Genomic DNA, 243,793 nt, shown 5'->3' on the forward strand with positions numbered 1-243,793 from the left:
CTTCCAACTGTATTACTCTATTATTCTGTTAAATGTTATCACAACTCCAATTCATTTGGAGGCCATGACATTTATGATGTTCCTATTGAAAGCAGTTGGATTGGAAGAACTCCAAGGTCCCTCCCAGCTGTATCATATCGTATCGTATCGTATCGTATCGAATGCTATGCGATGCGATGCGATGCGATGCTGTGGTGGGATTCATTTTTTTTTTACTACCAGTTCTGTGGGCATGGCTGGGTGGGCGTGGCAGAGGAAGGATATTGTAAAATCTCCATCAGAAGTGGTATTTGCCGGTTCTCCAAACTACTCAAAATTTCCACTACCAGTTCTCCAGAACTGGTCAGAACCTGCTGAATTCACCACCTCTGATGTTATGCTATTATTTCTTTTCTATCCTATCCTACCCTACCCTACCTTACCCTATCCAACCCTAGGACAAGAAGCAATGGATGGAAACTAATCAAGAAGAGAACCAACCTAGAACTAAGGTGAAATTTCCTAGCAGTTAGAAGAATTAATCAGTGGAACAACTTGCCTCCAGAAGTTATGAATTCCCTACCAATGGAAATTTTTAAGAAGAAATTGGACAGCCATTTGTCTGAAATAATATAGGGTTTCCTGCTTGAGTCGAGGGTTGGACTAGAAAACCTCCAAGATCCAACTTGCTTATTCTCTTATTCTGTTAAATGTACTGAATGCCCTGCTTGTAAGCCTTTTGGAGCAAGGATCTTTCTTTGTATTTGACATTACTGGGTGGGGATTGATTTAGTGTGCACTAACGAGCTAGGTTTTCTTTTTCTCTTTCTTACCCGGCCTCCTTCTCTGTCTTCCTGAAATAACTTTGTGCTCAGGAAATTTCACCTCTGTTCAATGATGTGGCTAAACTAGGGCAATGTTGAGTTTTATTAGCAGCATCAGGCTCCTAATACTGTGGAGCAAAAAGCAACAGCTGTTCTAAGCACCATTTCCTTAGAGGATTCCAGGTGTTACGTTCACCTCCTCAGATCCTGCCAAAATAATCCAGTGGTCAAATCTCTTTTTTGTAAGGAGCAGGAAGGTTCAAAACAGGTAGTCCTTGACTTAAAATCATTTGTTTAGTGACGTTTGAAATTACAACAGTACCGAGAAGAGTGACTTACAACAGGTACTCTCACTGAAAACCATCACAAGCATCCCCATGGTCAAAATTCAGGGGCTTTGCAATTGAATTACAGTATAACAAAGTTGGAAGGGATCATGTATGTCATCGGTGGTGCAGTGGTTAGAGTGCTGTACTGCAGGCTACTTCTGCTGACTATTGATTGTTCAAGTCCAACCAGGCTCAAGGTTGACTCAGCCTTCCATCCTTCTGAGGTGGGTAAAATGAGGACCCAGATTGTTGGGGACAATAGGCTGACTCTGTAAAATCATTTAGAGAGGGCTCTAAAGTACTATAAAGTGTTATTGCTATTGCTATCTAATCCAACCACCCCCGTCCACCCAAGCGGGGGAACCATTTCTGACAGATGGCTGTCCAATCTCTTATTGAAAGCTTCCAGTGATGAAGCTCCCACAACTTCTGAAGGCAACTTCTGTTCCATTGATTGATTGCTCGCATTGTCAAAAAATTTCTCTTATTTCCAGGTTGAATCTCTCCTTGTTCAGTTTCCATCCATTATTCCTTGTCTGCCCTTCAGGTGCTTTGGAAAAATAACTCGACCCCTTCCTTTCTGTGGCAGCCCCTCAAATATTGAAAGGCTTATCATGTCTCCCCTGGTTCTTCTCTTCACTAGACTAGCCAGGCCCAATTCCTGCAACCATTCATTGTATGTTTTAGCCTCCAGCCCCCTAATCATCTTTGTTGTTCTTCTCTGCACTCTTTCTAGAATCTCAACAACTTTTTCATAGTGTGATGACCAAAACTGGGTGCAGTACTCTAGGTATGGTCTTACTAAGGCTGTATAGAGTGCTATTATTACTTTACATGATCTTGATTGGCATCTATTTACAAATTGGCATCTATTTATGAAGGTTGCAGGGCCCTGAAGTCATGTGATCATCATTCATGACCTTCCCAGCCAGCATCTGACAAGCAAAGTCCATTGAGAAAGCCAGATTTGCTTAACAACTATGTGATTGATTTAACTTCAGTGATTCATTTAATAACCATGGCAAAAAAAAGTAAAATTGGGCACAATTTACTTAATAACTTCTTTGCTTATCAATAGAAATTCTAATCCTGATTGTTGTCTTAAATCAAGGACTACCTATATAGCAGTTATAGAGCAATTATGGATCCATGGATGAGTTTTCTATCGGCACCAGTGAAGCGTGTTCCATACCAAGTTGAAATTGGAGTTTTCTGGAGCTGTCCGGAAAACATTTAAACTAAGATATCATTAAGAAAGCCTGTGGCATTAACACTTTTTTTTTTGGTCAAGAATGTAATGTTTCTGACTTTTTTTTTCTCCATGGACTTTTGTCAGCCAAAGACTACTTGAGTGGTAAATAGGCAAAGGTGCTGATTTATTTATTGTTTACTCATTTATTTAGGTTATTATTTATTTAGGTTTATATTTTTATAAATAGCTTAACATGGTGAAGATAACTAATACTCCACCCTCCTCCTATTTTCCCTACAACAACAACCCTGTGAGGTGGGTTGGAATCCCACCAGGCTCCAGGTTGACTCAGCCTTCCATCCTTCTGAGGTGGGTAAAATGAGGACCCAAATTGTTGGAGGCAATAGGCTGACCCTGTAAACCACTTAGAGAGGGTTGTAAAGCACTATAAAGCGGTATATAAGTCTAAGTGCTATTGCTATAATCATCTTCTATTACTTTAGAGGCTGCCACAAAGAAGAGAGGGTCAGCTTATTCTCCATAGCACCTGCAGACAGGACAAGAAGTAATGACTGGATGCTGATCAGAAGGAGATCGCACCTGGAAATAAGGAGGAATTGATCATGAAAACAGGTTGCCTTCCAAAGCTGTGGGTGCTCCATCACTGGAGGTTTTCAAAAACAGACTGAACAACCCTTTGACCTGGATGGTAGAAGTTCTCCTGCCTTGATTAGGGGGTTGAACTAGAAGACCTCCAAGGTCCCTTCCAGCCCTGTGCTTTTATATTATACGTTCTATTATTAATATGTATAGTAACTTAATAAACTTTCCTGGAATATGAATGAGCAAGATGGGAGAGAGGGAAAGAAGCCCTAGACGGCATTCCCTACCTAGTTAGCTCAGTCTTGACAAAAGGTATCACAGACACCCTCGGGTTCTGGAAATGGTAGATACCGCTCTGATGAATTGCTGTTGAAAGAATTCAGTACTGAAGAAATGCTGGACGAGCTTTTGGCTTGTTCCGGTGGGTAACCAGTGCAGCTTTTGAACTGCTCCATGCAACAAGCTTGGGGTTAATGGGGAGAGGACTAGGGGTGGGGTGGTGGTGGGGCAGAATCCCTCCTGAAACAAGCAAAGCTTTGTAGAGATTGCAGCTTGTTTCCTTCCTTCCCATTTCCAGACCTGTGGACTCACTGTATCACTTTCAAGGGAGCACACATGCAAGCTTCCGTTTAGGACCCCCAAAATTTGGCCCCATGAATGATTCCTCTTAGATGCACACAAAGGGAATCAGTGGGAGAGTAAAGAGATTTAATCGTTTTTTGCGATTACAGGATTTAATATGTATGTATGCATATGCATATACATATACATATACATATATACATATATACACATATACATGTGTGTGTGTGTGTGTATGTTTTCGTAGATTTTCACGGGGACAGGTATGTAGGTCTAGGTGTGTTCGGGTCTTTTCCTATGTAAGATTAAGAGTATCTTGGTGACGTTTCGGCGAGGTCCCACTCACCATTCTCAGGCTGGTGCTTTCGGCTTCATGCCAGTGCAAACAGTGTGTGATCGGAGCTGCCATCTCTCTATAAATACTGGTGATGGGGGCTGGTGTGCTGGGCTGGTTGGCTGCGCTGCTGCCTCTTGATTGGTTGATGGAGTTGATGTTGGTATAATAGGCTGTGTGAGTTTTGTTGTGGAGATATCCTGGATCTTGTGTTGTAATCTCCTGGGTCGTTTGTTTTGTAGTGATCTTTTTTTCCATTAGCTTCTCGTGTTTTAACGGCTTGGGTAATGGGTTGTGTGATGGGCTTGCGAGTTCTTTTGTTGTGGTGTCCTGGGTCCTGAATTGTAATCTCCTGGGTCGTTTGTGTTTTTGATCTCTTTTCCATTAGCCTCCTGTGTTGTAACGGCTTGGGTAATGAGTTGGGTGATGACCTTGTGGATCTTGTCTTTGTTGGCTATTTTTTGGTCAGTGCTAAAGGCTGTCCTGATATTGTGTTTGTGGGGAATTTTGCTGATTTTCACACTCCTCCCCTACATCAAAGGCACCACAGACAAATCTGGAAACTAGCCCTCACCAACAAATGAGTCCCAGCCACGAAAACCAACACCAGACCCAAAACAAACCGGACACCACTGCCAATCCCCCTCATCAGACCCAGGCCCAAGCCCATCCTATAAATGTGTGTCTATCAGCCTCCTGTGTTGTAATGACCTGGGTAATGGGCTGTGTAATGACCTTCTGAGTTCTATTGTTGTGACAACCTGGGTCTTTTGCTGTAATCTCCTGGGTTGTTGGTTGTGTTGCAACATCCTGAGGTTTTGTGGGGTAACCTTCTGAGTTCTGTGATGTGATATCCGATCACGCTTTGCTCGCAGAAACATGAAGCCAAAAGCACCAGCCTGAAGATGGCGAGTGGGACCTCATCGAAAGGTTGCCAAGATACTCTCAATCTTACATGGGAAAAGACCCGAAAATGCCAAAACCTACATACGTGTACCCGTGAAAATCTACATACACACACACACACACACACACACACACACACACACACGTTTCCTTTTGTGGGGGCGGGGTTAAAGCCATAAGAAATGCTTTGGGGTGGAGGCAGGGATAGCTCCGTAATATATAAAAATACTGTATTGTGGTGCTGTCTTCATGGCAAGGGATTGCTGGTATTAATTTGGGGAAAATACATGGTTGCATCCCTCACCTTTCTAATAGCTGCCCCAGCCTCTTATATAATGTTATCCAAATGTTTGTCCTCTTCTTATTCACTCCACCTTTTTGCTATTAATTCAGGAAAGCAAAGTTTGAGTGTCTGCAGTATAAGGTGCTCTCATTGTTCTTGTTTCAACATTAATTATCCTGGCTTTTGCTGCTAACCATCCTCTGAAGGGTCCTTCCCACTCCCACCCCCCTCCAAAAAGAGGAAATGAGAGTGTCAGTGAGGCAGAAGATGAGAAGAACCATTTCTTCTAATAGTGAACTCAGATGCTCCTGTGCCAACAGGATTGGCGTCGTCTTGGCATCACTGAAAAACAAGAAGGAGTGTTCAACACTTTTGCATGGATGTACCCCCAAAATAAAAGGAAGGCAGCTCCCTCCAGGGGTGGTATTCAGCAGGTTCTGACCAGTTCTGGAGAACTGATAGTAGAATTTTTGAGCAGTTCGGAGAACCAGCAAATACCACCTTTGACTGGAGATTTTACAGTATCCTTCCCCTGCCATGCCCACCAAGCCACGCCCACAGAACCGGTAGTAAAAAAAAATTGAATCCCACCACTAGCTCCCTCCTACCCAAAAATACACATTGGTTCTCATTCTTTCCCTTTCTCAATGATATGTTTTGAGATCTCTGAGTTCCTGGGGTGGAATGTAGTCTGGATTCCCAGGAGGGAATGGCTGCTTCCCACAGGGTAGGGAGGCATCAAAGCTTGGACAGTTTGATCAGCAGGAAGAGGGTTCAAGTGGCTCCTCCCAGTTTACGGCTATGCACATTGTTGCTTTATGAGGGGTCCTTCGTCCTCTCTGAGCTTGGTTATTTTTCTTGCAGACACTTCATTACCCAAGCTAGATAACATCATCAGTGCTCCTAAAGCATAGTCTGCTTTATTCTGGCAAGAATCTGCCTATAGGTAAAGAACTACTCAGAAGTGACTCCACATGTCGTTCTTGGGGCCTTCATAAAAAACCACAATAGTAAATATGAGTGTGGGAAAATGTGAGCTCATTTATTTGAGGAGACAAAAGCTTAAAACATGGTCTGGGAACTACTCAAGATGGGCCCAATTTAACCTGCCCAGCCATCCGATTAGTCTTCTGAGGCTTCTTTTTCCAAGCCTTGGCTTTCTTCAATGAAACGATAAGGAGCTGCCTTGAGCAAAGCTCTCAACATTTTCCCCTCACCTGGTTTTCCCATCCAAACCAGAAAGGATCAAGGGAAATTGGAAGGCAATAGTCAGGGGTCTGATTGCAACAGTTCCCATACATTTGCAAAATAAATTATTGCATGCAACCGGGGGAATTCAGGTGGGTGTGTGTCAAAGGAATTTTAGGCAGTCAAACCAGCAATAACTAAGAAGAAGAATGAAAGGTTTGCTGGAAATACAAAAGAAACTGGCGGCGGGGGGGATACGCTCCTTTGTATACAAGAAGAGAAAGAGCTCAGTCAGTCCAGTGAGGACTGAGCAGATCCAGAGATAAAACCAGGTAAAAAGCTCATTCAGTGTTTTCTACCAATCTATTCCTTGGTTAAAAAAAATATATTGACTAGTAGGAAACAGCAGCTGTGTGTAGCATGAAATGCGACTAGCATGCCCCATCTCTGATTTTGAGATTTTTTTATCTTTTTCTTTCCTGAGAATGCTCCCAAGAAACCTGGGAATTATTAAGTTTTGAATGTATCCATTTAAGATGACCATAATAAAAATTGATAGAGATTTTCTACAGGTAGTCAGAATAATAGAATAATGGAAAAGATCTTGGAGGTCTTGCAGTCCAACCCACTACTCAAGCAGGAGACCCTATACCAGGGGTCTTCAAACTTGACAGCTTTAAGACTTGTGGACTTCAACTCCCAGAATTCCTCCTCCAGTCATGTTAGCTCAGGAATTCTGGAAGTTGAAGTCCACAAATTTTAAACTTGCCAAGTTTGAAGACCCTTGCCCTATACCATTCCAGACAAGTGGCTGTCCAGTCTCTTCTTAAAAGCCTCCAGTGATGAAATATGCACAATTTCTGAAGGCAAGGCTGGTTAATTGTTCTCACTATCAGGAAGTTTCTCCTTCTAGTAGTTCTAGGTTGCTTCTCTTAACTGTGGCTGTAAATCCTTAACTAATTAAACCCCAAATTTTTGTTCTGAAAATGAGACAGTGGTTTACAGTGGTGGGGTTCCACATTTTTCCCTACCAGTTCTATAAGACCATTTTTCACATGTGCGCACAGCACTCAAAAACCGCCCTCTGTTAGTGCTAGTGAGGTAAGCTGTTTTTTAACTTAGCTGAGGCGCAGTAATCCGCTCTGCCACATTAATCAGCTGAGCTAAAAAAACAAGGGAATATGGGACAGGAAAGGGCGGGGGCGGGTGGGTGGGGCCAGCCAGAGGTGGTATTTGCCAGTTCTCCAAACTACTCAAAATTTCTGCTACTATTATGACAGTCATGGGTCACTTTTCTCAGTGCCATTATACCATAAAGCAGTCATTAAATGAACCATTGTAAGTCAAGGACTATCTGTAGTCTATTTTCAAATCCATATTTGTATATCCCTCCAGTTCTAATGAATTATCAATAGATTTTCTCTCTGCAAATATGAAATTTATAAAGCACCATTCCAAAGAAAATATTTCAGATTCCTTATAAATATCGGAATCTGTCTCCATAAATGTGGTCCATTTACTCATCAATTAATGTTATGTTTTTCATAGCACTGTGCTCCTATTAATTTCCAAACATCTGCTACACGGTTGTAATGATTCACTGCTATTTTGTTATTCCCAAAGTTCTGGTGTAAAAAAAAATAAGAATAAAAAGAAGAAGAAGAGGGGACTGAAAGAAAGGACATTATGAATAATAGAAAAAGTGATTGACTGGGACAACCTGAGCAATTATATTTTCTGTCCAACCGTTTACAGAGTCACACCACTGCCATTGATGTTACGGTGAAGGATTTCTGGTTCTCCCAGGAAGGACCATCTCTTTCTTTCTCTCTCTTTCGCCCAATGGGGTTGACAGCGCAACATGGAGAAGGCCATCCCAAACCAGAAGGAGATCAAAGGGAAGAGTCTCCTACTGTCAAGGAGAAGATCTCAGAAGAATCTTTGCAAAGGGACAGGTCAATGGAGTTCTCCACCTGGCAAGTGTTAACATTTTATTTTCTCTTTGTTGGTTTCCTGAAATTGTTTTGTTTTCCAGGGAGCCAAAGGATTCTGGATAGAAAGAAAGTAAAACTCTCCCATTTCATTCATTTGGTCAGACTTCTGTTCTTCTGTGATCTTGGCAGAAGAACAGAAAGGCATGCTGTTAGGGTGTTGAGATTTAAGAGCTGACCAGCTGCTGTAAGGCTGATGCGATGTAAGGCTGATGCAATAAGGATGAATCAGCATGGTATTGCCATTTTAAGACAAAGGATGGGTCCACAGAAGCTTTACCACTTTAAGAGGTGTCTATGTAAGGCAGCCATTAGAGGGCATATTTCTCTCTGCCTTCTGTCCGGTCTCCATTGTAGAGTTCTCCATGCAGAGTTAAGAAGACTGATTACTTATCAGGTATTTGCCTACCATGTATATTCATGTATATAACTATCTTGTAGATAAACCACTGTTAAATTTCTAAGCTTCTGTGTGCGATGTTTTGCTCCTGGGTTGTCTCACAATAGTAGTTACACTGCAAATGCTCTGACACATGCAAATGTATGGGAGTTCTCCAAAATCTTTCAAACCATGTCTCCTGTGTATCCACATGCATGGCATGTATGTTGATGTGGAATATCTTGGGTGGCTTTAAAGCAAGATTGGGGTCAACCTTGAAGCTGACCTGACCAAAGTCATCTTGGAGCTTCAGTGTTGCCACATTGGAGCTGAGGGATAGGGAGGGAGAAATAGAGATAGCTGGGGTTTTGTAGCCAAAATAAAATACTTTTTCTTGGGAACCAAGAATATTCTCACACCTGGTCAGGGGAAGGAGGAGTAAGGTCACCAGGCAACCAGGCAGTGCCCTGATTGGACCATGTGGCTGATTGTTTGAGGTTGAGGGAAACCTTTTACTTTTAATTAGGTGAAAACCATGGGAACTTCCAGAGTCAGTTTTCACCAGATCTGTGCCAATATGATATATCCAACAAAGCTATTCTTTGAGGAATCTACCTGCCTTGGAGTTTTGCTTTCTATGGGTCTATTATTTGGAACCCTAACAATTGGATAAATTAATAGAGAAAGGTCTACACAGCTATTGTAGTTGTGAGAATGATATTTCTTGATTTGGGACTATGTGGCTTCAAATCTTAGTTTCAGGAGATCAAGTTTCTCTTGCTCCTAGATCAGGGGTCCCCAAACTTGGCAACTTTAAGACTTGTGGACTTCAACACCCAGAATTCTTCAGCCAGCATGGAAGTTGAAGTCCACAAGTCTTAAAGTTGCCAAGTTTTGGGACCTCTGTCCTAGATGCAGGTAGTAATTTCTCTTGCTCCTAGATGCATCTAGTTGTCCATTACAGCAAATGAAACATTGGACTAAGAATATACTTGATCCAGCAGAGTATTCTCATGTTCTTAGTCCTTTTAAAAATTTCTCTTTATTTGCAAATATTTTAGGGTCTCCTTTAACATAATAATGACTTTGCAATAGTGGTGAATATTTGTAGCTCAGGTGTAGGATGAGGGTGAAAGTTCGTTCTCTGGCTTGTGGGTTGGTTTCCAAACATTTCATTACCAGGTTAGGTAACATCCACAGAGGATTTTATGGGATATCAGTATCATCTGCTGAAGATGCTACCTAGTCTGGTAAATGAAACGTTGGGAAACCAACTCACAAGCTCAAAGAACAAACCTTCATCCTCATAACAATGACTACAATTTGGAAAATGCACAAATGTTTGCTGGGCCACAATTGTCACACAGAATCTTTATCTTCATAAACAGCAGCCCTTCCCTTTTGTACAGATATGTATACAGGTAGTCCTTGTCTTATAACAGTTCACTTAGTAATCATTCGAAGTTACAACGGCACTGAAAAAAAGTGACTTATGACTATTTTTTACACTCAAGATCGTTGCAGCATCCCCATGGTCCCATGATCAAAATTCAGATGTTGGGCAATTGACTCATATTTATGATGGTTGTGATTGTCCCGTGGGCATGTTTTGCAAACTTCAGTCAATGGGGAAGCCAGGTTCACTTAACAGTGGTTCATTTATTAACCATTGCCGGGACGCCCCTAAAATGGGGCAAAACTTACTTGACAAATATCTCACTTAATAACAGAAATGTTGGGCTCAGTTGTTGTTGTAAGTAAGTCAAGGACTACCTGTACTTGCAATTAGGTCAGATATTAGTATGTGTGACTTTTTAATATGTTCATTTGAATCACAGAGTTGAAAGATGTTGTTCAGGCAATCAAGTCCTTGAACATACATAGCAAAGGTGAGATCATGCCTCTCTGGGTTATTAATTGCACAGTCAACATGTTCTTATAACCAGGAAGTCTTTTGTTCAGTAAGAACTGGCCTTCCTATAACTTAACATCATTACTCCATTTCCTGTACCCTTAGAGAGCAGATCTTGACCTTCTATCTGACATCCTTAAGAAGTACTATCCCTCCATCTCATCATCTTTTCTCAAGGATAAACATACCGAGTTCTCATCAGACTTATATTTCTGTTCCCTAATTGTCCTTGCTGCCCTTCTCAGAAGGTACTTTGTTCAATTTCATTGAATAGGAGACAAGTCCTAAGATACCAACTTGGATGGATTCATCTTTTTTTTTTTCTCCTGGCATGAGAATAGAGATAGCTGTCTGTGTTGGGTGATTCATGCATTGCTAATCTCAGGATTGGAATACTGCAGGGGGGAAAAATTCATCAGGGATTTCTCAGAATGCTAACTGGAAAACAAGCTTTGTTGTGGGGATGAAACCCATGGGATCTCCATGTAAGCCCTCTTGAGCTCCTGCATGAAAGAAAGTAGATGAATCAAATTAAGAAATTGAATTTGGATAGTAGACCCAAGAGAATGAGCAGGAATTACGAATAAAGTTTCTTTGTGACTTTGAGTGGGGGCCTGCCTATCTCTGTAGTTTCTGCCCATTCTGAGAGATCAAACAGAGTGGGTTTACTCCAGGTCCCTTTAATTAAACAATGTCATCTATTGGGTCCAAGGAAGTAGGTCTTCTCTGTTATGAAATTTGCCCTGGGGAACCGCATCGACTCAAAGAGATTCCACCCTGATCATGTTCAAAAGGTTGTTGAAAACCTGGCTGTTCCTTCTATCTTTGGGATAGGGTGGGGCCACCCCTCGAAATTGTATTTAACTAAGTATGTTTTCTTTCGGCCAAACATGATTTTTGTTCCTAGGGTTTCACTTTTTTTTCTGGCTTTTAATGTTGTAAACAGCCTAATCTTGTGGAATTAGATGACTTCAAAATTGGACATATGGGTGGATCTAAGTTAACATAGCATGATAGGAATGGCTTCAATGGGCACATTGAAGTTGGATATATCATGGTCAATTCAGCCATTATCTTAACTGACTGTCTGAACCAAGCCATCATGTTAAGGCAAAAAAAAAAAAAAAAGCCTATTATATGAGCTCTCCAACTGTGTTTAAGTAACCTCAATTGGCTTTGTTTGTCTATTTACTAACTTTATTATACCTGTTTTATAAAACTATTGTTGGGTATATGGATACTCCAACTGGTTTGGGTGAATAAATATATGAACCTAGGATTAAGTGCTATGTAGCTTTAAGCACATAAACTGCAATGTCATTGTGGGTGCGGTTGCAGGCAGCCATAAAGGTAGGAGGGGAAACGTAATAGCCCGGCTTCTGCATGCAACTGTCTGAGTCACGGCTTCTGGATGCACCTGGTTACTGTTCCTGGTCTGCTACCTACTGTTATTGGAACGTCTATCTGCTTACCTTGGAGGCTACTGTGCCAGATACCATTTCACCTGAACACAAGGACTGTTTGTTTGGTGAGCTGTGGATTCAGCGTTAGTATTTGAGAGAAAGGTATCTTAAGAAGAAGATATACAAGCAGATAAGAACATTGTATTTACTGTTTAAAAGACTTGATAACTGGATAGATATACTGGATACTAACATATGGACTGAATGACTATTCTTAATCTCTGTATGAATTAAATACCTATTTAAACCACAAACAGTGTATTTGTCTCAAGTGTGTGTATACTCTAGGGCCCAGCCTCACTCTCATTTGGCTGCCTGGCTTGACTGCTGCTGTGCACTCAGCTCGGGGGTTTATCCCCAAACACTAACATTGGTTATGGGCCCAGCAGTGTGCACAGTCTAGCTAACCAGGATATACCAGTGAGAGTTTTGGTCAAGAGTTACACATTGCTGTAAAGACAAACTGTTTGTTAAATAGTTATTTTTCTGCAGAGCAATGGCACAAGTAAATTTGCCAAGTCTGTCCATGATAGCCAGACTAGATGGAACAAACTATGTTTCATGGTCACTGAAGTGTAGTTTACTGCTACGAAGAGAAGGTTTGTGGGGCATAATTACAAACCCACCAGATATATCAAACTTAAATCCTAATGATGAAGAGGATTATAAACTGATACAGGACTATGAACGAAAGAATGAACAGGCTTTGTGCATCATAGGTCTCACCCTGTCTGACCAGCAACTCATTCATATCCGTGGAGTGGAAAATGCTGCAGACTGCTGGGATAGTCTTAAAAGGATTTATGTTCGAGACAGTGTAGGAGCTCATATCAATCTTACACGGAAGCTGTTTAGAACACATCTTGAGATAAATGGAGACATGTTAACTCATTTAAACTGTATGAAAAGCATTTTTCAACAATTACAAGAAAAAGAGCTTATATTTAATGAGTTGCAACAAGTATACATCATATTGTCTTCTCTGGATCGAAGCTATGATGATTTTGTGACTGCATTAGAGGTATTGCCTAAAGACAGTTTATCAGTAACTGAGATAACCGGCAGGCTATTAGAGGAAGCCAGGAGAAGGAATGAACGTAAACAGCTGAGGGAAGATAAACATAAGGAAGAGAAATTATCTTCAAGGCCTGAGAGAAACCAGCTGTGTAAAGCAAAGCACCTGGAAGAAGAGAAGTTATCTTCAACGGCATACAGAATTAAAAGGTGTTTTAATTGTGGAGGCAGAGGACATTTGGCAAGATTCTGCAGAAAAGGAAAATGCCAGAATGTAAAGAAGCCAAAGAAATCCTTTGAACTGGCCATGTTTAGCAACTGTGAAGTGAAGAGTGATTTATGGGTGGTGGACAGTGGAGCATCCCACTGTATCACCAGAGATAAGACAAAGTTTATAAAAATGTCTACAAGCTCTCAGCATATATCACTCGCTAACGGGTAGCATCTCAAGGCCAAGGGTCAAGGTATTGCTTATTGTCCATGTTTAAAGCAGAATATAAACATGTTGTATGTACCACAGTTAAAAATGAATTTACTTTCTGTGAGAGAATTAGATAAATTAGGATATGTGGTTACATTTGGGAATAATAAGTGCACACTGAAAAGAGATAACAAAAAGGTAACTGCAGCTTTAAATGGAGCATTATATGTCTTACATGACAGTAAGAAAGGGGAGGCACAAACTGTATTTAATAATGACAAGCCTCATGATGAATGTATCCATTTATTGCATAGACGTTTGGGGCATGTAAACTTTAAAATGCTAAAACGTACAGTTGAGTTATCTGAAGGGATAAGGTTAAAACCCTGTGATAAGTATTTGCGTTGTAATGTCTGTTGTGAAGATAAGAGTAAAATAATGCCTGCAAATAGGCTAAACGGTTTTAAAACTAAAGAACCTTTAGAAGTAGTATTTGCAGACATTATAGGTCCAAAGAAACCCAGTATGGGGGGTGCTCGATATATACTGAGCATTATGGACCATTACTCTAGATATGGGTTTTGCTACCTAATGAAAAGCAAAACTGAAACATATCAACATTTCTTCAACTGGTTAAGGTTTGCTGAAAGAAAAACCAAACGGCAACTGATAACCTTGGTGACAGATAATGGTATGGAGTTTGTTAACAGCAAATTCCAGAATAGGTTAAAGGCAGCTGGAATAGCTCATAAGACATCTGCACCATACAGACCACAGCACAATGCATTTATTGAGAGGCGAGGACAAACATTGCAGGCGATGACCCGTACTATGTTAACTGATTCTGGGTTACCTGATTCTTTGTGGGGGGAGGCCACAATGTGTGCTAATCATTTATTAAATAACGTTGTTAACTCAACTACTGGTGAAATACCATTCACCATGTGGCATGGCAGGAAGCCTGATTTGAGTTACCTGCACACATTTGGTGCACCAGCATGGGTGCATATCCCTACACAACTCAGGCGTAAAGGGCAACACAGAGCTAAACAATTTTTCTTCGTTGGTTACCAAGCTAACCATAGGGCATATAGATTTTGGGAGAAAGGCACATCTAAGGTGTTATGTAGTGCCAATGCCCAATTTCTAGAGCACGTAGGATGGGATAAGTTAGAGCAGGATAACAATAAAGAAGTGATTATTGAATCCTACAGAAATCCCATTAAGTATCCCTGTAACTTTAAAAATAAAGTAAAGATTGAAGTACAGGAAGATATTGTGCCCATAGAAGAAGAAAAGGAAGAAATAGCTGAGCAAGATGAGGAAAAGGACCAGGTAGTAACTCAAGAAAGTCCTCATACAAGCCCTGTAATTCCCAGAAGAACTACACGTGTATCTAGACCGCCTGATAGATACCAGGCTAACACAGTGTGCCAGGTAAATAGAATCCCAAATACTGTGGATGAGATAAGAAGATATCCTTCTAAAGAGAAAGAAAAGTGGTATGCAGCAATTAATAAAGAATTGAAGTCTCTGAAGGATATGCAAGTATATGAAAACGTGAGATTACCTAGTAATGAAAAACCCATTGGCTGCAAATGGATTTTTAAAATAAAAACAGATAAGGATGGAAACACAATCCATAAGGCAAGGTTAGTAGCCCAAGGCTTTAGACAAAGTACAAAAGACTATGATGAAGTATTTGCACCTAGTCTGAAAGCAGCAACTTTAAGGGCAGCCTTAGTGTGGGCAGCAAGCAAGCAATATATAGTTAACCATTTAGATGTGGAAACTGCTTACTTGCACGCTCCACTAAGACATACTGTGTATATGAAAAGGCCTAGTGGATTGAAAGGTGATAATAATAATGATTGTTGGTTATTAAAGAAGAGCCTTAAACAATCGGGCTATGAATGGAACCAGTATATTGTAAAGGAACTGAACAATATAGGGTTTAAAGCTGGTTTAGCCGACCCATGTCTATTTAAGAGAGAAAAGAATGGGAAGATATCATTATTATTGTTGTTTACTGATGATATTGCTCTGATAACTAAGACTAATGATGAAGCAAATGAAATAATTGCATCATTAGCCAAGAAAGTCAAAATCAAGCAATTAGGGGAGATAAAGAGATATCTAGGATTGAATATACTGAGAACACAAAAAGGGTTTAAGATATCTCAAGAAGATAAGATATCTAAATTGCTAATGGATTATAAAATGGAACTTTGTAAGCCTGCAAAGACTCCAATGAGTCAGGATATTTGCAAAATGGATACACAAAGTCCCAAATGTGATAAGGAACTGTATCAATCTTTGATTGGTAGCTTATCATATATTAGCAATTGGTCAAGGCCAGATATTGCTTTTAGTATTAATCAGCTGGCTCGACACAATAATGACCCGCTTCAGTGCCACTGGATAGCATTGAAAAGAATCCTAAGATATCTTAAAGGAACATTACACCATGCACTGTATTTAGAACCAAAAGGTGATCTCATATTGAGTGCTTATGCAGATGCTAGTTTTGCAGCAGAAAGAGATACTAGAAAGTCGACTTCAGGAACAGCCATAATGCTGGGTAAGACATTAATTGGCTGGAAGTCAATAAGGCAACAGCATATAAGTTTGTCTACTATGGAGGCCGAATTCTCCTGTTTATCTTTATTGTGTACTGAGTTGATTATGTACAAACAAATGTTGAAGGATATGGGTATAACTGTACATTACCCTATAGTTGTACATGAAGATAATCAGGCAGCAATTCAAATGGCCACTAATATTGCAGTTAAAACGAGAAGTAAACATACAGATTTGAGGTATCTTAATGTAAGACAATCTGTACAGAGTAAATTGATACAGCTGGAGTACTGCATGTCGGAGGACAATGTAGCTGATCATTTTACTAAAGCCCAAGGTGCTATTAAGCATCTAGAGAGTTGTAAAAAATATGGGTTTAGAATGTAAAGGTTATATATTTATATCACCCAAAAGGGGAGAATGTTGGGTATATGGATACTCCAACTGGTTTGGGTGAATAAATATATGAACCTAGGATTAAGTGCTATGTAGCTTTAAGCACATAAACTGCAATGTCATTGTGGGTGCGGTTGCAGGCAGCCATAAAGGTAGGAGGGGAAACGTAATAGCCCGGCTTCTGCATGCAACTGTCTGAGTCACGGCTTCTGGATGCACCTGGTTACTGTTCCTGGTCTGCTACCTACTGTTATTGGAACGTCTATCTGCTTACCTTGGAGGCTACTGTGCCAGATACCATTTCACCTGAACACAAGGACTGTTTGTTTGGTGAGCTGTGGATTCAGCGTTAGTATTTGAGAGAAAGGTATCTTAAGAAGAAGATATACAAGCAGATAAGAACATTGTATTTACTGTTTAAAAGACTTGATAACTGGATAGATATACTGGATACTAACATATGGACTGAATGACTATTCTTAATCTCTGTATGAATTAAATACCTATTTAAACCACAAACAGTGTATTTGTCTCAAGTGTGTGTATACTCTAGGGCCCAGCCTCACTCTCATTTGGCTGCCTGGCTTGACTGCTGCTGTGCACTCAGCTCGGGGGTTTATCCCCAAACACTAACAACTATGACCTCAGTTAGACAATGAGTAGGAGTCACAAAGTGACTTAATATTACAAGTCTTGATCAGTGGTGTGATTCAACCAGTGTAACAACTGGTTCAGTAACCGTGCACCCAGCATTTAGAAAAGACCATTTTTAGCTATAATACTTACCTTCTGCTGTAGCCCCGGTGAGTAAAACAGCTGATGTGCAGCAAACCACTCAGAGGTGTGCATCAGCTGTCCTCAAAAACAAGGAAATAAAGCACGGGAAAACGGCAAGGGCAGGTGGGTGGGGCCAAATGATCACCAGAACTACCAGTTTGCCCAAACCAGTCCGACCCGAAAGAATCCCACCCTTGGTTTTGATAAGTTTAGAAAAAAACGTAATAGTGAAATCAAAACCAGAGATACTAAGAAAATTAAAAACAGGAATGCAAATAACTTAAACTAACAATTAAAAACCTATGGGGAAAGGTATGACTTTGGGCTGCTTTTAAAAATCAACAATGATTTAGGCCTTTTAACTTTATCAAGCATTCCAGAACTGGACACCAATAAGGAAGGCATATTTTCAAATTGCCCTGCTTAGGTGAATATGCAGCAACTGTAGATAATCCTCGGTGGCAACTAAAAAGACCAAAGAAGTATTGACACTCAGTTAAGGTCAGTGAGCAGAGACACGAGGATCTGGTAGAAAAAGGTGTTTTCTCAAGAACCCTGTACATAATTTCCACTTTATATTTCCCCAGGAAACAAAATTGTAAGCAAATGTAATGCTTTTAGCTTCAGTGGACATGGTCTCCTTGAGCTCTTCCAAAGACCCTCTTGACTGCTGATTACCACTCCAGCTGGTTTCCATATAAGGCTTAAAGGCAGCCCCATATGTCAAATGTAAATACTGGAATATTGCTGCTCCCACATTGTTGTAAAGCCTTTTAGGAAAAGGATGGGTTGTTACATCAACCAAAGATAATTGTCTCAGTTAGGGAAGAATCTGTCAATCTGGAAGATCTTGTAGTATCCAAAAGTTCAACATCTCTTTCTGAGATAATATTATCCCGTTCAAAAGAGAAAGATCTAACTCCTCTCTGAAATTGTAACCCTTCATAATATGCATCTCCCTCTTGTCTGGATTAAGATTCAACTTATTATTAGCCTAATATCAGTTCTTAGGTGGGCATTCAAAAGAGCAATATCGTTGTCCTGAAAACCAAAGGTGCTTTTTAAAAGGCAACTGGACTTTCTTTGTTTTTCGCTTCTCATCCAAGAAGCTTCTTCAGCACCTTTGGGACAATGATGACCTGGATGACTGAGAATCTCCATAGACATTGTCCTGATAATGTTGCAGAGTAGATGCCTTCAGCACACTGATAGTATCCAGTTCCAGGTCTCCTGGTGACCTCCATTATGTTTCCCATAAATATTGGAAAACAATGAAGACAGAATTGAAGGACAACATTTTTGAGCAGCACTTGTCTATACCTGATGCTATTGACATTATGAGAGATTCAAATGGAACTACTGCAAAACAATGATTACTATTTTCAGTTCTCACTGGTAAGCCAGAAGAATCCCATTGTTTGTGGCGATGATGATGGATATGATAATGGTGATGATGGTATCCATTCAGTCATGTTCACCTCTTGGTGATTCTGGGCCTGGTCTCTCTACATCTTCTGATCTTGCACTACTTCTCTGAGTTTTTCTCTGCTCTGACTGGTGTCAGCTTTGATGGTCTCCAGACACTGTGTGTCAAGATGGATCCGAGGCTGACACTGTGTTCTTTGATGGCCTGGTTTCCTTTTACTGCTAACTCTTCCAAACACAATTGCTTTCTCCAGTGAATTCCCACGTATAGCCTAAGTAAGTAAGGTGCAGTTTGATGATTTTGCCTTCTAGTGACATTTATGGCATTGTGCACTCCAGTACTTGCTTGTTAGTCACCTTTGCTGTCCAAGGAATACACAGGAGCCTTCTCCAGCACCACAGCTCAAATGATTCAATTTTCTTCCTGTCATGCTTTTCTAAGGTTCAGTTTTGAGGTTCAACTTTTACAACCATAGGACTAAGGGGGAATGTAATAGAGCAGATTAACTTACAGTACATTTGGTTGCCAACATGATGTCCTTGCTTTTTCATATTTGGCTCATGTTCATCATTGCTCTAGAATCCAAAGTAATCCAATATTTTATTTCTGGGCTACATTCAGCACTTGGAGAGATCTGTGAATTTTTCCACACATTCTATCTCTTCATTGTCAATTGTTATTTTGATGTTTCTGTTCCTTGCAGTGATCATGAGGTTGGTCTTTATGATGTTCAGAAAGAGCTCAAAATTCTCTTTGATTTTCTTGATCAATGGTTAGTAGTACTGAAAGCTTAAATATCAGTTGCACCAAGACAAATTCCTTGTGTGTCCAATCACACTTGGCCAATAAAGAATTCTATTCTATTCTATTCAAGAGGAAGTCTGTTGTACACTAACTAAACTTTCCTCAACAGAACTGATCAACCTAATCACTCCATAATCTGCTCAACAGCCTAGTTTGAAATGGACTCTTTTTTACAGTATTTCCTGACACTAAGAAGCCATCAGTGTCTTGATCACCTTCTCCAATCAAGGATAGCTAGAGAATTATGGGTTGAATACCAATTATTCAATACCAATTAGTCCAATTATTTGGAGTAATCTAACTATCGCTACCTTTAAACAAGGACTATATCCAGTGGTTGGATTCTATTTTTTTTACTACCAGTCTGTGGGCTTGGCTTGGTGGGCGTGGCAGGGGAAGGATACTGTAAAATCTCCAGTCAGAGGTGGGATTTGCTAGTTCTCTGAACTACTCAAATTCTGCTACCAGTTCTCCAGAACCTTCTGAGTACCACCTCTGACTACATCCTATCCTTCCTGAAAGAAGCACTTTAATGTTGACTAAATAAGCTCCTAGTTAGAAGTTATAGAACTTATTGGGCAAGGATCCAAGTGGTGGAATGTACTGTGCCAAACAGCTTGTCCACAAATTGAAATTGGTTCAGTTTTAATTATATAGGAGGATTCACCAGATCTCTTGGTAATTAACTCCATCAATGGCAGCCTCCTGTCTGGCTGAAATGTGAATGATTGTGCTTATAAAAGTTTACTGAAAACATTTTTAAAGAATCCTGAGAGTTCTATGATCAAATTTTGGGAGAAAATTATGGGACACAAATCAGCCCCTTGCAACGTGGAATGATTGCTCTGTAAGCTTACCAATGCATTACATTAAAAATGTTTGCTGTAAATATCATCCTCATGTAAACCTTCAAATGGGCTTTATTGCATCTTATTGAATCTGAGTCAGATATCCTTCCATTTGCATTCCTGGCATCCCAACTCCTACAGTTTGTTGATATACTACCCTTTTGAAGCATAGAAGACAAGTATTATAGGAGATAACCTGGCTGAGCCCAAGGGCAGAGTCAAACACATCATCAGTTTGGAATCACTATGCCTCTGAAAAGACCTAAGGCCAGTCCCCTTTGAAATTCATTGACTCTTATTTGGTGCCAATTTGCTTGAACATTAGTATATTAAAATCTTGTCTATAGGTTGCATAGAATAAGCTTGTAGTGCTTTTCAAACTCTATCCTGGCTCCTTGTTTTCCTGTCCCTGGCATGTGTTAAAGGAAGTAGTTTATTAACAATGTCCTCTTTACAGGTACCAATTAGGATATTGACAAAGTCAATGGTGGGACTTTCCAAAACTTCTTAGGACCTACCCTGGCAATCACATTGGGAAGATCTTAAATATTTTCCAGTTCAAAACAAAAATCTCAAATCAAGTATCTGATCTTCATCATATGTACACCATGAAACCAACTGGCATAGTTTACACTTGTAATATCTACTATGAACTCATCATTTGCTCTAGACGCATTGGTGTTAAAGCAGGGGTCCCCAACCATGGCTTATTGGAAACCAGGCTGCACAGCCGGAGGTGACAGGTGGGTGCGTGAATGAAGCTTCAACTGTATTTGCAACCACTCCCTAGTGCTAGAATCATCACCTGAACTCCATCTCAGAAGATTTAGATTCTAATGGGAGTGAGAATCCTACGGTAAACTGTTCTTGAAGGAGATGTAAGTTGCATACTCTTCGCTTCCCCAAGTCCATGAAAAAAATTATCTTCCACAAAACTGGCCCCTGAAGCCAAAAATTTTGGGGACTGCTACACTAAAGTACATGTTGAAGTAATTCAGCATCATGAATTTCTGTTAATGGAGTACTATCAATCTATTAGGCAATAAAAGAGCAGTATAGCAACAGAATCTCTCCTCTACTCCCATTCCCAAGATATAAAGGATCCACACACAGCACGAATCAATTGTTTCACGTGCAGTACAAAAGATATTTTTCACAGGTAATCTGGAAGATATTTTTCTGTGGAAACCTGGAATGAACTGTCAAGCTTCAGCCTATTAGCAGGACTCAACCACTTAGGCAAGTTCATAAGAAACCCAAGAACTTCTGTTACATCATATTTATTAAAGAAATATAGGAAGAATTCCCAAAGAATGCCAGAGATTGCATTTCAAAAACAAGCTTTTAATATTGAAATAATATTCAAGCCACTTATGTATCTTTTGGATTGCTGTTTAGGTAATGAGCTACTTGGCCCCCATTTTTGAGAGAGTTGGCCACTTTCCATCTGTCTTTTTTTTTCCAACTGTCAGATTTGAGTTAGTGAGACAAAATCTTTTACCCTACAAGTTTCCAGCTGGGAGGAACTGGGCCCATTGTGGTTCACTGATTCCCCCTCCCCCAACTATATCTTCATTACACAGACTCAGTTATGAATGGTCAAGCCAACTTGGCAATAGAGTAGAACAACATTTGGTTCTTTGAAGGGTCTGTAAGATGACAGGGGCAGTGGAAGGGAGAATAATTCAAGATATTGCTAGCCTTCCAACTTTAAGGTATCTATTCTCTATGAATATATGTTGTGTGAAGGGAAGCACTGCATCGTTGGTTCAATGATTGACCATTTCAGCTGAAGAGGTGGATTCTCTGTTCTTTTTGATTCATACCAGCTTCCTTCTCCCTTTCAGAAGATGTACAACTTTTTCGGCAACCCTATCAGACTGTGGGAAACTCCCAGCCCAAGCAAGGAGGAGGAGTCATGCAGGGAACTAGCCCTGAATCTTTGCAGTGCCTCAAGAGGCATACGTCTGATCCCCTCCTAAGTTCTATAGGATGTTATGTGTTTGTTCTTAAAGGAAGGCAAGCAGACTGGGCAGATTCTTGTAATATAGATAGAATGCAATAAAGTAGCTGTTTTGAGCCTTTCATGAATGGACGTAATTGCTTGCACCTGACATTGACATACCAATTCTTTGCCTTTTATGGCCTTAGAAATGACAATAGAGAATCAAAATTTAAACCTAGAGCTGGGGTGCGGATGATTTGAAAGCCTGATCCAGATCCCACCTACACTGAAGGACTGGATGATGTTTGGGATTCATGGAGGAGTTGGTGTCAAGGTTCCAAGTAATAGACCTACTGTATATCAAGCAAAATTCCAAGGCAGATTAATTCCTCAAATAGCTTTATTGGATATATCATATTGGCACAGATCTGATGAAAACTGACTCTGAAGGTTTTCCCCAGTTTCCATCTAATTAAAAACAAAAGTTTTGCCCTCAACCCCAAACAATTAATCACATGGTCCAATCATGGTGATGTCTGGTTGCCTGGTGATGTCACTCCTCCTTCCTGTGGCCAGGTGTGACAATGTCCTTGGTTCCCAAGAGAAGGTAATATATTTTGGCTACACAATCCCAGCTATCTCGAATTTCTCCCTCCCTATCCCTCAGCTCCAGTGTGGCAACACTGAAGCTCCAAGATGGCTTCAGCCAGGCCAGCTTCAGAGTTGACAGATGGTCTGGCAGGATGGATTTAATGATGGGGCTGAGATTTCCTAACTTTTCTACAGACTAACTGAATAAGGAGCCCTGTGGGTTCATATACAGAGGTACTACTACAGAACAGGTATTAGCACAGTATAAGAACCCATCTTTAATTCCTGCCATCTTCAAGTCAATCTGAAATCCTGAGTAGCTGATGATAATAAAGATAATACTGTAATATGGGTTATAAAGAGGCATAAACTATGGCCTCACTCTCTAATGGTAGAATCAGTTCTGCACTCAGTGCAATTTGCTTTCTGGTGCTGCTGCTAATACAAAAATGTGTAAAAGGAGGATCTTTTAGCCAGATCTTGAACAGCCTATTGAATATACAACATTAGTTCTTAACCGATGAGACCACTAGTAGAAAAAGTCCAGACCGGTCATGTCATAAGACAATAAAACTTAATAAAACTTTCTCCATAAAATAGTATAATACCCAAAAGACTGTAAATGTCTTTTCAGAAGAAACATTTTTTAAAAAAAGATGGGACACAGTCTTAGCTAAGGATCTTTCCTTTTCCTTTGAAAGAGCCGCTTGTCTCCAATAATTTAAGAAAAGCAGTAGGCGATCAGATGCCTTCCAGATGTTAAGAGTCTTTTACTCTTACCAGTTCCATCTGGCATCCTTTTGGAGAGGGATTTTGGAAATAGGAGACCCAGAGGTCAAGAAGAAACCAATAGCCTGCTCTCTGCTGAGTCTATTGGAAAGAAAATGGCTGGATGACCTCCCTAATTAGGGATTCATTGTGTAATGCAGAAGTAAAAAGAGCAATCTATGCACTGTGATAAAGAAATGAAATTTCATTTATCAAAAAAATTAAAAAATTAAAAACCTAGCAATATAAGATAAGGTCTTTGGCCTAGTTCTGGTTTCCTTTTAGCAAACCTGAATTACCATTCAAAATTATCCTTATGGATAAGTTTGATTGAAAAATAGGGTCCAGTAATGGGATCCTACCTGTTCCACTACTGGTTCACTGATGGTGCATACACACAGGCACCTAACACACATTTGCAGCTTTCCACACACCAGCTGAGGCCTGCAATGCCAATCAGCTGAGAGGAAAAAGAAGAGAAAAGCCAGGGGCAGGTGGGAGGGCTTTTCTCTTCTTTCTCCTTTCAGCTGATCTGATTTTTCCCCCCTCTTCTCAGCTGATCATTGGAGGCTTTTTTTACTACCAGTTGGGCTGAACCAGTCTGAACCGGTAGTATATCATCACTGGCAGGGTCCCTATAAAGCAGCAGTTGCTAACCGGTGGGCCACAGCCCACTGGTGGGCCATGAGAAAATTTGGGGGGGCTGCAGAGAAATCTCACCCCCAGAGCACCCCCCACAAGCAATTAATCCAGCTGCGCAGAACCTCAAGGCCGTGCCGCTCACATGGCCTATGGGAACCTGCCCCACCCACTCACTCCTTACCCAGCAAACTTACCTGCTAAATTGCTATTTTTCCTTTTTCTGACCATCAGCTATTCTGCTGTGCCAGGAGATTTAGATTAGCTAGGAAGCAGGAAACGGTTGGATTTCTTGTTTTCTAGATTGTCTTTAGATCTTTGGCTCTGCTTTTAAGCACAGTTAAACCTCCCTTAGGACTGAAGGTTCTATTATTCAGTGCAGACTCATGGCAAGCAAATTTGAGAGACTGAGCTCGCCGATGGCAGATAGATCTCTGAATGATTCTGTGAGCAACTCAATCTGCCTGTCTGCTTTGCCTGATTTGGGGTATAAGTTGCTTTTTTTTAATAAAAAATGCAATATTTAAATAAATGGTGAGTTGTGAGTTAATTTTGTGAGTTTGCTTGCTAGCAAATTTTATGTGACAGACTGAGCTAGCCAATGGCAAATAGATAGATTTCTGAATAAATCTGTGATTCTGTGAGCAACTCAATCTGCCTGCCTGCTTTGCCTGATTTTGGGTAAAAGTTGCTCTTTTTTAATAAAAAATTCAATATTTGTATAAATATTTATAATATTTACATACAAGCCATGCCTGGCAAGTCACATGACTACCAAGCCACATCCACAAATTAGGCTGCACCCACAGAACCAGTTAGTGGTCCCTGGGATTTAAAATTATGAGTTTGGTGGTCCCTGAGGTCCAAAAGGTTGGTGAACCCTGCTATAAAGAACACAACAAAGCATCCATATTATTATTGCTGATGTTGTTGTAGCTAAATATCTGAAGATCAGAGATGGACTAAATGTTTAGGCGGACTAAATATTTCAGTTTCCTGTCTCATACTACCTGAACTTTGATTGAAATTAAAGGTGTTGACCTTGGAATAAAGAGTTTGTGTGAGGAAATCTATTATTATTTTTAATATCTTGAGTGCATTTTCTTATTTAGTTAAGTTGGTGATATTTGCCAATTTCACCGACTGTATTTTAAGCTGCCTTTTTGTCAGTTTCAGTCTAGGTGTCAAAAGGCTTAAGCCTTTGTTTTATGATTCGGGATTCATTAAGAAGTCAGCAAAGAAAAAGAATAAAGATAACCATAGAACATCAGAGTTGGAAGGGACCTCAGTGGTCTTCTAATCCAACCCCCCTGCACTAACAGGAAACCCTACCCCACTTTGGACAAATTGTTATCCAATCTCTTCTTTAAAACTTCCAGGATTGGAGCATTCACAACTTCTGGAAGCAAGTTGTTCCACTGGTTAATTGTTCTAGGTTGCTTCTCTCCTTGGTTAGTTTCCATCCATTGCTTCTTGTCTTGCCTTCTGGTGCTTTGGGAAATAAATTGACCCTCTCTTCTTTGTCACAGCTCCTCAAATCCAACACTGCTATCATGTTACCCCTACTCCTTTCCACTAGACTAGACATACCCAAGTCCTGCAACCTTTCTTCATATTTTTAGCTTACGGACTCCTAATCATCTTTGATGCTTTTCTCTGCACTCTTTCCAGAGTCTCAATCTCTTTGTTGAGCACGTGAGGCTTTGGCTTTCTTGGAGGCAGCCAGTTAGATAGATAGACAGCCACATAGACAGCTGATTAGATAGCTAGCTGATAGCTAGACACTAAGATCGCTAGATGGCTAGATAGATAGATAGATAGATAGATAGATAGATAGATAGATAGATAGATAGATAGATAGATAGATAGATAGATAGACAGAGAGAGAGAGAGAGAGAGAGAGAGAGAGAGAGAGAGAGAGAGAGAGAGAGAGAGATAATACAGAGATAGATATAGATATAGATAGACTTTCCAAAAGAAAGCCTGCATACTGTATTTATTTTCTGGTAAGTCACATAGCTTGACTCAAAAGAACCTTGATTTTATTGACAAAACACTTTCTGAAAAACAACCTTGATGACACTGTACATTAAATACTGTCAAGTTGCTTTATGTGATGTTTTACCTCCATGATATTGCACATCTACATTTATTTGTTTTTGCATTTTTTATATCTTTAAGTCTGGTTTTGACTCCTGGCAAATGCAGTCTTCTAGGCAAGAGTTTTGGAAGTAGTTTGCCATTGCCTTCTTTCTAGGGTTGGGAGAGAAGGATCTGGCTTAAGATCATCCAACTGGCTTTGTGCCTAAGTCAGGACTAAAACTCATGGTTGTGCAGTTTCACAACACCAGACTGGCTGAAAATTAGGGGAAATGCAGCTTTGTCTTCAAAGCTCATATCGGCAGTCAATTTCAAAACTGTACCTTGCATTTAACTAACAACTGATATCTAACAATCTTTGCTTGAAGTTCTTTTGAGAAAAGGATTGACAGTATATTATATTGTCTATAATTATAACAGCTTGGATACCTTCATGTAATCTTGCGGTGTGGTCTGGATTATTCTCTCTCCTTAAATTTATATGAAATCTACAGTCCTGCATAAGTTTTTTTCTCTTGCAAGATGCTGTAAGATTTTATACAATTTTGTAAACAACAAACTAAAAGACTCAAGGTCCATCCCACCCCAGAAAGGACCTAATGGTAAAGACTGCAACGACGACACTATTAAAGCCAACCTCTTTAACACATTCTTTGGCTCAGTATTTGTAAACAGCAGTGGATTATGCCCAGTATTTCCTAGTCAAATCACAGACAACTACAATGATCTAATACATATCGATTTTACAGAAGACAATGTTGAAAAAGCACTACGCAATCTAAAACCATCTCTATCTATTGGACCGGATGGAATATGTGCCTACTTCTTAAAAAAGCTACCCACTGCCATAGCAGAACCTCTAAGCATAATCTTTGAAAAATCTTTCAGGACCAGCTTCTTGCCAAAACTATGGTCACAAGCCACGGTCATCCCCATCTTCAAAAAATCTTCAAAAAGGGAGACCCCAGCCTAGTTGAAAATTACAGACCAATCTCTTTATGCTTCGTCACCTGTAAAGTCATGGAATCAATTATTAACCAATCCATTATCCTCCACTTAGAGACAAACAACCTACTCTCCAATAAACAATTTGGTTTCAGAAAAAAACTATCCTGCAATCTGCAATTCTTACACTGCAAAAACATATGGACTACACAACTCAATCAGGGCAAAGCAATAGACACAATCTACATAGATTTCTGTAAAGCCTTTGATTCAGTGGTATACAACAAACTACTCCTGAAACTACTCCTGAAATCTTACGGTATGTCTGGACAACTGCATAACTGGATAGAAGCATTCCTGTCAAACAGACAACAAATGGTCAAAATTGGGAGCGTCCTATCAAATTCTGTACCTGTCAACAGTGGTGTCCCCCAAGTCAGTGTTCTAGGACCAACTCTCTTCATACTCTACATAAATCACCTCTGTGATCATATTAAGAACAACTGTGTTCTCTTTGATGATGATGTAAAGCTATTCAATACCACAGACAATACTGCTACCCTTCAAAAAGACCTTGACTATGTATCAGAATGGTCAAACAAATGGCAACTTCAAATCTCAACAAATAAATGCTCTGTCCTACATATTGGCAAAAAAAATCAGAAAATAAAATACAGGCTGAATAGTCAAGACCTTGTTGATGATCCAAACTCTGTCAAGGATCTTGGAGTACTCATCTCTAATGTTCTAAGTGCTAGAGCCCACTGTAACTACATAGCCAAAAAGGCATTAAGAGTTGTTAAGCTAATCCTACGTAGCTTTTTCTCTGGTAATATTACACTAATAACTAGAGCATACAAAACATTTGCTAGACCAATACTCAAATACAGCTCATCAGTCTGGAACCCACATTACGTATCTGACATTAACACAGTTGAGAAAGTCCAGAAATATTTCACAAGAAGAGGTCTCCACTCCTCTACTCGTTGCAGAATACCTTATGCCACCAGACTTGAAATTCTATACCTAGAAACCCTAGAACTACACCACCTTAGGTCCGATCTAAGTACAGTATATAGTATATGAAATCATACATTGCAATGTCCTACCTGTCAATGAATACTTCAGCTTCAACCATAACAACACAAGAGCGCACAATACATACAAACTCAAGGTTAATCGCACCAAACTTGATTGTAGGAAATACGACTTCAGCAACAAAGTGGTCAATGTCTAGAATACTCTACCTGACTCTGTGGTTTCTTCCCCAAATGCCAAAATCTTTAACCTTAGACTGTCTACTATTGACCTCACCCTTTTCCTAAGAGGTCTGTAGGGGGCATGCATAAGCGCACCAACGTGCCTACTGTCCCTGTCCTATTGTTTCTTTTATTTTTCTTTTATTTATTCATTTATTCATAACTGTGTTTTTACTTATACCTATTATCTTGTAAGCAATTGACATAAATAAAATAAAATAATAAAATAATAAAATAAAATAAAATAATAAAATGAAATGAAATGAAATGAAATAAAACAAAACAAAATAAAATATCTCAGAACTAGCATGGGATTGTCAGAATCCATGCAGGCTCATGAAAACAGATGACTTTAAATATTATTCTGGCTGCAAAATATTAATATATTATAAGGACAGTGTAAGAGTTTGACAAGAGGGCAGCAATGTTTTGAGTGTAGCATGACTTCAAAGCCCTTTTCACAAGCTGTTTTACAAAAGTGAAAATAAGCTTTCTTGTTGCTTTACTTCCAGCTGCTTTTGAGGGCCAGGGCTTGCCGTATGTAGAAACCTCTTGCAATACTTTCAATAAGTGACTAGTGGGCTCCTTGATGCTTCGTTGTTTTCTTGCAGATGTTTAATTACCCAACTAGGTAGAAAACAACCATACTTGGAGAGCACCAAGGACCTCACTGTTCAACCCTAAGCTACAAATATTCTCTTCTATTAATAAGTGACAAGAACTCCATAAAGAGTCAAAGGGGAGCCCTGCAGAGACCTTACTTAGAGTTGTCTTAAATTTAATTTAATGAAGGTTTAATTGGGCAGGCAGGGTTGCAACTTTCTTTTTTGGGTGGAATGATGTCTTCTTTAATAACTCTAATAATGACAAATCTCTCTGGCAAGGAAGCAGCTGTTCAGAGGCAAGAGGAGTTGAGAAGATAACTGGGAAAAGACAGAGGAGGCCAGTGGATTTCCAGAAGTGCAATCAATATTTATAACTTACCTTCCTTTCCTTCCTTCCTTCCTTCCTTCCTTCCTTCCTTCCTTCCTTCCTTCCTTCCTTCCTTCCTTCCTTCCTTCCTTCTCTCTCTTTCTCTCTCTCTCCCTCCTCATCTTTCTTCCCTTCTCTTCTTTTCCTTCCTTGCTTCCTCTCTCTCTCTTTCCCTACCTCCCTTTCTTTCTTTTCTTTTCTTTGTTTCCTTCCTTCTTTCTCTTTCTCTCTCGCCCTCCCTCTTTCTTTCCTTCTCTTCTTTTCCTTCCTTCCTTCCTTCCTTCCTTCCTTCCTTCCTTCCTTCCTTCCTTCCCTTCTGTCTTTCTCTCTCTCTTTCTTCCTCCCTTTCTTCTCTTCTCTTTTCTTTCCTTCCTTCCTTCCTTCCTTCCTTCCTTCCTTCCTTCCTTCCTTCCTTCCTTCCTTCCTTCCTTCCTTCCTTCTTTACTTACTTACTTACTTTATCTGACTCACTTTCAGTGATTCTGGGGGGCTTACAAACAATAAAAAAACTGCCTCAATATAAAAAGGGTAAAAAAGAATAAAACCAATAACCCTCCACCCAGCCACCCACATCATGATGACAACAAATAATCAAATGAGCCACTTGAGGGGCTCCATCCCACACTGGGCCTTCAGGGCCTTGCAAAAGAGTGTCAAAGTTGGGGACCAGTTTAATCTCTGCAGGCATGTTATTTCAAAGGAAGGGAGCCAGCACAGAGAAGGCCCTTCTTTTGGGTACTTCTTTAAGACATAGGATCTGCAACAGTTTCTGCCTCCCCACTCTGGCAGGTCAGGTGTAGATGTAACCAAGAAGAGATGATCCTTCAGATCACCTGGTCCCAAGTCATATAGGGCTTTCAAGATAACAACCAGCATCTTGAATTGCACCCAGAAGCAAATTGGCAGCAAATGCAGCTACTGTGGGACAGGTGCAGAGGTGGTGAATTCAGCAGGTTCTGACCAGTTCTGGAGAACTGGTAGCGGAAATTTTGAGTAGTTTGGAGATCCGGCAAATCCCACCTCTGAGTGGAGATTTTACAGTATCCTTCCCCTGCCACGCCCACCAAGCCACACCCACAGAAACGGTAGTCAAAAATTTTTTGAATCCCATCACTGGATAGGTGACACATGTACACCTGGATCTGCACCTCTCTAGGTATTTTCACCTCTTGGGAGAGTTCACTGCTAGGTATTTCCTGTTAGGTGGCTGGGCTTCTTTTCTCCCTTGATTCCTGATCCTTCTTGAAGAAACATCAAGTGCTTCTCTTACTTTTAGTCTTACTCTTTAGTCTCGGTCAAACAGGCAGGCAGACAGACATCCTAGCATTCCCATAGCTTTAGATTCTCCTACAATCCCTCACCAATTTCTTCTGAGGTTATCCTTACAGGTCCAACTAGAAAATAAATGAATTTTCCACATTTTCTCATATGTTTCTCAAATTCTGCCCCGCCATCATCTTGCGTCAGGCCCAAACAACCAGATTCACAAGGGAAAAGTTCAAGTTGACTACTGCTTGTAGGAGGTGACCAAGCTGAGTTTGAAGGAGGGGTCAAGCGCATCATCAGTTTGGAGTCCCTTTGCATCCACAAGAGTTCTAAACCCAGCTCTCCTTGAATTCCATTGACTCTTATCTACTGCCAATTTGCCTTGACTGTTAGTAGTTCAGATTCTTGTAGTGAGCTAGCATGAATTAAACTTGTTTGAACAACTCTGGTTCCTTATTCCTTGAACCTGGCACTATCTATACTACAAGAATATCCCGCAACTGCTCACCTTCCCTTGGGAACAAACAGATACGGTTTCAAGGAACCTGTGGGAGTGGAGATCAGCTCTAGGTCTCTTGCAGCTGCCCAATGTCTCAAGACTAATTCCCCATGTGATCCCTTCACCTTGCCTGACCTTCTTCCCAATAGCTTGATTCAGAGGTGGTATTCAGCAGGTTCTGACCAGTTCTGGAGAACCGGTAGCAGAAATTTTGAGTAGTTCAGAGAACCAGCAAATACCACCTCTGACTGGCCCCGCCCCCATCTATTCTCTGTCTCCCAAGTCCCAGTTGATCAGCTGGGTCTTCTTTTGTTGCCCTGCATAGGAGAACAGAGCTGGAAAGCAGGTTAGTAGGGTAGGGAGGGAATGGGTCTCAGCATTCCAGCAACCCTCCATTCCGCCCAATAACTGCAAGACAGACATCTTTTCAAAGGTTTCATTTTATTTGGATAGTAACTGACACAACTAGGGAATCCTGAATCTGAAAGTTCCAGGCTTCCTTACAATAAGTAAAAACTACAAAATCCATCCCCTGCACCCATCATCACATCACATAGCCAATCACCATCTGTCCCAAGTTAAGACTTCCTGTCACTTACGTGCAAAACAACCTGACCTTGAATGTTACTATGTCTAACTAGTATATCTAATGAGAAATACTCCAAGAAATTCCTCCCCTTTCACTTTCCCAGGCTCAAATGTGGCAGCGTGGAAGCATCTGGTCTAAATATGGCTTCCAAAGGTGACAATGGGATTTTGCAGTAATCTTCCCCCAGGAGTGAGGAAGGAATGGTGATTTTACAGTATCCTTCCCTTGCCATGCTCATCAGGCCATGCCCACAAAACCAGTAGTAAAAACTTTTGAATCCCACCATTGCCTTGGTTCGAATAAAACTCCTCCTCCCTTCCAAAAAAGGGATGTCAATCAGATAAATCTTTGCCTTCTGAATCCTTATTTTCCAGCGTGTCAAGTTGCTTTGAGGGTGAGCAATATTTTTTGATTGTGGAAGAGCCAGGTTTTCAGCATATGTTCACATATATTTGTAGAAGTGCACCAATCAAACTGTTAAAGAGAGTGGGGGAGGGAGACAATAATGCTCCTTCCATGGCTCAAACAAAGATTCTGCTTCAAATAGACTGCCAGAAGTACATTATGTTCTGTGTGTGTTTTCAAGGAGAAACTGGCTTGATACAGATCCAACTGGTGTGCTGGAATGCAGTTATTATAAGGTTGTTTTGCTGGCCCTAATTTGGCAGAGAAAAGCTTAAATTTGATACGGGGGAGGGAAGAAAGAAACATCAAGATGTGTTTATTAAGACTTCTAATTCCATGCATTCATTACCTATTCATTACGATGTTGTTGATGATGATGATGGCTCAGAGCATCACTCACCACATTTCGTTTCCTTCCTCTATGCTCTGAGATATTGTAGATACAAACATATCAATGTAGTGAAGCAATTTATAATCATACCAAAGTGCTGATAGGCTGCAGACTTGAGGATGAAGATAAGGATGTCAAGAAAAAAAAAAACAGAACAAGAAACATCTGGCTGAAATTACAAAGAATATATTTCAATGGGACATCAGGAAAAAGCATTATAAGGTTAAGAGCTGTTCAACAGAGAAACAGACTTTCTCAGGAGGTGGACTCTCCTTCACTAAACTGTAAAGGTTCCTCTCGCACATATGTGCTAGTAGTTTCTGGCTCTAGGGGTTGATGTTCATCTCCGTTACAAAGCCAAAGAGACAGCACTGTCCGAAAACATCTCTGTGGTCATGTGACCAGCATGACTAAACACCAAAGGCACATGGAACGCTGTTACCTTCCCACCAAAGTGGTCCCTGTTTTTCTACTTGCATTTTTACATTCTTTTTTAAACAAAGTTTATTGATTTTTAAAAACAAACATAAACAAACAAAACATAAAACATAAAAACATAAAACATCTTTTTTGAAAGCAGCTTGATCCCGGGTTACATCTCTTCATACAGACACAAATTCAAATTCATGCTCATTTTATATACCATTCCATATCTTATTGCCATTCTACATTTTCTATATAGCTTCTCCCCTCTTTTAACTTTCTTAGTTTTTTTTTATTTATTTCATCTCAGTTCAGATCATTATACTTATATTCTTCGTCTGTCCTGTTTCCAGCTGTCTATTATCTTTTCTCATTAAACAAAATTTCTCCTGTAATCACTAATTGGAGTATGACGCCTTTATCTCTTTCCCCTAAATTTATAAAACTTAGTATAATACATAACTTCCATTTGGATTCTGCTTAGTACATTCTAAAGTTACACACTATATTTTAAAAAGAGAAAAAATTAACACAACAATCCATACCAATTTAAATCTGTCGTTAATATTAATATTCATTTAAATCTTAAACATTTTACACATTACTTTTCAAATAAGTATCATACTTCTATGGGAACACTTATAAACTTTCCATAATGATTTTCCCCCCACTTCACTTGTATTTTAAAACATTGTGTCATTAAAGTGTTCCCATTCCTTTCTAATTCAATTCTCTCATTTATTTCATTTCCTTTCTTTTGTTCACAAAAGTTTCACTGAATTACACTGAGTATTTTATCCCACTTTTTAATCATATGTTGTTTCCAATTTTCTAACATTATTTCTAATACAAATATAACAATACAATCTTATGTACCTTTGCAGAATCACTTTTTCAGTTAAGTTTTTACCCATTATCTCTAAATAAGTCCTGTTTCTTTACATCTTGCTCCTCACCTTTGAAGCTTCTCTTCCCTTCCTCCCTCCCTTGCTTCTTCTCTCTGCCCTTTTTACCCCCTTGTCTCTCCACCTCTATTTCCCTCTTCTGTACTCCCCTTTTCTGTTGCTTTCTAACATTATATCCACTTTTCACCTTATTTTTCCCTTTTTGGTTGTTTTTTTTAGGTCTTAAAGTCTCCATTTTCTTTCCCTCCTTTCCCCTTTCTTCCCCAAGTAAAGTTACTTGTTCGTTAAAGATGGCTTCTTCTTTGTCCCAATCTTCTTGTTGCGCAGTCTTTTCTTGTAGTTTCTCGTAGGTACAGATCGCCATTTCTAAGAGTTGAAAAAGAGAGCCAAGAGAACCCTTCCCTTCTTGTTCCTCTTCTTTGTATTTTTTAAATTCCATTTTCAGTTCATCCACAAGTGATGCCATTGTAAAAAAAAAAAAAATTTCAAACAACCACCCAAGTGTTTTAAGTCATTCAAATATAATTTCCAAAAGTCCCAAAGTCACCAAGCAATCCAAATACACACAAGCTGTTTCTTTTGACACTTTCTTCTTTTTTCACTTCTCTTCCTGGGGTTACTGTTTAGTTACAAAGTTCCAGTTAAAATGTATCTTTTAGAAGTCTTGTTAGGATTTAATCAAATTCTTTTAAATTCTAGGCAGTCTCCTCCTTCCGAATCCTGCTCTTATTCTTTTCCTCTCCCTTCCCACTTACAGCAAGAAAAAAAAAAAAAATTAGTGTTCAGAAATCCTTATTATCTCTTTAACATTTAATTATCCAGTTTAATTACCTATTGATGCCAAAGCTGGTTTTTCCGATTTCTCATTCATTTCTGTTCGCTGTCAACCTTAGGAAGGAGAGTGAAAAAAAAAAAACTTTCCCTTTTCACTTTCATTCGCTGCTTCCGACTCATCTTTGGGAGTGATGTATCTTTTGCAAAGTTTAAATTCCAGGGTACCCTAGTTGTTGCTTTTTTCCCGGTCAGGCAAAAACTTTCACTTCGTATCTTCCTCCTGCACTTTCTTTTCTGGCTGAGTGCTTCTTTGAGTCAGCCATTTCTGACCGCTGCTCTTACTGCCTTTGGAAAAGGGAGTTTAGCTAGCTGAGGAGGAGAGGTGCGGCTCCCCTCTACCCTGCCAGGTCTTCCCTGTCTTCACCACCTCTACGGGGTGGCTTAGCGCCGAAGCTGGCTGGCTCGGGGCACTCCAGCGGTGAGTGCAGGCAGGAACCGCGCACGATCGCAGATTCCTGCCTGCTGCCGAAGTGCTGCAAACCAGAACTCCCTCATTTTTACATACTTTTGAACTGCTAGGTTGGCAGAAGCTGGGACAAGTAATGGGAGCTCACTCCATTACACAGCGCTAGGGATTCGAACTGCTGAATTGCCGACCTTTCTGATTGACAAGTTCAGCATCTTAGCCACTGAGCCACTGCGTCTCCTTGTTCTCCTTCTTTGGAAGTGTTTAAAAAGAGGAGATCAGACTCAGTAAAAGTCAGCACTGTTTTTTTATGGAGTGACCTACAATGCAAAGTTCATTAAGGCTTATATCAGAGTTTCAGGCACTATAATCCAAATAATCCTAGTGTACACTGTAATAGTAATCAGCACAACATAATAAAAAGCTCTGTCCAAGATCTTCAAGAACCTAGGTATAAGCCAGTAGAGATAGTCCTCAACTTTTGACCGGTTGCTTAGTGACTGGTCAAAGTTACAACAAAAAATTAGTTACGCGGAAAAAATCACGACCCAGATTTGAAGTTACAATGGCCTCAAAGAATCCTGGTGGCACAGTGGTTAAAGTGTAGTATTGCAGGCCTGAAGTTCTATCCTGATAGGACTCAAGGTGGACTCAACCTTCCTTTCTTCCAAAGTTGGTAAAATGAGGTTCCCGATTGTTGGGGGTGATTTGCTGACTCTGTAAACTGCCCAGAGAGTGCTGTAAAACACTGTAAAGTGATACATATGTCTAAGTGTCCCAACATGCATTTTCAAGAAGGGACCTTGGAGGTCTTCTAGTCCAGGGGTCACCAAACTTTTGGACCTCAGGGACCACCAAACTCATAATTTTAAATGCTGCGGACTACTAATATGAATGTTGACTGACGGTGGTTTGCTAACATTGGTGGGAGAGAGAGAGAGAAAGAGAGAGAGAGATCCGATCTAACCTCGAAGGGCTGGCTGTGATTCTCTCTCTCTCTCTCTCTCTCTCTCTCTCTCTCTCTCTCTCTCTCTCTCTCTCTCTCTCACACACACACACACACACACACAGGTCCCTCACACATCCCCACCCCTTCCAAGGCAAACACATTCCTTACCAGGTCTGTTCTTGGGGAGAGAGAAAGAGAGATGGTAGAATAGAGAGACCCTGGGAAAATCCCCCCAAAAGTCTGCAAGAAAATCCCCCACCCCGTTTTCCTACCGATCAATCATTCTTTACTGTCTCCAGCTTCATTCTCAGGGGGAGAGAGAGAGAGAGAGAAAGAGAGACCTTTGATTTCATGCAAGGAAAACAGCAGAAGCAGCAGAAGTCTTTCTCTCTCTCTTCAAAACTCTGCCAGAAATGAGTCTTTGTGAGACTTGTCATGCCAGTGCAGCCTCTTGGAGCAAAATGCCTTGCAGGGTCCCAGAGACTCATTTCTGGCAGAGTTTGGGGGAGAGAAAAACTTTTGCTGCTTTCCTTGTGTGCAGCCAAAAGCAGAAGAGGAAAGAAACGGAAAGAAGCAGCCCAGTGGCCAGACGAGGCTTGTGGGGCAAGCTCCTCCCCTTCACCCTTTTCCCCCTCCCCTCACTACCTCGTGTTCATAATGCAAGCGACACAAGCCTTGTGTTCCCATGGGCCATGTGGGCAGCGCAGCCTTGTGTTCCCGCACAGCCTGAATTAATTGCTTTGGGGAGTGCTTTGGGGGTGACATTTCTCTGCAGACCACCAAAATTTTCTTGCAGACCACCAGTGGTCCCCGGCCCACTGGTTGGTGACCACTATTCTAGTCCAACCCCCTGTTTAGGCAAGATACTCTATACCACTTCAGACAAATCCATTATCTTCTCAAAAACTTCCAGCATTGGAGCATTTACAACTTCCAAAGGCAAATTGTTCCACTCAGTTGTTCCACCGAGGCAACTGGATTTTCTAATTTTTCTTTGAAGACATTTTGCTTCTCATCTAAGAAGCTTCTTCAGCCAGAGCTGAAAGCAAAACCGGAAAGTTCAGTTGCCTCTTGAAAAAGCACCTTTGGGACAATCATGACCTGGATGACTGAGAATCTCCACAGACATAAGTCTAAATGCTATTGCTATTAATGTGGCTTTCCCCAAGGTCATGTGACTGCAGTTTGGGTACTTGGTCTCTGGGTTGCATTTACGGCCACTTGCAGCATCCTGTAATCACGTGACCCTAATTTAGGATGTTTTTGCCACAAACTGACATTTACTTCTGATTTCTGGCAAAAAAAAAGCCCATAACAAACAACAAGTTCACTTTATGACTGCCATGTACACTTAACGTCAAAAAAAGATCCAAATCAGATATAATCAGGTAATGCTCTGCTTAATGACCATCACAACTTCATGACTGCAATTGCGATCTCAATTATGGTTATAAGTCAAGGACTACCTGTATCTAGTGTTTCATCATGGACTGGACAAATGATTGGGTACAGGTAAGCTGGATAGAATTTCCTCTATGTGCTGATTTTTTCATGCTCCATCTTACTCAATCAAAAACCATCTATGGTGTAACTTAAGTCAGAAAAGATAATTGCCACTTGCAACAATAAGATTCTGAAAAGCTTTCACACTGGATGGAATTCTTACCTCCTCCTGCTTCCCAGGTTCAGCTGACATTACCATTCAATTCTGCAGTCTTTAAAGGCTGCAGATGTCCTCCTTCTCAGCAAACTGTTTTGGAATGTTTTTTCCACAAATATACCATACCACATTTTAAAGCCACAACTGGGTTCCATCTGTGCTGTTTGGTCTCTACAAATCCTTATCTTTCTTCCCCACAATAGACCAGAGAAAAGAGATTGATGTGAAAAGAGAGCCAGTTTGGTGTAGTGGCTAAGGTGCTAGTCTAGAAACCAGAAGCCTGAGAGTTCTAGTTCTGACAGGAAAGCCATCTGGACAACTTTGGGTTAATCACTCTCTTTCAGCCCAAACTACCTCACAGGGTTGCTGTTGTAGGGAAAACGGAAGGTGGAAGCATTAGGTAAATAGGACTCCCATCTGTGAAAGAGGCCCAGGGAAGAGGGCCTTTTCTGCCATGTGGAGTTTCATACCTGGAATCTGATTTAGCCCCAACCCTCCCAGCTTTTAATAAATGAAGACATTTATTTATTTATTGTTTGTTTGTTTGTCAAGAAAAAACAAAAATACAAATAATATAAAACTTACAATAGGCATGTTGGTGCACTTATGCATGCCCCCTTTATGGACTTCTTAAATATGAAATGAGGTCCATTTGTGACTAAAACTGTGAAAATTTGTAGCTGAGACAACTGAATCTGTAGAGCATTCCAGACTTTGACAGTTCTATTACAAAAATCATATTTTTTTACAGACGAGTTTGGAATTGTTCACATTGACTTTAAAATGGGTGTTTGCGTGCGTATTATGGCGATTAAAACAGAAAAAGTCATTCATGGGTAAAACATTACTACGTACAATTTTGTATGCAATATCTAAGTCCGACTGTAAGCAACATAATTCCAGGTTATCCGGAAAAAAAATTTCGAGCCTAGTAGAGTAGCGAATTCGATTATGTACAGAAAAGTGCAAACTTTTGTCGTTAAAGTAGTTCTGAACCCACTCAATCGTGCTAATATCTGTCACTGTGCCTGGGAGTCTGGAAATGGCTCTTTCAATGACTGTGTTGAGCTGACGTGAGATGAATTCTGCCACTGATCACAATTCTCCATTTTAAATGGACTGAGGATGAGTTTAATGCGTTTGTTACAGTGGTTTTTAACTTGTTTTTATTGTATCATCCATTGACTGTTGTGAACTTCTGGGAGTGTTTTAGATGAGATGGCCATATAGATCAAATCAATAATAACCCTCATAAGTAATGCCTGCAAACAGGGGACCACAAAATAGACAAAGTAATAGAAAATGAAGAAGCTAAAAAGCTCTGGGACTTAAAGAATTCAAATAGACAAGCATCTGCCACACAACACCTAATGCTAATGGAAAATATCCTCAAAATAGTTAGGTTTTTGAATATGGTCCAATTTAATATGGTCTCTATATTTTACAGAGGGAAATATACTGCAACAGTCCAAACCCACCACATAATGGTCCCTCCATTGCATTGATATCACTCCTCAGAACTCTGAATGAAGGCCAGTTGTTTTCAATACAAAAGCAGATCAAAGTTACTCCCTGCTACTTGGTGGGTTTTGAAGCAATCTGTGTGAAGCCTATGAAAATTGTGGAGGCTACAAATTCCCGTGTTGTACCCGCATAAGCAGTCACAGCATGAATGTTGATGTCCCTCAAACTCCAGCCTACAGAATCCATTCTAAGCACCGTCTCTCACCATTGTTCAAAATCTATTCCCCCTTTCTCTCATTTCAGGCACTGCTGCAGATTATAACCAAGATTAGAGGCATTTAGAAAACTCATACTTTCACTCTGACTAGTCTCAGTAGGATGAAGGAATAATGGTTTAGTAGCTAAAACAGCTCCTCTTTCTCCTCATTCATTCATTCTAGACTGGGATTTTTACCTACAATGCTAGTAAAGCCAACTGCAATAGTTTAATTAATTGAATCAAATTCCTAAGAGTTATGAGCTTTTAGGAGTAGAGACAATTGCAGGAGCAAAATGGGATTTCATTGGATCCCATTGGATGAGGGGAAATTGCAACTTTATGTTTTTACAAACCCCTAATTGAAATTTTGCTTTTTGTTCCAGAATGAATGTAGGTAGCTAAGTAATTTATGGGCCATGGACTTCAAACGTTTGTGTAACTTCAACAAATTTAACCATCTAAAATTAGTTCAATTATTGTTAACATTTTGATAGGTACATTTAATCACCAGCAGTTTTCTTTTTATTTCAATCTATATCTGTGCATTTTGTATCTTTAAATACTTTTTTTTCCTGGAAAAGAGTCTGTAGATTTCACCAGAGAAGTCTACTGAGTTTTACCATACTATCAAAGAGATTTGTGATACAATTTAAAAAAAAAAACTGTGCTAGATCAAGTACACAAAACTTTACACAAAAAACTAAAAGAATACATTTGGTAGTTTTGTCCTCTGTTCTTTGTTGAAGACAAAACACTGACAGACTTTGGGTGCTCCATTCTTGTTTTCAACATTATGAGGTTGGTACAAGTGAAGACAACCGTAGAACCGGATTTCAAAAAAGGTAGGAAGATATCAGGAAATTAATGCAGCCCAGAGGAAATTAGCTTTACACACAGCAAATGTACTTAATGTAAACATAAATAAACAGAAAAAAGTGCTGAATTTCCAATACATATTTTATTCAAATTGAAAGATACAATAAATCTATTCAACAGCCAAAAATTTAATTATAGCCACGCAGCAGAAACAAGGCTTTTAGAAGAATAAACATACTTTAAAACCTTTTTTTATTGAATGCTTGCCTGCATCTTAAAGATTATAACCTTGGATGTGATTCAGGTTTTCTGCTTAGAAAAATCTTGAGCTTTCTTTGTTTGTTTTGAAACAATACGCTATTGGAACCTTCCCAGAAAAGAACCCCCTCTCTGATACTATTTTGCATTAGCCTGCGTAATTTCTTGCATTTGTAATTAATAGCAATTTGTCTACTTTTTTTTTTTTTTTACAATTTCACAAAACAGGATATTAAAATGTTGCTTAAAAAGTAACAGAGATAAAATGGTCGTGTGTAAGAGAGGTCTTCTGCCCATTTTCATATGCAGGAGCAAACGTGGGCTATGTCAGAAGAAACATCAAAGTATGCTGAAAGTTAGAATCAAGAAGAAATGGGAAATGAATGAATGGATGAATGAATGAATGAATGAATGAGCATGGACTGAATACAAAAGTGAGTAACCAACGCATTGGACATAAGAAGACTGGCTGAAGATAAGATTGCAAGAGAGATAGATAGATAGATAGATAGATAGATAGATAGATAGACAGATAGATAGAAAGATAGATAGAAAGATAGGCAGGCAGGCAGTGTGGTGGCCTAGGTAGTGGCAGATGTTTCTCCCTTAGAGCGCAGGGGAAAAAAATCTGCAAACTCCATGTGGCCTCAAGAAGGGCATCTGACCAATAAATGCTGAGCTCCATCTAGTCATCCCAACTCTACTCTGAATCAGGGGATTACAGGGTCATAAAAACAGAGGGGAGAGAAAGAGGAGGTAGAGAGATAGATAGGATTTATATTCCACCATAACATAAATAATAATAATTATTGGACAGAAAACAAATGTACTGTGAACTAGTGAACCCAAAATAAGGAAACACTCTTGGGAGCTTTACATCCCCAAAAGTAAAACCATTTTGGTACTGAAGAATCAAAACTAGCTCTGGTTTTCCTGCGTAAATGCTTGCTTAGTTAAATAATAGCTTCCCTTTCTCCCCACCCTTGGATGATCACATTGTCCAATTATGAGACATCCTTTTGTTATGGGAACAGTCCATCTCTTTCTCAAGCACCTGTCAAGGTGACCTTGATGGTTGCCAGGTTCTCACGGTCCACATTATCAGCATTCATTTTGACTCTCCCCTCCCCCCAATTCATTGACATGTTTGAAAAGCATTAAGGTTTGAAAGAAGCAAAGCTGTTCCATCTTGACATGTTCAACAGAAGATGCTGAGGCCCAGAAAGTGTGCAGAGATGAGCAACAAAGATGATAAAGGGTATGGAGGCTAAATTGTACAATGTACAGCTAAAAGAACTAGGTATGTTTAGCCTAAGAAAGAAAAGACGTAGGAGAGACTATGATAGCTCTCTTCCATACTAGAAGGGATGTCATAGGGAAGAGGAAGTTGATTTATTCTCCATAACACCTGAGGCAGAACTAAAAGCAAGAGGTGGAAGCTTGTCAAAGGGAGATCCAACCTAGAAATAACAGGTTGAGTGACAGTGTTCTCACTGACAGTGAGAACAATTAATCAATGGAATCACTTGTCTCCTGAAATTGTAGGTGTTCTATTTCTGGAGGTTTTCAAGAAAAGATTGGGCAATAATTTGTCTGGGGTAGAATAAGAACTCCTGCCTTGGGCATGAGATTAGACTAAAAAGATTTCCAAGGTCCTTTTCCATCCTACAATTCTTTGATTCTAAGAGTAAATGGGATGAGAAGGGCGATACCAAGACAGCCCTTGCTGGATGGAGCTAATGAGATCTTCAAAAAGAGAGAGGTTAGAAGTCTAAAAAACAGATATGGCAACACATATTGTCACGGTCAACACAATAATGGCTTGCAAGAGTAGAAGGGTATGAAGAAGTATCTCAAATAGGTAAACTATTTGTGTAATCTAATTTGAGGTACATTTCTGAAGGAGATGACCAAACTGGGCCCGAGGGTGGAGTCAAACACATCATCAGTTTGGAATCTCTGTGCCCTAATAAGACATCTGAGTCCAGCTTGCTTTAAAGTCTATTGACTCTTATCTGGCACCAATTTCCCTTGACCATTGGACTTCAGATTCTTGTGGAGAGGTAGTATGAAATAAACTTAAAACACTTTTGAATTCTGTTTTGGTTCCTTACTTCTTGCACCTGACAATTTCATATTCATTTATTTGGCTTCATATTTTTTATTCCCTTCCTTTGTAACATCCTAAAAAAAAGAGCATGATAGATATATTTTATGCGGAATGTCACTTATTTGGCATTAGAATAGGAATTATTATGTAGCTCTTGACCTTTCTTGGACATGGCTCACCCCAATTAGGATACAGTGGAGCCTTGGGTAGTGACCATAATCCGTTCCAGGATTATGGTCAAAACCCATTTTGGTTGTGACTGGAAGCATGACCGTTTGTGCATGCATGGACAAAAAAAATGGTGAAAGGGAAATTGGGGCAGAAAGGGAATCTTTCCATGCTGATTTTGTTCGCCATCTGATTTTTGAATCGTCACCCAATTCAAAAATCAAGTGGATTTTTTGTTTGCCACCCGATTTGGTTGCAAACAGGAGCATTTGTGACCTGAGGTTCCACTGTATATAAAAAAGAGATTCATATAAAGATGGTCTACAATTCATCTAGATGTTAAAGTTTCATTCAGATGAAGCTTTCTTCCAAAGGCTACCAAGTGGCGCTGAGATTCTTAGATGGGATCCAGCTTGTTCTGCTTGAATTAAATGAAAAAAAAAATCTTTTTAAATTAAATGCAGTCAAAATCTTATGAGATCATAGCTTGCTTGCTTGAGTTGTCAGAAGCTATCAGATAAGAATGCCAAATTCATCTTGAAAGTGAGAAAACTGGCATGTCACAAGAGAATGGGGAATTTAAATATAAACCGAGAAGAGAGGCTACCTCAGTTAATGAGATCAAGGGCAGAATTCCAAATGGATTGTAGGTATAACTCCTACAGATAGTCCTTGGCTTATGACCACAATTGAGCCCAAAATTTCCATTGCTAAGCAAGTAGTTATGTGCATTTTGCCCCTTTTTACTAACTTTCTTGCCGCGATTGTTAAGTTTATCACCGCAGGGTTTTTTTTTTCATTTTTTATTGTATAAAATACAAAAAAATGGAAAAGAAAATAGGAAATTAAGGGAAGGAAAAGGAATGGGAAAAGGGAGTGTGAAATACAAGGAGGAAGAGAAAAAGAAAGAAAAGGGGGCATTGACTTCCAACTCTTATTAGCACAGTACAAGATGACCACACTCCAACCTCAACTTTTTGCTTTTACACATTAATATACTGTATAACTAGTCATTTCTATAACACCAAATCTTTCTAATCAACAAAATTAAAATCAAAGTTTCATTTTTTTTCTTCACAAGCACATATTCCAGAAGCGATATCCAAATAAGAACATATTTTCTGCTTGAAATAAAGTATTTAATTTAACCATTCCTGCTTTACCTTCCTTGCTAAGGAAATAATTTGAACCTAGTAATCTTTATGAACTGCCGCCATTTTTATTTACAAAATGTATTGTATTCTTTCAAATTCTTTGGCCTTACTGAAGGAGGGGAGGAAAACCTTATTTTCCACTGCAGTTCTGAAGTTAGTAATAGGATTGTTAAGTAAATCTGACTTCCCTACTGACTTCGCTTCTCAGAAAGCTCCCAAAAGATTACCGCCAATGTTCCTAAATGTGAGAAAGAGTCATAAGTGACTTTTGTCAGCGGCGTGGTAACTTCGAATGGTCAATAAACAAATGGTTGTAAGTTAAGGACTGCCTGTAATGAGATGATAGGTAAAGGGTGTCCATATATATATATATATTTTTCCCCTTGCATCTTGTACAAAACATTAGCAATTTTCTAGATGAAAGAAATGAGACCATAGCCAGGAGGCTGCAGGGTGGATTTTATCCTCATCAACTAAATGGGAAATAGAAGTACTGATTTGGAAGGAGCCTTTTAAGCCATCTCATCCATCCTCAGCTCTGCACAGAAGTTTGGAATGAGAAACCAGAAACTCTGCATGTGATCCCAAACCGAAAATTTCATCTCCCTGCATCAAATGCTACTTCAGCTATTTCAAAACAACCCCACAAAAAAGCTCCTGGGCTGGCGGTTGGGAAGTGGGGGCAGAGCTGCAGGCAGGATGTGTGGGACCAGGGCCAAATTTAAGACAGATTATCCATTCATCTGACGACTTCTTCTTCTTCTTCTTCTTCTTCTTCTTCTTCTTCTTCTTCTTCTTCTTCTTCTTCTTCTATTTATTTTTATTTTATTTATTTATTTTTATTTGTCAATTGCTTACAAGATAATAGGTATAAGTATATACATAGTTATGAATACATGAAATGGGTACATATAAGAAAAATAAAACAAACAATAGGACAGGTACAGTAGGCATGTTGGTGCGCTTATGCACGCCCCCTACAGACCTCTTAGGAAAGGGGTGAGGTCAATAGTAGACAGTCTAAAGTTAAAGTTTTTGGGGTTTGGGGAAGAAACCACAGTCAGGTAGAGTATTCCAGACATTGACCTCTCTGTGGCTGAAGTCATATTTCCTGCAATCAAGTTTGGTGCGGTTAACCTTGAGTTTGTATGCACTGTGTGCTCTTGTGTTGTTATGGTTGAAGCTGAAGTATTCATTAACAGGTAAGTCATTGCAATGTATGATTTTATATACCATACTTAGATCAGACTAAAGGCGGTGTAATTCAAGGTTTTCTAGGTCTAGAATTTCAAGTCTGGTGGCATAAGGTATTCTGCAATGAGTAAAGGAGTGGAGAATTCTTTTTGTGAAATATTTCTGGACTTTCTCAACTGTGTTAATATCAGATACGTAATGTGGGTTCCAGACTGATGAGCTGTATTCGAGTATTGATCTAGCAAATGTTTTGTATGCTCAGTTAGTAGTGTGATATTACCAGAGGAAAAAGCTACGTAAGATTAGGTTAACAACTCTTAATGCCTTTTTGGCTATGTAGTTACAGTGGGCTCTAGCACTTAGATCATTTTTTTGCCAATACGTAAGACAGAGCATTTATTTGTTGAGATTTGAAGTTGCCATTTGTTTGACCATTCTGATACATAGTCAAGGTCTTTTTGAAGGGTAGCAGTATTGTCTGTGGTATTGAACAGCTTTACATCATCAGCAAAGAGAACGCAGTTGCTCTCAGTATGATCACAGAGGTCATTTATGTAGAATATGAAGAGAGTTGGTCCTAGAACACTGCCTTGGGGGACATCACTGTTGACAGGTACAGAATTTGATAGGACACTCCCCATTTTGACCATTTGTTGTCTGTTTGACAGGAATGCTTCTATCCAGTTATGCAGTTGTCCAGAGATACCATAAGATTTTAGTTTTAGGAGTAGTTTTTCATGTAGCACTGAATCAAAGGCTTTACAGAAGTCTATGTAGATTGTGTCTATTGTTTTGCCCTGATCGAGTTGTGTAGTCCATATGTTTTTGCAGTGTAAGAGTTGCAGATTACAGGATAGTTTTTTTCTGAAACCAAATTGTTTATTAGAGAGTAGGTTGTTTGTCTCTAAGTGGAGGATAATGGATTGGTTAATTATTGATTCCATGACTTTACAGGTGATGCAGCATAAGGAGATTGCTCTGTAATTTTCAACTAGGCTGGGGTCTCCCTTTTTGAAGATTTTTTGAAGATGGGGATGACCATGGCTTGTGACCATAGTTAGGCAAGGAACTGGTCCTGAAAGATTTTTCAAAGATTATGCTTAGAGGTTCTGCTATGGCAGTGGATAGCTTTTTTAAGAAGTAGGCACATATTCTATCCGGTCCAATAGATAGAGATGGTTTTAGATTGCATAGTGCTTTTTCAACATTGTCTTCTGTAAAATCAATATGTATTAGATCATTGTAGTTTTCTGTGGTTCGGCTAGTTTAATAGTTTAAAAGCACAGATAATCCTTGATTTATGACTACAATTGGGACCACAACTTCCCTTGCTAAGCAAATCACACCTGATTTTACAATCTTTTTTTTTTTTTTTTACTATGGGTATTAAATGAATCCCTGCAGTTGTAATTGAATCATGCAGTTAAGTGAATCCATCTTCTCCCATTAACTTTGGTAGTCAGAAGGTGGCCGAGAAAGTTACAATTGGCAATCACATGACCCTGGGATGCTGCAACCCTTGCTGGTTGCCAAGTGCCTGGATTTGGATCATGTGACCATGGGGATACTGCAATGGATGGAAGTGTGTGAACTAATTATAAGTGTCTATGGAAATTCTCAGTCATCCAGGTCATAGTCATCCCAAAAGTGCTTTTTCAAAAGGCAACTGGACTTTCTTTGTTTTCATTTGAAGATGTTTTGCTTCTCTTCCAAGAAGCTTCTTCAGCTCTGACTGGATAGTGGGGAATGGAAGGATTTAAAGCAAAGGTCTTCATACTTGACAGCTTTAAGACTTGTGGACTTCAATTAATGAGCTAACATGATTGGAGGAAGAATTCTGGGAGTTGAAGTCCACAAGTCTTCAAGTCTTCAACTTTGAAGACCCCTGATATAGAGTATAAATCCTTCCATTCCCCATCTTCCAGCCAGAGTTGAAGAAGCTTCTTGGATGAGAAGCAATGTATCTTCAAAGAAAAACCAGAAAGTCCAGTTGCCTCTTGAAAAAGCACCTTTGAGATGAACAATTGTAAGCCGCATTTTTAGTGCAGCTGTAACTTTGAATGGTAGGTGAATAAGTTATTGTAAATTGAGAAGCATTTGTATTTTCAGGCAAGTGATGGAGACACACACCTCTGTGTCTGTGGAAGAAATTGAGAGCTCATGTTGAACAGACTTTGATAGATGCCTCCTCCTTTAAATCCCCAAAGTCATTCAAGTTGATGGCCATCCCCATGTCTTAATGAATTCCACCGACAATTCGTGTGCTTTTTTCATGAAGGCAGAGGGATTTGGTATAAAATCAGAATAATAAATAAAGTCTCATGTGTGTAGATAATAGATTCTAAAGAGTTTTAGATGGTTCTCATCAGGGATGCCCATTATTCTTAAATATACCATATTTCCCAAAGGATATTTCCCTTGCTACAAAAAAGAGAATATTCCTCTGGATATGTTACACAAAAAGTTGACTGGGATAGCAACAGCCAGGAGCGCCTGAAGCCAAGTGTCTCCGCAGGGCTCTGGTTGCAGGGAGGAGCCCTGGCTGGCTGCACGTGGCTGCGCCAAATGCTGCGGTGTTGCTCTAACGCCGCGGCAGCAAGGGAGAAGGGAAAGCAATGGTGGCGGAAGGTCTCCCGATATGAAGTGCCCCACCAACGCAGGCAGCACCATATCCGGGCATGCAACAAAAGTACTTCCTAACGGCAAGCCCGACCCCTCCATCCCCCCCCATTTCGCATGTTTAATATGGGCCTTAATTTGGGGGGAGGGGCTTAATTTGATTTTATGCCAATAAAACATGGTGAGGCTTCCTATTGGTGGAGGCCATATTGTTGGAGAAACACGGTATTATTCATTCATGATTTACAAGATAATCCATATTTTACTTAATTTGTTTTATCACAGTTCATATTATCCTCAAATCTATCCTACAATCCTTTTGTAGATCTAATAAAAAGAAAAAATACATCTTTATATATTCATTATTTTCTAAAAATCTACATATTTCATTACCATGTTTTATTGTCTAACCATTGATAGAATAGATCCCAAATTTTATAAAATTGTTTATCCTCTTGTTCTCTGATTTCAATGTCAGTCTACTCATTTCAGCACATTCCAATATTTTCTTAATGATTTCCTCCTGTGATGCTATTTCTCATTTTTCCAGTTTTAGCAAATACAATTCTAGCCGCTGTTAACACATTTACAATCAGATATTTCAATTCTTTACTGTATATTTCAGGTAAAATTCCCAATAAAAATATCTCTGGTTTCAAGCCTATATGCTTTTTTGTCATTTTTTTCCAACCATGTGTGGATTTTAGTTCAATATTTTTTGGCATCCACACAAGTCCACCATATATGGTAATATGAGCCAGGTACCTGGATGACATTTTCAACATTTTTCAGATTTGTTCTTGAACATTCTTGCTATTCTTGTTGGGGGGAAATGCCACCTGTAAAACATCTTATACAAATTTTCTTTATATGCTGTTGACATTGTTATTTTATAATTTTGAGACCACAATTTTTGCTGTTAAGCGAAACGGCCATTAAATAAAGTATTGTAAGTCGAGGACTATCTGTATTCTTCTTGTCCTGATCTCAGGTGCTTTGGAGAATAAGTCAACTTCCCCTTTCCTGTGACAGCTCTTCTAGAATTGGAAGAGAACTATTATGTCACCCCTTAAGCCTTGTTGAATTTTAGTCTTCACTGTTTTAAAACATAGAGCCCACCAACTTATTTTTCAATCTACTTCCAAAGTACCAAGAAGGCAAGATAAGAAACAATAGATGGCAACTAATCAAAGAGAGAAGCAATCTAGAATGAAGGAGAAATTTCCCACCAGGGAGAACAATCAACCAGTGGAACAGCTTGCTTTCAGAAGTTGTGAGTGTCCAACACTGGAGATTTTCAAGAAGAGACTGGATAGGTACTTGTCTGGAATGGTATGGGGGTTCCTATCTGAGCAGGGGGTTGGACTAGAAGACCTCCAAAATCCCTTCCAATTCTGTTATTCAGTAATTCACCTTGCCTTTGTTTGGCTAAACATACCTTACATCCCTAACTGTTCATCATATGGCTTAGTGTCCAGCAGTGGAGGTATTTTACCGGTTCACCCTGGTTCACATGAACTGGTAGTAAAAAATGCTACTGTTCAGCCAAACCAGTAGTAAAAAAAACAGGTACTGATTCAGCCAAACCAGTATTTCTTCCTTTTTCCTCCCAACAATCAGCTGTTTTGACTATGCCCAGGAGGCTTTCCTGAGGCCCAGGAGGTTAAAAAAAAGGGGGGGAGCACCGGGGGTGGGGTTGCTGAAAAAAGAAGCCACACCCACCTACTCTCATAGCCATTCCCACCTAGCCACTCCCACCTAGCCACTCCCACCTAGTCACTCCCACCTAGCCACACTCACTGAACTGGTAGTAAAAATATTTGTATCCCACCCCTGGTCTCCAGTCTTCTTATAATATCTGACTTCTTTATAGGGCCTCAGCCTATTGTTTCTCTTTTTAAATTTGTATTCATTTATAGCGGTAGGCCACCCAGAATCTTTTCATAGGTGGGCAAGCTCAAAATGTAATAATAAAAATGCATGCACACATTTATACATACATAATTATATGCATGGTACAAATAAAAATAAATAGCAATTCAAAAACCCCGTTCAATAAAATTAGTTCACAATTTAACAGCCTAGCAAGTAATCAAGTATTAACAACCAAATGGACAACAACAACAATATACATTTTAAACAATACTTGCTAAGACGCTGAGCTTGCCGATCAGAAAAGTCAGCAGTTTGGTGGTTCGAATCCCTAGCGCCACGTAATGGAGTCAGCTCCCGTTACTTGTCCCAGCTTCTGCCAACCTAGCAGTTTGAAAGCAAGTAAAAATGCAAGTAGAAAAATAGGGACCACTTTGGTGGAAGGTAACAGCGTTCTGTGCACCTTGGGTCACATGACCATGGAGATGTCTTTGGACAGCACTGGCTTTTCAGCTTTGTTACAGAGATGAGCACCGCCCCCTAGAGCTGGAAACGACTAGCATGTATTTGTGCGAGGAACCATTACCTTTACCGCCCCCTAGAGCTGGAAACGACTAGCATGTATGTGTGAGAGGAACCATTACATTTACCTTTATAATAAGATTGTCTACCTAGAAGTCCATAAAGTATTAAAATAAAGCAGATATTAATTTAAGGCTGCCAGGGTGAATAAGAGAAAAAAAATGGGATAACCAGACACTACATTTATCTGCCAGTCGAATAAATATCTCCAAATCCTCTCTAAAGGCCATCACACTTTCAAAGAGACAATGGGAAGGAAGGAGTTGATCTCAGAGTTGTGGGAGTTTGAAAATCACAACCTAGAGCAAAAAACAGATCTTGCTTAGAAGAACATCTAGGATTGAAGTACAGAAATACTAGAAGATAATCCCAAAGGGGCTTTTTTTTTCCCCCTGAAGAACTGGACAATTTCTTGGCTGAGAATCAAAACATTTTCAAAGAAAAAATGAAGGAAGTCCAGTTGACTTTTGGAAAAACATCTTTGGGACAACCATGACCTGGAAAATTAAGAACCTCCATAGATATATCAGCCCTTAGATACTGGATTCAACACAATTTGAGCCAGATTTGATTTATACTGGCTTTGACTGAAACAGAGAACCAAGAATGAGCCCTGTGAGGAAATTAGATTTGAAAGTAGCACGGAATGTCCAGAACAACCTGAATGAATAAAGTCTAGAGGATGGAATGAGGTACTTTGGACACCAGTTAGGAGACAACTGCAATAAGGTGAGCAGGAAGCTAAAGAGGTTGCACCAATAAAGCTGCCCTCATCTGGGTCAGAAACTCTGGACCCTAGGAAGATTCAGCAAATGAAAGTCGGTGATCTTTGCTTTTAGCTCAGTGACAAGGCATGAAATCCTCTGTTCCTCGATCCCAACTCTGGGATATAAATGGAGGAAATTGGGGTCATCTAGGAACCCCATAGAAAAATGGGGGGAAAGCACATTAGAGAAAAAGTGATCAGCCAAAATGTGATCACCCTTTTGTGTGCCATTCCCCCAAATTAAAAGTGATTGTTTCTAAGCACAATTGTCTTGGTCTCTCTTTAGCAAGATTTATTGAAAAGTATAGAAGGAATTTACAAAATTCCAGCAACTGAATATTTTCCATTGTTGGAAGAAAAATCTGACCCTGTTCCAAACTGGGAGAAAGGCGCGGGAAATAAAATTAAGGCTGGCTGGCTGCAAGGAAAGGTTTACTTGGATTCCAGAAACTTCATTGACAGAAGCAAATGTTTCTAGATTGGCTGACTGACCCCTTGGCTTAGGAATGGGTGGATTTTTATAGGGTTTTGCAATGCACCAGGTGGTTGTGCAATGTAGCGAGCCTTGTGTCTTTTGCTATCTTAATGGTGGTGGGTTAATCCTATTGTGTCATAAAGGCCATGTCCTGTCCTTAGAATTTGGGAGGGGTGTGTGTAAATTTTAATCCCATCAGCTCCAACCTTCTGTGCATTTTATTTATGAATAGATTGAACCAGTCTTCCTTAATGGGCACAAAACATGCATCTTTAAAGACTTCAGGAATCTGCTGGAGGCTGTTTTACTATGCAGGAAGACTGGGGCTGCTTTCTGTCTTTAAGAGCATGTTTCTCCATTTTTCCTTTGGGAAAATATACTATTCTGTCTCTTTTAATATGAAGAATAAAGAATATTTTAATCTGGGGAGAGGGGGCTTCCTACACTATTGAGAACCAATACTTGGAATATTTCCCATTTAGAACTAATTATATACCTATACATTAGGGTGGGGACTTTTTTTTTATTATCTAACAGCCTTCCTGTGAACTTGTTTTTCATCTTTAAAAAGGCAGGTTTTTCTTCTAAAAATAACAAGCTTGCCGCTGGCTGCTTATGTAGCGATTTTCTGAGTCTTCATCAGTCAAGGAACCAATCCATGAACATCCATGTTCAAACTGAAACAATGGGAGACACCCAAGATGAAATACTAATATGATAGTCTGATTGATGTCAGCCTTGTGGGATGAGCTAGATTGGAATCAAAAGTTAAGCTCATTCTATTTCATTGTAGAGCATCGACAGAGTCTTGCCAGTCTAAAAGTACACGCATATATATACTACCTCCTTTATATGGGTAAACTAAGGAGGGTCTCTTCTGACCCCTCCTATTATCTAATTGTGGGCTAATCTCTCTCTTATCTGAGTTTCTTCTTGGCAGGCTCTCTTTGCCCAATGTACTGAGATCTTTGCCACGTGCCGTCACAGGAACTCGCTCAAGAATTCTAAATAAGAAAACGAGGAAACAGAGACATATATCAGTGACTTAATCACAAAAAAGGATGCAAGCAGGGGTCCCTTGAACAAAGGGTGAAGAACAGCATGCTTACAAGAGTCTGGGAAAACGGTGTTTTAAAAACAGTTCACCAAGTGAGTAATATAGAACATTAAAAGAGAAAGAAGAGTTGGAAAGGAAGTTAGGGATCAGCAGGGGAAGTAATTTAAATAATAATAGTAGTATAAGGAATGTAAGGACAGCCCTCCATAATTTGTCAAGCTCTTCTTGCGGGAAAAAAATAAAATAAAATGCAGAGGGAGTCAACAATTAAACAAGATAGTGGAGCACTCACTGCTGCTGGAAAGGAAGGGAAAAAGAAAGTACTTGTCGGTTGATTTGTAGAAAAAATGCTGAGAGAAGTCCAGTGATTTCCTCATTCAGAACTAGATGGTAAGGTGGAAAAATAGCTGTTGCTTGCCCTGAGACTAAACAGTAGCTGAAAGAAAACTCCCTTTGGGAGGGCATACAGAATCTTCAACATACAACAATTGGGACCAGAATTTCTGTTGCTAAGTAAGGCAATTAAGTGAGTCTTGTCTGGTTTTATGACCTTTTCTACCATGACGGTTAAGTGAATCATGCAGTCATTAAAAGATCCAGCTTCCTCCATTAACTTTTTGCTTGTTGGAAGATGGTTGGGAAAGTACACGGGCCTGAGATGCTGCAATCATAGTCAATACAGTGATATACTGCCAAGTGCCTGGATTTTGATCACGTGACCCTGGGGATGCTACGATGGTTGTAATTGCAAAGATCTGTCATAAAGTCACTTTTTGTTCAGTGCTATTGTCACTTTAAATAAATCAAGGACCACTGGTGTAAACTGCACATTTGACGGGATGGATAATTTTTACTCGTTCATTTGAGCAAGTGTTGGAAGCAAGTATATCAAGATCACTATAGGCATCATGTTTCAAAAGTGCAACAGTAAACCAGTGTTTCTCAACTTTGGCAACTTTAAGATGTGTGGACTTCAACTCCACATATGAGGTGGGGAATTCTGGTAGGTGAAGTCCACACATCTTAAAGTTGCCAAAGTTGAGAAACACTGCATTAAACTTCAGGATTGCTAGGAATTGCCTTAGGAAATCAAGTGCACTCCATCACTAAAGGTTTTTAAGAAAAGACTAGACCAGGGGTGTCAAACTCGGTTTCATTGAGGGCTCCATCAGGGTTGTGTTTGACCTCAGGGGGCTGGGGTGGGAGTGGCCAGGGTGGGTGTGGCCAGCTCAATGTCATTCATGTTGCCTGTGGTGGCTTGAGCTCTCTGCCAGCAAAAGGGACTCCTGAGCTCTGTTTCCGGCTGCGAAGGCGTCTTGTAACCCACTGCCAGTGAAAACAGAGCTGGGGAGGGCCTCATGCGGCTCTCTCAAGCTCCATTTTTGCTGGCAGAGACACTGCAGGTCGGTCCTTCGGTGTTTCCAGGGCCGCCCTGCAGGCCAGATCTCAGCACCCTGTGGGCCGGATCCAGCCTTGAGTTTGATACCCCTGGACTAGACAGTTACTTATCTGAAATTATATCGATTCTCCTGCTTCCTTCCCTTGCAGCTCCATTCTATTCTATCATGTCTGAACTGAAAGGGGCTCAGAAAGTTTCTTTGATTTCCACAAAGATATCTACTCAACATTAGTCCTTCACTCTTAAAGCTGTAGCATGGCATTTACTATCTCTCTCTCCTCCTTAATCTTGCATCTTTGGGATAGGAAAAAGCACTCCATGCTGCTGTTCAGCTACCTGTTGATTTGGAGCCATGTAATATCAAATGCAACCAATGGCCAGCTTGACTTCCATTGTAAGTGCCAAGAAACATGTCGGAGAAGATGGGGTGAAGTGAACATCTGGGAGTGGAAGGAAACAAGTGAGAGGGAGATAGAATTTGATGCAAATAGAATTAGTGGTTCCCTCCTTCCCCACAGCCTCCTAGGCAAAGCTTAACCTTTATGCCTGGTGACCTCAGGAACATGTCTATATAGTTTTCTTGGCAAAAATATGGACATTATTTATCATTTCCTTCTTCCATTTTTTAAAGCTTTCTAGAATAGCTTCCACCTCTGGTTCTTCATTTGTTGTTGTTGTTAGTTGCAGTCATGTCCGACTCATCGCGCCCCCATGGACAATGTTCCTCCAGGCTTTCCTGTCCTCTACCATCTTCTGGAGTCCATTTAAGCTCACACCTACTGCTTCAGTGACTCCATCTAGCCACCTCATTCTTTGTCGTCCCCTTCTTCTTCTTTTGCCCTCAGTTGTTCCCAACATTAGGCTCTTCTCCAGTGAGTCCTTCCTTCTCATGAGGTGGCCAAAGTATTTGAGTTTCATCTTCAGGATCTGGCCTTCTAAAGAGCAGTCAGGGTTGATCTCCTCTCTAGAACTGACCGGTTTGATCACCTTGCAGTCCAAGGGTCTCAGAGGAGTCTTCTCCAGCACCAGAGTTCAAAGACATCAATATTTTGGCACTCAGCCTTCTTTATGGTCCAACATTCACAGCCATACATTGCAACTGGGACAACCATAGCCTTGACTATATACACTTTGTTGGCAGCGTGATGTCAACCGACCAAATCTGCTCCTGGTTATCCTTTCTATTTTAACCTCAGTAAGGAGAGCAGATTGAGCGGTGTGTGACGTAGTTTTTTTTATTTTATTTCTTAAATTTTATTTGGTTTGTCAATTGCTTACAAGATAATAGGTATAAGTAAAAACATAGCTATGAGTACATGGATACATATAAGAAAAATAAAAGAAACAATAGGACAGGGATGGTAGGCACGTTGGTGCACTTATGCATACCCCCTACAGACCTCTTAGGAAAGGGGTGAGGTCAATAGTAGAAAGTCTAAGGGTAAAGTTTTTGGCATTTGTGGAAGAAACCAGAGTCAGGTAGAGTATTCCAGACATTGACAACTCTGTTGCTGAAGTCGTATTTCCTGCAATCACGTTTGGTGCAATTAACCTTGAGTTTGTATCTATTGTGTGCTTTTGTATTGTTATGGTTGAAGCTGAAGTATTCATTGACAGTTAGGACATTGCAATGTATGATTTTATATACTATACTTAGATCGGACCGAAGGCGACATAGTTCTAGGTTTTCTAGTTCTAGAATTTCAAGTCTGGTGGCATAAGGTATTTTACAAGTAGAGGAGTGGAGAACTCTTCTTGTGAAATATTTCTGGACTTTCTCAACTGTGTTAATATCAGATATATAATGTGGATTCCAGACTGATGAGCTGTATTCAAGTATTGGTCTAGCAAATGTTTTGTATGCTCTAGTTAGTAGTGTGATATTACCAGAGAAAAAGCTACGTAAGATTAGGTTAACAACTCTTAACGCCTTTTTGGCTATGTAGTTACAGTGGGCTCTAGTACTTAGATCATTAGAGATGAGTACTCCAAGGTCCTTGACAGAGTTTGGATCATCAACAAGATCTTGACTATTCAGCCTGTATTTTATTTTTATTTTTTATTTTTTGCCAATATGTAAGACAAAGCATTTATTCGTTGAGATATGAAGTTGCCATTTGTTTGACCATTCTGATACATAGTCAAGGTCTTTTTGAAGGGTAGCAGTATTGTCTGTGGTGTTGAATAGCTTTACATCATCAGCGAAAAGGACACAGTTGCTCTTAATATGATTACAGAGGTCATTTATGTAGAGTATGAAGAGAGTTGGTCCTAGAACACTGCCTTGGGGGACACCACTATTGACAGGTCTTGCCTCCCACTCAAAAAGGTTGAGAGTTCAATCCTAAGTAGCAGCAGATGTTTCTCTCCTAGGGCACAAAGAAAAAAAAATTCTGCTGCGACCTTCACATAAGTGTCAGGAAGGGCATCCGGCCAGTAAATGCTCAACTCTTTCTAGTACCCCTTATTTGCTAGTTACCCTACAGGGTCCTAAAAAAGGGAGTCAGGACAATAGGTTGACATTAAAACCTGCAGCAGAAGTGGTCAATCCCTGCTCACCAGCTGTTTTCCCTGCATTTAGGCTTTAATTGAAATGTCATTTGGGGAAAAAAAATGCATTGTGCTCCCATTTGACTTTAGCTTTCCTTCTCTCCTGCTCAACCCATTTGCTTTCTATCCATCTCGTTGGCAACCCTACATCTGATGAAGTGGGCTCAAGCCCAAGGAAGTTTGTGCCACAACAAACCCATTTGTCTTGAGGTTGTCACCCAAAGTGCTGCATTTATTATTTCAATATCATTATCCATATACTCGGATACAGATTTTGGGAAAGTCGACCAAGATAAATGGGATCGAAAGACCTCGTGCTGTTATTACGATTATTACACCGCAGAGCTCGTCTCGGAATTATACTTATGTTAACAGAGGTGGATCTTGGACATTAATATAATGTTAATGTGATTGTTGTTATTGGGCTAAGGAGCTAGAAGCCACACTAGGGGAAAACATAGGATTCAAAGAATTCTGAATGTCTGTATGATGGTGAGTTATGATGGCATTGATTTTTAGGGCTTGGAAACCAAACAATAAGGTATAAGATTGGTAGAAATACAAATGTTGATAGAAATGCAATTGTCGGCATCATCATTATCATCATCATCATCATCATGATTGTACTGCATGCTAACTCTGCCCACTGCCAGGAGTTTGATCACGACAGGCTCAAGGTTGACTCAACCTTCCATCGTTGCAAGGTGGGTAAAATGAGGATTCAGATTTTTTTTTTTTTTGGGGGGGCAATAGGCTGACTCTGTATACCGCTTAGAGAGGGCTGTATGAAGTGGCATATAAGTCTAAGTGCTATTGCCATCATCACCATCATCACCACCACCACCACCACCACCACCATCATCATCAATCAATCAATCGTCAATCTTGTGGGCTTCCTCTCTTCCATCCCTTCTGTACATCCCTACATTCACCCCGGAGTAGAAGAACGGGGCGACGGCAAGATGTGAAATCCTTCTAAGAGGCAAGTAGGTGGGGGGATGACAGCCGGCGCGGAAAGGGTTACCGGGACCCCAACGTTCGGGTAGCAAGAGGATCTGCCGCTTCTTCTTCTTCCTCCTCCTCCTCCTCTTCCTCCTCGCGTGCAGAGTTTTGACGTGGGCGAGACGGATCGGGAGGAGTTGGAGGGTTTGCCGACTCGAGGCAGGATTGGTTTCCCACCGCCCCCCCCCCACCCCGCACCCATCTTCTCGGCTGCCAAGGCGCTCGGCCGGCCGGCTGCGTGGCTGAGCCGCTGCCGGACCGAACGAACCCCTCCTCTTCCTCCCCCTCCAAATTGCTTCGATCTTCCCCCCTCTCTGCATCTTCACTCTCTCTCTCTTTCTCTCCCTCCCTCCCTCCCTCTCTCTTTCCCTCTCCCACCCTCCCTCCCTCCCCCCTCTCCCTCTCCCTCCTCTCTCTCCCTCCCTCTCCCTCCCCTCCCTCTCTCTTCCCTCCCTCTCTCCCTCTCCCCTCCCTCCTCTCCCTCTCTCTCCCTCCCTCCCTCCCTCTTTCTCTCTCTGTGCCACCCACCCAGCCACCCCCGTGACGAGCGGAGGCGGGCGGGGCCCTCGGCCATGGCCACCTGCTGCGCGGATTCGCCTCTGAGCTCCACGCACGTCCGGGACCAGCCGGGCGCTCGGGGGGCAGCCGGCCGCACGTGAACCGAACGGACCCCACCTTCCACCCACCCAGCCACCTCCCCCCCCCGCCCCCCGCGCCAGCCCGCCGGGCGCTCGCACGCTTTCCCGAAGGGGGCTTTATGCGGAGGCTTCCGAGACCCCCTTTGGAGGCCGGCGTGGGCTCTTCTGTCTCTGCTTTCTGGGGGAAGAGGTCGGCGGGGGGAGGAGGGAGGATCCGGCCGGCAACACCCCCCCACCCCGCTTAACGGACTCGGCACCACCCGGAGGCGAGGAGGAAGGTGCCAAGCTCGTCCCGGGGAGGCGGGAGCCAGACCTGTAGGAGCAGCAGAGCCGCCTGCCTGGAAGGTGAGCCCCGCCGGTCCGACGCCCTTGCCCCGTTGGCGAGAGAACCTTCTCCCCTAAGGGGAACGGGTGGGGAGGGGAGGGGAGGAGAGGGCGAAGGCGCGGGGGTCTCTCCGACGTGCCCAAAAGGAGGCGAGGAGCCGGGAGGTGCCCTCGCTCGTGGGGAGAGGAGGAGGAGGACGGGAGGAAGAGGAGAAGGAGGAAGAAGGAGGAGGAGGAGGCAGGCGGGCCGTCCGGGTTGGTTCGCTTCTCTCGGGGGCGCGGGAACCGGGCACCTGGTGCGTGGGAAAAAAAGCTTCACCTCGGCCGACCGAAGAGACCTGTTGGTGCCCGAAGCCGACGGTTAGAGGGAAAGGGTGGTGGTGGTGGGGGGGCTGCTGGAGTTGACCGAGCGCCAGCCAGTCGGGGAGGTCTGTGTGTGCTCAAGTTTTCACCTCTTCATGCCTGTGTGTATGCCTGTGTGTGTTTGTGGTGGTGGTGGTGGTGGGGTGTTGTTGTGTGGTTCGAGTCTAAAGCGGCGCCGTTTCCAAGCGGGCTGTGGCATCCAGGTTCGGGAACGGGGCCGAAAGCAGTTGCCGGTGGAAAATCTCGGGATCGGAGCTGGCCACCTCCTCTTCACTTCTAAATGTAAAAAAGAGGCACCTCTTTCTTCAAGATCTCAGGGCCACCAAACGACCCCCCCACCTGCCCCCAGCCCGGTGTTCCTCTCGTATTTTGGACTGCAGTGCCCATCATTCACAACTGGGGCAAGGGGGATTATTAGCATGAGAGAAATCTCCAGCTGGGGAAGGGAAATGTATTCAGAACCTCCTCGGCTCGTTTCCATGTTGTGCTTCTCTCCATCCTTATCAAGGTGTGTGTGTGTGTGTGTGTGTGTGTGTGTGTGTGTGTGTGAGCGCGCGCCCCATTGTCAACACTTGAGCAATCGTGCCCTAGACAGGTGGCAAAAAATGATAGGGGATAGAGAAATGCATGGCAGGTCCTGAACCCGCTGCAAAGGTTCCTGTTTCCTCCCACAGATAACACGTAACAGATACATAACATTTCCCCTCTTTTCCAACTGATGGAGAGCTGAAAGGTTGCTGGAGAAAGCCAGTTTCTGTGCTTCAATGAAGCCGGGCTTGACAGTGTACCCAAAGAGTGGGTTGTTTCCCCCCACCCTCCCCACGAAAATAACTACAAAGTTGCTAAACATCAGGTAGGATGGTCTCTTTGCCAAGGGCAAGAGAAAAGAGAAGTGTGACTAAGATAGAGGCGAGTAGAAAAATGGGGTACCCTTAAATCCGGTCTGCACACTGGCCCTGTGTTGCTTGCTCTCTTATTTTTCTTGCATTTCCTTTCCTTTTTTTTATTTAATCGCTATTTGCTGGGGGATTTTTGTGCAGATGTGGATTGTATGCATTTACTCTATAGTATTCATACACAAAGGGGGGGGGCGCTCCAGGCATAAAGGATCTACTTTGTGTTTTGTTTGCTGCAAAGCAACCTTGAGATCTCTCCAGCCAGAGACCAGGAAAAACCATGACACGTTGCTAGACTGATCTGTCCTGGATCTTTGATCATTAATAGACTTAAGAAACAGACCCAGCATGGAAGTGGATCCCATTCTAAACATTTTCGTACCTACATGGTTGTCCCACTGCCTCCCAATTTTTTGACCTTTCAGAGAAGGATCTATCTTTTGGGTGGATTAACCTTTGGTGGCTTTTAGGATTAAACACCTGCTAATCCACCCCAACTTCTATCCACCCTGGTTTGCTGGGCTAACATTTGAAGTACACCATTATGTCAAGAGACGGTTGCTCCAACTCTTGTTTTAAAGAGGAAGGGCTGCCTCTGACTTCACATAGGAAGGTCAGAAGAAGCTTGGCTACCCTTCAGTTACACTCCCAGTTCCGTCTTGGTTTCAGCCTTAGGATTGGATGACCAGGCAAAGCCCCAAGTGCATCTTGGAAGCCCTCCAGAGACGAGGCTGTTGTCCTTCCAGAGATGAATGGACAGTTGAGGGGAGGAGGAAGAGAAGTGTCAGAGAAAAACAAGCAAGCGGTGGTGGTGTAATATGGAGTCCTGGAAGGCTTCTTATCCAGGATCAGACAGATCGTTGCATTGAAGTGACCATATACTGATTGAAGTGATTGTGCTCTGCTGGTTGCAAACATCTGGAAGCCTCAGGTGTTTCTCGGTCTACTTGCTCTGCACCAACATGAGTGAGGTTTAATCTCCCGTGGAGACATAGCTTCTGTTGTTCATTCCTCCCCACCCCTAGATGTGTGGATGGGTCGACATCTCTTCCTTAAACTTGAATTATCCTTGGGTAATGTTGTGGTCTGTGTAAATGGTGAATATCAGGTCCCGGAGGCAAGCTGCCTTTTTATTGCACCAAGCCATCTGTGGTTCCTTTGCAAGGTCTCAAGAAGTGACCTTTCCTAGGTTAGGAGCCGACATCCTTGTTAGGATAGGCGTGCACAATTTGGGGACAAGGGCACCATAAATGCACAACTGTGCTTCTCGTATCTATGCCCTGGCCTTCTGATCTTTGAACTTCTACAGAGATGGGTCGGTAGGTGTTTATTTTGTGGATAGGATGTGTCATACCACGATTGGATGCCAACATGCACGGTTCCTAACACCCACTCGTTTCGGGACTTGGAGAAGCAGCAAATGTGTGCAGTGAACGGATGGGGAGGGAAAAGGAATTGCAATCTGCCACCATTCTTACCCAGAGCTAGATATAAAATATTCAAAAAGCCTCACTTGTGCGAGGTGATTTTGTAGAGAAATGGGAAATCCCGAGCTGTTATCTTTATGCTTTTATTTTGATGAGATACATTTATTTTTCTCCTTGAGCCAGTACTTGAAGTCTGTGGTGCACCTTATCTGAGCTGTCCTTTCTGCAGTCCATCATCCCAGGTTTGGGGGTATCATCTCTACCACACCGTTTATTCCCAAATAAACATGGGCTCAGTCCATCTGCTTTAGACCCTGTTATTTCCACTGAGTTGCATGCCTTATCATTATACGTGGGACCATTTCTGTTTAATATCTAGAAAAAGATTCAGAAAAATCCACGTACACTTGACAATCTAGGATAAGGCTAAAACAGCAGCAGCAGCGGAGGAATTCATTGGATTAGGTCTCCAGAGACCCGGGTTCAAATCCACTTTTAGTCATGGAGAGCTCATTGATCAGAGAACCAACTAGAAATAAAGAGAAATTTCTTCACAGTTTAGAACAATTAATCAGTGGAAGGATTTGCTCTCTGGACGTTGTGGATGCTCTATCACTGGAGGTTTTCAAGACGAGATTGGACAATCATTGCTCAGGAATGGTATAAAGACATGATGGTAAATCTATGGCACACATGCTGGAAGTGGCATGCAGAGCCTTCTCCACTGGCATGCGAGCCGTTGCAGGTCTACTGGGCAGGTGCATGCACCGTCCGCCTGCCAGCTGATCATTGGGTAGCTGCCGCGCATTTGTGGGGGGCAGGGCGTGCGCAGGAGACGCGTGCACATGCGCACAGAGATGTGTGGTGCATGCGGGGATGACATGCACATGCACAGAGATTCACGGCACGCAGAGAGATCACATGTGCATGTGTAGAGGTGCGGTGCACACGGGGGGTGCATGCACAGGGGACGTGGCCCCCCCGTGTGCATTGCCTTATGAATGCTGGCACGTGTGCACATGGACTTAGCCATCACTGGTCTAGAGCAGGGTTCGGCAACCTTAAACACAAAAAGCCATTTGGATCCTTCTCCCACAGAAAAGAAAACACCGGGAGCCACAAAACCCTTCCTGTGCCTGACTTATTTCCTGACTGGCCACAAAACTAGCATATGTAGTTGAATTAAACGTTCTGTTTTCTTCTGAAACTTTCCTTTTCTTGGATTTATCCATGGTTGGCCTACCAGGGGTCAAAAAGCTCAATAAGTCACGTGCCGGCAGGTATCACACATTGGTGGATGTGACACATATTTTGAGCGACAGGGAGCCGCAGCAGAGGGATGAAAGAGCCACATGAGGCTCCAGAGCTGACCCCTGGTATAGAGTCACCTGCTTGAGCAGAGAAGACTTCCAAGGTCCCTTCCAACTCTTATCAATTAGTTTCTCGGTCAACTTCACAGGACTGTTGTGGGGAGAAAATGGAGAAGGGATTTCTATGCCAGCTGCCATGAACTCCTGCACCTTACGTGGTTTTGTGCAAGCTTAGATTCACACACGTGAATCTAATGTCACCTGTTTTGCAAGAGCTGAATTGGTTCCCTGTTTGTCAGGGGGGACTGGAGGCTAAAACATATGAAGAATGATTACAGGAACTGGGCTTGGCTAGTCTAGTGAAGAGAAGGACCAGGGGAGACCCGATAGCAGTCTTCCAATATTTGAGGGGCTGCCACAGGGAGGAAGGGGTCAAGCTATTTTCCAAGGCACCCGAAGGCCAGGCAAGGAGTAATGGATGGAAACTGAACAAGGAGAGATTCAACCTGGAAATAAGGAGAAACTTTCTGACAGTGAGAACAATCAACCTATGAAACAGAAGTTGCCTTCGGAAGTTGTGGGAGCTTCATCGCTGGAAGCTTTCAAAAAGAGACTAGACTGCCATCTGCCAGAAATGGTATAAGGTCTCCTGCTAGGGCGGAGGGTTGGATTAGATGACCTACAAGGTCCCTTCCAACTCTGTTAATCTGTAGAAGCTTCCCTGAACCTGTTTTAAAACCCTATATGGTTTGGTTATCTGAAAAACTCTTTTCCCAGTTGCTACCTGACCTACTAGAGCAAGGAGGCAGGTAGGATTATGGATCTTCCCCTCCCGCTCTGTTAAGAAAGTTCATGTTATGAAGGTCTTTTCCATCGCTAAGCAAAGCGGCTGTTAAAGGAGTTGCATCCAGTTTTAAAATCTTTTCTGGCACATTGTTAAGGGAATTATTGCCATTGTTAAGTGAATCACGTGGTTGTTAAGTAAATCCAATTCCTGTGACTGACTTTGCTTGTCAGAAAGTGGCTAGGAAGATCATACATGGAAACTGCATGTCCCTGGTATACTGCAACTGTCACAAATACATGCCAGTTGTGATGTGCCTGAATTTTGACCCTGTGACGCTGTCATAGTTAGAATCATAGAGCTGGAAGGGACCTTGGAGGTCTTCTAGTCCAGCCCCCGGCTCAAGCAGGAGAACCTATACCATTTCAGACAAGTGACAGTCCAGTGATGAAACACCCACAGCGCCCGAAGGCAGGCTGTTCCCCTGGTAATTGGTTAATGTAACTTAGAGCTGTTGCTAAACAAATGGTTGGAAGTTGAGGACCACAGAACAGTGTTCCAATAATTGTGTTCCAGCCAACAAACTGTACAGTAGGGTTGTCAACTTACAGTCACAATGGAGCCCAACATTTTCTGTTGTTAAGTCAGAAATTTGTTGCCTTGTCCCATTTTACGACTGTTCTCACCACATTTGTTAAGGGAATCACTACTGACGTTAAATTATTAACATGGTTGTTAAGGGAATCTGGTTTCTCCATTGACTTTGCTTGTCCGAAGGTTGCAGAAGGAGATCGCATGACCGTGGGACACTCTGCAAGAGTCATAAATGTGAATCAGTTGTCCAACATCCAAATAGAAACCACTATGACTATGGGGATGCCACAACGGTCATAAGTATGAAAAACAGTCATAAGTAACTTGGTTTCCGTGCCGTTCTAATCCCGAACGGCCACTAAGTGAACTGTTGTAAGTTGAGGATTACCTATATTATGGTAAAACATTAGGATGTAGTTTATGGAACATCCTTCATCGATGACTGAGCTTTCACGACATACAAAACCATCAATTCTTCAGGCTCCTTTTCCATAATTTATCCTATAGAATGAGCTAAGGCAATCAGCCACTCAGTAGCAGAGGTCACAACTTTTAACTTCGATGTGTTGAAAAAGCCACAAAAGCAAAATTCGTCCAACGTAGGCAGCCACGAACAGTAAGCCACTGAGGCTGAGTTTAGATATCACTCTGAGCCAAATTTAAATCAGCTCCATTATGGCTTAGCACAATTTGTTAGCTAGTCACTCTTCATTCAGGTTGGCCTTACTTACAGGGTCGTTTATTATATTAGTAGAGTCAACTTTCAGTGGTGAAAAAATAACATTTAAGCAAGAAAAACTAAATGTACGGGTACAGTATAGGTACCTCATTCAATGGTAACTGTGAGAGGTCTTGGAGTCCTAGTGGACAATCACTTAAATATGAGCCAGCAGTGTGCAGCAGCTGCCAAAAAAGCCAACACAGTTCTCGGCTGCATAAACAGAAGGATAGAATCAAGATCATGTGAAGTGTTAATGCCACTTTATAATGCCTTGGAAGGCCACACTTTGAATACTGCATCTACTTTTGGTTGCCCCAATGTAAAAGAGATGTTGAGACTGTAAAAAGAGTGCAGAGAAGAGCAACAAAGATGATTAGGGGAGTGGAGGCTAAAAACATATAAAGAACAGTTGTTGGAACTGAGCATGTCTAGTTTGGTGAAAAGAAGGACTAGGGGTGACATGATAGCAATGTTCCGATATCTCAGGGGCTGCCACAAAGAAGAGGGAGTCAGGCTATTCTCCAAAGTGCCTGAAGGCAGGACAAGAAGCAACGGATGAAAACTAATCAAGGAGAGAACCAACTTAGAACTAAGGAGAAATTTCCTGAACAATTAGAACCATTAACCAGTGGAACAACTTGCCTCCATAAGTTCTGAATTCTCCAACACTGGAAGCTTTTAAGAAGAGATTGGACAATCATTTGTCTGAAATGGTATAGGGTTTCCTGCCTAAGCAGGGTTTGGACTAGAAGACCTCCAAGGTCCCTTCCAACTCTGTTATTCTATTCTATTTCCGCAAACGTCTGATACTGTGGAAAATCATTCTTTCTCTCTTGCAAACTCCTTGCTTTCTCGTGTGAATCAGGGAGATGATGATTTAAGCTTGTTTTCTTGCAAGGTGATCACCAAAATTGCAAGAAGAAAAGGGTCGTCCTTCCAATTTTCTGAAAAAAAACTATGCAAAAGTGAAATATTAATAAAGAGATTAATCCCCATTATGGTATACCAACATGGATCCGTCCATGGAGCATCAGGCTGATAATAGTGACTTGGCGTGAAGCCTATATACCGGCTGAAGTCATAGAGGAGTTTAACTATGGTTTAATTGAGTATGTTAAATTGGCTGGGTTAACACATTGCACGAAGCAGTAAAAATGGCTATCTTGAGGACTGGGTTTGCATGATATGCTTCATAAACATTCAACTTACAGTAGAATGGTTGCGGTATCGTAGTTGTAGGTTGTCAATCTCTGGAGGTTTTTAAAGGAGAGGCAGGACCACAGGAGCACTGGGTATGGGGAGCAATAGAATAAAAAAAATCTAGATCATGACTGTGTTCAATAAAAACAATTGCCTTGGATAGTGACTGTGTTCTGTAATACCAATAAAGAAGAATATTTGTAGCTCAGGGCTGAAATGAGGAATCCTTGGTGCTCTCTGAGCTTGGTGGTTTTCTTGCAGACTGTCGATGGAGATTCCCAGTCATCCAGGCCATGGTTTTCCCAAAGGTGCTTTTTTCAATAGGCAACGGACATTCTGTTTTTTCTTTGAAGATGTTTTGCTTCTCATCCACGAAGCTTCTTCAACTCTGGCTGGATGGTGGGGAATGGAAGGATTTATACTCCTTGCAGACAGCTGGTCATTTGCATTCTTTTTTTTTCTTGCAGATGTTTCTGCAAGGTGCCATCACCAGTGCCGTGTTCTGTGACTATGAAACTCTGCCCTCTCTTTTACATGAATTGTGGCATTTATGGGTGGGTGGGTGGGTTATCCACACCACCACTCATAACTTCATAGGCTTCACGTACTGTCCTGGCTGGACAGGGACCCCTTAGAAAAGTTGGATTGGTTTTGCTACACCTACATTGCAAGAGGCTGGACTATGTATGCTGATAATTCCTTCTAACTCCATAATTCTGTGATTCTAACTTCTGTGATTGAAATAAAGCACATTATTATGGCTTAGTACCAGCTGAGCAATGTTTGTGAAGGTTGTGGGTAGAAGACGGTGATGACCAGTAAATGATGGCTGGCTGGCTGGCTAAGATCAACTCATGCACCAGGTGGATATTTTCCACCCACCACTAAGATTTGGCATTGTTCTTCTTAATGCTGAATTTAAGCTCCTTTCTTTCCCCTTCGGGTTGTGATACCGATGTTCTCTGAAACAACTCCCAGCGGTTTAGGGCATCGACATCACAATATCTGTAAGACAGATTCATAAAACAGATGCATATTAATAAAACCATCATCTCTGCGGTCCCAGTGACAGCTTTTACTGCAGAAAAGCAAAGTCTTCATGACCGTTCCTATTGCTTGCTCTACTGCCTTAGATTACCCACTTCAAAATGGGGAACGAAATCACTCGTTTTAGATAAGTCAGGTAGACCTCGACTTACAACCACATCGGAGCCTATAATTTCTGTTGCTAAGTAAGAGAATCGTTAAGTGAGCTGTGTCCCATTTTGCAGCCTTTTTTTCGGGGGGGGGGCACAGTTTGTTAAGTGAATCATTACAGTTTTTAAGTGAATCATGCAATTGTCAAGCGACTCCAGCTTCTCCCATTGATTTTTGCTTGTTGGAAACCAGCTGGGAAGGTTATCAAATGGTGATCATTTAATTCCAGGATAATGCAACCATCATAAATCACATGCCAGTTGCCAAGTGTCCAAATTTTGATCATGTGACCATGGGCATGTCAGCATGAAAAGCAGTTATAGGTCACTCTTTCGGTGCCATTGCAACTTCGAACAGTTGCTAAGTGAACGATTGTAAATCAAGGACTACCTGTATTGGTGGGAGGGATTTTTAGGCTCCTAACAAAAGAACATTGGAAAATCCATGTGGGGTTTTTGATACAAGGTTGTCCACTCTTAGCATCATTTCATTCACATATTCTAATACCTATCCTACCATAGCAGAGGCAGGATATAGTCTCAATTCTAGGGGAACCTATCTTCCAATTCTACTGGCGGGCTTCCCAGAAGCATCTGGTTGGTCATTATATGAAAAGATATGTGGGAATGGCCTTAGGAGATGGAGGCAAAAGATATTGCCATGGGGATGGTCAGATAAGAGTGGTCATAGCCTACTGCCACATAATGGATGCAAAACAGTTCATGGAGGTTGTTGTTGTTCAGTTGTTAAGTCATATCCTACATTTCATGATTCCATTCACCACAGCATGACAGGCCACTTGGTCCTCCTCTGTCTTCCATTGTCTCCTGGAGTTTGCCCAATTCATGTTCATTGTGTCAATGACTCTGTTTAACCATCTCACCCTCTACCATCTCCTTCTTCTTTTGCCTTTCATTGTTCCCAACTTCAGGGTCTTTTCGAATGAGTCTTCTTTTCACATTTTGGTGGCCAAAATATTTGAGCTTTAGCATCAGGGTCTGTCCTTCCAAAGGGCGTCCGGTTGATTTCCTTTAGGATCTCCTTGAGTATTGATCTTCTTGAGAGTCTTCTCATCAGTCTTCTCATAAGGGGCCTTCCCCTAAATTCTGTGGCTGTAAAGGAAATAGCGGGAGATTTATACATTTAGATTTGCAAGGTTCTGTTAATATAGTGTTACTACATATTAGCTTATATAGTTGTGATTTTTATCTAAAAAGGCAAACAACAGTCTTGCAGATGTTAATACCACTTTATAATGCTTTGGTTAAGGCCACACTTTGGATACTGCATCCAATTTTGGTCACCACAATGTAAAAAAGATGTGGAGACTCTAGAAAGAGTGCAGAGAAGAGCAACAAAGATGATTAGGGGACTGGAGGCTAAAAGATATAAAGAACAGTTGCTGGAATCAAATATGTCTAGTTTGGTGAAAAGAAGGACTAGGGGTGACATGATAGCAGTGTTCCGATATCTCAGGGGCTGCCATAAAGAAAAGGAAGTCAAGCTATTGAATGGAAACTAATCAAGGAGAGAAGCAACCTAGAACTAAGGAGGAATTTCCTGACAGTTAGAATAATTAATCAGCGGAACAACTTGCCTCCAGAAGTTGTGAATGCTCCAGCACCGGAAGTTTTTAAGAAGAGATTGGACAACCATTTGTCTGAAATGCTATAGGCAGTGGGTTGGATTAGAAGACCTCCAAAGTCTCTTCCAACTCTGTTATTCTATTCTGTTCTGTTCCATTCCATTCCATTCCATTCTATTCTAAATACTCTCTTTCATCTTTTCTACGTGCTTGCAAATCATTCTGCTTAGTCGTTACTGGACATTTACTGCTTAGTATTTGGCAAATTAGCAGCAAACCCTGTTAGTTGCGTCCTAAATTTGATAAGCTTTCAGACAACAAGGCATTGTGTTTGTCACTGATGGGTTGTCATCTGCTTGTCTTCCGAGCATCTCATTTTCCCCTAAAGCAGGTGCTGGCCTAATATACGTTCAGTTCATGCAAGGGATCGTTCAAAACATGCCTCCAGTGAGGGAGGCATGTCAGCCAAGATCTGATTTGCGATTGGTGATCAGGTTCATTGGGTTTTGTGATCTGTCGGTTGAGTCGGCTTGATTTAACAAATTCACTTCACTAAAGTTATGCATGTGTGTGCATTCTTGTGACGGAATCCCTTCAGGGAGCTCCAGTTCCCTTAAAGACAATGAATCAATTTGACAATTCCCAAGACAGCCTTGTGAGAATGCAACCACCACTGTTTTGCAGGTATGTGAATAACTTTATCCACAATTAGTTACAAAATCTGGCTCTAGAGAATTCTTTGTATTACTCCTCTGTAGTGGCTCAGTTTTAGACATCACCCTAAGCTAAGGTGTTTTTCAGTCGTGTTTTAATGAGCAAGTGGACTGATTCACGTATTCTTTCCAAGCCACAATGACTGAAGATCTCTTGCTGAACCAAGTTCACAGAAATCACGCAATGGCTTAGCTTATCTTGAATTCCTTCCTTCCTTCCTTCCTTCCTTCCTTCCTTCCTTCCTTCCTTCCTTCCTTCCTTCCTTCCTTCCTTTCTTCCTTCCTTCCTTTAAAAACTATTTTTATTAAGTTATAAAATATTATAAAATACAAAGTATAAAAGCAAATAAGAGGACAATGAAGGGAAAGGGAAAAGAGAACAGAAAACTGAGGAAGGTTCGGGAAAGAAAAAGAAATAGAAACATTGACTTCAGACTCTGTTACAGTAGAAAAGGGCATTATCAAAAAATCACAACTTTTGCTTTTATCATAGTAGTAAGTATGAACTGGTTGTTTCTGCAAAATTCCGTCAATCTAATCCAGGGGTGTCAAACTCAAGGCCCGCGTGTCTGATCCAGTCTATGGGGTGCTGAGATTTGGCCGACAGGGCTGCCCTGGAAATAATTGAGGATTGGCCCACGGTGCATCTGCCAGTGAAAACGGAGCTTAGGGGGGCATGCGTGGCCCTCCCAAGTTCTGTTGTCGCTGGCAGAAGGTTGCAGGAGGCCTTTGTAGCTGAAAACAAAGCTCCAAGCCTGTTTTCGCTGGTTTGACATCCTTGGTCTAATCTACAAAACCCAAAGTCAAAATTTCATTCTTTTCCACATCAAGCAGGGAGTTGAAAAGTGGTTTCCATGTAAAAACAAAAGTACAAATAAATGTTCTCTTTTTTTTGAGCAGAGTAGTCAATTTTGCCATTTCAGTCAACTCCATCAGCTTCTGCAACCATTCTTCTATAGTAGGAATCAATATTTTTTCCACGTCACAATGACTGAAGATCTCTTGCTGAACCAAGATCACAGGAATAACATAATGGTTAGCTTATTTTGAATTCCTTCCTTCCTTCCTTCCTTCCTTCCTTCCTTCCTTCCTTCCTTCCTTCCTTCCTTCCTTCCTTCCTTCCTTCCTTCCTTCCTTCTTTTAGATTAACAGAGTTGGAAAGGACCTCGTAGGTCATCTAGTCCAACCCCTGCCCAAGCAGGAGACTCTACACCATTTCTGACAGATGGCAGTCCAATCTCTTCTTGAAAGCTTATCCCTATCCTAAACTCTATCTCTAAGCCTAAATCTAAGCCAAATCCTCATACCTACCTACAGTACCTATCTTTGGTTTTCTCATTCCCCTTCCTCAAAAAGAATTCTGAGAAATTAGAAAAGGTACAGAGAATCTCATAGGGTTGGAAAGGATCTTGAAGGTCTTCTGAACCAGCCCCAGGTTCCAACAAATGAGAAGACAACATGGTGGTGGAGGACTTCATGGATGGTGGAGCACAGCCCTGTAAAAGAGACTTGGGAATGCTAGCTTGAGAAGAGAAGACTAAGGAAAGATATGATAGTAAATACTAAAGGGGTGTCGCATAAAAAGAATGTAACGTGTTGTTATTTATCATCTATTGTTAATGGCATGACTTTTAAATATCGGTTCATGGTGGCACATTTACTGTATTTGGAATCAAGCATTAGTAATGATTTGTTTGAAGCACTATCTGAATAGAATGATTCCAAGTGCAGATCAGAGGTGGTATTCAGCAAGTTCTGACCAGTTCTGGAGAACCAGTAACAGAAATTTTGAGTAGTTCAGAGAACCAGCAAATACCGCCTCTAACTGGCCCCGCCCCCATCTATTCTCTGTCTCCTGAGTTCCAGCTGATCGGCTGGGTCTTCTTTCGTTGCCCTGCACAGGAGTACAGAGCTGGAAAGCAGGTTAGTGGGGTGGGGAGGGAATAGAGATTTTGCAGTATCCTTCCCCTGCCATGCCCACCAAGCCACGCCCACAGAACCGGTAGTAAACAAAATTGAATCCCACCACTGGTGCAGATGATTTCATAGGGCAGGAAAGAAGGATCTCTGTGCAGGAGAAAAAAAGATACCTTGTCTGTTTGCAAGACAGGTTCTGCTTTGAATGAGTTCCGGAGACAACAGGACCTTTTCTTTACCATTCCAGGGGATGAGATGGGATCACAGGTTGAGATTACAGGGAGGTAGTTTCAGGTGAGGAAGAATCTCTCACACTAACTGCGGACTTGATGGATCACAAGATTCCCTGGGGTCAATATAGAGAAGGGGGTGATGCTTTTGGAAAAGACCAAATTGCGAAATAGTAATAATGTTCTAGGTGGCATTTTAATATACTCTGAAAGCCCTGGTCCTATTTAATCTATGAGAAATTGCATTTGATTGTTCTATTTTGCAAACCAATCATTCTTTACAACATCATTTCTCAAATGTTGCGACCCTGAAGTCAAATAATGCAATCCTGTTGTTTGGGTATCGAAGTAATATTTTCTTATATCTAATTCAGAAGAGATCTCTGCTTCCTTATTTACTTGCTTCCCTCTCAGTCTTGGGGAAGTTTTGGGGGGGAAACAGAATTGATTATATTACCCAACTCTGTCCATGATCGCAATGACCTTGACTATGCAATCAGCCTTTCCTTTTCCTTTTCTTTCTTTTCCTTTCCTTGTCTTTCTTCTTTCTTTCTTTCTTTCTTTCTTTCTTTCTTTCTTTCTTTCTTTCTTTCTTTCTTTCTTTCTTTCTTTCTTTCTTTCCTTCCTTCCTTCCTTCCTTCCTTCCTTCCTTCCTTCCTTCCTTCCTTCCTTTCTTTCTTTCTTTCTCCCCCTCCTTCCTTCCCCTCCCTCCCTCCCTCCCTCCCTCCCCCCCTTTCTTTCTTTATTCTTTTTCCCTCACTCCCTCCATCCCGCCTCCCCGCCCCCCCCAGGTTTCTCTCTGCCCTCCCTTTCCAGGTTAGAGGTCTGGAAAAATAATTGAACAGTCATCTCAGATTGTGCATCAAACATGAGTTAGATTTTTATTCACTAGCTAGATTGATATTCTGGGTGCTGGTTGCCTCTTCTAAAGCCCTTCATTGCTTGGGACTACTAGAGGGATCCTCTGTCCCTGCTTCTTCCTACCCTTCTGATCCAGTCTGGCAGGATGGACATGATCTCTCTCTCCTGTTGGCTAAGGAATGGAGGCTGGTATGGTTCAGAAGGTTCACCTTTTCTGCTGTAACACCCATCTTATGGGGCATTCTCCTAGCAGAGATTAGGATGGCACTAACCTTCTTGGCTTTTAATAAGGACCTAAAGACTTGGTTCTAGGCCAGGAATCTCAAGTGTTGAAAGCAGGGGTCCCCAAACTTGGCAACTTTAAGGCTTGTGGACTTCAACTCTCAGAATTCTCCAGCCAGCTATGGAGTTGAAGTCCATAAGTCTTAAAGTTGCCAAGTTTGGGGACCCCTGCTTTAAAGGGACTTGATTCCTTGGCTGTATTCGTGGAGTGTGATACTTCGCCTTGCATTTAAATTTTTGTACCTGTTCTAATTTTTATTTTGATAATGTTGAGATGGATAGCTATTCGAATTGATTAAGTAAATAAATATCCCACATTTTGTATAGGGGTTCAAGGTAGCATACCAAGTATTTCCTCCTCTTATTTCCTTACAAGATCCCTACAACGTAGAGCAAGATCAAGAAATGATGACTGGCCCATAGTCCATAGCAGTGGTGGTATGCTACCAGTTCGGCCTGGTTCAGGTGAACCGGTAGTTAAAATCACTGCCAGTTGGCCAAGGTAGTAAAAAACAACAACCTCTGATCAGTTGAGAGGATGGGAAAAACAGCCTCCAACAATCAACTGAGCAGATAAAAGACCGAAAAGCACATGGGAGGGAGGGTTTCTTCATCCTCTCAGCTGATTGGCTTGTTAGATGCATGGTGTTAGGGGAGTGAACTGGTAGCGACTAAGGTAGGATCCCACTACTGGTCCATAGACATCCACTGTGTAGCCACTGAAATAAGACTAAAATCTGGGTCTCTTTCTTTCATACACCACATTGATTCTCTTACGTCTTAGATTTATAACCCAGATCTTTTCTCCAGAAACACAAGTTGACACGCATCATGATGCTTCCCCCTATTCTTCCCTACTTATGAGACAGACTAGCTCTGAGTCACCAAGGGAGTTTCTGTGGATGACTTGAACCTGGGTCTCACCACTGCTTGGCCAACATCTTCACTGTGATACCAGCTTGGCTGTTGGGCTGGGAGCATCTTTAGCCAAGGGTCAGCTTGAACCTAGATCTTCCTGCTCCTATCCCAACATCATAATCATTGCACCACACTAGATGTCCTTCTCCTGCCAACCTAGCAGTTTCGAAGCATGCCAGTAGATAAATAGGTACCACTTCACTGGGAAGGTAACAGTGCTCTGTGCACCTCGACAGAGTCATGCTGGCCACAGGGCCTTGGAAGCAGCTTGGGACAATGCTGGCTCCCTCGCCTAGAAAACAGAGATGAGCACCACCCCCAGAACGTGATTCAGGGAAACCTTTGCCTTTACCTTTTAACAAGGTGAAAAACCTCAAGGTTCATCCTCAGTCAGGGACACGCCCCTCATTGTCTCAACATTCCATCTCCCTAACAATGGACTTCCCCACCTCTGCTGCCTTTCTGGAAAGCTCATTTAGCCTCATAATAGAGCTAAGCTCAGGTACTCAGACAAGGACCAGCCTAATTTCCCCAAACTAGCCAGCCAATCAGATCCCTAGGATTTCCTGCTTTTAGTCAGTATCTTTGAACAACGGGAGCTCCCACGGCTTAGAAATGGAGATGAGCATCGCCTCGACTGGATAGGGGAAACCTTTAACTTTACCTTTCGTTTTACTGTTGCACTAAGGAAGTAGAAAAAGGGGTCTCCAGATCTTAGAAGGTAGTTATAGTGGGGGGGAAGTGCTGCCTTCCCAGCCTCTGTGGCCACACACGCAGAGGTGGTATTCATCAGGTTCTGACCAGTTCTGGAGAACCGGTAGCTGAAATTTTCAGTAGTTCGGAGAACCAGCAAATGCCAACTCTGACTGGCCCCGCCAACCCCATCTATTCTCTGCCTCCCGAGTCCCAGCTGATTGGCTGGGTCTTCTTTGGTTGCCCTGCACAGGAGAACAGAGATGGAAAGCAGGTGAGTGGGATGGGGAGGGAATGGGATTTTGCAGTAATCTTCCCCCAGGAGTGGGGAGGGAATGGAGATTTTGCAGTATCCTTCCTCTGCCATGCCCACCAAGCCACGGCCACACAACCAGGTCTAGGAGGGGGGACATTTCTCTTCTTAGAACTGAGATGTGTTACCGATAGATAGACATGGATGACAGAAGAAAACAGCAAAGCAGAGGACAGAAGGAATGGCCTTGAAAGACAGGAAGGAATGCATTTAGTTCTGCAAGTTTCAATTACTATGGTAGATCTTGACAGACTAGAACACTGGGTCATATCTAATAAAATGAAATTCAATGTAGAGAAAAGTAAAGTCCTACACTTAGGCAAAAGTACACATATAGACTGGGTGAAACCAGGCTCAATAGCAGTAAATGTGAGAGGGATCTTGGAGTCTTAGTGGACAACCAGCTAAATATGAGCCAGCAGTGTGCAGCAGCAGCCAAAAAAGCTAATGCAATCCGAAGTTGTATGAACAGAGGGATACAGTCAAGATCAAGGGAAGTACTTTACAGGTGGCACTTTCCCCCGACAATGATAGCAAGAATGTTCAAGAATAAATCTGAAAAATTCTGGAAATGCCATCAGATACCTGGCTCATATTACCATATGTGGTGGACTTGTGAGGACGCTAGAAAATATTGGAGTAAAATCCGCATGTGGTTGGAAAAAATGACAAAGAAACACATAGATTTGAAACCGGAGTTTTTTTAATTGGGAATCTTACCAGATACATACAGTAAAGTCTTGAAATATCTGATTGTAAATGTATTAAGAGGGGCTAGGATTGTATTTGCTAAAAATTGGAAAAATGAGAAAATACCATTGCAGGAAGAAATTATTAAGAAAATATTGGAATGTGCTGAGATGAGTAGATTGACATTTGAAATTAGAGAGCAAGAGGATAAACAATTCTATAAAACTTGGGACCTTTTCTATCAATGGTTGGATGATAAAATACAATAATAGAATATTTGGAATGTTAGATAACAAGGAATACCTTTTTTTTCTTTTGCTATTCGACATCATATCTATAAAGTGTTTTTAGGATAGATTTGGTATGATTATATGATTTGTTATAGAATAAACTACCTAAATTATAGTTATCTCATAAAGTATGAATGAATAAAATCATAGTCAAATGATTTTCTAATAGTGATACTAGGATATATAAGTTTGGATTGATAATACGAGTTATTATGTAGTGTAACTGTAATTGAGACTACGAAATGAAAGCACAAAACTGATGAACCAACCGACACGCTGCTTGTATATATGTATGGAAGAGAGCTGATGTTTTTATGTTCTGTTCGTTTTGTTTGTTTTAAAAAAAACAATAAAATTGTTTTCAAAAAAAAAAAAAGATCAAGGGAAGTACTAATACCACTCTATAAAGCCTTAGTAAGCCCACACCTAGAGTACTGCATCCAGTTTTGGTCACCACATTAAAAAAAGGTGTTGAGACTCTAGAAAAAGTGCAGAGAAGAGCAACGAGGATGATTAGGGGACTGGAGACTAAAACATACGACGAACGGTTGCAGGAACTGGGCTTGGCTAGTCTAGTAAAGAGAAGGACCAGGGGAGACATGATAGCAGTCTTCCAATATTTGAGGGGCTGCCACAGGGAGGAAGGGGTCAAGCTATTTTCTAAAGTGCCTGTAGGTCAGACAAGGAATAATGGATGGAAACTGAACAAGGAGAGATTTAACTTGGAAGTAAGGAGAAACTTTCTGACAGTGAGAACAATCAACCAATGGAACAGCTTGCCCTCAGAAGTTGTGGGAGCGCCATCACTTGAGACTTTCAAGAAGAGATTGGACTGCCATTTGTCAGAAATGGTGTAGGGTCTCCCGCTTGGGCGGGGGTGGGTTGGGTTGGACTAGATGACCTACAAGGTCCCTTCCAACTCTGATTATCTGTATCTGTATAGTAAAAATAGAGCTGACCTATATAGCACTGGTTTCCTAATCTGATCTACCTTGAAGGGCTGATACTCTTGTAAGTTTAAATGTGTTTCCTCTTCCCTCCCTTGATCTTCATGAGAACTAGAGAGAGTCTTGGCTGAGATATATTCAGATTGCAGATCTGGTCCAGACTCAGGTCCCTTTTATCCAGGGGTGGGTGGGCTTCAAAATTTTTAGCAAAGGGTTCTCTGCCTGGTTGCTGAGTGGGCATGGCCATGGTGGGTGTGGCCTAGTCAGCCTCCTACACCACAGCGGGTGGGGTGCTTCCCTCCCTGGGCTGTGGAAGCTGGAAATGGCCCATTTCCAGCCTTCTTGAACTTCCGGGAGGCCTGCTTTTCGCCCTCCCTGAGCTTCCGTGTGCGCCTTGCACTTACCTGCATCCAAAACGGACCATGTGGGGACTCCTGGGAGGGGTGGGGCATTGGGGGGGGCAGCCAGGAGTGGGATTTTGGGGTTCTCTGAACTACACAGAATCTTAGTTAGGGGCTGTCTCGCACCCCTGCGAACCCCCAGCAGTCCACCCCTGCTTTTATCTGACTTTTCCTTGGTAGCGACACTTCTTCCTGCTGCCATTTCTGCTGCTCTCTATATGCAAGCAAACATCCACAGAGGTGCCCTCGGCCAGTTTATTTTGGATCTCAGCAAAGAAATCTACGGAAAAAGTGCCTACCACCTATCATTTCTATTATTTATGTGACAAGCAATAAACTGAATAAGCTTTGAATCAGAAGCTTGTTAAGTGACTGCTCCTTAATTTAAAAGGAAATTAACTCTATTGATTTTAGATGTCCTAAATCAGTCCCTGCTGTAGCCGTATAGCCTTTTAGCACCCTGGAGCTACCAAAAAAGACCAATCATGTTCTAGGTTTAGTTCCAGACATTCCCAAGTAGAACTGAGTTAAGACCCAGATGGAATCCTGCAGCGTTAAAGCCCAATCAAACAATGTGAGTTTAAAACAAAATGCTTTAGTGATCATGGGCCTTTTAGAAATGATTTATCTGTCTGTTATTTGTGCTGATTGTGGCTCACGATATCATTGCTCCCAACCCCAGTGATAAAGCCCAGTTAAAGTCATTTGATTTTGTCATAACTGATATAAAATGAGGGCCAGCCAATTTACAAAAAAAGGAAGAACAAAATCGTGGACAATCTTTTTTATTTTTATTTTTTTATTTGATTTGATTTATCAATCGCTTACAAGATACAGGTATAAGAATAAACGTAGTTTTGAATACATGAGATAGATACTTATAAGAAACATAAAAAGAAACAATAGGACAGGGACGGTAGGCACGCTGGTGCGCTAATTCACGCCCCCTACAGACCTCTTAGGAAGGGGGTGAGGTCAATAGTAGACAATCTAAGGTTAAAGGTTTGGGGGTTTGGGGAAGAAACCACAGAGTCAGGTAGAGTATTCCAAACATTGACCACTCTTTTGCTGAAGTTGTATTTTCTGTAATCAAGTTTGGTGTGGTTAACCTTGAGTTTGTATCTATTGTGTGCTCTTGTATTATTATGATTGAAGCTGAAATATTGATTTGCAGGTAGGACATTTTATATACTATATTTAGATCAGACCAAAGGCAGAGTAGTTCTAGATTTTCTGGTCTACTGTTTCAAGTCTGGTAGTATAAGGTATTCTGCAATGAGTAGAGGAGTGGAGAACTCTACTTGTGAAATATTTCTCGACTTTCTCAACTGTGTTAATATCAGATAGGTAATGTGGGTTCCAGACTGATGAGCTGTATTCAAGTATTGGTCTAGCGAATGTTTTTTATGCTCTAGTTAGTAGTGTGATATTACCAGAGAAAAAGCTACGTAAGATTAGGTTAACAACTCTTAATGCCTTTTTGGCTATGTAGTTACAGTGGGCTCTAGCACTTAGATCATTAGAGATGAATATTCCAAGGTCCTTGACAGAGTTTGGATCATCAACAAGGTCTTGACTATTCAGCTTGTATTTTATTTTCTGATTTTTTTTTTGCCAATATGTAAGACAGAGCATTTATTTGTTGAGATTTGAAGTTGCCATTTGTTTGACCATTCTGATACATAATCAAGGTCTTTTTGAAGTGTAGCAGTATTGTCTGTGGTGTTGAATAGCTTTACATCATCAGCGAAGAGAACGCAGTTGCTCTTAATATGATCACAGAGGTCATTGTGTACAGTATGAAGAGAGTTGGTCCTAAAACACTCATTGGGGGACACCACTATTGACAGGTACAGAATTTGATAGGACGCTTCCAATTTTGACCATTTGTTGTCTGTTTGACAGGAATGCTTCTATCCAGTTATGTAGGTGTCCAGAGATACTATAAGATCTTGTGTGGTTCTTCAAACTCTAAAATAAAAACCAAATAGAAAAGGCAAAATGAACTGCAATAAATTCCTCCTTCAAAATAAGGAACATTGAAAGTGCACCAACTTGAGTCTTTATAGGAAATATTGGAAATATTATATATTTAATATAATTTAATATTATATTCCTTTCAATGAGAGAGCTACCCTTTAATTCAGAGATGAGGCATTCTTGATCCCCAAAGATAATTTTGCTGTATCTAGAACCATTTTAGTCCACTCTTCTAAAATTCAGAGGCAAAAGTATTTTGGCAACTTTGTTGTTTTATCATAATAGTATGAACCAGTTATTTCTGCAAAATTTTATCAATCCAATTTACAAAACCCAAAGTCAAGATTTCATTCTTTTCCACCTCAAGCACGAAGTTCAGAAGCGTGTTCTTTTCTTTGAGCAGAGTAATCAATTTCACCATTTCAGCCAACTCCATCTGCTTCTGCAACCATTCTTCTATAGTAGCAATCAATATTTTTTTCCAAGCCACAATGGCTGAAGATCCTGCTGAACCAAGATCACAGGAATAACATAATGGTTAGCTTATTTTGAATTCCTTCCTTCCTTCCTTCCTTCCTTCCTTCCTTCCTAATATAAGATTTTCAGATCCTTGTTTCTTTATTAAATTTATCTATATATTAAAAAGCAAAATACCACTCACGCATCATCACAAAACCTCCAGAACTGTAAAGCCTACAAACTTGAAATTTGGCACGTATGTTCCTCTTGGCTTCTAGGTGCTCACTAAGAAAGGATCTTTCGAAATGACCATCAGAGCATGAGTATTTCATATATTATTATTAACACGCTCTGATGCGAAAGAGTCCTACTCCTCCACCCCACCTGAAAAAAAATCTGTTCCAAATTGCAAAACACAAGCAGAGGAGAGGAGTTTCAGTTTCACAGCAGCAACCAGCTTTAGAACAGAAAGTTGAGCTAAGCCATGCCCAGGTTCCTTGCTGTCTCCTTCTTGCTCACACAGCAAATACTATTTCAGTTTCCACGTTTCAGTTTCCAAACAGCCCTCAGCTCTGTCACACACTGACAGGATGCTAGCCAGATGAATACCGATGGATGCTGGTAGGCAGAGGCAGAAGTCTCCTCTAAATCTCATTGGATGACCTGTCCTTTTGAGAGAAGATGGAGAATTTGCCATATCCACATTTTTCCATGCCATGCACGATTCTGTACATCTTGGCCTGTGCCACTTAATTGTCTTTTATCCAAGATAAAGTGTCTCAAATATTCTAGTCTTTTCTTGTATGGAAGGTATTCAGGCCCCATATGTACAGTATATCTAATTAATTTTGGATGTTTTAAAGAACTCGTGGAAGATCAGTGAGGAAGTTTTCTCATCATTCCATCTTACCGACTTACACTAAGCTCAAGTCCGTATCTTAATTTTCAAATTACAAGATTTTTTTAAAAAAAGCCTATTAAAAATGAAAAAGTAGAATAGCCTTTTCCTCCAGTGGATTGAGTTGTCATCCATGAGCTGTGCTGGCGCAGTGGTTAGAGTGCAGTACTGCAAGCTACTTCTACTGACTGCCAGCTGCCTGCAATTTGGCAGATCAAATCTCACCAGGTTCAAGGTTGACTCAGCCTTCCATCCTTCCGAGGTGGGTAAAATGAGGACCCAGATTGTTGGGAGCAATAGGCTGACTCTGTAAACCACTTAGAGAGGGCTGTAAAGCACTATAAAGCGGTATATAAGTCTAAGAGCTATTTCTATTTCTATTATCATATAGCTTCTACTGAGAACTGTCCACTAATGCATCTTACTTGGAGTGACCCATTTTTTCCTTGCATAGCATAGTCGCCCAGCTGGGACATATTGGAATAATATGCTCTAATGATAGAAAGACAGTAGTGTGAGGTTTCATTCTGTTCCTTCTCTTCTCTAGAACCCAAACAGTGATATGTTCTGAAGTGATGTTCCCAGTTGGGAGATAACATTGTGCCTTTATAAATTTATAGCCCTTGATAACACTTCCTACCAACCTGGAGGTAATATTAAGATTAATAGCTCTTGATAGACATGTCTTTCGTGAATTTATCCAGTGTTCTTGTAAAGCCATCTACGTTAATGGCTATCGCCATGTTCTTTGGTAATGAATTCCCCCAAGATAAGAGTTCAGGTAGTCCTTGACTTACGACCACAATTGAGCCCAAGATTTCTGTTGTTAAATGAGACATTAAGTGAGTTTTGCCCTGTTTTATAACTTTTCTTTCCTCAGTTGTTAAAGTGAATCACTGCTGATGTTAAATTAGTAACATGGTTGTTAAGTGAATCTGGCTTCCCCATTAACTTTGCTTGTCAGAAGGTTGCCAAAAGTGATCACATGACCTTGAGACACAGCAATGGCCATAAGTATGAGACAGTTTCCAAGCATCTGAATTTTGATCACCTGATATGGGGAGGCTGCAAAGGTTGTAACTGTGAAAAAATGTTCACAAGTCACTTTTGTCAATGCTGTTGCAACTTTGAATGGTGACTAAACGAACTGTTGTGGTTCCAGGGCTACCTGTAGTTGAAATGACTTATTTATTGAGTGTATGATGAGAACAAGACAGAAGAAAAGTAAACAGAGGAAACAGAGGTGGTATTCAGCAGGTTTTGATCAGTTCTGGAGAACCGGTAGCGGACATTTTGAGCAGTTCAGAGAACCGGCAAATCCCACCTCTGACTGTCCCCACCCCATCTATTCTCTACCTCCCGAGTCCCAGCTGATCGGTTGGGTCTTCTTTGGTTGCCCTGCACAGGAGAACAGAGCTGGAAAGCAGGTTAGTGGGGTGGGGAGGGAATGGGATTTTGCAGTATCCTTCCCCTGCCATGTCAGCCAAGCCACACCCACCAAGCCATGCCCACAGAACCAGTAGTAAATTTTTTTGAATCCCACCACTGGTAGGAAACCTTTTTTTCTTTTTTTAGATATTGCAAATCACTGAGAATTCTGTCAATTATTCTGGCTCTCCCTCCTGCTCAACTTTGCTCGACTTAGTTATATTTTGATCTTTTTTAAAAATGATACTTCTTGTCTAAAGCAATAAAGGGTGGGGAAGGCAGCTGGCTGACAGTGGTATGTTCAGACATCTGGTAAAATGGGCACAGATCCACCAAATCTAGCCTGCAGTGTATCCAGTAATCTTGGAAGTTTACGAGGTTTCATTTGAATTCATTTTCATCTTAATCAGCTGTTGGTGCTGTTCTCCTATGACAAGCAAGAAGTGACCAAAGGAAGATGGAAGATGCCAGATGGGGCTGCTTAACTAGATTGTAGAAGAAGAATGGTGTTGTGGAAAAGCTAAACAAGATTTTTTTTTTTTTTTGGTTAACTGCTCTTGCAGCTGCTGGGTTGGGTGGATAGTTATGGCCTCATTGTTTTCCTTTGATGTAGTGCATCAAGAGAGCTATATTTTTAAATATCATCACAGAACTTGACTGATAAATTAAAAAGGCAGCACTGAATTGCACCTAGGGGCAGCCATGCATGGTGTTTAACACAGTTGTGACAAAAACTACAACTGCATCAACTAAAGTGATGTAACCAATTATTACATTGGAGGGTCTCTTTTCTTTGCCGCCCCAGAGGACTGAAAATTGATGTGAAACTCTGCTTTTAAAAAGCAGAACCCCATGAAAACAGAGAACATTAAGATATTTACCTGCTTAATTTCTGTCTGCGCGCTAAAGAAAAGCTCTGCAATTGATGAAAAAACAACAACAACCCATGTTTATTCTGAAAATAGAGTCCTGCTGACAACATGTAGCCTATTTAGAAATATTTGGAGACATGAAGAATAGTTGCAGCAATTGGGTATGTCTAGTTTAATGTACAGAAGGACTAGGAGTGACATGAGAGCAGTGTTCCAATATCTCAGGAGCTGCTAAAAGAAGAGAGGGAGTCAAGCTATTCTCCAAAGCCCTCTGAGGGCAGGACAAGAAGCAATGGGTGGAAACTAAATAAGGAGAGAACCAACCTAAAACTAAGGAGAAATTTCCTGATAGTTAGAACAATTAATCAGTAGAACAACTTGCCTCCAGAACAGAGGTGGTATTCAGCAGGTTCTGACCAGTTCTGGAGAACCGGTAGCGGAAATTTTAGATAGCTCAGAGAACTGGCAAATGCCACCTCTGACTGGCCCTGCCCCAATCTGTTGTCTGCCTCCGATTGAGTCCCAGCTGATCAGATGGGTCTTCTTTGGTTGCCCTGCACAGAAGAGCAGAGCTGAAAAGTAGGTTAGTGGGGTGGGGAGGGAATGGGATTTTGCAATAACCTTCCCCTAACACGCCCACCAAGCAATGCTACGCCCACCAAGCCACCCACAGAACCGGCAGTAAAAAAAATTGAATCCCACCACTGCTCCAGAAGTTGTGAATGATCCAACACTGCAGGCTTTTAAGAAGAGGTTGGAAAACCATTTGTCTAAAATGTTATAGGGCTCAGGAGATCTACCTTTTGAAATGTTATAGAGCTGGATGCGTCACACGGTGCGTCATATGGTGGCCATGCCCACATCCGGTTTAGCAAAGGGGGGAAAGTCCCGATACGTCATTTGATGCTGCTGTGACAATGTGAGTTTGACAGCCCTGGTATAGGGTCTTCTGCTTGAGCAGTGGGTTGGACTAGAAGACCTCCAAGGACTCTTCCAACTCTGCTGTACCATTTTTTTGTTGATGTGTCATCCATGTATTTTTGAAGAGAAGAAGAACCAACCAACTGAAGTAGATGCAACCATTTTTATCCTTCCTTCCCTTAATTGCTTATTGCTCCTTTTTGAAAAGTGCTCTTGGATTCTAGCAGGTTTCTGAGAAATAGAGATGGGTGAACTATTGCTAACTCCATTCTTTAATGTTTTGTTAAGATAGCATTACCACATGGCAACTGCATGGTGGAGCTACTGTATACGGCAACTATCTTTTTTGCTTGTGTTTACATTTCTACGCCATTTGACTTTCTTGGTTGCTGTCACCTGCCTTTGTTTGTACTTCAGAGCAGGTAGAAGAGATGGCCTTGGGAAGGTAGAATCAGTGAGATTACTGCAAAAAGACAGACTATCTTTGAAAGTGCTTGAAACTCCAGCGTTGGCAGGGTTTATTCAGAGAGGCTTGATGCAAGAATCCAGTTTGATCACTCTTGACAGACAACTTTCTGACCTTTGCTTGAAGATATCCAATAAAGGGGTTCTCACCATGTCAATGTTTAATGAGCTCCACAGTCAGACTGTTCTTACTGTTAAGAAGATAGATAGATAGATAGATAGATAGATAGATAGATAGATAGATAGATAGATAGATAGATAGATAGATAGATAGATAGATAAAATATGCCACTGGAATTTCCTTTTTTGTACCTGGTCCCTTTGTTGGAAGAAAAATCCTTCACTTCCTTGGGTTCAGTTCCAAGTGGGGAAAAAGACACTGGAAACATGGAGACTGTTTGGAAGGTTTAATGGTGGACAGGAGGATCACATGGCCTGGAGCTCCAGAGTGAAAAGGAAGGATGATCACATGCTTCAAGGTGAAGGAGATCAAGAAAGAGGGTGAGGTGCTGAGAGTGCCTGGGTTTTATAACCTTTGTTGGGATTTGAATTGGAGCTTGTATTCTGATTGGTTGTCAAACTCTCATGGGACCATGCAGGGCAACTCTGTAGGCTGTCCTGAGTTCCAGGCTTGGTTGAGCCTTGCTGGATGATGATGCACTGAAAAGGGCTTTTGGCAATTGCTATAGCTTTAGCTGGAGATCTTTGTTATAGTAGTCTGGCCCAGGCCTTAATGGCCCACCCATTAACAAAGGTGGGGGTGAGCTTCTACTTCTGAGGTGAGTTTCTGCTTCTGAGTTTCTACTCTTCTTAGGGGAAATATTCTGCCTTTGTAATATTTCCCAGGATATTTCATTTTTCTAGGAGAGGTGTGAGTGCTAACTTCCTACACCTTAATTCCATGCATACATCAAAATCAAAGGAATAAATTCTGTGTAGGGATAACGGATAACAGATGTTGGCTTCCTTTTGTGCGACATAGTTTTGAGTCTTTGTACAGCACAGTCACTTGCCTTCTCAAAGGTAAAAGGTGCCATGTTTCCCTATTCTTTCCTTATAAGCCTTAGTATATAATGTCTCTTGTTTATTCCATCAAGAGCTCTGCAAGGGAGATTAAATTCCCTGGATTGATGTTTTGCCCAAGATAACAAACACAGTGAGCTTTAACAACTGATAATTGAATGAGGAGGATCCCTGTCTACAGGCAAACATCATGGCTTTATCCATGAAGCCACATGCTGATGGACTATTAATTTAGTCCAACAGTTTAGGATGTTCCAAGAAGACTTTATTATTTTGTTAAGAGACTTTACCTAAGATGGAAAGAGGACACCTTGCCACTTGCTTCCACTTTCTGTGTCCCAAAACACTTCCAAATTACTGTGGAAAGTTAGCACCCACCCCTCTCTTAGAAGAATGAAATAGTTTGAGAAATATTAAAAAGGCAGCATATTATAGTTCCCTAAATGTGAAATGAAGAAATATGTTTTTTAAGAGGCAGGAAGCAAACTCACTTTTAATAGCTCCCATCTTTCTTAATATCCCTCAGCAGATGTCAGCACTTAAGAGATAAAGAGATAAACATGGTAGCTCTATTCATAAGCAAATGCCCTCACCCAAGATCCAACCAAGGTAGGATTAGCCCTAAGCCACAATAGGAATTGCCCAACACCCTTTCATTGCATCACCCTCAGAAACTTCAACCAAACTTAGCTCAGACAAACTCCTAGGATTTGTACTTTGCCTATAGAGCCAGCTATGACCCCTACATAACCCCTTCATGGCCATGGGAGTTTGACAACAGCCAATAGAATACATGTTCTCGCACAGGAACAAGAAGCTCAAGTGTAAAGCCAAAGAGAAGGCATAAAAACCCCTCACTCTCAACTCCATGTGGTCAGTTGCACCAGAACCAGAATCCATGCAGTTCTATTCATCAATAAATGGACCCTCTTTCCAATCAACCTCCATTTTGTCTCCAGTGCCTTTCTCCTGGCTTGGAACTGAACCAGTTGGATATTTCTTCCAACATTGGGGGGGGGGGGGGGGGGGGGGGGGGGGGGGGGGGGGGGGGGGGGGGGGGGGGGGGGGGGGGGGGGGGGGGGGGGGGGGGGGGGGGGGGGGGGGGGGGGGGGGGGGGGGGGGGGGGGGGGGGGGGGGGGGGGGGGGGGGGGGGGGGGGGGGGGGGGGGGGGGGGGGGGGGGGGGGGGGGGGGGGGGGGGGGGGGGGGGGGGGGGGGGGGGGGGGGGGGGGGGGGGGGGGGGGGGGGGGTTTGGGGGGGGGGGGGGGGGGGGGGGGGGGGGGGGGTGGGGGGTGGGTGGTGGGGGGGGGGGGGGGGGGGGGGGGGGGGGGTGGGGGGGGGGTTTTGTTGGTGGGGGGGGGGGGGGGGGGGGGGGGGGGGGGGGGGGGGGGGGGGGGGGGGGGGGGGGGGGGTTGGGGGGGGGGGGGGGGGGGGGGGGTAAAAAAAGGAGAAATACTTTCAACTCAAGTAAATGGTTATTTTGGCCAGGAGGTTAGGATAGCAGCTGATGGAGGTGTGAGTCTACAATTTTACCTGCCCCAATTTGCTTCAAGAAACATCCACTTTGTTCTACCTAATGAGAGGTCTGGCTGTCAATTTCAGAGCAATAGAAGTAAAAAAAATCTGTTAGAAGAGTCATCAGAGCATCAGGCAACAGAAAAACAAGCGTACTGTTAATGAAGATATAGGAGACTTCATAGAAGGAGTCTGTGGATATTACAAAATTGGCTCACCTTCCGTATTGATTTCAGAGGTGAAGCTGGCTGGTAGCTCCGGTGGCTTTAAATAAATAAACAATTAGATGAATGACATCTCTCTGGGCCTGTTAGTCTTGGTAGTTAAACAAAATCTCTATATTCAATGAACAGTGAATGCTTTGGGAGTAATGATAAAATATGCCCGTGGTTGTCATTCTTTGTTCAGGACTAGAAGTATTGAACAAAATGATTGGAAATATTCTTGGCTGGAAGGATTGGGGCAGGGTATCAAACTCAAGGCCTCCCTGGAAACAGTGAAACAGCAGCCCACAATGCCTCTGCCAGCCAAAAAGGAGCTTGGGAGGGTCATGCGTGCCCCTCCCCCAGCTCTGTTTTCACTGGCAAAGTGCTCAGGCCACCACAGGTGCCCCCAACGAGCGACATCAAGCTAGCCATGCCCTCCATGGCCATGTCCTCCCCCCAAGGTCAAACAGACCCCTGATGTGGCCCTCAGTGAAATCGAGTTTGACATTCCTGGATTAGGGGATAGTTGTTAGGAAAGAGAGAGGGGGGAGGAGGAAGAAAAACCCATCACAACAGCCTCCTGCAGCCTGACACACTCTAGATATGTTGGACTTCAATTCCTGTAAGATTCTGGTTTAGAATATGTGGCACACCTGGAGAGAACTGAGCTTAAAACACCATGTAGCAGATCTTCGTTCAAACAAAATTCACCTTTTGTTACTATGGAAGCAGGTTATGCATAGCAGAGGATGATCTATGAGACAGGAAAACTATTCAAAAATATTTTTGCTTTAACCATTTGTGGTAAAAAAAAAAAAGCACAGGGAACTTTTATTCAGAGATTTAAGCAAGTCTTTGTATTTTTTCCACCCTGGGATTTCTTTTTTGCACTTTAAAATCAGCAGAAGTGCCACGTAAGTCTCCAAGGTAAAAATGATAAAGTGCTTTATTAGCATTTTTTTTTCATATGCAAATAAGCAAAAACCATCACATTTATGCCTGATATTTGTGCAATGATTTTAGTAAAATGGAATAGTCTCACTTTAAAGTGTATGAAAGAGAATTTTGTTGTTTTCTGTGTAAAGATACTAGATTTTTTTTTGGGGGGGGAGGAAGGTGACAGGCTTTTGTTTCACTAAGTAATTTAAATAACTTTCAATAATCTTAATACTAATATAGAATATTTTGGATTTTATCAAATAGTGTTTAGTAGTTTCCGTTGTTGGAAGAAATGCCCATCTGGGTATGGGAAAAAAGACACTGGAAAGATGGAGACTGCTTGGAAGGATGGTTTAATGGTGACAGTAAAACCATATAGTTTGAAGTCCTGAGCAAAATCGAGCACATGGGTGTGTGTGTGTGAGAGAGAGAGTAATACCCTCTCTTGGGCTTTGAACTTATTTCCTGTTCCTTTGGCAAGAGATGTAGCCTGATTGGTTGTCAGATTCCCATGGGGCCATGCAGGGGTAACTTGTAGGTTGTCTTGAGTCCCAGGCTTGGTTGAATCTTGCTGGGTGATGTAATGAAGGGACTTTGGGCAATTCCTATTATGGCTTAATGGCTTTGTCCTGGTTAGTGTTTGCTCTGAGTTTTTCCTTCCTGCTCTGATGAGCTAATTCAATTTCAATCTTTTATCTTTTCCTATTTTAGGAATTAATCTTGTCAAGGGGCAGGAAAAGGGGAGTTTCAGCTTACCTTGGAAAGTTTATTTTTAGCTTGATTTCCCTTATCTTAATAGCTCTACTTAAATATTTATGTGTCAGCTTTTGTTACTTTTGTAACAGCATTTGTTAGCAGGCTGCTCGGAGTTTTTTCTTTCAGCTGGTGATTCTTGGTTTTCTTAAAGGGGGAAGGGCTGGCTTGAGTTTTCTTGGCACTGTTTTCTGAGGTTTCTGGCATTGTGAGGTTTCTGCAACTGTCCTTTTGGGGTATACTTCCCACACCATCTTGCTGCAATAATTAATATAGCTTGATAAATGGCTTCATGAATTTTATCTGTCAACTGGCAACCAGTCCATAATGACATTAAAGAGAAATCCTGATGTTAGTTGTTCATACCCATCTCCATTCATGGAAACCAAATCAAGCACTCAATAATTATCATTAATTTTCAATCCATAGGTTGCAATCTGAGAATGTTGCATACTGTGTTTTGGAAAGTTTTGCTCAGTTTCAAAAGCACGGAGCAATCCAGAAAAGGGAAAGTGAAAATTAGCATGGTAGGAGAAAAAAGATTAAAATAAATTGATTTAAATGAAAACAGTATAATGAACATATTCTGCATGTTCATTAAATAATATTTCTGGCTTTTAACATTATTTGCATGATTGTAGCATCACGAACGTGGAAGGTACCATGTGAGCAAATACATCCAATTCTGGAGTTTAAATTGTGTCCCTGACAGATGGTTGATTGGTCTCTGTTTGGACGTATCTATCAAGGGAAACTTATTCCTCTCTACATAATAATATCATTGTTGGATTGCTTTTACCTCCTAAGAAGTCTTTCCTAGCATTCAGATGGAATCTAACTTTCTGTTCCTTGCCCTTGAAGGAATACGAGGTAGTTAATTGCCATCTTCGTTGTGATACCTGTTCAAATTTCTCTCCTGCTGGCACAAGTGTCTTCATTTGTCTTTTCTCATGGACAGATATAACCTATTCCTTCATAGTATATTGCATTGAGTATATAGAACAAGGGTTCCTAAACTTGGTTACCTTAAGATCCATGGAAATTCTGGGAGTTGAAGTCCAAGTTTGCCAAGTTTGGGAACTCTTGATCTAGATCATCCTCTAGATCAGGGGTGTCAAATTCGATTTCATTGAGGGACACATCAGGGTTGTATTTGATCTTGGGGGGCCAGGATGGGCATGGCCAGCTTGATATCACTCAGGTTGGGTGTGCCTGTGGGGGCCCAAGTGCTCTGCCAGCAAAAATGGGCTCTTGAGCTCCATTTCTAGCTGTGATGGCCTCCTGCAACCCTCTGCCAGAGAAAACGGAGCTTGGGAGAAACTCCCACATTCTTTTTGCTGGCAGAGGCACCGCAGGTCAGTCCTTCACTGTTTCCAGAGCAGCCCGGTGGGCCAAATCTAAGCAGCCTAAGGGCCGGATCCAGCCCACAGGCTTTGAGTTTGACACCCTTGCTCTAGATCAATTTTACTCAACTGTAGCAACTTTAAGGTATCAGTATCTGAACTTCAACTCCCAAAATTTAGGGATAGGACCAACTAGAGAATTCTGGGAAATGAAGACCAGACATAAAGTTGGTATGATTGAGAAACACTGATCTAGATCAAGTTCGCATTCCATTCTGACTGAATCCTTCTTCAATTATAACACCTAGCATAGAAAAAATAGAATGTCTAGAATAGAGTCCTCTTACTAGAGTTCCTTTTTTTTTTTTTTTGGATCAGCTGACTTTTAATACAACAATTGTGACAGACATTGACCAACTGACTGGCTTGTCACCAAGCCTGATGTGATGGACTGAGAGAGAATGGCTCAAAGTCACCCAATTTGGAACTAAAACTCACAAAGTCCACACATGTTAAAACTACCAAGGTTGAGAAAAAATGGCTCAGAAATAAACAGGTACTGTCTGTAGAGATTCTCAGTCATCCAGGTCATGGTTGTCGCAAAAGTGCTTTTCCAGGAGCCAACTGGACTTCCTTGTTTTTTTCTTTGAAGACATTTCACTTCTCATCCAAGAAGCTGCTTCAGTTCTGACAGGATAGTGGGGAATGGAAGGATTTATATTCCTTGAGACAGTTGGTCATTTGCATCCTTTTAGATGGTCATTGAAGCACTTGGAGATTTATCTCAGGGTCACCTGAGCAGTGCTCCTGGTTCTTGTAGTCTGCAATTTTTCTCTGGAAATCATATACAATTGGGTGTGAACACCCTTTGAATGGTATGGAAGTAGGAATGGATTTCCAGAGAACTTATTTCCATCCATTTGCAGAGAATCTAGAAATCTTTCCATTCCCCACTATCCTGTCAGAGCTGAAGAAGCTTCTTGGATGAGAAGAGAAATGTCTTCAAAGAGAAAAATAAAGAAATTCCAGTTGCCTCCTGAAAAAAAACATCTTTGGGACAAAGAAGTACTGTATTTAAATCAAAGGATCCACCTTCTGCCTGAATCATCCCAGGTTATTTTTTTTAGAAGTTTGGAACCATTTTTCAGAAGCTTCTGTTTCTTGTCTTGGTCTCAAATCTTTCTGAGGCTTAGAATTAAAATTGCATAAGTGTACAGTAAGCATATATACAGTTTTCCTCTCTAGAAAAAAAGAGTTGAAGGAATGTCCATAGTCTACATACAAATATGTTGTGACTCGGAGGTTTGAGCCTGCTCTGTTAGAAGACACAGACTTGAGCAATGAGGAAGAGGAGGATTTGGCCTTGAGGTTTGAGCCTGCTTTGCTGGAAGACTCAGACTTGAGCAATGAGGAAGAGGAGGATTTGGCTCTGAGGTTTGAGCCTGCTTTGCTGGAGGATTTGGAATTGTCTTCCTCCCCAGGACCTTCCTCCCTGGTTGTGCCTCAGGTGTCGACAGATAATCAGGAGAGCGTAGCGGAGCCTCTGGCTGAGAATCAAACTGAGGAATGTTGGTTTGATGCAAAGCAAAGATGTAGGCATAGGTGTGAGATGCAATGTAGAAGGAAAGGACAAATCAGGGACTGAGATGAGAGACTGACACGCCCCTTGGGGAATAAAAGTGCGTGTGTTAGCTCTGGATTCTCGTTCGGGACAATTTGTTAATTTGGGATAGAAGCTTCGACAAATTCTGTGTGTGGCGTTTGCCTGTGATTTATGATCTTGTTTTATTATCGGACTTGGCAGGCAGCTTGTGGGAGACTGCCAAGGACTTCTCCAGCCAAAGGAATTTAACCTTGTTGTTACTGGTCTTGTCTGCTTGTTTATATTCCTTTGGAAACTTGGACTCTCACCTCGTGGGCACAGGTGAGACATAACACAAATAAGTATTAGTTTTCTTCTGTAACTGGGATGTAGCTGATCAATCAATCTATCCATTCATCTTCCATCTATCTATCCATCAATTTGCCTATCCACCCATCTATCATCCATCTCATTCCATTCATCCCATCCATCCATCCATTTGCCTATCCACCCATCTGTCAGAATTCTGTCTAGTGTCACAGGAGAGATGATGGGTGAAGACAAATCAGAGTGAGACCAATGCTTTCTACTCAATGTTGGTGGCTGAAAGGTTGAATAGAAGACAATATGCTGTCCAACACCAAAATTAGTGGGGTCAGTTATGGCCACAAACCCTGTGCTGAATAGAACAAACCTAATAGGTTCCATCCCACATCAAAATTCTGTAGGAAAAGACAATCTTGTTGTATGTGAGATATTTGAGTTCAATTCATCTATGGAGATTCTCAATCATCCAGGTCATGGTTCTCCCAGAAGGTGCCTTTTTTCAAGAGGCAACTGGACTTTCTTGTTTTTCTTTGAAGACGTTTCACTTCTCATCCAAGAAATTCCTTCAGCTCTGACTGCACTGGTGGGGAATGGAAGGATTTATACTCCTTGCAGATAGTTGGTCATTTGCATTCTTTTAGTGAGTTGTTAAGGCCACCTGGAAGTTTATCTGTGACATCAGGGTCACCTGAGTGGTGCAAATGGGTGTGTGGAGCCATCTTGGAACTGTTGAAAGGACTGTGTTGTAGAGTATAAATCCTTCCAGTCCCCACCATCCAGTCAGAGCTGAAGAAGCTTCTTAGATGAGAAGCAAAACGTTTTCAAAGAAAAACCAGAAAGTCCTGTTGCCTCTTGAAAAAGCACCTCTGGGACTTGAATTCAATTCTTTTTTGTCCTTATGTAGCTTCAGTAGATGGATTTTTTTTTTAAAGAAAAAAACACCCCATCACTAAAATTCTTGGCCCATCTGCTTTATATTTTGGGCTGAGGTTTCTAGGCTGAGAAAACATGTTTGTCTGAATAATTCCTATAAAAGTGACAGTGTTTCTTTTTGCCCTGCGGCAGCCTACATCCCTTTTTTCCACCACGAAATGCAATGACCTGACATCTTGTCACAATTTTTTCCCCTTATCTCTGCAACATTCAAATGGGAGATGAGCATTTTACAAGCTTCTGTTCTTAGGATATCTCTTTGGAATGTGACCCTTTGGTAATTGTTTTAATTATCAGTCTGTTCTGATGAAAAGAGTGTGTGGGGGAAGCAATGCAAGTTACGCAACTGAGTGTCACTATTGGTGTTGGCTGAAATCCATCTTGAAATCTCTACTCTAATTGTATATATATGTATGTATGTATGTATATATATATATATATTCTTAAGTTTTCGTGGGTACTTACATGTATGGTATTCAGCTTTGTTCAGGTATTTTCCCACATCATTGTAGTTGTGCTTTTAGAGTTGTAGCGACGTTTCGGCAGAATTTCATCTGCCATCATCAGGATTCTGTATATGTATATTCCGTATATGTATATGTATATATGTATATATGTATGTGTGTGTGTGTGTGTGTGTGTGTGTGTGTGTATATATATATATATATATATATATATATATATATATATATATATATATATACATACATACATACATACATACATACATACATACATACATACACACACATATATTCTGGCACAGTAATAGGCTGCCCCAAATTTAAATCTGAAACCACTATAAAAGCCTGACTCACAGATGAACACTGTACAGAAGCCTGATGATGGCAGATGAGATTCTGCCGAAACGTTGCTACAACTTTAAAAGCACAACTACAATGACGTGGGAAAATACCCGAACAAAGCTGAATGCCATAGATATATATATGTATGTGTGTGTGTGTTTTCTTAAGTTTTCGCAGGTACTTACATGTATGGCATTCAGCTTTGTTCAGGTATTTTCCCACGTCATTGTAGTTGTGCTTTTAAAGTTGTAGCAACGTTTCGGCAGAATTTCATCTGCCATCATCAGGCTTCTGTATATAAGGCTTCCTGTATATCAGGCTTCTGTATATCAGGCTTCCTATGCATAAGCCTTATGATGGCAGATGAGATTCTGCCGAAACGTTGCTACAACTTTAAAAGCACAACTATAATGACGTGGGAAAATACCCGAACAAAGCTGAATACCATACATGTAAGTACCCGCTGCTCATCATGTGTCCAAAGTTTGATAATTTGAGCCTGGTTATTTTCACCTTGAGTGAGAACTTTGGGCTGATTAGTTCCACGATCCATTTGTGATCCATGGTATTCTTAGGAGTTTTCTGTAACATCAGGAGACTCGATGCTGTTACTGTTCTCCTTCAGAGTCCTTAGGTGAACACGATTGCTAATGTTTAAATCTTGCTTGAAATTTGACCATGTCTGGGTTCCTCTAGATTAAATTTTTTGAAAAGTACATATACCAAGATGAAATATTCATTTTAGGAGACATGTTAGAAACAAGCACTTTGCTTAAAAGGATTATAGGAAGATAACTCAGTTCTCTGAAAAAAAGCCAGCCAGGACAGGATTATATTATGTAATAAATAATAACAATAACTTGCAACAATATCTTTAACGGCATCAAACAACATCTGGCTAACTGTGCAATGAAACATAATAATAATTTACATCCTTCGACAGAACCTTTAACATCATGAAATAACATCTGCCTATCGTAGGTCCTTGGGAAGGACTCAATAGGTAGATAAAAATGCCAAATCCAGTCTAAACATGGAACTGATTGTTTCATCAACATAACGACCATGTATAAAGTTTTATGTTACCTGATTTCCATCAAGTTGAAGCGCTTTACAAATTACTTAAAACATTAAAAACAAGAAGAAAAAAAGCAGAGAAAAAAAAGAAGGGTAGAGATGACAAGATGAAAAAAAAACCAGACATATTATGATCCCACTGCACATCATTATTATGTTGTATTTATGACTAGAATAAATATTCTTGAGGGTACACAAAAACAAAATTGAATTAAAAGATGGAGGCAAAAGACCATCGAGCAAGGAATAACATTAAAGGAGAATATGGTCGAAGGATCTAGAATTAAGAGTTGGATGGGACCTTGGAGGTCTTCTAGTCCAACCCCCTTGCTTAGGCAGGAAACCCTATACCATTTCAAACTATTGGTTATCCTGTCCAATTTCCTCTTAAAAACTTCTAGCATTGGAGCATTTACAACTTCTGGAGGCAAGTTGTTCCACTGATTAATTGTTCTGTCAGGAAATTTCTCCTTAGTTCTAGGTTGCTTCTTTCCTTGATTAGTTTCCATCCATTGCTTCTTGTCCTGCCCTCAGGTGCTTTGGAGAATGGCTTGACTCTCTCTTCTTTGTGGCAACTCCTGAGATATTGGAACACTGCTATGATGTCAGCCCTTGTCCTTCTTTTCATCAAACTAGACATACCCAGTTCTAGTAATCCTTCATATGTTTTAGTCTCCAGTCCCCCAATCATCTGTGTTGCTCTTCTCTGCACTCTTTCTAGAATCTCAGCATCTTTTTTATATCGTGCAACAAAAACTGGATGCAGTGTTCCAAGTGTGGCCTCACCAAGGCATTATAAAGTGGTATTAACACTTCATGTGATCTTAATTTTATCCCTCTATTCATGCAGCCTAGAACTGTGTTGGCTTTTTTGGCAGTTGCAGCACACTGCTGGCTCATATTTAAAATGATTGTCCACTAGGACTCCAAGATCCCTCTCACAGTTACTACTTTTGAGGATCTGACCTCCCTTATACTACTCGGAGGACGCAGAATAGATTGAGAGCAGGAGACCCTAAATGTAAAACCAATATCTCAAGTGGAGACTCTTAGAGGATAACAATACACTATGTGAATGCGGAGAGACACATAGCTCAGCCCATCTGCTGGTATATTGGCTATACCAAAAACATGTACTTACTATGGCCAATGACAAAGCCAAAAAGGTGGCTTCATTCTGGCAGTTTAAAGTTTGATCTAGACATGGAGGAATTACATAATATTGATTTAATACCGTCCTACGTATATTCATTCACATATGTACACATATGCCTCCATACACAGAAACCACATTTTTCTATAAACACCCCTGTTTTAAACAGTGTCACTCTCTCTGTTTCTAAAATGAAGCAAAATACAGAGTATTTCTAAATCACATTTTTTTAAAAAGTGAAGAACAGCAGCTGGGATCAGCGGGATTCAGCAAGTCTTGAGGGAAAAACACCAGCTTTTCCAGCTCCCTCACCTTGGTGGGAACAACCTTCCATTTCAAGATTTATATTTCTTGAATCTCTTATTCTTGGTTTCTCCTGGTTCCATGCCCTACAAAGAGGTCTTTGGCTTACCAGCCCTGGGCTGAATATTATAAACTTGGCTGGCTCTAGACAGTTGGACTATAATGGGTTTCTTCTTCACAGCCTATTCAAGCAACAGCTATGAACTTTATGCAAGCATTATCTGTTCCTTTTGCAGACTTTTTTCTTGTCTAATTTATGGTCTCAGAGTCCTAGCATTATCTGTCGAGTTACCTGATTTATAGTCTAATTCATAAAGCCACTGAAAAGATGCTAACCGCCACCTGCTTGTTCACCACTCAGTATTTGCTTGTGCGAATCTCTATGTTCCTTTGCAAGATTATGCTACTGGTTCACACTGGTTCTAGCAATCCGGTAGCGCCAATCAGCAGTTGGTCCCTCCCACCCACCCTTTCTTGTCCTATATTTCCTTTGTTTGTAGCTCAGCTGATAGGCATGGCAGAGTGGATTGCCGTGCCTCAGCTGTTTTACTCACCAGCGCTGACGGTAAGGTAAGTTTTCATGCTTAAAATTGCCCGTTTTAGAAATCTCCCCATGTGCACTCAAAGAACAGGTAGTAAAATATTTTTAATTCTACCACTGGATGGCTTAACCTCAAAAGCAGTAAAGCCGGTCAGTGGTGCAGTTAGGATGCTCAGGGCTGAAATCCAAAGAGGCTTTATGAATAATAGTGTAGATCAGGGGTGTCAAACTCAAGGCCCACAGGCCAGATCCAGCCTGTGGGGTGCTTAGATCTAGCCTGTGGGGCTGCTCTGAATACAGTGAAGGGCTGGCCTGTGGTTCCTCTGCCAGCAAAAATGGAGCTTGTGGGGACCTCCCGAGCTCCATTTTCACTGGCAGAGGGTTGCAGGAGGCCATCACAACCAAAAATGGAGCTTGGAAGCCCATTTTTGCTGGCAGAGCGCTTGGTCCACTACAGGAGTCGCCTGACATGAGTGACATCAACCCGGCCATGCCAACCCTGGCCACATCCACCCTGGCTCCCCAAAGTCCAACACAATGCTGATGTGGCCCTCAATGAAATCAAGTTTGACACCCCTGGTCTCTAGATGACAAATTTCCTATCCAGAAATGGGGCCCTTCTCTGCAGCATCCTTTTCTTATTATTTTATAAAATAGCACAAAACTAGAACCTCTTTTTTTGCAACGTGAACAAATAGCTTATGGTGCTCATTGTCAAGAAAAATACATGGCTGTCCAAAAGGAGATTTGAAACGGAGCTTTCCTCCTTCCTCCCCACCAACACCATTAAATCCTGAACATAAAAATTTACTGAGTTACACCATTGCAACAAATCACAAGGAGCCTCAGCTTTGGGGCAAGTCTTGATTGATCTATACCACAATTTACTGCTGATTGCGTGTGCTGAAGCTTGACTATCTCTATTCCCTGTTTGTTTTGTGCCTGGCATTGCAATGATGGGAATCTAAACAGCATCATTCAGAGGCAGTTATCTAAAGAGTTCCTCAAAAATAACATGCCAAGTTTGTGGGTCTGCTCTGAATGAGGACCGCAGCAAAGGAAAATGAGTCTGGTAGAAGGGAAGGACTGAAGAAGTTATGGTTGGATGGAACTGAAGAGATGCTCAGAAAAAAAAAAAAGAATTGAGGAAGGAACATAAGAATATTGTATCTAATTTATAAGCCCGAAGATAAACTTTTACAAATATTGGCAATCATCACTAACCTTTTTGATAATTCTCAATGTGTATTAAATTTTAATTCACTTTAAAAAGACAGAAAGGAAGAAGAAAGGAAGAGTTGACAAGCTTTTAAAAAGTCGTCGTAAAAGTAATAGCAATAGCATTTAGACTTATATACCGCTTTCCAGTGCTTTACAGCCCTCTCTAAGCAGTTTACAGAGTCAGTATATTTCCCCCAACAAACTAACTCCACATTTTACCCACCTCAGAAAGATGGAAGGCTTAGTCAACCTCGAGCTGATCAGAATTGAACTGCTGGCAGTCAGCAGAGTTAACCTGCAATATTGCACTCTAACCGCTGTGTTACCGTGGCTCAAGTAAGAATGGTTTATAAGGATGAAAGGTATGGAGAGGTGTAGGGAATGGTGATGGTGTAACCTAGATTTATTTGGGTTTCCTTTTGTCATCTCATGCTTTTAATTTACTGTTTCTTACTCTTTTTCTGCACTCTGCCTAAGATGGCTTGCACTGGAGAAGACAGAGGATATGGTGGTAGCCCTGGCTGGTGATTGCCCCTGAAACATGGAGAAGAAACAAGGAAGGGATTTCTGGTTACTTTTAGAGAAACTGGGTCCTCATCTGCATTTCATGGTCTGGGTCTATTGATCTTCACAACCAGAACTAAATGGAAGCTGTGCTGAATGCAGGGTTCTGACAAGTTGCTAGTTGGGAATTGTGTAGAAGACACTTTGAAGTTTGTAATTGGCTGATGGGGTCTACTGAGACAAGAAAGAAATCTACGAATAGGTCACTGAGAAATGACTGGTTTCTTAGGTACCTCATAATTGATCTAAGCTCTAATGTGGTCTTGGTATTCTTGTATCAGCAAAGGAAAATTTCTTAGGGTTAGATCAATCAAATTGAAAAGGCTTAATAAATCACTTTCAAGAGACAACTCACAAATTTTGATTCCTTCCCTCTGCCCTTTCCTTTCTAATACATAGAATGTAGAACGATAGGGCTGGATGGGACCTCAGAGGTTTCTTTAGTCCAACCCACTACTTAAAAAAGAAGACCTTATCTTGGTTAAATGGTTGCCCACGCTCTTTCTCCTTCCCCCTCTTCCGGTATTTAGTTCATTCAACCCTGTTTCTGCATGAGCCTACACATTTGCACCTTTTCTATGATCCCACAAAAATCCATATAAATATCCACGGGGATCTTTTCTAATTTATGTGTTTCCAAGTGCTTTTTCCTAGTTTGATACATATACATTTTTGGGGGTGTATACTCCTCTAGCTAACAACATTTGAATGAAATGAACCACAACATTCAGAATTCTATAAATATCAATGTTTTCACTTTTTGTTTATATTCAGGATGTGAAAATTAGACTTGTATTAAAGGGCAAATGCAGTTCAGTAGCAGGAAGTATAAAATATGCTTTATTGAACTTTGGAATCATGCCCAATTGCCCAGAAAGGAAGGCAATCTTAAGTTGGTGTGGAAATTAATATTTTGTAGAATAGCATAATGGAAAGTAGCAGATAACCTTCTGGTAAATCTGTCCTTCATCACTTGTTATATGACCCATGAACTCATTATGAGAATAGGCAAGTCATTCCCAAAGTCATTTTGCAAAAGAGTCTGAAATAGGTTCCCAGACACCCGTAGTGGAAGTCATACTGCAGGATCCAGTCTGGGTCTATCACTGGGACCAGAGATTTAATTTTTTGAACTTTCGGACTTGTGCTGGAACCCATTGTGATGACTCAGGGCCCAGCACAGAGGCAACACAGGCAGCTGGCATTTCAAATCGCCCCTTTATTGCTCCAAATTTCCCCAAACTCTCCCATGTTTCTGGCAAGTCCCAGAGCAAAGTGATAACACACACACACACACACACACACACACACACACACACACACACCTCAAGCAGCCTCTGGCTGCAAATAGTCCAGCCCAACGGTGTGAACACAACAGCTGCAAAGCAAGAAATCCAGCAGGACAAGTCAAGGAGTTCAGGAAGCAAAGGAGTAAGTCAAGTATCCAGAAATACAGAAAGAATGCATGGAATCCAGGAAAGTTCAAACATCAGCACTCACCACTCCAAGAATTCAGTCTTTGTTCCCAACAAATGACCCTTCTTACAGCGTTTCTTTAAGCCTCAGTCCCCAGGTGTGCCTTGTGAAGAGAGGCGGGGTACATTCCTCCCGAGTAGCTGAGTCAGTCTGCACTGTTCTTGCCTTCTGTCCACTCTCTGTGCTTGAGGATCAGAAAGGGGTGGTCCCTGCTGATCGCCTGAACTCTGTCTCTCATGTTCACTGCTTAGTCTCTCTGGGTCATCCTGCCCTGTTCCTCCCTGCCTATAAGCCATCTCAATCCTGAAAGGCCCTGACCTGACTGGATCTGCTCCTCCCCATTTTCCTCTGAAGCCAATGAAGCCTCCCCTTGATCTCTGTCAGCTCCTGTTCCAGCTCGTCTTCCCCATAGATTCAGGCTTCTATGGGGGCAGGACACCCATCTTCAGAGAACTTCTCCCTACCAGAATATGGTGAGAGAAAAGGTCCCGGAGAATGGGCTCCAGCACTGAAAGCTGTCTGAAATCTTGGAAGACCAAATCGCTGGTTCCAGTGACCGACCCAGACTGGATCCTGCAACATTACCCTGGGTATAGATAAATAGATAGAAGATAAGACAGACAGACAAACAGACAGACAGATAGAGGATCCAAGATAGATAGATAGATAGATAGATAGATAGATAGATAGATAGATAGATAGATAGATAGATAGATAGATAGATATTGATAGATAGATATTGGTAGACAGACAGAAACAGTTATTCTGAACAGAAAAAAATAGTATTTGTTTTATTATTTTATTATTACATTTTATTATTATTTTATTTATTTATTTTATTATTTACTTATCCATCCATCCGCCCAGTCTGGTCAACTGCTCTGGGATTTCTGGTGGTCCCCCAACCAATTCCTAATAAAGTCCAATGCTCCTTAGGTTTCTGAGCTAAGCTAAAGTCATAACAGCCTATGCACAAGCTACTGGACTCCATCCTAATTCACTGTCTTGAATTGGACCAATCCAGTTTGAGTTAGTGAGGGGTCCTTGGTCCTCCCTGAGCTTGGTTGTTTTCTTGCAGATGTTTCATGATCTAAACTAGGTAACATCAAGAAAACAATCTCAGCTCAGAGAGGCACCAAGAAAACAATCAATCTCAGAGAGATGCCAAGGACCGCTCATTTCAACCCCAGGCTACACATATCCTCGTTTATTAATTTGAGGCAGTGCCTCAAAAGAATTGCTCTACTCTGACAGCTTGAATGACAATTGGGCTGCTTATTTTAGCTAGTCACTTCAGTCCAGTTGAAAAGAGCATCTGTGTATGCCTAAACTAGTGTCTAGAATAAAGTGGGCAGTTCTCTGAGCTTTACTTCAGTTTTGTACTTTTCTTTTATTCTTAAAAAGAGACGGAATAAAATTGCTAAGCTTAAAACAATAGAGACTCTTCAAAGCAGGGGTGGGCTGCTACTGGTTTACACCGGTTCAGGTGAACCAGATGTTAATTTTACATCTGGTTTGCTGAACCGGTAGTTGCAACGACTGGCTGGCCCTGCCACCCCTCCCCTCCCCTCCCAGGAGTCTTCACATGGCTCATTTGGGATTCCAGGTAAGTGCAGGGCCTGTGTGGAGGCTGGAGGAGGGCAAAAAAACGGGCCTCCCAGAGGTTTCGGAAGGCCGGAAACATGCCCGTTTCTGGCCTCCAGAGAGTCTACAGAGCCTGGGGAGGGGAAAAACAGGCCTCCTGGATGCTTGAGGAAAGGCTCCAGAGCCTGGGGAGGGCAAAAAAATAGGCTGGCCAGAAGTTTGGGAAGGCCGGAAATGGGCCCGTTTCTGGCTTCCAGAGAGCCTCCGGAGCCCAGGGAGGACGTTTTCGCCCTCCCAGAGGCTCAAGGAAATCCTCGAGCCAGGAGAGGGCAAAAACTCTCCCCCCGCCACCATGGTGCAGGAGGCCATGCCCGGTGTTGTATATAGATATTTGCATACTTGTAATACTACATTCTGATTGGACTGCCATTGCCACCTATTGATTGGTTACTTAACTACTGTTGAAATTGGTCCGCCTGACGGCGGGAAGTTTAAGAAGCTGTCATTGGCCGCGAGCCGCGAGCAGCCGCTATAAAAGAGGCTGCCGCGGCTCCGGTTTTGTTGAAGTTACTGCTAGCTAATGAAGACCTGAATTCACACTGGTCTCGATTCAGATCTTTCCCATGACAGAACACCCACCATGGCTATGCCACCCAGCAACCGGGCAGAGAATTGATTACTAAATTTTTTTGAAGCCCACTCCTGCTTCAAAGTACGTCAGGGTCACACCTTAGTCTATACTGTTATAAGCTAAGCAGGTAGATTCCCTTCTGTTTGCTAAGAAATAAAGTTTGTTTTATTATATATCCTTCTACGGGCTCAGGATATTTCTGAAGTAATAAAAAAACCCCGAAACTGAAAATATTGTCACCAAATAAGTCAAAGAGACTAAAGAAGATGCAATAAGCTGTGAGTGTGATTCTGAGCTGTGTTTTAATTTAAGTTGTAAGTATTTAATATCCTGTTCTAACTCGGGTTAATTAAATTAAGTTTTTAAGTACAATGGCCACTGTCACCATTTACACTGGCCAGCAATTTGGAATTGGCAAATTGTTAATGGGCCTCACCTGTGATGCCCTCTTTAATTCATATATTGGCACTTGGAAAGTTTAGTTTTGATGAATGGTGACACAAAATGGCTTCATTGGCAGCAGCAGGATAGTTAGAAATGGGCCTGGTGTGGTCAGAGCCACTGTGTTTTTTTAATGCAGAAATAAGGGGAAAAAATTACAGCCTCAAATTTAATAGCATTTTAAAGCTGAAAGATGAATTTATGTAGCTGCTGGAGAGACACTTCCAGGCAATTTCATGCACTGTGGTGCCTTTAAATAAATTTAAACAGGGTTAAAAGGGCTTAAGGAGCCCTCCTATTTCATATATAACTTTAAAAGCACAACTACAATGACGTGGGAAAATACCCGAACAAAGCTGAATGCCATACATGTAAGTACCCACGAAAACTTAAGAATATATATATATATATTCTTTTATTGAGTTTCATTATAAAATAAAAATAAAGGAAAAAAATCCCTGAAAGTTAGAAGAGAATGAAAAAGTGCAATTGGAGAGGAAAAAAATGGTAATTTCTGACTTTTTTCACTCCAGTAAAACACAAAAAATACAACCAACCTCAATCTTCTGCGCTGCATTTTGCAACATTTCAAACCATTTCCATAATAGCAAAAATCATCCAAATCATCCAAGCCTAAAATCGACATTTCACTTTTTTTCTGTTTTGAGTAAACACTCTGCCCAAACACTCTGCAATCTTGGAAGATACTATGCTTCCTAATCCAAAAAAGGCTCAAGAAAGGAATTTTACCAAAGCATAAGTAGGTGCTTAGTTGGTTTCACACAACAACTAATGGGTTAACTTGCATGGGTTACTTAGAAAAAACATATGAAAGTCTGTAGAGATTCTCAGTCATCCAGGTCATGGTTGTCCCAAATATGTTTTTTCAGGAGGCAACTGGGTTTTCTTGTGTTTTTTTATTTGTTTGTTTGAAGACATTTCACTTCTCACCCAAGAAGCTTCTTCAGCACTGACTGGGTTTATATTCCTTGCAGACAGCTGGTCATTTGCCTCCTTTTACGGGGTCTTTGAAGCTAGGGATGGGATCCGACCAGTATAACTACCAGTTCTGTTGCTCTGCGTCGCGCACACATGCGCAAGTTGTGCAAGTGCAATTTACGACCTGCTGAGCTGCCCAGACAGCTGAGCAGCGCTGCGTGTGGGTGCGCAGCGGTTGGAAAAGCCCTTTTTTCCTGCTTTTTCAACCGCAGCTGTGCTGCGCACAGCAGCTGCGGTTGAAAAAGCAGGAAATAAAGGGCAGGAAAGAGCCCAGGTGGGCGGGTGGGCCAAAACAGCAGCAGACAAAGAACCAGCTCTGTGTCTGCTGCTCTTCAGAGCTACTGGTTCTGTAGAGCCAGGCAGAACCGGTAGAATCCCACCCCTGGTTGAAGCCCTGGAGGTTTATCTGTATCCTCAGATTCACCTGAGTAGCGCTCCTGATTCCTGCAATCTGCAATTCCCCCCCCACCCGAAATCCATTCAGACAGAAAAACAACAACAACAAGAAAGTCCAGTTGCCTCCTGAAAAAGCACCCTTGAGACAACCATGACCTGGATGACTGAGAATCTCTACAGACTTTTAGCTATCCAATTTGGGATGAGCACCCATCAAATGGTGTGGGAGTATGTACGGATTTACAGGAACCAGGAGCACTACTCAGGTGACCCCGAGGACACAGATAAACCTCCAAGTGCTTCAACGACTCTCTAAAAGGATACAAATGACCAGCTGTCTGCAAGGATTATAAATCCTACCATTCAGCACCATCCAGTCAGAGCTGAAGAAATTTCTTGGAAGAGAAGTAAAAATGTCTTCAAAAAGGAGAAGCAACAACAAGAAAGTCCAGTTGCCTCCTGAAAACATATGAAGAACAATTGCTGGAATTGGGTATGTCTAGTTTAATGAAAAGAAGGATTAGGGTAAGGTGACCAACCATCCTCCTTTAGGGAGGACAGTCCTCCTTTTGTAAGTTGTGTCCTCTCTCGAAAAGCGTCCTCCTACATGTCCTCCTTTTTGATATTTGAAGACTAATCTGTAAATCTCTGTATTGGATCGATGCCAATCCGATCCACTGTATGTGATGTGACTTATTTGTATCCTACATGACGATTCGTCAAGGCTCAGTACAGAGCGGCAAGACGCGATTATGAGACACATGCGCTCCACACAGGAGAATTGTTTTGAGAGTGTGTGCCATGCGCAAGAGTGCACCGTGCGCAGGAGTATGCTGTGCGCAAGAGAGCGCCGTGCGCAAGTGGCTTTGTTTTTTTCCTTCAATTTATTTGTGTCCCCCTTTTCATTGTAAAAAAGTTGGTCACCTTAATTAGGGGAGATATGATAGCAGTATTCCAATATCTCAAGGGTTGCCACACAGAAGAGGGAGTCAAGCTATTCTCCAAAGCACCTGAGGGCAGGGCAAAAAAGCAGTGGGTGGAAACTAATCAAGGAGAGAAGCAACCTAGAAGGATAAATTTCCGAAATAATATAGGGTTTCCTGCTTGAGCAGGGGGTTGGACCAGAAGATTACTAAGGTCCTTTCCAACTCTGTTATTCTGTTAACTTGTAGGTCTCTTCTAGCTAGAGGAGAGAAATAAATGATATTATGAATCACCATGCTGTCATGAAAATGATGAAAATTTTGTATTCTCTATCAGTCCTCGTGCAGTTGGTGGAATTTACTTAATTATTTATGCAGTGGCATTACCGTGAATTTCTCATCATTTCGATATCATTGTGACTTATATTGGATACTTATGTCTGAGTTTGATTTATTTGTGGTGTATTTTTGGAAAAAAATAAATCCTTCTTTCAAACTGATTGAGAACTTTTTCTCAAAATGTGAAGTATCTTTCAAAAGATGTTTTTTTTTTTTTCTGGCAGCCTGTGGTACCATTGGGGAAGAGTTTGGAAGGATTGATTGTTGGAGATGGCTTGTGAAGTAATATATTTTAATGCTGTTTTTCTCCCCTTGTTGAAGTTCATCCCCTGAATCAGAGCAGGGATATTGCACACTGTGAAGTACAGTTAGTCCACAATTACAACCAGTCATTTAGTGACTTTCCAAAGTTACAATAGCACTTTTAAAAAGTGACTTATGGCCATTTTTCACACTTACAACCATTGCAGTATCTCCATGGTCATGTGATCAAAATTCAGATGATTCATATTGAAGTGGAACTCTATGTGATCTGACTCGATTTTATGACCTTTTTGGACAGCCGTTAAGTCATATAGTCATTAAGCAAATCCATTTTACTGAGTGGTTGGGGTTTTTATTTGCCTGAGAAGACTTGAAACTGGCAAAACCTGTCATAAATCACATTCATGTGACCACGGAGGCTGTAACTAGGTTGTAAATGCAAGCCAGTCGCCAAGCACCTGAAATACGATCATGGGAGCAGGGGAGTGGCAGTCACAAATTCAGAAATGGTTGGGGTTTTTTTTGAATCCATCATAACTTTGAATAGTTGTTAAGTGACAGTCTGTAGAGATTCTCAGTCATCCAGGTCCCAAAGGTGCTTTTGCAGGAGGCAACTGGACTTTCTTGTTTTTTCTTTTGAAGACGTTTTGCTTCTCATCCAAGAAGGTTCTTTAGCTCTGACAGGATGGTGGGGAATGGAAGGATTTATAATCCTTGCCGATAGCTGGTCATTTGCATTCTTTCAGAGGGTCGTTGAAGAAGCACTTTGAGGTTCAGCTGTGTCCTCGGGGCGGTGAGTAGCACTCCTAGTTCCTGTAGTCTCCTTTTTTTTTTTCTGTAGCCCAGTTGGCTTCCTAAAAAAGCACCTTTACCTGGATGACTGAGAATCTCTACAGATTTTTAGCTATACAATTTGGGATGAATACCTTTTGAATGGTGTTGGGAGTAGGAATGGATTTCCAGAGGAAAAAAATGCAGACTACAAGAACCAGGAGCGTGACCCAGGTGACCCTGAGGACACAGATGAACCTCCAAGTGCTTCAACGGCCCTCTAAAAGGATGCAAATGACCAGCTGTCTACAAGGAGCATAAATCCTTCCATTCCCCACCATCCTGTAAGAGCTGAAAAAGCTTTTTGACTAAGAAGCGAAACGTCTTCGAAGAAAAGACAAGAAAGTCCAGTTGCCTCCTAAAAAAGCAACTTCGGGTTAGGTGACAGTCATTAAGTGAGGGCTACTCTTACTCTCCTTTATTTGCATCACTTGTTATTTCTAATATGTCGTGCTTTGGGTTCGAGAGATGAATGAGAATGTGAGCAGGCTTTCCTGTCTTTATGCCATTAGGGAGAAGATGCCATTCCATCATGTCACAGCTGGGCTGCTGTACAAAGGAAACTATCTGAACCGGTCCCTCTCAGCAGGAAGCGACAGTGAACAGTTGGCCAACATCTCAGTGGAAGAATTGGATGGTAAGGATCGACTAAAATGTTGGTAGGGAGGAACGTAGGGTTCTGTTTTTCTTTATTCTTTCAATTTGTTGGTTAAGTCTTACAGACTTGAAAAGTGAGATATGAAGGACTCAAGCTTAGGGTATGGTGACATGAAATTCAATATCCCTCTTGAAGAGTTTTGGGAATTTACTTTTTAGAAATGGGTTTTTTTTTAAGTTAGTGTCAGAGTCCGGCATCCACCCCCATTCAAATCACGAGTCTCTAGCCACATCTTTCAGAGTTTAAAGAAAGTGAAACATGACAGTGCTACCTGGATGTAACCAACACAGAAACACATTATTCATTTCACCCTTGACCCTGGTCTTCCCCCCACCCTATGGATGTATCTTCTCCAATGGGACACATCCATAGCCAAGAGTCATCAATCATGCTCTCCAGTAATAATCTTGCACACCAGAAGCTTCAGTTGCTTAGAAAGTATCTATAAGCATTTAAGGAATGCACTAGTCCCCTCACTTCCCTTTCTGCTGACAACTCTAAAAGACCAGAGAAATATTTTTGGAGTTGACAGAAGGTTGAAGGCGCTATCCAAAATTAATTACATACAGTATGCACATGGGAGCTTGAATTCATTTATGAGAAAAAGCTGATCAATAGACATCTAGAGATAATGGATCTCTGGACACATAGAGATAAACCATAGAGGTAAATCAACCATAATAGACATAAAGAGATAGATACATAGAAGATAGATAGAATTGTTTATTGGCCGAGTGTGATTAGATATACAAGGAATTTGTTTCCAGTGTATAAGCTCTCAATGTACATATAACAACAGTGATAAGCAACAAAGTTATAGTCATAAGGAGATAGGTAGTAGGGAAGATGAGAATAATGATGGTAATATTGCCTTTTTAGACAGTTTGACAGTGTTGTAGGAATTAGTTGTTTAGCAGAATGATGGCATAGGGGGAAAACTGTCCTTGTGTCTATTCTTCTGATATGCTGTGCCCTATAGAGTTTTTTTGAGGGTAGGAGTTGAAACAGTTTATGTCCAGAATGTGAGGGGTCCATAGATATTTTCACAGCCCTTTTTTTTGACTCGTGCAGCATACAGGTCCTCAATGGAAGGCAGAAAGTAGCCAGAAAATAAATAAATCTGCATTTCTAATTATCTGTTGAAGTCTGTGTCTGTCTTGATTGGTTGCACTGCCAAACCAGACAGTTAAAGAGGTGCAGATGACAGACTCAATAATCCCTTTGTAGAACTGTATCAGCAGCTCCTTGGGCAATTTGATCTTTCTGGGTTGGTTTAAAGAGATATCCCATAGAAATAAACCAGCCATCAGTAGTTCACATTTTTATACCATTGAAAAGAGACAATAAAAATTCTAAGAAGGAAACAAAAAGACCAGAAGACATTAAAACATCAGCAAAATCAGACCTTTGGGTCACTACATTGCAAAGGTGAGTGTGGAGATTCCAGGTTGACACAGAGACAATCAAGCAGTGGGTGTTATTGTGCCTGTTGCCACTGATAAGGTGTATGCATGTGTTATGGATTTTGACTTTTTGGGATTTTAAGGTAAGCTGCTCAGAGTTACTGCCTGCGAGTTAGGTGGCTATATAAATGTGTTTAATAAATAAATAATCAGACAGAGTGGAAGTTATACTACAGTGTTTCTCAAGCCTGACAACTCTAGGATGTATGACTTTCAGCTCCTAGAATTCTTGGAATTGAAGTCCTTACAACTTAAGAGTTGTCAAGCTTGAGAAACGCTGTTAAAGCCTGATAGCAATAGACCTATATACCACTTTACAGTGCTTTACAGCCCTCTTTAAGTGGTTTACAGAGTCAGCATATTGCCCCCAACAATGTGGGATCTCAATTTTACCAATGCAGGAATATTTTAAATAAACCATGTGTGGGGCCTTATTATTGTTTATCCATTACTACTAGGTCAGTTTGCTAGCCATACTACATTATGTCTCATATACCTATTTGTATCCTGCCTTTATTGTTTTTACAAGTAACTCAAGGTGGTGAACATGTTCAATGCAATGTGTAGATGATAGATAGATAGATAGATAGATAGATAGATAGATAGATAGATAGATAGATAGATAGATAGATAGACAGATAGATAGACAGACAATGATAGATAAAGATAGACTGACAATGATAGACATAGATAATATAGATTATGATGATAGATAGACAGACAGACAATGATAGATAGATGAAGATAGATAGACAATGATAGACATAGATAATATAGATTATGATGATAGATAGATAGATAGACAGACAGGCAGAGGGACAGACACAGACAGACAGACAATGCCTGTTCTTATGATGCTAATAGTAATAAAATATATAGGGGAAGGCAGATTTCTGATCCCTGTTTTAGAAACCAAGCACAGTACTCCTTCCCATACACTTGCAGTTGCAAACAGACTTGTAAATTGTCTTAGAACTTATTCTTATATGGGAAAAAAATTATGAACGTCCAATGAATGCCCTCCCATTACAGAAACAGATAAGTGGCAGATTATTTGTGAGACCTGTGAGATCCAGTACACCACATCCTTTCACGCCTTGTTTGTCTTCGGCTTCCTTGTGTGGATGTATTGCTTGCACAACACCACACTTCTTTTCTGCTTAATAGCCTATTTATTCTTCACCTGTTAGGTAGCAGATTTCTCGTGGGAATCCCAACACTGTTTTCCTTTCCTAGCACTGTTTTTATTGCAGATCTTCACTTTCTGGCAACGTTCCAGGTTTTCAGCTAAACTGAGATTTGCTGCTTTGGGGAAATTTTAACGATCTAAGGTGAAAAGGAAGAGTTTCACTTAGATCAAAGGAAAGTTATCTTGCTCTCTGTGATCTGTATTAAGATGAGATTGGGGGGGAAATATCATTCCTTTTCATAATAAACTCTGCTCCACTCCTCATGTGTAGGAATATCGTGTGTGTGTGTAAAACTCAAGTGAAAGATTTCTACATAGCTGGGAAAATCTTTATAATAGAATAACAGAGTTGGAAGGGACTTTGGAGGTCTTCTAGTCTAACCCCCTGCTAAGGCAGGAAACGCTATACCACTTTAGACAAATGGATATCCAATCTCTTCTTAAAAGCTTCCCGTGTTGGAGCATTTACAGCTTCTGGAGGCAAGTTGTTCCACTGATTAATTGTTCTAACTTTTAGGAAACTTCTCCTTAGTTCTAGGTTGCTTCTCTCCTTGATTAGTTTCCATCCACTGCTTCTTGTCCTGCCTTCAGGTGCCTTAGCTCGACTCCCTCTTCTTTGTGGTAGCCCTGAGATATTGGAACACTGCTATCACGTCACTCCCTAGTTCTTCTTTTCATTAAACCAGACATACCCAGTTCCAGCAACCATTCTTCATATGTTTTAGCTTCCAGTCCCCATATCATCTTTATTGCTCCTCTCTGCACTCTTTCTAGAATCTCAACATCTTTTTTACATCGTGGTGACCACAACTTGATGCAGCATTCCAAGTGTGGCCTTACCAAGGCCTTATAAAGTGTTATTAACACATCACGTGATCTGGATTCTATCCCTCTGTTTATGCAGCCTAGAACTGTGTTGGCTTTTTTGGCAGCTGCTGCACACTGCTGGCTCATATTTAAATGGTTGTGCACTCGGACTCTCTCACACTTACTTACACAGTTATCTTAAGAAGTGTCTCAGTGAGAGTTTAGGTACAAATTTTGCTACTTAAAATCTCCCCCATGAGAACTCCTGGCTCAATCAAGGGTCCTTTTTTAGTCTCTTAACCTGGGAAGGGAGGACTTTTAAGAGATATGATGGAGGAGGAGAATCATGTTCAATCTTTGAGTGGCCTATTCCTGTCTTATAGTATACCAAATTACAGGGAATCCTCGACTTACAACAGTTCATTTTGTGACCATGTTACAACAGCACTGAAAAAAATAATTTATGACTGTTTTTCATACTTAATAGCCAGCATCCCCGTGGGCACGTGATCACAATTCGGATGTTTGGCCACTGACTCATATTTGTGACGTTTGCAATGTCCTGGGGTCGTGGAGTCACCTTTTGCAAACTTCAGACCGGCAATGTTAACAGGGAAGCCAGATTCACTAAAAGATCATGTTACTAACTTAACAGCGGCCGTGATTCACTTAGCAACGGTGGCGGGAGAGTTCGTAAAACGGGCAAGACTCACTGAACATCTGTCTCGCTTAGCAACCAAAATCTTGAGGTCAGTTGTAAGGAGAGGACTAACCTGTACTTGCTTCTTTTATTTCCATTCTGGGACCAACCTGAGTTTTCAGCCGTTAGCAAGATCACAGGAGAGGAAAAATAAGCTGCAGCTTTATCCCATTCCTTGTTTGCTGTCTGTTGCTTCTTGCAAAATTCTCTTGCTCTTGTCTATAAACCAATGCTTGCTATTGGCAGGATTAAGTGGATGATGGAGGCAAAGCAAGCTATAAGCAGCAGTGGGAAAACGGAAAAAAAAATAACCTCATTTTGTCTCCAGCAAGAGCAGCTGTGTTTCACCTTTTTTTTTTTTTTTTTTTGTAGTCTGCATCAAATGCTGACACATTTTTTTTTTTCATTTCACTGCAAATCTACAGGAGAATCCAGCCAAGGATTCAGCTGCTTTTCATGCGGGAAGGGGTTAATCTAGAGCAGGGGTTAGAGCAGTGCTAAGGCAGGACTTCTCTCAGACCCTCCCTCCCTCTTATTATAATCTTCTTCCTTCCCTTCTTTTTCCTTTCCTCTTCATTCTCCTTTCTTCTTCCTTCCCCTCTTTCCTTCTTTTTTTCCTTCCTTGCTCTCTTCCCACCTTTCCTTCTTTTTCTTTTTCTTTCCTCTTTCCCTTTCTCTCCTTTCCTGTCCCTTCTTGGATGCTCAAATGCAAAAGGGGAAACATTTCTCCTCTCCTTTTGTTTTTGGTTTGTTTTGCCAGCCTTCTGCCAGCGAAAACCGAGCCCTCTTCGCGCACGCACACACACACACACCCCTCATGCGGCCCTCCTGAGCTCCATTTTCACTGGCAGAGGCACCATAGGCTAATCCTTCACTGTTTCCATGGCAGCCCTATGGGCCAGATCTGGCCCATGGGCCTTGAGTTTGACACTCCAATCTAGAGGCAGAGCCTGCATCGTGGCTAAAAAGAATGGTGGATAGTGGTATCCTGGCCTCCTCCAAATGGCCAGACTTAAGAGAAGGTTTAAACCAGGGCAACTTTACAGAATTTCAGAGCAACCAATCCCTGTTTAAGCAACTTCCAGATTCCTGAATCTGTCCCATCTACAGGTAATCCTCGAGTTACGACCACAATGGAGCCTGGCATTTTGGCTACTAGTCGTTGTGGTTATGAAGTGGGTCACCATGTGGTTTGACTCAGTTTTATGGCTTTTTTAGGGTGGTTGTTAAGCAAATCACATCGCTAAGTGAACCACGTGGTCAGCATACGCAGTAGGCATTTGTGCCATTTTGTGCAAATTGATGTGATGGTGGGATGCTACGACTGATTGTAAATACAAGTTGGTTACCAAGTGTTTGAAAATGCAGTTGTGTCACTCCAGGGAACAATGGCAGTTTTAACTTTGAGGACCAGTAGTAAGCTGCTTTTTAAAAAAAGTTATTTGTAACTTCAAATCTTCATTAAGTGACTGATCAATAAGTAAGGACTACCTATATTTTGTTTACTTGATTATCCCTCCCTGTTCACCATGGCTGCAATAACAAATGGCTTCTTTCTGCAGAACAGTGACAATGAAATCCACCCCCCCCCAAAAAAAAAACCCAGGTGTATGATCACTACATCTGACAAAGAACTTTTAGGAAATCGGCTATAGCTGAAGGAGGGGTTTCCAGATGTTTGGCAGCAGCCACAACTTTAGTTTGGTAAGAAGACGACAAGCTATAGAACAGGAATGTCCAACATTGGCAACTTTTTAGGATCTATGGACTTCAACTCCCAGAATTCCCCAGGCTGGCTATGGAATTCTGGGAGTTGGTCTGCAAGTCCTATAAATTTGCCAAAGGTTGGATGCTTCTGCTTTAGAGGCTTAACTCACAAATACAAACACACACACAAAAGGAGAAAAAGGGTATAAAAAACCAGGGACTTACCATACGAAGCTAGCTAGCCCAGGAACGCAGACTTCTTGCTGTCCCTCTCCTTCCTGAAAAATTAAAAAGATCCAGCTTTCAAGCAGTTGTCCGTATCCTTGCACTGGAGCTCTCCCAGCGGGAAAATCGAATCCCCGAAGGAAAGGCATTTTGACACCTTTCAACAACAGCTTTAAGACTTGTAGACTTCAACTCCCAGAATTCATCTTCCAGTCATGTTAGCTCAAGAATTCTGAGGGTTGAGATCCACAAGTCTTAAACGTGCCAAGTTTGAAGAGCCTTGTTTTAGAGGATCATTGAAGCACTTGCAGATTTATTTGTGTCCTCAGAGTCACCTGAATAGCGCTCCTGGTTCCTGTAGTCTGCAATTTTTCCTCTGGAAATCCATTCCTACTCCCACACCATTTCAAAGGGTCAATTCAAAGGATGCAAATGTCCAGCTGTCTGCGATGAATACAAATCTTGCCAATCCTCCCTGTCCTGCTAGAGCAGAAGAAGCTTCTTGGATGAGAAGTGAAATGTCTTCAAAAGAAAGAAACAAGAAAGTCCAGTTGCCTCCTGAAAAAGCACCTTTGGGACAACCATGTCCTAGATGACTGAGAATCTCTACACGCGTTTAGATTTGATTTGTTTGATTGCGCCTACAGCCTTTTGTGACCAAAATATCCCTCTTTGTATAAGGGCATCTAAAAAAGATAGGCAAACCATTTGGAGAAAAGTCTGTAAACTTTTCTTTTTTCCTAGTGTGGTGTGAAAACAGGGGAAAAATGCCGGGAACTGTCTCCTGAGAAATACTTACCTTAGCCTTTAAAGAAGATTTTCAACTCAGAGAGTAATGGAGCAGAGCCCATCTCTTCCTTTGTAGAACAAATTGCAGCAATTTATTTTGCTGTATTTACCTGGAAGGTGAAAAGGGATTCCCCGCCAACTCCCCATTTTTGTAAGCGTAAAGGTGAGCTCAGTTCCTAGTAAAGACACAAATGTGTTTAGATAGTTTTGCTGTCAACAGCGTGGAACTGATGTGCCATTGTAATTTTATGGGACTTTTCGCAGTTCAGGTTATGGCCTTATGATTTCTCCTGCTTCCCAGTCAAGCATTAATGGCATCTTAGCTATTTGAGATCAAACCCGGTGCAGCTTACCTTTTCATGTGAAAATCATCTTCAATTTAGGAATAATAAAATAACGGAGGTAGGTTCCTCCCCCCCCCCCCAGTCTGATATTTAAATATTTCTTTCTTTCAGATAGAAAACAGCATTAAAGGCACATTATAATTTCTTGTTAGAAGTATATCCTCCCTCTCTTTTCAAGAGCACTCGGATAATTGCGGAGGAAATTAACTCAGGGAGGGCTACATTAATGGATATTAAGTTGTGTAACTTGGGAGAAAATGGCCAAGTTGAAAGTGATGTGCCATCCATAACAAATGTCTTCAGAGGCTTCAAAGGTGCTAGAAGGTTTTCTGTTTAAATATGTAGCATCTGGGTGTAAGGATTGAGCAAATTAATTCAGGCAGCTGAAATCCTGTTTGAGCTTGAAATGTTGGCTTTTCTCCCGTTTGCGCCTGAAAGGTTTATGCAGCCTTTTCCTCCTTTTGAATTCTGCCTTTGCGCCTCTAAATTTCCAAGTAGCAAGCAAGCGCTGTATGAATGTGGGGGGTTGTGGTATCAGGAGATGGAATCACCCTTGCTGAGACAACTCTTACTGTGTCATGATAGTAGACGTTATTGTCAGAAGATGGAAAGACAGAATAAACATCTGTTCAATTTTGTGGATGCATGTAATTCCCTAGTTGGCTTTCGGCGATGTTGATTGACAGCCTAAAAAGGCTGTGCTTTGAGAGGATGCAAAATTATTCTTGGAAGCTGAACAGACTGCAAAGATACCCTTTGGCCACATTTACATAATAATCAAGTCAGGAAGTTACTTACTGAGTGAATGATCTCAACGCTAAGATTAATTGGTTGCTTGCAGGTTAGTGTATTGCCTGCACTCATTCCCCTACTTACGTATATGGTTTGATATATTACACAAAGTCACAAAAGGAGGAAAGGCATTAACTAGGCTGAATGGATTGAGGGAATGTGTTTTGCAGACAGAGCAACCACTGTACATCACATGATGTACATCTCGTTTATGTACATCACATAAACTTGTAAGAACCCAAGACTGATCAGAAGGGAAAAGTTAGGTTCTTTCCAAGGTTTAGATTCAGTTCACACCCTGTTCTAGACCATGGTATATATGATATATGACACACAAAGCTTTGAATAATGGCTTATAAAACTAAAATGGCTTCCTTAATTTAACATCCATTCATTCATTTTTTGTAGCCACCCAATTCAACCAAGTAACTGAGTAGCTAAAGCATCTGTCAGGGTTCCGACGGATGCCCTAATTAAATCATGAGCCTCAAGCCAAGCTTGAAAGAAATCCAGTTATTTATTAGGAGCTTCATGTTTGCAAGGACCAAGTGGAGCCAACTCTGACCTCAGTTAATTTGCGCTTTGCCTATAACCCTGTTTCCCGCTTCCCCCCCCAAGATGTGTCATCAGTCACATTACCCAACAAAGCAATTTCGAGGGTTTTAGAAGTCACTCCCTCTGTCCACTGTGGGTTTCCATAGAGATGACCTTGACGTATCAGTTGGAATATGCTTTGTTTTGACTGAGATGCAAGCTCCTTGGTACAGCTGCAAAGTTTGCTTTCCCATCACCCCTTGCCGTCAGGGTTGCTTTGCAAGTTGACGGCATTATTTGGAGTCATTGTTGGTTAATAGGGCTTGCAAATATTTTCCTTGTACTTCCATCTAACAAATACAGGGTCTTTGGCTGAATCTTAGAGTAATGACTGTTAAGGAGGTATGCTCCATGCCTGGTCAGGAGTTCTCGACTGAAAAGTTTTGTCTTTCTATCTGCTCTGTAGCACCAAATCTTTTTCTTGGAGGAACTTGTAAGTATAGGGTTCCTGTGGATTGGGGTATTGCTGTTCCTACTGTATGATGTTTTATATTGTATGAAAGAATACAACACTTGTAAGGATGCCTGACGGAAAGAATATTTCTAAAGATAAAAAATGAATGAGTTGCCTCTTAAGGCAGGAATTCTAATGGGCAACGTTGCATTTTTTTTTAAAAAAATATATGCCCAAATCTTAGCAAGATTCATACAAAATCTTTCTAACTGTCACATGATTGATCAGAAGGTCACTGACATTTTGGATTGCCGGGAAAGAACTGATGACTGCAGCAGAATGACTGTACCACGATACTACAGCAGAGTAATTCCTCTCCAGAGAAAGAGAGGATTGAGGTTGTATTCCACAAGTATTCCAGACAGTTGCTTCTCCTAGGGCAGGGGTGTCAAACTCAAGGCCTGTAGGGTGCTTAAATCTGGCCTGTGGGGTCAGCCTGGAAATAGCAAAGGACCAGCCCACAATACTCTGGCAGCCAAAAGGGGGCACTGTGGGGGAGCTCGTGCACCCCTCCCATGCCCCGTGTTGGCTGGCAGGGTGCTGCAGGAGGCTGTCCAGGCCAAAAATGGGGTGCAGAGGGTCTCATGCAGCCCCCTCCCACATACCATTTTGGACGGCAGGATGCTACAGGTGGCGTCTATCTCATCTCCTCCCCCTCCCCCCCCACCCCCCAGGCAGGCCTGTGGAGGAGAACTACAATGCTGATCTGGCCCTCAAAGAAATCCAGTTTGACACTCCTTTCCTAGAGAGTAAGCAGTTGCTGTAGGATAAAGTCACTCTGGTGATCTTATGGGTGTATCTGTGTGACTTTTGTTGCAACAACATGGAAGGCTCATCACCATTACCTTCTTAGTGTATTCTATAGCACTGGAATTTCTTTGTGGTCTCCTAACCTTGTCATCTACTTCTTTGACGTGTGAACCCAGACAAGGTTAACCTGGTGCTGCTATGTGGTGCTACCTTTTGGGTTTTTTCATTTGTTTGTCTGTGCTTCCAGGTCAATGTTGACTCCTGCCTGGTCCACACCCTGCAGTTTTCTTAGAATTTTTTTTTGCCATTGCTTCCTTGCTGGGGCTAAATGACAGTGGTTGGCCCCAGGCCACTTACCTGGCTTTGTGTTTAACACAGGAGTAGAACTCCTGACCTCCCAGCTATTAGCCTCAGGCCTTAACCACTTAGCCAAACTGGCTTTCCCCTTTTGGTGGGGACATTTGAAAATCAACGATAAATTAAGAGGAAAACAAAATAAGACGTAGCTGCATGTCGTTTTTAGTCTAGTTTCAAAAAAATAATAATCTGAGTTTTCTTCTGAATCCCAGATGCTGATCCCAGTGGTGGGATCCTTCTGGCATAACAACCGGTTCGGGGAGCGTGCACATGCATGCCAAACATATGCTGCATGCGCTTGCATGCTACTGGCTCCGGTGAGCATTTACTTACTCATCTCCAGCTGATGAGCGGCACTCAGCAGTGCTGCGCAAAGCAGCTGAGGAGGTAAAAGCATATAAGATAAAGGACAGCCTAGAGCCCAGGTTGGCAGGTGGGCCAAACAGACGACCAGTCGGTTGTCACAGCGAACCGGTTCAGTGTCAGATGTTCTTCAGAACTACCAGTTCTATAAAACCGGGCTGAACCAGTAGTCATCCCACCCCGGCTGATCTTGATTTTAGCACACCATTGAAAATGTGCCAAAAAAGAGTGATTCTGACAGTCTGCAGCTAAAGGCCTTAATAATTACGGGGAGATGTTTTTCGGTCCCACCGGAATTGTATGATCCCTAGCCAATGGCTGAGTGTAAGTTTTTTTTCCCCCCTTTGATAGCTGTGTACTTTTACACTTGGCGTGATATAACAAGTCTTCTTCCTTTGAATTACCTAAGGGGACCGTGTTACTGTAGCGTAGTGTGAATAGTTCTTGCTGAGTCTGGAACATATTTTTTTTTAAAAAAAGACCTGCTGTATTATGCTAATGATGCATGCAATTTTAATCTATGCTTTTCATTTTTAATGTACCTTATTCAAGCTGCTTCTCATGATACCGCTGTCACAGTGTTGCGTGGGGAGATAAGGGAGGAAGGATGGCTTCTTCAAATTGCTTTCTTGTAGCCAGGTGCTCTGTGAAAGGGAGCTGGTTCAACAACCATCTCATGCCTCTGTTTATGCTCTGCAGTCGGCATGGAATGATAGGGGTGGGGTGATCTGATATGTACAGCTTCTTAAGGCAGGGTACAGCTAGCCAGTTCTGGATGGTGTTAAAGAACTGGAATGGAATGGAATGGAATGGAATAGAATAGAATAGAATAGAATAGAATAGAATAGAATAGAATAGAATAGAATAGAATAGAATAGAATAACAGAGTTGGAAGGGACCTTGGAGGTCTTCTAGTCCAACCTCCTGCTTAAGCAATAAAACTTATACGATTTCAGGTGAATGGTTATCCAATCTCTTCTTAAAAACTTCCAGTGTCGGAGAATTCACAACTTTTGGAGGCAAGCCCTTCCGCTGATTAATTGTTCTGTCAGGAAATGTCTCCTTAGTTCTAGGTTGCTTCTCTCCTTGATTAATTTCCACCCACTGCTTCTTGTCCTGCCCTCAGGTGCTTTGGAGAATAGCTTGATTCCCTCTTCTTTGTGGCAGCCCCTCAAATATTGGAAGACTGCTATCATGTCTCCCCTAGTCCTTCTTTTCATTAAAGTAGTCATGCTCAATTTCAGCAACCGTTCTTCATATGTTTTAGCTTCCAGTCCCCATATCATCTTTGTTGCTCTTTTCTGTACTCTTTCTAGTGCCTCAGCATCTTTTTTACATTGTGGCAATTAGTACAGGTAATCCTCACCTTTTGAGGATTTGTATTTTATATTATAAACAAATTTTGAAAAAAGGATTTTTTAAAAAATCTTGCAACTCTAACAGTGCTTCCCTCCTCCTTCCTTTTATCTTCTTGAGGACTAAGAAAAATCTTGCCTAAGATGTTTACTCAGGCTACTTTTTTTACCCTAGACTCAACTTACTTTTTTTTTAATATCAACTTTTCTGTAGAAGACGACTTGACCTCTTCCTTCTGTCCCTCAAGGACATTCCCTCTACCTCTATAGGTAGTTCCATTCCCCTCTGCATCTAACTGATTAGAAATGCAGATAGTCCTCAACTTAGAACAGTTCCTTTAGTGACCGTTCGAAGTTACAACAGCCCTAAAGAAAGTGACTTATGATTATTTTCCCACTCACTACTGTTGCAGCTCATGGTTCACCTGATCAAAATTCAGACCCTTGGTAACTGACTCACATTTATAAGTAAATAAAGTGGCTACTTTAAGAGACCTTGGTGGCATCTTGACAAAATGTTCTTCCTTGTTGGGTTAACTTGACCGTGTGCAGCTGATCCTGACCAAGACAGGTTCATATACAATAGAAGGTTCCATAAAAGTTCCCACCTTGTGTAATAATTTTTAGAATCGTGTTTATTTTCAATAAGAAGCAAATGGATGCAAAGGACAAGAAGCAATGGGTGGAAACTAATCAAGGAGAGAACCAAGGAGAAACTTAAGGAGAAATTTTCTGAAACTTCGAACAATTCATCAGTGTAATGACTTGCCATCAGAAGTTGTGGGTGCTCCAACATTGGAGGTTTTTAAGAAGAAATTGGACAACCATTTGGGTGACGTAGTATAGGGTTTCCTGTCTGAGCAGGGGGTTGGACTAGAAGACCTCCAACGTCCCTTCCAATTCCGTTATTTGGTTATTCAGTTTTTATTATGGTTGCAGTGTCCCAAGGTTCTGGGATCACCTTTTGGGACCTTCTGATAAGCAAAGTCAATTCACTCCACAACCCGTGTTACTGACTTAACAACTGCAATGATTCACTTAACAACGATGGCAAGAAAGATCGTAAAATGGGGCAAAAATCACATAACCACTGTCTTGGTTAAGAACATAAATTTGGGGTTAATTGTGATCATAAGTCAAGGACTACCAACAGTGGAAAAATTCAGTTCTGGGTTTTCTGTTTATTTATTTTTACTGCAGGACTAGAACTCACAGTCTCCTGGTATCTAGCCTGATGCCTTAATCACACTAACCCAAACTGGTTTTCTTCGATGTTTTCTCACAGAAGGAATCTAATATTCCTGGGCTGCACATGAAAGAGTGAAGATGTGGAGCAGCCCAGGGATAATCCTCCCGTTAAGGAGCTATCAAAGATCAGTCTTAGTTTCCTAGAGGAGAACAGAATAATCTTCTCTCTGAAGTCATAATTCAAAATGACCTCAAACGATTTTAACTTTGGGCTAAATCCAACAAGACAGTGTTCACAAATCTTTGCACGTGAGCAACAAAAATCAAATGCGGAGAAAGAGAGAGAGAGAGAGAGAGTTGGAGAGAACTTTCTTAAAGTAGTTTACTGAGAAGAGAAAAGTTGTCAGAGTCACTACTATTGCGAGACAACCCAGAAGCAAAGCACAGGACACAGAGGTTTTGTCTTTTTTTAAAAAAAGTTTTTATTAGTTTTTAAAAACAAACATAAACAAACAAAACATAAAAACATCAAGCCATCTTCCATAGGTGTACATACAGTGTGCCGGTCGGTTTACAAATTGTTTTGTGCTTCCATTTCGTAGTCTTCAATTACAATTACATTGCATATAATCTCGTATTTTCAATCAAAAACTAAATACCTTAGTCTCATTATTAATCAATCATTTGACTATACTTTTATTCATTCATGTTTTACAAGATAATCATAATTTACTTAGTTTGTTTTATAACAGTTCATATTATCATCCCAAATCTATCCTAAAATCATTTTGTAGATATAATAATAAGAACATCTTTATATATTTATTATTTTCTAAAAGTCTACATATTTCATTACTGTATTTTATTGTCTAACCATTGATAGAATAGTTCCCAAATTTTATAAAATTGTTTATCCTCTTGTTCTCTAATTTTAAATGTCAATCTACTCATTTCAGCACATTCCAATATTTGCAGAGATTTTGTCTTTCAACAGTGGTTTATATACAAGACTACTATATACATACATACATGTGTTGGGCAAATACCAGGCAATGAACCAATCTTCAACTCTACATGGACTGTTTTTCACATTTATAACTGCAGTTTCCCTATGTTCATGTGATCAAAATTCAGATGCTTGATAGCTGATTCATATTTATAATGGTTGCAAGTATTGAGGTAATTCCCCGTTAGGAGAATGAGCGCTTACAGGGAGACTTATAGAGATTAGTGTTGGAATAATACACACAGAGCATACAGATACACTGTACAGTAAATGTAGGTTTTTTACTTCCAGAAAGGTTTAAGCAAAGTCCAAAATAAGCAGTCCAAAAGTCATTCACAGGTAAATCAGTCAGTTTTTCAATCCAGGGATAATCCAAATATCAAATTCCAGTGTCAAAAACAGTTCAGTATCAGACTTACATCAAATCCAGTAATATCAGTCAATTAGGAAAAATGGAGGAATGGCAATACTTTCCAACAGAAGGAAACGGATACTCACTCAGACACACTCTCTTCTGAGACTAAGACTAAACAACCCAGGTTTCTGGCTCCATCTTATGGCTGTTTGAGAAACCACACCCAATTGCATGCTCTTGCATTCCCTTAAAGATATAGTACTAAAATGTTTATCCTGATTTATATATTTCTAACCCAAATACCTGTTAGGTGACTTATATTCCTAACAGCAGTGTCCTGGGTCATGCAATCATCTTTTGTGACTGTCATTGGCCCTATCAGAGCTTGAGTCAGCAAAGAAGGATGAGCCGGAGCTGGGGCCAATGGAGATCAAGGAGACAGCCTCCTTGGCTTTGGAGAAATGTGGGGAGGAGTTGGACGAGGCAGCCCCAGGTCCCTTGGACTTGGGACAGATTGCCAGCAAGGAAGACCAGGGGCAGGATGATCAAGAGAGAGGGCAGGGAAGGCAGGCAGGAACAAATACTGAATTTGTGGAGTTTTGTGTGCTGTTGCTGATGTCTGGAGTTTGCTGGACTTCTTGCCTAGTGAGTGAATGAATGAGTGAATGAATGATTTTTTTATTGGCCAGATGTAATTAGACATACAAGGAATTTGTCTTGGTGCATATGCTCTCAATGTACATCAAAAGAAAAGATACATTTGTCAAGAATTATAAGGTACGACACTTAATGATAGTCATAGGGTACAAATAAACAATCAAATCATACTAGGAAACAGTCAATATAAATCGTAAGGATACACGCGATAATATTACAGTCATACAGTCCCAAGTGGGAAGGGATGGGTGATAAGGAGTGGTGAGAAGATTAATAGTAATAGTAGTGCAGACTTTGTAAATAGTTGGACAGTGTTGAGGGAATTATTTGTTTAGCAGAGTGATGGCATTTGGGAAAAAACTTTCCTTGTGTCTAGTTGTTCTGGTGTGCAGTGCTCTATAGCGTCATTTTGAGGGGAAGAGTTGAAACAGTTTATGTCCAGGATGTGAGGGGTCTATAGATATTTTCACAGTCCTCTTTTTGACTCGTGCAGTATACAGGTCCTCGATTGAAGGCAGGTTGGTAGTAATTGTTTTTTCTGCAGTCTTAATTATCCTCTGAAGTCTGTGTCTGTCCTGTTGGGTTGCAGAACCAAACCAGACAGTTATAGAGGTGCAGATTCAGTAATTATGATAGATTCAATAATAGTTACTTTGCTTTGTGGACTCCTTGTCTTGGTCCCTTGCCTCACTGGATTTCCTGCCTGGAAGCCATTGTGCTAACAGCATTTTGCTGGACTACTCGCAGCCAGAGGCTGCTGGAGGTGTGTATGTGTGTGTGTGTGCTTGTGTGTGTGTGTGTGTGTGAGCGAGCATTTTGCTCTGGGACTTGCCATAACCATGGGAGGGTTTGGGGGAAAGTTAGCGCGAATAAAGGGGAGTTTGAACTATCAGCTAACTGTGTTGCCTCTGTGCCTTGCCCCGGGTTATCACAGCGACCTTCTGATGAGTAAAGTCAATGGCGAAGCGAGATTCACTTAACAATCATGTTGCTAACTTAACAACTGCAATGAGTCTGTCATGCCCTGTCAGAATCTGATTCAGAGGGGGAGGTTGAGCAGCTGACAGGGAGTGGGAGTGTGACTCCAGCGGCTGTGGAAGAAACTGGGGAAGGGCAAAGTCCAGCTGGGCAGAGCAGGGGAGAGTTAGAGAAAAGCAGAGGGAATTCAGAAGAAGATACAGGCCCATCCCTTCTTCATCCTAGGGCAAGCAGGGAGGAACGGAGAAGGGCGCAACGTGAATTATGTGGCTTGTGGGGGAGGAAAGGGCCCTGATTCTCTTCATTAGCTGCAGCTGGAAACACAGTGTTGAAAAAGGGAGATTGCGTACAGAAACTTGTTGGAAGCAAATCATGAGTCATCTTTTATTGTCGAGGCTTTTCTGGGTTCCTGGCATCTTTCCAACGGTGTGTGTTTTGTTGGCCTTTGAAGTCTGCAATTCCTTATCCTGCCCTGTCCAGTTAATTGCTGCAGCGTGATTTGATGGATTTTTATTTACAGTTTATATGTACTTTGTTTTCAGACTGAATTTCCTCCACTTAAAGACTGTTTTTGGGAGAGTTTTTTTCTCCAGCCAAAGGTAACTGAACATTGGGGGCAAAGCTGGAGGTATTAAAGGGACTTTTCTTACTTATGTGACTGTGTTGCCTTTGTGCCACGCTCTCGGTCATCACAGAGTCACTTAACAACTGTAGGTCATAAAATGGAGCAAAACACACTTAACAACTGTCTCACCTGGGTTCAAATGCTGTCGTAAGTTGAGGAGTACCTGTATTGTGTCCAGTTCTGCACCCTGTATTTTAAAGAAGAACTAACAAGGGGTTTGGAAATCAAGCCCCATGAAGAATTTTTAAAGAAGCTTTATGAAAGAATTTTTTTTTAAAAAAAAAAATCACATCAGCGATAGCTGTAACTGATTGACTCACAAAATCTCCTTCATTTCTGGTTTCTTCCAATCCTTTTTCTCTCTCAGCATTTTAGGAGCTGGTTTTGGAACCAATTTTATACCAAACTAACAGCACTGTATAGCAACGGGAGGAAAGGCTTTTCTCTAATTAGACAATTTTAAAGCAGACAAGCCACGAATTTCAGGAACATAGAAAATAGAATACAGACCTGGTCAGTTTTGGAAGAAAGGACCTTATTAATCTCAAGAGTGTGCATTTTCTTTGAATTCAAATTACTACAAAAAAGGGCTTAAGCAGACCATTTTTTTCTCCCTCCCTCTCTCTCATCTAATTTCTTTTTTTACTCATTGTTGCAGTTCCAAATGACTTCCTTCACATTTCTTGACTGTTATTCTCAGCAATAGATATAATTGATTGACTCACAGAATCTTCTTAATTCCTGATTTCTTTAAATCCTTTTTGTCTCTCAGCATTTTCAAAGCACACAGGTACTAGTCAGGTCAATATATCATCTTTGTTTTGATTTATTTAGAAGGCTAATACACTGTCTCTATACAAACCAGCTCTGCAATAGCAGAACATTATGTATTTGTATATTAATGTGTATGTGTATCTATCTATCTATCTATCTATCTATCTATCTATCTATCTATCTATCTATCTATCTATCTATCTCTATCTCTCTCTATCTCTCTCTATCAACAGAATAGAATAGAATAGAATAGAATAGAATAGAATAGAATAGAATAGAATAGAATAGAATAGAATAGAATAGAATTCTTTACTGATCATTGTGTGATCGGACACACAAAGAATTTGTCTCCAGTGCATAAGCTCACAGTATGTGTGTGTGTGTGTGTGTGTGTGTGTGTAATTTTTGGCATATAATTTAATTTATAAACTTTGTAAATTTTCATTATATACAGATGCTTAGATGTTTTCTTCAAAAATGTAGAAAGAACTGCTTTAAAACTTCTTTAATTCTGGAGCAGTCCCATTTCCCAAGGAAGGGGAGGGAAGAGGCGAGGCAAGGAAAGGAAAGGAAAGGAAAGGAAAGGAAAGGCAGTTGCTCTTCTCCTTCCCCAACCATCCATACTGTATTCTGGGAGAGACCATTCCATAATATCTTATTATTTGGTTGTTATTTCTTCTGCTTGTCTACTCTAGATGACCGAGCCACTCAGTCCTTATTGAATTATTGATTTATCAATGTGGGAGAAGTAACCTGTTGTTCTATATTTAACCAACGTAAAGGTTGAAATTTCCTCTGGAGGTAGATACTTCCTTGTTGTTTCTCAGTAAACTTAGCTTCAACTGAATATTTGTTGGGCTTGGCGCCGAGTTCATGTAACAGATAATGGAGACTGATTCATTGGATCAGGATGAGACAATACATAAATGGATGAGAGAAGGGAAAAGGGAATTTCATGGCTCACTGGTAATCTAAAGCAGTGCTTTTAAAGTTTGTCAACTTTAAAATGTATGAACTTCACTTCCCAGAATTCCCCAGTCAGTGTCCTGGTTGAGGGATTCTGGAAGTTGAAGTCCATGCATCTTAAACTTGCCATTAAAATAAACCACTGATAGTACATATTTTGTGGACAAGCAGTGGTCTGGTTCAGTATTCCTGAACTGCAAAATACCTCGCGAATACTTTTTTTTTGAAAAGAAGAACACACATTATAATGCTCTATTTGGCTTCTCCTCCTTTGAAACCTCTCCCCTTTCTAGAAGCAGCCTGTGACTTATGGGACCAGAATTTCCGCTGCTGAGCAAGATGGTTGTTAAGTGAACCACACTCCATTTTAAGACCTTTTCACCAAAATTTTTAAACTAATCACTGAAGTCGTCAAGTGACTCATGTGGTCATTAAGTGACTCCAACTTTCCCCATTGGCGGATCAATCATAAGTCACTTTTTTCAGTTCCAATTGTGGGAAGAAATATCCATCTGGTTCAGTTCCAAGCTGGGAGAAAGACACATGAAACATGGAGGCTGATTGGAAAGATGGTTTAATGGCGAAGCAAAACCACATGGGTTCTGGGCAGCTGACCACATGGACTTGAGTGCTGGGGGGGGGTTATACCCTCTCTTGGGCTTTGCAGTTGAGCTTCCACATGTATTCTATTGGCTGTTGTCAGATAGGGGTTATGTAGGGGTCATAGCTGGCTCTATAGGCAAAGTACTAATCCTAGGTGTTTGTCTGAACTAAGTTTGGTTGATGTTTCTGAGGGTGATGCAGTGAAGGGGCTTGCGTTATGGAAAAAATATAGTTTTCAAAAAGATGAGAGCTTCAGTTATCTCCCAGAGAGATTCTAATGTTCTTGGAGTGATGAGGTGATCAAAACTCACATATGAGATAAGAACAAGGGTTCCCAACCTTGGCAACTTGACTGGTTGGGAAATTCTGAAAGTCAATATACATACACTTTTAAAATTGCCAAGACTGGAAACCGCTGGATTAGAAAGCAAGCAAGAATTGGCCTGCTTAAGCCCTTTTTATAGTAACAGGGATTGACAAACGTAAATATGGTCATTCCATTCTTAATTGACTTTGTAAAGGATATTGTGTAGCTGAGAGAGCATTCTCCATACTTTTTTTCCCAAGCATAGTTCATCTTTGATTATTTTGTCACATATAGGGTTCCATTTCTCATTGGTTTAATTCAGACTGATGACCAAACCATTTTTGTCAGAACAGTAAATGCCAATTAATCGCCTCTCTTTCAGTCTTAATTACAATTAGATTTATTTTCAAAGGAATCTTACAAACCTATATTGGGGTAGGAAGAAAGCCAAATCAATACAAGTAACAATTATGCACAACATTTTAGTTCAATTAGATTCATAGTACTATTCATTGAACTGTGAAAATTGATCCTCTGGATAAATTATTTTTCTACCATAAACAATGAACAGAGGGTATTGGTCCTCTCATGAACACAATGTTTTTCAAACATGGCAATTTTAAGATGTGCGGACTTCAACTGCCAGAATTCCCCAGCTGTTCAGCCTGGGGAACTCTGGGAATTGAAGTCCTGCCACATTAGAAAAACATTGCTTTAAGCAGTCTGCCTCAGTATGAGCGGTATCTAACTATAATCTCTCAGGAAGTGGCGTTTTTTGAGTCTTTTCTACCTAAACTTTAGAGCGGAGGTCTTCAACTTGGCAACTTTAAGACTTGTGGATTTCAGTTCCCAGAATTCCTCAGCCAGCATGTTGACTGGGGAATTCTGGGAGTTGAAGTCCTGCCACGTTAGAAAAACATTGCTTTAAGCAGTCTGCCTCAGTATGAGCGGTATCTAACTATAATCTCTCAGGAAGTGGAGTTTTTAGAGTCTTTTCTACGTAAATTTTAGAGCGGAGGTCTTCAACTTGGCAACTTTAAGACTTGTGGATTTCAGTTCCCAGAATTCCTCAGCCAGCATGTTGACTGGGGAATTCTGGGAGTTGAAGTCCTGCCACGTTAGAAAAACATTGCTTTAAGCAGTCTGCCTCAGTATGAGAGGTATCTAACTATAATCTCTCAGGAAGTGGAGTTTTTAGAGTCTTTTCTACGTAAACTTTAGAGCGGAGGTCTTCAACTTGGCAACTTTAAGACTTGTGGATTTCAATTCCCAGAATTCCTCAGCCAGCATGTTGACTGGGGAATTCTGGGAGTTAAAGTCCACAAGTCTTAAAGTCGGTACGTTTGGAGTGAGGCTGGTTTAAAATACTGATGGTGTTTATGGTGGAGGTAGATTAAAGTCCTTGATTCCTCTGGTTGCTGATTTTGCCATGCAAGAAAACAAAAACTGAGGCTGCACAGACAGAATTACAGCCGGAATAGGGAACAACAACAAAACCCCTATAAAGCATGGGAAAGTTCAACATAGTGAAAGATGAAATAAATCAACTACATATTGGCATAGGCACCAGCAAATAGAAATGGACTGACACCCGCAGTCAGAAAATTATATTGCTTACCACTTGGAGACAGAAAACAAAGGAGGAACATTATTGTCCCAAAGGTGCTTTTCCAACTGAGCTTTCTTTGTTTTGTTTTTTTCCTTGAAGACCTTCATCACTGGAAACTTTCAGGAAGAGACTAGACTGCCACCTGTCAGCAATGCTGTAGGGTCACCTGCTTGGATACGGGGTTAGACTAGATGACCTACAAGGTCTCTTCCAACTCTGTTATTCTATTCTATTCTATTCTATTCTATTCTATTCTATTCTATTCTATTCTATTCTATTCTTCTATTCTATTCTATTCTATTCTATTCTATTCTATTCTATTCTATTCTATTCTATTCTATTCTATTCTATTTTTTTATTATATATTTTTTTATTTTTGTATACATTTCTTCAAGTGAGCAGTGTAATTCCTGGTTACAACATGCATAAATTTTCATTTCACATTTTCCATTCATTAATCCAATAACAAAAATATTTTATTCTTAAACGTATTTTCTATTCTTTATCCCCTATTATTTTCTTTCCAAGCTTACCACCTATTTTATTTTACATATTTTCTTCTTTTACTTTCTCAAAGCCGATATATAGCAAACAAAAAACAAGAATAAAATAAAACTAATACATTCAGGATCCACATGGTATTGCCCCCCAATCTACTTTAAATCTTATATTTATTCCAGAAATACTCCTATAACCATTTCATACTTCTTCTTTGTTTCCATGTAATCATATTTTACCTATAAGATTTTATTTAATTTTCATTCATCACCTTTAGTCATAGTATAATAATCTCATTACAAATATTTTATTTTGCGATATAGTCATTTCTGGTTTACCATATTTTTTGTTTTTCTAGTATCCTTTGTATAATCAATTGCATTTTCTATTTCATATCTAATATAATATATATAAAAATTAGAAAAGGAAAAAAAAAGAAGGTGCAAGAAAAAGGAAGAAAAAAAAGTAATTCATATTTCCTCTTTGTTCCCATTTAATCAAATTTTACCTATGAAATTATGTTTAATTTTCATTCATCACTTTTTGATCATATCACAATCTCATTACCAATACTTTACAGTATAATCATTTCTATTCTGTTCTGTTCTACTCTACTGTACTCTACTGTACTGTACTGTACTCTACTCTATTCTATTCTTTCCATTCCTCTATTCTATTCTATCCTCATCCAATAAGCTTCTTCATGTCTTCAGAACTGAAGAAGCTTCTTGGATGAGAAGTGAAACAACTTCAAGGAAAAAACAAAATCCAGTTTCCTTTTTAAAAAGTACCTTTGTGACAACCATGACCTGGTTGACAGAATCTCTGCAGACAAAGGAACATTATTGCTTTCGTAGTGAGGAAGTATATAACAAAGACGGCATTTAGATGCAATGCAGTCAAAGATCAAATAATACCAATTATTTGATAACCCTTTAATAATCATTGATGTAGAGAAAGAAGAAGACAACAAGTTTAACTGTAAAGTCCAATCTGAAATCAACAGAACATCGACGTGCTGCTTATGGCTGTAGATTGTGATGCCAAAGTTGAAAAGAGTAATAAGAAAAACACCGGATGCCTAGAAGAAAAAAAACTTAGCAGAAGAATGATTTGTCAATTTCTGCCAAACCAGTGCTTTCTCTTTTGCTAATATTAATGGTTTCCCTACATGAATAGTGAAAGCTGATGCTTCCTTGCACATAATCAGTCATTGCAAATTTAAACACGATACTTAGCCATATTTGATTGATGGGTTCTGTTCCATCAAGTTGGTTTCGACTCTTAGCGAACACGTGAATAGATTTTCTGCCCCCAATTTGGTCTCTCAAGCCTTCCAGTTGTGCACCCAACTTCTGTGATTGCATCCATCTCTCTTGCTACTGGTGGTTCTCTTCTCTTCTTCTACCTGTCCCAGCATCAGAACCTTCTCTAGAGTCTTTTGCATATTTTGCTGATCCAAAGTAGGATAATTTTTACCTGGTCATATCTACTCCGAGATTAATTTATTCATTGATCTAATAGAATGGAATGGAATGGAACAGAACGGAATAGAACAGAATAACAGAGTTGGAAGGGACCATGGAGGTCTTCTAGTTTAACCCCCTGCCCAGGCAGGAAACCCTACACCACTTCAGACAAATGGTTAGTGTTGAGGTAATTCCCCGTTAGGAGAATGAGTGCATACAGGGAGATGTAGTGAGAGAAGTGTTTGAATAATACACACACAGCACACAGAAACACTGTACAGTAAATGTAGGTTTTTAGTTCCAGAAACATTTAAGTAAAGTTCAAACACAGTCCAAAGTCATTCACAGGTTAAATCAATCAGTTTTCAGTCCAGGCATAATCCAATAACAAAGTCCAGTGTCAAAAACAGTTCAGTAACAGACTTACATTAAATCCAAGAATACCAGTCAATTAGGAGGAAAATGGAGGAAAATGGAGGAACGGCAATACTCTCCAACAGAAGGAAACAGAAACTCACTGAGACACACTCTCTTCTGAGACTAATACTAAGACTAACCAACCCAGGTTTCTGGCTCCATCTTATGGCCGTTTGAGAAACCACACCCAATTACACTTTTAGCATTCCCTTAAAGAGGCAGTATTAAAATGTCTATCCTGGTTAATATATTTCCAACCCAAATAGCTGTTAGGTGACTCATATTCCTAACAGTTATCCAATCTCTTCTTAAAAACTTCCAGTGTTGGAGCATTTACAACTTCTGGAGGGAAAGATGTTCCACTGAATAATTGTTTGGACTGTCAGGAAATTTCTCCTTAGTTCCAGGTTGCATCTCTCCTTCATTAGTTTCCACCCATTGCTTCTTGTACTGCCCTCAGGTGCTTTGGAAAATAGCTTGACTCTCTCTTCTTTGTGGAAACCCCTGAGTTATGGGAACATTGCTATCATGCCACCCCTAGTCCTTCTTTTCATTAAACTAGACATACCCAGTTTCAGCAACCGTTCTTTATATGTTTTATAGTCCCCTAATCATCTTTGTTGCTCTTATCTAGATAATGATACTAGAGAAAATAATAGAACTTGGTTATGGTTTGCTTAGGCAGTGGTTTGCTTATGACTTATTTAACATGTGTACACAGACTGCATCTGTGCTTGATGATCAGAAAAGTGCTGATATTATTCCCCTATTCAGAGACCAAAAAAAAGTAGCCAGAGCGAATACTACTAACTAGAGCATACAAAACATTTGCTAGACCAATACTTGAATACAGCTCATCAGTCTGGAACCTGCATTACGTATCTGATATTAATACAGTTGAGAAAGTCCAGAAACATTTCACAAGAAGAGTTCTCCACTCCTCTACTCGTTGCAGAATACCTTATGTCACCAGACTTGAAATTCTAGATCTAGAAAACTTAGAAATACGCCACCTTCAATCCAATCTAAGTATAGTATATAAAATTATATATTGCAATGTCCTACCTGTCAATGAATACTTCAGTTTCAACCATAACAATACAAGAGTGCACAATAGATACAAACTCAAGGTAAACCGCACTAAACTTGATTGCAGGAAATACGACTTCAGCAACAGAGTGGTCAGTGTCTGGCACACTCTACCCGACTCTGTGGTTTCTTTCCCAAACCCCAAAAACTTTAACCTTGGACTGTCTACTATTGGCCTCACCCCTTTCCTAAGAGGTCTGTAGGGGACGTGCATAAGCGCACCAACGTGCCTATCGTCCCTGTCCTATTGTTTCTTTTTAATTTTCTTGTATGTATCCATTTCATGTAATCATAACTATGTTATACTTATACATGTTATCTTATAATCACTTGACAAAATAAATAAATAAATAAATAAATAAAAAATAGTTTGCTCAGTGCATCTAGGCAGGGATTTGGCTGAATTCAGATTGCAAGGGTACGAAAGGTGACAGTGAGCAAAATTTGGAATTGCAGTAAAGCTTTGTGCCATGAAGATAGGCATTTAACCCAGTTTTCTTCTCTTAGATGATCATGGAGAAATGCAGGTCTATAAAAAAGAAAGTTTATTGTATATTTATTGATTTAGAGCAGGGGTGTCTAACTCAAGGCCCGGGGCCAGATCTGGTCCATGGATCACGGTCCACGGTGCTTCTGCCAGCAAAAACGGGCTCCCAAGCTCCGTTTTCTCTGGCAGAGGGTTGCAGAAGCAGAAAATGGAGCTCGGGAACCTGTTTTCGCTGGCAGAAGCACGCTCGGGCCACCATCGGCACCCGTGACAGAAGTGATGTCGAGCTGGCCACACCCACTCTGGCCACGCCCATCCCTGCACCTCGAAGTCAAACACAACCTTGGTGCAGCTCTCAATGAAATTGAGTTTTGACACCCCTGACTTAAAGCTAGTGTATGGTAACGTATATAGCCTAAAGCAGCAGAATACGGATGTTGAAAGTTGCTTGCCAAATACAGTCACAGCACTGGATGATGGAAGGAAAGCAGGCATGAGAATAATTGAATGCTTCAGGAACGCTTCAGCATTGAACAGGAGGTAAGATAAAGATGTGTGAAAGGAGACATCTTTCATTTTTAATGTGTAAAGAGTGCTTATGATGATGCTATAAGCAGGTTGATTAGAGATGTGAATTAATATGCAGAAGATGTTCTGTTGGATGAGATCCTGAATGATTTGCAGCAAATGTCAAATAAATTGCATTGTGTTTCAGAGGGAAAATGAATAATTGGCAAAACGAGCAAATGAAATTTGTACCTTAGTAGTATGCTTAATTTCTTTCTTTTTTTCCCTTCCATTCAACAATGTTCGATTCTCAGAGATTGCCTGGAAGGTTTTTTTTCAGAAGTAGTTTATCATTGTTGGTTGCCTAGGGTTGAAAAAAGATGATTGGCCAAAGGTCAACCAGCTACCTTTGTGCCCAAGGCAGGTCTAGAATTCATGGTCTCCCTGTCAACCCTGAAGCTGACCTGACTGAAGCCATCTTGACAACTTCAGTGTTATCATACTGGAGCTGGAGGATAAGGATTTGAGATAGCTGGGATTTTGAAGCCTAAACAAAATACTTTCTCTTGGGAACCAAGGACATTCTCACACCTGGGCAGAGGAAGGCAAAGTGATGTCACCAGGCAACCAGACAGAGCCATGATTGGACCACGTGACTGATTGTTTTGATGAAATTTTACTTTTAATTGGGTGAAAACCATGGGAACCTTCGGAGTTGGTTTTCACCAGATCTCTGCCAATTTGATATATCCAATAAAGCTATTCTTTGAGGAATCTACCTACCTTGGAGTTTTGCTTGCTAAGGGTCTATTACTCAGAACCCTGACAGTCCCATTTCTATCCTGATGCCTTAACTACATCGGCCAAACAGGCTGTCAATACAAGTAGTCCCTGATTTTTGACCACATCTGAGCCTAAAGTGTTTGTTACTGAGACAGTAGTTAAGTGAACTTTGCCCCATTTTATAACCTTCCTTGACACAGTTGTTAAGGGAATCATTGCAGTTGTTAAAGGAGTAACACCATTGTTAAGTGAATTTGGCTTTCCCATTGACTTTGCTCGTCAGAAGATTACAAAAGGTCATCACACGACCCTGGGACCCTGCAACCGTCATAAATATGAGTCAGTTGTCAAGGATCTGAATTTGGATCATGTGACTATGGCGGCTGCAGTGGTTATAAGGGTGAAAAATGGTCATTAGACACTGTTTTTCAAGGCCGTTATAACTTCAAATGGTCACTAATCAAACTGTTGTAATCCTTGACTTATGGTCACAATTGGGACCAGAATTTTTGTTGCTAAGCAAGGTGGTTGTTAAGGGAGTGAGGTCTGACCTTATGACTTCTGTGGCCACGGTTGTTAAGCAAATCCAAGGTTCTTCTATTGACTGTCAACCCTGAAGTTGTCTGAACTGCGGCCATTTTCTTTTTGTAGTTTTCTCGAGAGAGTTTCTTCTTCTCCCTGCTTCAGAGCTGACACAGCCTGGAGTAAGGGGCCGGGGGTGTGTATGTGCAGAGATAGCTGGGCTTCTTTCCCCTGGGAATCAAGGACGTTGGTAGAGGTGTTCGAAGGGTGGAGACTCAGATCACCTAGCAACTGAGCTGTATGCGGATTGGACCATGTGACTGGAGACTCTGAGGGGAAAGTGACAAAATTTTATCTTTAATTGAGTGAAAAATCGGCTGCTAGTTAGAGCCAGTTTTCCAGCAGGAATATGCCAATTTGATATGTCCTAATAAAATGCTCTTTGACGAAATTGCCTGACTCAGAGTTCTTATTGAATGGGATATATTATTTGGAACCCTGACATTGACTTTGCTCGCCGGAGGCCAGCTAAGAAGGTCACAAATGATGAGGATTTCTTAGGATGCTCTCTCATTACATACACATGACAGGTGTCAACTCATAAAGCGTTCCTATGCCTGTTTTACAGTTGCCATAAACAAGTGGAGGGGCGAGAGGAAATCTGAAGGATTAAAACCAGAAGTACATTCCACATTTATCTTACAAAGATTGTAACTATGCTACCAAATCTTCTGCCCCGCCCCCCAAATCCTTAATTGGAGAATGTGATTGATGATACCCAGATCAGATCGATGATTGGTGAAGGTGCTTCACTGGAGAATCTGATTTATGATACACCCAGGGGGGGAAGGAGGAAACAGGATCACGGGTGTCTGTAAATTACGTTTGGCTTCATACAGGCGAATGCCCGATGTGTTGCTCCTAATAAATCTTCTGGATTCTTTTGAAGCTTGGCTTGAGGCTCATGATTTAATTAGGACAATCGCTGGAATCCTGACAGACAGTTTTTAAGCATCTGAATTTTGATGACACGACCATGGGATGCTACAACTGTCATAAGTGTGAAGACAAGTGCAAGTCACTTTTTCCAGTGCTGTCATAACTTTGAACAGCCACTAAACAAATAGTTGTTACTTGAGGCCCTGTGCTAAGTAAAGTTGGGAATGTAAATGAGTTTTAAAAGCTGGTGAAAAGCTAGTGAGTGGCGTGTTGTTTTTTTTGAGACAAGGAATGAATGGATGCTTGTGAAGAGACACGAAATGGATCGCTTCTCCCCACTTTGTGACGCGGAAGTGAGAAACACATTAGGAGAAACATCGAAAGAGGTTGAAGGCCGTGGGAGTGGGCGCCCAATGCCCTGGAGATGCAGATAGACACAGTCACAGTCCTGAGCTCAACATGCATGGCAGAAACAGTGATTCATTCTGTCTGAATGGGATGCTGGTAGAGTCACTGCATTTGGCACAGCTATTTTGAGAGCATGGCAATATCTGAAAAAATATGGTTCCCATGATAGCCTGTTTACAAACCCTGTTTAACATTGCTTTTGCCTGGATCACTGCAATGCTTAATTGCCAGAAAGACATTACAGAGCCTGGACTTCTTCTGCCATTATATTTCAGCAGGGCCAATAAAAGAGGGCGGAATTTTTTGCAGTTTTAGAACACTGGCATAAATTTCTCCAATGACTTTTTCTTCAAAGAAAAAAAAATATTCTCATATGTAAAACCCACTTTACCCAATGGGCAATTACTTTGTGCCTCCTTATGAACAATCCCACCGGGCTCAAGGTCAACTAAACCTTCCATCCTTCCGAGGTCGGTAAAATGAAGACTCAGATTATTGGGGGCAATATGCTGACTCTGTAAACCACTTAGAGAGGAATGTAAAGCACTGTGAAACGATGTATAGATTACAGATTAATAGAGTTAGAAGGGACCTTGTAGATCATCTAGTCCAACCCCAACCCAAGCAGGAGACCTTACACCATTTCTGACAGATGGCAGCCCACTCTCTTCTTGAAAGCTTCCAGTGATGAAGTTCCTACAACTTCCAAAGGCAACTTCTGTTCCATTGGTTGATTGTTTTCACTATCAGAAAATGTCTCCTTATTTCCAGGTTGAATCTCTCCTTGTTCAGTTTCCATCCATTGTTCCTTGTCTGGCTTTCGGGTGCCTTGGAAAATAGCTTGACCCCTTCCTCTCTGTGGCAGCCCCTCAAATATTGGAAGACTGCTATCATGTGTCCCCTAGTTCTTCTCTTTACTAGACTAGCCGTGCCCAGTTCCTGCAACCGTTCTTCATGTTTTAGTCTCCAGTCCCCAAATCATCTTGGTTGTTCTTTTCTGCACTTTTTCTAAAGTCTCAACATCTTTTTTATAGTGTGGTGACCAAAACTGGATGCAGTATTCTAAGTGTGGTCTTACTAAGGCTTTACAGAGTAGCATTAGTACCTCAGTTGATCTTGATTGTATCCCTCTGTTAATGCAACTTAGGATTGCATTGTCTTTTTTGGTTGCAGCTGCACACAATTGGCTCACATTTAATTGGTTGTCCACTAAAACTCCAAGATCCCTCCCACAGTTACTCCTATTGAGCCTGGTTTCACCAAGTTTATATGTGTTTTTCTTGCCTAAGTGTAAGACTTTACATTTCTCTGCATTGAATTTCATTTTGTTAGATAGGGCTCAGTATTCAAGTCTAAGTGCTATATAAGTCTAAGTGCTATTGCTATTGTTATACATGCAGCCTCTTTGATATTGGCAGAGAATGGTATCCAAGAAACTGGTTTGAGCAACATTGTTTGTTTATTTTGAAATTCTGATTGAATATGAATGCGTTGGTTGAATTCCTACAATATACTAAACCCCAAATCTGATTTACCTAAGCTACAGGTCGTCCTTGACTTACAACCATTTGTTTCATGATCGTTTAAAGTTACAACGGTACTGAAAAAAGTGATGTATGACCATATTTCAATGACCTTTCCAGCATCCCCACAGCCACATGATCAAAATTTGGGCAACTGGCATGTATTTATGACGGTTGCAGTGTCTTCTGGGTCATTTGATCACCTTTTATGACCTTCTGACAAGCCAAATCAATGGGGAAGCCAGATTCACTTAACAACCGCATTACTAACTTAACAACTGCAGTGACTGACTTAACAACTGTGACAGGAAAGGTTGTAAAATGAGACAAAAACATCTGTCTTAGCAGTAGAAATCTGGAGCTCAACTGTGGTCATACGTTGACCACTACCTGTATTGGCATGCTCCACCGAAACAAGTAAACTCTGTTTTGGTATAACAGGATGCCCTGGTTCATACAATTTGCAAAGAGTGTTGGGTTTCCTCAGAACAGTGAACCACAAACCACCCAATTTTACTGAAGATTGATGACAGCGTTGCAAGATAGTGTCAACTCATAAAATATTTCTATGGTCTTTTTGGAATTGCCAACAGAAAGGGAGGGGGAGAAAGGGGTTTGAAAGAGCAGTGCGGCAGCTTGGAAATCAAAAATGTATTCCATAAATAGTTTTTCAAAGATAGTAACTAGGTAACTGAACTTTCTACCATGCAAATGTCTAACTGGAGAACATGATTGATGACTCTTGGCTATGGACCTGTCCAGTAGTAGGATTCAAAAGTTTTTACTACCAGTTCTGTGGGCATAGCTTGGTGAGCGTGGTGTGGCTTGGTGGGCATGGCAGGGGAAGGTTACTGCAAAATCCGCATTCCCTCCCCACCCCACTAACCTGCTTTCCAGTTCCATTCTCCTGTGCAAGGCAATGAAAGAAAACCCAGCCGATCAGCTGGGACTTGGGAGGCATTCAAAAGATAGGGGCAGGGCCAGTCAGAAGTGGTATTTATCCGTTCTCCGAACTACTCAAAATTTCCGCTACCGGTCCTCTGGATGTATCTCATTGGAGAATATGAATTATGCTACACACAGGGGGTGGGGTGGGGAAACCCCAGGGTCAAAGGTGACAGTGAATTATGTGTCTCAGAGTCGGCTACTTCCAGGCAGTGCCAGAAATGTTAATTCCCAATAAATCCTTTTGAAGTTTTGGATGTTAGGCTCAAGAGTCATGATTTAATTGGGGTAACTGCCGGAATCCTGACAGGGAAAATGCAAAATATAATACAAATATAGTTCGTTGTGGAAGTGACTGCCTGTGAAGGCTCCTGGATTGGGGCTGAAAGGCAAAAGCAGAAGAATATGCTCCATCCTATATTTGAGTAGACCAGGTTGCCCTGATAAATAAATAAATAAATAAAAACATAGTCCAGGCAAGAAGCACACTGAGAAACAATAGCTCTATCTTTTTCTATGGCGCTTCTCAGTCATCCAGGTTGTGGTTGTCCCAAAGGTGCTGTTTCAGAAGGCACCTGGACTTTCTTGTTTTTTCTTTGAAGACATTTTGCTTCTCATCCAGAGAAGCTTCTTCAGCTCTGACTGGATGGTGGAAAATGGAAGGATTTATATACCTTGAAGACAGTTGGTCATTTGCATTCTTTTAGAGAGTTGTTGAGGCCATTTGGAGGTTTGTCTGTGTCCTCAGGGTCACCTGAGTAGTGCAAATGGGTGTGGAGCCTTCTTGGAACTGCTGAAAGGACTGTATTGTGGAGCTGTGCTTTCTGCAGTATATTTATCTCTGCCTGTGTTCCTCTATCTTTGCTATATGGTTACCTTAATAGAATCTTGCAAATCTGAAAGTATACTTCCCATCCCCTACATTTACTCTATCAAACCTAAGGAGAGTTCCTTCTGAGAGTACTTTCACCACACCCTCCTCCATAGGATTCATATTTCGTTTATCAAAGGGTTATTTATGCTGTAGTTCTTCCCCTTGTCTCCCAAGGTCATTCACACATACCATTATAAAATGTGTGCCAGTGGAGAACTCCCAGTGGATGGTGTGATGGCTCAGCGGTTACAACACTGGGCTTGTTGGCTTAAAAAGCCTGCAGCCCAGGTTTGAGACCCAGGCAACACTGATGGGGTGAGCTCCTCTTCACACCTCAAGTCTTTCCAACTTAGCAGTTCGAAAGCATGAAAGTGCAAGTAGATAAATAGGTACCACTTCAGTAAGAAGGTAACAGTGCTCCATGATGTCATGTTTGTCACATGACCTCAGCAATGTCTTCAGACATAGCTGGCTCAATAGCCTTGAAACAGAGATGAGCACAGCCCCCTACAGTCAACAACGGCTAACAGAGTAAAATCTGCAGGGACTCCTTTACCTTTTATAGAACTTGCAATCATGCCTTTCTGGTAGGAAGACTCGGTTAAGTGGTGCTTCTGTATCAATGCACACAAGAGCCACAAATGACTTTCAAGAATGTGTGTGGAATGGTATATATGATTGTTCCACTAAAAATAACTTCTGTTTCCTATTATGCTCAGTGCTTGCTCAGTACACGTTGAGCCCCTCAAGGTTGTTCTCTTGTTTTCGGGTAAGCTGTGCTTGCCTGGGAATCTGGCCCTATCTTAGACAGCATTGCAAAATACGCACTCAAATAGAAATAGAATAGAGTTGGAAGGGACCTTGGAGATCTTTTAGCCCAACCCACTGCTTGGGCAGGAAACCCTACACCACTGGACAACTATTTGACAAATAGTTGTCCAACATCTTTTTAAAAACTTCCAGTGTTGGAGCATTCACAACTTCTGCAGGCAAGTTGTTCCACTGGTTAATTGTTCTGTCAGGAAATTTCTCCTTAGTTCTAAGTTGCTTTTCTCCTTGATTAGTTTCCATTCATAGTTTCCAAATACATTCTCAGTAAAGTAAAATTTAAAACACATGCATTTACATTTCCAAGATTGCAGAGGGACTGTAAACTGAAGGGCCAGGGTAGGTAAGGGTAGATGGCCATTGTCAAAGAACAAGATCTTGTTTATGTGGTTGCCAAGAATCAACACCATGTTGAACAGGGGAAAGGGGAAAAGATAAAGAAAAGCACTGACTTCCTTTGATGCAGAAGAATAAGGTAGTAACATAAAACCTCAACTTTTTACTTTTATATGATAATATATATATACCAGCCATTTCTATAACAACAAACCTATCTAATCAGCAAAACCCAAAATCTAAGTTTCGTTTTTTTCCCCACCTCAAGCACAAAGTCCAGAAGCGGTTTCCGAGTAGAAACAAAATTGTGTTCTTTTCAACCATCAAAACAATCAATTTATCCATCTCTGCTAATTCCATCAACTTTTGCAGCCATTCGTCCATTGGGGGAACCCAAAAGGTACTTCCGACTTGGTTCCATACAGAGAGAGAGACAGAGAGACAGAGAGAGAGAGAGAAAGAGAGAGTGTTCCGACCCAGCCGAAGTCTTCGAGAGCAAACACAGATAAACTCAATAACTCAAAATTTCATGGCTTTAATTTACAAATAAACCTCTTTGTAGATAACGGATGGCTTGCAGCCAAGTAGTCCAATTAGGAAAATCTTGGCAGAAGTATTCACATAAATCAGAGTCTGTAATCACACACTGAGTCCTTCCAAAGTTTTTGCCTTTGGCAAAAACCGTTTAAAACCAGGCTTATGTTCCCTGGAGGCAGGGGCCATTACGTTGCATCCTTACTCCCGAGTCGCCTGTGCTGCTCCAGCTGTTCTCTTCTACGAATCATCCTGCGCTCACGCGCACTTGGCACAGGCCCCTCAGGAACCTCCTCATCACTGGTGCCAGCCCCCACCATCCCTGAAGGCAGCAGTCGACTCCCTGATGGTCCCAGCCCCTCATCTGAGTCCTCACTGTCTTCCACCGTCCGCACCTGCTGCCGGCTAACCACAACACAGAGAGAGACAGAGAGAGAGAGACAGAGAGAGACAGAGAAAGTCATGTGACTGCATTTCAGGTCCATGCCAACCTTTCTGATTCATTTCAGTGTCCCATGGTCACGTGACCTGATTTACAAAGTTATTTTTTGAAACTGGCCTCTTATAATCATGGTGTTAGCTTAACAACCCCAAAACAGGATGCAAAATTGGGTCATTCACACATGGGTGCTTTGACTTATGACCATCATTACATACAGCTGAAATTCTGGACTCCATTACAGTCATAAGTTGTAGAGTATCTCATTTTTTTCCTTGTTTCATTATGCTTGCCCTACTTATCACTCCCCCACTCCAATTATAATAAGATATGGTAATTCATTTTTTTTAAAAAGGCACCAAAGAAAGTGAGGTTGCCTTTCACTCATTACTCATAAAAGTATATAGCTTTTTTTACTGTTCATTAAAAGGAGCAACATTACCAGAACACTAAGCATGCTACAGCAGAATAAAGCTATTTATTACCCGCTACTTATAGTAGATGTAACAAACTATTAGTGAATGCAAGCTTCTTTTGAATTATGTGCATTGTCAAAATACCCAAAACAAAAGGCAGCCATTGTTGCCTGAAGTAACATAAGCTGCAGATTTTTATGACATATTTGAGCTGTTATAGATACCTTTTCCTTCCTTCTTGGTATTGAATTCCAGCTCTCTGTAGGCTCCAAGCTAAACAACTGCTGAATTTATTCCAGGAATTAGGTAACACTAATGTACTGCAACATTGATTTGATATAACCTTCTCCAATTGCTCACTCCGAGCCTCCAGCCAGGATAGACCTATAAAGGAAATAAAACTCCACACAAAGGGAGGCATACTTTAATAAGAAAAATTAATAATAATAAAATAGAACAGCAAGTGTCTAACTTTGAGGACTGAACTAAATAACAGAATAACAGAGTTGGAAGGGACTTCGGAGGTCTTCTAGTCCTACCCCCTGTTCAAACAAGAAACCCTATACCATTTCAGACAAGTGGTGGTCCAATCTCTTCTTAAAAACCCCCAGTGTTAGAGCACCCACAATTTATGAAGGCAAGCCATTCCACTGGTTTTGCCAGGCTCCATGATTTCTGCTTGACTCTTTCCGGCTGCCATAGATACGGGGGGTGGGGGGGGAGGAATAATTGGGGCTCGTGGGGGGAAGCGTGTTGGAGGTTGAAGTTGTGTGAATTGTAAAAGTTGGGATGCTTACTTACTGAGCAAATGCAGCCACTTAATCTTTTTCTAGGACAAAGTCAACCGTCTTGGCATGCCAGATGTGTGAGAAGCCACCTGAAGATATCCCCACATGACATTATACACAGCTCAGATTGGGTGTCCAGTTTGAATTATTGGGGGTGGGGACATGGGATAACTTTCTATATGTAATTTCCATGCCTTTTGCTTCAGACCTTTTATTTCTTCTGTTGCTACCAGTTCATATTCAGTAAAAGTCCTTTTCTCTATAAAAATGGAGTCTAAGGTTTTCTTTCTTGGATTTTGAACGGAGACATACCTGACAGGTTTATTGTTTTAAGTGTCAGGAAATTTCTCCTTAGTTCTAGATTGCTTTTTTCCTTGATTAGTTTCCCTTCATTGTTTCTTGTCTTGCTTTCTGGTTCCTTGGAGAACACTTAAATAATTTAAATATTTAAATAAAGGACTTTGGAGTACCGCTTCCATTGTTGCTCCAGCTTTTGTACGGTTCTCTTAAGTCGGCTGTGTGATGTGTACAAATTTTCGCTGATAAACACACATACACTACCTGTGAAGTGAGTAGTATGCAGAGGCTTGCTTACTCTTAATCATTATGTGGAAGAAATTTATTAGGCTGGCATTTAAATGCAAAGGTGCTTGACTTTCAGTTCCTGAATTTATATGCAAATAGAAATACAATTATATGCCAAAGTTTACACATTTTCTATTTTCTTTTTTCTTCCGATGCTGTTTGCAGCATAAACTTGTTCATGTGTATTATGGAAAAATTCTCCCTAAACAGTCCCTAAACTAGTCCTAAGCAACACCCCAATCAGTTGCCCAGACAAACAATCAAACAGTAAACAACATCCTAGCTAAATGTTCTGATCAAGGCTTCCTAGACCGTAATTACTCACACGTTATTTTAAAAACAAGTCTTATTTTATTGCAACGCTGGGAATTGTTTTCATTCCCAGCTGGTAATGAATTTCAAACAGTCCCTCAAGATAAGCACCCACCTTTCTTTTCTGTCAGTAACAGAAGTATTGAATGAACTAGAAAAAAAAACCAACCGAAGTACAAAGAGCTTCAAGAATGAATCGGAACCAAACGAACTACTTTGCTTCCTGCAAAGGTTTCATCATCTTTTCCTGTCCTTTATACTTTATGGGAGGGGCAATCACCTCCCAGCCTTACTTCTGAGTCGCCCCTTTTGTTTTAGCTGCTCTCACCTTCTAGCAGCTCTGCACACATGCGCACTAGAACAGCCCCCCCGTGTCCTCTGCTTCGCTGATGGCAGACTCTGGAGGCTCCGGGTGCAGGACCCCACTCCCAGATGGTCATGGCTCCATCTCTGCATCAGATGCAGGACCCTCGTCTGAGTCCTCTCCAGACTCCCGGACTAATCCCCTTTCTTCCCCACTGTCTGAATCCACTGCCATCTGCACAGGCTGCCGGCGAACCACAACACTAAATACCACCAAGAACACTCCTGCCATTACCGACAGGGCAAGCCCCTTGTATATTATAAGCAAAGAGATGAAGGTGGAGTTCTGGCCTACAGTCAGGAGGCTGTGAGTTCAATCCTAGGTAGAGGCAGTTATTTCTCTCTCTGAGCACAGTGAGAACATAACTGCTGAAAAAACCTCTGCGTTGGTGACAGGAAGGGCATCCGACCAGTAAACATTCGGCTCAACTCTGCAAAGGATTATGGGGCCATTAAAAGAGGATAATGATTTATGGTATGTTAATTAAGATAAAGTCTCTCATCTGAAATGCTTCTTCCCAGGTTCTTGACACCTGGCTTAAGATGACACTTACCAGATGTCTTCAAAAAGGAGAACATGTCCTTTTTTTATCCTGATGTTGTCCATCCAAGAGGCATAGCCTTAAAATTAAATATTATCCAGATTTTTGACTGTCTTGGAGTTGTCTTTGGAGGGAAGGAAACTGTTTTTACAGCAGGAGTCATTCAAACTTTTGTGTATCGTGACCTTGTAAGCTGCCTCCTTCTTTTTTACCCTTTGTCCATTGACAGACCTGACATTCTTGATTTATGTTAGTTAATTGATTTTCTGATTCCGGCATTCAGCTTCAATCCAGCCCCTTCAAATCTACAGTGTAGTCTGTAGAGCACAAAACCCTTCCTATATTTCTATGGTGAAATTTGAAAAGCATATTGTCATCAATTTTATATTATTCCTAGCCATATGTTCTGGAAAATGCAATGATATGTTGGAAAAATATGACAATTAAAAAGCCAGTCTTTCTAATACTGAAAAAAAAAATCGTGTCATACACATATGGGCCTAGGTAGATTCTGCATATATATTTTTTGCTGTAATATTTGTTATGAAATTTATATAAGAAAGTTAAACATTATGTCCTGCTCCCCATTTATTATTTATTTATTTATTTGATTGATTGATTGATTGATTTTTTTTAAAAAAATATTTCTATACAGGTAGTCCTCAACTTACAACAATTCATTCAGTGACCATGTGAAGTTACAACAACACTGAAAAATGTAACTTATGACCGTTTTCAACATTGATGACCTTTGCAGCATCCCCATAATCATGTGATCAAAATTCAGAGGCTTGACAACGGTTTCAAATGTATGACTGTTGCACTGTCCAGGGGTCATGTGATCAATTTTTGCGACCTTCTAAAATGAGGACCCAGATTGTTGGGGGCAATAGGATGACTCTGTAAACCGCTTAGAGAGGGCTGGAAAGCACTGGAAAGCGGTATATAAATCTAAGTGCTATTGCTAGTGCTATTGTTAATTCTCATTATTTAACAGACCTCAATCATCAGATATCTTTCTCAGGAGGAAATGGGACAACTTGTCCTGGCCAACTCGCTGCAGTCAACTCACCATGGCCAACTTGCTGTGGCACAATTTAGTGATTCTATTCAATTATTTAAAATAAATTAAAAAATATTTTAATTTTTGCCATTCACATTTTATTCTGTTTCTTCTTTTGTGTCTTTTCTTTCATGATTCTGTTCCACCATTTCTTTGGTATCAATGTAACTCTTGTCCTGCAGTGAGTTCTCCTGCAATGAGTTGGCCATGGTGCGTTGGCTGCAGCAACTTGGCCGTGGTGAGTGGCTGTAGTGAATTGTCATGAGCCCTTCTCAGCAAGTATTTAAGATAAGTGCTTCCATGGTTCCTGCTTGACATAATGCAACACCACCAACTACTCTAATGAGACTGCCTGCTCATCTCTGATACTTTATCACAGAATTATAGACAGGAGTGGGATCCGACCGGTGTAACTACCGGTTTGGCGAGTTTACATTTTGCCTGACATGCGCTGCGCACGCGTGTATATCATCGTCATCTAACTGCCTGGACAGCTGAGCAGCACTGCGTGCAAGTGCACAGAGGTTGAAAAAGCCCTTTTTTCCTGCTTTTTCAACCACAGCTGTGTCGCACAAAGCAGCTGCGGTTGAAAAAGCAGGAAATAAAGGTCAGGTAAGAGCCCGGGCAGGCAGGTGGGCCAAAACAGCAGCAGACATAGAACCAGTTCTATGTATGCTCTGTTTGCTGCTTTTCAGAGCAACCGGTTCTACAGAAGTGGACTGAACCGGTAGAATCCCACCCCTTATTATAGAGTTAAAAAGGAACTCAGAGGCCTTCTAGTCCAACCCATGGCAGGAATATTCCTATTTCCTCAGTCAAAGTTTTGCTCAATTTTGGTTTGAAAACCTCAGTGATGAAGCTACCAGGACTCCAGGATAACTATCACTGTCAGGAAATTCCTTATTTCAGATTTGGCTCTCTTTGGTAAAGTTTTCTTCCTTGGTTTTTTGGACCTAGCCTTGGAGCTGCGGAAAATAAATACACATCCTTTCCCCTGTGACAACTCTTCAAGTATTAAAAGGCTGGTGTCACATCCTCTCTTAGCTTTCGCTTCTTAAGTTGAAACCTATCTAGTTTCTTTGACCATTGTTAATAGGATTTAACTTTCAAGCGGCTCATTGTCACTCTTCTCTGTGCGTCTTCTGATTCCTTGGTGTCCTTCTTGTGGTGTTGAGAACTGGCTTCAGTAGTCCATGTGTGGTCTCCTTTGTGCTGCATAGTGGAACAATCAGTTCCTTTGATTTTGACAATGTACCTCGGTTGATCCCACCCAAGATTGCACCGGTGGTTTTGATAGCTGCTGGCTACTGGCTCCAATTTAAAGCGCTGTCTGCTGAAATCCTTTCATCCAGGAAATTTCACTTTCTTCCTTAATTTCCAGATGATTGAGGTTGCTAACAGGGGAACTAACTCAAAAAAATTACTGCAGAATAATGGAAATGAAAGGGTCCTTGGAGATCTTCTAGTCCAGCCCCTGTACAAGCAGGAGACCGTATAACATTTTGGAGAACTATCTGTCCAATCTCTTCTTAAAAGCCTCCAGTCATTGATGGAACGTCCACAACTTCCATAGGCAAGCTATTCTATTGGCTGATTGTTCTCACTGTTAGGAAATTTCTCCTTAGTTCTAGGTTGGATCTCTCCTTGATTAATTTCCATCCATTGCTTCTTGTCCTGCCTTCAGGTGCTCTGGAAAATAGGTTGGCCCCTTTTTCTTTGTGGCATTCTCTCAAATATTGAAATGCGGCTATCATGACACCTGTATTCCTTCTTTTCACTAAACTCTACACTGGGGTATCCAACTCGATTTCATGGAGGGCCGTGTTTGACCTCGGGGGGGGAGTGGGTGTGGCCAGGGCGACATGGCCAGCTTGATGTCACTTGTGTCGGGGGCACCTGTGGTGGTCTGAGTACCCTGCTAGCAAAAACAGACTCCCAAGCTCCATTTTCGGCTGCAATGGCCTCCTGCAGCCTCCACTTTTGCTGGCAGAGGCACCGTGTGCCTTTGCTGTTTCCAGGGCAGCCCCGTGGGCTAGATCTAAGCACCCCGTGGACCGGATCCTTGAGCCTTGAGTTTGACACCCTTGCTCTATATTAGGGGTCTCCAACCTTGGCAACTTTAAGACTTGTGGACTTCAACTCCCAGAATTCCTCAGCAAGCTTTGCTTTGCTGGCAGAGGAATTCTGGGAATTGAAGTCCACAAGTCTTAAAGTTGCCAAGGTTGGAGACCACTGCTCTATATGGTCTTCATGTAGAACTCTAAGTGATCTGGTATGCATTATTGGAATAAGTTTCTGCGTTTAGCTTTTTAGTGGTCAGAATTAACAAAATGACAGACATCGTCTTGATCAATACATGTAATCTGATAGCTTTCTAATTCTAAGCTAATATGAAGGACACTGAGCTTAATGCAGTGAGTAATGTAGATTAATGGTTATTAGCTTTGATGGCAGCAAGATTGTTTCTGAAAGCCATCTGCCAGGAGACCAGTAGATTTCCTTGTGCAGTTAATTGGCCACAGTGAGAACAAACTGTTGGAATAAATGAGCTAGGGATCTAATTCAGCAATGCATTGCTTTTTTTTTTTTTACTAAGACAGGTAATCTTTGACTTACAGCCTTAATTGAGCCCAAAAATTCCATTGCTAAGCAAGGCAGTTGTTAAGTGAGTCATGCCCCGGTTTATGACATTTTGCCATGGTTGTTAAGCAAATCACTGAACTTGTTAAGTGAATTGTGTGGTCATTAAGCGAATATGTCTTCCTCCATGAACCTTGCTTGTCAGAAGCGCCCTAAGAAAGTTGCGAATGCGAATCCCAGGACCTTGGGGCACTGCAGCCATCATAAATATATACATGCGAGTTGCCAAACACCCAAAATGTGATCATGTGCTTGTGGGGGTGCTGCAATGGCCATAAGTGTGAAAACTGGTCATAAGTCACTTTTTTCAGTGCTGTTTTGACTTTGGACAGTCATTAAACAAATGGTTGTAAGTCAAGGACCACCTGTATAGTCATATTAAGTCAATAAGGTCTATAATGCTTTCTATTCAGTGTATTTAGTGCTACTATTTTTCTCTCAAAGCATCAGTAGTTAGATAATGAATAGGAAGTGTTTGATCAGGGTATAAGACATATTCTTATACTCTGGACTAGAAGACCTTGAAGGTCCTTTCCAACTCTGTTATTCTATTCTATTCTATTCTATTCTATTCTATTCTATTCTATTCTATTCTATTCTACTCTACTCTACTCTACCCTACTTTATCCTACTTTATCCCTGTCCCTATCCTTATCTCTAATGCAAGAATTTGACCAAATTTCACTCTCTGGAATCTCAAGCTAGAAGAAGACAAAGCTATCTAGTACGTTCTGGTTTTTGTCTTTCTAGAATCTGGTTGTATGTGTGTGCATTTGTGTTTCATTTCTATCCTGTTTAATAAGTTATTGGTGTACTTCGTTTACATTCATTATTCATTCATCTCAAATCCTAGTAGGGCTGAGAGAAAATCAATTCTGAAATTTTGGAGAGAGCAACTGCTTAGTTTGAGATCAGCGTTTCCATCTCTCTAGATACCAAATACGTATATGTGATGTGGAATATATACTGTATTGTGTGTGTGTGTGCATAACTGTATCTCTCTCAAAGAGTGACTCTGGGCAGTTTAGAAATAAAATGTAATAAAAAAATAAAGGCTGCATATAAAAAAAATTAAAACTGAGGCAAGGATATATTGTTCCATACAGGTAATCCTTGAGTTACAACCACAATTGGGACCAGAATTTCCACTAGTAAGCAAGGATGATGCCAGGCTAGTCTCTCCTGATTTTATGATCTTGTTTGCCTTGGCTGTTAAGTGAATCACTGCAGTTAAGTGAATCATTCAGTTGTTAATCGAGTCTGGCTTCCCCCTTTGACTTTGACTGTTGGAAGCCAGCTGGGAAGGCTACAAATGGTGAACACGTGATCCCAGGATACTGCAATGGATGTAAATACATTTCAGTTGCCAAGCATCCTAAATTTGATCTGAGTGCATGACCATGGCAATGCCACCAAAGGTCTTAATTAAAAGGACTTGGTCATAAGTCACTTTTTCAATGCCGATGTAACTTTGAATGGCCAACAAACAAAGATTGCTGATGTGATTCCTCTCTGATTCTACCCAGATTAACTGGTATGTTAAAATTTATGAAATTGCTATTCCAGTCATTTCTTTCTCCCAAAGGTGCTTTTTCAGGAGGCAACTAGACTTTCTGTTTTTCTTTGAAAACATTTCACTTCTCATCCGAGAGGCTTCTTCAACTCTGACAGCGGTGATTTCCTCAGCCATTTTCGGCTTGCTGTTTCTAAGAGGCAGCCCGTGGGCTAGATCTAAGCACCCGTGGACCGGATGTCCTTGAGCCTTGAGTTTGACACCCTTGCTCTATATTAGGGTCTCAACCTTGGTAACTTTACTTGTGATTAACTCCCAGAATTCCTCAGCAAGCTTTGCTTTGCTGGCAGAGGGAATTCTGGGAATTGAAGTCCACAAGTCTTAAAGTTGCCAAGGTTGGAGACCACTGCTCTATATGGTCTTCATGTAGAACTCTAAGTGATCTGGTATGCATTATTGGAATAAGTTTCTGCGTTTAGCTTTTTAGTGGTCAGAATTAACAAAATGACAGACATCGCCTTGATCAATACATGTAATCTGATAGCTTTCTAATTCTAAGCTAATATGAAGGACACTGAGCTTAATGCAGTGAATAATGTGAATTAATGGTTATTAGCTTTGATGGCAGCAAGATTGTTTCTGAAAGCCATCTGCCAGGAGACCAGTAGATTTCCTTTGTGCAGTTAATTGGCCACAGTGAGAACAAACTGTTGGAATAAATGAGCTAGGATCTAATTCAGCAATGCATTGCTTTTTTTTTTACTAAGACAGGTAATCTTTGACTTACAGCCTTAATTGAGCCCAAAAATTCCATTGCTAAGCAAGGCAGTTGTTAAGTGAGTCATGCCCCGGTTTATGACATTTTGCCATGGTTGTTAAGCAAATCACTGAACTTGTTAAGTGAATGTGTGTGGTCATTAGCGAATATGTCTTCCTCCATGAACCTTGCTTGTCAGAAGCGCCCTAAGAAAGTTGCGAATGCGAATCCCAGGACCTTGGGGCACTGCAGCCATCATAAATATATACATGCGAGTTGCCAAACACCCAAAATGTGATCATGTGCTTGTGGGGGTGCTGCAATGGCCATAAGTGTGAAAACTGGTCATAAGTCACTTTTTCAGTGCTGTTTTGACTTTGGACAGTCATTAAACAAATGGTTGTAAGTCAAGGACCACCTGTATAGTCATATTAAGTCAATAAGGTCTATAATGCTTCTATTCAGTGTATTTAGTGCTACTATTTTTCTCTCAAAGCATCAGTAGTTAGATAATGAATAGGAAGTGTTTGATCAGGGTATAAGACATATTCTTATACTCTGGACTAGAAGACCTTGAAGGTCCTTTCCAACTCTGTTATTCTATTCTATTCTATTCTATTCTATTCTATTCTATTCTATTCTATTCTATTCTATTCTATTCTACTCTACTCTACTCTACTCTACTCTACCCTACTTTATCCCTGTCCCTATCCTTATCTCTAATGCAAGAATTTGACCAAATTTCACTCTCTGGAATCTCAAGCTAGAAGAAGACAAAGCTATCTAGTACGTTCTGGTTTTTGTCTTTCTAGAATCTGGTTGTATGTGTGTGCATTTGTGTTTCATTTCTATCCTGTTTAATAAGTTATTGGTGTACTTCGTTTACATTCATTATTCATTCATCTCAAATCCTAGTAGGGCTGAGAGAAAATCAATTCTGAAATTTTGGAGAGAGCAACTGCTTAGTTTGAGATCAGCGTTCCCATCTCTCTAGATACCAAATACGTATGTGTGATGTGGAATATATACTGTATTGTGTGTGTGTGTGTGCATAACTGTATCTCTCTCAAAGAGTGACTCTGGGCAGTTTAGAAATAAAATGTAATAAAAAAACAAAGGCTGCATATAAAAAAATTAAAACTGAGGCAAGGATATTGTTCCATACAGGTAATCCTTGAGTTACAACCACAATTGGGACCAGAATTTCCACTAGTACGCAGGGATGATGCCAGGCTAGTCTCTCCTGATTTTATGATCTTGTTTGCCTTGGGTGTTAAGTGAATCACTGCAGTTAAGTGAATCTTTCAGTTGTTAATTGAATCTGGCTTCCCCCTTTGACTTTGACTGTTGGAAGCCAGCTGGGAAGGGTACAAATGGTGAACACGTGATCCCAGGATACTGCAATGGATGTAAATACATTTCAGTTGCCAAGCATCCTAAATTTGATCACATGACCATGTCAATGCCACAAAGGTCTTAATTAAAAGGACTGGTCATAAGTCACTTTTTTCAATGCCGATGTAACTTTGAATGGCCAGTAAACAAAGGATTGCTGTGATTTCCTCTCTGATTCTACCCAGATTAACTGGTATTGTTAAAATTTATGAAATTGCTATTCCAGTCATTTCTTTCTCCCAAAGGTGCTTTTTCAGGAGGCAACTGGACTTTCTGTTTTTTTCTTTGAAGACATTTGACTTCTCATCCAAGAGGCTTCTTCAACTCTGACAGAATAGTGAGGAATGGAATGATTTATGTTCCTTGCAGACAGCTGGTCACTTGCATCCTTTTAGAGGGTCACTGAAGCACTTGGAGGTTTATCTGTGTCCTCAGGGTTATTACCCTGATAATTACTACCCTCAGGGTATTATTACTACCCTTAGATAAACCTCCAAGTCCTTCAACAACCATACAGAAGGATGCAAATGACCAGCTGTCTATAAGGAGTATAATCCTTCCATTCCCCACCATCCTTTCTGTTATGTCCTGAGGACTCAAGGAGTTCTCACTCAGGTCCACTCACTTTGTGTGGGCGATATTCCCCCATTCCCATTGGTTGGTTCTCCCCAGCAGCCAGCTATAAAAGCAGGCTGCGGGGTCCAACTGGTTGCTGATTGCTGCGAGCCAGTTCCAGGCTTGGCAAGCACGGTCAGCCCTTTATTTGTAAAATAAAGTACTGTTGCACTCATGCTCTGGTTCAGCCTCTCATTGCTCAAACTTAACACTGGCGCGAGGATGGGATGGCTACCAGATGCACCTTGCAACCGCTGAGTCACTAGCCACCGATTCGCAGCCCAGAGAGAGCGATCGGCTGGCGATAAAGGAAACGCTGATCCGCACCCAGAGAGAGCGGTCAGCTAACAAAACAAGCGATCAAAAAGATCAAACGCAGATCCGCAGCCAGAGAAAGCGGTCTGAGTCAAAAAGTTAGAAGCGTCTGTAGCTGCTTGTTAGCCCGCTACGGGGAAAGTGAGCGCTGCGAGCCGCAGCCGCTCTGCATGTGGCGCGAAATTCAAACGGGTGTCATTTGAATTTCGAGCCAGTAGAATCACAGCACAGCGCTGTAGAGAGTCACTAACGCCCACTATTTTTGGCGCGAATCTAGACACCTCCAACGGCTAGCAGCCAACGTGGTAACCCAGGAGAGAGAAAGAGAGGTTAGCAAAAGACCTCTCCAGAGCTGATATCACTGGTAACTCATGAGCGCTCGTAGTCCCAGAGATTTTTTCCGCAGGTAGCCCAGCCGTTTCCAGCACCATGAGTTCCAACCCAGTATTCCCAGCGTTTAAACCAGACGAAGAGAAGTGGGAATCGTATAAGAACCGTTTCAATCATTACATCGATGCGGTCGGCCTGGCGGATGCGGGAGAGCATCGGAAAAAATCCTATTTCCTAATCTACTGCGGAGCCACCGTTCACGATACCGCCGCAGCACTCGTAAGCGCCGAGAGAATTAAAAAACGTTCCGTGGTCCGAGTTGCTTGAGATCCTCACTAACCATTACGCTCCCAGGCCTTCACAAATCGCCAGGAGGTTCACGTTCCGTATGAGGAAGCAATCAAGTAAGGAGACCATCAATCAATATATGGCCGCCTCAGAACAGCAGCCCTGCACTGCGGGTTTGGAACATACCTGGAGGACATGCTCCTCGATCAATTAGTTTGTGGGGTCAAGGATCTCAACCTACAGAGGCGACTGCTAGCTAAAAAGACCTCAACCTTGCGCAGCGGTAGAGGAGGCCCTAGCAGCCGAGCTAGCAACGAACTCAGCCACCGAAATTCAGGGCCCAAGTGCCAAGCTAGCATCGTTCCCAGTCCATTCCGAAGAGGTGGAAGCGGAGGAAGCCCACAACGATGAGAACGATGTCCATCGCCTCACCAATGACAGACGGTCGCAGGTAGGGGCCAAACAAGAATACACCGGTCCACCCAAGCACATCACGCTGTGCCTAGCCTGTGGGGATCACATCAAGGGCCACCTGCAAGTTTAAAGGAGCCGTTTGCAACAACTGCCATAAGAGGGGGCACATTGCGAGAGTCTGCCAAGCCCCCAAAGCGCTGCACACAGACCCCCGTCCTCGCACTCGGGACCACAGAGGCAAGTATTAAACTGTCGCACGCACCGCCGTGCCAGGCGTACTGGCCACCTCACTGTTAGTAAAATTTCTCTCTCCGTTTCCCTAGAAGGTAAACCGTGCCCATGGAGGTTGACACAGGGTCAGCGCTCTCAATAATCTCATGGAACACCCTCAAGAGACTCCACCCCAGCCTATCTACTACCCGGCTTCAGAGATGCCAGTTTGGTCTGAAGGACTACCAGGGAAGGCCATTCCCGTGATCGGCAGAGGCAAGTTCTTTGTCAGTTTTAGAGCTTTTAAAGGCCACCTACCTCTAGTGGTAGTTAACGGCAATCTACCCACCTTATTGGGGCTCGATTGGTTTCCCCACCTCGGCCTAGGGTTAACAGGAGTCCATGCTGTCTCAACCTCAGACACTGACTCCTTATTCGCTGACTACGCAGATGTGTTCAGCGAGGAGCTGGGGTGTTATAATGGAACCCCATCTCGTTCACCGTTGACCCCCAGGCAGTCCCAATCAGATTAAAACCACGTAGAGTTCCATTTGCTATTCAGGCCAAAACTAGACGCTGAATTGGATAAACTACTAAAACAAGGGGTCATTGAGCCAACAGATTTCGCCAAGTGGGAGACGCCCATTGTCACACCCCTCAAAAAGATGGTAGCCTGAGAATTTGCTCGGCCTACAAGACAACAATCAATAAATATTTACAAGTTAGCGCCACCCTGTGCCCGTCATTCAGCACTTATTGCACACATTCGAACCAGGCAATATTTTTGCTAAATTGGACATGTCTCAAGCATATCAACAGTTCCCTGTTGATAACCAAACAGCGGAACTTCAGACCATCGTCACTCACAGGGGTGCCTTCCGATGCAAGCGTCTCCAATTTGGCGTAAGTGTTGCCCGGTATTTTTCAGTCCCTCATGGAGCGGATTTTACAGGGCCTCCTGGTGTAGTACCCTACTTCGACGACATCTTGGTCTCGGCCAGGGACAGACCCCAACTCTTCCAGAGAGTGCGAGCAGTGTTAGAGAGGTTCAGACAGCATGGCCTCAAGTTAAAAAAGAAAAATGCGCCATTGCCACTAGACAAGTGGACTTTCTGGGTTATAAAATTGACGCCTCTGGCATTCACCCCTGGAGTCCAAGGTTAGGGCGATCCACGAAGCTCCACACCGACCTCCAAAACGGAGCTACAAGCTTTCTTGGGGCTCCTAAACTTTTATGCATCCTTCTTGCCCCATAAAGCCTCAGTAGCCGAACCCCTACACAGATTACTAGACAAAAAGTCGCCGTGGCACTGGGGGCACAAAGAAGACCAGGCGTTTAACGCCGTCAAATCACTACTTACGCCAGAGGCAGTGCTCATCCAATCGACCCCAACCTTCCTTTAGTACTGGCAGCAGACGCATCCCCTTTTGGAATTGGGGCGGTCCTCAGTCACCGACTCGCCAATGGCACCGAGGCCCCCATCGCCTTTTTCTCCAGGACGCTCTCGGCCACGGAGCGAAATTACAGCCAAATAGACAAGGAAGCCCTAGCAGCTGTTGCAGCCGTGAAAAAGTTTCACGAATTCCTTTTGGCCATTTCTTGAACTGGTCACCGACCATAAGCCCCTCCTGGGCCTACTGGCCGGCGACAAACAGACACCTCAAGTCCTCTCCCTCGGATGACAAGGTGGACACTTTTCCTAGCGCCTACTCATACAAACTTATCCACCGCCCGGCAAAACTCTATCCCACGCTGACGCGCTCAGTCGCTGCCCCTTACCCGCTCCGGCTGAAGACCCAGCTCCTGTCAATGCCATTTTTGAAATCACCCAGTTGGACCTGCCCATCACCGCCCTTGACATCGCCGCCAAAACCAAGGCAGACCAAACGCCGCCCAGGTGCTCGACTGGGTGAGGAGGGGGTGGCCGGGAGGCAACGTTGATAACAAATTCGCACCCTTTAAGACTCGCATGCAGGAGCTGTCCAGTTTGCAGGGTTGTCTACTGTGGGGCACTCGGTGGTCATTCCGACCTCGCTGCACCCGAGTCCTGGAGGCGTTGCACGAGGGACACCCGGCATTGTGAGAATGAAGGCGTTGGCACGCAGCTACGTGTGGTGGCCGGGTCTAGACGAGGACATTGTCAATTGGGTAAGTTCCTGCAGCATTTGCCAGGAATCCCGTCCTGCTCCCCCATCGCCACCCCTACCAGATGGGGAGCGCCAGCGCCTTGGTCTAGAATCCATATCGATCTGGCCGGCCCGTGCATGGAAAGATGTTCCTAGTGGTCGTGGACGCTTATTCCAAATGGATAGACGTGGCACAGCTATCCACGACCACCACACTAGCAATCACCAACGTGTTAACGCGCCTGTTTGTTACACATGGACTACCCGACTCCTTGGTCTCCGATAATGGCCCACAGTTCACATCAGTAGAATTCAGCCGTTTTGCAGCCAACCTAGGCATTCGCCACATTTTCACAGCCCCATTTCACCCTGCGGTAATGGGTTGGCTGAAAGGGCCGTCAGGACCACCAAAGAGGCCCTCGCTAGGTTTGGCAGAGATGACTGGCACCACAAACTCTCACGGTTCCTGATGAGCCAGCACTCAACCCCTGTGCAGTCACCAATAAGTCCCCAGCGGAACTTCTGATGGGCCGGCGCCTGAGGACTGTATTAGATAGACTGCACCCACAATACTGCCCTGACTCTCCCCTCGCTTCCACTTCGGGGGTTAGACATTTTATGTTACAGGAGCCGGTATTCGCAAGGAATTTCGCTGGGGACCCACTTTGGATTCGGGCGAGGTCATCGTCGTCACCGGGCCGAGATCGTATAGAGTCAGGCTGGAGGATGGTCGCGTCTGGAGGAGACACATAGACCAACTCAGAAGGCGCCCGGCAACCTCGCAAACAAGAATCCAGAGTCTCCAGTTGAAGGGGAACCGTCTCATCCGCCGCCCAGCCTTAGCGCACCAGCGACCAGTCTGCGCCAGCGGTCGTTCGGTCAGCCCAAACTCGGACAACAGCGCCCAGAGAGTTGACCAACCTGATCCAACCCACGAGAGCTCGACCCCAGAAACCAACCCGGTGGTTTCCGAGGATGCCAGTCCAGAGAGAGTGTTGGCGACACTATGCCAGCTCAACCGTCACAGACTGATACCGAACAGACAGACAATGTTCCCGAGTTGCGCCGCTCTGGGCGCCAACACAAACCCCCGTCTACCTCAAGGACTATGCGTGTTCGCATCTGGGGGAAGGGGTGTTATGTCCTGAGGACTCAAGGAGTTCTCACTCAGGTCCACTCACTTTGTGTGGGCGATATTCCCCCATTCCCATTGGTTGGTTCTCCCCAGCAGCCAGCTATAAAAGCAGGCTGCGGGGTCCAACTGGTTGCTGATTGCTGCGAGCCAGTTCCAGGCTTGGCAAGCACGGTCAGCCCTTTATTTGTAAAATAAAGTACTGTTGCACTCATGCTCTGGTTCAGCCTCTCATTGCTCAAACTTAACACTTTCAGAGTTGCAGAAGGTTCTTGGATGAGAAGTGAAATGTCTTCAAAGAAAAACGAGAAAGTCCAGTTGCCTCCCGAAAAAGCACCATTGGGACAACCATAACTTGGGTGATTAAGAATCTCTACAGACTTGGATTCACTGTGAATTTAAACTTGGACTTCACGGCCATCCCTTCAAATTCATGCACTGATCCCCAAATTGAACCAGCTGACCACCAGATAATCTTCCAATTCAAACCTCACATGCTCATTTGCTTGTAAACGTTGCAGCCATGTTCACCTATCTTTCCCTCTCCAAAGGAATAAACTTTGACAAAGAGTTTCCCCAATTATTGACAACAGACAAATGTGCAGAAAATGAGTTATCAATATCAATACAACAATAACAACAACAACTTGGCAGAAGCTTAATCCTGGAGTGAGTAAAAGACAATGAATGACTTTCCCAAGCACCAAAGTTTGTAGGCGTTTGACTGCTGTCATAACTGTACTTTATCAAAAGTCAACTGTGTGACAGAAAATGTGTGGAAAAAAGGATCAATGAAGTTAGTGAATTCTTATGTATTTTTCCACTAAGTAGATTACCAAAGAAATGCCTACAAGTCTGTAGAGATTCTCAGTCATCCGGGTCATGGTTGTCAATGACAACCATGCCCGGGATGACTGAGAATCTCTACAGATTATTAGCTGTACAATTTGGGATGAACACCTTTTGAATGGTGTGGGAGTAGGAATGGATTTCCAGAGGAAAAATGTGCAGACTACAGGAACCAGGAGCACTACTCAGGTGACCCTGAGGATGCAGATAAACCTCCAGGTGGCCTCAATGACTCTCTAAAAGAATGCAAATGACCAGCTGTCTGCCAGGAATATAAATCCTTCCTTTCCCTGCAATCCTGTTAGAGCTGAAGAAGCTTCTTGAATGAGAAGTGAAACATATTCAAAGAAAAAAAAAACAAAGTCCAGTTGCTTCCTGAAAAAATACCTTTGGGATAGTAAATCCAAGCATCATCTATCAGTGGGGAACTTCTTCTGAAGTAGGGAAATATATTTTTATTGTGACCAAACCTTCTTCTTTTTTTTAATGGCATGGAAGGAGCTGCAGGAAATATGACCTGTGGATACAGTCTATTTTTGACCTTTGAGGGCAAAGGCTGGAGATTTTAGACCAGGGGTCCTCAAACTTGGCAATTTTAAGACTTGTGGACTTCAACGCCCAGAATTCCTAAGCTAACATGACTGGAGGAATTGAAGTCCACAAGTCTTAAAGTCTAAGCTGTCAAATTTGGAGACCTCTGTTTTAGTGCATGAGTGTCCAAGCTTTTGGCTTGCCTCAGCCACATTGAGTGAAGAGGAATTGTCTTGGGTCTCGTATAAAATATATAATATAGTCAGTGTATATAAACCACATAATAATGTTAAAAGTCTATGATCTTGTGAGGCCACATTACCGCATTCAATCATGGGCTGTGGGCTTTTATTGAGGGTTTTTTTAAAACATTTATTTTAAAAAATTAAATCTGATGCTTCAATCTCCATGTTGTTCACTCACTTAAATCTCTATGATCTAAAAGATGTAATTTCAACAGGATTGTCTGTCAAATAGGGTCATGTTTGTCTCATCTTATTTGAAACTAGCCACATTTTCCTCTGTTACACTCTTTTTTCCCCCTCCATCTTCAATTTTTCTGCCAGGTGTCTCTAGTGACTTTGCCTTCACTTCATGTGTCAAAACATCTAAGCTTCAGCTTTATTAGTGGTTTTTTTTATGAACAGTCTGGATTCAATTCACGTATTATTAAATATTAGTTTTCCTCTCGTGGTTCAAAATATTCTCAACAATTTTCTCCAGGACCACAATTTAAAGGAATCAATTTTTCATTCAGCATTTCTAATGATCCAGGTGTCCTAATTAAACCATGAGCCTTGAGCCAATTTTCAAAAGAAATACAGTTATTTATTAGGAGCAATGTATCGGCACTTTTCTCAAGTGCAGTCGGCTCTGCCCCACATAATTTACGGCTCAACTATGACCGTATTTCCCCCCTCCTCCCCAGGGTGTGTCATAAATCACATTTGCCAATGGAGCATCTTCACAGGCTGTAGAGATCACGCTTCTGGGATACAGCCTTGAGAAAGGTATGTGTGTGGAATGTCACACTGGTTGTGGCTGCAATGCTGCTGTACCTGCTCTCTCCTCTCCTGCCCATGGCAATTCGATAGTAGGCCAGGAATGCTTTACAAGTTGACACCAGGTTTCACTGTCATACATTGCAACTAGGAAACCATGGTTTTACTATCTGTACCTTGGTGTCAGTGTGAAGTCTCCACACTATATTAGTTTGACTCAATCCAAGTAGCAGACATCTCTCTACTCTTTAAAAAAAAATATTGAACTTTTCCACAGTTTAAAAACTCATATATACAATCTTTGCAGTATTGTGACATCGACTTTAGGTTAATATACATATTTACATATATACATCAATTTTTATTCCTACTGTCTAACCAATTGTAGAATTTCTCCCGGACCGTCTAGTATTCCTTATCTTCTCTATCTTGCAATTCCAATGTGATTTTGACCATTTCTGCACAATCCATTATTTTCTTTATCATCATACTATAGGAGGGGTACTATCTAATTTCCAGTTCTGTGCGTAAGTGATTCTTGCCGTTGTCAATATATGTATTATGATATATTGGATTTTTTTCTTAAATACGCCTCTAGTTGTTCCTAGGAGAAATGTTTCAGGTTTAAATTCAATTTGCATGCCAGTGATTTCCTGCAACCATTTCCTTATTTTGTTCCAATATTTTCTTGCTTTGGGGCAAGACCACCACATGTGAAAGAAGGTATCTTTTTTGTATTTGCATTTCCAGCATTCTGGACTCATGTTTGGATAGATTTTGGGCAATCTTGCTGATGCTAGATGCCAATGGTAAAATATTTCATAAAGGTTTTCCTTATAGGCAGAAGCCATTGTTAATTTATAATTTTTAGACCACAGTTTTTCCCATTCCTCTAATTGAATGTTTTGACCAAAAGTCTGTAAGTGCAGGTCCTGTAGTCCTTGACTTATAACCACACCTGAGCCCCAAATTTCCATTCCTAAGCAAGACAGTTGTTAAATGAATATTGCCCCATTTTATGACCTTTCTTGGCACAATTGTTAAGTGAATCACTGCAGTTGTTAACTCAGTAACATAGCTGTTAATGGCTTTCTCATTAACTTTGCTTTTTGGAAGGTCACAAAATGGGATCCCATGACCCCGGGACACCGAAACCATCATAAATACATGCCAGTTGCCAAGCATCCGAATTTTGATCACGTAACCATGCAACAGTCGTAAGTGTGAAAAAGGGTCATAAGTCACTTTTTTCAATGACATTGTAACTTCGAATGATCACTAAATGAATGGTGGTAAGTCGAGGACTAGCTGTATATCACTTTCTTCTCTACCTATTTGCATCTAGTTGGCATTGTGTATTGACATAACATTAATGTTGCTTTTGGGGGGGGTCTCATCTCATGTTTAAATGCAAAACCTAGAGACGGAAAAAATATTGATTTAAATTTAAAGAGATTAAAAACTTTAATAAAAACCTCAGTTTATATAGTTCTTTTTTTTGTTGGTTAGTGTGTTTGTGTGTGTGTGTGTGTGTGTGTGTGTGTGAGCGAGCTATGGAATTCATCGCTGCCACATAGCTGGAGAAAGTGGGAGGGGGATGATGTTAATTGAGTGGCTCTTAGTAGACAAAATATATTTCTTTTGATAGCTCAAGGTTAAAGAGTGTGGCGCAGAAGGAATTGGAATCTACTTGGGATTGGTTCATGTGATGGGATGATGAGGGAAAAGGGGATGGTTTGTAGGTTGGGACCTTTTGGGGAATCCGGGAAAACTTTTAGTTTCAGAATTCCACAGAATGTGCCAGATGCTATTCTAATAAAAGTACTTTGAGATGAGGTGCGTCTTGGAGTTACTGACAGGAATGGATTTTCCCTGGAACATGTGTGTGTGTGTGTGTGTGTGTGTGTGTGTGTGTGTGTGTTTTCATAGATTGTCACGGGTACAGGTATGCAGGTCTTGATGTGGTCAGGTCTTTTCCCGTGTAAGATCTTACATGGGAAAAGACCCGAACACGCCACGACCTGCAGATAGATAGATAGATAGATAGATAGATAGATAGATAGATAGATAGATAGATATTCTCTCTCTCTCTCTCTCTCTCTCTCTCTCTCTCTCTTTCTTTGTGTGTGTGTGTGTATGCATGTATGTATATGTATATGGTTTTCATATACTTTCTTTCAGCTGCAGTTAAAGATTCGGTGTGGTTTTTTTTCCTCTTCTAATCATCAGAATCATCATCAGTCCAGAGTTTTGCATATTTTCCTCTTGTGTTTTTCTAAAATAAATAAATAAATTCCAAGCAAGATAGGACTTTTTTTAAAAAAAATATATCTAATGCCGAGTTTAAGGTTCCATTTCATCGCAGAGCCTTGGGACCTTCTTTTCTATCTATTCACCTACAAAATGAGAATTCTTGCACAGGGCTAAAGTGCCTTCTGTGTCCTATTCCCATTTTTGTACTGTTGTCTGTCTTTTCTTAGGCACTTGCTGATTCAGTGTGTTTTTGGGCTCCAGGAAATGACAGTCAGTTCCCTGCAGCTACATTTTAATACAAAGGGTACCCTGGTTGCTAAGAGACTAGAGCTTCAAGTTTGGGAATCTTTGTGCATCGAAGCATATTTCAGAGAATCAGGTTTTTTTCATAGTTAGCAAAACTGAACTTGGGAATGATCTGGAAGACAAATTCTCCCAGGTTGCACTAAATACATCTTTTGCCCTTTTCTTATGTAAATGGGCAAGAGTTTCTCTTCTATCCCAAGAATCCTCAATTATTATTATTATTCTTCCTCCTCCTCCTCCTCTTCCTCTTTCTCTTCCTCCTCCCTCCCTCCCCTCCCCTTCCCTCCTCTCCCCTTGCCTTCCCCTACTTCCTCTTATGTAATTCCAGCCACTGGCTGTGAGTTCATGAGAGAGTATTATGGTATATGGGAATGACCTTGAGGGACAGAAGGCAGAGTTGTGGACAGCTGGCCCTTAAAAGATATCTTAGCCCGCAGAAGAGTTGAGGGTGTGGCGTTTCAGAAGAGATCCTCCCTAGTTTTCCAGAGAGTAAAAGGAAAGGACGGGAGGAATACTTTTAGTCTTGCAAGATTCTACTAATGTAACTTATGAAGAAAGGAGTAGTAATCCTGGTTGTACTTCTTGTCCGGAATACCTCACAGAGTTAACACATGGTGTCATCGCCAGAAAGAATAAATCTGAAAAGTGCGCTTATTTTATTTGGGGGAGTTGGGATTTTTTTTTTTATAGCCTTCCAATGGTGCAGTATAGTATTTCTTGTCTGGAAATAGTTAAATTCAGCTTCCTACCATGAGTCAGATGGCAGACTAAGAAGGATGTCAGAAAGGATCCTCTCTCCATTAGCATGCTACTCAAGTTGCCAGCATGCTGCACTACTTGAATTCCTATTGCCAGCAGCAGTGGTCTTATCAGGTATATACAGCTGGCTGGCACTTTCCAGAATGAGGGCAGGGCAGTTGGGACAGTGCATTCCATCAGGGTCTTGCAAGGTGTAGGAAAAAGGCTCCTTCTGATCAAGTCCAGCTATTGGTTGGTAAGCACATTTGGAGGAATGGATAATGGAAAAGAAAGTAATATATATATATATATATATGTGTGTGTAGTTTTCTTAGCCTGGAAATAGCATGGATGAGGTTTGTCTCTTTCCTCTTCCAGGTAATATTTTCCTTTTGAAAACCTGCATCCTCAGGGTTCCTCGAAATCCTCACTTCAAATAACTAATCAACTTTGGCCCTCCTTAGCTACAAATCCCAGATAAGATTGGCCAAGATCTACCATCTGCTAAGATTGAAAAATATAACAAATTATCCCAAGGTTTCCTCACATGTCTGATAAATTGGTCCCAGTTCTGGGCGCTACATTTTATAAAAGGCACTAACAATTTAATTTGCTTACCGAAGAATAAAAAGCAAGATAACAGAATGACAGAGTTGGAAGGGACCTTAGTGATCTTCTAGTCCAGCATCCCCCAACCTTTCCAGGTGGGCGACCCGGCATGCAGTTGGGGGAAGAGGGGATGGTTTTGTGCAAGGGACAGGGATGTGCACACACAGCTTCATTTATGTGAATGGTGGCCATGCACACACACCGCTTGTGTGAGTGGGGTTACGAGCACTGGCACCATTTGTGGGAGTGGGGCTGAGAGCGCTGGCGTCCACCTCTCCTCTCACATGAGTGGAGTTGCACATGCGTGTACTAGTACTCACATGGCCTGGTTGCAAATAGGCCATGGCCCAGTGGTTGGGGGCCACTCTTCCAATCCAATCCAATCCAATCCTCTACTCAAACAGGACACCTATAACATTTCAGGCAAATGGTTGTCCAATCACTTCTTAAAAACATCCAGTGTTGGAGCGCAGACGACTTCTGGAGGCAAACCATTCCACTGATCAATTGTTCTCATTGTCAGGAAATTTCTTCTAAGTTCTAGGTTGGTTCTCTCCTTGAGTAGTTTCCATCCATTTCTTTGGGTGCTTTGGAGAATACGCTGACCTCTTCTTCTTTGTGGGACCCCCTTAGATATTGGAACATTGCTATCACTTCACCCCTAGCCCATCTTTTCATTTTTTTCAGATAAGGAAGAAGAGAAGGGTTTTATTAAATTTAGAGACCGCACAAGACTGGGCAGCTTACCTTTTGATACTCAAAAACAATTAAAACAAGAGAAAGACTATGAATATCTGGAAGGAACAAACAGATGTTATAATAGTGGACATTGGGCAGGGGTTTGGATTAGATGATCTCCAAGATCTTTTTGACTGTCCCACTTTGTGATTTGTCATGGGTTTGGCTAAAGCAGACACAATTTCTCAGCCATGAAAGCAACACTGCGTGGTGATTGCAAGCGGCATGAGAAACATCAGTAGACTGCTGGCAGCCATTACTCAGAGTGGCTAAGAAAGGCAAAGAAGCTGCTCAGAAGGAAGGAAGGAGGAAGAAGAAGAGATTGGGCAACCCTTTGTCTGAAATGGTTCAGGGTTTTTTTGCTTGAGCAGGGGTAAAACTAGAAGACCTCCAAGGTCCCTTCCTGTTATTCTATTATTCTGATCCCCTGTTCCCTCCTCCATTGAGTTAGGGAGGATTTTTCTGCCAAGGACAAAGCTGCTGTTCACTGAAAGAGGATACATTCTTCTTAGCATCTCTTTCAGCTGACCCGGTAATTTCTATCAGATATTCAGTTTACTGTGTGCATCTTTTCAATGACCTTATAAACAAATAGGCTGGGCTTTGCACCAGGTGCAACTCTTGGTTACACCTGCCATAACATTGGATCTTCCGATTTTGCTCTGTTACATTTCTGAAGTGCTCTTTTAAAAAAAGGCCTGTCTGAAAATAAGTGTCCTACTGTGTGTCCTTCTGGCACATAAGAGAACTCCTGTGTATTGCTTACCACTTTCTCAACTAACAAAACATTTCTAAAGATATCGCTCCTTCACCGAGAATTTTGTTTAAAAGATTTTAGCCCGATGTTTGTTTCAGGATAGTTTTTAAACCTCTGGATTGGGCTTTTCATATTCAGTTTTTCTAGGCACGTTGAGGGCTCAGCCAAGCAGAAACATAAGCGGTTTGATGTGTGCATCTTTTAAATGACCTTATAAATGAATGGATTTGGCTTTGTACCAGATGCAACTTTTACTTACAGGTGCCGTGACATTTTATCCTCTACCGTTTGATCTGCTACTATTTCTGAAGCGTTCTTTTCGTCCTGATTCTAACGAAGGCTGTTAGGTCTGTCTGAAAATAAGTTTTCTTCGGTATACAAGAGAATTCCTTCTTCTGGGTGGCTTGCTGCTTTTTCAACCTATAAAATACCTTTAAAGATACACCTCTTGTTTAATTCTTTAAATTTAAATAAACCATAGGGGCGTAGTGGTTAATGTGTAGTATTGCAAGCAGTGGTGGAATTCAATTTGTTTTTTACTACCGGTTCTGTGGGCGTGGCTTGGTGGGCAGTGGCAGGGGAAGGATACTGTAAAATCTCCATTCCCTCCCTACTCCTGGGGGAAGGTTACTACAAAATCCCATTCCTTCCTCACCCCACTAACCTGCTTTCCAGCTCCATTCTCCTGTGCAGGGCAACAAAAGAAGACCCGGCCAATGAGCTGGGACTCAGGAGGCAGCAAATAGATGGGGGTGGGGCCAGTCAGCGGTGGTATTTGCTGGTTCTCTGAACTACTCAAAATTTCCACTACCGGTTCTCCAGAACTGGTCAGAACCTGCTGAATACCACCTCTGATTGCAAGCTAACTCTGTCCACTGCCAAGAGGTTGATCCTGACTGGCTCAAGTTTGACCAATCCTTCCATCCTTCCTAGGTTGGTAAAATGAGGACCTAGATTGTTGGGGGCAATAGGATGACTCTGTAAACCGCTTTTAGAGAGACCTGTAAAGCACTGTGAAGTGGTATATAAGTCTAAGGCCTATTGCTATTGCTTTATATTATTTTAGAACTATATCTACATTGGGGCAGTGCAGTGGCTGCAGTGGTTATGACGCTGTGCTTATCAGCTGGAAAGCTGGCAGCCCAGGTGTCAACTCTGAAGCGACCTTGACTGAAGCCACCTCTGTGCTGCCTCGTAGTTGCCATGAGCTCTGAGAGGGAAAAGGGAGAGGGGGAAGTAGATAGAAGATAGACAGGCTAACTGTCAAAACAAAAAGTTTTCCTGTGGGAACCAAGGTCATCTTAACAGGTGGCTGTGGAAGGAGGGAAGAGTGACCAAGCAGCCTGCCAGCTATTTTCATTGGACAATGTGACTGGTGACATCTGGGAGGGGAGACTTCCATTCTTTTAATTAGATGAAAACCTCAGGAACTTTAAAGTTAGTTTTCACCGGCTGTGCCAATATGATGTAGCCAATAAACATGTTCTTTGAGGAATCTACCTGCTTTGGAGTTCTGCTTTCAATGGGTGCGTTGCTCAGAATGCTGACACCAGGTTTGAGACCCGAGTGCCGCATGATGGGGTAAGCTCCTGTCCTCAGCTCAGCTCCTGCCAACCTAGAAGTTTGAAAGCTTGCAAATGCCAGTAGATAAATAGGTACCACCACTGTTGGGAAGGTATCAATGTTTCATGACATCATGCTGGTCACATGATTGAAGAAATATCTTCAGATCACATTGGCTCAATGGTCTTGAAATGGAGATGAGCATCATCCCCCATAATTGGCAAAGATTAGTGAAATAAAATCCTCAAGGACTCCTTTACCTTATTTTTTTTTAAAAGACATTAGTGTTATTTTTTGATCTCTGGGTTTAGCTTTTTATATTCAGGTTTTCCCACCCCCAGTTTTATTAGGCATATTGAAGGCTCATCAGAGCAGAAAGATGAGCTAAAAAAAGATATTTTTAAAATTCAGAACGATGCAGAACGTTGACAGACTGGACTAATGTTTGAATATGTGTTACACTGCCATGGATTGGATACAGATTACTTTGCAAGGGCAAAGATTGGAAGACTGTCCATCAGTGTTCAGTCAGGTGAACAGAGCCACAGTGCAGTTGTAAGGTCAAAATAAATCATTGTTGAAATGTTTGAAAAATTAAATGTTTGTGAGTTATGATGCTCCTGATTCATACCTCCTGAAGTTATGTGCAGATTGGAGTATAAATATACTTCACATTTGCTCTTCTTGTGGTTTTTCAGTGATAGAGAGAGGAAGGAGCGAGAGAAAAGGAGAGGGAGAGAGATAACAACAGACAGATAACAATAGATAGACAGACAACAGCAGCCAGATAAATAATGATAGATAGACAGACAGACAGATCAACCAACAGATAGGCAGGCAGGCAGGCAGACAGACAGACAGACAGACAGATATTCTAGATAAAAAGTTGAAACACATTCAAGGTTAAGGATTTCACCTTTCGACACAATTTTGGTAGATTTGATTGTGATGCAGGCTAATAAAGAAATGAGTGCCAGTTTGGTATAGTGGTTAAGGCATCAGTCTAGATACCAGGAGTTCTAATCCCATTTTAGACCCCAAGTCAGCTGGATTATATTGGGCCAGTAATTTTCTCTCAACCCTAGGAAGGAGGCAATGGCAAACAACTTCTGAAAAAAACCTTGCAGGGAAAATTGCAAGGACTTATCAAGGTAGTCTCCAAGAATTGAACAGGATTGAATGGAAGAAAAAATAAACAGAGTGGAGCAGGTTTATAAATAAGTGTGTGTGAACTTGACATGGGAGAGCCAGTTTGGGGTAGTGGTTTAAGGCACCAGGATAGAAAGCTGGAAGGTGTAATTTCTAGTTCCCCCTTAGGCATAAAGCCACCTAGGCCAGTCACTTTCTCTCAGCCCTAAGAAGGAAGCAATTACAAATCATTTTCTGAAACTGTTGTCAAGGAAGTTGGATGCATTTGTTCAGAGAACTGCCTAGAATCAAGACTGACTCAATGGCAAGAGGGTGAGTGTGAGAAAGTGTGAGTGAGAAAGAAAGAAAGAAAGAAAGAAAGAAAGAAAGAAAGAAAGAAAGAAAGAAAGAAAGAAAGAAAGAAAGAAAGAAAAAGAAAGAGCCATGGACATTGGATGTACTTATTCAAAGTATTGTCTGACTGACTTAATAGGAAGGAAGGAAGGAAAGCTGTGACATGGATTTTTAAAAAAAGATTAATCCATTCATTCCTTGTGCTTTATGGTGATTTAGACTGGGAAGAACATAATTGAAATCCTTATTTAATTATTGGGATGATCAGTGTTTCTTAGCTTAATTAAGATTGCTGCTGCGAGCTTATAAACACTATATATTCCACATTTTCAACAAGAACAAGTTTAAAACAAAATAAAATACTGACCTGGAAAATTGCTGGAGCGTATCAATGTACAATAAAATGTTTTTGAAAACAGCAAACAGTTGGCTGTGATGTGTGCCAAGGATTTTGTTTTGCTGACATATTTGGATTTCTTTTCTTTTTCTGTTAAGCAATATTTATTGCTTAATTATTGTGTATGTGCCGCTCAGCTGTTTCTTTCGAAAGGTATATAGATGAGAGACTGATTGATATTTAGCACCAGAGGCAGTGCGGTGCAGTGATTAAGTTTAGGGGAAACCCAGGTTCTAATCATCCTCCAATTGTAAAACTCATTGAATGTAAGCCAGTCACTCCTTCTCTGCCCAATCTTTTAAAAAGAGCTTGTTGTTATATGGAAAGGAGTTCTGTCTTATTCCTTCAGCCCTTGTGTGAAAGGGCGGGTAGTAATCTGACAATAAATAAGTAAATAAAATGCTTTAGTAAATCCCCCTGGTATTAGAACCTAAGAATAGATTGGATGAGGCCACTGTCTGACTTTGTTTCTCATGGGAGCCGAATTGATACTTCAAAATTGTTGCATGTGGGAAAAGGAAGATATTCTACACTGCCCATGTCCTTCCGCAAGTGGCCTTTAGAAACATGGATCATCCTGACCTGAAGATAATGTTGAATCTTTCTGACGAAAAAGCCCTTGATAGACCTATCTTCCATATATGTATACAATCCCATTCAAATTAATGTCCATCACTACATCTTTTAGCAATGCATTTCACTATTTATACATAAATACAAATATTTCCCCCATGCCATCAGTCTGCTAAACAACTAATTCCCACCCTGCTAAATAACACTGTCAACTATCTAGAAAGGCAGCCTTACCATCACTATTCTCATCTTCCCTATTACCTATCACTTTATCTTCTGATGACTATAACTTGTTGCTTGTATCTCACTATTTAAATTGTTTAATTAGCTTCCTGGTATGATTTAATGTTGATTGCTTATTTAGTATCCATGACTATCACTAAGTGTTGTATCTAATGTTTTATGATGAATGTATTTTTACAATGGCTATGATCGTGATCTATCACTATTGTATGCACACTGAGAGCTTATGCACTGGAGACAAATTCCTTATGTCTCTAATCACACCTGGCCAATAAAGAATTTCTATTCTATTCTATTCTATTCTATTCTATTCTATTCTATTCTATTCTATTCTTATTCTTATTCTTATTCTTATTCTATTCTATTGTGATGAAATCCTTTCTTTTCTGTTCCAAAATTCCTCCCAGGTTCATTGATGATTTTAATCATAGAATCACATCGCAAAGGGGCTTTTTTAAGAGACAACTGGACTTCCTTCCCCCCCCCCTTGAAGACGTTTCCCTTCTCATTCAAGAAGCTTCTTCAGTTCTTCAGAATTGAACGTCAGTTCTTCAGAACTGAAGAAGCTTCTTGGATGAAAAGTGTAATGTCTGCAAGAAAAAACAAAGGAAGTCCAGTTGCCTTTTGAAAAAGCACTGTTCAGACAACCACAACCTGGATGACTGAGAATCTCCATAGTTGCATAGAATCACGTTAAGAAGGGATCTTGGATGTCTCTTAGTCCAACATCCTACCCAGGTCAGGAAACCTCAGATTGTTTAAGATAACAGATCATGTCCTCGTACAGTTGTCTTTTTTAAAACTAAAGGATTGCACAATCTATCATGTTCTTGCAAGAAAAGCATCCAATGCTCTTTTATTTAATCCTTCCTTCCTTCCTTCCTTCCTTCCTTCCTTCCTTCCTTCCTTCCTTCCTTCCTTCCTTCCTTCCTTCCTTCCTTCCTTCCTTCCTGGGAAACAGAGCAACTCTTCAAATATTTTCTGGGATAATTCTTTCATCATGCACAGAAATGCATAGCAAGACTGCATGTAATATCAAACACAATTTTTGTGGCCTGTTTAGTTCAGTTCCCCCTCTCCAATAAAAACCAAAAAAATGTGTGGGGGAAGCAGATAAGAGCAGACTGAAATAGTAGCTACCATCCAAAAGGGAGACTGCTTGGTTAATCCATACTGGTAGTCCTTAACTTACAACAATTCATTTAGTGACCGCTCAAAATTACAGCACCCCTAAAGAAAGTGACATGACCATTTTTCACACTTACAACTATTGTAGCTTCCCCATGGTCACGTGATCAAAATCCAGATGCTTGGCAAATGGTTCATATTTATGACGGTTGCAGGATCCCGGGGTCATGTGATCCCCTTTTGTGACCTTCTGAGAAGCAAAGTCAACAGGGAAGCCAGATTCACTTAACAACAATGTTAGTAACTTAACAACTACAGTGATTCACTTAAACAACTGTGGCAAGGAAGGTCTTAACATAGTGCAAAAATCCTTTAACAACTGTCCCACCTAGCAATTTTGGGTCAATTGTGGTCATAAATTGAGGACTATCTGTATTTAACCCATTGATATACATAGCAGTAGCAGAATGGGGAAGGAAAATAGAAGACCAGGTGCACTCACCTTTGTTCCGTACCTTGAAAAAAGCAATTTGTTGGGTAAAAGTGATGAATTCAATAGAAACTAGAGAGACCTCTATGTAAGTATGTTCAAAGTTAGGGTAGAAATGCGAGTGAAGAGAAAGGAGAAAAGAAGGTGAAACCCATTTTCAATCCTAAGTGATTAATTGGCAATCCTTGATGTAAGAAAAGAGGAGAGATAGAATAATTGACTATTTGGTGGTTTACCAAATGTTGAAACCTTGGCTCCATTCTGGAGATCATTTAATGCTTGACCTTTAAATTGCAGCTGTGACTCAGTCTTAATGTTTCATAAGCATTTTTGGCTTCAAGACTCACCTGAACCCTGGAATGGCATCCCCAGAAACATTTCAAGGTCCTAGAATTAAATTTGTCCTATCTGTTTTTATTTATTGTTTTTATATAGTTTTTACTGAAGATTTTAATTACAGTAATGCAAACTAATACAAACTAAACTCAAAGAAAGTCAAGAGAGCTGAAGGAAAGAAAAAGGAGGAAACAAGAGAAAGGAAAGAAGGAAAAGGAGAAAGAAAATATATAAACATCTTCCTTCATTCCTTCCTTCCTTCCTCCCCCTCTCCTTCCCTCCCTTCCTTCCACAGGCACAAAGAGACTGGTCTTCACATGAAGGTCCAATTAAACTGATTTATTGCTAAACAGTTTATACACAGGAATCTTCTCAACTAATGGTTAGCACCTGCATGGAGTTAAATAAGGGTCAAAGGAATTCAAGCGGAGTTGGACTTAGTCTGCTTATGACTATGTTGGGATTCTAGGTGGATCCCTCTTTAACTCTGCTCCCAGTTCTGCTGCTCCTACTCCTTAAATATACAAATGAAGTTTTAAAAATTAATCGGCCAATAGAAAAAAAATTAATCAAGAGAGTGACCTGGATAGTCTTCTTGCTGGATTTACAAAAGAGGCTTGTAAAAGCCTTGAATAAGCTCTTGCGATGGGACAAAGAAGAATGGAAAAAAGACCAAATCCTTGGACAATATTTGAATGAATTAAAGATTTAGATTTTCAGAAGTCAAAGGAAGGACTAGAAGTTGGTTTATTTCATCAAGGTTAAAATAAGACATAAGAACTTTTATAAAGTTCATGGACTTTTTGCTAACACCAAGATTGAAAAGTGGACGTGTTACAGATTTGCTTAAAGATGAAGGATGGGTTATGGGGAAAAAAAAGAGGTACCTGCTTATACCCTTATAGATAGTAAAGAGTTACTTGTTTAGATAGTTGTGATCAGAAGTCTCTTCCCTCTGTTTTGATATTTTTGAAATTAAAACCTTTCTGAAAACAGTCTGTTGTTCTTCTGTGGAACTAAATGGGTATGATGATCGTGCACAGGGTTTATGAGAAAAATGGTTCCTTGCCTTCAGTTCAGTTCACTTGGTAATTAATTGCATTATTTTACTATCATAACTGTTGTTTATGATCTCTAAAAATACTGAAATTGTCTTTAGATTTTTCTCCCTGTGCTTTTTGAAACACAAATTTGAATGCTGTCATCTTGAAACATTTTTTTTTTTTGACATGCCCACATTAATTCACTAATCTCTGGAGGGTTATATATAATTCTCCTTAACTTATGTCTCCTTTATTTATTTTTATATAGTATATTATTCTTTTTAAAAACCCAGTAAAATACAATAACATAAAGAAAAAAGAGAGAGTAAAAAAAATCAAATTTTCCCCCTTTTTTTAATTTTTTGAATGAAAGATAGCAGAAAGCTTTATGCCCAGCTATATTGCAAAAAAAAAAAAAAACCTTTGGTACTATCTTAACTTCATTGCAAATTAACATGCATTTTTAGATGCCGGAAATATATACTGTAAGGAATTAAGCATGAGAGTTAATTTGATTTTCCCTCCCCCCCACAAATGCAAATCAATGTAGATATTTGATGAAGTTGATATATGCTTGAATGCTTTGGAAATGACCAAGATATCTAGATGACCTTGACTGATATTGGAAAGCTATTTTTAAATCTTTTTTTTTTTTCAGAAAGAGGGTGGCAGCACTTTGAGTTGGCAACCAGTAAGGATTGGTTTTGATTAGATGGATGGAAGGGCTCTAATGCATCTCAGGGTTGTTGAAATAAACTTTCTGGAAGAACGCACTGGCCAATAGCTTCTGTACTGCAGTCAAGAAAATGAGTTTGCATCCATGCACTCATGAAGAATGGGCTTAAAGGGGACAGCTGTACTATGCCCTCAGTTTTAGATTGATTGATTAACTGATTATCTTCCGTGAGGTCATTTTCAATTCTTAGGAACCATATACATGTCCCAAAGGTGTTTTTTTCAAGAGGCAACTGAACCTTCTGGTTTATCTTGGAAGACATTTCACTTCTCAACCAAGAAGTTTCTTCAGCTCTGACTGGATTGGTGGGGAATGGAAGGATTTATACTCCTTGTAGTCATTGAAGCACCTGGAGGTTTGTCTGTGTCCTCAGGGTTATTACCCTGATTATTACTACCCTCGGGGTATGATTACTACCCTCAGATAAACCTCCAAGTGCTTCAGTGACCCTCTAAAAGGATGCAAATTACCAACTGTCTGCAAGGATTATAAATCGTTCCATTCCCCACCAATCCAGCCAGAGCTGAAGAAGCTTCTTGGATGAGAAGTGAAACTTCTTCAAAGATAAACCAGAAAGTCCAGTTGCCTCTTGAAAAAAGCACCTTTGGGACAACCATGACCTGGATGACTGAGAATCTCCATAGACATAGAACCATACATAGTGTTCTTCTCCACGGGGATCTGTCCCTGACCTGGTCTTTCAAGCTTTCCAACATTGGCCCCATGACCACTGTATCTATCATCCATCTTGCTGCTGGTTGTCATCTTCTTTTTTCTTCTACTTTTCCCAACATCAGGGCTGTTATGTCTTGGGAACCGGTTGGGGCTCCAACCGGGTCCACTCGTTAAGCAAGTTCAACAGCCGTTCCTATTGGCTGGCATCATTTGACAGCCGACTATAAAAAGCCGGCTGTCAAGCCAAGCCAGCCGTTGTTCGCAAGCTAGTCTGCCCGTTTGGCTGGCAGACGCGACAACCACTGTTCCTTCAATAAACGTGTTAATTGCATGCCCTGGTCTAAGCCTCTCTTTCCCTTGAAACACAACACTGGCGACGAGGGTGGGATTTGAAGGCTAGCCAGGAGCATTTTCTAAAGGAACAGGAGCCTGTCAGCGGAAGCCGCAGCCGCTTGCCGTTTGCTGCCGAGCCTCGGACTCAGAAGCCTGTCATCGGAAGCCGCAGCCGCTTGCCGCTTGCTTACCGAGCCATCGGACTCAGCAGCCTGTCAGCGCAAAAGTGAAAGCTCAGGTTAGATCAACCGGGTTAGAGCACCACAGATAGGGAAAGTCGGGCGCTGAAGCCGCAGCCACCCGCGCGCAAAAAAAAAAGCGCGAAAATTCTAACGGCTGTCACTGAGCTGCAGCCCCGAGCAAGCTACGGCGCTGAGAGCCTCAGCCGCCTCGATCACAATTGGGCACTAATTACAGAAGCCGTCTCTAAGTGAAGACTCCCCAGTGAAATTGCGAGCGCCTCAGCCGCCTTGCCAAAAAAAAAAAAAAATTAATAATAAGAAAAAAAGGCTCGAATTTTAAAGCGCTGTCAGTACAGCACCACAGCCACAGCCGCCTAACGCTCGCAAAAGAGCACTAAAATCCTACTTCCTCAGCTACTGTGGGGCTGTAGTATATGACACTGCCACAGCACTCCTGGCCCCACGAGAAATAGGGAATGTCCCATGGGCAGAGCTGGTGGAAACACTATCCAACCACTACTCCCCAAACCGTCTCAGATTGCTAGGCGCTTCGCTTTTAGGATGAGGAAGCAAGCTGAGGGGGAATCCATAAACCAATATATGGCAGCCCTGAGGACAGCAGCTCTACAATGTGAGTTCAAGAACTATTTGGACGACATGCTACTAGACCAACTCGTCTGTGGGGTGAGGGATCTAAAACTCCAGAGGCGTTTGGCTGGCAGACGTCACGGCCCCCTTCCACCCTGCCAGCAACGGGTTGGCTGAACGGGCAGTCAGATCAGCCAAGGAGGCGTTAGCCAGATTCGGCCCAGTGGGTTGGCATTCTAAACTGTCTCAATTCCTCCTAAGCCAGCATACCACACCGTGCACGGTTACGAACAAATCCCGGCTGAGCTGCTGATGGGGAGACGCCTGAGGACTGCCTTAGACAGGCTGCACCCACTACTGCCCAGACACCCCTTTGGGGTCTGACAGTCTGGCCAGGAATTTCGCAGTTCAGGACCTAGTGTTTGCTAGGAACTACGCGGGGACCCACTGTGGGTGGCCGGAAAAGTCGTGGCTGTCACGGGTCCGAGATCTTATCGGGTCCAACTTGAAGACGGTCGTATGTGGCGAAGACACCTGGACCAGCTGCGGAGACGACGGAGCAGCCTGACCGCCCAGACCCGTCTCCACCAGAAGAGCGCGGGCGCCACTCCAAGGTCCAGCTAGGGGTTCCCAGAGTGACCAACCTTCACCAACGGAGCAGAGAGAGCAGGCAGTAGACTGGGACTGCCAGCCGGGAGCACCACCATTTAACCCCAGTGAAGGCAGAGACTTTTCACTGACTCCAGTTCCTGCACCGAGCCCTGGTCGCCACACTCACGCACCCTGACCTGAGTCCGCGAACTCGTCTTCGCCAAATGAATCTCCTGAGTTACGTCGCTCGGGTCGCCAACACAGACCACCGGCGTATCTCAAAGATTATGTGTGTTCTCATCTGGGGGAAGGGTGTTATGTCTTGGGAACCGATTGGGGCTCCAACCGGGTCCACTCGTTAAGCAAGTTCAACAGCCGTTCCTATTGGCTGGCATCGTTTGACAGCCGACTATAAAAAGCCGGCTGTCAAGCCAAGCCAGCCGTTGTTCGCAAGCTAGTCTGCCCGTTTGGTTGGCAGACGCGACAACCACTGTTCCTTCAATAAACGTGTTAATTGCATGCCCTGGTCTAAGCCTCTCTTTCCCTTGAAACACAACAAGGGCCTTCTCCAGAGACTTGGGTCTTTACATAATCTGTTTGAAGTAGGATAATTTCAGCCTTGAGAGAGAACTCTGGGTTAACTTTGTCCATGATCTGTTTCTTTTTTTGGCTGTCCATATTATTCTCAGGTAACTTCTCCAACACCAAGGTTCAAAAGCATCAATACTGTTCCTATTCTTATTATTCTCTATGTTTGCTCCACAGAGGATATAATGGAGTGGAATGGAATGGAATGGAATGGAATGGAATGGAATAGAATAGAATAGAATAGAATAGAATAGAATAGAATAGAATACTTTTATTGGCTAAGTATGATTGGACACACAAGGAATTTGTCTTGGTGTAAATACTCTCAGTATACGTAAAGAAAAGATACATTCGTTAAGAATCAAGAATCATAACGTACAACACTTAATGATAGTCATAGGTTACAATCAACAATCAAATCAAATGGCTTGCACAATACTGGTCTTTGTAACTATAGACACACCCCAGCATTTAAATATCCTTTCCAAGGCCTTAGGGCTGGTCAACAAGGCCTAGTCTACCACCTCTGTATCTTCAATGTTAATTCTAAAGCTTGGCTGTTCTATCTGTTGTCATTAGCTTGGCCTTCCTTTTCTTTTAAATTAGCTCCATTTTTTCATTGTGATTCTTCACTTTCATTACTAGAGCTTGCAGATATTCTGCATTTTGGCTATAAGAGCCATGGTGGCTCAGTGGTTTAGAATGCAGTATTGCAGTACTGCTGACTGTCGATTGCCAGCAGTTTGCCAGTTCGATCCCGGCTGGCTCAAAGTTGACTCAGCCTTCCATCCTTCCGAGGTGGGTAAAATGAGAAGCCAGATTGTTAGGGGCAATAGGATGACTCTGTAAACTGCATAGAGAAGGCTGTAAAGCACTGTGAAGTGGTATATAAGTCTTAGGTGCTATTGCTATCAGAGAAACGTCATGGGCATAGGTTACTGATGTTTCTTCTTCCAGTTTTAAAACTATGTTCCTTGTCTTTCAACCCAGCTTCTCTTAATATATATTCATTGTATAGGATGAAAAAAATAGGAGAAAGGTACACAAATGTGTCCCATTCCTTTGCCAACTCAGAGCCATCTTGTTTCAACATGTTCTATCTGTATCGTGGCTTCCTGACATCCTTCTACTGCAGATTCTACTGCAATCAACAAGATATTCAGGAATGCCTGTTTTTGTATACATTCCGCATCTTGACATGATTTATTAAACCAAAGGCTATTCTATAATCAGTGAAGCACACAATCATTCCCAGGAAGGTAAATCAAAGCACAGGATAGACAGGCACCAGGAAAAAGGTTATAAACTGAGGAATGCCTTTAGGCCCCTTTCACACAAGAATGGCAGTGTCCTGATAGGGGTCTATGGGACCTGACATATACACTGACCTCTTCCAATTGTTAGCTGCTGTGTGTTTCTCCAGATCTAGTGGGATACTGTTCTGACCTGGGCTTCCCCCAACAGCATGAAGCTGAGTCCTCATCCAGATAAACCCCTTTTATTTGATTTACAATGAATTTCCTCGCCAACGAAGTCCCAGCCAACAGTCTTTCATGATACCTCCCAATTACAAACATTTATCAGGCTTGGAAAGGGGCCAGGCCGATATCTTTCAGATGCCGAAATACTTGGCAGGCATGCCGGAATGAACTAGTTGTTTCCTGCAAAGCCCCACTCCCCTTTTGCTCCTTTTTTATACTCTAGGAGAGGGGCCATTCACCGTCCACCTGTGGCTTTAGTCTCAAGTTGGCCCTTGTTCCTCAGCTGTTCCCTTCGTCTGACAACTCTGTGCATGCGTACACTGGGAACATGCTCCAGCTGTTCTTCTGCCTCACTGAAGTCTGATTCCAAAGGCAGCGGATAACTGCCAGCCTGCCCTAGCCCCATCTCTGCCTCCAACACAGAGCACTCATCAGAGCCTTCCCCAGACTCCAGAACTGGCCCATGCTCCTCCTCAACCTTCTCACTGTCCAAATCTGCTGCCAGCTCCGCTGGCTGCTGTTGGGCCATAACAGATAGCTTGATCAAAATCAGTGGTATGTGTCTTACTTCATTCTAAGAGGTTGTAGGGATTTGTAGCTTCAAGGACCTTACACTGAGAAGTTGTTTTATAACAGACATGGACCTGCATACCAAATCCACCATGGCCATCACTGTTAGAACACTTTTTAAAAAATCTATGTCTTGTGCTTGCATTGTAACTAAGCCAGCCAGAAAAATACATGTTTGGATTACTGAAGCCATGCTACCTCTCTCAAATGAACATTTTCCTGGGAACATGAAGCAACGACGCAAAACCAGAAAAAAATGGCTTTTTAAAGGAGACTTTGATAGGCATGGTATGCAAAATTGTTATTGTTTTGTTTTGGAAAACAGAAGTCCAAAACTGAAACACAAAAAAGGAAGAATGCAAAATTACATAAAAAATAGATAGCAAAATTGTGAATGTGTGTATTTATATAACATGAATGTGTACATACAAACTTTTTAATCATAATTATGGCATTTCAAAACTGCATTTGTACAACCAAGAGTAATTTATAAGAAAAACATTATATTACTAATATATATGTTGATCCTTTATTCTTCATTTCTTTAAGTCTTTGTTGTGTTATTTTTTTCTGCCAATGCAGTTTCCTCACATCTGAACCACTGCTCCAGTGAAATATTCCCTTTAATTTGCCAGTGTTTTTCAGTAATGAACCTAGAAGCTAGCAGGAAGATCTGAATCAATTTCTTATGCTGCATCAATTTGTATGAATTAGAGAATATGGACAGTATACTACAAGCAGAATTTATTGTGAAAAATTGTTGGATGATTCACCAAATTTGTTCAAAAACTTTCAGTTGAAACAATTATTTACGGAGCATTTGCCATTGAAACTAGAAACATTCAGCAATTTTTTTTTTTTTTTATATTTGCACCAACTCAATTTAAAAAGCTCGCAGATATATGAAGTTAGTTCTTGACTTACAACCAGAAATGGGTCCAGAATTTCCATTGCTGAGCAAAGCGGCTGTTAAATGAGTTGTGCCTGATTTTATGGCAATTTTTGCTGCTGTTGCTAAGCAAAACACCACTATTGTTAAGTGAATCACGCCATCCTTAAGCAAATCCAGCTTCCCCACTGACTTAATCAAATCAGACTAGAGCTGGAAGGGACCTTGGAGGTCTTCTAGTCCAGCCCCCTGCTCAAGCAAGAGATCCTACACTATTTCAGAAAAGTGACTGTCCAGTTTCTTTTTAAAAGCCTCCAGTGATGAAGTGGAGGCAAGCTGTTCCACTTGTTAATTGTCCTCCCCGTTAGGAAGATTCTCCTTAATTCCAAGTTGTTTCTCTCCTTGATTAGTTTCCATCCATTGTTTCTTCTCTTGCCTTCTGGTACTTTGGAAAAATAGGTTGATCCCCTCTTCTTTGTGGAAGCCTCTCAAATATTGGAATATTGCTATCCTATGTCCCCTAGTCCAGTGGTGGTATGCTAGCAGTTCGGTCCAGTTCACCTGAACTGGTAGCAAAAATTGCCACCAGTTTGGCCAAAACGGTAGTAAAAAAAAAGCCTACGATCAGCTGAGAGGAGGAAAAAAGGTCCTTGCTTCTCATTAGGTGGCCAAAGTATTTGAGTTTCATCTTCAGGATCAGACCTTCTAAAGAGCAGTCAGGGTGGATCTCCTCTAGGACTGACCGGTTGGATCGCCTCACCGTCCAAGGGGCTCGCCAAGGGAGTCTTCTCCAGCACCAGAGTTCAAAGGCCTCCATTCTTTGTCACTCAGCCTTCCTTATGGTCCAACTTTCACAGCCATACATTGCAACTGGCAAAATACATACATACATACTTACATACATACATGTATTTTCATACATACATGTATATATGTATAAAAATTATGTGTATTTTCATGCATGTATGTATTTAATACGTACATATATGTGTGTGTGTATTTATTTAATTTCTATGGTTACCCATCTCAAATCGCATACAATTCAAGTTGTAATATAATTCATGTATATAAATCACATAATACTATTAAAAGTTTATGATCTTATGGGGCCACATTACTAGCTGTCCAGGGATGCATGCGGTCTGTGGGCCACAGGTGAGCCACACCTGATCCAGATGAAAGGTGTACCCTTTGTGGAAATCAACTACTTTGAGTTAGGGTGATGGAAAAGATTAGTTCACATTCCTTGAACATCCATAAGATTCAATTCTTTAGTGCTAGATAAAATCAAGTCAGGATGCTGTCCAGAAGCATAGAATCATAGTGCTGGAAGGGACCTTTGAGATCTTCTAGTCCAACCCCCTTCCCAAGGCAGAAATCCTTATTCCATCCCAGAGAAATGGTTGTCCATTTTTTTCTTGTAAACCTCCAGCGATAGAGCACCCATAGTGCATGGATCATGAAACAAAGGATACCATGTTTTGGGTGCATGAAGGTGGGCTCATGTTTCTATAGAAAAGATAATCAAATTGGGGAAGATGGAAAGAAGAAGAAGAGACTAATAGTATGTAAGATAAATAGAGTTATAGAAATGTACCTGCAAAAATAGTATGGTGAAAGATAGAACAACCTGGAGAACTTTTATCCATAGAAGCAGCAGGAGTTGGCTATGACTCAGTGGAGCATAATAACAACAGATGCCAGCAATGAATTCTCTTTGTTATTAGTTTCTGTTGAAATGCAGAAGAAAGTTTAAAAGGAATTTTATACACAGAATGTTCTGATTCATCAGTGGCTGAATTAAAGCAACCCCCCCCCATCAGCTGAGGTGCTGTGGCATTATGACTCTTATTCAATATTATAGCTCCCTCTTTTGGTGAAATAAAGACCATATAAAGGTTATGTGTTTTGTATTTATTTTATAGTTGCTAAATAAAACTGACATTGACTTGATGGCATGCTGTATCTATCAATTTATATAAAATATGCTTGTGTGTGTGTGTCTCCACAAATAGTGATACAATAAATTTTTCTTCTTCCACTATTTTCCCAAAGAAAAATTCAGCTGTAATTTTCTTTTCCCCAGTAGTAGAGGGGATTTGATACTAAAAAAAAGTATTCTCGAGTTACAGATAGTCCTCAATGCGCAACGATGTTTGAAGTTTACAAAGGCAATGAAAAAAAAAATGACTTATGACTGTTTTTCCACACTTATGACCATTGCAGCATTCCTGTGTTCACGTGACCACAATTTGGAGGCTTGGCAATGGACTCATATTTATGACGGTTGCAGAGTCCTAAGGTCATGTGATCCCCTTTTGCGACCTTCTGCAAACTCAATGGGGAATCCAGATTCACTTAACAACCGTGTTATTGACTTAGCAACTGCAGTGAACTGTGCAAAAAAAGGTTGTAAAGTGGGACAAAACTCACCTAACAACTGCCTCACCTAGCAACAGAAATTTTGGGCTTAATTGTGTTTGGAAGTCGAGGGCTACCTGTATAGTTTTCGCTACTTACACTCTTCCCTCCCAAATCATTGCAGCTTTTTTTTCCCCCTGCACCCTTAAGAGAAAGAAAAAGAAAGAAAGGAAGGAAGGAAGGAAGGAAGGAAGGAAGGAAGGAAGGAAAGAAAGAAAGAAAGAAAGAAAGAAAGAAAGAAAGAAAGAAAGAAAGAAAGAAAGAAAGAAAGAAAGAAAGAAAGAAAGAACATCTCATTTAAATATGAATAGAAAAGTAGGTTACAAGGGACATTACAGGCTACATCACACCGTCACTCCCCTGGGCCCACCTCTTTTCAGACATTTCAATATCCTGAGTCTGGGTTGCATACTGTACTTAACCAGATCAGTTCCAAACTTTGCACTTGCCTTTTTATTTTATTTTATGTACTAAAACAATTTATGTGGCTGCCCAACTTGCAAATATGACTCCGGGCAACCAACTATGTAGAAGAACAATAGGAAAAAATGCAATATCGGCAAATATATATATATATATTAGTTGGCAAGGACAAGTCGAATACACACCCAGCAAGAACAATCACATCCTCATGGCTATCTAACCTTAATATCAACTTAATGTTTTAGGTTTGAATAATTAGGTGTATGTATTTTGGTTATATTGATATTTTTAACAGTTGGCTAGGAGAGATCTAGAAATTGATATAAGATGGACACTTATATAAATGTGTCAAATAAATAAATACCTCCCAACTCTGATGCCCTGCTTATAGAACACCATGGTTTGCTTGGTTTATTTTACTTTCTGTGGCCTAACATGTTGCATAATTGCGGCCATTTTGTTTTATGAGTCAGTGCATTGTGTCTGCATAGGAAATAGGTTAAGTTAAGAGTGGGATATAGTCTGTGACACTCTTGGTTTTTGCTTTTCTGGTGTTGGAAATCTGAAGCTGGGCAATAGGGGAATTCTGGAATTCCCAAGTGACACAAAATGTTTTGCTCAGCCCTTCCATCTGTAGTATTTTCCAGCTGTGATGAGAGTTCAGCTCCTAAAATTCCCAGGCAGCTTGAGGGTTTGTAGTCTTTGCACACCTGGAGATCAGCAGGCTATAGAAATATCTATTCCAGTTGATCATGCTTGTAATTTACCCAGAGATCTACCCTCCGTTATTAAGATGTGCGGACTTCAACTCCCAGAATTCTCCTGCCAGCATGGTCGAAAGGGATTTCATACTTTAAACCTCAAATCTAAGGTTGAGGATCACTGGCATAAAGTGGAAAACTGTCTCGTACAAGAAATGTTCTGCTTCTCCCAACTCCTTTAAATTCTGATTGAGGATCAAATAGAAGATAAGAAAGGTGCCTGAGAAAATATAGAAGAAGAATGCATTCTTGCAAGAAGAAGAAAAAAATTCTCCAAAATTTGGGGGCTTGGGTTAAGTCCAATATTATTTGTGTTTCCGTTTCTTAAGAAAATAATCAGAATAGAGCTGGAAGTGACCTTGGAAGTCTTTTAGTCCAACCCCTTGCTCAAGCAGGAGACCCTATACAATAAATGGCTGTCCAAGCTCTTCTTAAAACCTTCCAGTGTTGGAACACCCTCAATTTCTGGAGGTGAGCCGGTTCCACTGATTAATTGTCCTCGCTGTCAGGAAATTTCTCCTTAATTCTAGGTTGTTTCTCTCCTGGATCAGTTTCCATCCTTTGCTTTTCGTCCTGCCTTCTGGTGCTTTGGAAAATAATAGAACTTCCATCCATTGCTCCTTATCCTGCCCCTTTTCTTTGTGGCAGCTCCTCAAATACTGGATTACTGCTATACCTGTATGCAAGAAGACCAACATCCCCTATTGGTAGGCAATGGAATGTCCTTGAAATTTACATATTCATGTTCAAGTATATATACTGTATATGACCCACAGATGGCCTAAAGGGGGAAATATTAAAAAAAAAAATCAGTCTAAGGAAAAAAGGATAATCCCACTCACTGCCAAGGATCTCCAGTTCTATGACCATTTTTCACATGACCATTGTTGCATCTTTGTGGTCATGTGAACAAAATTTGAACATTTGGCAACTGGTTCTCATTTATGACGGTTGAAGTGTCCCGGTTGTCATAAGACTACTTTTACAAGTGACCTTCTAACAAGCAAAGTCAACGGGGCAGCCAAATTCACTTAACAACTGCAATATTAACTGCAGTGATTCATTTAACAATGATGGCAAGAAGGTTGTAAAATGGGGCAAAATTCACATTAACAATGGACTTGCTTAGCCATGGACATGTTGGACTCGAATGAATGAATGAATGAATGAATGAATGAATGAATGAATGAATTCTTTATTGGTCAAGTGTCATTAGACACACAGGGAATTCGTCTTAGTGCAAATGCTCTCAGTGTACATAAAAAGAAAAGCTACATCCGTCAGGAATCGTAAGGCTGTAGCAGTAAGCCCAGCGCTGCCTGTATTTCAAAGAGCTAGGCTGTTGTAATCCTCCTAAGAATAACTTCAAGGTCTTAGTCTTGACTTAGCATTTAGTGCTTGAAGAAAATCAGAAAGATAATAATTCAACCCTTCTCTTTTTAGAAATTCGGGAAGCTTTCCGAGTCCTGGACCGGGATGGCAATGGCTTCATTTCCAAACAGGAGCTGGGAATGGCGATGCGCTCTCTGGGATACATGCCTAGTGAGGTGGAACTGGCAATTATTATGCAGCGGTTGGACATGGATGGTGAGTCTTTTAGTTCTTCTCATAGTCTTTGCTGAAGGAGAATATGCTGGTTGCCAGCAGACTTCCAGGTGGAATTCAAGGTGCTACTTAACCCTTTTAAAACCCTTTATGCCACAGAGCCAGGTTATTTGCAGGACTATTTTCAATAAACTCTGTCCATCTAGTAAGAACAGACAAAATTGGTGAGCTCCAGACCAACTGTCACTCAAAAAGGGTGATCTGGTAGGACCGGGGAGATTTGCCTTCTCTATCATGTGCCTGTCCCTGGAATAGCATTTCTGGACCCAACTTTCCCTATCTCCCTTTCTAAAGTTTTTGGGGACTTCCTTTCCCTTCTCAGTCCTTGGGTCAGGAGAATTGTGGTTCCAACCAAAGTGATTATTGTGTCAGCATTCCAGCAAACCTCCATTCCAATCAATAACTCTGAGACAGACATATATCTCAAAGGTAGTAACTGGCACATTGGATAGTAACTGGCACATCTGTGGAATCCCGACACTGAAAGTTCTGGGCTTCCTTGCAGAAGTCAAAACCATAAATCCATCCCCCGCTTAGCCATCACCACATCACATGGTCCAATCACCATCTGTCCTAAAGTAAGATTCCCATTTCATGATACGCCACACTCAGTGGCCTTGGACCAAACAAAAGAATTTTATTTTGTCTGATTAGATATACTCAATTCTTTTGTTTGGTCCAAGGCCACTGAGTGTGGCGTATAATGAAATGGGAATCTTACTTTAGGATAGATGGTGATTGGACCATGTGATGTGGCGATGGCTAAGGGGGGGATGGATTTGTGGATTTGACTTTTGCAAGGAAGCAGGTAGATTCCTCAAAGAATACTTTTATTGGAATTGTCAAATTGCATATCTAGTGAAAACCGACTCTGACGTTTCCTGCGGTTTTCACCTAATTAAAAATAAAAGTTGGTCTACTTTCTCAAAACAATCAGTCACATGCTCCAATTACGGTGCCAGGCTGGGAGCCGGGTGCCATCACTCCATCTTCCTTCGACCAGGTGTGAGAATGTCCTTGGTTCCCAAGAGAAAATATGTTGTTTTGGCTACCGATTCCCCTCTATCTCAATTCCCCCCTCCCTATCCCTCAGCTCCAGTGTGGCAACACTGAAGCGGTCAAAAATGGCTTCAGTCAGGTCAGCTTCAGGCTTGACAAATAAGATGCCCAAAATCATTTTGGAAAGGCAGGTGGAGTAAATTGACTAACCAGGTAAATCAGCAAGCAGATGTCAACGCCATTTTTAGACTTTGAAAGGATGGCTTTGTGGGGAGGGGGAGGATATGTCTATACATATAGATGTATGTCTAAGGGAGCTTGATGCTGAGCTTGTCAGCTGGAAAGGTGACAGGCTGGGTTCTAGATCTGAGTGCTGCATGACGGGGTGAGCTCCTATTACTTACAAGAGCTTCTGCCCACCCAGCAATTTGAAAGCATGCAAATGCAAGTTGATAAATAGGTGACACTTCAGTGAAAAGGTAACATCATTCCATGTGCCTTGGTGGGTAGCAGGGGTGTCAAACTCAAGGCCCAGGGGCTGGATCTGGCCCATGGGGTGCTTTGATCTGGCCCTGGAAACAGCAAAAGATCAGCCCATGGTGCCTCTGCCAGTGAAAATGGAGCTTGGGAGGGCTACGTGCAGCCCTCCTAAGCTCCGTTTTCACTGGCAGAGGGTTGCAGGAGGCCATCACAGCCGAAAATGGAACTCAGAAGAACTGTGGGTGGGATTCCCAAGCTCCATTTTTGCTGGAAGAGGGTTGCAGGAGGCCATCGCAGCCGAAAACGGAGCTTGTGAACTCATTTTCACTGGCAGAGAGCTCAGGCCACCACAGTTGCCCCTGACACGAGCGATGTCAAGCTGGCCACGCCTACCCCAGCCCCCCAAGGTCAAACACAACCTTGTTGCGGCCCTCAATGAAATTGAGTTTGATACCCCTGGTCATGCTGGTTACATGACCAGAGTAATATCTTTGGACAGTGCTGGCTTCCTTGAACAAGAAATGGAGATGAGCACCCCCCCTGGAATTAGACACAACTGCACATGGGAAACCTTTATCTTTATGTCTACACACACAAAGATAAAGGTAAGTTAAAAGTGTAAATATATCCTGGGAAGCTGATGGAAAAAAGGTACATCTGTTTCCCTCCTTGGCAATGGGAGTTTTCTGAATGTCACGCACAGAACGGCTGCCATTTTCTGTGGAGGCTCATACAATGGTCTCAAAATTCCAGCCCTAAAGGCTTGGGAGGAAAAGATTTATCCAGTTGTGAGGTAACAAAATGAGGTAACTTGTGACAAGGTGCAGAATAAGGAAATCATCAAACATGTGAATATGAGTGGCAGAATGCATTTACTTGCCTGTGATTTTTTTCATTGCTTCCATCTGCATGGAATTGTATGGATTTTCCTCTTCAAAGGGTACCTAAAGTGCCCCTCTTTTTATTATGTTCTTACTCTATTTGGAGAAATATCTCTGCAGCACACAACTATCATCTTCTGAAGCTCTTCACCAGATCTTCTTATCAAAGAGCAGGTAGCTCATTGATAAGAGAGCCTTTTCAACAGCACTGCAGATAGCCCACTACAAACAGCCTCTTGTGAAACCTTCACTGTGGCGAATACCTTGTTTTTATTTTCCAAGATTCTTTTCAGAATTACTGGTTATTTACTGTTGATCCTTTTATCTGCTCCCCTATTGTTAAAGTAAGTGGATACAATTTGTCTAGTCTAATGAAAAGAAGGACTAGGGGAGACATGATAGTAGTGTTCCAATATCTCAGGGGCTGCTACAAAGAAGAACGAGTCAAGCTATTCTCTAGAGTGTTTGAAGGCAGGACAAGAAACAATGGATGGAAACTAATCAAGGAGAGAAGCAACTTTGAATTAAAGAGAACTTTCCTGACAGAACAATTAATCAGTGGAACAACTTACCTCCAAAAGTTGTGAATGCTCCAACCCTGGAAGTTTTTAAAAAGATGTTGGATAACCATTTGTCTGAAGTGGTGTAAGGTTTCCTGCCTAAGCAGGGGGTTGGACTAGAAGACCTCCAAGGTCCCTTCCAACTCTGTTATTCTATTCTATTCTACTTTATTACTGTTTTTATTATGTCATCGTGTTTCTGTTACCCAACAGTGTGACTGACAGGCATTCTACTACATGTAGTCTTTGATTTACAACAGTGACTGTTCGAAGTTACAAAGACATGAAAAAGTGACTTTCACACTTTCACCATTTTCACACTTAGGAAAATTATGATAAACATTCAGATACTTGACAACGGACTCATATTTATGACTGTTGTAGTGTCCCATGGTCCTGTGATCCCATTTTGTGCTCTTCTGACGAGCAAAGTCGACAGGGAAGCCAGGTTCACTTAATAACCATGTTACTAACTTAACAACTGCAGTGATTCACTTAACAACTGTGGCAAGAAAGGTCATAAAATGGGGACAAACTTCATATAACAAATGTCTCACTTAGCAACAGAAATTTTGGGCTCAATTGTGGTCATTATTTGAGGACTACCTGGAATGTAATAAATAAAGTAAATCTAATTTCTACTTATATTAAATTCTATTAACCATTCAGTATTCTTCTCTCCTTCAGTATAGTCAGAGGCAAGAATGCTACCCTGATAACATCTGTGTGCGTGTGTGTATATATTGATTTTTGGCAATTACATGCAGTTATCTGTGTAATGTTCTTGTCAACATTTTCAGAAATGTTTTTTTCCCTTGCTTTCTTCCTAGGATCGAAAGAGAGAGCAATTGGTTCTCTCCAATTTAGATTTACTCCAGATTTACTAAACTAGCTTCCAGTTCAATGCAGGACTTGGAACTTATACAGCCTCTGAGTTTCTAGTCCATTGTCTTCCAACATTACAGAAATTATCACAAAGGGCTGTTTTCTGCCAATCTGTCTAGATGCTGAGTACATGCATACTGAGTACATGCATAGATGTTCTCCTTAATGGGCCTTTATTACATTTACAAAATTATATGATTCTTTTATAAAATAAAGTAATAATTTGAGATGGAACAGTGGGAGATACGTGATCCTGACTTCCTGCAGTTTATCTGCATGCTCAGCCTGGATGTATAATAATGTGCAAAATTGGATCAGGAGAATTGGGTAACGAGGAATTGGACATTTCCCACCTCTTACTATTTCCCCAATTGTAAGAATAAGCACAAATGTCTGTTCTAATAAATTTTGACTGCCAAGAAAGAGTAGCATAGCAGTTTCTAAATTGTTAAGCGAAGAGCCATGGTTGTTGAATCCAGGAAAGTGGTGGCCTCCTCTAACTTTTAAATAATCCACATTTCCAAAACTATTTAAAGAATAAGCTTTTTTCAACTATCAGCAATATACCAAGCAATGAAGGTAAGTGTTGGGAAAAAACCACCCAGGCAAGGAGGAGGGATCAAGCAGAGAATTAGCCTTGAATCTTTGCACAGCCACAAGAAGCAGAAGCCAGACATCCCACCCCAAGTTCCATGGAACTTTATCTGTTTATATAGTAGCTTTTATAGTTGAACTTTATCTTTCCCAAGGGAAAGTGAGCATTCTGGGAAAATTCCTGTACTATAGATAGCATACAGTAGTCAACTTGAATCTTTCAGTGGTTCTGGTTGCTTGTGCCTAACAGGGAATTGGTGAGAAATAGGTTAAAATAGAAGAAATGCTCAGGTTTACAAGGCCTTCAGTAAATAATTGGGCTGTAATTAGGCTGGCATCCATTCACTGATAATCCACAAATTTAAATTTACCTTGATGGTGCAAATTGTAAAAGGTGTATAGGTAATCCTGAAGTTATAACCAGAATAATAGAATTCAAAGGGATCTTGGAGGTCTTTTAGTCTGACCGCCTACTCAAGCAGGAAATCCTATACCAGAGGTGTCAAATTCAAGGCCTGAGGGCCAGATCCATTCCATGGGGTGCTTAGATCTGACCCATGGGGCCGCCCTGGAAACAGTGAAGGACTGGCCCACTAGCAGAGTGCTTGGGCCGCCACAGGTGCTCCTGACACGAGTGATGTTGAGCTGGCCACAGCCGCCCTGGCCACAGGCCCTCCCCCAAGGTCAAACACAACCCTAATGCAGCCCTCAATGAAATCGAGTTTGACACCCCTGCCCTATAGCATGTCAGACAAATGGTTGTCCAATCTCTTCTTAAAAGCCTCCAGTGTTGGTGCATCCACAATGTCTGAAGGCAAGTCGTTTCACTGATTAATTGTTCTCACTGTCAGAAAATTTTTTCCTCAGTTCTAAGTTGCTTCTCTTCTTGATTAGTTTCCACCCATTGCTTCTTGTTCTGCCCTCAGGGGCTTTGGGGAATAGGTTGACCATTTTTTTTAGCGACCTTTGAAAGTTGCAGTGGTGCTGAACAAATGGAATTTACCCCTGGTTATGACTGCATTAGTTATATTATAACTAATACCGTAACTATATGTTATATATAAAACTATATATTAAATGTTATATGTAGTTACAGTTGATTGGTTGGAGAGGGCTGGCTCCTGCGTGAAGCAGTCTGCACTCTGATTGGTTACTGTGGAGGAAAGCGTTTCCCTTTTTCCCCCATCTTTTTTTCTTCTGTTTGCCCTCTATGTTCTGTGACAGGGGTCTCCAGCCTTGGCAACTTTAAGACTTGTAGACTTCAACTCCCAGAATTCCTCAGCCAGCAAAGTCCACAAGTCTTAAAGTTGCCAAGATTGGAGATTGCTCTGTGAATTTACCTCATGGTGCTCCTGTTTGTCTGACTATCTAGTTTGTTGTATACAGGTAGTCCTCAAATTAGTGACTGTTCAAAGTTACAATATCCCTGAACAAAGTGACTTATGACCATTTTTCACCCTTACGGCCTTTGCAGCATCCCCATAGCCACATGATTTACATTTGGATGCTTGACAACTGACTCATATTTATGACAGTTGCAGTCATGTGGACAGCTTTTGCCACATTCTGACAAGCAAATTCAATGGGGAAACTAAACTCACTTAACGAGCATGTCACCAGTTTAACAACTGCAGTGATTCCCTTAACAAATGTGGCAAGAAAATGGGGCAAAACTGACTTCACAAATGTCACACTTCACAACATAAATTTTGGGCTGAGCTGTGGATCGTAAGTTGAGGACTACCTGTATACTGATGTAAATATATATTTATTTATGTGAAACTACAAGTACATGTCAGTGTCTATGACTTCATTTGGACACCTGCTGTGCAATTCCCGGACAGACCAGCACCGAAATTTAATAACCTATAATCAGCAGAGAGCAGTTATAACTTCCAAGACGGGCACTTTAATAGAGGTGGTGAGCTGCGAAGTGAAGTGGTTGCCCAAAACAACAGCCACATCCCTCCAGAAATGTTCCAAGAGACAGTTGAATGAGTCCATTCACAGAAACCCCTGCACACCCCTTGCATTATGTATTACATTATAGATGTGAACCTGCAAAAGTGAACATTACAAGAACAGCCACTTAGTTTGCCAACGGGTCCAGTAACGCCATGCAACATTTCAAAGCTCTGTGATTTATTATACCGCTTCAGCACAGCACCTAGCTTCAATTCACAGATCTGATAAATCTCTTTTCGGTGAGGTGATTCATCGGAAGTTTTGTTGAAAGGAAGCCTCCCTTCAACATTTTACTCAGCCGCTTAAGTACTGCGGTATATTGCTGCTGTTAATACTATTTTGGCAATCGTTTTCCCAACCTTCTAATGTTTGTTAGCACAGCTTGTTGTTACTGAATAGTGCCTCTCAAAGTTTTGTAACTCTGAGTTTAGAGCAGAGTTACTAAACAGATTTCCCTTTGGGAATTTTTCGAGTGGATGATCCATGAATTAACCTTTTGATATGGTGTTAAAAGGTTCAGAATTCTACATGAACCTCTCTATCTGTCCTTCAATTTCCAAGCGCAGCTCAATTGCTGATTTGATTAGCTTGTGCTTCACATTTAAATATTCTGGCCTGTAAGAGTTATTTTACAAGAGGATATATATGGAAATGAAAACATAAATCATAGTGAAGGAGGTAGTTACAATATCAACAATAATTATACTTTCCTGTTATATATAAATGCAGTTCTGCAGAGGAATTACTGAGTCTGTCATTTGTACTTCTATAACAAATTTGGTATAGTAACCAAACTACAGACTTCGGTGGATAGTTAAGACTGCAGAAAAAAACTATTGCAACCAGCCTGTCTTCCTTTGAGGACCTGTATACTGCACAGGTCAGAAAGAGGGCTGAGAAAATACTACAGACCCCTCATATCCTGGACATAAACTGTTTCAACTCTTCCCCTCAGGACGGTACTACAGAGCATTGCATGTCAAAACAACTAGAGACAGAGAAATTTTTTTCCCTTGTGCTCTGCTGAATACCTACCATGTTTCCCCCAAAATACGACCTACACTGAAAGTAAGTCCTAGATTGATTTTTACATGTGCACCCTACCCCCAAAATAAGCCCTATCCTGACACCCTAATTAAGATCCCACCCACTCCAGAGTGCATGGATAAAAATTAATCTAGGGTGGAGATGAGGGGGTGGAGCTGCCCTACTACTTACCTTTGGACAGTTGTACCAAGACCTTGCACACCCCGACACCTGCCTCACTGGCCCATTTCTTCTGCAGCCAGAAAGGCTGGCAAGGCTTTCCTGAAAGCCTCTGTAGCTCATAACAAAGCTCTGAATCTATTTGGAGCTCTGTTATCAGCTGCAGAGGCCTGAAGGAAAGATTTGCTGGTCGCAGAAGTTTCTGAAGGCCTCTGGCAGTGAAAAAGAGGCAGACAGTGATGTGCAAGTGAGGTTAGTCAGTGGATGCCATCCCCTGAAAATAAGACCTGGTGCCTTTTTTGGTGGCAAAAAAAATATAAGACAGGGTCTTATTTGGGGGGAAAGTTGGTAATTCCCACAGTAGTGTCTTAAGTATGTAGTATGTATGTATTACTTTTATCCTTCTCATCTGTTCCACTAACTTCTCTTATTACTATCTTTATTATGATTATTATTACTTTGATAGTATGATTATGATTATTTTGTTATTTTGCATGTACACCAAGAGCTTCTGCACTGGAAACAAATTCCTTGTGTGTCTATTGCACTTGGCCAATAAAGCATTCTCTTCTCTTCTCTTCTCTTCTCTTCTCTTCTCTTCTCTTCTCTTCCCTTCCCTTCCTCTCTTCTCCCTTCATCTCTTCTCTTCTCTTCTCTTCTCTTCTCTTCTCTTCTCTTCTCTTCTCTTCTCTCAAAACCAACCCATAGCAAACCATTAGTTTGCTTAATGACCACAGTGTTTGCTTAATGACTATTACAAAGAAGTCCACAAAATTGATTTGGTCTCATGGGCGACCCTTTTAACTGTCACAACTTATAACTGAGATGGGCAGGCTCCATTATGGTCATAAATTTTATTTTTATTTTTCTTTCAAGTTTCTTTCAAATTATTTTATTTTATTTTTAGGATATACTATACTGGTAACATTGGAATATTGTGAAGTTTTGTCCCAGTGCCCAAATGCTAACTTTTGAATCCAATTTATTCTGGGTTTTGCCCATACTGTTAATATTTATGGAGGAAAAACTTCAGTCAAGATATTTGTACTTTCCCCTAAGACATATTTTAAGTTACAAGCCTATGAGAAACCATAGACATTCCTCTTTTTTGTCCCCTTTTTGAGGCATCGTGTAAAAATAACTTCCTTTCTTCATCATGTCCCTCATTCCTCTTGATTTGCTATATCCTCTGTTAAAAGAATTGCCCACCAATGAATGTGTTGAAATTATGAAATAAACTAATCCACAAAATATTTCTCAATAACATTCTTGTAGGGTTTTCCGGGGGATGCCTGCATTTTTCTCTACTCAACCAGATGCTTGAATTCAGCAAAATTGGAATTAGTTAAGGAAAAAGTTATCTTGCAAAAGGAAGCTTGCCTGCCTGACCTGTTGTGTTTGCGCCGAGGATTGATATAAGCAATTAGACAGACAGAAAGATAGGAAAAGGAGGAAATGCTGTGTTGTATTACAATCTCATTTATATTTATGTGTGTGTATATAAATAATGTGTTTGAATTAATGTCAAGGTCCACTGAACCGAAATAACCACATTGCTGCCTGCACACCTCCACACATTAAAAAGTCATTGAGAAATGCTTATATTACCTTTTATACAGAGTAGGTGAATCCAGAGTTCAAATACATACCCTGAACTACATTGCATAGTCTCCAGACTTCTCTCTCACCACTTTAATGTGAGATTTTTTTTCTTTTCTTTTACCCATGAAAATTACTGTGTAAGTTGTATTATTATGCTTAAAGTAAAGGTCTCTTCTATTTGAGTTCAACTCCTAATGACTATATTGACTCATCCTTATCCTAAGAGATGAAAGTTGTATTTCATTTTGACAATGCAATCTGCTATCCTGGGATATACCATTAATCTCCCACTACTCCTACTGGTAGTCCTCAGTTAGCAATAGCACTTAGACTTACATACCACTTCACAGTGCTTTACAGCCCTCTCTAAGTGGTTTACAGCAGTGGCCCCCAACCTTTTTTGAACCAGGGACCGGTTTCACAATTATTTATTCTTCCACGGACCGGTACCTGAGTAATGCGAGACTCCACTGCCATCAGGACTGCTCTTTGTTCGAAGCTGCTGCCCCCTTCGACGAAACTAAGGCGTGAGCACCCAAATGCTACTTTCCAACTGAAAACCCGGAAGCACTTTCCAACCGAAAACCCGGAAGCGCTGTCAAAACAAGATGGCGGTGCCCAAGATTTGCGGCCCAGTAAAAAATGATCCACGGACCGGGACCGGTCCGGAGACCGGTGGTTGGGGACCCCTGGTTTACAGAATCAGCATATTGCCCACAACACTATGGGATCCTCATTTTACTGATCTCAGAAGGATGGATGGATGAATCAACCTTGAGGCTGGTGAGATTCAAACTGCCCATTTACAGGCAGCTGACAGTCAACAGAAGTAGCCTGCAGTACTGCATTCTAACTACTGTGTTACCTCGGCTCTTAGGGCATTTAGGCTTATATAATGCCCCATAGCACTTTACAGCACTCTCTGAGTGGTTTACATATTGCCCCCAACAATCTGGGGTCTCATTTTGCCTACCTCAGAAGGATGGAAGGCTGAGCCAACCCTGAGCCTGGTGAGATTCGAACTGCCAAATTGCAAATACCCGGCAGTCAGCAGTAGCCTGCAGGACTGCACTCTAACTACTGCACCACCACGGTGATCACATGACTGTGGAACACTGTGACTGTCATCATTTCAAACCAGTTGCCAAGTACCTGAATTGTGATCACATGACCACGGGGTTGCTGCAGTAGCCACAATTTCTGTCTTTAAGTCTCCTAGTTCAATGTTGTCATAACTCTGAATGGCTGCTGAACGAATGTTTGTTAATCAAGCCCCACTTGTAAGCAGGTCTCACCTTACTTAGCTTTTCAGAATTAGCCAAAGTTGGTGCCAGCACTATGTATAAACATGGATGAGAAGTGTAATAGCATTTCCACAACAACCAAAAAAGGCAGTTTTTTTCGACAGAAACTCTTTTACATGGAAATAGCACTAAAATGATGAAGCAAATAACCCAAGAGCTTCCCCACATTAATTGGCATCTCTATAGGCTTCTTATTCAAATTATGGCTTTAGCCTTCTTCCTAGTCAATTATACTTTTGGGAGAAATGTATTTGGGCGAATTAAACATTTCCAGTCCTAAGTTGCTACAATAAAATGCTGCCAGTTGAGTACAAAAGAAGTTGCCATTTACTTGTTCAAAATAGAATAAATATAGCTTTAGAAATCCACAAGTCTTATAGTTGACAACATTTCACAGCCCTGGTTTAATTCCAGAAATCAGAGAGGAATTGTTTTGTTCTTGACAGTTGACCAAACATCTAATACAGAGATGACATCATGGTCCTTTCGTTGGCATGTGACAACAGCAATTATTAGGGATATGTCCCAACAGGCACCTGCAGCTAATGAACTCAGAGTCATTTTTAAACTAAAACTGTGCATCTTGTGAAACAAGATTTTACTTAGAAATTTCTCTCTCCTATTGACTCTGGCCGGGATGGCTCTTCATGCTTCAGGGGATTTTTAAAGACATTCACCCTTGTGCTAAGAGAAGGAAAGAAATAAAGTGCCAAACCTTAGAACAATCTGAGGTTGGAAAGGAATTATTTCAATTACTAGTCAATTTATTAACCTGATTTAGTGCTCTTGCTTTTTCACTTCAGTGTTTCATCATTGTGTAAATTATCCTTAGTATTTAATTACTTTACATTTTACACTGTTGCTGGTGATTTGAAGTGGTATTTGAATGACAAGACATCCCTGCAACGTTAAAGCAGAAATAAAACGCAAACTCTTGATTCTCAATAGAATCAAGATCACGTGAAGTGTTAGTATCACTTTATAGTGCCTTGGTAAGGCCACATTTGGAATACTGTATCCAGTTTTGGTTACCTTGATGTAAAAAAAGATGTTGAAACTCTAGAAAAGAGTACAGAGAAGAGCAACGAAGAAGATTAGGGGATTGGAGGCTAAAACATATGAAGAATGGTTGCTGGAAGTGGGTATGTCTAGTCTAGTGAAAAGAAGGACTAGGGATGACATGATAGCAGTCTTCCAATATTTGAGAGCTTCCACAAAGAAGAGAGAGTCAAGCTATTCTCCAAAGCAGTGGTTGCCAACCTTTTGGACTTCAGGAACCACCAAACTCATAATTTTAAATCCCGCGGACCACTAATATGAATTTTGACTGACGGTGGTTTGTTGACATTGGTGGGAAAGTTGGTCCCATATTCCAGAGCTGCAATAGTCACAGGACTGGCCCTTTGGTCATCCCAGAGCAGCTGCTCCTCCACCCGGGTGCACCGGCCTGCCATGGACCGGAGGAGCTGCTCCGGGGTGACCAAAGGGCCAGTCCTGTGACTACTGCAGCTCTGGAATATGGGTTCGACTTTCCCACCAATGTCAGCAAACCACCTGAGGGCAGATTTCCCTTCCCCACCGTTGGTTCCAGTTCCAGCTCGTATGGCTTTACTCTAGGTAAGATTTGTGCTTGGCTGAAGGGTGGGGGCCACCGGGTGGGTGGGCCATGTGGGTGGCACAGCCTTGTGTTCCCGCACAGCCTGGATTAATTGCTTTAGGGGTTGTTTTGGGGGGGACATTTCTCTGCAGACCACCAAAATTTTCTTGCAGACCAGCACTGGTCCTCGGCCCACCGGTTGGCAACCACTGCTCCAAAGCACCTAAGAGCAGGACAAGAAGCAATGGGTGGAAACTAATCAAGGAGAGAAACAGCTTAGAACTAAGGAGAAATTTCCTGACAGTTAGAACAATTAATCAGTGGAACAACTTGCCTCCAGAGGTTGTAAATGCTCCAACACTGGAAGTTTTTAAGAAGATGTTGGATAACCATTTGTCTGAAGTGGTGTAGGGTTTCCTATCTAAGCAGGGGTTGGACTAGAAGACCTCCAAAGTCCCTTCCAACTCTTTTATTCTATTCTATGTACAATTTATTTTAAAAACAAATGAATAGAAATTCACCTCCTTTCTTTTCAGAGTAGTCCATAATTGAAACTCAGCCAAAACCCTTTCGTATGTTATAGCATTGTAGTTAAAGGGAAATTGAGGTCTCTTCATTAAAGTGTACTTTTAATGCTTTAAAATCTATAAATTGGATTGATCCAATACATGGCTACTTCCGATAAACTTTTAGCATTTGGCAGCCAAATGAATAAGATTTAGAAAAAAATGGGACACAGCATTGGTTTGTGCACAATAACCCACTGTTATCTCCTTGTAAGACATCACTCTTTGAAACTGATTTGGCTCCTCTCAGCAAGGAACACAACACAATCCGATCCTTAGAAGAAGCAGTTTTAACACTCTGCTCTGAAGACAGGACAAAATGAAATAATAAATCGTGTTTTGTAGATAGTAGAATAAGTAGAAGTTAGCCATGCAGGATACATAAGCTAAATTTTAGCATCTAAGTTAAGGTCCCTGATTCCCCACCCATGCAGTAAGGGCATTCATCCATCCATCCATCCATCCATCCATCCATCCATCCATCCATCCATCCATCCATCTATGGAAATTCTCAGGTCATGCTTGACTGAAAGGTGCTTTTTCAAAAGACACCTGGACTTCCTTGTTTTTCCTTGAAAACACTTTGCTTCTTGTCCAAGAAGCTTGTTCAGTTCTGAAGTGAAGCAGTGGTATGTGAGTGACATTCATTCACTCATTTATTCATTCAAATATCAAGACTGCTCAACTCCACATCAACTTGGGTCAGCCTGAAGATAAAAGTTAAAAGTATTAAAAGAAAGGAAAACATCAGGAAGAGAACAATCATGTCTTAAGCAGGTAGCAGCTTGGTTCTGATCAACTATAATACTTAAGGTCACAGAGCTGAGTTTGTTAATTTTAAGGGAGGTGCTGCCCTGTAGAAGAAGAGGTAGCTTGTGTAGGCAAATTCTGTGCCCTATGAAGAAGTGAAAAAAACAAGCAAACAAAAGACCAAAAACAGAACAATGCATGCTAACTGACTAATTACAAACACATGATACACAGAGAGACATGGCATCTGTATCAAAGTTCCTTTTCCATTACCATCTAAACTGCAAATGGTCGCTATCCAAGGCAGAAGGATTTTTTGTGTGCGCCTTCAAGTCTGAAGTTTCTGAATTCTAGTGATTGCCTGGGCAAGTCCCTGTAGTTTTCTTGGCAAGATTTCAGAAGCAGTTTGCTGTTGCCCTTTTCCTAAGCTTAAGAGGAGTACTGGCCTAAGGTCACCCAGCTGGCTTTGTGTTTAAGGTAAGACTAGAACTCACAGTCTCCTAGTTTCGACTCATTGCTTTATATACTGTGGAAAGAAATATCCATCTGGTTCAGTTCCAAGCCGGGAAAAAGACACTGGAAACATGGAGGCTGATTGCAAAGAGGATTAATGATGAACAGAACCACCAAGCACATGGTTCTGTTGCAGCTGACCACATGGAGTTGAATGTGTGTGGGGTTTTATGTCTTCTTTGGGCTTTGCACTTGAACTTCCTGTTCTGGCGCAAGAAAATGTGTTCTATTGGCTGTTGTCAGACTCCCATGGCGCCATATAGGGGTTATATAGGGGCCATGTAGGGGTTATGTAGGGGTCTGTTGGTTGTCTGAGCTCCCAGGTTTGATTGAAGTTTGTGACGGTAATGCAAAGTTTGGACAATTTATATTGTGGCGGAATGTCTTTTTCTTGTGTTGGATCTTGGGTGAGGGTATTTGCTTATGAACAGAGCTATCTCTTTCTTTATATCTGAAGTGTTAACATCTGCTGAGGGCTATTAAGAAAGGTGGGGCTGCTTTCTCCCTCTAAAAAAAACATGTTTCTCTATTTCTCATCCAGGGAAATACAATATTCTGCCTTTTTAATGTTCCTCAAAATATGTCATTCTTCTAGGAGGGGGCTGGCTTCCCTCAATACTATGTTAAACTCACTCCCGAATAAAGACTACCTGTATTGAAAAAGTACATAGTGATCCCCAAGGGTTGTAAATTACTGCTCTCAGCCATAATGGGAGAGGAATATAAAAGTCTGTAAGAAAAGTTGCTCAGGACAGGTTCAGATTTTCAAATTATCAGGATAATAAATGGATGTGTTCCACTGCATGTTGTTCCATTAAGGCAGCATGACTTTGGAGGCATGGCTTATTTTGTTGGAGTACTTCTTTAACAATAACTTTTAATGTGTGTGTAATAATAATTCTTGTGCCTAATTCTCCATGGTTTGTAATACCTGGGAACAGAAAGCATTAGCAAACTTCTTCACCTATTAATTTACTTTTTTCCTTGCTGTTTATGGCCAGTTTATGGTCCAACTCTTTAATGTGATTCTTCTATTGGAATTTAGAGCAATAGTTTAACACAGTAGCGTCCTTCATTTTTTAAAAAAAGCTATTTTTACATTTTGAACATGCAACCTGTTTGAATTCGAAATGCCGCTTTTCAAGCTCTAAACAATCATTCTGAGCAAAAGACAACTGCTTCAAAAAAATAATAATAATAGATTCCTTCAATCGTTTTGGATGCTGAATGATCAAAATTGTTCATTTTAAATTGCATCCAAAGCAATTCTGTCAAGCTCAAAACAGTGAGGTGTTTTGAATGCAAAATATTTTGTATCCCTGAATTCTTAAAAAAAAAAAAATGGAACAAAAACTGAAACGAACTCTCTGGAATGAGATCTATTATTTACATGTTTGACTTCCGCTGATTATTTTAGGGTACTGGAAATGATATAGGGTTTATTTCAAGTGAGAATTTAGCTTAATTGGATTCTTTTTCACACATAATACATTCTTTCTCTCAAATTACCTAACTTTTCAGCAACTACATTTTCAATTTAGTTTTCAAATATTGATCTTAGTAGATTTTGGAGAGTTTAAAATACATAGAACAGTATTTGATGAACCAGCCCTATTCAATACACTCCAAACTAATGAAAACGTAGCACAAAATTCACAAGGTGGGATAGTTAATGTCATATAACAAAAGGAAGACGAAAAAGTGGCTGAAAGTTAAAGAGAATGCAATGTGACATCAGATGACATTTGACAAGGTGAAGGACACATTTGCCACTTATAAACCTGAGATGGCCATCCATCTGCTTTTTGGATTATCTAAAGATATGGATTGGTTCATTTCAACTGCATCTCTTGAATATTGCGAGTGGTTTGCTATTCACAGGGAATGTTGCGGGTCCCATCTCTGAGGGAGATATATCTGGTGGGACCCAGAAGAAGGGCCTTCTCCGTGGTGGCTCCCTCTCTCTGGAACATCATTCCTTCAGAAATTAGAATGGTCCCCACTCTAATACTCTTCCGGAAGGTGCTGAAGACCTGGTTCTACCAGCGGGCCTGGGGAATGCAGAGGGGGATGGAGCCCATCGAATGGCTGGTGTGATCTGCTGTCATCCGGGCGAGGGGTGGGAGTTGCAGGGTGATTTTTTATTTATTTATTTTTTCCAGATTTTGTTCTATTGTACTTTATTAACTTATTTGTTTATTTTGTTAGTTTTTATTGTTGTTGTTGTTTTTAATTTTAAATATGATTTTACACTCTGTAAGCCACCTCGAGTGCCATGGGCGAATAGGCGGCAATATAAATTCTATTTTTATTTTTATATTATTATTATTATTATTATTATTATTATTATTATTATTATTATTATTATTATTGGTATAATCTCTTAATGCACCACAGAAATAAATCCTTACATGATCAAGTATGTATTTGCATTATTGTATGGTCATTATATGGTCTTGGCAGGATGCACATTGACAAGGGCACAACGATGAACTGCTGCATTAAAAAGAATCATGATGCATTTTTCTATTGAAGGCCCTTTCCTCCCACCCTGCTTTAATGTTACAGATATGTTTTTATAACATCTGAATAAAAATGTTGGTATTAATCTTAGGGGCCTGGCTTAGCACTTGACCATCTACCAAACATCTTTCTCTGTTATGAACTACTTGGGTAGCAGAAGCTGCTGAACGAACCCTTTGTGAAGATGAAGCTATTGTTAGAAGATGACCTTTTTGGAACATGGATCAGAGGCCATCTCCAGCTTCACTTCCAAACCACGGAATTAATTCCTTTTGGAACGTATGTTTGACCCTTAATTTCTGTCCCCTAAGAAGAGCAATCTAAGAGCATCTCTTTTGCCATAGATGAGTTTGCTTTGATTTTAATGTATGTAATTTAAATTTTGTTTTGCTTTTATTTATTCTCTGCCTCCTAGCCACCTGAAATATTAAAAAGGCAGAATATTATATTTCCCTGGATGAGAAATTGAGAAACATGTTTTCTAGAAGGAGAAAGCAGACCCACCTTTCTTAATAGCCATCAGCAAAACAAAAAACCTACAGATTCAGGGTGATGGGATTAAGATATAACCCTTCAGGACATAATAGGATTAACTGATTACCATCTAGCAGCAGCGTTCACCACATTGCACAATCTCCTAAAGACATTGCATCCAGAGATAATATTCAGCAGGTTCTGACCAGTTCTGGAGAACCAGTAGCAGAAATTTTGGGTAGTTTGGAGAACCGGCAAATACCACTTCTGACTGGCCCCGCCCCCATCTATTCTCTGCCTCCTGAGTCCCAGCTAATCGGTTGGGTCTTCTTTTGTTGCCCTGCACAGGAGAACAGAAGTGGAAAGCAGCTTAGTGGGATGGGGAGGGAATGGGATTTTGCAGTAACCTTCCCCCAGGAGTGGAGAGGGAATGGAGATTTTACAGTATTCTTCCCCTGCCATGCCCACCAAGCCACACCATGCCCACCAAGCCATGCCCACAGAACTGGTAGTAAAAAAATTTGAATCCCACCACTGATTGCATTACCTTCCAAACTTCAATCAAACTTAGCTCAGACAACCTATAGAGCCAGCTATGACCCCTACATAACCCCTACAACAGCCAATAGAATACATGTTCTTGCACAGGAACAGAAAGCTCAAGTGCAAAGGCCAAAAGAAGGTATTAGAGAAGGTGTAGGGTTTCCTGCCTGACCAGGAGGTTGGACTAGAAGACCTCCAAGGTCCCTTCCAACTCTGTTATTCTATTCTATTTCAACCCCTCACTCTCAACTCCATGTGGTCAGCTACCCAGAACCCATGTGGTTCTGCTTCATCATTAAACCTTCTTTCCAATCACCCTCCATGTTTCCAGTGTCTTTCTCCCAGCTTGGAACTGAACCACATGGATATTTCTTTCAACACCCTAAAACATCCCTTGGACAGAAGAAAAACGTCATGAGTTTCCTTCGTTTCTTTTCCTTTTTCCCCCCAGTTAAATGAAAATGCTTCAAGCTAAGCAACAGAAAAGAGTCCTCTGAACGTGTTTATTTTCTAATCAAATGAGACCAGGGGATCTGTTCTGAATAAAGGTGCTTGGTGCTTTGTTCAGCAGTTCCAGTCTATTTCCTTCCTTTTAATTAAACCTGCCTTTAAAAAGAAAACCAGCCATGAAGCACCACGCCTGCCTATTCCCTAATGTTTTCCACAAATCAACAACACATTTGTGGTACTGTGTAAGTAGCTGCCCTGCTGGAAACTTCCTCCATAAATATTCACAAGTTGAGCTCAGTCTTTGATCAGTTTAGCTGAATTGTCTGCTTTTGTTGTTTCTCGCTTTAATACCATAGTTCTATTTTAATTGGCTTCAGATGGCTTTGCTTTACTTTATTGACTTTTTTTTTTCCTGAGCGTGTTTTACCTGGTGTGATTTGTACTTTTGCTGTGATCTTTTCTGTTGTCTGGAAGAATAAAAATATCTTCCCCTGCAACCAAATAATTCTTGGTACAATTAATGTCAGAAATCTCTGGTGAACAATCCAAGGTGGCCAATGAAGCTTCAGCGTCGTTTCTCAGAATTCTCTGCTTTCATTTTTCCCCCGCTTCTCTTACACCAGTTTCTCTCTCTCTCTCTCCTCTTCCTTTCTAGGAGATGGTCAAGTTGATTTTGATGAATTCATGACGATCCTTGGGCCTAAACTGGTCTCCTCAGAAGGGCGGGATGGCTTTTTGGGCAATACAATTGACAGCATATTCTGGCAGGTTAGTGGCAAGGTGTTTCCATGTATATTTAAGTCACAGTTGATGGACAAGTGATTACCTCAGAGACTTCTTCTACAAGCCATGTTATCACTAAATGACTTGAAGTTGGTACTTTGCATATTTCTGTACTGACAATGCATGATTCGCAAGATGTCGTGTTGGCTTCTATGGACACTGGTGTCCGTCTCTTCCCTTACCTCAAATGTGGTACAGTTGAAGTGATAAGGACATGCTGTGCAGGTTGCTGGTTGCCATTGAGCGTGTGCTAGAATGTAAAGGAAATGACAGTCTAGGAGGGTGGTCTCCATGTTTGGCAACTTAAAGACTTGTGGACTTCAAAGTATAGTCAAATGATTGATTAATAATGATACCAATGTATTTAATATTGGATTGAAAATATGAGATCATATATACAATGTAATTGTAATTGAAGACTACGAAATGGAAGCACAAAACAGTTTGTAAACCAACCGGCACACTGTATGTACATATATGGAAGATGGCCTGAGGTTTTTATGTTTTGTTTGTTTATGTTTGTTTTAAAAACCAATAAAAATTTTATTTTTTAAAAAAAGACTTGTGGACTTCAACTCCCAGAATTCCTCAGCCAGCCATATCACGGCTGACTGAAGAATTCTGGGACTTGAAGTCCACAAATCTTCAAATTGCCAACTTTGGAGATCCCTGGTCTAGGGTAGGGGTGTCAAATTCAAGATCCGCAGGCTGGATCCGGCCCACAGAGTGCTTAGATCTGGACCATGGGACTGCCCTGAAAAAGTGAAAGACCACCCTGTGGTGCCTCTGCCAGTTAAAATGGAGCTCAGGGGCACATGGCCTCCCCAAGTTCCGTTTTCACTGGCAGAAGGCCGTCGCGGCTGAAAACGGAGCACAGGCAAACTGAGTGATATCGAGATGGCCACGCACACCCTAGCCACGCACCCCCCCCCCCCGAGGTCAAGCACAACTGTGATGTGGCCCTCTATGAAATCGGGTTTGACACCCTAGGTCTAGAGTGTGACTAGAACATACTTAATATAGGTTTGTTGTACTGTCCTTATTATACTGGGCTGAAAATGATCCAGCTTTCCAAAATCTTCAAAAGAGATGTCTGCCTCTTTCTCATTCACTTCTGCTTCATTCATTTTCATTCTCAGAATTTTAGTACAAGTAATCCTCAACTTACAACCATAATTGTAACTAAAATTTCTATTGCTAAGTAAAGCGATTTTTGTTGAGAGGTGCGCCCAATTTTACCACTTTTTGCAATGGTTAAGTGAATCACTTCAGTTGTTAAATGAATCATGTGATCATTAAGTGAATCCATTGTCGGAAGCCAAATGGGAAGGTTGCAAAAGGTGATCACGTGACCCCAGGACAGTGCAACTCTTGTAAATATATGCTGGATGCCAAGCGCCCTTACGTTGATCATGTGACCATGGGGGCTGCTACATGGTCATAAGTGTGAGGAATGGTCATAAGTCACTTTTTTCAGTGCCTCTGTAACTTTGAATGGACACTAAATAAATAGTTGTAAGTCCAGAACTATCCGTAGAGAATTTTTTTTAGCTTGTATGTTTATTGCAAGGCTGTGAAGAGAGTTGGCTGCCCACACAGATCTGAATAGGTCCATGAAAAGCATTTCTTGGGATATCTTTTAATTCTTTAGAGCCGTGGTGGCTCAGTGGTTAAACTACAGTATTGCAGGCTGACTCTGCTCACTGCCAAGAGTTTGATCCTGATCGACTGAAGGTTGACTCATCCTTCTATCCTTCCGAGGGTCTGTAAAGTGAGGACCCAGATTGTTGGGGGCAATAGACTGACTCAGCTTAGGGAGGGCTGTAAACCACTGTGGAATGTGATATAAATCCAAATTCTACTGCTATCTTGTCCTTGGCTTTACTGAAAACATTCTATGTAGAGGTAATGGCAAACTGATGGAAAGATTTTAAATATCCAAGATAGGATACTCTCTCTCACACCCCTTTGGTCTATTTTATTTTATAATAGAGGTTATAATTGAAATTTTTCATCAAAGGTTTTCTTTCGGTTGGGTAAATCTGAAAGCAAAGTTTGGAAAAATGATTCAAAAGATCACATAAATAGAAAGGCATGGTCTTCAGCTGATGCTAGATGACATAAATCAGATCTCATTAAGGAAATCTTGGTATGACTTGTGTTGCACGAAGAGAAGTGACTTTTAGTAACACTGGTTTTTATTTGCAGCAGTGAAAGAAATGGCTCTTATCTATGCATTTAATGAATCTGGTTTCCTGCTGTTTTTATTTGTTTTGTTTCTATTAGGAGGATTTAAAATGTGCTTTGATTTTACTTCACAACTTCTGTAGTTATTCATTCCGAATTACCTGAGAAAAGGGTGGGCGGGGAGATAAAGATACGAAACTGTTGTTTTTCAATGGGGGCACCTTTAAGATGCATGTGGACTTCAACTCCACGAATTCCCCAGCCAGCCTGAAATAAAGGAATACTAGTTTCAATTCCAGAGTTCATTAAAAGTCATTCACAATGTAAATTCTAAGTCTTGGTGAGTTTTAGTGGATTTACTTAGAACCAAGCAAGAGCAGGGAAGCTCAAGAGGATTCATCACCTACAGAAAGTAGATATTGCTCACTCAGTTTCTCCATACTGCCACGCTTTTAATATTATGGTTCACCCATTGCCCAGGAAGCCAGTGGTGGTATTCTACCGGTTCAGCCCGGTTCATCCAAACTGGTAGTTTCAAAAAATGCTACCGGTCAGTGGTGGAATTCAAACTTGTTTACTACCGGTTCTGTGGGGCGTGGCTTATTTGGTGGGCATGGCTTGGTGGTCATGTGACTGGGTGGGCATGGCTTAGTGGTCATGTGACTGGGTGGGCATGGCTTGGTGGTCATGTGACTAGGTGGGCATGGCTTGGTGGTCATGTGACTGGGCGGCGTGGCCAGCTCAATGTCACTCACGTCAAGGGGTGCCTCACCTGGTATAGGGTTCCCCCAAAAGTCCCTTCTAAGTGTTATTCTGACACCTTTCCCGGGACCTCTACTCAGAGTTTGGCATCCTCAGTTTTCCTGCCTGAGCAGGGCTTGGCTTGGACTAGAAGACCTCCAAACTCCCTTTCAGCTCTGTTAAACACACATGTATTTATGCTCTGGACTATAGACATTGAATGCATGTAAACCCTGAAAAATATGTGGTAGCCCTGGGCAAAAGAAAGGCAGTAGAATCACTCTAGGTGTAGGGACAGTGTAAAATATTAACACATGATAAATAATGGAACAATTAAAAATAATAGCACAGAGTTTTCTTTGTCTCTCTCTCTCTCCCTTCCTATTTCTTTTTCTTTCTTTGTCTCTTTCTGTCTTTCTCTCCCTTCCTTTCTTTCTCTCTCTCTCTCACACACACACCACACTCTCTCTCTTTCCCTATTTCTTTTTCTTTCTCTTTCTTTCTTTCTTTCTTTCTTTCTTTCTTTCTTTCTTTCTTTCTTTCTTTCTTTCTTTCTTTCTTTCTTTCTTTCTCTCTCTCTCTCTCTCTCTCTCTCTCTCTCTCTCTCTCTCTCTCTCTCTCTCTTTCTTTCTTTCTTTCTTTCTTTCTTTCTTCTCTCTCTCACACACACCCCTGTCAGCCTTCATTCCCTCTCACTCCAGGCACTTTACTTACAAGGGGAAGTGAATCCAGCATTAGAGAAGTTCTGCAGATAAATGGACTTGCATTTGAAGCTCTGCAAACTTCTCCATGGCTGGATTTCCCCTCTCCCCTCCCCCAGCATTTTTTCCCTCTTGCCCCAAGCACTTTACTCACAAGGGGAAGCGATACTTCTAGTGTCCATAATCCAGCCTTGGAACAGTTTTGCAGGTTAACGGACCGCTGCTCCGCCTACAGTCATGTGTTTTCAAGTGGCTGCTTGAAAATGCATGGCTAGGGCGGGGGAATCAGTCCTCCTTTGAACTGGGGCAGCTGGCATCGGATGGGCGGGGCAAGCGACTGAGTGGAAACTGGGCGACCAGGTTGGGGGCGTGGCCAGCTAGATGTTGCTACCGGTTCGGTGACCCACGCCAAATTCTTGCTACTGGTTCGCCCGAGTAGGTGCGAACTGGCTGAATAGCACCTCTGCTACCGGTTCGGCCTAAACAGTATTTCTGATGATTAGCTGTGCCACGTGATTTAGATTACTTAGAAAGCAGGAAATCATTGGAGTTCTTGCTTTCTAGTTAATCTAAATCGTGCAGCACAGCTGATTCCCCCACTCGCTGTTGTACTTACCTCGCCAGGAGGCTTTCCTGAAGCCCAGTAGGCAAAAAACGGGGTGCAGGAGGGTGCTGTGAAAAAAAACCACCACATAGCTATGCCAACCCAGTCACATGACCACCTGGCCATGCCTACCTAGCCACTCCCGCCTAGCCATGGCTACAGAACCGGCAGTAAAAAAAAAATTGAATCCCACCACTGCAGGAAGACTGGTTGCTTGCTTGTGGAATAGATCATAGGAGCACACCCCAAGTAGCATCATCCTGCTTATTATTTTTGGTTTGTTTGCAATTGCTGGTAAGTGAGAATTCCACAGAGCACATTATAGCAAGTAGTTACAGGCCAAGCAGCCCATTATATTCTATATAGGAGAACAAAACCAAATTAAATTAAAATGAGTTCCTGTTCCAGTGCCATCTTGTGGTATAGTAAAAAATACAAGAAAGGGAAAATGTTGAAGAAAAATAGAGAAAAGATATAAAGAAGATGTTTTGGATATTCTTCACAGCAACTGTTGTTACTTGAGAACTACCTGTGGTACATTCCATGGTCTTGACGTTTGACTTCTTCTTCAACTCTATTCCAGTTTGTCACTTAGTTTTAGCTTATTCTTCAGTGCTGGCTTATCCTTAGTTTGGGCCATCCCAGATTCCTTTCCCACTTTCTCTTTACAAACTGTTATGGAATCATTGTTGTTGAATTGTAGATTTGCTATAATTCAAGGTTACCTTTGTATTGTGAAATTGTGCTCATTTGCTATTTAACTGACAACAATTTGTTGCAGCAGTGTGATTGTGCATGGCTACAGCTACACAATTTATCATGCTCTGGGAAATGCATCTTGGAAATAAATCAGATATGCCAGCTACAAGCGATAGACGTCCTCCATTCCTGCAGCACCCCCAAACACTCACACAGGTGAAAAGCAAGCGTCAGAAATTGAGGCAAGCAATAAATAACACTACGCCTGCGGGGAAGACATGGTTTTTAAAGGCAATATTAGATAATGTCGCAATGTCAACTCATCACTTGTATTGGTTAAAGCTATAGAGTTTTGACAGCTACAAATGAAGGGGATAAAGAGGTTCTCTATCACTGATGTGAATGTAACAACCTTGTGGACATGCTTCCCTGCGCATTGATAGCTCGGAAAACTGAACTATCCTCAAATGAAGGATTTGATTAATAATGTTCTTCACAGGTGCATTAGAAGCTTTTGCAAGCAGGTTCCTCCAGATAATTTTTGATTGTGGAAACCATACTTTTGATCTTGAGGTGGGCAACTTCAGCCCTTACGGGCACCTGACAACACATAAGGAGCTCCATTTGACCATAATTCCTGGAAATTAATCACGGTTTCCAACCATTAAGAGGTGGGAAACAGATGCGCATTGAGTACAGGTAATCCTCAAGTTATGATCACAGGTGACACCAAAATTTCTATTGCTAAGCAAAGCAATTGCTAAGTGAATCATCATATGACCAGACACAATTTTATGACCATATCTATCATGGTCATTAAGCAGATGACATGATCTTTAAGTGAATCTGTGGTTGTTAAGCAAATTGGGCTTTCCCAATAGACCGCAAAGAAGAGCAACAAATAATAATTAGGGAACTGGAGGCTAAAACCTACAAAGTATGTTGGTAGGAATTGGGCCTAATCTAATGAAAAGAAGAACTAGGGGAGACATGATAACAATGTTCCAATATTTGAGGGGCTCCTACAAAGATGAAGGGATCAAATTATTTCCCAAAGCACCAAAAGGGAAGACGAGAAACAATGGATGGACACTAACCAAAGAGAGAAGCAACCTAGAACTAAGGAGAAATTTCTTAACGATGAGATCAATTATCCAATGGAACAACTTTCCTTCAGAAGTTGTGGGTGCTCCATCAGTGGAGGTTTTCTAGAAGAGATTGAACAGCTCTTCGCCCAGAATGTTATAAGGTCTTCTGCTTGATCAGAGTTGGATTAGAAGACCTCCAAGGTGCTTCCAACTTGGTTATTCGATGTTCGATGTTAGAACCCAGCTGAGAAGATTGCAAATCATGATAGCAATAGCATTTAGATTTACATACCACTTTACAGTGCTTTACAGCCCTCTCTAAGCGGTTTATAGAGTCAGCCTATTGCCCCCAACAATCTGGGTCCTCATTTTACCCACCTCGGAAGGATGGAAGGCTGTGTCAACCTGGAGCCTGGTGAGATTCGAACTGCCAAACTTCTGAAAGCCGGCACTCAACAGAAGTAGCCTGCAGTACTGCATTCTAACCACTGCGCCACTGTGGCTCTGATGATATGACCACAAGACGCTTCCGCCATTGTAAATGCCAGCCAGTTGTCAAGCATTCAGATTCTAATCATGTGATTGGAGGTGTGGTACGAAAGTTGTAACTTTAAGGTCATAAATCATTTTTGCCAGGATGTTATTTCGAGCCATAATTAAATGAATAGTCCTAAGTTAAGGACTGTCTGTATGTGAGAGATTGTCTCTCCTGTTTGGAATCTATTGGCATGGTTAGTCCTTGATTTATGATCATTTGGTTAGTTCAAAGTTATGACAGAACCCCTGAAAAGGTACTTAAAACCCGGTTTCAAAGTTACAGCCATTGCAGTGCTCTCACCATTGTTCATCCTTACAACCAACCACGGGGATGTTGCAGTGTTCCCCTTATTCATCCTGCCAGGCCCCGCTCCCCAGGTCTCAGCCTGTTTCCAGGCTGGCCATTTGACAGGCAAGGGGGCCTAAAGCCATCAGCAAAAGAGACTCTCACACGAAGAGCAGGTTACAACCTTTGGATTCTTGTAGGGAAAAAAAATTGAGCACTGCTTTATGTTCCTGGCAGAGGGAAGAAATAAATATTAGTAATACCGTGAAATAAGTGCACAAAAAAGGACAAGCATTTTAAAAACATTATGGTCCTTGCTCCGTCCTAATAGATTCCAAGCTGGAATAAATGCATAACAAAATAAAAACGATATATCATTTTATCCTCTTATTTGATATTTGGTTTTGAAGCAGCAAGGCCACAGAGTTGCAGATAAAGATAATAAAATCAATTTTAAATGCCTTGGTGGGGTTTTTTTTTTGAAGTACTTTGACCTAGTGCTAATGTGCAGATTTAAAGACAGATTGGGACAAATAACTGCTGGGTAAATCAATCTGTGGTCTGAACACTGACTGTGGATATATAATGACATAGCCCCTGCTCTCCTGGTTTACAAGTTCTTTATGTTTAAGCTAAACCTGGATCTGATGGAGTCCTCGACTTACAGACACAATTACAGCCTTTGTTTGCCATGGTTGTTAAGCGAATTACTGCAGTTATTAAAAAATTTAAATTTTAAATTTCTTTATTGTCATTGCACCTCATGCAATAAAATTAAATGTCATCTTCAGTGTACATTGTACACAAAAAAGAAAAAAACCACACACACATCCTTCACATTTTACACAATTGAATTGAAAACCCCTGATATTGCATTAATGTTGCACTATATAGGAGAATTCCAAAGAGCTACTGCCCTGGGATAGAAGCTGTTTTTCAGCCTATCTGTCCTTGTTTTTATTATCCTGTACCGTCTGCCAGATGGTAATAGTTCAAAAAACTACCTCATGCCCAGGATGAGATGCATCTTTGAGAATGTTTTGAACTTTCTTAAGGCAGCAGGAACTATAAAGCTCTTCCAAAGAGGGGAGAGGGCAACCAGTGATGTACTGGGCAATGACTTTAACCCTCTGGAGTGCTGCCCTATCTGCCACTGTGCAATTGGCAAACTATACACAGGTCCAGTAAGTTAAGATACTGTCTATGGTGCAGCGGTAGAAGGTCACCAGCAGTTTTTCATTCAGTTGTTGTTTCTTGTGAAGTCTCAGGTAGTATCATCTCTGCTGGGCCCTTTTGACCAGTGCTGCAATGTGAGCACCCCAGGTCAGGTCCTCTTTTATGGTAACACTCAGAAACTTAAAACTGGCCACTTGCTCCACTCGGTCTCCACCGATAAGCAAGGGCTGGATGTCTGATCTATTCTTTCTGTAGTCCAGTATAAGCTCCTTGGTCTTATTGGTGTTGAGGACCAAGTTATTGTCTCCACACCACAAAAGCAACTGGTCCACCTCATCTTAATAGGCAGACTAATCCCCCCTGATAAGTCCCACCACTGCTGTATCATCTGCAAATTTGATAATAGCATTACTGGCATGAATGGGAAGGCAGCAGAGGTAGTATTCAGCAGGTTCTGACCATTCTGGAGAACCGGTAGCAGAAATTTTGAGTAGTTCGGAGAAATGGCAAAACCCACCTCTGACTGGCCCTGCCCCCATCTATTCTCTGCCTCCTGAGTCTCAACTGATCGGCTAGGTCTTCTTTTGTTGCCCTGCATAGGAGAACGGAGCTGGAAAGCAGGTTAGTGGGGTGGGGAAGGAATGGAGGTTTTTGCAGTATCCTTCCTCTGCCATGCCCACCAAGCCACTCCCAACAGAACCAGTAGTAAAAAAAAAAAAAAATTGAATCCCACTACTGGAATGCAGTTATGTACATAAAGAGTGTAGAGTAAGGGACTCAACACGCAACCCTGTGGTGTACCAGGGTTAAGAATAAGGGCTGAAGAGATATGATTATCTAATCTGACCTTAAACGAATCACACAGTCATTAGAAGCCAATCCAGCTTCCCTTATTGACTATGCTTGTTGCAAGCCGGCCAGGAAGGTCACAAATGGCAATCACATCACCCCATGATGCTACAATTGCCGTTAATACATGCAGATTGTGAAGTACCCCAATTTTAATCACATTCCGTGGGGATGCTGCAACAATCAAAAGTGCAATGACAGTTGGAAGTCTGTTGTTCAGTGCCCATTGTAGCTGTGAATGGTCCCTAAATGAATGGTTGAGTGTTGAGGTCTACCTGTAGAGACGGGCTAGCTAGTGGTCACACTTTTATTTTTATACAATTTAAAAAAAAAACCTCTTATGTCATCAAACCAAATGTCAGCTTTGGAAGCCATATTAGAACCAGAAGCTTCCACGCTGCCACATTCCTGTGCCTGGGAAAGTAGGAGGGGGGATTTTTAGACATAATAGCATTCTTCTTTTCAGTCAAGGTCATGTTATTCCTGCACCTGGAGGTGGAGTTGTTGATGGGATGTCTCAACTTGGAATGATTGGTGATTAGACCATGTGATGGACTGATGGGGTTGGCTTTTCATTTTTTAATGATTAAGGGAAAACCCGGAACTCTCAGATTGGGGTTTTTCCAGACATGCCAGTATACCTACTCTAATAAAAGGAAACTTTGAAGAAATGCCTGTCTCTGAGTTTTTAATTGGAGTTGGGTTTTTCTGGAACCCTGATAACAAATCAGTGAGATGAGGATGACACTAGAAAGACACTGGGCAGACCAGAATTTTCTGCCTGTTTCCTCCACTCTGCCTTCTACATTTCACATCTCTCGTTTTATTCAATTTTCGGCCTAAAACTAACACTTAAAAAAGTAAAATCTACGGAAAATCCCACTCCTGATACTTCAGCAGTGCTACCTTGTATGGATATGAAAAACATAAAAAAGAAATTGTTTCCCTTTTTCAGGGCCCCCCCAGATTCTGTACCCCGAGAAAATAGAGGATGTTAAACCATCTGGGGAATCCTTCCAATGGAACACTCTTCTATGTCCTTTAGATGACCTACAAGGTCCGTTCCAACTCTGTTAATCTGTTAAAACTAGAATGACTGCAGCAAAAAAGAAGCAAAGACAGTACGAATAGTAATAGGGACTTTGGGTGCAATTTGAAAACATCTGGAGCACTATTTGAACACCATCGGTATTGACAAAATCACTCTCAAGTCCAAAGTGGGATTACATCTTATATCCTACAACAATACCTTTGACACCATTAACCAACAATATCTGCCTATGTCAAGTCCTTTGCAAGGAGTCGATAGGTAGATAAAAATGCCAAATCCAGTCTTTAATACTGGACTGACACTGCAACCATTCGTAATAATGATAGGACATCTGACTTGTTTCATAAGGGCTTAAAAATAGTTTTTGAGAACAGTTCTCTGAAAGAAAATCAAATACACATATGCTTTTTCCACGTCTCTGTGATGGGCATCACTAATTCCTGAGTAAACTTGAGCTCTCGGTGGACTTAGTACACAGTAGTTTAATTGAATCTACTGCTATCATTTAACAGGCTTTAATTGGATTACAGTTGTCTGTGTTAGATGTCCTTCTTCTAATGTGAGTTTGTATTTACTGAGTTTAAGTTCAAGTAAACTGCCTTGAAGGTAAGCAGCAATGACAAAACAATTAAAAAACAAAAACAAATAGCCTCCTTCAAAAAATATCATGCATTTCGAACTTCATTGATCAACTTGGTACCTTTCAGATGCATTAGACTTTTTCACTTCATCCCCAATCTGTATGTTTACAGAGCATGTTGCCTGAGATATATAGAGCCTGTTTGGTCTAGTGGTTAAGGTGCTGGCCTAGGAACCAGGAAATTGTGAGTTCTAATCCCACTTTAGACCTGAAAGCCACCGGGTGACTTTGGGCCAGTCACTCTCTCTCAGTCCAACCCACCTCACAGGGTTGTTGTTGTGAGGAAAATAGAATGAGGAAAGGGTATTAAGTATGTTCTCTGCCTTCAGTTACCTTACGGTAAAGGTTCCCCAGGCATATATGTGCTAGTTGCTTCCGCCTCTAGGGGGCAGTGCTCATTGAAGAGCCAGCACTGCCCAAAGACGTCTCCCTGGTCTCGTGGCTGGCATGACTAAATACCGAAGGCACACGGACCGCTGTTTCCTTCCCACCAAAGTGCTCCCTATTTTTCTACTTGCATTTTTACATGCTTTCGAACTGCTAGGTTAGCAGAAACTGGGACAAGTAACATGAGCTCACTCTGTTACACGGTGCTTGGGATTCGAACCACCAAACTGCCAACCTTTCTGATCAACAAGCTCAGCATCTTAGCCGCTGAGCCACCATATCCCTTTTGAGTTACGTATAAACAATGATAAAGGTGGGATACAAATAAAATAAATGAATGAATATAAGAAATGAGATAAAAACAGGTTGGCCATCAGGTTGAAGCAGGAAGCATGAGATGGAAACTGGAATGTATGAATCATTGAGTTAGGAACTTCTCATGGAGAACCTGCTGGGTGATGATGTTGTCCTGACCAGGTATTATATGGAGAGAGAAATATTAACAACGTCACAAAGTGGAAAGCAAACAAGGCAAAGCAATCATCCTTTCTAGAAATCCATGTATCCTTGTGCCATAGGAAGAGTCTAAGCATTAATGGAGAATCAAAGAAGTATTTTTTCATCACAAACAGCAAGCTGTTTCTGACAAAGAGGTTTCGCACCCCTAAGCCGTTCCAAACCAATTTTCTTCTTTTATTTTTCTTCTTCTTTTTTTTTCTTTTTCTTTCTTTCTGTTTCTTTTGCAGTTATCAACACTTTGTCTTAAGGCCGAGTGAGCTCTGCAGCAGATATATAAAACAATCTGCTATGAGTAAATTGAGGTTTTGTCCAATCTGGGGATTAAGCTTTTAAATTGATTTGGAGGGATGGAAGGTGTGAAGTTATGATGTGTTGCCTCTGAAAATGGAAACCAAGGGCTTTTTGTTTCCCCTGGGAACAACTGGCTGACATATATATTGTCACATGGGAGATTGCTCTCCAGGAGTAAATAACTCCAGTTTATAGTATGATTACTTCTATGCGGACAAAAGAAATGTTATGCTTAATATTTGTGTAAGTTGTGAGGAAAGGGAGGGGAGGGGAGAGGAGGAGAGGAGAGGAGAGTGGGAAGGACTAGAAGAGATCTTCTCGTCCAGCCATCTGCCCAAGCCAGAGGCCCTATACCAGGAGTGTCAAACTCAAGGCCTGGGGGCCAGATCCAGCCCACGGGGTGCTTAGATCTGGCCTGCAGGGATGCCCCCCAAACAGCAAAGGACCAGCCCATGGTGCCTCTGCCAGTAAAAATGGAGTTCAGGAGGGCTGGGGGCAGCCCTTCCAAGGACCATTTTCGCTGGCAAAGGGTTGCAGGAGGCCATTGAAGCTGAAAATGGAGCTCAGGAGCCCGTTTTTGTTGGCAGAGTGCTCGGGCCACCACAGGTGCCCCCAACACGAGTGATGTCAAGCTGGCCACACCCACCCTGGCCACACGCACCCTGGCTACACACCCACCCTGGCCCCTGAGGTCAAACACAACCCTGATGCGTCCCTCAATGAAATTGAGTTTGACACCCCTGCCCTATACCATTCTGGGCAAATGGCTTCCAATCTCTTCTTAAACCCTCCCCAGTAATAATAGAGTAGAATAGAATAATCCTGGGTCTAGATTGTAAAGTTAAACAAAGACAAAAACAAAAACCTTCTTGGTAGAGTTAATGGATATATTAATGAGGTCACCAGCAGGCAAGCTGAACCTGAAAGAAGTTGGAATAGAAATGGTAGGGAAATTTAAAATTCAAAGTCAGTACACATTAGGCAGCATTTCCCAGCAACGTTCTACATGAACGTTAGAGAAAGTTGCAAATTACAAGTGAATGAAGATTTTCCAGTTGAATAAAAAAATCAGTTAAATAGATGATTGGATTAGTAGCTGAAACTTTTGATTGGATTTCACACCTCCCTGATTCCAGTTAGATTACTAGTCCAACATTTTATCTCCATTACTGACCCAAAATTGCTGGGAAAGGAAAATGCCTGTCAACCATCCCAACTAGTGAACCCAAATCAAAGAAACACTCTTGATAGCTTTGAATCCCCAAAAGTAAAATTTTATTGGATACACCATATTGGCGCTGAACAAGCACCTCACACAATTGCTTGTCTAGTTAAACAATGGCTTCCCAATCTCTCCACCACTGGGTGATCACGTTGTCTAATTATGAGACGTCCATTTGTTATGGGAACAGTTCCCCTCTCTCATCAGCACCTGTTCTGACCTAGGCTTCCTTAGAAAGCAGAAACCACAATCTTAGTCCCAGAAAAACCTCTTTTATTTCCACACCTGTGAATTAAGTTCATTCACAGCCTGCAAGGCTTCACAAACAGTCTTTCAGGGGAATGTTTATAAACACCCACCTTATTGCACTTGGAATGCTGCCAGAGAACTAATTGCCAAATGCAGGGCAAGGCCAAATTTGACACAGAGTAAAGACAACTTTTCAAAGCTTGAATTGACCAGAAGAACTAATTGCTTCCTGCAAAAGCTCACATCCCGTTCACTCCTCTTTTATGTCTTATGGGAGGGACCAATAATCTCTGAAGTGTGGCCTTACTCCTGAGTCGACCCTGCTTTCTCAATTGTTCTTGTCTTCTGGTAGCCCTGCGCATGCGCAGGCTGGGAACCAGTTCCAGAAACTCCCCCGCCTCACTGCTGTCGGAGTCTGAAGGCAGCTGATGACTGCGAGCCTGCCCTGGCCCATCTCTGCCTCCGATGCAGAGCCCTCATCCGAGCCCTCTCAGTCTCCAAGACTGGCCCAGGTTCCTCCCCAACTTCCTCACTACTGTCTGACTCTGCTGCCAGCTCTGTCAGCCGCTGGAGGGCCACAACAGCACCTGTAGTTGTGACCTTGATGGTTCCTCCATATATTCTCTGCATTCCACTTTCCTCTCCCTCCCTCCAGTTCATTGGCAAGTAGAGACATGATTAAACTTTGAAAGAAGCCATACAGTTCAATCTTGACAGTGCCATATACACAATATAGCACTCTGCATTATATAATGTTCTACCTACAGCTTTCAAACTTTATTTAGTTGGCCACTGATGAGCAAGGCATCAGTCTAAGGCTGAATAGATACCTAAAGATTCCCTTGGGAGTAAGATCTATTGAATTCAATGGGGCTCGCTTCTGAGAAGATAAATGTAATCTTGGTTATTGAAAAAATCACCAATGTTCTCTTTCTCCAATTCCTGGCATCTAATGTATAGCAGCTTTTTTTCCCCTGCAAGAATACCACAACAATTGATATAATAGTAAGCATTTAAAGATGTGGGAGGAAGAATGAAATTGCCAATATTTTGACTGAATTCTGCAAAGGATATATATGTATTTGTGTGTATGGAAAATGAATATTAAAGTTGCTATAGAGACATACTTATGTATCATATCCTATCTGAGAGTTATCTTTTCCAACTAGCAAATTGTAGCTTGGTTGAATGGGAACCAAGCATATTACAGAATTATAGGATAACAGAGTTGGAAGGGACCTTGAAGGTCATCTTGGCCAACCCCTTGCTCAAGCAGGAGATCCTATATCATTTCTGAAAGATGGCAGTCCAGTCTCTGCTTGAAAGCTTCAAGTGATGAAGCTCCCACAATTTCTAAAGGCAAGCTCTTGTTCTCACTGTCAGGAAATTTCTCCTTATTTCTAGGTTGAATCTCTCCTTGATCAGTTTCCATCCATTATTCCATGTCTGGCATTCAGGTGCCTTGGAAAAAAGCTAGACCTCTTCCTTTCTGTGACAGCCCCACAAATATTGGAATTCTACTATCATGTCTCCCCTGGTCTCTTTGCTAGATTAGCCATGCCCAGTTCCTGTAATGTTCTTCTTATGTTTCTTATGAGCCATGATGGTGCAGTGGTTAGAGTGCAGTACTGCAGGCTACTTCTGCTGACTGTCAGCTGCCTGCAATTTGGCAGTTCAAATCTCACCAGGCTCAAAGTTGACTCAGCCATCCATCCTTCCAAGGTCGGTAAAATGAGGACCAGATTGTTGGGTGCAATATACTGACTCCGTAAACCGCTTAGAGAGGGCTGTAAAGCACTGTAAAGTGGTATATAAGTCTAAGTGCTAGTGCTAGTGCTATGTTAGGGCCTTCAGTCCCCTAATCTTCTTTGTTGCTGTTCTCTGTACTCTTTCTACAGTCTCAACATCTTTTTTGTAGTGTGGTCACCAAAACTGGATGCAGTATTCTAGGTGTGGTCTTACTAAGGCTTTATAGAATGCTATTAGTACCTCACATGATCTTTATTGAATCCCTCTGTTAATGCATCTTAGGATTTCATTGGCTTTTTTGGCTGCTGCTGCACACTGTTGGCCCATATTTAATTGGCTGTCCATTAAGACTCCAAGATCACTCTCACAGTTACTGCTATTAAGCCTGGTTTCGCCCAGTCTATATGTGTACTTTTGGTTTTTCTTGCCTAAGTGTAAGACTTTACTTTACTCTACCTTGAATTACATTTTGTTAGATACAGCCCAATGTTCTAGTCTGTCAAGATCCATCTGGATCTTGAGCCTATCATCTAGGGCAGGGGTATCAATCTGGCAGCCCATGGGTGGATGTGTCACACACAGGCCATGCCCATCTGAGCTCTGTGAAGGGGGAAAACATCACAAAACATCACATGACAACAATATGATGCAGCGAGTTTGACAGCAATGATCTAGGGTGTTGGTTATCCCTGCCAGCTTAATATCTTCTGCAAATTTCATAAGTTCCCCTTCTATTCCCTCATCTAAGTCATTTATGAAGATATTGAACAGTCCTGGATCTAAGACGGAACCTTCTGGTACCCCATTGCTTACTTCCCTCCATGTAGATGGAGTACCATTAAGGACTACTCATCGAATATGGTTTGTCAGCCAGTTACAAATCCTCTTCTTGATTAGTTTCCATCTACTGCAAACCATTCCACTGATTAATTGTCAAATGTCTCCTTAGTTCTAGGTTGGTTCTCTCCTTAATCAGTTTTCATCCATTACTTCTTGTCCTGCCTTCAGGGGTTTTGAGAATAGCTTGACCTTCTCTTCTTTGTGGCAGCCCCTCAAAAATTGGAACACTGCTATCATGTCACTCCTAGTCCTTCTTTTAATCAGACTAGACATACCCAATTCCTGAAACCATTCTTCATATGTTTTAGCCTCCAGGTCCCTAATCAACTTTGTTGCTATTCTCTGCACTCTTTCCAGAATCTCAACATCCTTTTTATACTGTGGCAACCAAAACTGGATACAATAAGCAGTTGTCCACTAGGATTCCTAGATCCTTCTTCCAGTTACTACCTATTCCTATAGCCGTGCATTTGGTTTTTCTTGCCTAAGTGTAAATTCTTACTTTTCTCAGCCATGGTGTGTCAGCCCTCCAAGGTAGCTAGGTCAGGAAATGCTCCTCGATTATTGCAGGGTACGATAATAGAATCTTTGAAAGCCTTCAAAAGCTTTTTACCTCTCCATCTTATACCAAAACAGAATTGCGGTAGGGTTATCCAAGGACGTTGCCCTACATTATTTTCACTATCCTGGGCTTGTGTTTATGTCTTCAGCCTACCTCTTGAAATCATCTGTATACCAGTCATGTAAGAGAAAGGGGTGATTAAACTAGCCAAATCTGATTAGACTAACCAGGAGTTAAGCTAACCAAATTTAGCACGTCAATCAATACAACTGCTGGTTCTTTATGTAAACTGTCTGTTGTGTAAATACCATTATATTTTTCTCTCTTCCTCCCCCCCGCCCCCCGCTTCTCTCACTTTATCTCCCAAGCAGCAAGCTGTAGGGAAGGAATACATCCATACATATTCATCGCTCTGTTCCCGTGCAGTGTTATGCAAAGCATAGAACTGGAGCGCAAAGTTGTAAGCAAAGGAAATGAAAAGCAGAAGTGACCTGAAGTGATCTGTTGTAACAGGTCTTTGAAATTGGTTGAGGATCTCATGACCACATTTGGTCTTCGAAGGCTCGGGCCTCCTGAGTAATCCTTATAAACTGATGAAGGATCAATAAAGGAGAATAGTTGTAACTCAGGGTTGACCTGAAGGGTCCTTGGTGCTGTCTGAACTCGCTTGTTTTCTTGTAAACAATTCATTACCCTAAAAATAGAATGGAATGGAATGAAATGGAATGGAACAGAATGGAACGGAATAGAATAAAAGAGTTGGAAGGGGTCTTGATGGTCTTCTAGTCCAACCCCCTGCTCAGGCAGGAAGCCCTAGAGCATTTCAGACAAAAGGATGTCCAAACTCTTCTTAAAAACTTCCAGTGTTGGAGAATTCACAACTTATGAACACAATTTCCACTGGTTAATTGTTCTGTCAGGAAAATTCTTCCTTGGTTCTAGATTGCTTCTCTCCTTGATTAGTTTCCATCTGTTGCTTCTTGCCTTGCCTTCAGGGGCTTTGGCGAATAGGTTGAACCGCCCCCCTCTTCCTTTTGGTAGTCCCTTAGATATTGGAGTAATGCTGTCATGTCACCCTTAGTCCTTCTTTTTGTTAAACTAGACTTACCCAGTTCCAGCAACTGTCTTTAGATGTTTTAGCCTCCAGTCCCCTGATCATATTTTTTTGCTTTTCTCTGCTTTTAGTGTCTCAACATCTTTTTTATATCATGATGACAATTAGGCAACATTATCAGTGCTAGTAAGGAGTGCTGTTTGCTGCCAGTTTATATTCCAATATGCTGCCTGTCTGTGTGGATGGGTGAGGGTCATAGAGATTCTTTTGGTTGGGCAGTTTGCTGATGGCTCTTGGGCAGTTTTTTGATTGGGGTGTTGTTTACCTGATTATTGGTCTGAAGTTAACCTTGGAGTTAATCTATGCTGTTTTGGGTGCTGATTACTGGTGGAGGGAGAAGTGCTGGAGTCTTCTGTTCTCTTTTGGGTTGGTTGATTGTCTCTTTGGCATTGTCTATAGATGTTAAAAGGGACGCGGTGGCTCAGTGGCTAAGATGCTGAGCTGTCAATCAGAAAGGTCAGCAGTTCGGCAGTTTGAATCCCTAGCACCACGCAACGGAGTGAGCTCCCGTTACTTGTCCCAGCTTCTGCCAACCCAGCAGTTCGAAAGCAAGTAAAAATGCAAGTAGAAAAATAGGGACCATCTTTGGTGGGAAGGTAACCGCGTTCTGTGCGCCTTCGACTTTTAGTCGTGCTGGCCTTATCACCATGGAGACATCTTCGGACAGCGCTGGCTTTGTAACGGAGATAAGTACCTCCCCCTAGAGTCGGAAACAATTAGCACATATGTGCAAGGGGAACTTTACCTTTATAGATGTTAATGACTATATGTCTATTGATGGCTGATTTGTCAGAGTGCCAGGCTTCTAGAAATTCCCTGACATTTTGGAATTTGGCCTGGTCTAGGATGGTCACATTCTTCCAATTGAAACTATGGTTAAATCTGTCTATATGTTGTGAAATTAAAGGATTTTCATCATGTCTTGGGACTGTCAGTTGGGTGTTCATGGATGCGTTTTGCCAGTCTTCTGCCTGTTTGTCGTACTTAGTGGTTGTTGCAGTTCTTACGTTGTATGTTGTAGAAGACTTCTGGGTTTTTTTCTTCTTCTTCTGGGGTTGTTGGGTCTGTTGGTTTGCTTAGGATGTTTTGAAAGGCTTTAGTTGGCTTGTGTGCTACGGTGATTCCGTGTGGTTGTAGTAGTCTAATTGTGGTTTCTGAGATATTCTTGATACATGGCAGTGTAATTCTTTTTAGAGTTTGTTGGTTGTGCTGTATTGGGTTGAGCGGTCCTTGTAAATTCACACAGTTTCTTCATTATGGAGTCTTTATCGCTCTCTGAGGTTGGTTGTTTACTTGCAGACATTTTATTACCTGAAGAGGTAGTATCATCAGTATTACTGGGTGTGGGTTTTTCCCCTATTTGCCCCACCAGTATTGATAGGGGTGTGGTTTTTTTCCTAGGTTGTTTCTTGATTAGAGTATTGTTTTCTGTTATATTCTTCTTTTCCATTGGAATGCATTCACTATTTGGTGCCTCCTAATTTTGTAATCCTGTCTTAGCCTGATAAAGCTACAGGTAAGTCTTTGACTTACAACTGTTTATTTAGTGACCATTTAAAGTTACAATGATACTGAAAAAAGTGACTTATGACCATTTTCACACTTACGACCATTGCAGTATCCCCACAGTCATGTGTTCAAAATTCAGATACTTGGCAAACGGATTCATATTTATGACAGTTGCAGTCTCCCTGGAACATTAATAACTTTTTAAGACCTTCTGACAAGCAAAGTCAACAGGAAAGCCAAATTCACTTAACAACCATGTTACTAACTTAACATCTGCAGTGATTCACTTAACAACTGTAGCAAGCAAGGTCATAAAATGGGGCAAAACTCACTTAACAAGCATCTCACTTTGCAACAAAAATATTGGGCTTAATTGTGGTTTCGCTAACAGATTCTCTAACAGATAATCAGAGTTGGAAGGGACCTTGTAGGTCATCTAGTCCAACCCCCTTCCCAAGCAGGAGACCCTACACCATTTCTACCAAATGGCAGTCCAATCTCTTCTTGAAAGTGTCAAGTGATGACACCCCCACAACTTCCGAGGGCAACTTCTGTACCATTGGTTGATTGTTCTCCCTGTCAGAAAATTTCTCCTTATTTCTAGGGAGAATCTCTCCTTGTTCAGTTTCCATTCATTATTCCTTGTCTGGCCTTCAGGTGCCTTGGATACTTGACCCCTAGCTTGACCCCTTCCTCTCTGTGGCAGCCCCTCAATATTGGATGACTGTTATCATGTCTCCCCTGGTTGTAAGTCAAAGACTACCTGTATAGTCTCAATGTAGATTTTGATGTAACAGAAGAGTAAGTTAGATGTAGCAGTTAAGGTACTGGCCTAGAAATCACAAGACTCTGAATTAGGCATGAAGGCTGGCTTGGTGACTTTAAGCCAATTACTTTCTCTCTGTCCAATCTAACTCTTGTGGGGAAAATAGGAGAAGGAAGGAGTATTATGTTTCTTACATTCAGTTATTACTTATAAAATAATAAAGTTGTGATAAAAATCTAATAAATGATTCAATGCATACCCAACAAGTAACACATTTTATAGTGCTCATAAACCAGAACATAATTTGTATTAAAAGACAGAACAAAACTATAAGTCATTCCTTTCTTTTTGTCTAGAAAAACGTTAGCAAAATTAAAACATTAAACAACATTAAAAATCATTGAAAAATGAGACAGGAATATCTTGTTTTTATAACTAGAAACAAATGGAGACAGAAAAATTGGTGGATACCATAAATATCATTATTTCTAGTAAACTGTAGCATTCATAATTTAGGTCAGATGGAAATATTACTCATTTTGTGATTTAAAAAAATAATAGGAAGTTGCTTATCCTTTTATAATTTTTTATAATTTGTAATATTATAATTTATAATATTATGTTGGCATTAGGTACAATGTTTGAAAGAAATGGATCAGGGCGTCCAGTCATAATAGGTAGCCAATTCATTTAATTTAAGGTAAGAATTTCATTGCAGTGGTTGTAATTTTAAATTTTATTTATTTAATATATTTGAATGTTGTCAATATGATCATTTAGCAGCAGGCAATTTGTAGTAATGTCCATGATATGCATGATATATAGTAATGTCCATTATATACTTGACTAATGGTTGTAATGGAGCCCAAAATTTCCGTTGCTAAGTGAGATATTTGTTAACTGAGTTTTGCCCTATTTTATGGCCTTTCTTGCCATGTGTGTTAACTGAATCACTGCAGTTGTGACGTTAGTAACATGATTGTTAAATGAATCTGGTTTCCCCATCGACTTTGCTTGTCAGAAGGTCACAAAAGATCATCACATGACCCTGGGACAGGGGTGGGATGCTACCGGTTCTGCCCGGCTCTATAAAGCTGGTAGCTCTGAAGAGCATCAGACACAGAACCGGTTCTGTGTTTGCTGCTGTTTGGCCCACTCACCTGCCCGGGCTCTTACCTGTCCTTTATTTCCTGCTTTTTCAACCTCAGCTGCTTCGCGCGGCACAGCTGAAGTTGAAAAAGCAGGAAAAAAGACGCTTTTCAAACGCTACACACCTGCGCACAGCGCTTTTCAGCTGTCTGGGCAGCACAGTTTAAGGTTTTTCTTGCACATGCAAAACGTAGTCACTGAACTGGTAGTAACACGGGTTGAATCCCACCCCTGCCCTGGGACACGGCAGCGTCATAAATATGAGTCAATTGCCCAGCATCTGAATTTTGATTACATGACCATGGGGATGATGCAAGAGTCGAAACTGAGAAAAATGTTCATAAGTCACTTTTTTCAGTGCTATTGTAACTTTCAACAGTCACTAAACGAACTGCTGTAAGTCAAGGAGTACCTGTATCTGTTTTCCAGGTGTAAACTGACCATACTCAATGGAATCAATTTGGGGTAAAACTTGCTTGTAGAATTCGGGGTTTGAGATCGGTTTTCAAGGTAAAGGCAGTTCTGCAATTAAATCAGTCATGGGGAAGAACTTTCATGTAGAAGGCAATTGACAATAAAAATGTACCGCATCCCACTTGCTCCAGGCGCATCTTGGATGCAAATTGTCGCCCCTAAAGTATATTGAAAAGATAGAGCCTTCCAAACTAAATTTATGGGCAGCTGCGTTTCAACCTTTGTTTTGGGCATGAAGTCACGAAGGATCTGGATTTTGAAACATGGCCATCTGTAGTTGTGACATAAGGGGTTATTGATTTCTCTGGGAGCAATCTGGGTTCCTTCACACATGCAAAAATGTAAAAATGCTGTGATTCAGTTTATGCTTTTCTTTGTACCTCTTCATTTCCATTCTTCCTACCAAAGTCCAGCCACTTACATACAGTGCTTAGGAAAATAACAATAAGTACTCCAGAAACCTCAGGAGCATATCTTAAAACTCCCAATGATTGAACTTTAGGTCCTGTACTAACCACATTTACCCATTGGGGAATGGGAATTGTAGTAAAGGGTTGTCGAATGTTTTAAATCCAAAATGCTTCAAAGTGGGCTGTTCCAAGCTGATTAGGAATGCCTCAATGCTTGTTTTAATCTGCTCTGATCTTGGAAAAACCCATAGTCAAGTTTAGAACATTTCTGGTTAGGTTCAGATGCCACTGGGAAACATCTGTGAAATTGGAACAGATCAAAACAATTTCCAACTTGAGATATTTGAAATTCAATATGCCAAAATGTATGTGTCTAAATTACAGCTCTGGTTTCATTGATAGCAACAACCTGTGTCTTTCTTGCCGCAAATAAGGTCTGGGGAAATGTGAGAATCCCTCATGCTGGTAGGGAATTCTGGGAGTTGAAGTCCACTGATATTAAAGTTTAAAGTATTAGATGCCTAAATTAGACACATCCCATTCCACATGTGAATAAAGCAAGTGTGAAAGTGAGCAAAACATTTATGTTTATCTGTCTATCTGTCTGTCTGTCTGTCTATCTATCGATCTATCTATCTATCTATCTATCTATCTATCTATCTATCTATCTATCGTCTATTTATCATTCATCTATTTGTTAAATTTGTTTTGTCCCCCATCTTGCTGCAAGGCGAAATATGGCTTGGATTCACAAACTACTCTGAGCTCTTAATTCAAGTTAATGAAAGGCAGCTAATTTATTCACATCCTGTGTCCAACATATAATAAACCTTTGCTGGTTGAGACCTTGGTATTCGCATTTTTCCCACTGTAAACAGATTACCAAATTAGATAATACTGTTAGTGCTCTGGCACGGGCCAATGGGGTTTGCTGGCTTTTTATGTGTACCAATTTATTGTGTCTGTCTTGATTAGGATTGTTGCAGTTTATGCAGCTTCTTTCTGACCAGCTAACCTGGCTTGGTTGACTGTTTAATCGATGATGGTTGCTGTCTTTTGGGTTGAATTTCAAACTTTCCTCACTGAACTACACACATTCACTTTCTTATGGTTTAATATGATGGCTGGGTTCATAAAAGACAAATGGCAGATTCCCATAACCTGGCACAATCCAAACTAACTTATTTTAGATTGATCATGTAGGGAATGCACACCAGTCCATAAAATCCTCATCAAGTTTGATGTGGCTTGTAATCCATCTTAGCCACTCAAGGTTGCCAGCGAGCAACCCAAATGAAACAGCAAACTTTCACAAATGGAGTGAGAACATTTCCTGCAAACCAAAAGAGACATCAGTTAGTACCTATGTGCTTTTCTCCTAAAACATACTAAGAGGGCAATATTTTTTGCTTTTAGATGTCTCATGTTCATTGCTTCAAACTGTCCTTCTCCAAATACTTCTAATCTAGGCACTGCTACTGATATAGATGAGCAAAAATGCTGCGTGTTGTGAGGTATAGCAGCAGAGGTAGCATTCAGGCGGTTCAGACTGGTTCTACTGAACTGGTAGTAATGATTCTGTGCAGTTTGGAGAAGTGACAGATCGCACCACCAGCTGCCCCTGCGTGCCCTGCCCTATGTATCTTGCCTTTGCCATGCAGCCCAGCTAATGTCTGTGCCTCGCCTCTGTGCCTCACCCGCAAGCATGCCACTCACTCACTTTCCAGATGGGAAGTGGTGGCTCACAGCTGCTAAATTGCACAAGACACTCTCCCAGCAGTGCGGAGAGAAGCAGTCGCTGCCCTGGAAAACAGAGATGGAGGGGAGCAGGCCCTGAAAGGCTGCTCGATCAGACCTTGCTGCATGGCAGAAGTCATGCACGCACACTCACATTTTTTGGTGAACCGGTGGTGAAAATATTTGAAACCCACCACTGTATAGCAGCTTTATAAACTCCAGTAAAAATGTACCGAATCTATAGCTCCCAAACTAATCTGTAAACGAGAACCCTTGTGATGTCCCGAGCATTTTACTTTCTGAATGTTTCAGTATAGCTCTTGGTGCAACACTCTTTCCTCTGCTACTCCTAAAAGAAAGATTACAGGTCAGTTGTTTTTTTCAATGCAGAAATATTCAAGAATTCTAAATAGGTCTGGCAAATGTCTTTGGACAGATAAATTGGTAGACCAAATAAGCAGTTTTCTACTCTCCTACATCTGTATGAATGTACTGCTTTGTTGTTTGAACAATTAAGTATGTATTTTTCATCTGATAACAATGAGATTTTGTCAGGCAGTTTCTGATAACTTTTATTCATTTCTGGCACAATAATACAGCTACTTCAAATTGCAAGATGGGTGATATATACATTTACATAAATAAAGACATACATACATACCAAAATAGCTTGTCATTGGCTTTGTGATATTTTTTCGACTTCTCAGTCTAGCCTACAGTCTTGGAATTACCCTGTGTCCTCCATCCAAATAGTAACCAGATCTGACCCTTTATAGCTTTTTGGAGGTCGGATGACACTTGTGATATTCCTGGTGGCTTACATAGACATATACACGCAGTTTTCTTGGCATGATACAAAAGTAGTTTACCATTGCCCCTCATCCTGGATGGATAACAGAAAAATAGAGTTGGAAGGGAGCTTGAAGATCTTCTAGTCCAACCCTCTGCTCAAGCAGGAGACCCTATACCATTTTAGACACATGGTTGTCCAATCTCTTCTTAAAAACCTCCAGTGTTTTTAAGTTCTAGAGGCAAGTTGTTCCACTGGTTAATTGTTGTCACTGTCAGGAAATTTCTCCTTAGTTCTAGGTTGATTAGTTCATGGATGGATGGATGGACTGATGGGCAGATGTTTACTTCTCAGTCCCTTCTACATGTACAACTTTGGAATTTCCCATTATGCCTCAGCCATGTATTAGCCAGGCCTGATCCTATTTCACTTGTTTTGAGGTCATGCAAGGGTGAGTAGGTAGAGCTAATATTTTTCTCTCTCAAAATGATTTCCTTTGTTCCCTCTTTTCCAAATGAACCATGCCTGACATGTGGGAACTCTTATTACTTAAGGGAAATGGTGCTATATTGATCATCTAGCAGGCAAACACTGTTGTGTTCTGTGTTGCCCTGAATCTCTTGGAAGTCCAACGAGAGAATTCTTTCTTCACTATGGAACAAATATTGGAAAAGCCAAATGGGTTATATGAATTAGATGCTGCTAGGAGAGCTAATTGATATTTAAGATCTATAAATATCTTAGAAAATTAGTATTTGCACGGAAATCTCCACTGTAACCAATGCCCTTAATGCCACAGTTTTCCAGTTGGTTCCTAATTAATACTTGAAAGGTTTTCTTCTTTGGGGATTTTTCATGGGGCTGGATTATACTGTGAAGACATTAAAAGATGCTGAGTTCCCTTTGATTTGGGTGAAATCCAATTTCAAGCTCCCTAGAGATTTAAAAGCTAAAAAAAAGCATTGTCAGATTTGTTTAAACTTCCAATTATTGCCAGCTGTTTTCTCTATTTCGTGTTATTTTCTTATTATTTTAACTTAATTTTATAAGGTTAATTGAATTGGCATGATTTTAATGTGTCTCCAATTCTCGAAAGGAGCATTATTGAGCTGCAGTGGATGTGAAAGGTTTTCTATGGCCCCGTTGTGATCCAGAAAAGGTCATTGCCAAGTAATTATCTACAGCAATTTGCAAGCCTTGATGTGCAAAACTTAAGTTGGTCCGCATAAATATATAAAGGCGAGGACAATTATCCTGTGGGTTTTTCTCATTTTTGTAATTTAGGGATATAATTTTTGGCTCAAAACGTGCATACTTTAGAGAAAAACACTTGCAAAATTTGTCTGAGAGACAATTCTATCTGAAAAGAAATCTGAATTTTCCTGAGTTTTACTTAATATTTTAAATGCAGTGGGTTTGAATTAGTGCACATTCAAAGTGACAATAAACTTATTCTATTCTATTTTGTTCTATTCTAATGTCCATCACTAAGTAAGGTAGTCATTAAGTGAGTCTCCCCCAATTTTATGACCTTATTTGCTTCATTCAGTAAGGGAATCCAGACTTCCTCATTTGCTTTTGTTTATTGGAACTATTCTGAGAAGGTCACAAATGGCAATGATTTGACCTTGGGCTGTTGCAACTCTCATAAATACATATCGGTTGTCAAGTGAACAAGTTTTGATCATTTGAGTATGTGATGGTTAAAAATGCAAGGACCCATTGTAAGTCACTTTTTTTCAGTGCCATTGTAACTTCAAACACTTACTAAACAAATGGTCCATTTCTATAATCCCTCCCCCACCCCCCACCCAAAAAATTTGGATGAAATAGGCTGAAAGGCAGCTTCTATCCCAGGGCAGTAGCTCTTTTGAATTCTGCTGTACGGTGCAGTATAGATGCAGTGTTGCGGGTTTTTGGTTCAATGTGTGGAGGATGAAGGACGTGTGATTGTGTTTATTTTCATGGTCGTGGTCATGATGTGCACTGAAGATGATGTTTGATTTCGTTGTATGAGGTGCAATGACAATAAAGTAAACCAAATTTGGATTGTGCAAATCTGTTCAGATTTTTTTTAAATTTAAGTGCATCCGTTTTAAAGCTGTTTATGACCCCAGAGCTGTCCCAAGCCACAGTTTTGGGAAGCTCTAGACAGGTTTTCAGATGGAGTTGGGGTAGAGGATTCAAAGGAAGGAAGAAGAAACCATAATTTCTTCCAAGGCTAAAATACTCATTTTTCTGAAACATTTTTCATAATAGAACAGAACAGAATAACCAAGCTGGGAGAGACCTTGCAAGTCTTCTAATCCACCCCTCCGCTGAAGCAAGAAACCCTATTTCAGATAAATGGTTGTCCAATCTCTTCTGAAAAACCTCCTTCGTTGAAGCATTCACAACTTCTGAAGGCAAGCCATTCCACTGGTTATTTGTTCGAACTGTCAGGAAATTTCTCCTGAGTTCTAGTTCTAGAGTGCTTCTCTCCTTGACTAATTCCCATCCATTGTTTCTTGTCCTGCCTTCGGTGTTAGATATTAGCGTAGTTACCGCCTATGGGTTGAAATCGCAAGAGCGGGAAAAATCAAACAGCCTCCACCGGTTGAAGCTGCGGCTAGCTCGGCTATATCAAGGGCTACCGCAGCCACAGTGACGCGCGTTTTTCTAGAGAGAATAAAATAAAGTTGAACGAGCTGGACCAGCCTCTTGTCATCTGTACCCGAGATCTAACATTTGGGTCCTTTGGAGAATAGCTTGTCCTCCCTCTTCTTTGTGGCTTCAGGTTTCGGGGATTCTGTTCCTCGTGACAGGGTATTGGGCTAGGGTTTTACACGTGTTGTAAGTGTGTGAGAGAGATTTTGCCCAGGTTTGCAGCTCTTTCATCAGTGAGACAGTCCACACCTTGGGATTCATAAAAATCGGGGACTTATACAGCAACAAATAATGCTTTGATTTCCATGGTAACCATCTCATTAGTATTCTGGTAATGACTCCAAGAAGGGCAAGTTGCCAAAGCAGAAACATGCTCGGCAGGAAATGATGCGTAGTTCTACAAATTAAAACACCTTTCAGAACTAAACAGCGGTGTATGCCAAAAAGGCCAGGCGAATCAGCTTGGTGCAGTTGCTATTTTTGGGGTTGTTGGTGGTCCTGGTTGGTTTCTATCATGACAAACAATTCTCAGCACTGGGGAAACAGCAGGTTGAGAAAAAAAAGAATCAGCAGGGAATGCTTCCACATGGTGGGCAGAGAGGTGTAATTGAGTCCTGAACACCAGTCTCTGAACTTGGAAAGGAAGGTAGAGAAGTAGAAAGTCTGCTCCATGCTGTGTGCAAAAACGCCCAGTTTTGAATGCACAATTAGGATCCATCGTGAATGAAGGCAAATATACGTGTCCCAGGATAATGTTGCAGGATCCAATCTGGGTCGGTCACTGGGACCAGAGGTTTTATCTTTGGAGCTTTCAGACTCATGTTTATAGCAATAGCGATAGCACTTAGACTTATATACCACTTCACCATGCTTTACAGGCCTCTGTAAGCGGTTTACAGAGTCAGCATATTGCCCCCAACAATTTGGTCCTCATTTTACCCACCTCAGAAGGATGGAAGGCTGAGTCAACCTTGTGCCTGGTGAGATTTGAACTGCCAAATTGTAGGCATCCAACAGTCAGCAGAAGTAGCCTGCAGTACTGCACTCTAACCACTGTGCCACCGTGACTCAGTGGTATACTAAATACCTAAGCCCCTGACTCCTAAGTACTACCAACAATGTAATCTCTAGAATCAACTGTAACCATTGCAACCAATTGTACATCACATCAATAAAAAAAACAGGATCCACGAACATCAGCTGGAAGTGAAACGCCACAATCCCAAATCCTTAATCTCTACCCACATTGACACCAAACAGTGCCACTTCAATTGGAGCAACATAAAAATCATTGGCCACGCTATCACCCGCCGTGCTTGTGAGTTCATCAAAGCTTGGCCTTCCACAAAAAATTCCATCCAAAGACACACTGACCTAGAACCAACCTACAAAGCCCTCAGGATCCAGATCAAGCACACAGTTAACACAGACCCTCAACCAACCCATGCAACCCAACCCACCAAAGTTCACCTCCCAATGACCCTGACCTGATGTAATCTCCTTATCACAAGACCCATTACAAGGCTCTTACTTGACACGCCCACACCTGAAGCCCTGATAAACAGAAGAACACTGGCATCCCCTAAACTCCACTTACTACCATTCTATAAAGCCTTAGTAAGATCACGTCTAGAATACTACATCCAGTTTTTGTCACCACACTATAAAAAGATGTTGAAATTCTAGAAAAAGTGCAGAGAAGAGCAACTAGGATGATTAGGGGAGTGGAGGCTAAACATACGATGAACGGTTGCAGGAACTGGGCATGGCTAGTCTAGTGAAGAGAAGGACCAGGTGAGACATGATAGCAGTGTTCCAATATTTGAGGGGCTGCCACAGAGAGAAAGGGGTCAAGCTATTTTCTAAAGTACTTGAAGGCCAGACAAGGAATAATGGATGGAAACTGAACAAGGAGAGATTCAACCTGGAAATAAGGAGAAATTTTCTGAAAGTGAGAGCTATCAAGCAATGGTATAGCTTGTCTTCGGAAGTTGTGGGAGCTTCATCACTGGAGGCTTTCAAGAAGAGATTGGACTACCATTTGTCAGAAATGGTGTAGGGTCTCCTGCTTGGGCAGAGGGTTGGACTAGATGACCTCCAAGGTCCCTTCCAACTCTGATTATCTGTCAAAGATATTACCTAGCCTGGTAATGAAACAGTCAGTGAAACCAGCTATTATTCTAATAAATTCATACATTAATACATGGTTGTATAATGAGGTCCAACTTGACCCAACCACAAGGACATATGAACAGAAATTCTGGTTCCAATTATAGTTGTAAGTCGAGAACTACCTGTAACTGCTGATAAGTGAGACTCAAGGACATCATGGCCCAATCTCGCTGTTTTGAAAGCCTGAATAGGAAACCCAGTGCTGAGCTGAATATATAGTTTGACCTTAACAGTCAACTGAGTAAGTGAAAGGGAGTAACGTATTAAGTGGTGTTTAGTCTGCAGTGCAACTAGGATAAAGTGATGGGCATCTGTCAGAAACTACAGTGATGTTGGATGCATCATGATGTCATCACACACGTTATGAAAAATACATATAGGCACCCTTAAATTAAGTTAGATTTCTGGTGACTGTAGATATACACTTTGGGTGATTACATCTCTACCTTTGGCTGTCAGCCTTAGATGTCATTTTTTACTTGGAAGCTTTGAGGCTGCCACATTTAGTGCCTGGGAATTTGGGAAGGGGGAATTTAATAGAGAAATGGAAGATTAGACTCAGCAACATTCTTTCTCAGAGAGTCAAGGACATGTTGCCTGGCACCTGGAGAGGAATGTCTGGGGGAAGGTCTCCAGTTGGGATAAAGATTTGATTGGGCCATGTGATGGACTGGTGGGTGCACTGCAAGGGATGAATATTTGAATTTCTTTTGGGAAGGGAAAACCTGGAACTCTCAGATCTGGATTTTCCCAGATGTGTCACTGTGACAATTCTAATAAAATGAAACTTTGAGGAATTATTTGTCTGAGTTTATTGGTTTGTAGTTGGTTAGCTGGAACTCTGACACTGGCAGTATTGCAGAAATGGCTTGCTGTTGTCTCTTCCAGTTTGTGTTTCCAACTTCCCAGTCTATCCTACAGCTCTGAAATATCTAGCTCAATGCTTCTCAACCTTGGCAAGATGTATGGACTTCAACTCCCAAAATTCTCCAGCCAACATGAATTCTGGAAGTTGAAATGCATATATCTTCAAGCTGCCATGGTTGAAAAACACTAGGTCAGGCTTGTCCAACCTGCGGCCCGCAGGCTGCATGCAGCCCAGGTCGGCTTGTAATGTGGCCCAGTGCCCACGCCAACCTTCGTGCAAGAGGACGAGCCAGCAAGGAGGAGGAGGAGAGGCAGGCGCGAGGCGGGGTGAGGCGAGCGCCACGCCAAGCAGCAACAGAAAAGGTGGGTGCTGTCAGAGTGCTCCTCATACCGAGGCAGCCGCAGCCCAAGAGTCCCACTCCGCCACCTCCTGCTGTTGCCGCTGCTGCCACCACAACCGCTGCTGCCGCCGGAGCTGTTGTAGCGGCGTATGCCCCCGCCGCTGCTGTTGCTGCCGCCTCCAGAGCTGTTGTAGCGGCTTCTGCCAACGCTCCTGCCGCCGCCACTGCTGCTACTGCTGCTGCTGCTGGTGGTGCACCGAGCCTCCCAGTCCTTGCCTTCCAGTCCTGCCGCATCCAGCCGGGCCATTTGCAGGAGGAGAGGTAGGCGCAAGGCGGGCGAGCTCCCCCGTGTTCCTTTCTCCCTGGTTGACTATTTTTATGATATCTTATGAAAAAAAATGTTTTCTATGGTTTTTTTGGATGATCAGATATCGTTACTGTTATTGTATTTTATGTGCGGCCCAAACCAAATTTTCATCTTCTAATGTAGCCCAGGGAAGGTGAAAGGTTGGACAAGCCTGCACTAGGTGGTCTCCCATCCAAATCCTCACTGGGGCTGATATTACTTAATGTCTGAAACCAAACAATGTGTCCTTTAAGTTAAGTCCAGTTTCTGTGTTGTTTTCCTGACAACAATATAGAAGAAAACACAATTTTCTCCTTCTGCAATCTTTCTGATATCGATAACTGTCCTGGAATCCACTTAAATAACAAGGATTATTCTTAGCTTCTGAGAATTGCTAAAGGCAATTACGTTTTGTCACTTGCTGAAGCATAGCCAAAAAAAGTGAGTTCTAACCTTCTTCCACCAACCACTTGTTCTGTGACTATTTGAAGTTACAAAAATACTGAAAGGGAGACTTATGACCAGTCCTCCAATTTGCAGCCATTGAAACATCCCAATGTGTATTTGCAGCCTTCCCTGCCAATTTCCAACCGTGACAAGCAAAGTCAATGGGGAAGCCAGAAGGAAGTCACAAGTCACGGTCATGTGACATTGTGCTTAATGGCCCCTGGTAGTTTGCTAAACTTCAGGTAGAACTGATTAACTGACATTGTAACTCAGGCATGGTCACATGATATTCTATTTTATGACTGCATCATTAGCAAAAGTGTTGGAGTGGTGCGGTGGCCTAGAGGTGGAGCTCTTGCCTCACAACCAGGAAGCTGTGAGTTCAATCCTAGGTAGAGGCAGATATTTATCTCTCTCTGGGCACACTGAGGTTATATCTTCTAAACAAAGCTCCACGTTGGTGACAGGAAGGGCATCCAGCCATTCAAACACTCTGCTAGCTCCGTTCAGTTGCTCAGACTCCACCCTGAAAGGGATTATGAGGTTGTTAAAAGATGATGATGATCATTAGCAAAAGTGTTACCAGTCCCAACTTTAATCAGTAAGTGAGGAATACTTGTACTGTATTTTATCTCTGGCAGTGTGGACGTAACCACCATCAACTGGTTGTAACCACCGTATACCTTGTATCTGAAACTAAGAGCATTCAGCACAGTTTCTGACCCTCCAAATAATTTGAAAACAATTCCCATTCATTTCCAGCTGTTTTCATCCTTCATCCACAAGATCAGCGTTCTATTTCTATTTTAAAAGATGATCTTTATGCAATGTGGAGTTCTACGTAATAATTGCAAGGGCTTTTTTTTTAAAGTTTTCTTTTTGTGACCCAATGAAACCTATGCTATAATGCCAAAAAGCTCACCCGCCCAACCAGTTCACCTACACAGACACTCCTAAAAATAGCAATCAATCAATTGCTAAAGTTTTATCCTTTTATCATCCATGGTTGACAGTGAGGCCCACCTGACTGGCTGGCTTACCAAGTCCTAACTTGGGTGATTTACAAACTCTGCATTTTTTTTCCTCCCACATTTGGAGTTACTATAAAAAGCCAGTGTCGTTCGTGACAACCACAGTTCATGAGCTTTTTTTTTTTTTTAATGTGTTTGGCTACCTCTTGTGGGGAACAGGAAAATAACCTTTCCAGTTCTTCTATCAAGCTCACTCTTTAGAAATGTGTAACCGGCACCAACCAGCTTTAGAGTTTAGGATTTGATATTTGGCATAGGTTGTATTTGTGCTACATTACGCTATATGCCACTTGGTTTCTGTACAGTTAGTCCTCGAGTTATAGCAATAGCACTTAGACTTATATACTGCTTTATAGTGCTTTGTTATGACCACAGTGGAATCCAAAATGTATGTTCTTAAGTGAGACATTTGTTAAGTGAGTTTTGCCCCATTTTACAACTTTTCTTGCCACTGTTGTTAAGTAAATCACTGCAGATGATCTATTAGTAACCTGGTTGTTAAGTGAATCTGTCTTCCCTTTTAACTTTGCTTGTCATAAGGTTGCAAAAGGGGATCACATGATCCTGGGACATAGAAAAGGTCATAAATGTAAACCAGTTGCCAAGCATCTGAATTTTGATCACATGATCAAAAGGGGATGCTGCAAAGGTTGTAATTATGAAAAACAGCCCCAAGTCACCTTTTTCAGTGCTGTTGTAACTTTGAACAGTCACAAAATGAACTGTTGTAAGTTGAGAACTACCTGTGTAGTTGTTGTGCTATTGTTATTTGTCATCATCACCACTACCATCCAGAGGTTTTAGATTTCTTTCTCCTTGTTGAGCTGCATCCTACGATAGCTAATTCACAGAAATATACAGAATCCATGGAGAGCTCACCAATAGATATTATGAGTTTTCAGTGGAGCTTCTCATTTCCCTGACCGCTTCAAATGTTGCCACCGAAATGTTATTGCAAAAATGATAAAGGGATTTGATAGATTAAATAAAAGGAGACGACAGAATCTTCAAATAACGATTGCAATGGCATAAAAGAATAAGAAATAGTTAATGGGTCTATGAGGAAAGTAAAGGACAGAGTCTTCACTTTACAAAGTTTACGAAGTTTACAAAGTCTGTACTATATGAACTGCTATTCATTTTCTCATCACTCCTTATCACCCATCCCCTCTCATTTGTGACTGTATGACTGTAACTTTGTCAATTGTATCCTTACGATCTATATTGACTGTTGTCATGCCCTTGGTAGAGTCGGACTCTGAGGGAGAGGAGGAACAGCCGACAGGGAGTGGAGGTGTGGCTCCGGAGGTTGTGGAGGAGGCTGGAGAAGGGCTGAGGCCGGCTGGGCAGTCAGAGGAAGAACCATGCCCATCCCCTCTGCATCCTAGGACATGCAGGGAGTAAAGGAGAAGGCAACAACTTGGCTTGCGAGAGAGGAAGTGGCAATGATCCTCCTCATTGGTTACAGCTGGGGAGACGAGTATATAAGAGAGAGGTTAAAACACAGCATTGCCAGAAGCAAAGCGTGTATTATTTTGGGCTGAAGTTATCTTGGTTGGTGTCCTTCCAACAGACTGTGCCTTGTTATCTCCTTGAAGTTGGTAATTACTTCTCCTGTTTCATTGTGGACATTTCATCATTGTAGTTTGTTTGGTTTTTTATTTCACCTCTATCTGCTCATTAAGTTCGGACTGTATTGCTTTCTTTTGAAGACTATTTTTGAGTACGTTTTATCTCCAGCTGAGTATTATTGAACAGTGGAGCCAAGTTGGAGGCAATAAAGGATATTTATTTACGTTTTGGATTTTGTTACGTTTGTATTACACTCTTGAGTCATCACAACTGTTTCCTAGTATGATTTGATTGCTTATTGTGCCCTCTGACTATTATTAAGTGTTGTACCTTATGATTCTTGACTCTTGACAAATGTATCTTTTCTTTTATGTACACTGAGAGCATTTGCACCAAGAAAAATTCCTAGTGTGTCCAATCACACTTGATCAATAAATAAAGAATTCTAAGAAGTGAATTATAGGTTTTTTTAAGTTAGATGTTTATGTATCTATTCATAATTATAATATATATGTATATGCGTCACTATTGGATTCATCCAACCCAGGAGACCCAATCTTTTGCTATATCAGGATAAAATGCTTCCTTCCTTGTGTTGGGTATGGAGTCTTGGGTGCCCTGTTCCGATGGGGTTGGACTAGAAGACCACCCCAAAGCTACTTTTCCAAAAGGCGATTGGACTTCCTTGTTTTTTTTTTCCTTAAAAACATTTTGCTTCTCATCCGAAAAGCTTCTTCGGTTCAGTTAAGTCTCTTTGCCTTTTGGAAAAGTACCTTTGGGACAACCATGACCTGGATGATTGGAGAATCTCCACAGACACTAGAAGCAGTGATTCAACAGGTGTAACAACCGGTTTGGTGACCAGATGCACACTCACCAAACGCCCATTTTGCACACATGCACACCATTAAAAAAAAAACACACCCCATTTTCAGCTATAATACTTACCTTCCACTGCAGCCCCGGTGAATAAAACAGCTGAGGCATGGCAAAAGTGCGCTGCCGTGCAAATCAGCTGTGCTCCAAAACAAGGGAATAAAGGACAGGAAAGAGCAGGGGCGAGGCCAAATGATCACTGGAACTACCAGTTCGTCCGAACCAGTCTGAGCCGGTAGAATCCCACTCCTGATTAGAAGACTATCTGTTCCTGTCTATGTTCTCCATATAGACATGACTCTGGCCAGTTCTTCAAAATGACGCTTCATGACCTGTCATAACCAAAGAAATTATGTGCCTGCATAGATTCCATAGCCACAGGGTTGCATCTCACACCGAGGAGGTCAGCCTCCAAAGGTCCATCCAGCTAACCTTCCTACCGTCATGTTTGCTACAAGTTCTTCAGAAGGGTACCTTAAGGCCGTGATGGCAAACCTATGGCATGTGTGCCAGAATTGGCACACAGAGCCATTTCTGGTGGCATGCAAGAGGTCATCTGGAACAGCCCTACGGTGCATGCGCACATGTGCGCCCCTCCAGCCAGCTGATTGTCGGGTATCTGCCACAGATGCGTGGGGGGAGAGGCGCATGCAGGAGATGTGCACGCATATGCAGGGGGCAGGGGCCGTCCAGGGGGTCCTGCGTACATGCGTAGAGATTCTCGCTGCAGGGGGGGTCACATGTGCATGAACAGGGGCACATGGTGCATGCGCAGGGGGTTGCACGCACATGCACAGGGGTCAGGGGGGTCACACATACATTGCATTATGGGTGGAGGTGCGCATGCATGCACTTTTGGCAGGTGACGAGAAAAAGGTTTGCCATCACTGCTTTAGGATAAAACCAAACGTGTGTGTGTGTGTGTGTGTGTGTGTGTGTGTGTACAGATTTCACAGACACCCTGGAGATATCCCAGGAGCTGTACAATTTTAGACTAATAAAAGTTGGTTATTGGATTTGGGAGGGCAGCAAGTCCCATTTCCCTGACTAAACACCAAGCTTCATTTTGCTCTGAAAAGCTCTTAGAACAAAGAAGAGGCCATTTCTTCATGGGCGTAGATTTCTTATGAAATTGGAAGGGAGCAGACTTGAACAAAGTGCAAGAACATTTGACAGTGTTTTTAGGCAAACTAAAATCTGACTAAAATCTCACTTTCTCTCCCCAGTTTGACATGCAACGGATAACACTGGAGGAGCTTAAACACATCCTCTACCATGCGTTCCAGGATCACTTAACAATGAAGGACATTGAAAATATTATCATCAATGAAGAGGAGAGTTTAAATGAGAACTCTGGTAACTGTCAAACAGAATTTGAAGGTGGGTTTCTGTCATACATTGAGCACATAAATGATTTGACTTTCTTCTTCCTCATAGAGCACATAGAATAAGTGGAATGTTTCGCTTGTCCAGGTAATCCTCAACTTTCTCCCATACAGAAGCCTGGAATTTCTGTCATAGGTCTTGAAAGTTGTAAGTTGAGCCAATCACGCAACCAAGCCTGATTTTCCATTTTTGGCAGTAGTTGTTAATTAAATGTGATCTTCGTAAAGCAAATGGTACAATCATTAAATGAATGCCATGGCTTGTCTGCAATGGCTATTTTTTTTTTTTTTTTTTGCTGGAAACCAGAAGTAAACACTGGTTTCCAGCAAAGAACATCATAAATTGTGTTTACATGATTGTCGGACTATAAGATGTGAAAGACCATAACAACGCATGAATTTACAGTTAAACTGATTTAATGGAACTATGCACTGTGCACAGGAATCCATTCAACTAACAATTAGCATTATTTTGGTGCTAGATAAGGGTTAATGAAAGTCAAGAGGGGATGGACTGAATCATGTTTTGTGTCTATGTAGAGATTCTAGGGTGATTCCTCTTTTGACTCTGCCACTCCAGGGACACTGAAAACAACCATCAATGAGGGTCAGTTGTCAAGCATCTAAAATATGACCGTGGGAGGCGGGTGGGGGGGGAATACCATCCAAAATTTGAATCCAGGCCATAAGTACCTTTGGGGGATCTTTTATAAGTTTGAATAGTCACTAAGCAACCATTCACAAGTCTAATCCTATATGGAATATGTTCTGTTCAACATAATAGAGCCGAGCTGTACTATTTAATAAAGGGAAGGAACCACCAAAGGCCATTGCTCTGATTCCTCTCTCTTTTTGTGGTTCTTTTACCTTTAAAACAAACTAAGAATGAACAACCTGTTAGGTATAGCATTGGTGTATAACCTCCTAGACAGAACAATGAAATATCTCGTAGCAATATGAAAGATTCTGGACACTGAAGTCTACCTCTTTGATGGAGCTCGAGTTGAAAAAAGTTGCAATAGAGCAGGCCCGCAGGATGGATTTGGCCCATGGGTTGCTTAGATCTGGGCTGCGGGCCACTCTGGAAACAGCAAAGGACCAGCCCACTGTGCCTTTGCCAGCAAAAACGGAGCTGAGGGGGGGAGGGGGGGCTGCACACGGCTACCCTGAGCTCCATTTCCAGTGGCAGAAGGCTAGCAAAACAAACTAAAAACAAAACAAAAGGAGCAATGTATCCCTTTTGCGTTTGAGCATGCAAGAAAGGACAGGAAAGGAGAACGGGAAAGAGGAAAGAAAAAGAAAAAGAAAGGAAGATGAGAAGAGATCAAGGAAGGAAAAATAAGGAAAGAGGGCAAGGAAGAAGGAAGGAGAATGAAGAGGGAAGGGAAGGGAAGGGAAGGGAAGGGAAGGGAAGGGAAGGAAGGAAGGAAGGAAGGAAGGAAGGAAGGAAGGAAGGAAGGAAGGAAGGAAGGAAGGAAGGAAGGAAGGAAGGAAGGAAGGAGATTTTAATGGGTGTGAGGAAGGGTCTGAGGGAAGTCTTTCCTTAGCACTTGGCCACCAAAGGTGCCCCCGACACAAGTGATGTCAAGCTGGCCATGCCTACCCCAGCCAAGGTCCCCCAGCCCCCCTGAGGTCAAACACAACCCTGATGTGACCCTCAATGAAATCGAGTTTGACACCCCTGCAATAGAGGATTGCTCTCTGTCAGATAAAACACATGGCAATCCTATTTCAGAAAAAAAAAAAAAAGATCCCCAATCATACTTTTTAAAAAAATCAGATCTGTTACTCAGGCACCAAGTTTGCAAATCATAGACTAAGGTCGGAGATAGCATGAAGCCACCATGCTCATGGCTGAGTGTGGTGACTAAACCTATTTATTGTGTTTGATAAACTGCATGGACAAGTAGTTAGAATTCATCCCAAATGTGGTTTATTTAACAAATTTCTTAAATCATGGCTTTGCACAACATGTGGACCTAGTAGTTGAATAAATTGTCAGGATCTACTGCCATCATGTGGCTTAGTGCTTCTTTCTTTCTGACTTTCCTTTCGAGAGTGTTTTTAAAAGATCCCCTGGAAGATGTTGGTCTTTTGGTGCTCTCTAAAGTTGTTGTTTTTTCCCTGTAGACTTTTTATTGTAAGGCAAAATTAACATTATTAAGTCACGCTAATGATCCATTGCACCAAGAATCCATTTTTTTTAATTTCAGATGTTTTTTAGGATTATTATAATAAATAATAAAAGGTTTTCAAGAAGAGACTGCACAGACATTTGTCCAGAATAGTATAGGGTCACCTGCTTGAGTAGGAGGGTTCTATTCTGACCAAGGCTTCCTGAGACAGTAACAATCACATGCAGTTCCCCAAAACCTTTTGTTTTATTTCAACAGCTGTGAATTATATGCATTCACAGCCCATAATGAATCCCAAACAGTTTATGAATATTCCAACAGAAGTTTGCCACAGTCTTTTGGGATAAGGCTGATAAGCACCCACCTTTATCTCCCTTGAAATACTGCCAACAACTAAATTGCCCATTAGCTGTACAAGGCCAAATGTAGCACAAAGTCAACAAGGAGTTTCAGATTTTAAACCGACCAGAACGAACAAAGTTGCTTCCTGCAAAGGCTCATGTCCCTCTCTCCTCCTTTATATCTTATGGGAGGAGCCAATCGTCTCCAAGCCTTATTCCCAAGTCACCCCTTTTGTCTTAAATGGCAGCTCTGTGCAAGTGTGCACTGGGAACAAGCTCCCCCTGTTCCTCTGCCTTGTTGATATCAGAGTCTGGAGGCTCTGGAATTCATACATAACTCTCAGATGGCCCTGGCTCCATCTCTGTATTGGACACAGATCCCTTGTCTGAGCCCTCCCCAGACCCCAGGGCTGGCCCATGTTCCTCTCCACTGTCCGACTCTGCTGCCAGCTCCGCAGGCTGCCGGCTGACCACAAGAGGTTGGACTAGAAGATCTCCAAAGTCCCTTCCAGCCCAATGATTCTATAACTGTATGTTTTAAAATAGAAATGAAAATAAAGATAGTAGGGAAATGGGAAGGGAAAAGAAAGGGACAAGTATGGGATAATGGAAAAAAAAGAAAGGGGGAAAGCATTGTTTTCTAACTTTTTTCAATGCAGTAAATTGCAAAGTAAAATTACAGTGTCATTTTTTTACTTCTGTATACTTAGTAAATACTATCCATCTCTAGAGTGCCATGATTCAACCCTGAGCTACATCTATTTTCCCTGGGTGGCAATCTCATGGAAGAAAGCTTTGGTGGCATAGTGGTTAGAGTTGTATTACAGACTGACTCTGCCCACTGCCAGGAGTTCAATCCTGACCAACTCAAGGTTGACTCAGCCTTCCATTCATGTGAGCTTGGTCAAATGAGGATCCCGATTGTTGGGGACAATATGTTGACTCTGTAAGTCACTTAGAGAGGGCTGTAAAGCATGTTGAAGTAATATATAAATCCTAAGTGATGCTGCAATGGCTATTGTTGTGGCCTGTCAGCTGCTGGCCCCTCTAGCAGCCGAATCACAGGAGGAGGAGGCATGGGAGACAGGATCAGCATCAAGACAACCTGAGAGCTCCAAGGGGGAAGAGGGAATGGAGCTGGCACAGAGAGAGGGAGGGAGGGAAAGAGGGAGGGAGAGAGAGTGCCTGGGCTGTCCGTCAGCCCTCAGATGGAGAGTCAATAGCCCCCAGGTCTGGAGGCGGCTGATGAGGAAGAGGAGAAACAGCTGGGTCCAGTGACTGACACACAAATGCACAGAAGGCAGAGGAGAGGAGAGCAGTGGAAATCTCTGGGCCGGTCCTTGGGAAGGAAGAGCCACCGCTGCTAACGAAGCCCCACCCTAGCTCTGGGGATAAAAGGCAGGGGGTGGAGATTAATAGATATGGCAGACAACTATTCATCTTCAGCTGGGCAGATTTGTTAGCCTGTGGTGAGAGAGAAACTTTGTGCTGCGGGTGCTGGCACTCTTAATAAAGGAATCTTTGAGTTAACTTCAGAGGCTTTGTCGTCTTTGGCGAGCTGGATCAGAACAGCTATTTGATTCCCCTTTTATAAGCCAGATAAAAATTGCTCCAGATAAAAAGTGTCTCTTATTAAAACAGAAAGCATTGATTTTTAACTTTTTAACTCTTCTCCCTCCTCTTCCACCCTCCCCCTTTTTAGTGCATTCCCAGAAACAAAATCGACAGACCTGCGTACGGAAGAGTTTAATATGCGCTTTTGCTATGGCCTTTATTATCAGCGTCATGTTGATCGCAGCCAATCAGATCCTCCGAAGTGGCATGGAGTAGCCATAACACTGTGAAACAAATGATCCACGCATGCGCATGCTGCCCGGTGAACTTTCTCCCTGATCAACTTTCAAATCAACGGGCAAAGGAGAGAGAGAGAGAGAGAGAGAGAGAGAGAGAGCACTTGTGAATGAGCGCGAAGGTTAAGAGGAACGATTCCGGCAAGGAAACTGTATCCGGCAGCATATCTGTAAATCAACCATATCCTCTTGGCAGGGACATCAAAGGGCTGTCTTAATGCTTTAATGGTTTTTTTTTTTTTTCGTTTCCTAATGCAATAAAAAAGAAAAGAAAACCATAAGCCCTGAATTATATTTTTGATGTGGTAGCAGTAGATGAAAACAAAGATGCATTGATCAAGTTTCAGCACTGGTTGCGTGGTAGGGTCGCCTACTGGCCAGGACACTTTCATGCATCTGTTTTTAAATGTCCCACGTTCCTGGAAACAGAATGTCGTCCACATCACCACAGCAAGTTCACGACCATGATTTCTACAATTTCATCTGACTTTCGGGTTTTTGATTCAAGTCCTTAGTGCTGAAGGAACCGGTGAAAAAATCCGTGTCTGGAGACACGAATATGAATGATGTCGGTTCAGAGAAGTTTTGTTCTTCATTTACGAGACATAAGACTGGTCCAGTGTTTTGTGTTTTTGAACCAGTGCATTCCACTCATCCACTTCCTGCTTTCCCATCAACACTTTTATGTAAGGAAAATGAAGTTATGCTGGGCGTTTCACAAAAGCCGATGCAGAGTCTTCCTATCCTGTTTTCCAACAATGCTGTAAAAAGTTATTGGGCGCCTTGATCCAATGTATAAATAGCTTCATATTCAATATACAGTCTCTATTGATCTTATTCAAATCTGTCTTACACAAAAATTTCCAAACAGAATTTTGGAGGTTGCTCCCAGCTTACTATCTTAGCACATTTTGCTACAACGATCCTGGAGGTAAATAATATATGTGTATGACTGTAGTGTAAGGTTTTAAAATGGATCAAGGAAGTGCCAGGTGTCTTGAAACCTGATGTGAGGTTGTTCCTGCTTTAGGATGGACATCTCAGTTGAGTTTTTTCGGTGAGAGTAAAGACAGCATGGATTGGTCCACCACCACAGACCATAATAGCCTTAATTGCAAAGGTGGAGATAGCTCAGTCAACCAGTAGCCAGGAACAGCTTGGTGATATGTGATAAGGAGAGGAAATTGTTCTAGAAACCGGCGCCAGAATTTATCTTCCATACCTTCGGTGTCCCCCAGACAATGTGGGTGAGATTGTAACCCTTGTGACTTTCCTCTGATTAAGCTCCCTCAAATTGAATGATGATTCTTCTATCTGTGAGGTTAAACCAGATCGATTACAAATGAAGCACTGGTGGGCCAGGTTTGAGGTGACCTCAGTTTATATCTGGGATGGTGCTGGGGGATAATGTAATATGGAGACACAGCCTGTTTGACTAGCTTAGCGTTCAGTATATTGTGTGAACTATCCATAATTCTATGAAATAAACTGTATGGACATAATTCTCGGGGAGCCATAGGCAGGAGTGTAGCCACAATATTACTTCTCCCTTCTTTGCATTTTCCTTAACTTTCCTAGCACACGTATGTATGGAGGGGGTGCATAGATGCACACATTGAAATGAATTCTACTGAGTGAATTCACTTGGACGAATTGGAAGGGACCTCATAAGTCATCCAGCCTGACTCCTTGCTCAGTGCAAGAAGCCACAAAATCCTTCATGTTAAGCTACAAGCTTCTGGTTTGAAATCTGCAGCAAGGAGTAGTCTATCACTGGTCTATTGGACCGATAAGCAAATCTTACAGTGGGTGTGTATGTGTGTGGTCTATGTACATATAAAGTCAAGCTTAGTTTCTGGTGAGTTTGTGTATATGTG

The 243,793-nt window shown here is 41.4% G+C and overlaps 1 protein-coding gene across 2 annotated transcripts; it reads left to right on the forward strand.

The window, feature by feature from the left end:
• The first annotated feature begins 7,993 nt into the window (after positions 1 to 7,993).
• CALN1 (calneuron 1) lies at positions 7,994 to 242,731 on the forward strand. 2 transcript variants are annotated; one of them, XM_026708568.2, is made up of 6 exons: positions 7,994 to 8,200; positions 106,524 to 106,644; positions 182,744 to 182,887; positions 201,453 to 201,565; positions 237,432 to 237,585; positions 241,769 to 242,731. In XM_026708568.2, the coding sequence occupies exons 1-6, from the start codon at positions 8,063 to 8,065 to the stop codon at positions 241,894 to 241,896; spliced, it is 798 nt and encodes a 265-aa protein (XP_026564353.1). In that variant the 5' UTR covers positions 7,994 to 8,062; the 3' UTR covers positions 241,897 to 242,731. The 2 variants fall into 2 exon arrangements, with proteins under 2 accessions (XP_026564353.1, XP_087782419.1); XM_087926293.1 differs by lacking the exon at positions 7,994 to 8,200 and adding an exon at positions 58,225 to 58,505 and having other exon boundaries at positions 106,520 to 106,644.
• The last annotated feature ends 1,062 nt before the right edge of the window (positions 242,732 to 243,793 follow it).

The sequence above is a fragment of the Pseudonaja textilis genome, chromosome 1 (genome assembly GCF_049901715.1).
Source record: "Pseudonaja textilis isolate UNSWEBS1 chromosome 1, rPseTex1.2, whole genome shotgun sequence".
Lineage (NCBI taxonomy): Eukaryota > Metazoa > Chordata > Lepidosauria > Squamata > Elapidae > Pseudonaja > Pseudonaja textilis.

Bases quoted from the DNA above. Each gene is read 5' to 3' on its own strand.
- CALN1 (XM_026708568.2), top strand. From the start codon at position 8,063: ATGGGGTTGACAGCGCAACATGGAGAAGGCCATCCCAAACCAGAAGGA. The intron at 182,888-201,452 runs GTGAGTCTTTTA...CTTCCTTTCTAG, and splicing joins GCAGCGGTTGGACATGGATG to GAGATGGTCAAGTTGATTTT. The intron at 201,566-237,431 runs GTTAGTGGCAAG...TTCTCTCCCCAG, and splicing joins TTGACAGCATATTCTGGCAG to TTTGACATGCAACGGATAAC.